The sequence below is a fragment of the Crinia signifera genome, chromosome 6 (genome assembly GCF_055691185.1).
Source record: "Crinia signifera chromosome 6, ASM5569118v1, whole genome shotgun sequence".
Lineage (NCBI taxonomy): Eukaryota > Metazoa > Chordata > Amphibia > Anura > Myobatrachidae > Crinia > Crinia signifera.
Window position 1 is genome coordinate 90,828,024 of NC_139222.1, and position 288,358 is coordinate 91,116,381.

At 42.7% G+C, this 288,358-nt stretch overlaps 1 protein-coding gene across 1 annotated transcript; it reads right to left on the minus strand.

Annotated features, from left to right (window-relative positions):
• Positions 1–31,028: 31,028 nt before the first annotated feature.
• EYA2 (EYA transcriptional coactivator and phosphatase 2) lies at positions 31,029–168,836 on the minus strand. The gene is made up of 17 exons (XM_083145419.1): positions 168,528–168,836; positions 117,746–117,864; positions 110,257–110,301; positions 108,135–108,183; positions 105,906–106,048; positions 98,562–98,678; positions 76,980–77,047; positions 75,984–76,161; positions 75,535–75,677; positions 69,817–69,900; positions 52,634–52,723; positions 42,403–42,461; positions 40,854–41,014; positions 36,065–36,179; positions 35,664–35,785; positions 35,248–35,348; positions 31,029–31,779 (listed from the first exon to the last, which is right to left on the minus strand). Exons 2-17 carry the CDS (start codon positions 117,852–117,854, stop codon positions 31,699–31,701), a joined length of 1,665 nt encoding a protein of 554 aa, XP_083001545.1. The 5' UTR covers positions 117,855–117,864; positions 168,528–168,836; the 3' UTR covers positions 31,029–31,698.
• Between the last annotated feature and the right edge of the window lie 119,522 nt (positions 168,837–288,358).

The window sequence follows — 288,358 nt, forward strand, 5'->3', positions numbered from 1 at the left end:
GACATGTCTTAATCACCATTCGATACCTTATGTATCTTCTTCCATTCTTATAGATAGAAAATATATATGGTAGCGTTTGATCTTAGAAACGAACAATTTCAATTCAATTAAATAAATCCAGACATAAGTTATCCTCCGCTCTAATGACAACCAGCTGTGTGGTTAACAGAGCTCTATTACCTTATCACCTTATCATAATAAGGATGCTGGGAGAAATTCTGCAAATTGTCAGTGCAATGGTGTCCACAGCCTAGTGGCATCTTAGGATCTAGTCTTGTGATATCCAGTCTCCAGATCAAGTACTTTACCATCCTCAGCACGGTCTGACTCCCAGCAGTTTACACTGCATCTGCCATCAGTACCAGCCAGTCTCCTGTGTCTTCTACTGGCTTCTCAGTTAATCTCCTGTGAGTCCCTAAACATCACCATCGACTCACCATCTATAGTCCATTGGTTCCAGCCAACTTCCAAAAACTGTCTAGCTTCCAAGCTACACTGAGTGGATTCGCAAGTCACCATCGACCCAACATCGGGTCATCATCAGTTCCAGCCAATTTCCTGTGTTTCCTGAAAGCTTTTTACCTTCTCCAGTGATATATACAAAGTCTCTCAAGCATCTTCAATTGCCATTGGTTCAACATCGTTTCACCATCACTGCTCACTACCTGCTCACTCTAGCCTTCACTGCTCACTACCTGCTTCGCTCATACCCAAGTTCCACCCACTTCAACCACTCACCATTCATAGAATGCCATCCAGTGAATTTCATATCCATTGCCTTAGACTCCTACTGTGTTCACCAAAGCACTATTTACCTTCCGAGTACTCCAGTTCCCAGGGGTGCTGAGAGAGGGGGGAGAAGGTACAGTTTACCCGGGCCTGTCAGGGGGGCCTTGGTCTGGGCACACATTTTTTTTTTCATTTGGTGGTGAGTGCGCCGGGTCTGAGTGTGCCGGAGTCAGCTGTTCAGCGTGTGGGCAGCAGCATCCTTCTGAGCGTCATTCTACTCTCCGACTCCAGGGCCTGCTGAGAGCCATCCACGTGACTTGGGAGTTTACCGTGGCTCGGCGACAGGAGGATACTTAGGGTAGGTAGTCCCTAGGTGCCGGGAGGAACTGAGTCAGAGAGTACCACACACTTCGCAGAATCCAGCCCACCCCACTCCCCACATTCCCATCCCAGCTGCCACCAGCAGCAGCAGGTTCCAGTTCCATGTCTCCAGCCCAGCAGTCCCAGACCTGGTTCCCCACCCATGTCCAGGTCACTGTGTTCCAAGGTGGAAGGTGGGTGGCTGGTTGCTCTGTGTCTGCTGCCTCCCTGCATGCTGCTGGGGCTGAGATCCAACTCTGGAAGTCAGCCTGTAACCCCTGGCAGAGCATGTACTGTAACTCCATGACAACGAGCTTGTAAACCCCTGCCAAAGCATGTAACCCATGGCAGAGCATGTTATCCCCTGGCAGAGCATGTAACTCCTGGCAGAGCAGGTTAATCCCATGTTAACCCCTGGCAGAAAATTTAAACTCCTGGCAGAGCATTTTAACCCCTGGCAGAGCATGTAACTCCGGGCAGAGCATGTAACCCCTGGCAGAGCAGGTTAATTCCTGGCAAAGAGCATGTTAACCGCTGGCAGATAATGTTCACCCCTGTCAACAAGCATGTTAACCCCCTAATATGCAATGAGCATTATGGTGTGTGGAATAACTTGTAATGGGCATTATGTCATGTGGTAAAATATGAAATAGGTATTACGCTGTATGGCATAATGTGCATTGCCCACTATGGTGTGTGGCATAACATGTAATGAGCATTATGGCATGTGGTATAATATGTAATGGGTGTGTGATGTGTAATAGGCATTATCGTGTAAATTTTTGTCCCTGTATCCACCTTGGAAGCAGTGGCGTAACAACGGGTCGGCAGAGTGTGCAGGGAGCATTGTCCGTGGGGGCCCCAGGAAGTTTTTGAACCGGGGCCCAGGATTTCTCTTGGTGGCACTGCCAGTTCCTATAGCCACGCGTTAGAGTCTCGGACTCCTCACTACCTGAGGTGCTCCATTGATATGGGTTAAATATATAAAGATGTATACACACTGTACAATTTTTTTACCAATATTTTTGACCAATTTCGTACATTTTGGCCCTTCTGATTGATAGTGGTAAAAATATCTTTTAGTGTTTATACGATGAACGACGAATGATGATGCGCATACCCACCAGATGTTCATCAAGGTTGTTCGTCAACTGTGCATGGAGCTCAATTTAGATATCTTTTTAAACAAAGCCTATAAACTGTAGCTAGATTGTTCATCTCACGGGGATTGGTTGACCACATGATCTAAAAAAAATTGTGTGGGGGATTTGGGGGGGGGGGAGTAGATTGAAGTTTTGCCTAGGGTGCTGAGAAGCCTTGCACCGGCCCTGGCCAAGCCAGTATCCCGACTGGGGACCTCTCAAAGTTGGGAGGTATGATATAGTAATTATATTTTATAATAGCAGCTATACAGCATATACTGTAGGATTCAGATAATATCATTCCCGTATAAAGAATATAGGACCGTCGTATAATAATGTTTCTGTGATTGTTTCATACAAGATGGTTTTAAAACTTAGCAAAATTATATATACAATATCCACCAGGGGGAGACATAGGCTGTAAGAAGTAAAAGATTTGCAGACGTTTTGGCTTCATCTGTGAATGATGTTCTACAACTGATAATTATTAAATACTGTTCTCATTGTATTGTGTTTCCCTTATAAATGAATCTATCCTATAAGCATATCAGTTTAGTTAAATTTAAATAATATATTTTAATATTTCCTTAACAGTCTATGGCCCTTATTCTGGTTCACTCGCAAAGGCAAATTCCTTCTCAAATGGACAAAACCATGCGCACTGCAGGTGGGGCAGATGTAACATGTGAGAGAATTAGATTTGGGTGGGTTATTTTGTTTCTGTGCGGGGAAAATACTGGCTGCATTATTTTTACACTGCAATATAGATCTCACTTTGAAGTAAAACCCCACCCAAATCTAACTTTCTCTGCACGTTACATCTGCCCCACCTGCAGTGCACATGGTTTGTCCATTTGAGAAGGAATTTGCCTTTGCAAGTGAACCAGAATAAGGGCCTGTATTCAAAACACCACTTTGTACGCATCGGCTGTGTAAAATTATACAAAAGCATCAATGTTTGGGTGTCTGATATGCCAACCGTTATTCACATTGTAGTAACAAAGCTATTGTTTTATGAAAGGATTATTACTAGAGACAGGATTATATGCAACATAAAAAGCTTGAAATATGCATGCAAATATGCATGAAAAATACTTAAAATATGCATAAAAAGTGTTAAAATATGCTACAATAAAAAATAAAAAAAGTAATTTTTAACTTATTTATTTAAAAATCAGCATACAATTAGTTGCAAATAAACCTCAAAAATAGGCCCACAGCATTTGCAGATGTCTAATGCTGTATACAGGATTTTTTTCTTCCTGGCTGCTACAGCATACTGCAGCGTACAAAGCTCTTCTTGCATCAACTACACGGACCCTCATCTCCAGCGCCGATGGACCAAATGTCAACATAGTGTGTGAGGGTGGCGCAGTGGAAGGATTTTTCCCTGCGCTGCATACTCACTGTGACACAGCATTTCCTCCGCGCCGCGTGATGTCACAACCCTTCCGCCCACCTCCTCTGCTGCAGAAGTCTGTCTCTTAGTGTAAAGTTCCAGGCCAGGGGCAGGCAAAGGTTCAGGAGCTTCGTAATGGCATCCGCACCGACTGACTTTTATCAACATGAATTGGCAGCCTAGAGGAGTCTAGAGGAGTCCAAGGTTCCCCACACTGTGGACATATTGCCCCAGCCTGCACACTCTACCACTACCTGGCCAGCAGCAGCAGCAGCAGCAGCAGGGCAAAGCAGTGCTGTAACTCGCGGGTGGGAAGAGGACGGGGCCTAAAATATGCACCATCCCTAGATTTTAGGTAAAATATGCAATAACCAGTGAGAATGGGCAAAATATGCAAATGCATATGCAAATATGCAAATGCATATAATCCTGTCTCTAATTATTACCTTTACTATAGAATGATATACATAGCAGGACACAGTGGCGGATTCAGGGGGGGGCACCCGGGCACGTGCCCCCCCTGTCATTTAATTTTGTAGCTGAGGACCAGGGCTTTCCAACGAGCCCAGCCCCGTGTCTCTAGCCCCCCGGGAACCAGAGATATCGCCTTGCAAAGCTGTAACGTTTTTTCCCCATAGGATAATATGGGACCCGTCAATTCCGACCCCTACCCGGTTCCGACGGCTGCCAGTTCCCCCCTGGCACCACAGAAGCTTGTGGTTGATCTCATTCAATTCCAAATCGCTGGGCCTTCAATATGATACCAGGCTGGTCCATATCGGTCAATCGGTTCCAGAGATATTACGTGTAAACTATTTTTTTTATTTTTTAAATGTAATTTCATGTCTGTTCTTGTTTTTTGAGGGCAGATTACTCTGGAACCAAACGTTCCAGTTTCACTGGACCAAAATCATTCAAAGCCCACTCAAAAGTTCTTCAATATGATACTTGTCTCATGTAAATGGATCAGTTGGTTCCGAAGATATAGCCGGTTAAATAAGATAACTGGTTAAAGGGGGGGAGGGGTGGTTTTCTCTCCCCCTCACACCAGAAAATGCAGGGACTAGGGTGGTGTAAAAGGGGCCAACCTTGGAATGCATTTTCTGGTGTGAAAGGGGTATTATTTCAAATAGCCGGGACCTGCAGTGCTCTGAATACAGCCAGGCTCTGCCACTGTCAGTGGCTATCACTTCTGCCTGGCGGCTGTCCCCCATTTACCGCGAGCATGTATTCCCCTTGGCAATGAGCATGTAATCCCACATGGCAATGAGCATGGAACCTCTAGCAATGAGCATGGAACCCTTGGCAATGAGCATGTAGATAAGCAGCACTTATGTAACATAATTTTTAATAGGCATTATGGTGTTTGACATAATACATAATGGACATAATGGCATGTAACTTAACGTGTAATGGACATTATGGTGTAAATGTTTAATGCGCGCCTTTGGTGGACAATGTTCCTGTTTATGAAACGTATTGTGAATTTTGGCTTAATCTGTGTGGCTTTATGTGAATTCTGGCTCAATCCGTGTGGCATTATGTGAATTTTGGCTCAATCCGTGTGGCATTATGTGAATTTTGTCACAATCCGTGTGGCATTATGTGAATTTTGGCTCAATATGTGTGGCATAATGTGAAATTTGTCTCAATCCGTGTGGTATTATGTGAATTTTGGCTCAATCCATGTGGCATTATGTGAATTTTGACACAATCCATATGGCATTATGTTTATTTTGGCTCAATCCATTTGGCATTATGTGAATTTTGGTTCAATCCGTGTGTTATTATGTAAACTTTGACTCAATCCGTGTGGCATTATGTGAATTTTGACACAATCCATGTGGCACTATTTGAATTTTGGCTCAATCCGTGTGGCTTGATGTGAATTTTGACACAATCCATGTGGCATTATTTGAATTTTGGCTCAATCCGTGTGGCATTATGTGAATTTTGGCTCATTCCATTTGGCATCATGTGTAAGGGGCAAGTATGATGGAGTCTAGTATTTTGTTGCATAATGTGTAGAAGTATGGTGTTGTACACTACACTCAAGGACACGCCCCCTGTTGAGTGGCCACACCCATTTTCCGGAGCGCACCTTCGGCGCGCGCACAACTACATCCTTCGCTTTTGTCACCATGGTGGGCCTGCGTACTTTAAATGCCAGGGCCTATTTTTAATCCCATTCCCACCCTCTCTCTGCCGCTCTCTTAGCATGTACACTGGCACCACTAACACCGCCCCTCCCCCACCTAAACCCTCTTTTATCATGGTGCCCCCCCTGTCATTTTATCCTGGATCCGCCCCTGGCAGGACATAAAGGCATTATGGGTAAAGAAAAAATGGTAACAACCAGAGAGCGCACTATATTGATCTAATTTTCTATTTTTACTTATATTTATTTGCATAAGTAATTAAATCGCATACATGATAATAAAAATATTAAAACAAAATTTAAATACACCTTAAAAAAGGATAATTGAATGTTATAATCAATTTATAAAAGAAGCATCTACATCCACCTTAATAATCATTTGTATATATACTGTGTCCTTCTGGGTAACTCAGACTCGACAATTATCGGTTTCCTTGAAATGACAGGTATGTGGCAAAGTTAGTGCAATAAAGTTTTAGATGAACGTGCCTTTTGGCTGATATAATTGAATATCTGTCTTGAAAACAATTGATTGGAATATATTACCGGCTGCTGGCTTGGTGTGGTGCTGAGACGTGTTGTTAAGAAGCGTCCGCTTCTACCGGTGTTGCTCCGATGGTAAGGAGCCGGTGCCGGGAGCAGACTCGCAGTGGGAGATGGTAGCTGCTCACACCAGTGTGACTCCGTTGGAGAGGGAGGCGGCGCTGGGAGCTGCCGATGGACGTCTCAAGATGGAAGGGGCGCTGGTAAGTTGGTCCTGTACCCGCTCACACCAGCGTAACTCCTGTGGATAAGGAGCCGACGCTGGGAGCCGCCGTGGGACGTCACTCACTGTGTGCTCGATTGCCAATCAAATTTCCATATGCGGGATATTGCTGTTTAGGAATAGCCGCAGGTCTCCTTTAATAAAGTTAAAATCTCGTGCAGGTAAATGAAATTGCCAAGGATATGAAGGATCAGGTGGATGTTATTAAAGATGCAGAATGTTGTCCTGATGCGTTTCTCCGTCCTGTAAAGCTTGACGGTTTCCTCAGAAGATAAATGGCCATATTCCTGACCCGGTATAAAAAGTCTGTTTCAGCCAATCATGCTGCAGCATTAATTGATTAATTATGTAGCACCTGTTAACTCATCAGGTTGCAATCCAGGTTTGCATTTAAATTCATCAATTAAGCTGTGGTTGATAGCTAACGATATTAATTTAATTACATCAAAGTAGTGCGCCTGATTTGACCTCGGATAGGTATATATCATATGATTATGGGTAAAGGATAGTAGAAATAAGTTACTGATATCCACAGCATAATAAGTAAAAATCTGCCCAGGGTGACACAACAGGCCTTCACCAAAAGACGTGAAATAACTACAAAAAACATACAATAATATCCACCACTTGCGAAATTTACATAAAAGTAACTTACACAACAATAAAAAATGGTAGGTTTTCTTAATGTTGACAATTCTTTATCTAAAATGAACTTGGGGGACCATAGTGCAATATTGTCTTTGCAAAAGAAGAAATTTATTTTCACACCATACACTCACATTTGAGCAGAATCAAAGCACATATCAAAATTGATGATATTCACCACTAATTTGCTCCTCCTCCTAATGTTCCTATGGGTCTTGACAGAGATGGATATATCACAATACCGTTTTTGATAAAAGACACACTAAATTGATTAAATACGCTCACATGGTAATTATCAAAAATAGCATATAACCCTCTCAGGGGTAACAGATTCCTCTAACACACAGCTGGCCACACATCAGACCAACTTTCCTCCAACCATCCAACTAGTTGGTTGGTTGGACTGAAAATCTGGTACTGTATGGGGGCAAATGCCAATAAGCAATTTGCTCACAAACTCAGGACAAAAACATTCAGTGAAATTGTTTAAATCAAACAGGTCCAACTACAGTACATTGTCTTAGTGACAGTTCTTCACTTTCTGATTTGGGAAACAAATTACTTAATTACAAATTACATTTGCTCCCATCCAGTACCAGGTTTTTATTCCATCCAACCAACTAGTTGGATGGTTGGAGGAAAGTTGGTATGATGTGTGGCCAGCATTAGTCCCGGTGTTAGCGTCTGTTCAGTGGTTATATCAGGCTTCAGCGTTTTCGGGCAATTTGCATAATTTTTGCCCTGTCCCCATCACAGAGAGCCGCAAATTGTGGACTTTTTGTGAAAAGGGGTTGGCCTTGGCAACGTCAGCCTCCCTCTCATCCCCCTTGTCATTTGTGTCTCCTCTCTGAGCTTCTCTCGGAGAGGCATTCACAAAAGTAGGCAAGTACAGTATGGCAGGGGGCCCTTTCTAAATCTTGCTATTGGGCCCAGAAAGGTCCGGGAACCACTGCAGTACTGTACTGCGTATGTGATTTATCACATGTAAAACCAGGGAGCTTCAGTGGGTGGTGAAGAGCAATGGGGCAGTGGACGGCGGGTGCTGAGCGCTAGCGGGAGGTGATCAGCGGGACCAGCATCGGGTATTCGAATTTTAAAATAACGTGTCAAATGACTGGCCGGCCTCCCTTTCGGGAGCACTCTCAGCCAATCAGGGGCTGTCATTTGACAGGTTATTTTAAAATTCTAATACTGCCTGTCCCGCTGATCACCGCACGCTAGTACTCAGCACCCGCCACCTGGATGCAAGGTGATTTGCATGGAATTCTACAGCATGAGCAAACAGGGAGGTTGGACACCATCTTACATGCTGCACATCCGACCTCCTGATCCGGTCTGATGCGCATGGGACCGTGCATTGGATGTCATGCGATTTTGAGTCATTTTCACTTGATTTATCGGGTCAAAGTGCCAAAATCGTGTGAAATCGGCCCCAAATCGCATTGTTTATGGGTAACTTAACAGTCCAGGCATTAAGTATGGGCCTAATTCAGACCTGAAATGGGCAAGACCATGTGCACTACAGGTTGGGGAAACATGTAACATGTGCACAGAGAGTTAATTTTGGGGGAGTTATTTTGTTTCTGTGCAGGGTAAACACTGGCTGCTTTGTTTTAATCTGCAATTTAGATTTCCACCCAACTCTATCTCTTTCTGCACATATTACATTTGCCCCATCTGCAGTGCACATGGTTTTGCCCATTGTGAGAACAAATTTGTCCTGTGATCAGGTCTAAATTAGGCCCAGGGCCCGCTACCCCCATCCCCCGATGCAGGGAGCTGGGCAGTGGAAGAGAGAGGACAATCTGCCGCTGTAGCACAGCCTCTCTCCCCTGCCCAGCACATGCTGCTCAGTATTGTGTGCTGGACTGGGGAGAGAGGCAGCTGCAGCCTGTCCTGTCTCTCCATGAAGGTTTTTTTTTTTTTTACAGGGTGTGGCCACACCTCTCCCATTGGTCATGCCCCTTCATTTTATCAGGGCCCAACAGAGCTGCCAGCACCCCCGATTAGGCTCTATAGCCACTGCACTAGGCAAAAACAGGCCCAATATTACTCAAATCTCTTCTATCCTGCAGCATTGTAGAAAGTAATTAATAATGTTTGTGTTCTCCTGCTGTTTGGAATATGCTTATATGTTATATCAATAAGGGTGAGATGTACTAAGCCTTGAAAAGTGATAAAATGGAGAGTGAAAAACCACCAACCAATCAGCTCTTACCTATCATTTTTCAAACACAGCATGGAGTATGGCAGTTAAGAGATGATTGGCTGGTGGTTTATCACTTTTCATTTTATCACTTTTGAAGCTTAGTACATCTGGTCCTTTGAATGATACAGTGCCCTCTAAGAATAATGCTGTTGCAAGTTCATTCTGTAATCACTTTGTTGTGTGTACTTCTGCTTTACTGGAGAAGTAGAATGGCAGACATATGAATGTGCTCCACTATGTCATATGAATTATATCACCTCACATTCAGGGACAGATGCACTAAGCTTCAAAAGTGGTAAAATAGGGAGTGATAAACAGCCAGCCAATCAGCTCTTACCTGTCATGCCACAGACTGTTTGGAAAAATGTCAGGCAGGAGCTAATTGGTTGGTTGTTTATCACTCTCCATTTTATCAGTTTTGAAGTTTAGTGCATCTGGCCCTCATACAATAAGGCTGGTTTCACACACTCCGGCTCCTGCCGGACGGTGAAATCCTGCACGGCCAGGGAGCCGTGCCGCACACACTAGTTTATCATGGAAGGGATGGCCACAGCCCGGCAGCCGTCCCTTCCAGTGGCGGGATCTGGCTGCAACCGTGCGGCCGGGTCGTGGCCGTCCCGTGTGAATGGACACAATAGTGTCCATTCACAACTAATGTGTGCAGCACGGCTCCCTGGCCGTGCGGGATTTCACCATCCGGCAGGAGCCGGAGTGTGTGAAACCGGCCTAAATCTGATCACAAAGCATTTACTCCAGTATGTGAAGAGGAGATTGTGCACAAACGTATATAACTTGGTTACCGGTTGATGGGTCAACCACAAGCAATAGGTTGACACATGAAAAAGGTCTACATGGTCTAGGTCAGTGGTAGCCAACCCTAGCCCTCGAGAGCTACCAACAGTTCACATTTTCCAGACAACCTAGCTGCTGCACAGCTGCACTCATTAATCACTGACACATTTTAAAAGATCCACAGATGGAGCTAATTAGCTCACTTGTGATTCTGTGAGGAGACCTGCAAAACATGCACTGTTGGTAGCTCTCGAGGACTAGGGTTGGCTACCCCAGCTCTAGGTCAACATCTACAAAAGGTCTAGAGGTTAATGGTCGATACATGAAAAGATCGACAAGAGTTATTCATTTATTTATTTTTACTTATTTTTTCTTACTTCATGATCCTAGTGGGCATAGAGGGAAATTATAATAGTAAGCACAGCGAGGGGGATGCCATTTCAACATAAAAAGTAAAAACTATATGCACTGCAGGTGGGGCTGATGTGCGCAGAGAGAGTTAGATTTGGGTGTTTTATTGTTTCTGTGTAGGGTAAATACTGGCTGCTTTATTTTTACACTGCAATATAGATATCAGTTTGAAGTACAAACCGCACCCAAATCTAACTCTCTCTGCACACGTTACATCAACCCCACCTGCAGTGCATACGGTTTAGTCCATTAGAGAGTGATTGTGCCTTTCCGAGTGAATCAGAATAACCCTCTCTATATCAAACTAACCGGAATGAGCTGGGCTACATACAGTATCGTGCCATAGAACTTTCAGTACAAATAAAAAAGGAAGAAAAATAAAAGTCAGTTTTAGCTTCCAATCCTATGGAATTCAATTTAAATGTTCTAAAAATAGAATCTGCTTTCGCAAAAATCATAGTATATATTTTATATCCGAAAATATATAGGTGTGTCCAGGGCTATTTTTTTTAGCAGGCTCCAGCAGGAACTGAGGCCCTTATTCTAGTTCACTCTTTCTGACAAAATATTTCTTAGATGGACAAAACCATGTGCACTGCAGGTGAGGCAGGTGTAAAACCCCACCCAAATCTAATTATCTCTGCACAAGTAACACCTGCCTCACCTGCAGGGCACATGGTTTTGTCCATCTAAGAAATATTTTGTCAGAAAGAGTGAACTAGTATAAGGGCCTCAGTTCCTGCTGGAGCCTACTGAAAAATAGCCCTGGGTGTGTCCACACAAATCACAGTCCCAAATCATTCCCACAGTCTCCGGAACACAATGGGCGGTATTCAATGAGCCGGAATCGCCAAGTTTTATGGCGATTCCGGGGTTTTTTCGTGGCTGACGGTGATTTTTGGAGCTCCAAATGCGAATCACCGTATTCAATGAGCTGGAATCGCCGTTGACGACCGGTGAATGAAGCTGAAATCGCCAAATGTTTTCCTGTACAAATCGCCGTTTTTTGTGTATAGGATTTTTCATGGGGAATCGACGGTAGTTGAGGGGAATCGCCAAAAGTGTATTCAATGTGAAGTTGGCGATTCCTTTTTCTTCTTTCATATCGCCGTTCCTCTCCGAGTGTCCCTCGTCATCTTTTTATGGTGAACTTTTATAGGAACATGTCAAATAATTGGTTTTAAGTGCTCTATTTAACTATGCAAGTCTAATGTATTATTATTTGCTGCCCTTGTGTGATGTCATGGTCGTAGAAGTGCTATACAAATATATATTTAATTTTTTCTGGTATTTTTATTTTCTCCCACAATGCACTGTTCTTACCCATGGTGCACCTCACTTACCCATGATTCTCCTCCCCACCTCACTCCTTCGTTTGCCCTTTGACCAGATTTCCCAGCGTTTGCCGTCTGCTGTATGGGAACCGTTTGTCCAGGGTAATTAGCTTGTTTCTAGCATTTATCTGCGATTTTTTTAAACAACTGACTACATTAATGAGGCTGTGTAGGGAAACGCCGGTATGGCTGAGAATCGCCGTTAGGGCCGGCGATTCTCAGCCACGTTGAATAGGGTGACTTGGCGACTCCCCACGAATCCCCATGCATGGCGATTCACTGCTAAAAACCGGCGATTGGCAGGCGAATGTTAAATCTGAATCACTGTAACCAGCGATTCAGGACATTGAATACCGCCCAGAATGTACACCTCCCATCCGGCGAAAGCACAATTTGAATCCACAACAGCATGATGTACAGGGCCGGCGCCACCACTAGGCAAATCTAGGCATTTGCCTAGGGCGCCAGCCACTGGAGGGCGGCACTTCGCCCCTCGCCTCTCGCATGGAGGCTGCAGGGGTGTCCATGCGCGCTATCCGGCAGCCAGGCGGCAGCGCGGGAAGCGCTGCTGGGTTTGAAAACATTCTGCATGCTGATTGGCTGAGATTCAGCCAATCAGCGTGCGGCGAGTTTTCAAACCCATCAGCGCTTCCCGCGCCGCCTGGCTGCCGGATAGCGCGCATCACTGCAGGGACCCCGCCGCCAGATCACACAGTGCCGCAGGCGCCCCACCCCCAAGGTATATATATATATTTTTTAAAAATGCTTAAGATGGGTACACAGGAGTGTGGAGGAGATCATATTAGGGACAAATACTCTCTATCAGGGCTTCCTCTTAATATATGACTGGCATCACCTGCCTTGAACTATTTAAATGATAGCAAAAAGTGTTTCATCACAGATAACTGTTATCATTACATAAGAAGGAAGTCTAGGTAGAGTATTTTGTCCCTCCTGGAATAGGTCAATTCGGAGGCATGGATTGTATTATAAAATTTAAACCAATGATATATATTAGATATCAGAATTAAAATAATAGTTTTATAATGTATATAAGTTTTATAATGAATATTGATAGCTCATTAAGGGCCAGATGTATCAAGCTTCAAAAAGCGATAAAAGGGAGAGTGATAAACAGCCAGCCAATCAGCTCCAACCTGTCATGTTACAGGCTGTGTTTGAAAATTGACAGGGAGGAACTGATTGGTTGGTTCTTTATCACTCTCCATTTATCACTTTTGAAGCTTGTGGGGCAGTGGGTGGCTCATTAGCTTATGGGAATGGCCAGCGTTTCATAGGCATTTCCATGAGAACGCTGGGTGTACTCATGCTAATGAGCCGGTGACGCGGGTGTGGGGTGCGGGCAGCTGACATCACCTGATGCTCTGAGCAACCTTAGCTATGCATTCACGTTCCACATCATTCGATGGTTGGCGACCATCAAATGATGTGGGTGTTACCTGCAGGCTGCAAATGGATGTTTAAGTAAAACATCCATTCGCAGCCAGTGCGAACGTACGCACATTGCGAATAGTGGTCTGGCGTACCACCATTTGCAAGGTGGGATCTGGTTCACTGGCAAGGATGCAAATTTGCATCCCAGCGAATGAACCAGAATAACCCCCAATATGTGTACCCAGCTATATCAGCGGTGACCTGGCGGGGTGCCATGCAGGACGACTGAGGACATTGTTAATGACCCACAAGAGTGTGCGTTATTAACTATATAGTGTATCCACACTAGACAATATGCACCCAATATGCCCAACAATATCGTTAATGATATGATTATCGTGCATAACAGTAACTGTTATTGTCTAGTGTGCATGCACACTTATTTATACAGGCTGTGGATGTAGTATGGTGCAGCACCTTAGAACCTGGCTGTCCATAATGTCCAGTTTTCACCCTGTTTATATTTCTAAACAAATTACTTTGAACATCTGAATAGACTTCTTAGCGCTGCAGGTAACAGCATTTCTCAGCCAAGAGCTACTCCCAGAACCTAATTAATATTTCCCAGTTCAGTAGGGAAACTGCCCTTGTAATACCGATCTGCCCATCTTTTGAATAACCCTTCAAAGCCCCATACACATGGGGTGATTTCTGCTTAGCGATGTGTGCTAAGCAATCAAGTGTAGGCAACTGCCCTTGGGCTTCCCGGTGGCAAGATCGCCCATATACACATAGCGATGTGTGCTGAGTGATCTGTGCTAACTCAGTGTTCTTTATGCACATTTAAGCAATTTATTTACATCTTGACTGCATTTGCTAAAGATCTGAGCTGTTATGGGAGATGCCATCGCTATGGGGTGTACACACTGAGCGATTTGTGCTTAATTAGACAGATTGCTTAGAAAAGAGGCAAAAATTGCCCCACATGTATGCCCCTTTCTTCAGAGCTGATTGCAATACACATTTTTTAGCAAATGCACGAAACCATGTTGCACTGCAGGTGGTTCAAATGTAACATGTGCAGAGAGAGAGAGATAGAGTTAGATTCAGGTATGTTTTGGGGACAGGATTTGCTTCTGCTTGTCCCTATATTTTATGATTGCCAGCCACCTGCACTGATTTTATTTATTACATTAACCATAAATGATTAGAACTGGTCCTGGACCACCAACCAGAGGCACCCCTCAAAGTGTTCTGACTATTGAGGCACCCCAGGGTGCCACAGCACATAGTTCGGGAACCCTTGTACTAGCATACTAAAAAAGTCACTCTCAATGTATTCTTTATTTTATATACAGGTTGAGTATCCGTATTTACAAAAAATGAAATATTCCAACCACCCCCCCCCCCCCCCCCCATCCTCTTTTTTCATAGTTACCACGTCCCCCGGCGTCCACAGTGGGCTTCAGAATCCTCTTCAGCGACATCTCTGGTCCCAGAGGTGCATTGCTCGAGTGCACCGGTGACATCACCGGTGTGCCTGCAAACTAGCGCAATGCACCCCTGGGACTGCTGAAGAGGATCCTGAAGGCCACCATGGACCCGGGGGACCATGGGGCACCACCAATGGACCAGGTAAGTTACAAATTTTTTTTTCTCCAAAAAACGAAAAAATCCCTTATCCAAAATGCTTGTGGTCATGAGCATTTCGGATAAGGGATACTCAACCTGTATTATTAAATATGCAGTATGCTCACAGGTGTCAGGGAATCCTACTTTTTTAAATTGACTTTTATCATTACTGAGAGCTTTTTAGCCAAAGGGTTAGGACACTTTCCCAGCTTTCTCCTCGAAACCTGCAAAATACATAATTGTTAAATTGCAGCCAAGCTGGAGAGAGATTGGTAATTACATAAGTACTACTGTAACCAGGGTAAATAGTATATCCTGATATAGGAGGCGTTTTCTGCAAAACGATGGATAATTACTCAACAAAGCTAATTATAAGCCTAATGTAGAATGAAGTTCATTACATGGAATGTGAAAAATAAAATTAGGGGGTTGAGGGATTTAATAGCTGGAGGCACATTCACAGCTGAGTTGTGTAATCTCTGCCACAAATAGACTTGTCAAAGTGTCAGTTAGTGTGACAGGGTGAGAGCCTGGGAGCCCTGTACCTGTGTGTAGCCTGGGAACACCTTATACAGGACATCTAACCTTCCCGTATCCTGGGAACACTTTACCTGACCATTTTACTCTAGGTTATCTAATTATTCTGAAATGTGCTTGATTTTAATTAAAAATGGTAGTTTAGATACCTTCAAGAATATTATATTTTTGGCTACAATCTCTAGGGTGAACACTTTTACGACTATTGAATGGAATATCTGATGTTTCATTTTTTTTTTGTATTTGCTTATTTTGTTTTGTTTTCTATTTTTCACTTTTAATGTTATTTTTGTCATATTGTAATTGCTTATTTTTTTTTATGAAAAAAAAAAAAAACCCAGCAGTTATTATTATTGCTTATACAATGGTCACATTTTTATTTCTGATGTGCCACGTAATATTGTGTACTTCCTGCCGTTATTGTGATGTAAACTTATACTGCTGTTCAATAAAGTTTTGAAGAAAAAAATGGTAGTTTAATTATGCGTCCAACTAATTATCCACTAAATTCCATGGTTTTGCAGGACAGTGCAAAAATTAGACATTGCAATATTATTGCCATATACTCCTCCCAAGAGGACTTTTTAAGTAGATAGGCATGTGATATTATTAGCCCCAATATTATTTATTTTATCCTTGGATGTCCCTTTACAATCATAAGTCATTTAAGCTATTAATTAGGCTATATTGACCAGTAAAAATGTTTGGTAATAAATCTGTGGTAATAAAGTGGTAAGAGGTTGGTCGTCGATGTGACTGCAATGCATTAGGTGTCCAGCTAGGCTCACTAGATCTTTTTTTTTTCACTGTATCACCCTGCCACATGTCCTGAAGAAAAGGCTCACAATGGCCCTTATTCTGATCGGTGCGGCCAGAGCCGATTATGCGGCCAGGACCGTGCGTGCGAAACCCCGCCTTCCATACGGATCGCCAACTCCGTCCGTATGCGGTAAGAAGCTGTCCGAACGGACTGCACGTGTATTTTTCACGGAATACGCCTCCTCCATCTTAGGGAACCTCCCCCATCATTCGATGGTCGCAGACCATCGAATGCAGGACCGAGTGCTCCACCAGCTCCCGCAACCTCAGACCACACGGACATTTTTCAGTGCAAAAGCAGAGATCTGGGCGGGCAGCTTACATCCGGCGATGTCATATGTCCGCCCCCTACGCGTGCGTCACGGCCGCATTACCATGCGTACGCCCAGCGTTTTCATGGGAACTCCCATGAAACGCGGGGCGTATGCATATGGTAATGAGCCCAAATAGCCCTTCACGCCCCTCTCCACCCCCTGTTTGGAGTGTTCACATATCATGCGGAATTTCGCCGTACGCCCCGCTCGCACATGCGCAGAGACGCCTCTGCACATGCGCAGACACAAAACATCGGCAGGCCGAACGCACGCGGATATATCCGCACCAATCAGAATAAGGGCCAATGTCACACCAACATTTTCGAATGGCGATTTACCAGCCGTCACCAGAGCAACGATCACCAGTCCCTTTTTTCTGCATAAATCAGCCATCGGACACACATAGCTGATCACACTGGCTGGGTCCCTGCACAGTTTTCTCTGCATACAGTCAGAGAAAGCTGTGCAGGAGTCAGGATGGTACTTGTTTCCTAGCACGGCGCCCATCGTGAGTCATGGATGGACCCGATTTTCTGTATATTTGAGCCTTTTTTGCCGGCAATGCGAAAATCGAGTTGATCGCGTCCATCACATGCCATTACAATGACATGCGATGCAACCGACGCGATCAACGCGATTTTACATAGGGATCAATGTTAAATTAGCTGTCAATGATAAAATTGCATTGATCGCGACCATTGCATGCCATTATAATGGCATGCGATGCGACCGACGCGATCAACGCAATTTTACATAGGGTACAATGTTAAATGGCCCAATGGACCCTATTTTTTATTGTATACCCACCCTTATGGGTAATTTATATGTGAAATGCCCCCCCATTGTTAACGTCACCCCACTATTGATGCATCCTTTTCATACCCCCACTATCCACGTCGGCGTGGAGTTGATTTTATAAAGTGCGGCGAGCGCAGCGAGCCTGAAGCGTGGCGAGCAGACGCGTAATACCTGTGAAGTAATGCGCGTGCGCTCGCCACGCTTCTGGTATCGGGTATAAAATCAACTCCACGCCAACGTGGATAGTGGGGGCATGAAAAGGTCGGAGGACGCAAACCGCCGCCCCTTGCAGGCTCGCTACGCTTCGGGTTGGCATTGATCGTGGCGTGGCGTTAACAATGGGGGTGCATTTCACCCATGAGGGTGGGTATACAATGAAAATTGGGGTCTAGGGGGCATTTTACATTGGGGCCAATGTAAAATCGGGTCTCGGACCATTTTACATTGGTTCCAATGTAAAAAATTGCGTCGATCGCATCGCATGCGATTTGGTTGCATGCGATGCGATCAACGCAATTTTTTGGGTCCTGATGCATGCAATTAAAATCACTGGCGCCGTGCTAGGAATCAAGTACTGTCAGGCTTCTCAGTGAGCCCTGTGATTACTCTGTCTCAGGATGGCATAAATATCACAGGGCTCACTGCCATATGTTTTTCTTTTTTTATTAGTAAATTCGTCCAGATTGCATTTCCCATTATAAGCATGGAAAATGCGATCTGGTTACAAAAGAAACGTGAATAAAAGGGTTTGGAGCAGTTTTTCACGAAAAAAACAAAACAAAAAAAAACGTTTTGCTAAGAATTGTTTATGAATGGGCAATAATTATTTCAGGGGTGATGTTCTGTGTTGCCTTTAGTATAATGCGGTCATAGGATCACTGCAGGCCAGAGATAGTCTCAGCATGTCCTGACTGCATTACAGATTCTCTTAGTGAGTAAGGGTCAGGCCCCTGAGGCAACACCTACAATATGTTCTGCAGATTCCCACGCTGTCAGCCATTACCCAGCCAATACTGTCACTAAAGGACACCAGTATATAACTCACAAGAACACAAAAAGCCATATTGCTTTATAATTCTGATGTCAGAGGTGCAGAATTTACCAAATGACTCCCACAAGCAGAGCCAACGCTAACCAATTTTTTGCCCTAGACAAGATTTTGACTAGTGACTCCTAGCTCTGCCACTAGTTCCACATCTGACCCAACAACCATCTCCCAGCACAGCGCACAGCAGCAAAGATCACAGCAGCAACACTGATCACCCCTCACTTATAGCAAATCTTGTTTTTTGTGCCCTTGCCAGCAAGAACAGCACCCATATTTCAACAAGATACATTGAGCACCCAAGCCACATGGTTCAAAAAAGAGCATGTTCTTGCTGGGTGGAGGCATGGTCACTTAATAGCACCCACCAAATTACACTATATATTATAGTAGTCCATATTCACATTATTTCACACAATAGTGTCCCTTATTAACATTACGTCACACTGTATTGCCCCCTATTAGCATTATACCACACTGCCTGGAATCAGGCTCCGCAAATGGGAGATTGAGCTGCTGTGGCTGGGAATGTATAGCATCCTATTTTCCCCAGCTGCAGCCAACATGTTTATTAATGGCATACATTCCTCTGCACATGCTCTGGCACTCCCACTGCATTGTAAGTTCAGTTGTGTGAGCTCCCCTGCTGCCTGCCGCCCGATCGGAGCTCTCAGCGCAAGAGAAGAGCCACTGGCGGAGATGCCTTCTATCGGGTGCCCCACAAACCACCATTGTAAAGCTGAGCCAGTCCTTAAGAATTTCAAATGCCCTAAGCAATTGCCTAGTTTACATATGCCTTTGGCAGGCCCTGCCAAAAGGTGATGTGGCCTGTTCTATGGTATCAGCTGGGCTGCAATAACTTCATTGTACTGTAGACACAAGGCTAATGGCATGCCGAGTCCCTTTTTTCAATTGCTGATGCTCCCTTTTCCATTTAAACAGATTAAGGTTTACATAGTAATAATTAAGGATGACTGCTATAACAGACATTTCATTATATAGATGTTCCATATGTGCTTTTAAACTTTCAAAGTGATCCAATCCTTTCCCATAAGTGTAATCTGATCAGATATGTCAATGCAGTATTTGTACTTAGTGAAGGATTAATCAGTTGAACAAGTCGGAAGAAATCATGCATAACACGTTCTCCCACAAAAGCAGAGGATGTTGCAGCATCTCAAGCAATTGAGAAATAAAAATCGAGAAATAAAAAGAGCGCTTTTTAGAAAACCTGCATCCTTGAAAAAGTGCCTGAGTGGCATGAAACGCGTTGGAGCAGACGAGAAAGAAAACCCACCGCCTATCCCACCATCCAGCAGCCGCCGAAGAGGACTCCATGCCAGGATGCCGGTCACACGCACTCTCAAGCTGTATCCCGCCACACACGGGATGGAAACCAAAGCCGCGACTTGCAATCAACCTCAAAGCCGCCGTGCTGTGCCACAGGCTTTTGGCAGATAGGGCCAGACAGGTAACATCGGGGACTCCACATGCTCCAAAAGGAGTGTAAACATTGTTTAAACAAATTATATTATTTTTTACAGGTGTTCACTCATTTAAATTTATTCATAGAGCGCTCCATTAATTTTAACATTAGGCATCTCAAGTTAGTCACTGGCTAATATGGACACTATTGTTAGATGAACTGGGACAGTGACAAGTAGAACCTACAGAAATCTTTAAGGATATCAAGGCTCTATGCAGGGCCAGTGCTAGGGGTTCGGCGACCTCCTGCAAACTATATTTTTATACTATATTTTTTTAATTTGCCCCCACCCAAACTTTACAAAGGGAGGGGCGTGGCCAAACAATGGTACTCCTACTTCAAATTACACCACACAGTAGCACAATCTTATGCACCTAACACAGCACCAGTGCCGTAACTAGCCATATTGATGCCATGTGTTAAAAAATACAGAGAGTGCGCACCGAAGGCGCCCACAGAAATGTAGAAGTGTGGCTTCATGGGGAATTGGCGTGGTCACATAAAAGTACCAATAAGACCATAATCCCCATAACACATTGTGCTTCACACCTCAAAGCCCATTTACACATTATACCACACACAGTAATGAACATTATTTGTTATGCCACACATCATGATGCCCCTTACACAATATGCAGCACACCATAATGCCCATTACACATTATGCCACACACCGTAACTCCCCTTACACAATATGCCATGCACTATAATGCCCATATGACATTGACACACATTATGCTACACATAATGCCCCAAGCACTGCATATGCCCACATTTGTAGCATTGCTTATTCATAACGCCCACACCAGTTGCGAAAAGTAGTTGCTCTGCTTATACATAGTGCTTACACCAATTGCCAACAGAAGTAGCGCTGCCTATATATAATGCCCACACCAGTTGCCGACATTAGTAGCACTGCGTAACCATATGCCCACAATTTTCTTTGTATAACAGCGCCGTGTTGCCTGGGAAACTTGGGTGCGGCTTCCATGCTCTGGTGTCTGGGATTGCCGGGCCCGGAAGTACAGGCTTGGAACGCACACCTATGGTGGCGCAACGCTGACTGCACTTGGTCTTCTTGTATATAAGGTGAGCACTGTTTGTTTTATCTTTTATACTGCTGCCTGACGAAGGGCTAATAAAGCACGAAAGCTTGCAAAACTCAAATGCATGAGTGTGATGTTTGAGGAGGAGCAACGTCACATGGGCTGATCCTTGGAGGTGATATATACATTATTTTGATCCAAGAACTGCGGGAGCTGTATTTGTTGCAAGAGGGTGCCTGTCTCCTTGGAATAGATATATTATAAATGTATATATATATTCAGTATATATATATATATATATATATATTTATTTATTTATTAAAAAATTCAGACACTCACGCAGGATGCAGGGAGATATATTACAGGATGTCCTCCAAAGGTGCACCCGCAGAACGCCGATGTCCTAAGATACTTGCGGGGTAAGGTGGCATTCCAGTCATAAAAAAAATACTGAAAGCCAAAACTTGGTAGACAACATTTTAGCACCTTTTATGTGGTCACCTAAGTTTACCACACCATATACCCCTTATACAAGTCATGCAACCCAATAGTAACCCCATTGTACTGTACTTGCCTCTTATACATTATGCCACATGGAATGAGGCAAAATTCACACCGACTGAGCCAAAAATCACACTATGGTACACGGATTGAGTCAAAATTCACACTATACCAAACGGGTTGAGCCAAAATTCACAATATGCTTCACAAACAGGCACATTGCGCGCCAATGGTGCGTATTAAAAATTTACACCATAATGCCCATTACATGTTGCGCCAAACACCATAATTTCCATAATGGGGGGGGCTGGCAGGATCAAGGTTCAGAATTTGTGGGTCCCATGTTATCCCATGGGGAAAACTTTCCTGGTTTGCCTGTCGGTATCTCCAGTTCCCGGGGGGCTAACAACATGGGGCTGCGCCTATTTGGAGAGTGGGCCTGGAGCTGTAGCTCCATCAGGCCCATTGTTAATCCATCCCTGGCTGCAGCAATAAGCGAATAAATATCTGTATGCATAGTAGTCACACAGATGTCGTACTTTGATTGAAAGGAAAACAGCTTTAAGGGGTGGAAACATAGCATTTTTCAGGGTGTATTTGTGAAAGATCCAGGTGTGCCATGGTGGTTTTTGTCTCTGACAGCAGCCATGACCACTTCCAGCCTGGTTCTTTAGCAGATTAGTTATTAATTAAATTACTTGGGTTGTTCTTACATTTTCTTAAATAGTTATTTTATTGAATACATTGGGATCAATTCTACTAGCTATTCTAATTAGCGCCCTGCTAAGTCGGAGAATGCCGGTACTTGCAGGTGTTTAGTCACAAGTACCGGCTTTTTTTTCATTAAAGTGCCCCGCGGCGATGCGGTTTACACCACAATAGGATTTAAAACAGCATCACTACCCTAGTTTTGTCAGCTTCCACTAGATGGCGTTTGCAGCGCATTGAGTAGAAAAGCTGCGGGAGCGTTCTCCAGGCGCTGTTCACAGCTTGGAGAATCGAGTTTACCCCAATTCTATTCTTCTGTGTCAGATGTTTACTGCTGGTGTCAGTAGTTGTTTTTTTAGTTAACAGAGAAGACAGTGTTAGAATGTAGAAGCATATGGTTGGATAGGGTAAATTAAGAAAGGTAGATTTGTTTTATTTGAGAAGCCTGGAACCATGTGAGGCTGTAACAGGGTTTACTGCTCCAGCAACTCACAGAAAAGGTGGCTTCTGAGGACAATTAGCAACATGGTAACCCTTGCTCAGACTGCCCAGTGTCTTCTGATATTTGTTTATCAATTTTGGCATCACGGACTGTGTAAAGGTTAGCATTACCACCTCACAGCGCTGAGGTCATGGGTTCGATTCCCACCATGGCTCTAATTGTGCAGAGTTTGTATATTCTCCCCGTACTTGTGTGGGTTTCCTCCGGGTACTCCGGTTTCCTCCCACAATCCAAAAATATACTGGTAGTCTAATTGGCTCCCAACAATAGTAACCCTAGAATATGTGTGCATGCATGTACATGTGGTAGGGAATATAGATTGTAAGCTCCACTGGGGCAGGGACTGATGCGATTGTTCAACTATACTCTGTAAAGCTCTGCGGAATATGTGTGCACTATATAAGAAACTGTTATAATAATAATATTAATACACTTAGGGGTGCATAAAGATCTCACAGTAACAACATAGCTGGATTTTGGGTGGAATGTTTGTTTGGGACAGGCGATAGTAAATATGTAACTGTAACATGGTGCAATGCAGACCCTACAATAAGATTCTGTTACCTGGTGCAACCCTTATACTTTTGGCATCAACACACACACACATATCTTACCATAGCACAACATATATCTCAGGGTTGCCGACTTTAAGATTCTCCTCTCCGGGAGAAGCCCGGAGAGGAGAGTTTCACCAGCCGCTCAGGGGGCGGGGCTTACAAGTGACATCACTAAGCCCCGCCCCCATGCTGGTAAAACAAGGAATTAACAGATTTCCGTGGAGGGGGCGGGGCTAAAACGACGCGATTGTGTCGTTTTAGCTCCGCCCCCTCCTCTGAGCCCTGAGGATTGCGGCATTTTAATGCCGCGATCCGGGGGACAGCGGGGGTCCCCCCTGAATCCGGGAGGGTTGCCCACCCTTCCGGGGGGCCGGGAGGGGGTCCCGATTTTCGGGAGACTCCCGGAAATTCCGGGAGGGTCGGCAACCCTGATATATCTGTGTAGTAGACAAGGCCGGCAACAGAAATTTTGGGGCCCAATACATTGATATCTCTCAGGGCCCCCTCAAACACTATTACACCCCCACCTTTTGCTGGGACATAAACTGGAAATGTATGCCCATTACTGGAGTGGTGTGCTCTATCACATTGATGCCCTCCTTCACCCCACAGTCTGTGCTTTAGCACACTGACGCACTCCCTCGCCCATGGCCTGTGTTCTATCACACTGATGCATTCCCTCAGCCTGTGGCCTGTGTTCTATCAAACTGATGTGCTCCCTCACCCTGCGGCCTCTGTTCTATCATGCTAACGCACTCCCTCACCCCATGATCTGCGCTTTAGCAAACTGGCGCACTCCCTCACCCTGCGTTCTATCACACTGATGCTCACCCTCACCCTGCAGTCTGTTTGATATCAATTGACATGCTCCCTCACCCTGCAGCCCGCGCTCTATCCCACTGACGTACTCCCTCACCCCATGGCCTGCGCTCTATCACATTGATGTGCTCCCTCACCACACAGCTCCTGCTTTAATACTTACGCACTCCCTCATGCCCCGGCCTGTGCTCTATTACACTGACATGCTCCTTAACCCTCCCCCCCCCCCTGCAGCCTATGGTGTGTATTTCTAGCAATATATAAAAGGAGACACTGCCGAAGGGGGACACAGCCAGCAGCCAGCCGCTCATGGAAAAGAGCAGAACACTTACCAGTGGCTTCTGTCTGTGCTGTGAGGGTCCGGGACCAGGTCATACAGAAAGATGCAGGTGTGTGACAGTGTGGTCATGTGGTGGGCTGGCTCCTCGTCTCCTGCTGCTGCTGTCACGGGGGTGGGGGGAGGAGGAAGCAGCTCAGCACACACAGGCTAGAGGGAGGAGGGACTGAGGGGCAGATTTATTAAGCTTGGAGAAGAGATTAACTGGAGATAAAGCGGAGAAAAGGTAAAAGGAGATAAAGCACCAGCCAATCAACTCCCAACTGTCTTTTTCAAACACAGCTGATTAGCTGGTGCTTTATCTCCTTTTACCTTTTCTCCGCTTTATCTCCAGTTTATCTCTTCTCCAAGCTTAATAAATCTGCCCCTCTGTCCCTCCTCCCTCAGCGACCATATTGCCAGTAATTTTACCCAATATCGCCCCTGTGTGTACACACCTTAATCCTGACTCTCCTCACTAGTGCCAATCCTGGTATGCTGTAACCTAACCCTTACCTCCCCCCAAACCCTGACCATAACCCACCCCACATACAGTATATACACACACCACTTACAGTACACTTACCTCAGAAACACCAGCAGGGTGCAGCCTTACTGGCTGGGTGTCCCTGCCTGGAAGTTCCTGGAACTGCAGCAGCCTCTCTTCCTTGTTCCTGTTCAGGCAGCAGCAACACGTGCAACTGTGTGAGTGCCCTGTAGCTCTGCCCCCATTGAGCCCATGTAGCTCCGCCCCATTGAACTCCATGTAGCCACGCCCCCATTAAGCTCGGCAGCTGAGCTGGTTGAGTTGATGCCTGCTGGACGGCAGCAGGCTGCAATACGCTGTGGGGATCTAAGCTGTTGGGCGGCTGGGGATAGCTCAGCTGTCCCCTTTGACCCCCCCTGTCGCCGGGCCTGGTAGTAGACAGAAGTAAAGGTATCTAATGCCAAAGATTTGAGTAGAACATTTATTCCCATCCATAGGTGCCAATTCTGTGGGTGCTCAAGGGCCTTGAGCACCCATGGAAATTGATGAGCACCCACGATCCAGGGTCCCGCTGCTGGGCCGCCATATTAACTTGCTAATTTGTGGCTGCAGCACCTACTTCGCTGGACCTGCCATCTGGGAAACAGTATGCCGGCACTGTGGGGGCATTTATGTACCTGCACTGTGGGGGCATTTATGTATGTGGAACTCTGTTGCCATAATTTGAATATTGGAGACAACTGTGCTCCATAATATAAATTGGTTTTATTTTGTGGCCACACCCCTTCCCCATGAATCCACTCCTCTATATTTTTGGCTTGAGCACCCACCAGCAAAAACATAAATCGGCACCTATATTCCTATCTAATGCTCTGCGATTTGTAATACGTTTTTCTTTGCAATAAATATAATCCCACTCATACAGTAGTCTAAATCAGATTGTTGTAGCAAAACAATAGTAAAAAGGTTGTTGTAGCGAAAAACCCTCCTTGAAGTATAACTTGGCAATGAGACAAATGTCTGTTGGCCGCTTGCTTACCTGAAGCCTGATCTCCTCGGTCACCTCTATTGTTTCAGCGTCTTGCATATCGAAGTGTCTTGTGAATAGGGGTCACATTCTAATGGGCAAAAGGGCTCCCGTGAATGGCTATTGGCTGAGGGTTGCTAATACTCAGTAGTATCTATTGAGGTATTGGGACTAGCCGTTTTAATTTTAGTTTAGCAATCCATTGCCATAATATTCTCCAGCAAGTATACAGATAACAATTACCCTTAATACTCTGATTTTCAAGCCAGTGTTTCCCAATCCTTATCCTCAGAGTCATGCCTCCCTAGCAGTCCAGATACTAAGGATATCCATGCATAAGCACATTTTGTTTAATGTACCTTAAACATCTCTAAAGTGGGTCATATAGAGCAGGTTTACAGACAGTGTAATAATCCAAATCCACCTACTTGAATTGATTGATTATGCCTGATTTCTATTGAACTGAGCATGCAATTTCACAATGAATCCTCTGTTTTAGTAAGCTTGGATATTAGGGAGATAGAGAAATTAACTCTCTATCCCCCGGCCGGCCATCCCCTTCCTTCCTGCCCGGCATGCGGTAGTGTAAGTATAACTGTGAATGACTGTCACTGATGACAGTTGTTAACTTGCCCTCATGGGTGTTGGGGTGCCGGACGGTGTCCCAACAGTCAGGATCCCGACAGGCATTTACCCGACGTCGGGATCCCGACTGTCCAAACACTGACAGCCGGGTTCCCGCTGGCCGTCGGCTATTTTCCCTCGTGGGGGTCCACGACCCCCATAGAGGGAGAATAGAATAGGTGGCTGCACAGTCAGAGACATTCACACAGTGCTGCAGCACAGGTGGGCAGTTAGCGGGTCACAGGTGTGAACTGGATACAGAGGAGGACAGAGTCCCTGGTCTGGACCCCTGCCTGTCCTCTGGCAGCAATGAAACAGTGGGACGAGCCTTGTGGCGCCCCTTGCAGTTGCACGGCGCATACCTCTGAAATATCGGCCCTGTCTGCTACACAGATAAGGTGAGAGTGAGCCGCTATGCAGTGCCAGGTTAGTCTCCCTCCCCCAAGTTTATTAATCCGCTTTTCCTCCCAGGGCTTCCTCGCTGATCATGAGGGGTCTTTTTTCAGGCACAGAAAAATACTGTAGGTTGTACAGGACATACACCCAGGGTATTCACCCAGGGTTTCTCCATCCCCATCCTACCGCCCTGTGTCTCTCCATCCCCATCCTACCACCCTGCATCTCCCCATCCCCATACTACCGCCCTGCATCTCTCAATGCTCATCTCACCGCCCTACATTTCTCCATGCCCATCCTACCGCCCTGCATCTCTTCATGCCCATCCTATTTCCCTGCGTTGCTCTATCCCCATCCTACCACCCTGTATCTCTCTCCCTGACCCCTTTTTTCCATGTGTAGACAGATGTGTTTTTTTCTCTTTGCGGGGGCCCTTTCAAGATTTTGCTATGGGGCCCACAAGCTTCTAGTTACACCCCTGCCCATAGCAAGTGCACCCTTTGCACCCTCTATCATTACGCCAATGGAATCGATTACCAATGAAGTACCACTGACATGAAAAGTCTTGATATTTACCCCCAGTATAAGTGTAGTAAGGTTATAAAGGCCTTGTGATTATTCCCTCTGTCTATAAGAGCGACTACATGCCATGCTAGGTCCAATCAAGCTCCTGTTGCTTAAAATTAATTAAATTGTTTATATAAAATGACATTGGACTCACATACAGAACATTCTGTGTTACAGAATAAAATGCATTAATATATCTCCAAAAGCAGCTTGTTGCATTAATGTCAGCAAATCTCGGTGCCCCCATGTTCCATGTTGGGAAGGATCACAAATACCAAACAGATAAAAGTGCATCACAAATTGACTTCATACTTGTTGTACATACCCAGAAACCTACTGTTATATTACTACAAAGTGATGCAACTTTGAATATGTACACTATAATCATGTAGGTTTTAGAATCTGGGTTTGTCGGCTGCAGAACTTCTGTTGAATAAACATTTTCTGTTTACAAATCTCTTGTTTATATTTTTCATCCTCGATGATGTCATGGGAGTGTGGTTATGGGTATATACTGCTCAGTGGCGTAACTTCATGTCATTTTCCCGGAGGCAAGATAGATTTTCGAGGGTTCCCCCCCCCCCCCCCAAAAAAAACAAAAAACGGGGCTGCTTTAAGGGACTTATTTTTACCCGAGCCTTGCAGAAGAGAAGAAGGCTGCAGCGGCTGAGCAGCATGTTCCTCTTCATGTGTGGCGTTTGTGTGTGCCACTGCCTTCCCAGGCATCCTCCCCCGCCCACACTACCTCCCTGCAGCCTGCGCGCTGTCCTGCAGGCTGCAGGACCAAGTTCCATTAGACAGCGCCGGAAGTTCAGCGCTGCTAGCTGTCTGTCACTGTCTGTGTGCAGTCAGCTGCGATGCGGATCCAGGAATAAACACCCGATCCGCAGCGGGTAAGTGGAGGTGGGGCGTGAGTTCACTTCTCAGGGGGACCCAGGGATACTTGCCCTCCAGACAGCCAGCCGACTCTGGATGAGACAATGGAGTCGAGTGGAAGTGCCCCCGCCAGGGCCTTGCGCCCGGCGTCTGGAGCCTCCATTGCCTCCCAGAGTTCCGCCACTGATACTGCTGATGATTAGTTTCTTCATTTCTAAAATGATGTCACTGATTTCATCTAATTTCTGGAACGAATTATTAGAAATGATACCAAAATAGGTGTACTTACAACCAGTTGTGTACAAAAACAGCAGCACTCTTGGCCAAATTTCATGCTTCGGCAATTGTTTCCACCCCCTTCGGTGATTCCTTCTTTTTGTGAAGCCCTCCACAATAAGGCTCAAATGAAACCACATGAAGGGAAGTGCTTACATAAATTAAACATTAAGGTTTTAAAAAGTCCTTTGTAGTCCCAAAGAATTGAACATTATTTAATATTTCTAAACAAGGAGAAGGAAAATTTGATTCTGCAGACAGTGGGTCTGATTCAGATGTTAGTGGAAGAGACATCGCTCCCACTACCCTGTCAATGTGGTAGTATGCGTCTGATATAAGTGCTTGCATTAGTGAGTAAGGAGGAGGCATCTAATGCAACATCATCGGCCGGCAATGTGAAACATGGGGGAGAACTAGATGGCACCACGTTTCCTCAAAAGATCTCTCTTTTCTGATGCAGACCTTGGTCCTGGTCACTTCCCAAAACACAATCTTAACACACCAACATTTTGAGAAACACAGGCAACAACTGCTCCCTCACAGCTGGTTACTGTCAATCAAATAGCCAACATCATAGGACCCATACTGCACATGTGCTGTACGTAGGGTGACCAACTCATTCCTTTAATCCGGGACACATATTAATTACACAGGTTCTGTGGCTGGCTTTCACCTGGTTTTAAACTGCCACAGAACCTGTGTAATTAATATGTGTCCCGGGTTACCCTAGCTGTACGGGTCCTGCATATGCGGAAAGTACCTCCTGCATATCAGAATCTAGTAAAAAGTGCTGGTCATTTATATACGCTTGGCCTCTAGGCAAGAGCCTGGTACTATGAATTGCAATTGCTCTTTGTGTCAGATTGATAAAATATCTTGTATAATAAAAGGCTAGCACTGCACCTCACCTCTATGAGGGGGTGGGGGATTTAAATGTTGAGTGTGCTGGCAGCCACTAGATGGCGCCTGAAGGAACAATTCAAGTGTTGCTCAGTATGAGGGAGCACAGCCATTGACAATGACACTACTGTTATATTGTATTGTCATTTTGATGGCCTATTAACTAGTAGTATATAATATGGTCTGGGCCGGCACTAGACCAAAAGTTTCCCAAACTGCCATTACAGTCCAGGTTTTAAGAACAACCATGGTTGAGCACAGGTGACTGCGGCTGCACAATGCCCCTCTCTTCTTGCGATCTTGCCCACACTTCCCATCTGCCACTGGCCTGCCTTCTCAGAAATGGGGGTGTTTCCCATGTTTTTTTTGGATGGGAGAGTCAGGATTTGCATGCCACCACAAAGACTTCCTGGCCTTGCAGGTGCTCCTTCCTTCTGTCAAGTGAGTCCCAGTGTTGGGTTTAAAGATCATGCAGGAGATGTCTCTTCTGCTGAGACATCTTCTGCATACCCCAGCTGGAGATTGGACACAAATGCAATGATGCTTGCATGTGGCATTGATGTTTCATCCATCACTGAATCAGGCACTCAATGGCAGGTATTCAATGCTGTTTGCAAATGGTGACAGCGAACAGGGCTTCCTGCTCGCTGTCACCACTCACCCTGACAGTATTCAACACACCCTCCGCATACGCCAATTCCCCCTCGCTCCGTTTTTTGAGCGAGGGAGAATTGGCGGATGCGGCTCCAGAAGCAGCGAGATTCGCGGCAAAAAAACAGCGAGTTTTCTGCAGTAGCTGCGGGTCTCACTGTTTTGGGGAATTCTCGCGGGCCTGTGACGGCGAGGATTTCCCCAGAACGTTGAACAGAGCGAGCGGCTCGTTAAACAGCGAGGATCGCTGGTTTTCTGCAATCCTCGCTGTTTAACCCCCTCGCCGGCCGCTCGCTGCAGCATTGAATACCCCCCAATGAGTACCCCTGTCAATTTGATTTACCCATCTGGAGTCTGGACTCAAGGGTGGATATCCTTAAAACCTGGACTATAATAGATTTAACCATCTGGTCTCAAGCATGGATAGCCTTAAAACCTGGACTGTAATGGCGGAGTTTTCAGAAACTGCACTAAACATTTATGTCACTCATTAGGTATTTAGGGCCAGATGCACTAAGCTTAAAAAGTGATAAAATAGAGAGTGATAAACAATGAACCAATCAGCCCCTGCCTGACATTTTTCAAACACAGTCTCTGACATGTCAGGTGGGAGCTGATTGGCTGGCTATTTATCACTCTCCATTTTATTGGCCTCATTTTAGGGTTGCGGAAAACCTGAACATTGTAGATTCCATACAGTTTTATACCTTCCAGGACAGTGCATTCATGTAAATATAAGGACACAAAGCAGGTGTAGCTTCCCCCAAAATGTAAACGTAGTTTTTTTTATTTAATGCCTTTCTTTCTTAACAACACACTGCTTTTATATATAAAAAACAGAGATGGTCGCATAAGGCACAGCGCAGACACATGCGGAGTCCACATACCATCTATACAAGTGTGAATTATAATCATCAACCAGAACTAATGTACACAATGCAGCTAATCTCAGTTCTTGCAATGAAGAAAAGATTTATTAAATAAGATCCATGTACACCTGCCTGCCCCATGTAACAGGTAAAAGGGGCATAATAACAGGATGAAAAAAAAATGAGTCCATAAATTAGACAAAAAAAAAATACAAAAAAAAAAAAAAAAAAAATCAGCTTTTTGACTCCTCTGTCCATCATGTCCTATGAAAGGTAATTGAGTAGTAGAGAGAATCAATGAAAGTGGCCTTTCCTCGTCATATTGGAACATGTCTGACCCGTGAAATCAAGTCTCTTTGTGCTTATAAATAGTCTGAGTGGCAAAGATACAGCTCACTTTTAGTCCGGGTCCAGCTATAAGCATTTCATTAAATAATCAACTGCAGGATGCAATGTGGTGACACCAGGCAGGCCGTGCCCATCAAATGTGTGTTGTCCTGGGTTATTTTGGGAAAGGAATGCCCCCCCCCCCCGGCCCCTGTGGTGGACTTCTGCAGTCAGTTGATGTGGTTGAGCGCCCGGTGGAGATTGGTGATGAGAGCATGCTACAAGTACTCCAGCTCCAGAGCATGTTGTAAGGCCTCCAAGTCAGCATGGCAGGAGATTCGCCAAAATGGCATGTTGTGCTGTACAGGGAAAGGCAAACAAGTCATGAATTACATTCCAGATAGCAATACCACTACAACTAGATAATAAAGGAGGACGACAATGTCTTTTGTAAAGCATCAGAATAACACTATGAATCGCCTCTATTAATGATTCACTGATTATTATTAAACTTTCCTGAAGAATTCTAAAATGTACTGTGTAATTGGGCACTGTGGATCCCTTGTGGCACCATATAAATAAAGGATAATAATAAGAATATTTTTCCTCTATGTACACTACATTGAGACACTAATAAAAATGCATTTACTTCACTAAAATTCATAATAAACATAATCGGTAGATTCAAAAATTTACTTTTAACACACAAACTACAAAAAATTTGTCAAGAAACCATACTCCACCAAACTATTCACACCACATTTTGATATAAATTCATCTAAATGGTCTTCAGCTCAGACATGTTTCACAAAGAACTTTTATTCAGAGGCGGAACTAACATTGGTGGAGCAGTTGCAGTGCACCGGGCCCCTGAAGGGGTGCACTGCTTCCCCTGTCACCCACTGTTTTTCCCTTTCACACTCTGCCTCCCTTTCCCTGTCACCCACTGTCTTGTAGCATATTGTGAACTTTGGGGGGCCCAAATTATATTTTTGCACCTGAACTCACCACCTACAAGTTCCGCCATTGCCTTTGAATATGTTAAAATTCTTTGTTAAAGAAGAGGACAAATATTAACCTCGCACGTAATATTGTCATATGTTGTACTGTACTGGGGATAGCTTTATGGATTGGAGGAATCTGGAAAAGTTCTTAAAGATGGGGAATCATTTAAAATGAAGATTTTCTAGACATTACATCTAGGATATATAGGAGTATTTCTAAATGTGTTACTGTCTGGAGAAACAATTTTTGTTTCACAGTTTACATTGCTGGGGGCACAACTTCACTTTCCACCAAAAGTAAATATTGTTACAATCATTATTTTTCGATCCAACCTCCAGGCAGCAAAAGTGTAATAGTTTATTGATTGAATTACTATTACTAGAAAACTGCATTTTATAGATAGGGTAAATTTGGTAGATCTTGGATAAAGTGCTATTATTCGGATGCTGATAGCCGGGACTCAAGGGGGAATTGTAATAGGGTTTGAGATTGTGGAGATCCAGGATTTCATCCAAGATTGCCTGAATTTTTAAAGTGGCAATCATTTACAAGTTTGTTTTGCCTCAAAAATGATTACCACTTTAAAAATACGGGCAATCTCAGAAGAATTCCTGGACCTAAGGCCCTGTTACATTTCCCCAAAGGTGTCAAAGCCAGATCGGTGAGTAGTGTTTGGCACCGGTGAAATCACAGAATATATAACAAGAAATATTTAAACTAGCATATAATGTATAAGGCAATATGTTATTATAGGTTATATAACATGCAGGATAGATTTGATCTTTTTCTTAATGTACAGGAAGTGATACAGACAGAAGCTGGCACTAAATAAAATTTAAAAAAATCTATTTATATATAAAAGTATCAGCCAATCATCTCCTAACTTTCATGTTACAGGCTGTGTTTGAAAAATGACAAGAGCTTATTGGCTGTAACATGGCAGAAGTTTAATGTTCTCTCCAACCTTTGATAAATATTCCCCTCTATTCTAACAGTCTGGCAAGCTGTCTAAAGGAATCAAAATGGCTGCTCCCAAAACTATTATTGAATACAGTATAAAAAGAATAAAAGTTATTCACTAAGCCGATTTATGCAGTATGACATTATGAGATAGATGGCCAGATGTACTAAGCTTTAAAAAGGGATGAAGAGCAGTTAGATAAATTACCAGTCAATCAGACCCTAACTGCCAAATTACAGGCTATGGGCGGGATGTACTATTACTCGCATTTCTGTAGTGAAGTGTAGTTGTTTTTTTCGTGATGATTTCGCTCTCTTTTTGCGGAGATCTCCGCGTTATGTACTAATTTTTTTTCCTATCTTCATGTCCGCGTTAACTCTGATATCCGTCGGAATAGTTACGCATTTTTTTTTTTTTTTTGCGCATGCGCAATGACGTTTACTCCTGTCATGTCAGTTGTTTCTGTGTGTGCTGTGCGGCGCGGGTTTCTCTCACTCCCAGGCGCCACCTACTCTGCCCATCACCATAGCCCTACCACCCCTCAGAACCTACTGTGCCCATCACCAACGCCCTACCTCCCCTCAGAAACCTACTGTGCCCATCACCATAGCCCTACCACCCCTCACACGTGCCTATCAATTCAGCCCTACCACCCCTCACCCTAACAACATCCATTGCCCTAATTTAACAATGACGACACCTTAATCTGCTTCAAACCAAACCCCATTTTGCAATTTGGCATGACCTCAAACAAATAATCCATGCAAACATCACATTGCCCTCATTACCCTAAGCCACGGCTATCCAGCAAAATGCATTCTAATGAGATGCCCACAAGACAACCAACGCCCCTATTAACTCAGACAAATAAAAAAAAAAAATTACCTTCTTGTTTAATATATTTGTGTCATAAAAAAAACCCCCATGAGATAAAACAGTGTATTAACGCCTGAAATACAAGGCGAATTAATTCCACACAAAGCTGAGCGCTGCGAGTGTTAGTACATCACACAGGCGCTTCAGCTACACAGAGATGAATGAGGGGTTCTGCCGCGCCGGAAACTCCGCGAGAACAGAAGCCGGCGGAGTTTTTTTTTCAACAACACAACGAAACTTGATTAATACATAACACGAAGCCATTGCGGACGCGAAACATGGATGTCTACGGAGCGGTAAGCGTTAGTACATCCCGCCCTATGTTTGAAAAATGACAGTTTGGGGCTGACTGGCTGGTCATTTATCACTCACCATGTTATCACTTTTTGAAGCTTAGTACATTTGACCCAGAGAACCTGCACATTCTCTCCACTCCCAGCAATGTATAAACAGTATGCAGCCAAACTAGTGTGGCCTGGTAAATGAACATAACTAATATAGTCCAAGGGCTCTGGGCCATAATATATTGTTTAATAACATGAAGTGAACATTCCCCAGTCAGAAAGTGAAGTGAACTCTTGTGACGCTCAGTAATGCAGCTACATGTGTTGTGTTATGTATGGGGAGCAATAACAGTACATATCAGAGTAGTTTCATCATCCCCAGAGGAGCTGCTATAATCTTAGTAGTAATACTGACTCTTGTGCGAGTTATAATATAATATTGCTTTATTTGGGGGCGGGGGGGGGGCTGGCTAGGTTCGGGACACTGAAAAGTACCTGTTCTATTCTAGGAATGGCCTGGTAGGAAACAAGCATCATCAGGGGACAGCACAAAGAAAGAAGAGGGATTTGCTAGAGGAAATTGCTCAGGATACTCCTGGAACTGCCACTTTTTACAACAGAAGGAACCAAATCATCATGTTTCAAGCGGAGGTTAGAAATGAGAGTTTATCGCTGTGAGAGATCACGTGGCTGTAAATTACCTTTTTCGCTGCCTGTTCCTCTTCCACACCATCTCCAATTACAACATAGACTGCTTTCCTTCCAAATCTCTGCATTATCCTCTCGAAGCAGCACTCCTTCCCTGCGCAGACAGAGGGACAGATATTTCAGCACTTATGGAACTACACAGGAAGCAACCAGTCGGTGCAAATGGGGCACGTGTATGACACAAGCTCAGTTGTAGAGCGCATGCAGGCTGAACAAGTTTCCAATATCATTCTTGGGAAAAAAATGTTCATACATAATTCTTAGTATTTATTTTTCCTGAATGAATCTACTGGTAATCATAATTCCACAAGTGCGAGTGCTAATGTCACACCAGACATGACATGTGTATTCTGTGTGTAACATCTATCAATCTATCTGGGCAGTTGACCGTGAAGGACACAAACCATACCTGTCTTTGTTGCACTGTAAATATTTTCTATGGGAAAGACGGCACCCAGCCCGTACAGCAGGACTTTGGCAATGGCCGGTATGAGCTGGGTGGTGGTGACTAGCACATTCACACAATTTGGCCTGCGGAGGAAACAAGACAGATGGAAATTCAATCAATAATATGATATCTTCAAACCTTGAACACAAATTCACATGACAGAACATAAATGTCTGAGCTTATTCAGGCCTGAGTAATTCTGCTTTACCAGCAGAAGTAGGAAACTTGTAGCTCTGCCAGTATTTGGCATACTGGGATTTGTAGTCCCATAAGAGCAGGAGAGCCAAAGGAAACACTATCCCACAGAATGACAGCTATAGGCATGCTTGCTTGAATGTATGTAGTTTTCCAATCCGGCTCACCTGGAATGTATGAGATTCAGGGCCTTCAGAGCGTGCGTCAGCCATAGATCAGTGAGAGCTTCCATTTCTGCCCGTAGTTGAAGCCACGTTTCCCTTTTTGGGGCACCTATTAAACCTAAGGTGGTAGAATACTGTCAGACCACAGATACCACAAACCAAGTAAATCAAATTAATAACATTTAACAATAAGACTTCTTAAGATCTTTTCGGGGCAGAAGTATCATCTTTGGAGAGAGAAACTATCAACCAATCAGTTCCTTACTGTCATTTTCTAAACACAGCCTGTAACCTAGCTGCCTACCCTCCTGCATTCTGCAGGAGGCTCCCTGAAATAGCAGCAATCTCCCTCTCTCCCTCATTAGTCTAGCAATCTACCACATTTCACCTAGCCCACATTACACTGTTACATTTTTGGGGAAAAAAGGAATGAAAGATAGATACATCTACATTGAGTCATCAGCACCATTTCCCAGCACTTTACCAAGTACGTATAGTAACTCTTACTAACTGCTTTAGGGCTCATCTACATTTGGATCTAAGTTATTTTAAAAGATTCCTCTGAGATGTAGCCACGATTCTAGGTGCCATGTTCACAATCTCTTTTCAAAATCTCTCCAATTATGGAACTAGACACGCCCTTTGGGTGGAGCATGACATGCCCCCTCAATGGGACGCTGTGCAAAATTCTATTACCAACTATAATCTCCCTGAAACTAGTTTTCAAAAGTAGGCAAGCATGGCCTGTAACATGGCAGTAGAAGCTGATTGGCTGGTACTTTTTTCCCTCCACTTTATCAGTGTGTACGGCTTAGTACTGGGGTAGCCAACCCTAGTCCTCGAGAGCTACCAACAGTGCATGTTTTGCAGGTCTCCTCACAGAATCACAAGTGAGCTAATTAGCTCCATCTGTGTATCTTTTGAAATGTGTCAGTGATTAATGAGTGCAGCTGTGCAGCAGCTAGGTTGTCTGGAAAATGTGCACTGTTGGTAGCTCTCGAGGGCTAGGGTTGGCTACCACTGGCTTAGTACATCTCCCCCTATAACAGTGTTACAGAATTTCTTTAGATTTTGTAGTGATTTCCACTAAACCAAGCCTGCCATACAGTGTCTTCTGTGGGATGAACACATGGTGCTACTAAATTTACTCCACGCAGTCATCTGCCATAAATTGGTCTTTGTTTTTCTTCATAATTTTGCAAAGAATATCGCATCGCAAAGAATATTTGGTACTCTTTACCTAGAACGGCGCCCATCGCGGTGATCGCGGCATCACGGGCAGTACATAAACGGCCGCGACGCGATGCCCGCGATCACCGCGATTTTCCCATAGGGAACAATGTTAAAAAGCCTGATTGACCGCGATTTTGCATTCAATGCCCGCGATTTTCCCATAGGAATCAATGTTAAATGGGCTACAGAGCCCAAATAGGCACAATTAACCCTTAAATGTCCCCCCAATTTTTGTACGCCACCCCACGATCCACGCCAACCCGAAGCGTGGCGAGCGAAGCGAGCCCGCGAGGGGCGGCGGTACGCGTCCTCCGACCTTTTCATGCCCTACTATCCACGTCGGCGTGGAGTTGAGAATATAATAGTGTGGCGAGCATAGCGAGCCACCGAGCCCGAAGCGTGGCGAGCGCAGCGAGCCCCGCGAGGGGACGCGGATACCTTCACAGGTAAACGCGTCCCCTCGCGGGCTTCACAGGTGTCCGCTTTTCACCACGGATACCTGTGAAGCCCGCGAGGGGACGCGTATAACTGTGAAGGTATCCGCGTCCCCTCGCGGGGCTCGCTGCGCTCGCCACGCTTCGGGCTCGGTGGCTCGCTACGCTCGCCACACTATTCTATTCTCAACTCCACGCCGACGTGGATAGTAGGGCATGAAAAGGTCGGAGGACGCGTACCGCCGCCCCTCGCGGGCTCGCTGCGCTCGCCACGCTTCGGGTTGGCGTGGATCGTGGGGTGGCGTACAAAAATTGGGGTGACATTTAAGGGTTAATTCTGCCTATTTGGGCTCTGTAGCCCATTTAACATTGATTCCTATGTGAAAATCGCGGGCATTGAGGCATTTTAAAGTAAAATCGCGGTCAATCAGGCTTTTTAACATTGTTCCCTATGGGAAAATCGCGGTCATCGCGGGTACACGATTTTTATGTACCCGCGATTTACCCGCGATGCCCGCGATTTTTTACCCCCGACGCCCGCGATTCTAATCGCGGGCGCCGTTCTAGGTAAAGAGTACCGAATATTTTATCTGAGAGTCTCTGCAAAATATTCTACATGAGTTTCAGCTGCACAGACGACTACATAGATACAATTTTACAGTCATCTGTGCAATTTCAGCAGCCTGCTGATGCTATATGGTACATTATGAAGGGTCAATATACGCACCAACCTGTGGCTTTCCAGTTGTTGTGAAACTACAAGTCCCAGCATGTTTTGCCACAGTTTTTCTATAATGGAATGCTAAAACTGTGGCAAGGCATAATGGCATTTGTAGTTTTACAACATCTGGAGAGACAAACGTTGGCCAGGACTGATGTAGAGAGACAAATTAGATGGAACTCTGAAGAGAAGGAGGCAGAAATCCTTGTAGTATGGCAGTGGAAAGAGCTCAGTACATGTGATAATGCCAGTTAAGAGCACTGATAAGATGAAGCCATAAAATTCCTATGCAGCAAATCTCAGCAAAAGCCGTTTAATATGCTGATTAGTGTAGTTAACCTCTTCATTGCTGGATAATGGAATTTGGCTTCCAGGAGCAAGTTCTCTGGCCCTGCATCCTGGTCTAATAAATCGCATCAATAAATGATGGTCTTTGACATTTTAAAACTTCTCAAAGAACCAACTAAGTAGTATTTTGGCATTCAAAGTGTACCAGAGACAAATTAAATAAAATCTATACAGGTTTGTAACATATGTGCAATAAAAATACATGGAACCGATGAAATACAATGATGACATTGTACATATTTATGGATTTTTTTAAGAGCTTTGGCAAAGGTATTTATTGTTTTGGCAAAAGCAATTGGATACTATAAATTTGAAGCATCACCAGTTGGTATAAACAATCTCAATATTTAGAGATGTTCCAAAACCCTAATGTTATTACTTGGAGAAATGACCTACTTAAACTAGATTAATTAGATGAAGAATTTAATATAATACAATATAATTTGCATGTACTGGCAAAAATTAAGTATTTACAGAAAGTAAGCCTTTTCTTAACTTATGTGTGTATACGTCGGTTAAGCTTTTTCTTAACCAATCATAAATGAAGTAAAATGTGTGTATACATCATCCTTATGTTCAATTATGTGTCGAGGGACAAGATTTGTTTGTTTGTCCACACATTTTATTGGTTGGAAGCCACAAGCACTTGTTTGCCTACAGTATCACATTGACCATAAATAATTTTAATTGGTCCTGGACTACCAGCACCCCTGCAAGTACCCCAAGGCACCCCAGGGTGCCATGGCACGGAGTTTGGGAACTACTGGTATATAACATTTCAATAATGCTGCAGCAGCCACAAATGGCTGTGATATAATATATAGAAACATGGATTTTGACGTCATATAATAACCATTTGGCCCATCAATCATTTAGTCCATTCATTTTTAGGGTTAGTGGCAGAGGAAACACATTCTGCTGGCTTTCCCTGGAGGAACCAGAAGCATTATTGGAGACCATTTTACCCTTATTACTGGATGGGCAAACATTTTTCTACAACATAAGTTCAGATATTAAGCCCTTATTAGAGGAGGCTAACCGAAAAACCTGATCAATTAATACTTTAGGCAGCAAATTTGTATTTATTTTATTCAAATAAACCACACGAAATGGATAAATTAAATTAATAGGGGCAAATGAATCATCACCCCCCCCCTTATAAGAATCAATAGATGGCATCATACCCAAATAGGGTTCAATTTTATTCACACTTCATAACCATAACTAAAAGATTGTTATTTTCCCCTGATGAAGTCTCTTTGAGACGAAACGCATTGGGACTTTTCTACCTGCTGTTTTACTCTTGATAATCCTCTGAAGATCAATAAACCAAGTGTTGGAAGATTTCTCCTCTTTACTTCATTGGATGCGGATCATATAGATTCTATTTGGACATTTTTACTGTAATTTTAGGCGCCATACCACTATTGGGTATAATATATTTATATATATATATATATATATATATATACATATATAGTGTTTTCCGTTTGGCAGGGATATTATGAACAACTTGCGCTGACCACGGACTTATCTCATCCTGGACTCGTGGATTTTAGCACACAGCCCTATGGGGATGCAAACACTCTTCTGCGAGTCCGGAAGTAACATTAGCGTGGCACATACAGTAGCCGCACTTACTCATGCTGTGAAGGGACTCATGGGAAATTGAATTGACTACTATATATCTCCTATGCCTATTCCTCTTCTCTCTTTTTTATTGACTTACTACAGCTGTCTAAAATTTCTCAAAATGTAGAGTTGCATACAGTATGTATTAAAGACACACCGCAGCACATACTAGACAGAAGTAAAGCATTATGTTGCATTAAGGGTGTTTGGGGACTTGGGGACATTGTGGGGTTTTCCTGGAAGCCACCTCGGACATGCTATAAGGGCCACATTCAGCCTTCATACAGGTCTTTATGCATTGACCGAACGATCAGACCCAATGTCCAGGGCTAATGTTAGATTATTGATGGGGACTAAGATATGGAAATGATATACATCATATTTAAAATAGCCTCCTCTATCATCAAATTTATATTTAACCCACCTCCAACATTGTTTTTGTAGGTGCTGTACATCTCCTTGACTCTTCGGTAGCGAAACGCTAATTTTCTCATCCAGTCAACCCCCCCATGGACCCCTGATCCCAGACAGAGATTTGCTCCAGCAGCTGAACTGTGGAAACCATCTGCGGAAAAGTTATATGTGCTGGGGAGAGAAATTGGGAGCAGAGTGTTAGTTCAATTAAAATCCAGACAGAGTGAACGCACATTCTCTGAGCACAATCTAGAACTATAATAAGCGTCTAACAATGCCAGCATCACACCTTGCTCTTTTCTGACTTATAATAAAAAAAATGAAAACACGTGATTATATGAAAGTCACTAAGGATATTAAAACCTAGGGTTTTCGTACAGGTGTAACTATTGTGTTCGTTAAGCAAACAAATCCTACACTTGATAAATAGCACGGTCAATTGAAATTTTTTAAGGTTGAAATTCTTATTCTTATGTTTTAGGCTGAAAAACAAACCTTTATTCATTTTGCGAACAGTTATAGTCAATCACTGCCCAATCACCACAGAGGGCATATAAATGCTGTTATCTGATTGGGAGGCTGGCCAAAGTTATACCGTCTATTGGCTTAAAATACATGACAGAGGAATAATAACCCTCCCCTATAATGGATATCATTACCACAGCATTTGAAATGAAACATATATAATAAAACAAATCGCATCATAATGTTTCTTTATACAATGGGAAAAATCTTGTGCATTTTTCTATGAATTGGTTTAACAAAGGGTTTGTATGTTCAGAATATGTCATTCGTTTTAGGGAACTTTTTTTGACTAATGATGTATTTGTTTATTTTAATTTAAATAATCAGTAGTAGGTGGGGAGTTTTACTGGGGCATTACCCCCTGTCACACCGTAACGCAGGTGTCCTAAGGACGAGTTACATGGTAACATTCTATTACCCAGATCCCCAACCAGGGCCAGATTAAAGTCTGTGGGGGCCCTGGATAACAAAGTTACGAGGGCCCTTAATAAAAGTGACATAATGGCGGTTATAAAAATAAAGTATAATTTATCAAGCAACATTGTAATTGTTTGCAATTCCTATAGTATTTTTTTTTAAACCAAAATGCAAATCCCACTTTAAAAAATGTAACCAAATGTTCCAAATATCTTCCATTATATAAAGAATAACACAATTGTTTTTTAATAATTCACAATAACTGATATGTCTGGCACCACATAGCTTAATGCCTGCTGCCAACCAGTCTCACACTGCTGATGCTGCTGAGGAAGGAGCTGAGAATGAGTGAAATTAAACTCTCTCTCTCAGCTCCTGCACGTCATAGAAACCCCAGCAGCAGTGGCGGTGACTGAATCCCGCGAAGAGGCTGACCGTAACTTCAGCAGCACCTCAGCGGGTGGCGCTGGCAATGTCTGTGTAGCGGGGAAATCGGAGATACAGCAGAATCATGCTGTGCTCCGATTTAAGTAACAGCAGTGTGCGCAATTCAGGGCCGAGAGTGTTGGGACCCCGGGATGACTACCACTGTTGCCCCCATGTTCCAACTATCTCACCTCAAATCTTGTCCGTTGTCATCCGAAGAGACATCGTCTATATGTATCTGGTCACATTCCTACAATGGAGGACAGAAAATTTAATTCTTAAATATATTACATATCTATTACTATACATTATCACTACACAGATAAAAAAGTGTATCCTGAATAAAGAGTAATGGGTATTATGATAACATTTTTTATTTAACTCCTACAGTCATACAGGGCTGGATTAGCCACAAGATAAAGATGGCCACCTGGGGCCATTTATTGGTTGTTTATTACTCTCCATTTTATCACTTTTGGAGCTTAGTGCATCTGGCCCCTAGGGTGGTGGACTTCGCTTGTCCCATATGTGCCAACTAATAATGGGATATTGTTTTGGAAATTATGGATATTTTTTTCTACTTAAAAAATAAACTTAGTTAGGCGTCTTGATATTACAGCCATCTTTTTAAAGTAATATAATTTTATTGTTATGTCCCGTATGTGACAGTGGCATAGCCCCAATCCAGATCTGATGGCATCTGCAAAGTTCAAATTGACCGGAATTCTGAATGATAAACGATGGTTAAATATTCAGCAACAAGTGATATGCTTATATTTGTATTAAATATAATAATAATAATAGTAATAATAATAATTTAGTATAATGTGTTACTCAACATAAAGTTGAACAAAATTCAAACAATATGGAAAATCTAAAGATTTCAGCACATAATGTTGGACTGTCTTAAAAACTTATTATAGTAACAAAGGACAATAAAGCAGATATTATTACAGTCTGGCAATGAGTATAATTTTATATTTATGTACTTGGAAGAATGGATGCAGAATTGTGTTTGGATTAAATAATTGTTCTGGGTTTGTGGTAATACATGTTCCCTCTCCCCCAAGGGAGTCTGGGAAGATTCTAGGGGGCTCCAGATTTTTCACTTTAACCCAAAATAACAGTTTAAGTTTTATTACTAAGCATGTACAAAAAATGTAGTTTTACACAGACAATATAAAAATATAATAGCACAATTAATAGAAAAAAATGTCAAAAGAGACAATTATTAAATGACAGGTTGTAGAAAGTGACCTGTGTAATGAACTTCGGGTTTAAGGGACCCCCAGTGACAGAGATGCCTTGACGTACGGCCTGGGGGCTTAACCCTATATCTGCAGATATATGCAACCAAGATCTCTGTATTATCTGATTATTATATGTATATTTCTCATTCAGTGTGCAATAGGGATACAAACTGTTTTTTTTTCCGAACTTCGGGTTTTACCCTGAAGCACATATGGCCCTGGGAATGGCAGGTAGACAGCTGCCAGCTGATTGGATCAGTGCATTCTTTATACAGGTCTGGCACATGCACATATCCTGGCTGCACTATGTAAGGGGAAAGGTATTTGTGTGGACAGCAATCTGCTTTTCTCATTTTCAATTGTTGAACACACTAACGTGCGACAACACTAGCTATCACATATCTGGGTTAATAGAATACCATGACACTTCATGAGACACTACCTCATATCCCACGGCTGGCCCTATCACGTTACCAAGTAAAACACAACGCTGGATGTGGTTGGACAGAGTCATTTCTCATGTGTACAGTGTGGCTGGAGCATTCGGGGGGGGGGGCGGATGGCATCACGTGGTTTGCTATGGTCTGGTACACGAGAGCTGGAGTATCCACTCTGCCTCAGTAAGAAATACAGATGCAGTAGATGGGAACTCATCAAGTTAAAAATACTAAAGAACCCTACAGTGAGAACTTTGACACATATATTTTAACGTTGCAGTTATCTGAAACGCGTAGACTAGATATTAAGCAGCTTCACGTGGTTTGCTATGGTCTGGTACACGAGAGCTGGAGTATCCACTCTGCCTCAGTAAGAAATACCGATGCAGTAGATGGGAACTCATCAAGTTAAAAATACTAAAGAACCCTACAGTGAGAACTTTGACACATATATTTTAACGTTGCAGTTATCTGAAACGCGTAGACTAGATATTAAGCAGCTTCAGCCATGGTTATCTTCCCATGTACACCAGCACTGTAATCAGCAATATTGGTCAGTGTGGTCTAAATTGCATGTAAGCATCAACCAATCATGGCCTAGGGAATGGTTTGCATACCCGTTACTCAAGCCAAGTGGCTACAAAACTCTCTTCTCAGGAAAAAAAAAACACACTCCTTATACACAGATGTAGGGTCAGATGTATCAAGCTTCAAAAAATTATAAAGTGGAGAGTGATAAACCACCAGCCAATCAGTCAGTCATTTTTCAAACCTGGCTGACTGTTTATCATGTGCAGAGAGAGTTAGATTTGGGTGGGATGTGTTCAAACTGAAAGCTAAACTGCAGTGTAAAAATAAAGCGGTCAGTATTTACCCTGTACAGAGCAAAATAACTCATCCAAATCGAACTCTCTCTGCACCTTACATCTGCCCCACCTGCAGTGCAGCATGGTTTTGCCCATCTGCAAAAATTGCAACCTTGCTACCAGGTCTGAATCAGGCCCTTTATCTCTTTCCAACCTTTGATACATCTCTACCATAGTTTATAAAAAAAAAAACTAAAAACGTTGGTAAGTGCAACCTAGTGTTTCTAGCACAAGTCTGGTTTGCATATCAGTGCTGATATACAGACCACACTGTGCTAGAAGCACTACAGCAGACAGCGACACCCCAGGCAGGGAAGAGGAACTGCATGGGTTTTCAAAGATAGCGGGTGCTAGAATGAACACTACAACCAATGTCCAGAGGATGAACTGGACATATTAATGTTTTAGAGTAGAGAAAAAACGTAATCTATATATTGTATATAGGTGGAACATCTACAGTAGGTGGCAGCACTACAGTTATCTGTAGATACATTTTCCTCATTGTGTCACTCAGAATAACAAGCAATTGTTTAATAATGCACTATAGAAATTGACCATCAATCCTAGTGACATATGTGTTCTCTGGGGGGCTCCTGGCAGCCAGATCTCTGAGTTATTCTTGCCAATAAGGGTAATTTCAGGAGACAATAGTGTTTTGGTAGCCAGTAATTAAACGTCTCTGTGAACTGGCACAGAGCCCGGAGTAAAGCTGTTCCTGCAGGTAGTGAACATTGTGTAAAACACAAAGTACTGTAGTACAATATGTATTTAGTGGATAGAAAAACACTAGGAAACTATTATTCTCTGCCTGTTTTCATCTAAAGATCATTTTTTTTTACTGTATTTAATCAGAGCCAAGTGGCTATGCCAATATCAAAGTATTATAGTGTATATATTCTGTTTGCCCAGTTTCTTCATGGATTAGAGAAAGATGTGCTGGGCCACAAACATATTGCAAGGAAACACAATTAATTGTAAATAGTGTATGTTAGTAAATATTGTCAAATTGGAATATTGCAAATATTGTTTTCATTATCGCCTGGAAAAGTTCTTCACAGTCCACGAGCAACTGGTTAAAATATACCAGGAAAATGTGGGCACACGGTGGCACTGCTTCAATGGTTCGCATCCATATGTTTTGCTGAATATATAGGAACACAAAATAACCAAAGACTACGGGGTCGGGGAGCCGGGTATTTCCATTTTGGACGCGAGAGTTGTGCAGTTTCTGGATGGAATTACGCCCAATTATGAGACTAACTGATCTGTTTAGCTGGGAAATTTCTGACAGGAAAATTAATTTGAATCTTATAAAATGTTCCAAATTCAGCAAAACCCAGGTTTATACAAAAGACAATCCTCTCAGTTCTGCAGGTTTCTCTCTAACCTAATGCAGTGACCGGGAACCTGACTAATTTAATAAAGTGAATGCGCAGGTCATTATTGAATTACACTGCTCACAGCTGTTTGTTTAAAGAATGTTAACTCCCCACTGGTCAGGTCTTCATTGCAATTATATTAAGCGTGGATACATGTTGTAAGGATTAACTCACTGTGTGCTGGAGGGCCCTGTGCTGAAGTGTACCATAATAACTGCATGTGATATGGCATATACTGTATGTATCGATCATGTAAGAGGAGTTTTCTGTATATATATATTACAATATGGTCATTAAAAGCTATGATATAGGATGTAGATAGGCTTTTTCCTAAATGATCAGTAAGATATATAGGCATTAGATATACAGAGGACTATATTTTTGTATGTTAACATTGCTGATTTGTCTAAATTATGTCATGTGAAAAAACCCATCCCAATCCATCTAAGATAGCAGTTTATTGCCCTTGAGGCCAAGCTGAACCACAGCCCATTCTATAAAACATCAACATTTAAAATTAGGTCATGACTGGATCCATTTAGATAAGCAACTTATTTCCCATGAAACCATAGCCAAGCCATCTAGATAACACATCAATTCACCATAAAACTATGCCTAGATCACGGCCCATTACATCTAGACAGACTCAGGGGCAGATGTATATTGCCTGATGAAGTGGAAGATGATAACGCACCATTCAGTTCCTAACTGTCATTTTAACTTGACATTTGTGAGCCGATTGGCTACTGCATTTTCACATTCCACTTTATCACTTTTCCAGGCGTAATATATCTGCCCCTTATTTCCTAGGAGTCACTGCCCCTCTTGAGCACTGCTGGGAGCTATAATTCAGAATAGAGATGAAAGCTGCCATCTTGCTTGCTTTGCAGAGCAAAACCTAAAGCAGGGGTGTCCAAACTCGTCCTCGAGATCTACCTACGGTCCATGTTTTCCATATGGCCTAGCTGGTGCGCAGCTGTAGCCATTACTAACTGTCACATTTTCAAACATGCTGCATTCATTCCTACTATAGATCCACAGGTTACCTGAAAAACACATGATCTGTTGGTAGATCTTGAGGACAGGTGTAGCCACCCCTGACCTAGAGGAACCCTAAAGCTGCCTCTACTAGTCACATGACTCCTGAGATTAGAGTTTGTACACAGCAGACATACACAGACAAGTTGCTATTACCACTGTGCATTAGCTACAGTACAGAACTCTGAAAATCTTTTCTTTTTTTCCCACCCACCTATAACATTATTGTACAAATAACAGGAACATGCTGGCCGGCTGATATCATATGCAATTAATTCACATCACACTTGTTGCTAATTGGCCCTATCCCTCAATCCGCTGGAAATCCTATTTCCACAAGTTTTTACAGCCTCAGCCCACACATCTGTGTGTACGCTCTCCCAGTTGTATGATGCAGGTACTTGGCACTCACACACGTCTGCAGGGCAGATGTCTGGACAATGTCTTTAATGAATTAGGTCTAATAGTGCATAGGCGTTTCTCAGTGTCCAGCACAGTGTTAGACCACACGATGGAGCTCTTCATCACACAGAAGAAAATCCGCAGCCAAGATCCTAAAGTCTCCCCTAAACCATTCATTCCTAGCTGAGCCGTCCTTGGCAGATGTATACAGCAACTAAATCTGACCTCAGGCATTCCTGAGAGTTCACAGGTCTAGTTGGTAAGAATTTCAGTTATATGTTGGCAAAGTAAGAAAGAGCTTAAAGACGTTAACTAGGGGAAAAATCATAATGATGTAAAGTTAATTCGATGAAAGAGCAAGTGCCAAAAAGACAGAAAAAAGTAGTTTTAGGCAAAGATGAGCTAAGTTAGGATGACAATTATAGATTTTTTGATTATTGAAGAATAGGCAAAACAAAGTGATGATCTATTGTCAAAGTTGTCCAAGAAACACAATTTTAAAGGGGGACAAAAAACAAAACCAAACAGAAAAACAACCCAACACAGACAATGGAAAGTATCACGTAAACACAAATAATCAGGTTTTTATAATTTTGCTTTCCAGCACTGAAATAATATATTTTCCAACAGCAACAAGACTGTTATGAATGGTGATGCGGAGACCTAGTTTGCAGATGCCCAGCAGTCCTTTCTGCCTCCTGCGTACTAAGGTCTCACCTATAACAACCACATTTGTGAGCGCAAATTAGGTCTGCCCCCACTCCGATGCCGCCAGGTCTTGATGAGGGACAAGGCTGCTGCAGGAGGCCTGACACTGCTAATGAAGGGTCAGAGAGTCTACCACACACCACCACCTATACGTGGATTATTACGAGTCCACAGGTGCCATAATACATAGGGATGATATAGAGTAATAACCACACTAATCAGGAATGCAACTATGCACAGAGATTATATGTAATAATAACTATGCTTGATTGGAAATGAAACAATGCACAAAGATGATATATAATAACCACACTTGATTGGGAATGCAACAACGCACAGAGATTAAATATATAACAATAAACACACTTGATCAGGAGAACAGTAATGCACAGGTGTTATTGAAATAGCAGAAACTACACTGTCCCAACATGTGATAATACACAGGAATAATAGAATACTATTCTCCGGATGCATAATACGAATAACATCAAGCTAAACACAGGGTTTAGAAAAGCAGTAATCAGACAAAATGTAGCTTGGTGCCGACAGGCAGTGGAATAATGTGTGGAACAATATCCCCAGAGGCACCGGAGTCCAAAATACCAGGATACAGGAGGCCAGTAGCCAACTGCACCATGGAGCACCCAGCAAGCAGAACACCGCGGCACTAGGGATCACCGGCTTCCCGGGCAATATTCAAATAGCTGGCCAATGAGGAGGCCAAAACTCCAGTGACAGAAGCCACCTCTCTCCTCTGGCGCTCTGAGCATCAGAGCGTACCCGGAAGCTGTGTATCGTCACTAGGCACCCGGAAGCTGGGTATCAACACTTCCACATGGACATTGCTGCCCGGCAATGGACCCGATGCCTTCACCCGGCCAGCGCGCACACCCCCACCTGCTGCTAAAGGCCGCAATGTCAGAATGTCCGTGCTGGGAGTCCAACCTCACTGGCCTCATCACAGAGACTTTCTGGAAACCGTCCAAGAGAAAACAATTGGAGTGTACTGCTCCGAAAACACTACCAGGAGCTGGCTTGTAATTTGGCATTTGTGTGATCAGGTGGCCAATGACTTAGAAGAGATCTTTCCAGAGACTATTTGATCTGGAATTAATCAGGAATTTGGGGCACCAAAAATAAATCCCAAATAAGGTTTTAGTGATTATTCCCAAACTAAACATTCTCTGAAACAATAACTCTTGATTGCATGTAGTGTTTTAGCAACCACTATGTCTTGCGGCTGTTTTCATGTATTCTGAGAAAGTTGATTTTATGTAAATCGTGGGTGGAGGCTGACAAAGCAACCATGGCTTTTTTTAAGAGTATGAGAATCCTGACACAGCGGTTACCATTATTTAGAACACTCAACAGGATGCGTTCAGCAACCATGCAGTCAGGGTGCCGGCATTCATAATACCTATGCTGGCATCCCAACTACCGCTGGGAAACTGGTGCCAACAGGGGAGCGGTAGTGACAGCCCACGGAAGGGGGACTAAGGGTTAGCCTGCGGGGGTTGATTTAGGCACTTAGATGTAAGGGTTAGGCTGCGAGAAGGTTTTTAAAACCCCCCTCCCCAATAATTCTGCAGACTGGCATCGCAGCGACAAAGCTTTCCCACATTCTCTGTCCCTGCATGGGTTAAATGATACATCCATGCAGTTACATCAATTATCACATTACAAATTTGACTGATATTATCACAGCACATCCACATCTAAGGATACAGAAGGTGATAAATCATCCCCATGTGCAATCTGTTTTTATACAAATTTTTTGAATATTTCGCTAGATATATCTGCCCTCAGTTTTGGACATATGGGGGAAAGGAAACCTCTCTCTGGTCTCTAGTAACAAAATAATCCTGGTTTCTGCTAATGGTTTGAGCAGTGATGTGAGTAGAGATGGCGAGCAAACCATCTGCAACAGTGTGTAATGCAAACCTGCCAGTGACAAATGATCAGTCTAATAACAAATGGCAGCCAAACATTACACTTGCATGTTAAGTGTGCATTGTATGTGGGTATTGTATATTACAATCACATTACATTTAGTACTAATCTGGCTTTCTTACAGATGTGATTTTTTAAAAAAAATTGATTCCACAATGGGATCATTTATTTATTTTTTATGTATAATATAAAGAAGTCTACCTAGTCTGCACACTTCTCTGACTTATATATATGATTTATTATTAGTTTATCCAGGTGTATATTTAGGTGGTTCATATGTAATCAGTCATACTTTGGATTGTCTCTATTATACCCTTTATATGTTGAAATGTAGTAATTGCTACGTTGCAAGACACAGTGGGGAGACATGTTTATCCTGGGCAGTTTTGAATGAAGGCTGAGGCTGGACTCCAGTTAAACTGGGAAGGAAGGAAGTAATGGAGTTCAGCAATGTAATTACAAAAAAGTGGGAAGAATTGGTGGAAATAAAAAAAATACAGGAAATACGGTTTACTAGTAGTGTTTTCTTAGTGCTGGACAAACATCAGGTTAATTGGCTGGTGAATCCCTATGTCTGCAATGCTGGGCCAGCTAAGACTTTTCACCTGCACAAATCATTATCCTTCATTTCCCACAATTAGATTCTACGCATCTGCAATTCACTTCTGCCACTCCCGCTCGCCGGCTGTCATGTATGACTCACGTGTATAGTATTATAATCGTGTTCCTGACTAGGGTCGCCAGGCCAGATATTAAGAAATGAACACCTCCAAATTACACAGATTGCCTGATACTATGCAAACATGCAGCCTGCGTCTGATGTAGTTCTATATTTCATATTTGTCCATGTTATTGTTGACTGACCGATCCGAGAATAGTGTTTTGAAATAACACTGCAAGGTTCCACACATGCTTTTTTTTTTTTTAAATATCGTCCTGTAAATGTTGGTTTAAGCAAATAGATTAGTCTTAAGGGGCATACACACATTTGAGATGTGTGCTAAGCATTTTTGCTAAGCTATTTAGGGTTATCGATTTTCTGGTGTCTGGATCGCCCATAGACAGTCCATACACATTCAGCGATGTGTGCTAAGTGATTTTGCGAAGTGATTTTACTTAAGCAAAATAAAAGGCCGGGTAGTAGTTCAGGATGACGTAGATCACGATCACTATCGCTTATTCTGTACACACAGCGATTTGCCCTCACTTGCTAAGCAATTTGACTAGATTTTGAATGCACGCACTAACTTAACTAGTAGGCGATGGTGACGCGTGGGACCGCATGTCGCCATCGCTTGGGGGTCATATACACGGAGCGATGTATGCTTGCTATCTAGTCAGATTGCTTAGAACAGAGCACAAAATCGCTCTATGTGTATGCCCCTTTTCATTGAAAAAAAAAACCTAATGAACCCCTTATTATACCTTAATGTAAGCTAGCAATCTTAAACCCTGTACACACGGGGGAGATATATTGCTCAGCCATATATTGCTAGCACTATATGGCTGAGCAATATATTGCTCAGTTTCTCCTTTTCATCAGCGACCACAGATGGTCGCTGATGAGAAGGAACCTCTGCCTGGGGAGCCGCGACCAGCGATTAGAACGGGGCTGAAAACGGGAGCGTGCACCCGGCGATTTATCGCCGGAGCACACTCCAATCACTGGCAATATGGTCGTCAGCTACCATATTTCCAGCGATTTCAGCCCCTGTCGCCCCTGTGTGCACACAGCTTAACACTGCTGCATGTTTCACCACCTATAAAGGTGCATGCCACAATCTTGGAATATTGCATGCTATCCTGCTTATATACTGCTGCATGCTATAATCTTACACTGCTGTGTGCTTCGCCATACAACTTACTTAGCATAATATAAGCAAATTGCAGACTGTGGGCCAGACTCAGTAAAGCAAATAAAGCAATTCATTTTGTGTCTGGAACAAATCATGTGGCAATGCAAGGGAAGCAAATGCATTTAGATTTGTTTCTGTGCAGGGTAAATACTGGCTGCTTTTTCATACGGCTCTCAAATGTTATACAGCTTTAATTTTACACTGCAATTTAGATTTCAATTTTAACACACCCCACCCAAATCTTAAACTATCTCCACGTTACATCTGCCCCACCTGCAGTGCAGCATGGTTTTGCACAGTTTGCTTGCTTTTTTTTTCCCTTTGCTTGCAAATCTAAAACAGGTCCTGTATCCAGAAAAATGCTACTGCTCAATAAAAATGTAAACCCTGTTCCATGAGACAGAAGTACACTGACATGTGTGGGATTTCCAATGAATCAATCATGATTAAAGAATGACCCCTTGTCTTCAGCAAGAGGCTACAGAATCCCCTCCTCCCCCTTAACAGATGCAGGTGAGGAGCAGGCAAGCACTTACCTCCAGGTCATTAAAGAACAGATGGGTATCAGCAAGGTTGAAGATCATCTCCTCCATCATTAGACCTATCCTGACCGATGTGGTAGTGTCCTGGGGAGACAAGTAGAAATAAATCATTAACATCAGCATACACTAGGAGAAGCACTTGTAAGGCCATAGTAAGTCATTATGCAATTCTGAACTTAAGGTTTTAGAAAGATGTTAAACAGGGTGGCAAAAGCTCAAGACAACCGGAGTATTAAAAATCATCACCATACTAGTACTGAAAGTATTTAAACACTACTGTATAACATAACTTGTAATATTAAAATTACATTTCTGGCGCAATGGATCCCCCTGAATTTGCCTATCACACAGACCATACATTTTCTTTATTTGGACCTGAACCACCATCCCATTGCAAGTGCCCCGTGGTGCACCAAGGTGCCACAGCAATGTTGTAGTGTTTAACATAAAAAGGGTACAACTGAATGCGATCATCGCTGTCCATACACGCTGGGCATAGTCGTCCAGTGTGTATGGACCTATAGGATGCTGTACAACTCTCTATGACTTAAGTTTATTTAGTAAAACTCTACAGGTTATAACTTGTAGAATCTGGTTGTAATCATATTAGGAGCTTCAAAATATGGGAAGTATAGGGCTACCATAAGCTTTTAAGCAGCCCGACTGAGAGGGTCAAACATGCATCATTACCATGGATGATAATTAGACTTGGCATTCACAGCCTTTAACAGACAATGCTTTGTACAAGACGTCCTGTTTTTGGTACACAGAGCAACCAGGAAGCTACTAAGATTATCTTTACACCACTGCCAATACATCATATATGATTCTGCACAAAATCTGTGAATGAATATGGAAAATTTACAGTTGTAAAGCGGACAATAAATACCATGATGTACAAAAACTACATTCCCAATGTTATCTAGCGGTTGAATTATTTAAGGATTGTGCTTATTCAACAACAGCCTAATGTAGGATATATAAGGCATGTCTCCTGCATTTCATATATATAATAAAGCAGTGGAGTGGTGATAAAAATGATATCACACCTCAACATGCACACTTGCATGCTGGACCTAACATTTGCTTTGCATTAAAGCTGCTGTTAGTGGGGGTTATTTAGACTTGATCGCACACCTGCTAATTTGCAGATCCCTACGATCAGGTAATAAATTCCCAGCCAGTATGTGACACACAAAGGAGGAGTCTGATGCACTCACATGCGCATGTCAGCAAGAGTGAGAAAACTACCATTTTGGGTTTTGATAATTAACTGTGATATTTCATTTAGTGGGACCAGTAGCGTAACTACGATATATGCACTCCCCCACCAAAAATGTTGGCATTGCCCACTCCCAAGTAAAGAACCCCCCCTCTGCAGGGCTATTGTTAGGGGGACCCTCACCAATGTTATTAGACATCTAATGCTATAAATAAAGTCGTTTATTAAACTGATGGTTGTGAATGTTTAGGTTGGCTTTTATAATGCACAGAAATACAAAAAACACAGTGGTAACCAGGGCAGTATGGATGGTGTAATGATTAGCAGTACAGCCTCACAGCACTGAGGTCGTGGGTTCCATTCCCACCATGGCTCTAACTGTGCGGAGTTTGTATATTCTCCCCGTACTTGCATGGGTTTCCTCTGGGTACTCCGGTTTCCTCCCACAATCCAAAAATATACTGGTAGGTTAATTGGCTGCTAACAAAATTAACCCTAGAATGTCTGTGTGGGCGTGTACATGTTGTAGGGAATATAGATTGTAAGCTCCACTGGGGCAGGGACTGATGTGAGTGTTCAACTATACTCTGTACAGCGCTGCAGAATATGTGTGCGCTACATAAGAAACTGTTAATAGATAAAATAAATAAATAAAGCCAAGTGACATATATTGTAGCAAACATGAGCTTCAGAAACCATGCACAGGTAAGATGAACAGGCATCTGCTACTATCAAAGGTAATGGTATATAATATGATACAGTATGAACTATAGCATATACTGTAAATGTAAACTTGCAAATGTACAGTATAGGCAAAACTATCTAATAATATATGTAGTGATTGGGCCTGTGAAGTTTTCTTGTAAACATCCACAGCAAATATTTGTCTGGTTTAGGTTGCAGTTATTCCATCTAAAACCAATCTTTACATCTCAAACATTTGTTTCATGGTTTGTATAAATGTATGGAACATTTACCTCAAAGACAAGGGGCAGGAGGAAATAATAAAAGATGAAACACACTTATGAATATGTGCAGCATGTATAATGTATGTGACACAACTAAAAAAAAACGCTCCATAATAGAACAGATGTACGTAGTCAGTGGTCAGGGCAGCAGAAAGGCAGACGTGCTGTTTGTGTGTGGGCAAATAAAGCAGCTGTATATCTCCTCTGTAGCCATGGATCCGATCAGTGGGGTCACCAGAGAATTAGCCCCGTATGTTTCAATCAACCTCTGTGGCGGAGTCTGCTGATACGCCGAGTACACACTGCACACTAACCTAATTATTACGCATTCTTGGCGGAGTGAACTTTAATTAGAGAAGAATGGTTGTGATTTAAGCATATGGATGAGTCACAAAGACTGTGGTGAGGAGCAGAGGGGAAACCATACAGGTTCTGGGGCTGGAGCAGGAGACATGATTTCCACTTTAATTACATTCTTGCAGCCCCTCAGAAGGGTAAAACAAGTGAGCTCCAGCTTTTCATTGACTCCAAAAGCAAACCACCAAAACTTATACTTACAGTGTATCATGGCTACAATAAGCAGAATGTGCCTTAGAGGCAGTGGCTGACTGCGGAGTTCTGTGGGGATGATGCAGAAATTAACTAATGTCCATTAGCGTAACACATACTGGGGAAGATATACTGTAGCAATCCTTGGACAGAGACAAAGTTGAGAGAGGTAATCTACCAACCAGTCAGCTCCTGTCATTATACAGGCAGAAGCTGATTGGTTAGTGTGGAAACATACAGATGGCCGGCGGTCAGAAGGCTGACATGGCATCCTATTTATCCAAATTTCAACTGGGGCTGGGTATTTATACTTACCCTCTCCACCTACTCCCCTACCCTCCCCATCTAATGCCTAACCTTAACCTCCCCCAGTAGCATAACCCTATGGTTATGTCTAGATTCACTTCTATTCTTTGACGAGGATGTGACATTATGTGAGGGCGAAAGTTGTAGATTCCCTCACAGCGTTTTTTATTTTATCTAAAATTTCCATAGGTTATTTGATTTTATTGCAGCTGCATTGTACCCTCGCAGGCTCACTTCGACTGCCATGCTTCACTATTATATTTCCCCTCCAGGAATACATGGACCCGGTGCATTATGGGAAATGTCAAAAGACAGAAGTGGTTCTAACCGTAGCCCTAACCCCTATCCCTGCCTGTTAGTGCCAAACCATCCCTCGCAAGCATAACCTTGACCCTCCCCCTAAGTGCCTAACCCACCCTTTTTAGTGCCTTAAGTGCCCCATACATCAGCAATTAATTGTGACAATTTTCAGATATGGAGATGATTGCCACAATTAATTTTAGATGTGTGGGCTCCCCCTTTTGGCAATCCCAATCCAAATCGCCAATCGATTGCTTAATCAGGTTTTTAAACATGCTTAATAATCTGGTATTATCTGCAGATCTTTTTTATATGTGTGGGCATTCCCAATTCGTCTTCTTCATCTATTTACATTATGAACAGCTGAAATGACAATCGATTGGGGCAAATTCCAGATATGAAGATGCAATCTTTGATGGAGAAATCTGCCGATCACTGAAATAAATCTGTAATGTGTGGGCAAAGTCAGATAGATTGTAAAATCCATTTATCTGGCCAAAATATCCCTATATCTGAAAATCCATAAATTGTGATTGCTGATGTATGGGGCCCATTACCCTAACCCTCCCCTCCAACTCTAACAACCCCCCATGTTTTAACCTAACCATCCCCCATCCGTCAACCTAACGGGATGCTGGCTGTTGGATTTCCGGCCTTGGCATTTTTACTGATGTCGGAATTAAAACGCTGTAGTTGTTGCCGCTGGTCGGGATCGCTGTGATATCGAATGCCGGCATCCCGTCAATACCTTATCTATTTCCATTTCATCTCTCTCCAAGGTTTGATGCATCTTGATGCTTGAGTGAGTTCACACTGCACATGCTCAGAAAATGAGCGCAGGCAAATACGACAAGCATACCGATCATATCAATATTTATGATCAGAGAGGCAGATGAAGGGTCATTCATTCAGATAAGGCTTAATGGGTCATACAATGGATATGGAGCCCAAAATACAAGAGGTCCCGTATTAGGACAGGAGTTATAGACAAATGGATGCTTGTGTTTATTTACAGGCTAAGTTTATTGTGAAGTGTATTGTCTGATGATTTATGTAGGACACACGTTCGTACTCTCACTGACATCCTGAGTACCAGCTACGTCTCACATACAATGTTCAGACTTGCTTGTGGTGACTGAGAGGCCGGAGTAGTTTCAGCAAATATGCGTTCCGTTGTCTGAGTTCTCTCCTGTTTGCTTATGTTCCAATTACTCTGACATTCAAATAGCGAGGACAATACAGAGATAAGCCCACATCTTGGATATGCTTTTATAACCATTTCAAGTAAACTCCCCCCTTTTTTATTCTCTTGCCAACTACCTGTTGAGTATGTGAGCAAATAATGACACTGCCACAAGGATGAAGGTATTAATTATGTGTATTTATTAAATCAGACTGCTATTCTGTGGGGTTTATCTCCTGGAAATGTCAGCCAAGGGTTAGAGACGGATTAGGAGACAATTGAGGGCTTTCTGTGTAAAAGCCTCCTACTTGCGGTTTTACCTGCACTAATAAAAGTGCTGGAAATCACAGAGAATGTCATGTATTTAATTGCATTTAATTACTTGGGAACTGTTAGACAATAGAGCTGTCTGCCTGGTTGGGGCATACATGTTTAGAACATATGTTCCATATATATCATTGTTTTATTTACAAAAATCCCTTAATATAAAATAAAACGTACATATTTATACTAACATTAAGTAGAAGAAATCACGAAAATGGGCCTAATTCAGACGTGATTGCTGGGCCGATAGTCTTCGGAGCCCTGCGATCAGGAAGCCGCATCCCTAATGTCATTATTAGTAATGTTGAACATAGCTTCTATTATATTGTTCTACCACAAACATTTTCTTGTTTGTATTGTACTGTGTATATAGTGTTCACTCTAGCACCCTGCTCCTTGTAAAATCCTTGTAGTTCCTCCTTCCTGCCTGGGGTGTCGCTGTCTGCTGTGGTACTTCAAGAACAGTCTACTTTGCATCTCAATGTTGAGATACAAACCAGACTGTTGTAGAAACACCACAGCAGAGAGTGATACCCCAGGCAGGAAGGAGGGACTGCAAGGATTTTACAAGGAGCAGGGTGCTAGAATCAAGACTAGTGCAATTATATTTACCACCTAGTTTTCAACAGTGCAAAAAAGCAGCATAGGGATAAGAACCTGTGTTTCTCTCGTAAAAGAACCAGCCCCTTGCACCAACATCTATTTTTTGTCAGACAAGATTGTGTTTAGCATTACCTACAACTCTGTCTAGCCCTTTTGTTTCACAGCTATCCTGTAATGCTTACCCATCATGCACCATGGCAGGTACATGGAAATGGCAAAAAGCTGAGGGTGGTCGTAGCACTGTGAAACACAAATGTATGTTTTGTAGCGAGGCCAGAATACAGATTTTAAATCTATGTAGTATGTTCACAGACTACAGGGGTGGTTCAGTCGCTGACCAGCTGTAAATTGTTACCATTATTTTAGTGTGGACGCTATAACTTATAACTACACCAAATTCTACAAAGCAGCCAGCACAGGGAGGCCATAGATAACATTTCCCATTGATTTATGCTGTGGCTTGAACTCCAAATATCCCTTAAAAAGCATAATTAATAAAATAAAATAAAAAGGGAGAGAAATAGTTGCTTTTTTGGAGCCTGTTTTTTTGAGCTTGATCCCAGTTCTAGAAAAGTGCTTTTTGATTTAGTTCAGAGGAGTTTGCAGTTGTGCTGCCCATTAAAACACACACACACATAAAGTTGAGTGACATTTCGCCGCTACATTCCTACAAGCCTCTTGCCAAGAGATAATTTCACTCGATGTTTATGGGACGGCAAGCTTTGGGACATCATTGACACCCTGCTAATGCACTCTGGCAGGTAATGTTTGACTTTTTGGGCTGGCTGCTGGCCAGGAGAATACTTTAGAACAGCCGTACTGAAAGAATGAATCTATGCCCGTGGCATTTCACAGTTTAAAGAACTACTTGTGGCTCCACAGATGTCTGTGGACACATCTATACAGATGTGTCCACAGACATCAAGCTAAGATTAAACAGCCTTTCTAGTTGCGCCATGCCGTGGATTGAATTGGTACAGCAGAGAGTCTTTGTGCTGCCAAGTCCATTGCAGTGCATCTCATTTACAAGGGGTGCAAATGGTATGCACAAGCAGCCTCTTTTGATTAAAATGATATGCATTATATTCTGTATGAGATCATGGGTGTATTTGCATATGAAATGCTATGTTACAGTATTTTCCAGTCGCACACAGAATATATGCATTTCACATAGTTTAATCAGCAGAAGCTGTGCATCATATTCAATAAATTTTGAGAATAATATGCAATGTAATGGAAAATGTCCCACACAACGACTCTCTGCGCTACCATGTCACACGGAGCTACCACACCCCTATATTTAAATAGTTTCCTTGTCACACACACACACACACACACACACACACACACACACACACACACACACACACACACACACACATAAATTTACAAAAGCTTCCAAAAATGAAAAGAGGTGTTGTTGTCCATAGCTTCAAATCATTTTCATTGTTTGAAGCTTTAGTATATTTATTTATATAATTATTCTTATAATGTACAGTTTCTTATATAGCGCAGCATATTCTTGTACACTTTACTTGAAACAACAGTGATAAAACAAACTGGGTAGTAACAGACCAATATAGAGATAGAACTGCCCTGCTCACACGCTTACACTCTATAGGGATATAATATATATAGAAGAGGAAGAGGGTGCATCTTCTAGTGTGCTAAGGGTGATATGACACACCAGGGTGAAGCAAAGGCGTATTATACGCTGCGTATATAAAAACACAACTTATCTGAAATAGGTATCTTCTGTCCTAAGACCACCTCTTGAATGATTTATTAAAGATATAGAAAATATAACATAATGTGTACCCTTTGAAAAAGAGAGGTTTCATATACAGTGTATATAACCTTATTAGGAATACAATGGTCCCAGAAAAATGACCACAATGGGTATATCAAGGTTAAAATACACAAATTTAATGCAGACAAATGGTTAAAAACCAAGCGTACAAGATAAAAACGTATATAAGCTTATCTTTCTATAAAGAGGGTCAGGTACAGCGGATCAAACGCGTTTCATCTTTTATGACTTTATCCCATTGACCAAGTCATACCAAGACGAAACGCATTGGAAACTGTATACTGATCTCTCTGGAGCTGTATGGATGTTACTTTTTGAGCTGTCTTGACGAAGCCCTATCAGGGGTGAAACATTGGCAACTCTACTAATGTGGTGAGTACCCTTTTTTGACATGTGGGTCTGACTGTTTTATATATGTGGAGCATGGACTATGCAACTATATGGAAAACCCTGATGATGATGAATTGTTTTTGGATGTGAGTGTGGATCTTTTGCATATATATATATATATATATATAGTTATATAGCGGCTCGGCACTCCTCACTAGTGTACAGCTACCTTGGTGCCTTTCAGATAGAATAAGTAGAAGCAAATAGAAACAAGCAGCGGCACCCAGCAGGATTTTAAAAAACTGTATTAGGTGACCAAAACCAACGTTTCGGGGCTGGCATGCCCCTTTGTCAAGGTGCACCTTGACAAAGGGGCGTGTTAGCCCCGAAACGTTGATTTTGGTCACCTAATACAGTTTTTGAAAATCCTGCCGAGTGCCGCTGCTTGTTTCTATTCGCTTATATATATATATATATATATATATATATATATATATGCAATAGCCACCCTGTATGGACACTTCCTCCTGGGCACAAGATCCATTTGTTTCAGAATCAGCAATATCAGTCTCAATAGTCACTAAATTCCATTGACCAATGGAAATGTTTTCCATGCACTGAGGTCCTAGTAGCATCATGTTATACATCAGTATACTCAAGTTACATATAGGACATACTCCTTCTTACAGAACAATCAAATAAGGATAAACCATAGATATATAGTTATACCTGTTCCTTTAAGTTATCTGCAAAACATATTGGTTTACAATGAGTTAAACAGTAGGTGTAAATCCTTTTGTTCTTTTCCTTAACAACAGGTAATGAGCACATGAGAGGATTAACTTAAATGTTTTCCATCCTTCAGAGAGATAAGATGTGAGCAAACAAAGAATTACCCCAGATCTGGGCTCTGCCCGTCAAATGAACACCTTCCTAGTTTATAGCATATGCACTGGGTGTGGCAGCCATGCCTACAGGTACATTTAGCTAGGAAAGTTTCATATACCATGGTGGGGGCAAGGGTGCGAGCTGCCCCTCAAATCTTTGAAAGTTGCCAGTCAGCGTACCTGGTCGCAGTGCAGATGATGGTACTCTTTACCTAGAAGGGCGGCCATCGCGGGCATCGCATGCACTAAAAAATCGCATGCGATGCGACCGACGCGATGCCCGCGATTTCCCATAGGGAACAATGTTAAATGTCCCAATTGACCCGATTTTCCTGTTCAATGTCTCAATTGACCCGATTTTTCCATAGGAAACAATGTTAAATGGCCCACAGAGGCCAAATAGGCACCCTGAAGTGTGAAATGGCCCCCACAATTGTTAACGCCACCCCACGATCAACGTCAACCCGAAGTGTGGCGAGCGCAGCGAGCCCGCGAGGGGCAGCGGTACGCGTCCTACGACCTTTTCATACCCCCACTATCCACGTCGGCGTGAAGTTGAGAATAGAAAGTGTGGCGAGCGCAGTGAGCCACCGAGCCCGAAGCGTGGCGAGGGGACGCGGACACCTTCACAGGTATACGCGTCCCCTCGCGGGCTTCACAGCTGTCCGCGTCCGCTCGCCACGCTTCGGGCTCGGTGGCTCGCTGCGCTCGCCACACTTTCTATTCTCAACTCCACGCCGACGTGGATAGTGGGGGTATGAAAAGGTCATAGGACGCGTACCGCCGGCGCTCGCCACACTTCGGGTTCACGTTGATCGTGGGGTGGCGTTAACAATTGTGGGGGCCATTTCACACTTTAGGGTGCCTATTTAGCCTCTGTGGCCCATTTAACATTGTTTCCTATGGAAAATGGGGTCAATTGAGACATTGAACAGGAAAATCGGGTCAATTGGGACATTTAACATTGTTCCCTATGGGAAATCGCGGGCATCGCGTCGGTCGCATCGAATGCGATTTTTTGGTCGCATGCGATGCGACCGACGCAATTTTTTTTTACTAACGATGCCCACGATCAAAATCGTGGGCGCCCTTCTAGGTAAAGAGTACCCAGATTACATCTAGGCTTACCACAGGCAGTGTCAGGATGGAGGTAATCCCCTTTACAACTGTTCATCCTCCTCTCTTCCCATAGCCCTTCTCCACCAGACTTGATGCCCCCCCTGCATCAGATTCAGCACCTACAGTGTGCGGCCATTTACTTTGGACCGGCACTAGCCGGTCTTGATGCACCCCCCCCAAAACCAACCTAAAAGCCCCTGCCACAGGTGTAGAAAGCTCCGTACAGTTTTGGTTAATTTTCCATTACATAATGGATAATAAGCAGGTAACCTAGATTATTGGACTGATAGGCCACGCATCAGAAGCCATGTACAATGGGGGTTAATGAAGTGTACTGACCCTCATATGCACTCCATCATTAACAAGAGCCAAGCTGGACTTTCCTCCAGAGAGTAACGTGATTTTCTTCCATTTACGCATAACTGTGGCTCACGGCCTATCTGCTGTTACATTCTTATTTTTTTACATGTCTGTTTTTAAATACTCCCCTATTTGTCCTGCCAATTTCTAATTACTCATTGCCAAAGGATCTAACCAGACAGTTTCACCTCATTTGATGGGTATAGCCCCCTCTACCACTAGTGCGAGGTATCGCATGCGTTTTTGTGCAGAATTCTCGTAATCCCTAAAGCAGTGTAGTAACTCACCCACCCTCATAACAATCACAGCTTATTTCTAGATGAAATCAATTATTTTAAGAATTATTTTTAAGCATGATTTCTCAAACATGAAAGGAAAAAACAACTGCCGACTATATTAAGTTATTATAGGGTCTTCCAGAGGGGTAACAAATTGCTGCTTAGTAACTATGGGCCTCAATGTCCTTTTGCCACTGTGGTGGGGGAAGATGGCAGTGAAAACTCTCAGGAGAATTTCAGCTGTGTTCTTGCCAAACCAAGCAGCCTATTATTCTTATTCCAGAACCCATAAAATAATGGAGAGGTACAGGATCTGTAACCTGCTATTTAATGCACAGGGGAATTACCCAGGTATGCAGAAACAGGGTGAGGGTTGGACTTTTATTCATGACCTACACTCTATTTAGAAAGCACAAAAGCCGTCCTGCTCTCCAAACAAGCAATTTGCTGTACGTTCTCAGCTGACATTTAAATCACACTTATTAATCTTAAGAGCCCCACTGAATATAATTGAAAGGTACTTTGAGTAAGTGGGGAGGACGGAAGAGCCAAAAGTCTGACTGAGTGATTCTCTTGGCATAGTATAATTAAGGCTTCAGAATGCGTTCTTAGGGCTCTTTCATAGGAAACTTTCTGCGTCCACAGAATTCTATGCTGGGAGTGGTGGAAAGCACAGTGCATTGCAGTCATTTCTCGAAGCCAACATCGGAAATCGGAAAAGTATGCAATATACAGTAGCTTTTATCTTGTAGTGTAATGACATGGATGGAGGTGCAAAAGTCGAGTGCAAATACAGCTTAGTGATGTCACACGTGCTTATTTTTTGCTCAAACGCGACCGATTTTGGAAAAGGTCATAGAATTGCAGGCAATATGGTCTACTCAGAGGCATTCCTACCTATATGGACACCCAAGTGGTAGAATGTTTAGAATGCTTAGAATGCTCAGCCTTGTAGATTGAAGATGTGGTTTTGTGAAGTGGGGGCACGATCTCATGTCCCGATCCCTCGTTTATTTTGTCACTGTTGGGGACCGACCAGGAGATGTGGTATGCCCCCAGAGAGTGTACTAGCTGCAGTGCCAAATCTTACACTCCTTACAGTGTAGCACCACCCGATTCCGGTCATTGAGCAAGATTCGGCATGTGGTGTCACCTCTTGGTGGGTGTCACTCGGGTGAGGCCATTTTTTTCTCAGACTGGGCACCTTGATTATGACAGTAACTGCAATCTAGCTCAGGCAGGTGTACCCTATACTACAGGTAGGTGCCCAGCCTTTTCCGGACGGGATTTTCTGGCTCCTCCAAAGTGCCATAAGCCCCTCTACCTTAGTAGATGCATTTTCCATTGCCACTGCTGGGAAACATATTTCTAAACATATATTTTTTTAACTGAAATAAATAATTGAGACAGTTGTGGGGCATATATTTATTTTAAAAAGCCTTTTTAACGTGGTGATTGGTGGTTGTTGTGGTTTAGAGTAAATGTTGCACCTTAATGCAATGTTAGAAAATGATGACCTCGTTTTGAGGTGGACACAGAAGCGTCCGCAGCATTTGATTAATCCAATCTCCCCCAGAGTGTGTCTGGAATAACATATGTGCCTTTGTACAGAGACAATCATCACACATGCTTGGTGTAACTAAGTGGCCAGTGCAGTGTCAATCCATCGTTCCAGCCACCACTACATCCCGTGTCTGCATTGTGTACGGGAAACTGGTCATAACCGATCTTTGCTTTATAAATAAAACAAATCTCCCTACGAAAGGCACACACACAAAGAAAAAGCAGTATGGTGATCTACTTAATGGTACTGGTAAAATGAGAAGAAACTGCGCCCCCATCCATGTAATTTATTTGTAGTCAAATTAGCCACAGATGTTCAGAAATTAAAGGGTCAAGACATCCACTATATTATACATGGATCTCGTAAATAAAACATGTTGCACAATTGACAACACATAGTTAAGCCAAAAGTATGTTTTTTTAAGGTTTTCGCATACAAATAGAAAAATAAATGTATTTGTGCTAAAGGCTTTTTAGGACAAATATATATACTGGTAGAATATGGGTACTAGGGATTTAATGTTGTGAAACGACATATGTTCTGCTTTCTAGCTGAACCAGCCCACCACAAACATGTTCCTTACATATTCCCTCGCTCACCACAGGCATGGCCTTGGTTGGTTACATTTGTGCCGTTTCCTAAACAGTTTAATATGACCATAACTGAACTCATTAAACTTTCATTTCGGAGAGTATGAAGGAACGAGCAAAGGGTTTCAAACTTTTTTCTAAGCCTCCTTGTTTGTGATCTAGCTGTACAGAATTTCGACCTATAAAACTTGCTAAAATGATTACATTTAAACTAAATTAGGCAATAAGCTACCCAAAAAATTAAACAGTATAGAATTTAGATTGTAAGAATCATGTTGCTAAATTGTCTCATTAAAATGCTGCAGAATATGTTGGTGCTCAATGAGATGTGAATTATTACACGTGCGAAACCCTATTTTGTGTAAATCCCGTTTAATAATCACCAGGTAAAATGCTCACAAATTCCAAACCTGCGGTGTAGTTACATGCTATAAAACAGACGGAACAGATATTTTTTAACTGCAAAAGAATCGCCTGCTTTATATTTCCTGACATACCAGAAATACCCTCGGCGTGTACAGAAAAACCTTCAACTTCCTGGAAAATCCTTTCCAAATTGTATTCATCTTGTCCTAATCTGCAATCTATGAGTGAATTAAGCCATATTTGTTTTTGGAGACCTGTTTCTGTAGGATTTGGAGGGGCTGTGTTTATCTACGGAAGGCCTTACCCTGACTTCCAGGCAAAACTGAGGGCTGAGCAGGCTGGGGGTGTCCCCAGGTACTCAGCACAATGTAAATAAACACAGCTGAGAGAGGGGGAACTTAGGAGGTTTTCTCATCAGAGAAATAAAATAAACAGATGTCCTTAAGCACTTTGGCCTGTGTTTGTCAAAGGCATTGGAAATGCTTAGATGTTTCTACAACAGAGGTGAGACAGGGCTAAATATCCAGGATGCTTAATACAAAAGCGACCCCAGAACACTTAGAACGAAGCAGCGACCCTGTATGATCTGTGCAGATTCTGCATCCCACAATAAACCCAAATCTGTTTATAATTTGGATAAATATACTGTTATATAATAATGCACAAAGTCAATAAATAATGCATATGTTTTGCAAATGAACAATAGACATTTCCTCATAGTAGAAGATGCATACATGTGCTGTCATAGGTGTCCAATTTCACTTCCAATATATTTGTAAATTGTGGGAACAAACCAAAGCACCTACACAAAAACAACAGGTACATACAAACTCCACACAGATACTCCTACTTATTGTTAAATCATTTTTCTTTAAATCAATGTTTAATCATTCATTTCATGCGAGGCTGTCAATTCATACGAGGCCATTAATAGATGACACATGTCATAAGACATACAAATTCCTAGTTTATTGGAAATGTTTTTTAGCCATACTGTCGTGAAAAGAGGATTCTAGAGTAAAGGATCATGGGAAACTGAGAAGTGGCTTCATTGTACACTGACATTATCACGTCTCACACGGAAGAGCACAAAGATCATTAGGATTTATGCTATGTGTATGTATCTTTATGGTAAATACTGTATAATAGCATTGTTGATAATTGTCCTATGTTAATCCTGGCAATATCTAGTCAGATACAGGACAATTCTGTATCAGGAAAATATAATATTTAGATTTTTGCATGAAACATTATATTTTTACAGTGGGAATAACGCTCCAGTATATAACTAGCACCCCTGTGCCTCCTGCAGGTGAGTACAGTATCTGCAGTGTTTCTCATGGGAAGCACTGTCCTTCATATAGTCCTTGCATGGCTGCTATTATTATACAGTATGCAAGATATCGGTGTCATGTTCTAACTGAGACATCAAATACGTTGAGAATATCCTCCAAATTGTGCAGCTTCCCCCAAAGAGGTTATTCTTATTAGTGTGACTTTCTGCTCTTCACTTATAACACACAAAACCATCCAGCACTTAGAATGTTAGAGGTCTTATTCAGCTACTGGGCCAGATTCTAAGCTTCAAAAGTGATAAAATGGAGAGTGATAAACAGCCAACCAATCAGCTTCTATATGCCATGTCACAGACTGTGTTTGAAAAATGTCAGACAGGAGCTGATTGGCTGGCTGTTTATCACTCTCCATTTTATCACTTTTGAAGCTTAGAGAATCTGACCCTCTGTCTTTGTTGTTTTGAGGAACTTGTCAGCAAGGAAACCAGGGTAATCCTATACCTGAGAAATGCCTTGTTTACAATTTCTTTCCATGCTGAAGGCAAACAAGCATTTTTGATGCCGCATAACAACTCGGCCACTAGAGGCACTGTTCTTTTTCATCTATTCCCATTTGTATAACAAAATCCAACTGTATGTGGTAGGGATGGCCATCATCAATGGCAGCATAATATCTAATAGATGACCATCAATTTTTTGGACTATCAATGGTCATCTATTTTCTTTGACTGACTGTCCCATGGGCCAATCAGAAACTGCACATGTTATATTTGCCCTACCTGCAGTAAACATGGTTTTGCCCATTTTAGAAAGATTTTGCATTTGCGATCAACTCTGAATCAAGCCCCAGGTCTTTAACCCTTTAAGTCCCAACATCTCTGTGAGCGATATTCAAAATATCCGCTAAAAAGGCCAGCGTCGCTCACATTTGTTATATAAATTCAAAAGAAAAATGTAGTGGAAAAAAAAGATGATATTTCCTATATAAGGTAAACATTACAGGTACTTATGATGATTACAAATTTTTGCTTGCCAATTTTCACACCTAGTTTGACAAATTCACTTGGCACTGAAAAGGTTAAGCATGCTGGTTTTACTGGCCATTGTACATGGTGAGTAGACCAGCCGAGAATCCTTCTTACACTCACACTCCTGGCACCTTGGAATGCTCATGCAGGTTTTAATGAAGTGTTAGTATCATGATTCATTTGGTTCAGTTTGGTTTTTCAGTCTATAAATAGATACTTGTTCCGTTTACGGTTACGAGCAGTGAAACAGCTATATTAGTGTTTTAATTGATGGCTTGAGATGATAAAAGCAGACATGTTACCCATTTAAAAAGCTGCTAAGCAGGATTAATTGGAAGCTGTTAAAATAGGAAATAAGTCATCACATTTTATGCACTTGACTTAAACAAAACTGGCAAATATGCATATGGCAAAAACCCTTGTATACATGTGTACGTATTTTACACATTATGGGGCTGATTCTAAGGTGGAAGCAAAGTAAAAACAACAACAAATAAAAGTAGCTTTAAGGCCCCCATACACTATCCGATTTTGCTCCCGGGCGGCTCACAGGAGAATTGGGTCCGACTTGTCTTAAGGACAAGTCGGCCTAATGTATGGGGGCCTTTACACTTGGACAATCCATGTTGCACAGCAGGTGGTGGAGATTTACAATGTGCAGGGTGGTGGGTCCAAAGGGGTGGGTCCAAACTGAAATCTACAGTATATTGTGTAAAAAAAAATCTGTCCAGCATCTGTGGCTATATGCAATTGCAGCCAGTATTTACCCTGCACAGAAGCAGCCAGTAGGTACCTGACATAGAAAAATATGTATTTTTCCCTTTGCACTGAAGTATGTTTTCCTGGTACAAAAATATAGGGTGGCCAATCCTGGGATTCTGGGATTTGGCCCTAAAATCACTGGGATCTAATTTCCGAGATTGAAGTTTCCAATTCTGGGGATCCATGATTAGCCTGTGTATGCGCAATCTAATGCCGGGAAGCGTCGGAGTGCCCGCTCAACGCTGCCTGGCTGCTCCCATCTCCAGCTGTGAGGCTCTGCACAGCGTGACTTGGTCAGAGGTCACGCTGCACAGCCCATCAGCCGCACCACCCCTGGCTACACCACTGCTCACGGCGGCACCACTCTGCCCACTGCACCACTACCGGCCACAACGCTTCCTGGCGCACTACACATGTGAGTAAATCTGCAGGGAGGGCGGATTGGGGGGGGGGGGGGGGTTGGTACCCTTTTTTTTACACTAATGCACAAATATTAGGGTGATTCAATCCCAGGATTGAAAAAATGTCCCAGAATTAGCCACGCTCCCTCCATATTGTTCACGCAATATATACAGTAAACGCAGCCCCTATACAGTATGTACAGTAAATGCAGCCCTATATGCACAGTAAATGCAGCCCCTATACAGTATGTACAGACAGTAAATGCAGCCCCTATACAGTATGTACAGTAAAAGCAGCCCCCTATATGTACAGAAAATGCAGCCCTTATGCAGTATGTACAGTAAGTGCAAACCCTATATATCCAGTAAATGCAGCCCATATACAGTATGTACAGTAAAAGCAGCCCCTATATGTACAGTAAATGCAGCACCTATACAGTATGTACAGTAAATGCAGCCCATATACAGTATGTACAGTAAATGCAGCCCCTATAGCTATATGTACAGTAAATGCAGCACCTATACAGTATGTACAGTAAATGCAGCCCCTATATGTACAGTAAATGCAGCCCCTATACAGTATGTAGAGTAAATGCAGCCCCTATACAGTATGTACAGTAAATTCAGCCCCTATATGTACAGTAAATGCAGCCCCTATACAGTATGTACAGTAAATGCAGCCCCTATATGTACAGTAAACGCAGCCCCTATACAGTATGTAGTAAATGCAACCCCTATATGTACAGTAAATGCAGCCCCTATACATTATGTACAGTAAATGCAGACCCAATATGTACAGTAAATGCAGCCCCTATACAGTATGTACAGTAAATGCAGCCCCTATATGTACAGTAAATGCAGCTTCTATATATACATTAAATGCAGATGGGGAAGAAGCAGGAACAAAAATAATTTGCATTAGTTAAACTTACCTTTCCATATCTGGTGGCGAAAGTTCCTGTGAGTAATGAGTGGAAAATTATTATTGTCTCATCCAAATCCCACACGAACACGCGCTGTGACAAGAGAGAACAGGGCAGTTTAGTACAGGGGCAAAACAATTCCTCTGTTAAACATTTGACATAAAGCAGTCTGCTGAATCTGGCAACTGGGTGATTGATATTATGAAGACGCAGGTTACAAAGCATTATGTTGTCAAGTGAATTTCCATACATCACAATGGCTAATGTTCCCCAAATGCCAGCGAGGCAGCTCAGTTATTACCAAAACCAGAACTCATGTCTCATTTGTGTGTATGATACTCAGCCTAGTCAATAATAAATAAAAAGAAGCATCTTATATGATAATTTGAGCATATATTATCCCAGCCCATGTACAATGACTCATATGTTTACCATGCTGATTTCATGGAAGTCAATCAGATTAAGCCCTTTGGGTGCCCAGGTGGTCCCCGTCTTGGGAAAAAAATCTCTGAATCTTTTTTGGGGACTGCTGATGTATGGGTGCCTTAAGGCTGGCGCTTGCTAAAAAGAAACAGCACACACTTGTCATATATGTAGTACCTGCATCAGCTATGAACAAAACATGAAATTATGTTCTAATACTGTTTTCCTGGTAGAACTGAAATAAAGATTTGTAAGTGAGTGAAGAAAATCAATTATTTTAGTGAATATATCAGAGAACCGTGGACTATTTCATTGCTTTATGTGGGAGCCATGGAAAACATATGCATGGACTTTACATATGAATATAAATCTATTATTTCCTAGGTTTAGTTGAACATTTAGAAAGGAAAATGTAAAATTGATAGAATAAAGTTGCATGATAAGTGAGAGATTAAATGTACAGTGAGCAATGTATCATGCTTTTGGCTAACCGCCTCGCCCCAGGGTGAGATCACTCTGTATCCACTGCATCCCTGTCACAGGGAACTCCTAGAAAACGCTTTTTGTATTTAATTGTCAAGCGGATCCACAGTTTTTCCCCTGTAAAATACTGCACAGGTAATTGCATAAGAACATACTTGGCATGGCCTATACATAACACTATGGATCCACTAGACAATCAAATACAAAAAGCATTTGCTAGGAGTTCCCTGTGACAGGGATTCGGCAGATACAGAGTGATCTCACGAGTGTTCGGCCATTTTGTTTAGTTTGTTCTTGCATTGTAAAACAATTTATATATTAATGCGTTGTAGAGGTATTTTCCCCAACATTTAACCCTTTGAGTGCCAAGGGAATTTGTCAAAATAGGTGTGAAAATTGCCAAGAAAACCCGTTTATTAACCCTTTGAGTGCCAACGTTGCTAATATGGGCTAATATATCAAATGTTTTACAATGCGAGGTCAAAGTAAACAAAATGGCCGAACACTCGTGAATTGCATTATCTTGCCTTACGGTGAGTCACAGCACTGGGTTCGCAAAACCCACAGACGACTGAATAAAGTGAAATGAAATGACACTGCCCCATTCAAGAGGGTGCTTAATACACAGGTGTGTGATTAAAAAAAAAAACATTCATACAAAAAACTTTCAGCATGTTGCAGAAACAAATCAAATCAGCGCAGGTAGTAGGAAGATTTTTTTTTACTATAATCTTCACAATTGCTGCCAAGCGCACTACAGGACATTTATTCAAATACATACAAGGCTTTTCAAGCCATAATATATTTAAAAATAAAAATCCTTTGTTAGCTGGCCAATTTTTTTTTTTCATGAGCTAGTTTGCAAAGTCTTGTCTACAAAAAAGGAACCATGTGGAAAACGCATTAAGAAAAATGGGATTAGTTTGATGTAATGACAAACTGCCTTGCATTACTTTCTATTGTCTGTGAAGCTGATGTATTACAACTTTGTCTCATTTTATTTTTTAGATATGTGGAAATTCAGTGGAAACATTTCTATACAAAGGGGGAAATTTACAAAGAAGGCTGATTACGGCCGATCCTGTGTATGAACGGGTACTACCGGGATCGTCCGTAATCGCCCGAAAATATGAACGCAATCACACGCGTCATAATCTCAGCAAAGTATTATACTGTACGGTAAATATATTGTACGCTCATTATTTGCTCACTTGTCCCCATAGACAGTTATACATTAGTGTAATGAGACACACGTCCGTGCAATTGTATTTTGGTAATAAAAGTGTCTATCTAACTTACTGAACAGTAGCAATGTAGTTCCTTCACCACTGTGCATTTCAATAGTCACTTCACGCAATCCGGTTTCTTTCGCTATACAGTAGCTTTGCATTACACATCTCACGCATGCGCGGTGTAGATTTTAAAAAGCAAAATCTGGTGAGAAAAATATGCAAGTGCACTTGCATATTTTTCTCTGAGGAAGCCGCTGATGCTGACCGCAGGTTGGGAAATGCGTTACAATTACATTTTCATGCACCCAGGGGTTGAACTGTGTTCATAACACCAGACCAGCCACTCAACAATACCACCCATCCCCGGCGCCTCCTCCTCCCCCCTGCAGCCGGAAGGATGTCCGGCTGCCTTGCTAGGGGGAGGAGTAGTTTACCTTCCGGGTCCAGGAGGACCTGCAGCAAGATAAGCCCGGGGGAGGGGGAGAGGGGGGTTGGCGGAGGCGGCGGGTTGGCGGCGGAGGCAGCGGGCGGCGAAAAAAGAAGCCCATAGGCTTCTACAGGGTATAGGATACCCTGCTATGCGGTGATGCGGCGGCCGGCGATTCATACATTAGGAAATGCGGTAAAACCCCTGGGGGTTTTACCGCATTTTTAGCTTAGTACATCCCACTGTGAGCATCCCAAAATATTGCAGCCGCAGGGGACTAGGGAACTACTAAAATTGAGTGTTCCAAGTGCTAAACTATATTTTTTTCCATTTTACAGGTTGTGTTTGAAGAATGATAGAAGCTTATTGGTTGGGAACTCTCTCTGCTATATGCCTCTCTACAGTTTGATCGGGATGCAGTTTAAATCCCGGCGGTCGGGATCCCGGCGTTCAGAATCCCGACCGCCGAAATCCCGACAGTTTATCCCTCCGTGGGTGTCCACGACACCCCTGGAGGGAGAATAAATGAAAGTGCCGAGGGTAGCGAGGCACCGGGCCCGCTGCGTGGCGAGCGCAGCAAGCCCGCAAGGGGGGGCGATCCACGTCCCCCCCTTGTCGGGATTTCGGCGGTCGGGATTCCGGCGTCGGGATTTTGAACGCCGGGATCCCGACCGCCGGGATTTCATACTGAATCCGTTTGATCATCTCCCCCAAAGTGAGCATTAACCCCATATCTACTGATATATGGTAAAATTTGTATTCCGAGTATTTTGTTGTAAACAGCGGATATGTCCTTACATTAAGGCATCGCTTCTCAGAGTAGTATAGATACACAAACACATTTTAATTAGAAAGGTTTTGCCTCCTCAACATTCTCCTTATCATCTGGCACTGGCATGAAGCCATTACTGTAAAGCATGCAATGAATTCCGGATGTCGCATGGTTCTAATTAACCCCATAGCGGGCCAATGCACACTGATTTCCAATCAGTAAGGCAGAAAAATTGAATTAATAAGATAGTGTTCTAGATTATTTATATGAATTAAATATGTGGCACTCACGCATGAAGCCGACTTTTCTGTGCTAAGGTTGAGGAGTTGTCAATCTGGCATCGCTGGGTGCTGTTAGTGGTTTCCACAGCATTTCCCAGCTCCAGTCCTCAGGAACCAATACCAGTGCATGCTTTACAGGTCTCCCAGTAAGTACACAGGTGTATTAATTCTAACACATTGTAAAAGATCAACAGGTGGAGCTAATTACTTTGCTTGTGATACTGAGGAGATCTGTAAAACGGGATGCAGTTAAAATCCCGGCGGTCGGGATCCCGGCATTCAGAATCCCGACCGCCGAAATCCCAACACTTTCTCACTCCGTGGGTGTCCACGACACCCCTGGAGGGAGAATAAATTAGCATACCGAGCGTAGTGAGGCACCGGGCCCGCTGCGTGGCGAGCGCAACAGCATGCCCACAATGAGGGGCGATCCACGTCCCCCCCCCTTGTCGGGATTTCGGCGGTCGGGATTCCTGCGTCGGGATTTTGAACGCCGGGATCCTGACCGCCGGGATTTCATACTGAATCCTGTAAAACATGCACTGAGGACTCGAGTAGAGAAACACTAGGTTAGAAGATAACTGCATGCCGTATATACATTATATCACAGGTTCTGAAACTCGGTCCTCAGGACCAAACACAGTCAATGTTTTGCAGGTCTCCTCACAGAATCACAAGTGAAATAATTAGTACCACCTGTGGATCTTTTAAAATGTGTCAGTCAATAATGAATGCACCTGTGCACCGGCTGGGTAACCTGGAAAACATGAACTGTGTGGGATCCTGAGGACCGAGTTTAAGAGCCCCTGCATTATATGATGGATTTTTGATTAAAGTGTTAGCAGGCAGTGGGATCAGTAAGATGTAGAATTCGCAGCATGCAGAGTGATCAGCGCAGCAGAAGTGTGGCAGGCTGTTTTGTGGTTATATGTCTTTCATGTCTTTCTGCACTCAAAAAGAATGCTCAATACTAATAAAGTCAACCAGGTAATTTATATCATCTCTCAGATCCTTCTTTAGTCTACAGTAAGTCAATGGTGGGTAAAGGAAGTATCATAACAGATGGATCTTCAACTGATGAGTGTGCCAACATTTCCCTGCAGGTCAGTAAATCACAGCTTATTATTTGTCTGTGCGCATTTCAGACATTACTTGGCATCCCTCGTAATCCAGGACATCTGGATTGCTTTGGCACCAATGTCTGTAGCAATATTACACTGTCTTCACTGGCAGCAATGCCCACTGAAAACATCTGCCTCTGTTTCTTTAAAGCGCCCTGTACACATGTGTCTATAGTTTGGTGCAATATTATACATGTGTAGTCCAACAACGACTTTCGTCATGTATTCACAAGAAAACAAAGTTAAATTCATCCCTGTATAACTATGTTGGACATGGTGGCGTCATGAAGTTCTTACGGAGTTACTAGTGCTCTGCATCTTCAGAAATTAGTTCAGGTATCTGACTTCCAATAATTCATTAGAATACAGTCTAAAACCAGTGGTTCCCAAACTCGGCACTCAAGGACCTGAACAGTGCATGTTTTCCAGGTCAGCGGACAGGTGCACAGGTGTTCTCATTACTCACTGACACATTTTAAAAGATCCACAGGTGGCTTTAATTATTCACTTGTGATTCTGGAGCTGATTTACTAAGCCGAGTGATGAAAAAAATTGTAGAAGATGATAACGCACCAGCCAATCATCTATGACAATTAGGAGTTGGTTGGCTGGTGCGCTATCAACTTTCACTTTATCTCCACTTTATCTCATCACCAGGATTAATGTATCTGCCCCATTTGTGGTGAAATCTCGAAAAAATGCACCTTTGGTGGTACATGGGAACCAAGTTTGGGAGCCACTGGTCTAAACTGATGCCTGAAATCCACATGCGCTAGTTTTATTTTGTGCAACAAAATACAAATGTGATATAATAAAAAAATAAAAAAAATAAACATATTTTCGGTACAGCTAAAACCATCCTTTCCAAATTATTAGCACATTTTGCTACCCAGTAAGGTCTTTTAAAAAAAAAAAGCTAATTTTACACCTGCAACGACTTGTCTTTGTACAAAAGGGTAATCTAACAACAAGAGGTCATAGCATGTACCTCAATTTCATTGTCCACTGCAGGCGATGGGTCATTATTTCGTTTAGACCTGCCTCGTAACTTCACATCAGATCCTCGCTGTTGCCGATCTGTTTCTGAATCTTTAATTGGAGTGGAGGGACCATTGTGGGCATTGTATTCTCCTGTTTTGTAAATATAAAATATATTGGATATACTGGGGGTGTCACACAGCATGGATGCACAGTGAAACTAAAACAGGCAGTTACTTGTATAGTATTCGAAATGACACAATTTAGCATCCTGGAATAGAAACTGCAACAATCTACGTGTGGAAGCAATTAAGCATTGGCAAACCTAAAGGCTACGCTGTGCTTCCAATTCTCTGGGAAATGCAGTGTAAGGCTCTGTCTAGTCTGCAAAATGCATCAGCTATTTCCTTCCCTCTTATGCATTGCCTACAAATAGATAGATTGCAGACAGTTACCCACCTGACAGTGAGTCGGAGTTCTGGTTGGCGATATGGTGCGACGTTTCCTGCAGGGAGTATGTGGAAGCGGAGATGGCTGTGGGACTGATGCTGTTCGTGGGTACGTATGGGGAGTTATATGATGTACTGTAATACTGAGTGTATTGGCCTTGGCTAAAGCCAGGATAGGATGAATATTCCTTCAATAAGAGAAATAAGACATATCAGTTGAATACACGCCATCTGATTTATTTATTTTAAAACATTTTATAACAATTACTCACACAATAGTTATTTTATCTTATCTCTGTGGGAATAGTGTCCACAGCCTCCACCTTACGGTATGCTGCGGGGTGCACGGAAAAGGTAGAACCTAGCATTTATCCATAATATAGCTCATCTATATCTTGGTACCAAAAATAAAAATGCCGTACTATAGACTGTACTATAGACCCATATTAAAATATTCTGCATCCTGGGAGGAACTGCAGTGCTGGCTGAAGTCAACCACACTGTCTGCCAAAATCTCTCTTAGAGGGGAGGCATTTGCTTTACCAAGATTAAACCAGGATTCTTGAAGCGGTCACTGGGCCAGAGGAGCTCACAAGGACTTATTGTGCTTTTAGAACGGCACAAGTTACATACAGTATTGTACATTCCATTAATATCATTCTTTGAGGGACACACATTTCTATCTACTGTTTATAAGCCCCAGAAGGGAAACTATAAAATCTATACAGTTGAACAACTAATTAAGGACTGGTGTGGATATCTATGTAGAACATTCTCAACAGAGTATTGTTATATGGGGGAAATGTATCACAGCTTGGAGAATGATAAAGTACCAACAAAGCATCCAACCAACCAATCATCTACTGTTATTTTACAATTACTGTAGAAGCTCATTGGTTGGGACTTGATCTATCTCCACTTCAGTTCTCTCCAAACTTTGATAATTTCCCCCTAGTCTGTTGGAAAGATTAGTGTGATCACACTAAAAGTGAATACACTAGCTTACCTGATGCACACCGCTGAAGGCCCCAGAGTTAGTCAAACCATTGGTTCCTTGGTAGATCCCTGAAGGACCTAATGGAAAACAATACAATTCAGAGATTAAGTTTGGTGACTAACTTTATGAAGATATGTGCACTTTTGCTTATATCTCTTCGCTATACATATATATCTCTATCAGAAAAGGGGGGTTGTGGCCTTTTTCCGCACTGTTAGGGTAGCAGCACTCTATAGAAACTCGCTGTTCATAGAGGCACAGGGTATAGAAATGGAAAAAGGAGAGATATAGAAGTGCGCTCTAAAACTTTCACCAGAAAAAGTACACAATAGTAAAATCAAATATGTTTATTCTGAACATCAGTACAAACAGTTTTTTTCTTCAGATTGGTGATTCTCATAAGATTTTAATCCAACACCTGGCTTAAATCAGCAGAAATGATCCTATGCGTTTCGTCCGATAAGGACTTCTTCAGGGATGATCAGGATCAAATTTGGATCATCTAAAAGGACTAGTTCTCCTCAATGGTTAAGACCGAGGTATGGGATATGCTGACATCAAACTATGGAGTATATTATTTTGTTATACAGAATGATGCATCTCCATTAGCAACCAGATATCAAGACACACAGTATAGAACATATACTGCACATGCAAATATATCCACCCTGACAGACCGAGCAGTGCACCAAGTGATGTAGTAAGTTATTGGATTGAAGCTTTTATGTGATATCTGAAGGTCTTTGAATGAAATGGTGACCGGTGCAACTTGCAGGTTAATGTAGGCACAACATGCATCCCATTTCCTACAAAGATTTCATATATTAGTATGTACCAGATACTCTGAGTCTGCTCTGTTCTGAGGTCACAGTCTCTGCAGGAATCCCTCTGGTATAACTTCAAAGTATGATCAACAGCCGAAAACTCTAGGTGAACACAACGTGATCAGACTTTTAAGTTCTAGAAGAAGGAACCCCATAGTGGGCAGAGAGCGGAGATCTAACACAGGGGAGGGAGAAGATAGTCTATGGCTTATATATTCTGTACAGAAATAGTTACTGTTAAGACTCTGTAAGACTTTTATTAATAACCTGAAAGGTTGCTATGTTTTACAGCAAATGTGTTTCTGTCCAGCACATGTCAGAGTAATGCTCTAATATCTGATTAGTGGTTGTTTTGGGCTACAGTTCATCAGAACTTTGACATGTATATATATCTATTATTATTATTATTATTATTATTATTATTATTTACAGTTTCTTATATAGCGCACACATATTCCGCAGCGCTTTACAGAGAATATTAGAACATTCACATCAGTCCTTGCCCCAGTGGAGCTTACAATCTATATTCCCTACCACATGTACACGCACACACAGACATTCTCGGATTAATTTGTTAGGAGCCAATTAACCTACCAGTATATTTTTTGGATTGTGGAAACCGGAGTACCCGATGGAAACCCACGCAAGTACGGGGAGAATATACAAACTCTGCACAGTTAGAGCCATGGTGGGAATTGAACCCACAACCTCAGTGCTGTGAGGCAGTAATGCTAGCCATTACACCATCCGTACTGCCATATATATATATATATATATATATATATATATTATTTATTATTTATTTATTAACAGTTTCTTATATAGTGCAGCATATTCCGTTGCGCTTTACAAAGGGGACAGTGATACAACAAAACAGGGTATTTACAGACAGTCAAAATGTAGAGGGCCCTGCTCGCAAGCTTACAATCTATAGGGAAATAGGCATTGATACATAAGGATAGATACTGTATTCTTTATTGCATCGATATATATACAAATCCAGTAAACCCAGCACTCGGACCCCTAACCCCCCCCCCCCCCCCCCCCCCGAAGAAACATGTAGACAATAAGGTTTCTCTATTGTTTCACAGTTTGGAAGTCTCAGTGGGCCTTATTTTGGTTCACTCTTTCTGACAAAATACTTCTTAGATGGACAAAACCATGTGCACTGCAGGGGGGCAGATGTAACATGTGCAGAGAGAATTAGATTTGGGTGAGTAATTTTGTTTCTGTGCAGGGAAAATACTGGCTGCTTTATTTTTACACTTCAATATAGATCTCACTTTGAAATAAAACCCCACCCAAATCTAACTCTCTCTGCACATTTTGCATATGCTCCCCTGCAGTGCACATGGTTTTGTCCATCTAAGACGGATTTTGTCAGAAAGAGTGAACCAAAATAAGGCCCAGAGTGCCGCTATCTACCGTAGGATTGTATATATATATATATATATATATATATATATATATATATATATATATATATATATATATATATATCTATACTGTACATACTGGGGTCCATTTTTGGCTGAGGCCTAATAACCAACTAGTATGTTTTTGGCCATTGTGGGACATTGTTAGCTTGCGTTTCTACCTCTATGACTGTCTGTTATGCATTTTTGTATTCTAACTGTTGTTTCCAATTGTAAAGCATAAGGGAAGTTACTGAGTTTATAAAATCCATTTTTGTTAATAAATAAATAGCATAGATAGAACCTTAGGGGGTATTCAATGTTGTCCAGATTTTTCGGCTAGCTGAAAAATTCGGACATACCTAATGTGGCCACTTTTGGCTGGCTTTTCTGCCGATACAGGTCTACAGTGTGTAAAATAGTCAAAAACTGACGCGTTTTCGACTAAAACACGTGGATAGGCGAGTAATTCATAACAGTCACAATTTTTCTGAAAGGTGAAAAATTAGCACTTGGATTAAAGAAGTTTAATGTAAATTAACCAAAAATAGTCAAAAAGTGCAGATTTTTCCAACTGAAAATAGACCCCTTTGTGGCAATCATTCTCAAGACCTCTAAGCAGTGGCGGTTTTTACCTATGGGCTGCAGGGCTGCAGCCCCCCAGGTAAAATCCACCACTGTAGTGAAGCCAGATGCAGTCCGTGAGACTACACTGGCTTCACTGTGACTGGCAGTGACTACCTATTGGAAGTCCGACCTGCCAGTCACAAAGGCAGTCCCATTGGGAGGTGTTACCTCCCTTGGGGCGCCTTGTTGCTGGCTGCAGGGCAAAAACGGCAAATGCGCATGCGCAGTACCTATATCGGTACTGCACACGCGCTGGTCCTGGTGCCTGTAACTTATATTGTACAGGTGCCGGGACCATGATTACTTCAATGGGCTGCTGCCGAAGCAGCCCATAGAAGCTGGCCATATGCGCAGTACATATGTTTGTACTGAGCATGAGCCAGTCCCGGCGCCTGTCATCATAGGACAGGAGCCGGAGATGGGAGGAGGCAATGGTGGCGGCGACAGGGGCAGAGGGTGCCTGTGGCCAGAAGCAGCCCCCCTTCCCGAAAGAGGTAGGAGCTGCCACTGCCTCTAAGCTATGAAGTAGCAATACTAACCACTGTAGCAATTTACTGCCGAACCATCTATATGTTTTTTATGTTCATTAGTCTCTCATATTCTTGTTTATCTTCTTATACAAAATGTTGCCACTTTACAAATAAAATATATTACTAATAAGGACAACCAGCAGCGGGGGCTCTGAACTGAGTGTAGTAGGGGGGCTGCTGCCTTGTCTATGCTACCGGCCAGGCACCGGGCTTTCTGCATGCACAGTAGCAGCAGCAGTATTTGCCAAAAGGCTGGCTTCTATGGGCTGAATCGGCTGCAGCCCATAGTAGCCAAATAGTGCTATATGACAAGGCAGGAAAACCAGATCTCTGCTTATCACAGCCCGAACCGGCAGTCCCCTGTGGGTGACTCGCAGGTAGGACTTCCAATAGGAATTCACTGCCAGTCACATTGAAGCCAGTACACTTTCACGGACTGCATCTGACTTCATTGACGCTCAGCAGGGTGCAGATTTTACTGGCTGCAGCCCATAGGCAATATCTGCCACTGCATAAAAATATACAATCTATTTTAAATAATTTGCAATTGATATATACTGTGTGTGTGTGTGTCTGTGTGTTTAGCATGAAAAGCCTAAATAGTAGAGAACCTAATGCCTATAGCTAGCCAGTATCTTCAGACCCAATCTTTTATGAACGGACAGGGCTTCAGTGTCTTCTCTCTAAAGAACTTGTTTGTTTTTATATAAGACACTGGATTAACTGGAGAATGAACAGCTGAACAAATGCTGGCAAGCCATGGACCATCGCACACAACCCAAACTAAGGGGACCCTCTTGGCCAGCAGGGATACGGTTCTAGAGCTGATCTGCTACCACATGTAGCCTGCAAAGCATAGAGAATGGAGCATTTGAAATGCTAGACCGGACCACTCTTCATGGGGGTATCTGAAATGCTTAATGTAGGACAATGAAAATGAATGCTCTATTGTCTTGCAGGCTAGTGATAATTTGTTTCTCTATGGCTGCATATTAGTTTTACGATGTTGGCAGGAACTACACTGCTCAAAGCAATTAGTAGTGCTTGTATTTGGCAGAAAAATCCAGAGATATTCAGCTATAAATCCCTCATTCAGCACAGTCACTTTCATATCTATTTACTTTACAGAAATAATAGCTAAAGGGACATTATACAAAAATGATAAGGGTTGGAAATACCCCCCAAAAAAGGTGGAGACAGCTATTTTGTTGTCTGAACCAATACTGAGTGCAATGCAGTGTGCCTCATGCCTCAGAGATGTCACTAGTTCCTGATGAGCTGTAGACTCAAGAAAAATGGTCCAGCCCTCACAATACCAGCCATCTCCAGAGTTGACAGTGTGGCTACACACTAGAACAATGGGCAATCGTTCAGACGATTGAGACAAATTCCATGTGGCCAGACCAATTAAGATTGGCTGTACACACGGGCTGATGTAATGAGCAACATCTCATTTTGTCCTTCCCTAAGTAGCGTATACACGATGCAATGTGGTGGTCGCCGATATCGATTTGAGATCGGCAGCCACCGGGACCGGGTAGGGAGGGAGGGACAGCATGGGGGGAAACCGGGGCTATACTGCATTGAGCAGCATGGCCCTCCTTTTGTTCTAGCAGTTGGAAACAGAAATAGACTTGCCAGCACAGTCTATTTCTGCTTTCGATACCGATGCTGCGGGGCCGTATATTGGGATTGAATCTGGATCGAATGTGGCTGTATATGTATGTTTCAGGGTCACTTTCTATTTGATTTGTTCTCTCTATATTTTTTGTGTGAATAGAAAACATATGCTTTTATAGTCAAAAATATAACAAAATATGTAACACAATGTGGTTGGAAAGAACTTTGTTTATTTTTAATTAAAGTACATATCTGTGAGAAAAAAAAATCTGCTTACAAAATGAGCGATATAGTCCCTGAAGAGGAACGTTCGGTGGAGAGCACATTCTGCTAGGATGTTGTGTGATTTTGGCAGGATCCCCCACCCTTACTCTAAGTGACGTGTAATGAGAGATAGGAGCAATCTGCTAGTTCTTCTGCTTACTGTTCTAGTTTAGACTGTACCTTTCTCATTTAATTAATAGGGTATGTTACTTATCTGCAGGACTGAGCCCTACTCTCTGTTTATATTTTTGCATTTGGAATGTGTTACCCAAACGCTGAAGTCCATCTTATATTTTCTAAATTCTAAACGGAAGTAATTTAGGACCAAATCAGGTTTCAATACTGGAAGCCTCGGTAAATACTTAAGGTCAGAAAACCTCTGGTCGCAAACTCCAAATCTACATAGAATATTGGAACTAACCAGAGCATATTAATATATATATATATATATATATATATATATATATATATAGTCAATGATAGACAGTTGCGCCTTCAGTGTAAAAGTGACAATCCTTAAATAATTAAGTGATGTGCGTACCGGAAATATTTGAGAAAATCACGTGTAGAAAGGTCTTTCTTATATCCGTCTCCTATTCGGTCCTTCTTGTCCACAGTCACGAGACTCGGATAGGTTATAGGATATTTGACAGGGGTCCAATGTTGATAGGGACACCTGACCCTTGATGAAGTCCCAAACAAAGAAAAGGGGATGAAACGCGTTGGTCACACTGGATACCTACCTCCACTCTCCAATGTGCATTGATGCACACTCCAGATAAGCTTTTTTAACATTGTTAAATTGTACGAGTCCATTACCTATGTTTTTTATTTTTCTATTAAAATCCTTTATAAAACATTATCACACTATCTAGTTTCTCTACCCCCTCCTTTTGGTGGGAGGTTCTGTCTATTTAAGGTACCCAAACTTTGAAAGGCTACAGGGGTCCCTATCAACATTGGACCCCTGTCAAATATCCTATAACCTATCCGAGTCTCGTGACTGTGGACAAGAAGGACCGAATAGGAGACGGATATAAGAAAGACCTTTCTACACGTGATTTTCTCAAATATTTCCGGTACGCACATCACTTAATTATTTAAGGATTGTCACTTTTACACTAAAGGCGCAACTGTCTATCATTGACTATATCTACAAACCGGTCACGTCGGAAAAACGTGACCACCAGAGACTCTTTGCAGCCCCTTGTACCTTCTTGGAGTGTATTATAAATTATACATTATCATATATTTTTTGTCACATCACAAAAACAGGTTGTAGCGCTCAGTGCACCACACATTCCTATATATATATATATATATATATATATATATATATATATATACACAATATGTTGGCGGTGCGGCACTCCAAGTTGCGTCCCAGTATAGATGATGAGCTGGTGCCCGCCGAGGTATAGCCTGTAGGAGACCGGCTGTATATTAGCGTGGTAGCGGCGGCACTCAGTAGAAAAGAAGAGACAGGAGACCTGATAACTTCCAACGTTTCGAGATCTTGCGATCCCTTTATCAAGTTGTTCTTTGCACCTTGATAAAGGGATCGCAAGACCTTGAAACGTTGGAAGTTATCAGGTCTCCTGTCTCTTCTTTTCTACTGAGTGCCGCCGCTACCACGCTAATATATATATATATATATATATATATATATATATATATATATATATATTTTTTAGTTTTGTATGCAGAAAATCAAATCAAATAAATGGGTTAGGATCTCTCTCACTCCTATAGCCTATTCATATTGTATATTTACTAAAGGTCGATATTAATTGATTTTAAATCGATGTTGGGTTTCCTGAGCTAAAGCACACATATACTGACATATTCATTTTTATAGTAATTTTTAAATGTTAGTAAATGTGTGTTCTAAAGGCCCCATACACTATGGAATTTGGGTCCCAATTTTGCCTGATTCCGGGAGAAATCGGCCCAAATAGCATGTGTGTGACATCCAATCCTATGCGTGGTTCTGTGCGCATCAGATTGGAGCTGGAGATCATGGGCCTTATTCTGGTTGGTGCGGCCGGGCCGTACGCGTACGTTCCGGGGTTTTTCATGATCTGCGCATGCGTACAATCGCCAATGCGCAGGCGCGAACACTCCACAACACTTACGGACGGGTCTCTCCGTGCGAAAAAACCTGTACGCGAGAGTACGGGCATTGGGGGCGGCATAGGGGCGTGTTGAGGGGAGCGGCCGAAATAATGATGGAAAATGGGCGTAAATATGGGCGTACACGGGGGTGTGCACCAAAAATGAACGGTGCTACTATCGCACGATCGCCTAAAGCACCGTTCATTTCGGACACAAAACAGGCGGCCGCCAACCGCCACCTCAGACCACCCCTACAGATACCGCATGCCAGCGTGCGCCTGGGTTTGCTAATTTACGCTGATTACTACTCAAACACATACACCTGAATGTAATAAGCAATGCTGCAGTCTATTAAGTCAAAACCATGATTTCACTACCTGCAAGCCACACACAGCACTCAAACACATTGGAAGCTTATCTTTCTATACTTCTCTACATTTAAAGGTTTGTTTAATTTAAGGTAAGAATCTTTTTAAGACCTGCTTATATATGCTAAGGTAGGTATTTGTTAAACAGTTATACACATTCACTACGTGCTTTCATAGACTTTACACAGTAGCACACTCAATCTACACAAGTCGACATGTGTCAACGTGTTCACTCTAATACAAACATAGGTTTTGTATTTATGATACAATAACATAAACCACATCTAACACCTACAAAGGATGTTTCAGCAATGTTTTAAGCCCATGCCCACTATTTATCTTTATTAAGGTAGACAATTGAGTTAATAGAAAACAATAATTGAATAACAATTAGAATAATTAATTAATTGTCTGAATTATAGTTGAAAGGCAAGATTTGCAGGTCCATACATGTGAAGGGTATGCCAGCGTACACGGACGTACGCTCACTCTCACGAGCGGTGACATAAGCTGACTTTTCTATTGAAAACAATAGCGACCCGTCCGTGCAAGCTGGCGTACGCTCAGATTTCCGCAAGAAGTCGGCGGGAAGACGGACGAGAGACGTCCGTAAACGGTGGCGTACGCTCAGTTGTACGCCAGTTGTCGGAGTCTAAGGGGTGATCCGTCCGTGTACGTTGGCGTACGCTCAATTGTACGCCACTCCCCTTCGACGTTGTTTCTGGCCGTACGTATGCGGCTGATTTGTGGGTGGACTTAACCTCAACGGCCGCGTACGGAGAGCGTACGCTAAAATATAACGTACGCACGTTTGGCCGCACCGATCAGAATAACCTCCCATATGTGCTGCATGTATGATCTCCGGCGGCAGGGAAGGGTATCACATGCAATACTGTACAACACATGCAAAAGAACCGCATACGATGCATCACATGCAATCCTGCTGTCCGGGAAGCTCCCGGGTGGCTCAAGGGGGATTAGATGTGACTTCTCCGGTATTCCGACATCGGTATCCTGACTGCTGGTGCACCAACAAGGGGGTAACCACAAAGAAGCCCCTTGCGGGCTCGTTGGCTTGCTTCGCTTGCCACAGGTTCTATTCTCCCTCTATGGGGGTCGTGAACCCCCGCAAGGCAGAATAGCCCCTGTCAGTCGGGATCCCGACTGTCGGGCATTAAAATAGTTGGGATTCCAATGTTGGAGTACTGACCTTCTGAATCCGACTGACGGGCAGTCATCTGGCACCCATCCAACGAGTGACAATGTTTCAAGAATAAGTAATTTACCTCCATGGAAATACCTCCAAACTAATTTATCGCTTGCAGTAAACAAAAGCTGGACCGGCGTGGCACAGAAACACATTAGAACGTGCGTATTATTTCTGGAAAGTATGGTACTGAGGAAAATTTTTAAAAAGAGAGATCTCACGCACCATTATTTGTGAAACATTAATTGTACTGTAGGACGTGTGATTTGACCCCTAACAAATGAGGCCTCCCTATACCCGTAGGACTTTCTCTAGAGCTAAGATTCAGCTATGCCGCCATAATCTTAGACTAAAACTAATGTAAACCATATGTGCTTTTAAAAGTCTGAAAAAAAAGAGGGACTTATTTTATGGAGAGTTTGATTTTATGAAGCCAACCTCTTTTTTTTTTTATTTGTAGTTGTTAAGAGTATGTATATCACATCGCAGTTGTTTCCAGATTCATTCTTGCACATTGTTTTGTAGGCAAACATTCTACGGTATCCTGGCATGAAACCCTGTGCACGGAAACGCATTTGATATATTGCTGGCTCACTGGCAGGACCTTTTTCTGGATCTAAAGATATTAATTAAAATGTCTTTGGAAACATTGGTCCACCTCTATAACGTATCATACTACCTATAACTTATCATATTGATAAAAAAAATGCTAACGTTAGAATATTGTCTCATTGTTCTCCGGTACTGCCTCTTTGTAGAACATGGTACAAGGACAGTCCACCATATTGTATAACAATAGTCCAATGCTACCACTGTATGGAATTTTCAATCATTAGTAATTTACAGGTTAATAAGTGTCCAACAGCCTGCTTACAGTCCAGCACTGGTGCTATAGGATAATCAGCACATATTATATAGATTGGGGCATAACTGATGGTGTAATGGTCCCTACCATGGCCCTTACTGTGTGGAGTTTGTATATTCTCCCAGTGCTTGCGTGGATTTCCTCGGGTACTCCATTTGTCTCCCACAAATCAAAAATATTAGGTTATTGGCTCCCAACAAAAGTAACCCTAGTATAAATTTGTGTGCGTGCATGTACATATGGTAGGGACTATAGATTGTAACCTCCACTGGGGCAGGGACTGATGTGAATGGCCAAATATTCTCTGTAAACGCTGTGGAATAGTGTGCACTAAATATATATAACTGTTAACAAATAATAATAAAATATAGAGAATATTGTGCAATGATAGACAAGCATATAGAATACTAGCTGACACGTTTGGCACTGCCTGGCTTTTATGTATTTTATTTATTTTTTCTCTCTGTCCACCAACATTCTCTCTCATTTTCTCATGATCTCTCCTCCGCCCAACTCCAGTCCATTGTTGTTTTTCTTAGAATAGTGGAGGTCATTCAGGTCCAGTCGTTGTTCGGAATATTGCGCAGAGCCCATTTTGTGTGTTTGTCTGTATGTGTGTGTGTGAAACAGGTCATGTGACACAGTACACACTGGGACAGCATCAATCTGTCCTAGCACACAGGACACTCTGAGGGCAAGCTGTACTAAGCCTTGAAAAGTTATAAAATGCTAAATGATAAACCATCAGCCAATCAGCTCCTATCTGTCATTTTTCAAACACAGCCTGTGATATGGCAGGTAGGAGCTGATTGGCTGGTGGTTTATTACTCTCCATTTTATCATTTTTCAAGGCTTAGTGCATCTTGCCCTAAGCCCCAGCCTGATGGACAGGCTGAGGGCATTTAGGTGTGGGGAACTGGTGATGATGGGGTCCTTTCCTTTGCCTCCATTTTCTTGGAGTGCCAAAGTCAGTGTCTGCATCTGGCGACACAGATTTACTGACCTTGGCTGTGGATCTAAGATGGAAAGCTGAGTAACTGGGGGGGGAACTGAGATGACCAATGGTCATGCAGAGGGATCTGATGGTGCGTCTTGAGACCCAACTGTGGATCATGAAAGCAGACAGTAGGCATCTATTTACACCTGACGTATCTGCCTGCTTTAGTGTATTAGTTGGATGATATTGCACAGCTGCTGCGCAATATTGTACGGCTCTGAATCAGGCCCTATGCAAATTACTGCAGACTCTTTGTGTTACCATATAATAATAATAATAATAATAATAATAATAATAATAATAATAATAATGTATTGCAAAATGTCTTGTTCTACCTACAGCTTAATGCAAATAAAGTTGAGCATATAAAAATTCCCATAGCCAGTATATTCTACTGTACTGTAGAGATTCGTCTTATCCTACAGCAGAATATTGACTCTCTAACTAGCTTCTAGCAGTGTTGTCTGCATCAAACCAAACTTGAACTACATTACTACTACACAGAGGGATGTGTAAGGAAACTGGCATGCTATCAAATACCGCACATTTCAATTTTTTAACTAAAACACACAACCGGGTTTCACTAGATCAGATTTGCAGCCACCGTGGCTGTTTTGCATTAATACAGGGTCACAGGTTAAATACAGCAGAAGCAAAGGAATTTTTCCTTCAATTTCATTTATTCAATGTGCCTGACTAAGGGTTCTGCCATAACACAGACTCACAGAGGAACAGCGAGGTTAAGTAACTTGCTAAGACCCATGAAGTTAGTGTCAGGAGCTGATTTTAAACTGAGACATCAAGCCTTTGTTCTGAATGAAGAGACGCATCACTGGAAGCTTGTCCGGATGATTTGTTGTGGTTTGAAACTGAGTAAGAAGGTGGTGTGTGTGTAGTCACACACCGAAATCTGCAACATGGTTACATTGCTGTTACACAAGCAAGCTAACTTCATGCAGCCTATCACTAACCAGAGCCAGTGTGTCTAGTGTACACCATGAGCTATGGATATTGCCCCAGAAGAAAGCCCGGAGAGGAGACACTGCAGGGCACTTCAGGGGTGAGGCCAAATGGTGTCGTCATTAGGCCCCACCCCCAACATGAGGAAACACCTGCGATTTGTGGGTCTCTGGTGAGGGGCAGAGCTAAATGACGTATCGGTAATTTAGCCCTGCACCTTCCAATGGCTCACGCGATTGCTGGTGATGGGATGGGTGGACTACAGAGAATTTCGGTACTTGTGTATTATCTGGGTGCCCAATTTTTTCATTGCATGCCACTACTTAAGGCATGCAATGCGATGCAATGCCATTTTTCATTGTTAAGACCCGATTTTTAATTGTATAGTCACCCATGGGTGATTTTATACCCCCACTATCCAACTATGCATGGAGTTGATTTTATATAGTGTGGCGAGCGCAGCGAGCCCCGCGAGGGGACGCGGATTACTTTACAAGGAAAAATCACATTGCATTGCATTGCATGCCTTAAGTAGTGCGATGCGCTGCAATACAATGAAAAAAATTGGGCGTCCAGATATTACACAAGTACCAGAATTTCTTATTTATGCTGATTGCTTCACTTAACTACCCCTCCTGTCAGTCACATCTTAGACTCTCTTTTCACAACTGTTTCACAACAGCTGGAGGGCCATAGTTTGGATATGCCTGCCATAGATAGAATGCCACAATTGTTTTTAGAGGTACATCTCAAAAAGGTAGATATTGAGTAGTGTTTTTTTATTTTACCAATTGTTAATTTGTTCTATGCTTTCATATCAGAGTACACTCAGATATTAAACTGTATTTATTTTAATAAAAAATGCAAATACGGGTATTTGGTAAAACTGTTGAACGGTAGTGTATATTCATTTATCAAGCATGTTCTGTTAAATCTGTACCACTGATTAATGTAAGAGAGCTGCTAAATTTTCATAAATTAAAATTTTTTCAGCAATAATATCTTCATTATACCCTAACAGGACCGAAATGTGTTTATTATCTGACATAGTCTCCTCTCTGATTAGCAAGTGAGATTATAGAGTACACTCTCTATGCTGTAGAGGATAGAACGGAAAGGGTTTACCCCCCAAGAACCAAAATAAAACCAGCAGAAAGAATTCCACGGCTTACATGTCATGTTTCCTATATGCAACCTCTGAGCTTTTCTTGCATGAAAGTGAATAGTTAGCATATGTTTTTAAACCTCTAAATATGCTCAAAACCATCCCCTCCTGAAACCTTTGAGAGTAGATTTTACACCCATCCCCACCCCTTCCCAAAACCAGCAAGGTCGGGTAAACCAATGTCTTGGATGAATTAAAACCACAGTTCTATTCCACAAGCATAAATAAAACCAACCAGTGACCTTATCAAGATGGGCCCCCTACCATCAATGAGTTCCCACCCATTGCACTGCACTAGCAGCGTGTAACATAAATCTTTCTAACATGATCAGATGTCATCAGCCAAACCTATTCATGCTTTGTGTATCTATTTAAATTACACTGGTGCTGCTGGGTGGGGGCAGAATTATTTGTGTGACAGATGACAATAAGGACTCATCTCTAAACTGAATACATTTCTCTTCCGAGGCACTGCAATAAAAGTGTATGCTCAGGAGAACTGCGGAACTAAGGAAATGCATGAGCTCACTGTCCTATACCGGGTGACGGGTAACTGACAGACAGTCCGGATTCCGACAGTCATTACACCGATGTCGGAATCCCGACTGTTAAAACCCAGACACTCTGGATCCCGACGGCCACTATTCTCCCTCATGGGGGTACACGGCCCCCATAGAGGGAGAATAGAATAGGTGGCGAGTGTAGCGAGCCACTGTGCCCACAGCGTGGCAAGCGTAGCGAGCACGCAAGGGGCTTCATTGTGCTCCCCCTGCTGTCTGAGTCCATGCAGTAGGGATCCCAAAGTCGGGCTTATGTCTGTCGGGATCCCGACTGTAGCTGTGCTATACCACAACCCCTATACCAGACGCACAATGATTTACTTGCTCTTGTGCCAAAACAAAGGGCACCGTTGCTTTCTATGCCACCATAACTATGGAGGTGTTTATAGTTTGCACAAGAAAAGATCTTCTAAATTAAAGTTTTCACAAATGTATTCCTGTAACTATTTTGAAACATACATGAAATACCAACCATGACATAGATAAGTAGCCCTCAGAGCCGCAATAACACATGGGTCCAGTTACTTATACCAAATCGTATGTGTTATCGGCAGAAAACTGGACACCATGATTTTGACCCTTTAAAACATTGACATTCATGCTTGACGTTGACAGGTAAAATGTCAACATTGTTAGAATGTCAGGTTTAGGCTGTGGGGAGGTTAGGTTAAGCTTTGAGGCCGGGATGGTAGATTATGGTTAGGCACTAGTTAGAGGGTAAGGATACGGGAAATACTTAACAAAATGGAAGAAAATTGGAGGTCTGGCTTGAAAATGACAGTCATACTGTATGACCACCAGGACCTGGAAGATGCCACTGGAGCTTAGAGCAAGTAAGTCAACACTGAGACACCAGGGACAATATCTCAGCATTCTAAAATGTAGACATTTTAGCACTGTCTACATGATGAATGTCAACATTATGAGTTTTTGCCATACAGATGTGTCCACAGACATAAAGCCTCCTTGCACAGTAAACAGCCCTTCTAGTTGCGCCATGCCATGGATTGAATTGGTAAAGCAAAGAGACTTTGCGCTACCAAGTCTGTTACAGTGCATCTCATTCACAAGCAGCCTCTTTTGATTAAAATGATATGCAGTTTACTTATATTTTGAGTGAGAGAGTGGGCGTACCTGCATATGAAATGCTTTGTTACAGTGTTTTCCAGTTACATACAGAATATAGGCATTATACATATCATTTTAATCATCATAAGCTGCTAGTGCATCATATTCACTTAATTTTGAGAATAATATGCAATGTAATAGAAAATGTCCCGCACAACGACTCTCTGTGATACCACATCACATGGAGCTCCCGCATTATCTGTAAAGCAACTTGTACAGCACAGAGTAAATGTATGTAGACACATCTATATCATACCAACACCCTTTTATTTAAATAGTTCCCTTGTCACACACATACAAACACAGCTTGAATATTTGTATTAGCATTTTTTTTTAACCTAAATGCTAGTTTTTCTTTGGCTCCTATAGGTTTCTCTACAATTTAAAGAAGGAGAATAGAGTTGTAATTAATTTGGATCTTTACAGGATAAGGGGCAGCCATTTTCAGACTACAGACTATTAATTCACTAGGATTGGTCAATAAGGGATAAATCCATCCTATTAACCGCAATGTTCTCACCTCAGGAGTATATGATGCACAGATTTTTGTCCACAGCCCTATAGGAGGTGCAGGGGCGAGTTAACAGGATTGTCCCTTCAGTGTCTCAGTGATGTATCTGGTTCTTATGAAATGATAGGCTTCATTCTTAGAGTACTGGTACAGCCCCCACATACTGGTAACCTCTACAACTACACTTTAAACTGTATTTTCAAAAGATCCAGTTAAATTTATTTTCTCAAACATTGTTTTTTTCTTCAGAAAATCAGCAAAGATATAATTAACAGCTTCTGAACTGAATGCTTAAGCCAGAGGTTCCCAAACCTTTTCGGTCCATGGCACCCTTTGGGTCTTGATAGCTTTTTCAAGGCACCCTTTAGCCAAAATTATTATTATGAGTAACTAGGTGGCCTGTGCAAAAAATTCATGAATAAAATACAATCAATTTTATAGCGAGGTTAATGGTTTGTAGTAAGATGAAAGAAGAACCGGTTCATTGCTATTTTGAGTAGCCGAGCAAATCTGATCATTTTAAGGGGCCTACACATAGGAAATGCTAGATCGCTCAGTACACAGCAATGTGTCAGTGCTGTGCGCTGAGCAATCTGTCAAGGACAGTGTTCTCCGGTGAGAACCAAGGTCCATAACTACTGATTAATATCCAGCATGGTGGCAAGGCCAGGCAAGGCAAGAGGGACTAGTGGGGCCATGCCTCACTATTGCTATGGCCCCTACACACGTAGCGATGTCCCAACCCTTGCATCTCTTCATCCCTACCCCTGCACCTCTCCATCCCTACCCCTGCACCTCTCCATCCCTACCCCTGCACCTCTCCATCCCTACCCCTGCATCTCTCCATCCCTACCCCTGCACCTCTCCATCCCTTTGTAACGGCTGCATCTCTCCATCTCCCGTCATCCTTATACCTCTGTCCCCATATCACAGCTACACCTCACTGTCCCCCATAATATTAAAATATAAAGCATAAACCTGCATATTTTCTATCCTAGACAGCAGGTGGGCAGGTGATGGCCAGGGCGGGAGGCAGGATCCTGTCTCCTTCCCTGCAGTCTGCAGGTTAACATATCGCAGATGCCAGCCGTGGCTCTGCAGCACTGCTGGTTGTGATGGCTGACAGTGAGAGTGGAGCAGCGTGCGGATCAGATTGCTGACAGATTTAATCAGCGGTTAGAGCAGGGCCCCATCAGAGAGGGGGGCCTAGGGATGCTGACCCTTAGAGCCCCCCGTAGCTCACTACTATTATGCAACAGTTTCCCCCTGTTAGGAGGACACTTGTTTGCTGTGCACACTCCCACAGCCACCACTGTCTGAGCCCAGGCACAGGAAGCACCATAAGTCACCTGGTCAACGTTCCCCCGCTGCAGCAGGCTGATTACTATGACAGGTCACTGACTGGACTCATCCCGCAGTCCAAACCTCCAGCCCGGCACTCACCTCCAGTCCCCGCCCCCCTCCCGGTACTCACACCTTGCACCTCCAGCCCGGCACTCATTCCCAGTACCCGCCTCCCTCTTAGTGCGTAGTCCCTGAACCCGCCCAGCGCTCACTCTCATCCCCCTCCCAGCGCTCACTCCCTGCATCCGCACGGCGCTCACTTCCGTCCAACTCCCGGCGCGTACTCCCTGTACCCGGCTGGTGCTAATTTCACATAAGGCTGCCTGCCTTTAGACAGGGACACTGGCGCCGCGGCACCCCTGTCACTGTGCTGCGGCACCCCAGGGAGCTGCGGCACACAGTTTGGGAACCACTGGCTTAAGCAAACATATAATGCAACAATGGTGACTCCAGCAGCTAAAGGGTCAAAAGAAAAAGAAAAAAACTAATGGAGATCATTCTTGCTTAATCAACATTCTCTAAGAGTCAGCGACAAAGCCAAATATCAATAGCAAGGCTGCAGGGCATGCTTTCCTAATGGGCCTAAATTATTCTGTCAACTGAAAACAAGAGCTTGTAACTTCAGCGCCAAAGGCAACACGCATTCCCGGCCTTATTACCATTTCACAAGGTACAAATAATTCATGATTCAGTATCATCTCAGGAATACAAGTCACTGTCACCCTTCGCACTGCTATTGATGCAAGAAAGACACAGAAGGAAGAAGTTTGAACCCCCCCACCAAAAAAAAATGATAACTGGTATAATGAATTTAAAAAATGATTCCATTTTACCCAAAAATCTCTATGAAGCAACATAGAAGATTTATACTAACAGCGCCGGATAACTCACTATGCTACCTAGGCGGGGGCCTAGGGCTCGGGGGTCATCCTAACAGTTGCTGCCTGCAGCTCTCTGGTTTATCTATTTATAATTTTTTAGTTTTTGCTGTCTCAGTACGGGTCCCAGATGTGGGGGATGGTTAATAACATGGGACATGACATGAGGAACTTGATTGCTCACTGGGATTATCTGCCTACTCTTCCTCGCGATAGACCACTCATATGGCGCTATTTGTTTTTCCTTTCCCTCCTCTCCATCTGTCTCCTCCTACTTCATATGCCATAAGCACAAAAAAGTCAGTTTTAGTGATAAAATAGAGAAATCCAGTGTCTGGCTGCTGTAGCTGAAGCTGACAGTAATTTGTTGTTACTGTTCTACAGGGAGATTTTTTTGCATTGTGTTGTAGACTGAATCAAGGCAACATGTATGGAAGAAAGTGATTTGCAGCAATCTAGTTACAATCTGACAGGAAATCTGGTTTATAAAGGATAGAAATGCTTATTATATGAGCCTTGACTATTTCCAAAAGGGAAATATATATAATTCATATATCTATATATAGGTCCAAGTAAAACGTACATGTGCATGTCTACAAAAATTGCGTAACAGTATAGTACTGTCTACTATGAATAAACACCTTAATCACCTCCTAACTGCCATGTTACAGGCTGTATTTGAAAAAAGTCAGTAAGGAGCTGATTGGCTGGACGTTTATCTCTTTATCACCCTTGCATTTATCTCTTGTTAAGGCTTAATACATCTGCCCCACAGCCTGTAACATAACCGTTAGGAGATGATTGACCGGTTCTTTATCACTCTCCAATGTATCCTTCTGCAACCATTAATAAATATCCCCAGAATTCTATAGTATAATACTTTCTATTCATAGAGTTTATATGATTGTCATTTTTCTCCTTGCAGTAAATATTGGCAACCATTGACTTAGGGGCAGGAGGTACAGAGCCCAGCAATTCTATCTGCAATTGTACAGTTGTACATTTCCATAAATGATAACATGTGAATTTCAAATGTTATTATGAGAGGCTGGCTGGCAAACCATAGGGGGTATTTTCTTTCAAAATAGTTTTAGTCTCCTCTTAAAACTTCAGTCTCCATCAGGGGTTAAAAGTCAAACACTAAAAAAAGCCCCCACGGGACTCAGTTAAATATATAAATATGTCACAGAGCTTTCAGCTGTCGGTGGCTGTCAGTCAGACATATATATAGTGTCTCATCCCAGAGAGGCGGAAATGGGGAGAAAAAAAACTTGGTTTATGGTAAAAAAAAATAATGATTTATTTTTCTCTCGCCTCGGGGAACATACTTCCCTCAGCAGCAAAGGGTGAAGCCTTGCAGCACAGAAGCGTGGGAAAGACAGCACAATTATGTCACGTTGCCTACCATAACAGGTATAACATCACCTTTCCAACCCAGCTTACTGCGCTACCTCAGTGACCTGTATTTAGCCACAGGTACAGCTTACACGTATTCTCAGAAACCTGCCCTAACCATGCCTGAGTACAGGTTCCCACAAAGCAGATACATAGCCACGCAGCACTGCCGGAGCTGGTCACACTGCGTGCAAGTCTGGACAGTGTAGAATGACAAAAATGTAAAGTGTATCATTTACTATACAGCCTCTTATTTGTCTATATAGCAGATAATTCAGATACCATATAAAGCACACAGAAGAAAAAAAAATAACTCAGTGGTCTTCCCATAGCACCACAAGCAGCAGGGGTCCTTTCCACACTTGGGAACAGCCCTGCAAACTATAGGCCACCTTATTGTTTGGAATGATGGGAAAAGGGCACGGGATGTAAAGGACATCCATCCTGCTTTTATTACATCTCTGCTATATGTGTGGAGATTTCTTTTTATTCCAATGCTTTGAGAATTCTTAAAATAGCTATCGCTATGGCCCCTACTCACGGAGCGATGTAGGGACATGGCTTAGAAAATATCCCTGAATTGCTACGTGTGGTTGCCCCATTAGTGACAATGCTCAGCAAGGTATGCCACTGACATTGCTCCCTCTCTACCCTTTATCTCATTACAATTATCTCCTGCTATATAATGAAATCCAGGGTCTCATTTACCAATGAGTGATAAAACTTGTTGCGTATGATAAATAGTGCCCCAGACAATCAGCTCCTAATGGTCATGTGTTTGAGAAATGACAAATGGGAGCTTATTGGCTGGAGCCCCGTTTGTCATGTGTAAGGTGTTTTGTGTTCTGAAGAGTAACTCCAATCGTTACAAAGGAGTAGAGTTGGATATATTGTAAATGCAATTTGTGCTTCTTCCCCATGCAAATTGCAATTTGTTTTGCTATGCATTGCTCATCACAAACAGGGAGAAGTCACAGTAGGGAGAAGTCACAGTAATGTGTCCCCTTTGAGCCGCCCGGAACCTTCCCAGGTGGCAGGATCGTATGCAATTTATCGCATGAAATCCTTTTGCATGTTATATATCGCATGCAATCCCATTCCTGCCGGGAGGCTGTCCCAGTCATAGGCAGTCACAAGCAGGTCCGAATACGGACTCCGATGTGCCTGGGACCGCGCATTGGATCTAATGTCAAACACATGCAATTTGGCCACTTTTCATCCAATTTCTCTGCCATCGGAATCGGGTGAAAATTGGCCAAATTGCACTAGTGCATGGCCAGCAATACAATTCTTTGTGCTTAGAGAGATGATATAGAGGTTGGGTAAAGGCGTTGGTGTAAGGGTGTGTTTGCACATAGGTGTTCCAGGCTGGTCAGAAAAAAAAGAAAAAATATGCACCTGTCAGTTGGTGGAGCACAGCGTGTGCTACACCCCGAGGGCAAAATACTGATGACTATGAGGAACGGAGTCTACTTTCATTAGCTCCATGCGTCTTGAGCTCTCACACTGATAGAGTTACTATTACCGGCGTGGCATCAGTAATGACATTATTACATCACTTGCACGCAACATGAAGGCAGTTTCCAATATTCTTTTAAATACTCGCTACATAAAAAAGCAGCCAGTATTTACCCTGCAGAGAAATAATATAAATGTATTTGCTCCCCTTGCATTGCGACGCGGTTTGTTCCTGGCACAAAATGACTTGCTTTTTTTCTTTATTGAATCTCGCCCACTCTCAAGCCTCAGCTCCTGGTGGAGTTAAAGAGCATATACTACTAATATATCTCTCATAGTAAACCAAGCACACATATACTCTTCCCTCCTGCATACACCAACAGCATATGCTACACAGGACTCATTGCCTGCTCCTCCTCAGTGACAGGAGCTGGTGCTGCACATTAATGTTACAGTGCATGTAGCATCCAGCAACCTGTCACTAAGGAGGAAACATCATTTTTGAGTCAACCCCCTGGAACGGTGACACCAGGGTGTTGTACGTAATCCCAGCATCCCCTCTAGAGATGCTTCTGAATTTACATACAAGTTAAAACTTATAAGATACAATTGTGAAGCAAGCAATGTATTCATGATATTTGCCCCTGAAATCCCGAACACTGAGGTACAGTATGTTTGCAATTGACAGACTAGGCACAGAGCTGTGCAAAAACTCTTTTGGTTGGACCTTGACACAGACAGTAAAGAAAAATTGTGGTAACAAAGATGAGAAAATTAATTAATAAAATATTTATTTAAAACAAGCATATTTCCCAGTAATATTCATTATTTTAAGAAATATTTGACACATTTTTATTTCAACAAGTGGAGCTAAAAGTTGAAGGCTATCAACTCCACCATGCAAATGTTAACCAGCTAGCTGGGTCACACACGTCCGTATCTGCTGTGATTGACCCAACAAAGCAGTAGTTGAATCTTACCACTGTGGGCCAATATTGCTGTGGCTGTTTAAAGGCCCCCATCCACTAGTGCGATTTGTGTCGTTTTCATGCGATTCCGATGAATCGTTGCGATGAATCGCATGAAAAGTGTCACATCGCGTGTCCATTGACTGTGATTGTGTTGCAAGGCGTGTTCCCATCTCATCTCAATTGCAGATCTCAGTGGCTGCCACAAGAATCTATCGGACCCTGCAGACGTGACTGGGATCAATACCCACTACCTCATGTGAAATTGCATCATATTAATTCCACAGTTGCTGCCTGTATAAAGGATAGCAAGGCTGCTATTTTCAGCCCCCCCCTCTAGATGATTCTAGAAAATATTAAATAACGTATATAAAGAGATCCGCTGAACATACCATGCATCTGATATGTATACGGAGCCTGGCCTGGGGGTGGCGTGCTGAAACTTGAGCTGTAGCTGAGAAATCCGCTCTGTCCAGGAGAGTGGCTTAAACTGTCTTCTGTTTTGATACCTAAAAAACAAGGGGACAAAAAAATTTTTACATACATTTTTGCCCATGATCTTCTAGCAGAAAGTCCCCTGATAAAATGTACTGCAGTACATTCAAAACCCTGACACTCGGGGTCCTGATGGGCACCGGCTATTCTCCCTCATGGGGGTCCACGACCCCCACGAGGGAGAATAGAATAGGTGGCGAGCGTATCCAGCCACCGTGCCCGCAGCGTGGCGAGTGCAGCAAGCCCGCAGGATGCTTTGTTGCGCTCGCCCCGCTGTCTGAGTCCAGACAGTCGGGATCCCGACATCGGGCTAATAACTGTTGGGATCCCGAGTGTCGGGACCATATACCACACCCCACCTGTTCTGCTTGTACAAGAAGACATATACTGTAACAGGTAGAGCAAGCCTTACACCCATGTCTGCCCCCTGCATGTGACATGACCACTGATGCTAAGGCAGTGGTTCCCAACCCTGGTCCTCAAGTACCCCCAACAGTGCATGTTTTCCAGGTCACCCGGCAGGTGCACTCATTATTCAGGCACATTTGAAAAGATCCACAGGTGGAGCTAATTATAGCACTTATCGATCTGTGTGGAGACCTGCAAAACATGCACTGTTGGGGGTACTTGAGGACCAGGGTTGGGAACCACTGTGCTAAGGTATCACTGGAAAAACCCAACACCAAGCTCTTTTTGCCATTATGAAAATAACCATTGCATAATGTATATAATACAATATGACCTATAGTAACAGATAATATGTATGGCAAGAAAATAAAAATACTTTACATTTTCGGTAAGTAATAGTATTAGCGAAACTTCTTCTTACCGTTGGTAAGCAGCCCTTTTATTATACTTTATAGGTATATATTAATGTTCTAAGTCCCCTTTACACTATAATATGGAATTGTTAAGCACCTAACAAGAGTAATAACATAGCTGGGAACATATATTGTTTTCCGGTAGAGGCACTGTAAACATAAAGTATTCTACATGAATAATTCAATTGAGATGACATGAATAACACCATAAAGTGCTAAATATGCACCTGCAGAGATTTTACTGTGAGCAAATATACCTAAAGGCATACTGTACTTCCCAACATTTTGGCTTCTGAGGCCGAAAGGCAGTGCAGAAAGGGGTGTGGCCTCATCCAAAGAATGTGTGGCTTCACTGGAATGACGTTCCCGAAAGCCACGCCTCCCGTTTTCCTCACTATGGGGGCATGAACAGCACTTTGTGAGCTGCTGGCCATGTCCCTAGTCAAAATGTCTGCCATGAATAGATGCTGTACACTTTTGATCGGGGAACTTATTATCCCGTGGGAAAAAAGGATAATTGGGAGGTATTCCGAAGCACCAACCAGCTTATGTCATGTTACAGGCTGTGTTTGGTTACTACTACTACTACATGTGACAGAACTGATTGGGTACTACTTTACCTCGCTCCACTTTATCTCTCTCCAAGATTTGATAATACACCTTTCCCACTAAAATCCTGCATACCACGTGGGTTATTGAATATGGTTTCAAGCCGTGGCTTGTACTGCAGGAGGGACATATTGTAATGTGTCCTAAAGTGTTCTAGCAAGTTCAGCTAGTATGTGGTGTTCTCGCTGGTGGCTCTTACTAATATACAGTACACAGGATACTTTGACATTACTCAACTCCAGAGACAACACATGTTCACAGAATTCAAGGAACAAGTATTGGATTTGACATCTGAAGGAGGAGGATAATATCAGCAGCTGAGCAGCACGGCTAGAATGAAATATAGCTTTCCATGTCTAATCAAGTGCCAAGCGAAAGGAAAAAGTTCTGAATCCTAAAGTGTATTTTATTATTTCAATCTGTTTTTAGAAATATTCCTTGTGCGATGATAAGAACCATGAGTACTGTTCTACAGTAGGATGTGAATGGACACCCAGGAAGAAATTACTATTGTTTTCAGAAATCTTTCTAGCAGGAATGAGCAAAAATATGAAATGATTTCTGAAGACACAATTTTTAACACATTGCTTCAGCAGCAAACACCATAAACTCGCTAACAGGGTGCAGAAGATTCAGATTTTGAGTTAAAGGTATAGTAATTAATTGTGTTCTAATGTAAGACTGTGAGAGTGCTGTATACTCAGAACTGTGCAGTAGATGATCACTGTTAGGCCATTATTCTGGTTCACTCGCAAAGGCTAATTCCTTCTCAAATGGACAAAACCATGTGCACTGCAGGTGGGGCAGATGTAACATGTGCAGAGAGAGTTACATTTTGTTTCTGTGCAGGGAAAATACTGAATGCTTTTTTTTTTACACTACAATTTAAAACTCTCTTTGAAGTAAAACCCCACCCAAATCTAATTCTCTCTGCACAAGTTACATCTGCCCCACCTGCAGTGCACATGGTTTTGTCCATTTGAGAAGGAATTTGCCTTTGCGAGTGAACCAGAATAAGGGCCCTTGTGTATAAAATGTTGCACAATGCGTAGACTTTAGATAAAAATAGCAGGGGAAACTTATGAACATTTAAAAAATAGAATTGATAGATTATTTTAGTATATATTTATTCCAGACTGGAATAGATGCTTTATTTTAATATTAAAGTTTTATGTTCCCTCTGGTTCCTTGAGATGTCAATAGCTGTTAAATGATTACAGCAGGAAGATGTACACAAGCAGATGACATAGAGATGTAAAGGGGATCCGGTCTCTGGGTTGACAATGTCTAGATCGAAAGTGACCAGGTAGACATCTACAAATGGACATACCATAGGATGAAACTGACAGAATACAAAAATATATATACCTTGGAGCGCTGCTTGTGCAGAACAAATGCAGTTTCCAATAAAAAATATATTACTTAAACATTTGTGATGAAATTCATTTAAAATAATTTATTATATCAAGAATTGTAATAATGCCCTGTCTTAATGGGCGGTATTTAATCACAATAATCTAATAGAATACATATTTAAAAAAAATCACACTTAAAAATAAATACGAAATTAAAATAAATACAATTAATTTATATGAGCACATAAATCAGCAATTACACTTTTTTTCTCCTAATGAGCTGATGTTGGCCAGTCCATGTATAATTTTAGCTAGAGCGAAATTGTTTTTCACAAACTTATTGTGAGACACTAATACTGCTTTCACATTGCAGAAATGGGTAATGACACGGTATTCTTAAATGGGACTTTAAAACGGGTCAGAGCCTTGAGACCTTTCACATTGCAGGTTAAAACCGTTTTAAAAATCATTTAATACCATTCAAACATTCAACCCGTTTAACCCCCAAGGGACACGTTTTAAGCCATTGAAATAGAGCCATTCACACTGCCTAAAAAACGGCTTTAAAACGTGTAGGACTCTGATTTTTAACCGTGTTAAAATACCGGTTATCTTTAACCGGTAAATCAACTTTGGCACTTTCACATTGCAGCCTTAAACGTTTTAAAATGGGAAAAAAACGGCAATATACCGTTTTAAAAGTGCAATGTGAAAGGGGTATTATTGTCCATGAAACAGGAGCACTTTGAATATAGTTTTGAACACAGGCGCTGTTTAGATGCTACAATGTTGCATTAGTGAGTAAATAGTTCACTTAGTACCTAAATGTAGCATTTCTCCTTGCTCTTAGAAAAGTGGTCACTCAAGCTGTAAAATGTAGATTTGACAAGGTATAATCACGCGATGATTTGATGTGTAGTTCCACAACCAAATGGAATGAAACGGGAGCACACCACTGAATTTGCCAGGACTAATTTCTGCATTTCAGCTCATGGGACTGGCGCATGGGACTGGCGCATGCGCAGTAGCTTCATCGGTACTGTGCAGGCGCTGGCCCCAGTCTCTATGGGCTGCTTCGGTAGCAGCCCACAGAGGAATATTCAGGGTCCTGGGTTGGCACATGCGCAGTAGAGACACAGAGACAACCTGGAGGGATGGAACACCTCCCAATGGGGCTGCCTTGGGTGACTGGCAGGTCAAACTTCCAATAGGAAGTCACTGCCAGTTACATTGAAACCAGTGCAGTCTCCCAGAGATATCTTCAATACAGTGGCGGATTTTACCTGAGGGGGCTGCAGCCATGTTTTCTAGGCGTGCCCACGGGGGGGGGGGGGATTCATTAGATGATGAGTGATTCTGAATGGATTTCCCCCTGTGTGCAGCTTTGCACATGGGGGGATTTCACTATAACAGGTCGGCATTTACCTGCTCGCTGGGCTCCAAAAACGTGCAGCCCAGCGAGCAGGTCTGAATTAGCCTCTTAGAACTGGGTTGTTTCCTTTCCCGGATTGGTTCGTGTTCACATGCAAGAACCCAGGATGTATGAAAGTGGTATAGGTGAGCACAATCCAGCCAGCTGATATTTATAGGCTGACTCTGTGACTAGTAAGGTAACAACAGCTACCAGTACTAGGGCGGGATGTAACAAACCGAAAATGTGGTAAAACCCCTGTGTACTAAAACCCCGCCGTCACATTACCGCATAGTAGGGCATCGCAACCCTATAGAAGCCTATGGGCTTCTTTTCGCTGCCCGTCACCTCCACCGCAAACCCGCCGCCTCCCCTCCCCCTGGCTTACCCTGCTGCAGATCCTCCTCCCCATAGCAGCGCAGCCGGATGTCCTTCTGGCTGCAGGGGGGAGGAGGAGGCGCCGGGGACAGCCAAGCTGAGTTGACCCGGCATGAGGGGAGAAGGAGGTGCCCAGGAGGTGACGGAGACCCCCCTGCACACCACATTACAGGTATCGCGGGGAGCATCCATCACCGCACCGCGATGCCAGACGCATATGTTAGTACATATGCGCTGGCATCACGGCGACCGGGCGGCAAAGGGAGACGATGTATATTAATACATCCCGCCCCTAGTGTCTTCCTATTTTATTTAATGCAGAGGAATGTTGTGCTCCTAATGTCTGTGGTAGGAGAAGCCTGAGGATTACTGGTAACATAGAAAGCAAAATCTTAACACCAAATTAATTTCCCCCACAATGCTGTGTTTTGTCTAGGAAAATGAGCTGAATTTAAGTTGTTCCGTCTAAACAATAACACCTCATTGTTCTGGATTAGCAGCCAGGTGGGAGTTTTCATGTGCCTTGCATGAGCAGTGACCCTAATAGGTAATCTGCACGATTTATAAGCAACATATGGGGCTGCCATGTGTCCGCCCTAAAGACACAATCCGGTAGCAAATGGTTCTACTTTCACCTGCTCTATGAGAAACAACTGCTTGGTATTTTCCCTGGAAGCTTTCCAATCCCCAAACAGAATAGTAACTCTAAAAAAGGATCATATACAGAATCGTGATGTAGCATCACAATTTACATAAACATAACTATAAAAATACACCCTCTTTTATTTCTCATTTATTAGTCTCATCAGCATTTATCCAAAAAATAATGTAATTTACACAGAATTTATTTGTAATTATTATTTTCATTTTTTTGCTGCTGTCATACAGTAATACACAGTAGTGTCTCCAATAAGATTGTTGAGTCATATCTAATGACTATTGCACATTCAATCAGACCAAAATGTCCCCCTTGTCATGCACTTGTTCCGCCAGTAGTACCAAGGCTGTCCCAAGGTCCCAGTCCCTCCTTAGTGCCTGCTGTGTGTATGCCTCCATCCCCACACCTCCGTGAGGGGCGGAGAGGAGTGTGCCTGGTTATTGGTCCACGGAAGTCTAAACAAGCTCCAAAGCAATACCCTACTAACAGTAGACAGATAAAGGGGTTAAACCGCGAAGAGGCAAGTTGCCATTGCAGCGGTGGAAAAACAAAAGCAACGGCACCGCAATTTGTTCCCTTTGCAGCCTGATCTAAACCTTGTTTTTTAGATTTTTATAATATATAAATATCAGACACTCTCACATAAAGTAAAGCTTGCTGCCACATTGTGCCATACTGTCCAAGTGTTGGTCAGCATTACCTCTTATATTCAGTGTTAAGCTGGGTACACACTAGTAGATATATCTGCAGATAAATTCATCTGCAAATACATTACAGACGCATCGGGCAGTGTTCTCAGTACACTCTGCCTAATCCGTTGGGACTGACATCATAACCGGGTGGGCGCATTTTCATGTGCCCACCCATTGAGCTGTCAATTACCGGAGGCTTATGCAACGGCTGTACAGGCAGTTGGCAGATCCCCCCATACACACAGACCGATATGCCGATATATCTTTAGATATAACGGGCATTGGTTGTACTGCACTGCCGACATGATAGATCTGTAAATGAGGCTGCTCATAGATATATCAATGGTACACAATGGGCGATGGTACATCGACATATCAGCCTTTCCATCGAAAGGCCCATATATCAACAAATGTGTACAAACTTTAAGTGTAAGGTTGTGGTAATGGTTTTACATATCTGGGTCCAGCCATCCAATAAACTGGACACTATTTACAAATGAGGCAAGCACGCCATAATGGCTCCTTATTTTCCTTCTTGTGCGAGTCGGAGGGTGTGTTTTATAGAAGGGCTTACCGACTTAGGGTTTATGCACAAACCCTTGGGAGGTAGCACTGCTAAATACAGCCCTGATTTCAGCTCTAGTGTTTCTTCAAGGCTGAACCATTTGCCATTGCTCCTAACACTCTTTAGCTGTGTGTGAGATTTGGCATCCTCTGATTTCTGGGACTAATGGAATGAGGGCTCGTCAGCGCTGCCAGGAATGAAAGCAGCAGTTTCCCTTGGCAAACTACTCCGGTCGGATACCAAACATTGTTGCTGGTCAGTAAAATCTTGGATTCCATTCTCCAACCGGGTTTCTTTAAATACGTTGGAGCTAGTGGTTTAAGGAGAGATGGTAACCATTTGTGGTCTGAACCATCTTCAGGAATATAAGGGGGCTGCAGTTCCCAGATGAACATATTGTATAATATCACAGACACTTCATAACATAACATTGAATGGACTTATATCCCTCTATCGTTTCCTTGTATATTCTGAAATGCTACAATCATAGCAGCACCATTACTGGTTGCACTTGCCTCTTTGTTTGATCCTCAGTGAGAGTTCCACTCTGTCACAGACTGTTCTGCCATGTACACTCACAGGCGGTGCTGCAGTGCCATGTACACTCACAGGCTGTGCTGCCTGAGGCTAAATGACAGTGCTTGGATTTCTATGCATAGGATAGCGTTAAATTATATGAACTGCATGAAAACAAGTAATAGGTCACTAATAACGACTATACGATTGGAGAATTTATATGGCATGTTACTTACTGTATGAGGGGATGCCGTATGTTTGTCCTGGGGGAGGGTATGTGGAGTACGCTGCTGCTTGCTGGATTCCTGCACTGTACTGGGTCTGTCCATAGGCGGCCATTGCTTGAATGGATGTGGGGGACACAATATGGGGATAGTGCCTAGCAAGAAAACATTCAGATTGTGACTTTTCATCTTATAAAGTTACACAGCTTAAATACTACACATGATGCACGTATACCTACAGTATCTAAGGGAATCAGTTTTAATGAGGACAATAAGGATATAAGAGGTGAAAAACAGAACCTCAGTCATTGACCATATCATTCATTCACAGGGCTATGGTCTCCAAACCAGTGGTTCTCAATAATGTTCCACCTGGGTACCCCTAATATATTATTGATGCCATCTGTACATGTAATATTTGCAAAGCAAAACATTTGTAATACATTTAATTGCAAATTTTATATAAAGACATAAGAATAAAATTAAACGTACGACTATAGTCGTACACATCTGCTTTCTTTTACAGGGATAGACTTTTTTCATTTTGTAATCAGGGTCCTACTGTGATGCATAAGGTTAGCGATCTGCAGCACACTGCTTGCCTTATGTGTTTTATTATCACATGGATGTCCCACGCCACCAAAATAAGTTCTAGAATTCTCAATAATATAAAAGTATCAGCTAAACAGAAATACCCCTTTTACACCAGGGGCCTAATTCGCAGGACAAATTGGTTCTCAAAATTAACAAAACCATGCTGCACTGCAGGTGGGGCAGATGTAACATGTGCAGAGAGAGTTAGATTTGTGTACTGTGTTCAAACGGAAATCAAAATTGCAGTGTAAAAATAAAGTAGCCAGAATTTACCATGCACAGAAACAAAATAAGGCTCCTAAATCTAAAGGTACCCATACACTGACGCGATTTGGTCCGATTTTGGCCGATTGCGACCAATCGACCCGTTAAATCGGACCAAATCGTCTCTCCCTGACATGCAGTCGGGTCCGATGCAAGGTCTCGTTCGCATTGGACCCGACCAGGTGGTCGGACGGGCTGGCCGTCCGTTCTAGGACCTCTCTCCTGGCGGCGAGGCGGGCAGGAAGTAGGGACGCATGTGATTCATCACAACGGACCTTCCCGGTGGCTCGCAGGCTGTCGGGTATCCCTACACTGCTGCAAGACATCGCAGCAGTGTATGGGCACCATAACTCTCCCTGCACATGTTGCATCTGCCCCACCTGAAATAGACCTGCCACAGCAGTTCTGACCAGGGTTATTCAGAGTCAGAGCCATTTTCTACTCATAAAGAGTAAAGGGGATTTCTCTTGCCAGTGCATGGAGATGTGTTGTGAACAGGACCCGGGTTGATCGATTCGAGTTACCTGTTCGCAATGCTAGGTAACCCAGGACACTCGATACAGGTTTTTTCAATGATCCTTTTACACCATACCCTGACCTGGGTGGAACTGGCAATAAACTGGATCAAAACAGTGCCATTAAGGGGGAACAAGTCTGTGTTTGCTACTATTAAGTTGCAGACTGAGATGTATATTTAAGAAAAAAGTCAAATGGAACAGCTAAGTGGCAAAGTCTGTGGTTCCCGGTTTGAGTATGGTGTATATATGTGGACACATCTGTATATGAGAAAACAGTCAAATACTGTATCCCTACAGTCAATCAGAGCAGAAATATCCTTGTCACACTCCCAGAATCCCTTCATCCATCTAATCTTGGCCCGTCTATGTTTATTTCCACTGTACATCATCGCCATGCTGATGTAGTAATGTTCCATACAAAATGGATAAACATGACATCATACCGGGGATTGGAAAAGGTTACCACAGGCTTCCAGCCAAGCGCTATACAGAATATGGATGGACATATGTTACTTACATATAATATGTGTGCTGTTTTGCAAAAAATGGCTCTCAGATAATTATTAGTTAACTCGCAACGGGAATGATGAGATTTCCTGAGCCATAAAGACCTCCATATTGAATGAGGCACGCCAAACCCCTCAGATCATCTGTTTTTTATAAGAACATTGACGGAATCTACTTATCTTCAGCTAACAGGTTGCAGCTTACGCTCTGTCGCTCTGGGAATATATCGACGTTTATACCATATGAATAATTAGCGGTCTCTGCACATGCTAACACCTCCACATCGAAGCCTACACAGGATATTTAACATTTTCCCATCGCTCGCTGTACATAACTCCGACCATAAAGCAAGGCTTACCTTGGATAATTCACTTCAGATGCAAATTGCTGGAACTGTTTACTGTTACCTTAAAGTACAAATAAATGTAAATTAGTAACAACCCCACCCAAAGAAGAAAAAAGTACTGTTGAACTCACTAGACCAGTGGTTCCTAAACTGTGCGCCTAGGCTCCCTGGGGTGCCGCGGGACACTTGCAGGGGTGCCTCAGGTTGGTCGTCCAGGACCAATTCAAATGATTTATGATCAATTATTTCTGGACAAAACCAGTGCTGGTGGCTGCCAATCATAAGATGTGTACAATCAGAAGCAAATCCTGCCCTTTACCACATAACTGACCCTAAGAAGCACATATAAACACAATCTACTTAATTTGATATATATTTTTTGGGGCCTGGGGTGCCTTGGAAAAACTCTGATACTCTAGGGTGCCGTGATTAGAAGAAGATTGGGAACCCCTGCACTAGACACTTGTTCCTGTTTTCTCTTGTCTGGAGTTTAAAGGAAGATTATTCCCTATTCTGAAAACAATATACACTCGGGCAGCTGTTACTGAATAAAACAAATATAGTGGTGTATTGTCTTTATCAATAGGCCCCATTTCCAGCAATAAAGCACACTGGGTTTGGTTCATAAGGTCTACAAATATTAGTTAAACAGTGTCTAGGTCGACCTCAAAAGGTTGACATACCTCAAAAGGTTGGCCAATGTGGGGAAAAGGTCAGCTCAGGAAAAAATCAAAAATCAACCATTATCATGTGGACTTATAGACCATGTTGATCTAATGCATGTAACTAATAGTGCTCGACCTATTGACTGTTGACCTTAAGTCCAGATAGAGCTATGACAGATAAAAGCGCATTTCTGCTCTTTCCAGGTGTGCAACAAGCAATGTAATGTAATAAAAATATTCAAACACAAAATGGACAGCAGTAACAAAGCAGTACCAATGTCTACTCATATCATACTGTATGTAGGCACAGGTGAGGCTAAAATGAGCGGTATCAGAGACAAAAAGGTAGCAGTGGGAATGAAGAAAGTGGGTGGTACTGAAAAAGTGGTAAGCAGGGCTTTAAATTGTCTACTTTTTCACTATACACTTCTCCAGACAGACCCCAATCCTACATCACGAGGCAGAAATTTGTTGTATGAGGGGACTTCTATGATAAATTAACTCAATGTACATCTTGTACATTGTGAAATGTGCTGGGCAGACATTAGGTATACCTGCAAAAGCCGCAGTGTGGGGGTCTGCATTAATTTATATTTGTTTTGTTTCTTCTGCACATATAGCCTTCAGGAGCTATTTATCTTTTTGTGTGTTTGTTTGGAACCTCTGGGACCACTAAACGACCCACATCAGAAGCAGTAAGATGAAAGCCTTTATGGCATTTCATCCAATGATGGTAGTAGCCATTGCTGGCTGCTCTTCCATATCCTCCACATCTGCCCTTTCATTGCCATTTTTGTTTGAACCTGGATTAATAATTAGTAACATAACATTGACAAGGCATTGAAGGGATAGTAAACTAAGAAAACAAGACGAATCAGAATTTAGAGAGAGGTAAAGCACCAACCAATCAGCAGCTGTCATGTTACATGCTGTATTTTAATAATTGAGAGCTGATTGGTTGTTATGTTACCTCTCTGCAAGGTTGGATACATTCCCCTGAATAATTAATCAAACACACACACACACACACACACACACACACACACACACACACACACACACACACACACACACACACAATGTGTGTGCTTTATGCAAAAAAAGGGGTAACTCTGAGAGATTTGTGCCTAAAAATTACACAGAAAAGCTTAGCAAATATCCAAATATCCAATATCCAGGCACTAATGGGAGGGGGGGACTTAGGGTTATGCTGTGGGGGGAGAGGTTAGGGTTAGGCTGCGGGTTGGAGGGGGGATTAGGTTTAGTTACTTGGAAGGGGATGTTAGGATTAGGGTACTGGGTGGGGGTGGGGCTTAGGTATAGCTGGCAGGGTATGGGGGTTAGGCACCAGCAGGGAGGGTTAAGATCAACCTGAGTGGGAAGTGTTAGGGTTATTCACATATAATGGTTTTAAATATATATAGCTTGGCGAGATATTGAACCTTGATCATCTGAACCCATTTTATTACCTGAATGTGTGAAGTTGTCTCTGGAAGATACTTTTCTTGCCTTATCTGGAAAAATAATTTAAAGAATATTAAACTTTGCCCTTACCAAAAGCGAAGAAAAAAAATCGCTTTAATTGCTTATTTCGTTTACAGAGGATGACTGCCAAGAGAAAGTGGAGAATTCCAACTAATTGAGGTTGAGGTTTGGAAGAGATTCATATGTAACCTCTTCAGCTGTTCTTTCATACTGATAGAATTACAGTCATGTTTGGTTGTGAAGAGCTACAAAACTTTATTTAATAGCAATTTGCAATGAGGTCATACCAGACCTAGAAATCAGTTGTCATAGGAGTGAAATTTGTGTATGAAGAAGTTAGTGGATGTATTATTTTGAAATCTATATACAGTATGTAATGTTACGACTGTGTAGTCCACAGAAGTCGCTAATAGCTTCGGATTAATCATTAAAAGAAACTGTCATATTTACACTGAGAGACTTAATTATTGGTAAAAGGGTGTAAAGTTACAGTTTGGACTTAGTTAAAGAAATTGTAAACAGCATTTTCCAAAATGATTATACAGGTCTATAGACCTAAGGAATTTTGTATGGCTATAAATTTATGAAGCACCCCCTACCCTCAATAAATTCTTATTACTATCATCTTTTATTTTATAATTTCCACTGCACCACTCAAGGATTATACTAAAACAGAGAACTAATAACACTGGCACAATTACTCATAGTTCACATAACTGTGGTACAGTACTCAGCAGTGCCGTCACTATGGGGTGCGGGCAGCACCCAAGTGTCACCTACCGAGGGGTGACATGCAAATGCCATCTCCTGCACTGTGTTGGAGCAGGCATGCAGCCCAGACAGTCTCCAGTGGGGTTGGGTCATGAGGACACATCCCCATCCAGAGAGGCCACACCCATGTTATCAGTGGCGTAACTATAGCTCCGCAGGCCCCACGGGGGTGGGGAGGTGCAGAGAAAGTGTCAGCGCCGGAGGGGTCTGCGGGTCTATAGTTACCCGCTGCTGTCTGCCGGTACCTGGCTTGCCGTCACGGTCCCGTCTCTCCCGGCGCCGGCTCCTGCTGCTATAATAAAAAGTGACACTTAGAAAATGGCTGCCCCCATACTGCAGACAGTTTTTGAGGATGCTAGAGGAGGCGGCGGCCTCCTCTAGCATCCTTAAAAACGGTCTGCAGTATGGGGGCAGCCATTTTCTAAGTGTCATTTTTTATTATAGCAGCAGGAGCCAGCGCCAGGAGAGACGGGACCATGACCGCATATGCGGCAGGCCAGGTACGGGCATAATGCGGGGGGAGGGCGCACATTACGTAGTTACGCCACTGCATGTTATTGAACTGGGTGTCAGATAGGTTAGTGATGCTCCTGATACTCAGTGAAAATAAAAAATTAATTAGGTAAGATGCAGACAAGGTGAGGGTAGAGTTAATGCCTAATTCTTGACTGCAAGTGTAGAAAAGTCGAGAAGGGGGAGGGTTTAGCGAACGTTAAGACTGTTTCAAGTGACGGAGGAGAGCAGAGAGTCAGAATCACTTAAAGGGTGTAGGAGACAAGAGAGAAGTAGCACTGGAAGCAAGGATAATGCTAGATGAAACACAAGGAAGGAGGGTCCTGCCTGCCAAAGATTACAATCTATATCCAGTGGCCGGGTCATCCATCTTTCTCTTCTTTGATCATTTTGGTTTGATAATACTTTTAAAGGGACCTTAGCCACAAATGTTTTGCTTAATTGCACCTTGCATATGGTAACATACTGTATAGTCTACTCATAATTGTTATTCCAATCAGCAAAAAGGGGCTGTTATTGTTACCTCTTTGCCACCCTCTGTCATATCAGACCTTTTAAACCTGGCCACATTCCCAAGTTATTTTATACTGGGCCCAACAATTTCTGATCAGAGTCAGGTAGGCAATGTAACAAAGCAATAAAGAAGGCAAGTCAGGTCAGATGTTTGGTTGCATAGGGAGAGGTATCAGCAGTAGAAAGAAAGAAGTAATAATGCCACTGTATAGGTCATTGGTACGACCTCATCTAGAGTACTGTGTACAGTTCTGGAGGCCATATCACCAGAAGCATACAAAGAACTGTACAAAGAAGGGCAACTAAAATGGTGCATGGCCTAAATCACACAACATGCCAGGAAAGACTAAAAGCTCTTAATAGGTATAGTTTAGAGCAGAGAAGGGAAAGGGGGGACATGATAGAAACTTTCGAATATATATCAAGGGTTTTAACAGGGTACAGGTGGGAGACATTCTTCACAGGTAGAGGAGCAACAGAACACGAGGACATGCACTGACACTAGAGGGAGGAAGATTCAGGGGAAATTGGAGGAAGAATTACTTCACAGAAAGAGTAGTAGATAAGTGGAATAGCCTACCATCAAAGGTGGTAGAGGCAAATACAGTAGAACATATTAAACATGCTTGGTATAGGCATATTGATATCCTTCCTAAAAATATAAGGATCAAATATGGTTTGAGGTCACATGTTTTAAAAAGGGGCAGACTAGATGGGCCAAGTGGTTCTTATCTGCCGTCAAATTCTATGTTTCTATGACAGCGATTGTCTGGGTGAAGTGGTCCTTGGATCACAACGATAATGTATGTCAGTACAATTCCCACCAACTAGTGTGAATCACTAAACTACAATCAGATGTTGGCAAACACATTCTGAAAGCAAATCCTCACAAGAATTGACTTTACACTGGGCCGTGAAAGGACAGAACATGCTGCATTCACTATGGTGGGCAATGAGAAGAGGCCCATTATCCAATAAGCAGTTTATTGCTCCATGTGACCTTGGATGACCTGGCTCCTCTACAAGCCTTGGCTGGGTTTCACTTACCACTTGTGTGACAATATTTGCAGCTAATAATCTGATTATTCTTCTATAACAGAATCATTGCTTTATGAGCAGAATGAGCTCTGTTTCCACTTAGAGTATTTCTGTTTGCCTCTGAACTAAGGCCTTTTGGCTAGGTCCATAAATATCATGGCTGAGACTGCTATCAGACAGTGGCTTAGTACCTCTGGTGATAAAACGAAATCCATGGGGGACTAAGCTTTACATTTTTACATGTTGCAATTTCCCAGTTGTTCCATGTACATAAAAATGTTACAGCTGTCTATTAGCATATAAAGATCCAGTATAATCATAGTGGGAAAAAAGCACAACTGAATAATTAATTGTATAATTAATTATGTGTTAAGTGGTGATTACTTGTCATGTTATTATTGTATAATATTTCTATAAACGATCACCCATTCCTAGTCTTATCTACCTGTACACAAAGCAAGATGGTACACTGTCCAAAACAATGTGTATTACTAGTCTGTAACTCCTCTATCTCTCTGGGGCAGATGTATTAAGCCTTAAAAAGAGATAAATGCAAGGATGATAAAGAGACATAAACGTCCAGCCAATCACCTGCCAACTGCCATGTTACAGCCTGTGTTTGAAAAAAGTCAGGAAGGAGCTGGTTGGCTGAACATTTATCTCTCCTTATCACCCTTGCATTTATCTCTTGTTAAGGCTTAATACATCTGCCCCATTATTAGAAAATCCTTGCAGTATGAGAGGTACTGTAAGTACACCGCTGTGCAGGAGTTGAATTCAAAATTCAATAGACAATATTGTGTTACCATCCCAGGCACCATCCATACATAGTTCCTCTGTTACAGAGTGGATCCTATACTTTGTAAACTATTTGGGAGATTATATCACATTAATCTCTAGAGAGCTGCAGAGCATTAGTCTGCTCCTTCTGCCAACTGACTCATGTACGGATATATACAGTAGTGTTGGCTGGTGCCAATTGGGTGCCAGCCTTAAATAAGCAACTAATCTACCCTGCATCCTGGTAGAATCAATCTACCCAATGCGTTACATAAGATATATTAAAATAGAAAGATTTTCTCCAATGCTTAGAATAGATCCCTCGTAATTTTATTGAAATCACTCAGTAGTGCGGATATGGCCGGCGGCGGTGCAGGAGGAATAGCAGCAGGGATTGTAGATTCCTGCTGCAGTCCCTCCTATATACATTCTGGTGATGATTAATATTTCTGGCTAACCTTCAGCCGCAAATACTGTATTAAATGATAAATGGGACCCTAAGTATACTGTCATTAACTTTCCCTGGTTTCTGTCTAAAGGGGCACAGGGCAATTTCAGGCCTATTTCTAAGTGATCTGACTAGATCGCTTAGAAATTAAGCACGGATCACTCGGTGTGTATACCCCAATGCGACACCGATGTGTGAAGGGCGGAGTTAGGGGTGTGGCTTCTTTCCGGTGTACTGAGCCTATCTATTAACAATGGATTTATCATCATGGTTGGTTTTCTATCACTATATATTGGTACAATTGAAAAGAAACCTCCTAATACTTTCATTTATGAATAAAATATCACTAAGTGATACTGAGCTGCCAGTGCCCAGCAATACTATCCACAACCATTAAGAGTTAGCTTACTGCTACAATGGACAGATCTGTGGGAAGAAGAGCTTGTGTGACTCAGCTAGCCAGATCTCATAAGCATAGTGGAACTAGAAGCCGTGGACTTTCAATTACGCTGGGAATAAAGTCAACTTTTACAATAAAAAAGTTTTATATTTCTCCAATTATTACTATTTTTTGGATAGTGATAACATAAGAAGGATGGTGCCTGTACCTGGTATTTAGGCTTTGGTGGGCCACCTCCTGTGATATCACTGTTGTTGCTGCAAATTGTCCATAGTCATAAAATAGGCCTATATCTGTCAGAGCATTCAAACCATAGGGTATATCAAAGTCTAGATTTACTGAGATCTGTAATTACAAGCATCACCTGTTGTAGCACTGTTTTATTTGGTGCTTTTTACCTCATCCTCCTCTATTTCCAAAACCAGGAGGTGAGAGGTCACACACATCTACCCATCTTGTGAGTGAGCAGTAAGAGGACTTGGTTCAGAAACTAGTGAGAATACATAGGGCCCTGTCTCTTGCCAATAATTTGTTAAACAGATTTAGAGTCCACAAGAAAGGCTTGAATAGCCTAATGGTTTTTCAGTCCGGTATCTCAACTCTAAAACAATGTGTCCTATTTTGCTCTTGCCAGATAAGACATTCTTGGGCATCAAGAACATTCCTGAGCAGGATTCAGGAAATAATTCTGTGAAATCCTAAGCATAAAGTCACCATGAGACCCGACGCAATCGACTGGCAATAAATTATTTATGAAAGGACATTTTGAGGTTACAATAAAAAAAAGAGTGCAGGAAAACTTCTACGTTAGTAAAACAATAACTTTTAAATGTAAGTACAGCTAAATAATGTTCCTTATTTTAGATAGTGCTGTTTTTCTACATTTAATTAAAGAAAATGGCCATGCGTGCGCAATAGAGATGTTCCATAGAACACAGGCAGCATTTTCCTGGAGACCTGCGCATGCACAATAAACTTTTACACAATACCAGAATGTGGACACCATTGGAGAGGAGGGGGCCCAATAGGAATGAGCACAAGGGCCCCCTCCTCTCAAAGCGCCACTGCAAGGAATGAGGCCTCTGCAAGGAATAGTTGTGTCATCTGCATGATTACAAAGAAAACTTTAACTAAAGTGGCATTTTGAAAAACATCAAATCTTTAAAGCAACGAAGGAGGATCCCCTTGTTAGCAGTAATGCTGTGCCAGATGCATACCTCCCAACTTCTGTCCGTATGAAATAGGGACACTCGCGCGGCGTATGCAAATGAGGGTGCGGCTTATGCTAATTAGCCGCAACCTCATTTTCATACGAGAATAGACGCTGTGCGCATGCGCACAGCGTCTATTCTACTAGATTGGGGGGTCTCCCAACTGCCACCCCCCCGCAGCGGGACAATGCCTGCCGCGGGTGGGACAGCGGGACAGGACCCGAAAATCGGGACTGTCCCTCTAAAATCGTGACAGTTGGGAGGTATGCAGATGGGAGAGTGCAAAGCTGTGACAGCGTTACACTCTCCCACTCTCCTGCTTGCTTCCTGTAACAATGCTGATACAGAAAGCAAGCAGGAACGCTGTGTCAGACACGAGAGTGGGACACTGCAACAGCCAGGTGAGTGGAACGCCTTACATTCAGGGAAATGGAATACCGCGACTCCCAGAGTGTGAAACCTAGAAGAGTGGAACTCTGTGATAGCCAAGTTATTAGAATAATTTGACAGCCGGTAGAGTAAAGCACTGTAACAACCAGAAGAAATGAAGGGAATGCCAAGTGGTGGAGCGGAAAGCTGTGACAGCTTGGAGAGTAGAATGTTGCAATAGCCTGGATATTGGAATGCTGTTACAGCCAGGAGAGTGGAACGCCATGACAGCCAGGAGAGTGGAACGCTGTTACAGCCAGAAGCGTAGAATGATGTGACATCCGCGAGAGTGGAGCATTGTGTCTACCAGAAGGAATGAACACTGTACAAACTGGGAAAGTGGAACGCTTTGCCAGCCAGGGAATGGAATACTGTGCCAATCAGGAGAAAGAAATGCTTTAAATCCCAGATTCCCGAAATGATGTGACAGTCGGGAGAGTGGAACGCTGTGACAGCCAGGAGAGTGGAATGCTGTGACAGCCAAGAGCGTAGAATGATGTGACATCCGGTAGAGTAAAGCACTGTAACAACCAGAAGAAATTAACACTGGCCAAAGTGGAACACTGTGCCAGCCAGGGAATGGAATGCTGTGCAAATCAGGAAAAAGAAATGCTGTAAATCCCAGATTCCCAAAATGATGTGACAGTCGGGAGAGTGGAACAATGTAAAAGCCAGGAGAGTGGATAAACGGGACACCCAGGGGAGTGGAATGCTGTGATATTTATTTTGGAGTGAAAGGCAGTGCTAGCTGCTTTGCCAGCCAGGACAGGGTAACCATGCGAAGCAGTCAGTACAGTTTTTGCAATACAAACTACTAGAGAGTTTGAAAATTCAGCTCAGTATTCACAATATGTGCCTGATTCTGAGGTAGGAGTGAAGCAACAAAGATCAAGTAACTGTGAACCTGGACAAACCATGCTGCAATGCAAATGGATACATTTAATTTAATTTTTTTTTTGCATGCAGGGTAAATACGGTCAGCTTTTGCATGTAGCCCACAAATGCTGAACAGCTTTAGATTTCAGTTTGAACACACCCCTCTCAAATCTAAATCTCACTGCACATTTTACATCTGCCCCTTGGATCCCATGTCTTCCGAACGGACTAGTTTTAAGCAAATATACAGATACGCTTAGTAAACTTTTGAAATGTTCAGTGCCAACAATGTTATCCTATTCCTAGCTGCCCAGGCTAAGGGAAGCAGAGTTACCATAAGTGGCATAGGCTAAAAGACAGTACTACTGAGAAACCTGTCGCATCAACAACATCACATTGTTAAAGTCATTGTAAATTCTACAGCACTAGGGTCTGGCAAAACTTGTGTCCATTCTGAACAGAGAAAGGTGCCCCAAGCAACAGATAATTCTTACCTGTTATGTCATTAGGAGATGCGAAATGACTGTGAGAAGGGTTGAAATTCAGGTCGTCAGAGCAGCCACTGGTAACAGAGAGGCTCTGTGATATCACTAGATCTAGCATTTCCTTGCACCTGAAAGAGAAAGAACACAGGATAATGTATTCCACTGTGCATGCCTAGTGATAATTCCCTGTGCCATATAAATATTAAAACACACCACCTAAATCACATTCTCTATTTAAATTTCATAAAATAACATTTGCTAAAATTATTCCACCTAAGAGAACACTGGATGTAAATGAAGAGCTCACTCCTTGGGGAGTGCACACGTTTGATTGCTGTTTGTCTGACTTTTGTGATTTGCCATCAGAAATGACTCTGGTCTCCTGTGAATATGAATACACTCCAGCATGTGTTTAATCCAGGGAGTAATTAGACAGCCCACACTCTATTATTCAAATCAAATGTGACAGTACTGTCTGAGACTGCTTTAATGCAACATAAATTAGAATTTAAAAAGTTATGGCTTTTTTTTAAAGGATGTTCTTGTCTGAAAAGTTTAGAAACAACTGTTTTTGCGAACTACAACCATGTGACATTTGTGGTCAATGGGGCTACATTTTTCAAACGTAGCCTGTAACATGACAGTTGATTGGCTGGTAATTTATCACTATCCGTTTTATCACTCTTAAAAGCTTAGTACATCTGCTGCTGTATCAGACGCTACAGACCAGTGAACACAAACAAACAGTTAACAAACTACTGAAATAGTCATGTAGTAACTTTTCTTCTTTAGCACTAACAGTAAATAAACATGTAACAAGTATTGGGCCTAATAAGTGCAATTATGACATAATAGAATACAAATGAGAAACACAATACCGCATTCTCTGTGCTCCTCAAAAGCCAGACATTTTAATAGATAACATGAAAAATCTGAACCTAATTACCATGTAAACGGAATAGAACAAGGACAAACATAAGAGCCAGGCTGCAGACAGGACCATGGTGGTGGCACATACAGAGAACAGATTCTCTACCATTTGCTAGGCCTGTCGTCGCTCACATTCCCCCGAGGCATCAGCATTTAGGGGAAGCATGACTGCTTTAAAAGCCCAGTTTCAGAGCAATGTCAGGGAGCGGAACCCAAGAGATGACAGCTGGAGATGGAGGGAGGGGGCACTGAGAACACTTCAAAGGCTCCCTGTACAGCAAATGGATCAAAAGCATATGGATTCCTAAGTCAGTGGCTCCACAGACAGCGGAGCACAACGGCCTACTGACTGCTCAGGGAATCTCACTTTGGCTGCTACAATCTGTCCAGTAAGCAATAGTCCCTGCTTTTATGGAGATTTCATGCGGAGGACTCCTCTCAAATAATACATCTCCTATAACTCATTAACATACTGTACATACTCACTGTATGTGCAAAATGTTCTACATGTGTGCACAGTGTCATACATGACAGTGCTAAGTGATGTGTGGGTGCAATTCACAATCTGAAATTTCTAATGGCAACCGCATGTTGGACATTGTTATTATTAATTAGAGTACAGCACTTTTGAGATAAGGTTGGCGTATTATACAGTATATGCATTTGCTTTTACAACTTCTATTAAAAGTGTAATAAACAGAACTAGAAACATGCTTACAATTTTATGTATGACATCACATAGAACATGCAAGAGATATCAGGTGAAATTTACTAAGATAGTCGTTCTATTTCAGATGGGATGTTGCTATGGGCAACCAATCAGATACTATCTATTGTCTTCTAGAGGGTGCTAAATAAATGAGAAGTTGATTCTGATTGGTTGCCCATAGAAACAACCCATCTATCTACAGTATCTATCCAGCCCACACCATGTTGCCAGGGTCACCTCTATTGCACATGCGTAAATCACTAGATAATGGCAGCGGCGGCCATTATCCTGGTGATTTTTGCCGCTGTGCAGCCATCGCCAATCCAATGGAGAAGTGAGTATAATTAATTAGGTACAAGGTGTGCAGTGTGCAGGCCCCCCTGGACCCAGGGGCCCGTATGAATTGCAACCATTATAGATCCGCCAGTGCTTTATTAGTAGGGCGCTAACGATTTAATATAGTTCACAGATCAAGAGAAGTATAAATATGTCTGTGCACATATAGAACTATAGCAGGTATGGAACATTTAATTTGGATGGCCACAGACCATCGATGGTCTATGGCTGATGCCAAATACTTTTGCCATCAATGGGGGGGAGAACCAGATGGATTCCCTCCACTGATTGCACATTGATTTTTTTCAAAGTGCCGAGACAGGGAGCATAGCTCCGCCCTGTAACCTGTGAAGCCCCACCTCCGTGTTTTAATTAGCCCAACAGGCCAGTCAAACAAAATGGATAACCATCGATAGGTAAAAATATTGATGGTCATCCATTGCATATTTTAACACTATCGATGGCAACTTGCACTATTGCCATCGATGGCAACCATCGATGGCCATAGAAACTATGGCCATCCCTACAGTTAACCAGGTAGAGAGGAAATGCCTGATACTGTAGATATACAAAACTGATACAACATATTGTATTCTATGCAACATAGATATTTAAATCCGAAAAATAGAAGCTGCCTGGAAACACATGGAGGGAGGTAGGTGGGGGTCTCAAAAGTAGTGTTTCTGTACTGCATTATCCCATTGTTTACAAGACCTTGTCAGTACCTAGCCTACTGTCAGCTGTGTGCTAAGCAAGGGTTAAGACTTCTGTAAGCATTCTCCCTTCGCCACACATAAGGAACATATTGCAATAAGTTTTTGGAATAATTCGAGAAACAAGCAATTTGGGTTTGTTCCAAACAATGTATAGACAGAGCTGAAATCAGGAAACGGTTGGAGACGCTGCCTTCCTGGATTATTTCAATGACTTCTGAGCTGGGCTGTAGGAGGGCTGTCTAAGCCACATGGACTGATAGCTGCACTACAGCTCTGTTCCTATTGGAGATTACAGGGCCATGGTCCCAGCAGGTTTACGTTTCTCAGTCATGAAGAGAAATAAATAGCCAGCGCTCTCTCTCCTGTTGTACATATTTCTTGGTTTGTGAAGGAAAACTAGTTTGATTGACTGGAAAATGGGTCAGGCACAAAACATACAATGATACTTAAACCAGTAAAATAAATGAAGCTGTTTCTAATATGCAGAAACATCTGGCACAATGCACAAATCTTGCAGAGTGTTTATTTTAAAACAATACAGTAAGAATGTTTTGTGGACTGCCATGCGCCTGTGTTAAAAGTGGAGTACAGCGAGATTACACTGAGGGTGCATGGGAATTGTGATACATCTCACCCTTTTTCACCTGCATACTGGCATCTGGCATGGGCCTGGAGGGGCCCAGTATGCTGATTTCAACCCCGTCAGTAGAAGCAGCTACCTCACATCTGCATTTAGTTCAGCTTCACAGGACTGAAAATAATTTTGTAAACATAAATGTGCATAAGGTACTGTACATGGCCACGCCTCCCACAATTAGGCCACACCCCTCACAAATTATCCAGGCCCGCCACAGCTCTCTACACCCCTGCCTTCAGAAACAGCTCTTCTAGTTGTCCATTGCAAGGAGAGGACCTCTGGGTTTATGCCTTTGAAGTCCTAATTGCGCATGCATAGACAGGGGCTTATATAAGCAGGTGCCGGATGACGGAGTGATAATCGGGATTCCGACGGTCAGTATACCGACATTGGAATCCCGACTGATGGGCTATTCTCCCTCCTGGGGGTCCACGGCCCCCATACAGGGAGAACAGAACCTATGGCGAGAACCTATCACTGAGCCTGCAGAGTGGTGAGCACAGCGAGCCCGCAAGGGGCTTGATTGGGCTAGCCCACTGTCAGTGAGTACTGTCAGTTGGGATTACTGACCATCGTAATCCCGTCTGTCGGCCCGGCATACCACACCCGTATATGCAATGGCATTTATAGATGGCATTGACTATCCTGCAAATAGCTACAGTTCTACTAGGACTGCTACAGGTATGTCACAGATATCTCTTTTTTAATACATATGGGAATCAATATACAGTATATTGCTGTAAACCTTCGGAAACGTCCATTGGCAGAAGTTTTACCACATTATTTAACTTTAATACATCCCACCCTTACTATCCATTATATAATGAAATGTTATATCATCTATTTATGTCTAGTGTCCGTGTGTCTCCAAAACACTACCATCTGTTGGCAGCAAGTGAAACTACATCTCTTTCTTCCTCACACATGCACAAACACAGAGGAAATGACAAGGTAGCAGACTAGCTTTCGAAGCATTAGCTGCAAGATGGTTTACTAGTACTATATAGTCATGATGTTATTATTCGGGAGATGTATCAAACCTTGAAGAGAGATAAAGTGAGGAGAGTTAAAGTACCAAGCAATCAGATTCTAGTTTTACAGTTACATTTTTTTTTTTAAAGTGTTTGCTTGGTATTTAAACTCTTTTCACTTTATCTCTCTCCAAGGTTTGATACACCTCCTCCACATCCAAACACCGATCACTCTGGGGCTAATGAAGATTTGGAAACAAATGCGAATTGCCCGTTTTTTGCTCTCAGATTGCTCCTTTTACCAAAAATGAAAACACAATCTTCCCCTACTGCCTTCAATGCATTATGTACTTAAATGAACTCCTTTTGTCAAGAGGCACCAGACACGGAAATGTTTGTAAGTGTACAGGCATGTTCATAGGATTGATATCCTTACAAAAAAATAAGGATCAAATATGGTTTGAGGTAACATGTTTAAAAAAAGGGGCAGACTAGATGAGCCAAGAGGTTCTTATCTGCCGTCAAATTCTATGTTTCTATACAAAACGCGTCCCATGCTGTCCACAAGACCAACATACAGGTGCCTGTTTGTTGGAGGTAGATCACTTGGGGGTGTTCGCATGCTTGGTTGCAGAGTGTGGGAGAGACACTCTACCGCTGCTTAGTACATCCCACCCATTGTCTGGGCTAGATGTTTATTTTCTGTATATGGGACGGGTACCATTCCATAATCCAAGTTCCCTGCTCTGACTGTGGAACACCGAAGCCAGTGTAGGGGAGTGCCAGAAGGTTCTAACACAGTCCCTGGACATATATGAACGCATTTATCACATAATGCTGTGTAAAAAATAATAATATAACTGGTGCTAATGGTGTGCAATTATAGATGAAGTATACTTTATAGTCACTTAAAAAAAACAATTATTAGATGAGCCCTAGCTATCAATATAGTGTATGGCAGTAGAGCTGGTTTCCATCATTTATATGATAAATGACATATAGCCATAATATATCAGTTATATCTTGCTCAGCTATTCTGGCCTGAAGCCTTAACTTACTACTTCGGAGGAACGGCCACAGGGCATGTACAGCGTGACCCAGCTAGCCGACTCAAACTTGTTCACTGAAATCCCAGACTTTTACTGAACCAGTGTAACCCTTGTTAAATAGGCTTCATCATAATTTGTGTAGGGATGCTTCTGCTGGTCACATCTGGCAAATATTATTACCTCCTCTGCTGTCCACAGCAGTAAATCCTTGATAGATAGAGTAAAGTCATGTTTTGTCATAAACGGGCCCTATCTTTGGCAAAAAACTCAGTTTTCATCAGAAAAAGTGCAGTTCTCACTTTAGGAAATAGAACTGTATATTACACCAACGCAATCAGCCATGGAAATATCCAGTCCTGTTATCAAAAAGCCTGTCTACCATGATGCATTTTCTGTATGTCATAATTAAAGCTCACTTGGTAGGATTGAACCCAGTTATTCCACTCTAGAGCATTTGTTTTGGATCTTTTGAGATAAAAGATTACATAAATAAGGGGGGACTGGCGGTAATCAAACAGTACATGCGACAACCAATTCTGTTACCAATATCAGGAAGTCACCGTAGCCTCAGGGCTGAAAAATACATCAATCCGTTGGGAGCCCTGTCCGTACATATTGTTTTGTTTATGCTAAATCTTCATTCTGTTAACTCAATTTGTCAGCCCCCACAGCCAAGCAAGACTTTTTTTGTTTTAAAAGTCTGTTTTTGGTCCCAATTCTGCTGAACTTCAAAATGTTTTGTTAGAACATCTCATTGGACTTCCGCCCCCATCTTCAACAGAGAGGAGAAAAAAGTAAAATGGAAAGAGAGCAGATGTTTGAAACGTACTTGTACCTTCTAATTACATTATTGTTCTGGGATTTCATTAGTTGCTGTGTGATTGATCATTTTCTTTTATGAATGATTCCATTTAGAGTCATAATTCAGAAAACAAAGACAGAACTTCCTATTTAATATAGCTGCACATTACGCCACCCCCTGCGCTAGATATTTCAAAACATTAAATGAATGATACAAATGGATCGCATCGTTTCCACAGGCCACTGATTGGCTTATATTAGTGGCTCTCAAAAGTCCATAGCATTATGAAATATACACGCTCATTGGTGAACAACATTAATAAAAATGTCACTGATGTAAAATATTTATAGATGGCACAAACAATAAATACGCCAAAGCAGAGGCGTCATAGAGTGTGGTGGCACCCGGGGCGCACTCTGCATTGACACCTCCACACCCTGCCCTGCCATCAGCAACTCTGTCCAAAAAGGGAGCATGGCTGAATTGAAAGGGTTGTGGCCTTGCGGTGACCCCATTTTTGTCACTCTGGGCGTGTGTCCAGCATCCCCGGAGATGTTTAATATATATGTTTAATTATGTTTGAAACAACACTTCTGATTATCTTTAGAGAGCTATATACAATCCAACTGAAGCTCTTTCTGTCCTGATCTGTATCCCACCACTTGTCTTACACCATGGAACTAAAGAAAAGTATGAAGTCAATATGGAACAACCTAGTGAGAACCATCTAATATCTCTAAGTTGTTTATAATGAACTTCTGGCAGAAACCCTTATTCTCCACGCCGTTGTGATGTGATTCAAGCATGTTCGATCCCGCAGTAGATGCAGGACTGTGGGAGCACCAGAAAAGAAGAGCGAAAACAAATAAAACAATCCCATAAAAAAAAAAGTTTATCCCACTGTTCTTTCTTGCAGCTGGGTCTTCTCATTTAAATTCTGATTAAAGCATTGTTATAATATAATAGATAGGACCGTTATGCTGGGCATATGCTGTGAGATAGAATGTCTGTAAGCCAACAGACCTGGAAAACTGAAACCATCAGATATGTGAGACATTACAATGTATGGCCACAAAATCTGTGTTCTGTACCCTCCAACTGTACTGCATTAGAAGGCACAGCACAGTTGTTTTATGTTCTTTACCAGCAAACAGAGGCAACCAATTATTAGATCTTTCAGATATCCAGGACAATTTCAGCATGTCTGACCGACCAATCAGCACAGCACCTGCGAGCCAAAGGTTTCCTAAAGGCCCTCATACACTAAGCCGAGGTATCGAATGCAGCCTCTCTTGTGATACATTGGTATCTACCTGCAGGGGAGCCATCAGGCTGCTTGGCATCGCATATGATACATCGGATCGCATATGATACATCGTATGCTGTCGCATATGATACATCGTATATGATACATCACATATGATACATCGTATGCTGTCCTTTACTATATGATGTATCGTATGCAATGCCATTCGCTGCCCCTGTCAACTATGCATTTTTTATAACACTACCCTATCCATAATGTCAACCTTTTCATTGTGTCAACCATATCTACATCAGAACATTATGACTGCATGCCAATGAAACAAGTAATAAGAAGCAGATGTCACAACATTAACAATTTGAAAAAGACACCAGGTGCCACCCAGCTCCAGCAGTTAGGCTAATTATCGTCAAGGGACCATTGAAGATAGAATATTTAAGGGACCTGAGTCCCTGGTCCTCAGTGAGGTTGTGGGTTCTATTGCCACCACAGCCCTAACTCTGCAGAGTTTGTATATTCTGTCCATGCTTGCGTCGATTTCCTCAGAGTACTTCAGTTTCCTCCTATATACTAAATACTAAAACTTATACTGGTAGTAGGTTGATTGGCTCCCAATAAAAAATAACCCTATTGTCTACCTATGTTTAGGACAGACTAGCTGGGCCAAATAGTTATTAATCTGACGTCATATTCTAGGACATGGAAATTGGTAATGAGAAAGATGAAGTGATAAACCTTCTAAATTGAAGCTATTTTTGACAGAACCCAAGTATATAAAGCAAGACAGAGAAACCTCCTGCCCACAGTCTGTCCAACTGTGTGAAGGGATGATAGATACCGTCATATAGTAAATATTATACTGTGGAGATAAGATTAACACAAATATGCTCCCTGCATCCCAATTCCATGACACTTCGTGAGCATTTTTACTATAATAATTCAGATTCAGGCTATGGCTGACTTGTGAGTCCAGGACCTGTGTCTGCATTGTTAACTGCTGATTTTGGGGGACAATTCTGTAATCCAGACCAGGTGCAAGGTCCTTGATTCCAACACAGAGTCACTTCTACAGCAATAAAAGTAACCATATAATCTTAAGCAATTGCTGACAAGTAAATCTGGGAGCACTGTCTGATCTCCCGTTATTTGCCTCACATTCTGAATTAGGAGTGAGTCACAGGAGCTGTTCCAGACTCAAACAGCACACAGAATCACCTGGGGATGCTGACTCAGATATATATATATATATATATATATATATATATATATATATATATATATATATATATAGAGCAAAAGAAGAGGGCACTCACCAATCGTTGAATGAAATTTGAAGAAAAAACGATTTATTTATGCTTACATGACAGGGCTAACGTTTCGATCTTACACAGACCTTTGTCAAAGCCAAGCAATATAGAGAGCAGGTCCTTCCACCATGTTCATGGTGGAAGGACCTGCTCTCTATATTGCTTGGCTTTGACAAAGGTCTGTGTAAGACCGAAACGTTAGCCCTGTCATGTAATCATAAATAAATCGTTTTTTCTTCAAATTTCATTCAACGATTGGTGAGTGCCCTCTTTTTTTGCTCTTTATTGTTTGGATATATTATCCTTGGAGTGAGCACCACCGTGGTGACTCTTCTGTGATAGGTGCGGAACTTTCTGGAATTTATATATATATATATATATATATATAAAACACCCAGTTGTGGAATGGCGCCTCTATTTAGTAAATAGTGTCCATATTTCTTTCTAGTGTCCATACTTCTTTGGTTGCTTCACTGAATATTGGACCATTATTATACCATTAATATAATTTGTTCTAAGAATTCAGCAAGGTTACTAGAAGTGACTACAGTATGCTGCCGCCTTCTGATTGTGTAACTGCAAAGTGCAAACATTGCCCACAGTACCCTTCCCTTTCTCAACAAATGAAACTGAAATTCATGTCATCACGTCATCACAATGTCTATGCCAGATTTCGGGCTACATCTGATTGCGGCTATGTGAATGTGCAGAGGTCTGTGATCAGATAGCTGCCACCCAGGCAGAGTGACGTCCCACCCGCTGCAACAGTGCAAATGACTTTCAAATGGATCGCTGATCTGCAGATGAATTCGCAAGGTATTCACCATCTAATTTTTTTGACAGTCTGTGCAAGTGTGCGTAACTCTCACCCTCCCACAACTCTGCGACAGAGACAGGCTGATGGAGGCCGGAGCTGACATCACACACCCTTACTGACCACTCCTGGGCACGGCTGTGTTTTTTCTGACAGTCCCAGTTTACCAACTCCCAAACACCGGATCCCGGTTAGCTGAGTTGCGAGGGAGTTGCGAAAATTGTAATGGCTGATTTTTGTTGCTGTCTGCTACTGCACATGCGCGTTTCTTTCCACAGTCATTCAATATTCGAACTCTGAATAATCCCCTTTGGCATGCCATGCTGTAACTTATAGTTCCATAATTGCTAGAGAACCACAGGTTTCTTTCTTCCAGCCTAAATCATATGACCTTGTTCTCTCAAACCTTAAGGTCCTGACACTGGGTGATTTTGCTGAGAGTGTATGGACAGCGATGATCGTTTTCATCGCTGGGGGGGGGGGGGGTGGAGCCGCTCAGTGCATACACACTGAGCCGCTTTCCCCCTGCCCGGCACACTGGCAGCAGAGGGAGGACCAAGGCCGGTATAAGGCTTCTCAGCACCCCAGGCAAAACTTCAGCCTACTCCCCCCCTAAAATAAAATAAAAATAAAATCATGTGGTCTTCCCAGCCCCACCCAGGGGCAGCAATGTACGGAAGTATGTCTCAAGGGAAAGTATGGAGGTGAGGTCTTAGAAGTTCCACAGTCGCAACCCGCATTAAGTACAACAAGGATCCTCATAGACATCCTTGATTTTTTTGGATTTGCAGATTTGGTGGCGCCCCCCAGATCCCGGCGCCCTAGGTAAAGCCGGCCCTGGGGAGGACAGCTCTGCATAGCACAGCGCTATGCAAAGCCTTCCTCAAAGCCGCTCACTTACTGGTATTACCAAGACCTCACACTGATCTTTACCCAATAAAATTCAATACAATATTTTTTATTTTGCCACATTTGTGTCACCACTGTAAACTCTTTTACTTTTCAAAGCAAGAAAGGGATATTTAGATTTCACACCCCCCCTCATTTTTTAATGATGGAACATGTAAAATAAAAAGAGAAATCATATCAGATGTAAAAATTGGCTACAGTTCCTTTCATACAATAATGATTTTTACACTTATTACAAAGTGCTGTTTTCTCCCTCACACCATACAGTTTGGTTTTTACCACCCTCTGTTGTGGAACACTCATCGTTACCCTTTTCTTGGCTTTCACTTTCAAAATACATATGGAGAGCAAATGTTCCCAAAATGATGTGGAATTACAGCAGAACTTGGATAACAAATCATTAGTGCTGCAATCCTTGTTACACTTGTGGAAAGTGATTACCATCAGCCATACTGCTGTGATTACAGCAACCTTGCCTTCCTGTTACAGGGGATTTTCTACATTACAGAGAAAAGTATGTTTTATCCATATAAGACTAGATTGTGTGTTATATGAGGGAAGTACGACTTGTATCACATGTAATGGACTAAAAACCAGAAAGGTTCCAATTGGGCAGGGTAAAGCAAACTATAAATACTGATAGATAAAGGAATCAGGCTAGTGAAGCCGGGATGTGGGGGGGGGGGGGGGTGTTTGGAGGTGGGGCAGATAATGTTGACAGAATACCAAGGGTGGATAATTTCCGCTGTGAGAGTATTTTCCAATTAGCTTATCTCAAAATAAGGCAGATAGCAGAGAAACAGGTTTTCCCATCCCACCTAAAAAGGTGCCCATACACTACTGCGATATATCACAGCAGTGTATGGGCCATCCGATACATCTGATGCGCATAGCATGCGACCACACTCCCCGCCGTCGGAGAGACAGCAGATGCGACTGCCTGCTCAGGTCCGAGGGGGGACATCAAACACATACAATTTTGCCGATTCCTCAGCCTAATCCGTAGGGATCAGGTGAAATCGGCCTAAATCATACTACTGCATTGGCAATTTAAGGGAGGGAGGGGTATCCTAGCAGCGGTGATTCACAGTTGATAATAGGTAGGACCGGAACTATCCCATTGCCCCTTCTTCCGATACCCGCTGTCAGGTGTGATGCCTCAGACACGCAAGGCATCATCCCCTAATGAGCAGCCACCGGGGCCTGCGATAATGGGATCAGGGAATTATACATGATCCATTTTTGGCTGATGAAAATGGCTGCTAATTGAATACTGTGATAAAGACCAGCGTTCATTAATCACAACAAACCATTTTTATTGGCCAAAGCAAGGATAATAGAATATCCCCCTAGGTATAATACAATAATACCCTGACAAATAGCATTTTATGAATTTACGTGATATTCTAAACAGACATGTACAAAGACAAACACACACACACACAACACATACACACTTATATTTAGGAATATTAATATTATTTGCACATTCAGTGCACTCTACCATACAGTACCTTATGAATTACAAAGTGATAAAGGTTGCCCTCTGTACTTCCCTGTTTATTAGACCTGCTGCCTGCCACCCCCCCTCCCCAAGAACTGACTCCCCGGTCATAGTGCACAGATGAAGAATTGGAGGTCATTCATTACAGGAGGCAACAGCTGGGAGACGGACCTCCCAAAACTTCCTGCAATTAACAAGTGAAAGATTAGAGGAAGATACAGCACAAGGCCATCTCTGGGAAGGTGGGATTTTGGCTTTGTGGCTGCTCAGGTTTCTGGTTGATCAGTTCAAGGTAAGAAGAGGGATGAAACGCTCTTTTCTTTCGAATTTACCTTGTGGAGAACAAGGGACTCTTATTTTCCGACTACTGAATGAGAAGATTTGAAAAGAATTAGCAGAGGGAAGACTGCACTTAATTAAAAAAAAAAAAGATTTATGAAGTTTTAAGTGTCCTGGGAAAAAAACTTAAACCAGGTGATGGACAAATATCCGTATTGTTCAATGAAAGCTTGTGTGCAAGTGAAGTAAAACTGCAGCTACAGCCCATGGAGGCATTTATCACTATGAAACACATTATCAGGGATATACCAACAACGGTATACAGTCAATGGATAGATAATGTCTAGGTAGACAGTCACTAGTCGACCGCTAATGGTTGACAGTGACTAGGTCAACACCTAAAAAGGGTCGACATACAGTACGTTAGGTCAACACATTTTCCCAAAAATATGGTTTTTCATACTTTGCTATGCAATTGGGCATAGAGTGGGAATATAAGTGTGCTGAGCGCAGTGAGGCACCGTACTCAAAGCATGGCGAGCAGACACGGTACATATATACGGTGTCCATGTCGACGTACAATTACCAGAAACTCGTGAAAAACTCATGTTGATCTTTTGACTGTCAACCTTGCCTATGTCAATCATAAGCTCGTGTCGACCTTTTGGCAGTGTTGACCTAATGTATGTTGACCCTTTTTTGGTGTTGACCTAGTCACTATCGACTATCAGTGGTCCACCTAGTGACCTAGACATTGTCTATCATCTATACTGTAACCACCAACAGGTGGTTACGGTATAGATGCACTGGCGCTCATTAGGAATAAGGGCCCCTGTCACCCTCTTCTTGTCACCCACTGTTTTTCACTGTCACACTCTGCCTCCCCCTGCCTCTACCTGTAAACCTCTACCTCTCCCTGTCACCCTCTACCTCTCCCTGTCACCCACTGCCATGTTGCAAATTGTGAACTTATGTTGGGGTGGAGGAGTGGGACCCATGGGGGGACAGGGACGGTCACCCAGGGGCCCCCACACATCTGGGGCCCCCACACCCGCCACCCCACTGCTGCAGTGGCTGGTGGGTGGCAGGAGGCGGGGTCTGGCAGCACGGGGTCAGGCAGCGGGGTCCATGTAGCGCGGGCGGGCAGGGGGTCCCTATGGCGTATGTGAAGTCAGCAGCGGGACCCCCTGCCCGCCAGTGTTACACGGACCCTGCTGCCCGGGAGGGGGAGGATGATGCCTCCAGGGAAGGGGGGGAGGGGGAGGATGATGCCTGGAGGGGCCCCACAGACCTTTTTTGTCCAGGGCCCCCACAGACCTTAACCCTGCCCACAGCCCACAAGTTCCGCCACTGAGAACACTGACCTACTATATAAGGATTTAAAATATATGGACAGATTTAGAGTTGGGAATGGGGTGAATCCTAGCTCAGCTCTTAATAACAGTGGTAGAATAAGGCCCAGTATAGATGTGCTACATACAGATGCAGTAGTACTTTCCTCACATACAGTAATATAAATTGTGTTTGCACACCATCATAGTGGGTCCAGGTGCAAATATGCAACATAGGTATAATAACTAACTTAGCATCTCGGGGAGTTGCAGTCACAAACTGCTGATCAGCACTATTACTCAGCAATGTAGAACATGGAAGAGAGGTGTCGTGTTATATATAGCTGTGAATGTGAAACCAAACCCACGTTAGAATGGCAGCAATTCCACATGACAAGTGCTGTAGCCCAACATACCAGCAGCAGATTCCAGGGTGAAGTGGGTTTAGCCCCTGGTATAATTGTACATAGCGAGTCCTCATGAGAAAAGCAGAATGCCGGAGGTTACAGAGATACCTCCGCTAACGTCCCAAATGCTAAATTGGTAACCATTATAATGCTTGCACACGTAAATGTAAATCAGATTTGTTCATTAAGCTTAATCATTCCCTAATCTATGACAAACCTGGACAAACACAGCTGGGGGAGGTGTATCAAGCAATGTGAAGAGTGGAGAAGTTACCCATAGCCCTTAGCTTCTAACATTTATCAAGTACATGCTCTAAAATGATAGGCATACGCCGATTCGCTGCTATGGGCAACTTCACCACTTATTCACTCTTCACACTACTTGATACATCTCCCCCACTGGGGGAAAGAAATGTATTGGCTGAGTACATAAGCTGCAAGGTTTACAAAAATACTAACCAGGGGCGAAATGTAATAGGGTGCGTTTTTTTAGACATGTGCGATTTTTGGTCAAAAACGGCCGAAATCGCACATTTTCCGAAAATCGCACATTTAATAGGTTAAAAATCGCGGTAAAAAGCGCACTTTTTACCGCGAAATCGCACATTTTAAAGATGCGATTTTCAGTCACACTGAAAATCGCATCCAGATGTTTTCCCATAGGAAACTATAGAACTCGCATATGTAATAGGATGCGAGTTCTAAAGTCGCATATGGGACCTTACCAAAAAACGCAAAAAAAATAGACCAGCTTCTTGCTGGCGATTTTTACAGAACCATGCACAAATCTGTGTGATCTGTGCATGGTTCTGTCCAAAAAAAGGCTAAAAGTTAAAGTAAAAAAAAAAAACGGCGTGGGGTCCCCCCTCCAGAGCATAACCAGCCCCGGGCTGAAAGAGCCGGTCCTGGTTTCATAAAATCACAGGAACAAACAAGTTGGGGTTCCGTGCATTTTATAAAACCAGCACCAGGCTCAAGGGCCGGTCCTGGTTCCCAAAATACGGGGGACAAAATGACTAGGGTCCCCCGTATTTCAAGAACCAGCACCGGGCCCAACCAGCCAGCAGGGTAATGCCACAGCCGGGGGGAGACTTTTTATACAAGTCCCCCCGGCCAAAGCATTTATCCCTCTGACCGGTCAGCATGGGCAGGGGTCCTGGGGGAGTGGGGACCCCCCCAAAGAAGGGGTCCCCCCCCTCCAGAACTTACCAGCCCATGCTGAAGCCCGGGGCTGTCCTCGATGCCCCTGGGCGGTGGGCATCGAGCTGATATTTGGTGTAAAAAAATAGATAAACTATTGTTTTTTACTGTGGCACTACAAGTGCCAGCAAGCCTCCCCAGCAAGCTGGGACTTGGAGAACCACAAGTCCCAGCCTGCTGGGCATTAAAGGGCCCGCTGGCACTTGTAGTTCCACAGTTAAAAAAATAGTGCACAAAACACACTGACACACATTTTAAATAAAACTTTAATACACACATTACACACATACTAATACTTACCTATCTTCTTCCCGTAGGTAGCCCTGGTCCTGATGTCCTCCGGTCCTGTGTCGGCGTTCCTCTTCATGTCGACGTCCTTCTTGAAGTCGACGTCCCTGTCGGCGATGGCGTCCGGTGTCCGGGTCCGACGAAATCCATGGAGGAAGCTGTGGAAGGAAACCATACTCACCTGTCCCAGCGCGACGTAGTCCAGGTAAGGGTCTTGGAAAAAAAACAAACCGACACCCGAATCCAAGCGGACACGACGGAGACGCACGGTGTTTACATCGTGCGGCTCCGCCTCCCGAATGCCGCTATTGGCCGCCTTGCGGCCTAGCGGCCAATCAGGAGCCGCTAGGCCGCAAGGCGGCCAATAGCGGCATTCGGGAGGCGGAGCCGCACGATGTAAACAAACACACGTGCGTCTCCGTCGTGTCCGGCTGGATTCGGGTGTCGGTTTGTTTTTTTTCCAAGACCCTTACCTGGACTACGTCGCGCTGGGACAGGTGAGTATGGTTTCCTTCCACAGCTTCCTCCATGGATTTCGTCGGACCCGGACACCGGACGCCATCGCCGACAGGGACGTCGACTTCAAGAAGGACGTCGACATGAAGAGGAACGCCGACACAGGACCGGAGGACATCAGGACCAGGGCTACCTACGGGAAGAAGATAGGTAAGTATTAGTATGTGTGTAATGTGTGTATTAAAGTTTTATTTAAAATGTGTGTCAGTGTGTTTTGTGCACTATTTTTTTAACTGTGGAACTACAAGTGCCAGCGGGCCCTTTAATGCCCAGCAGGCTGGGACTTGTGGTTCTCCAAGTCCCAGCTTGCTGGGGAGGCTTGCTGGCACTTGTAGTGCCACAGTAAAAAACAATAGTTTATCTATTTTTTTACACCAAATATCAGCTCGATGCCCACCGCCCAGGGGCATCGAGGACAGCCCCGGGCTTCAGCATGGGCTGGTAAGTTCTGGAGGGGGGGGACCCCTTCTTTGGGGGGGTCCCCACTCCCCCAGGACCCCTGCCCATGCTGACCGGTCAGAGGGCTAAATGCTTTGGCCGGGGGGACTTGTATAAAAAGTCTCCCCCCGGCTGTGGCATTACCCTGCTGGCTGGTTGGGCCCGGTGCTGGTTCTTGAAATACGGGGGACCCCTAGTCATTTTGTCCCCCGTATTTTGGGAACCAGGACCGGCCCTTGAGCCTGGTGCTGGTTTTATAAAATGCACGGAACCCCAACTTGTTTGTTCCTGTGATTTTATGAAACCAGGACCGGCTCTTTCAGCCCAGGGCTGGTTATGCTCTGGAGGGGGGACCCCACGCCGTTTTTTTTTTAATTTTATTTTTTTACCCAAAATCGCATATATGAAAATGCGCACATTTTCATGACTGAAAATGCGCACATTTTCATGACTGGAAATCGCGGCAAATCGCATTTTTTGCCGCTAATTCGCATCTCATTACATATGCGAATTCGCGGCAAAAAACGCGATTTTTAAAGGTGCGATTTGGTGCGATTTTTTTTTAGTCTAAAAAAACGCACCCTATTACATTTCGCCCCAGCTGTTTGTTAACATAACTGTGAGCCTACACACTTTGAGGTACATTTTGCAAGATGGGAGTTCTATTGAAGATGGGATGTTGCCCATAGAACCAATCAGATTCTACTTATTTATATAGAACCTTCTAGAAGATAATAGATAGAATCTGATTGATTGCTATGAGCAATACCCATCTTCAGAAGAACTCCCACCTTAGTAAATCCCCCCCCCCTCCCCCCCTTAGAATATGCAAGTGGGTAATGTCATGGGCGTGGTGAACAGTGATATTAAACTAAAATGTAAGGTAATATCTCAAAATTGGATTAAATTTTTTTCCCTTTTCACTAACAGAACTTTTTGCAAAGTAACTTCACTTTTAGATTCTATAATTTATCCAAAAAATCAACGAAGAGAGAATTATTTATGGCTGTTAACTTGCCTTATTTCCATTATATCAATATTAACTCCGATATTGAGATATGATGTAATAACTTAATCATACACAGGTGACAGCCGAGGATTAAAAATGACAGCCTAATGCATTCCATCCTCGTTAGCGATCACCTGTTCTGATGTACTGTGGGGGGGGGGAGGGGGGGGGTAAAGTTCTTAAGGTGGCTGCAGGATGCCTGTGCCAATGTAACTTACTGATGGAACCATTACTTTATATACATTGTGGCTACGGCACCAGCTCAGCCTAAAGCCAAAGCCTCCTTCACGTGCCACAAGCATTAGACCCTACATGCCAGTTGTATAACCTTCATTACATGCACATGGGCAGTATGAATGGTGAGTCCCTGAGTGCCCATACACATGTGTTTAGCAGCCTTACAAGGGAGCTACACATGTATAAGCTTAGGGCACATAGAACCTTTAATTAGGCCTTGTGTCCGCAGCACCTTAAAACTAAGTACATAAACAGAAAGAATGTGGACAAAACAAGAAATAAGTGACTTCCAGTACTGTACAGAACATGGTTCATAAACATTACTGTGTTGGCAGTCATAATACCCCAAATAAGCAGCAGAACCCACGGGATATGGGCTGTTATAGTCAGTGGGGAGTAGATGCAGCGGCGTAGCTACGTTTTGGGCGCCCCCGCCCGCCGCCCATTCAAACCCCCCCAATCCCCCGCAGCCTTACCTTTCGCGCTGGTCCCGGCGGCTCCGTTCTTCTGCTGAGGACCACCACAAAATGGTCGCCCCCATACAGCAGACAGTTTCAGAGAACTGTGTGCTATATGGGGGCGGACATTTTGTGGTGGTCCTCAGCAGAAGAATGGAGCCGTCGGGACCAGCGAAATAGGTAAGCCTGCGGGGGATTGGGGGGAGGTGTAACTATAGCACCGCAGTCCCCGGCGCCCCCATATGCAGAGTGCCCCCCCGCGGTGGCGGGGGCTGCGCTGCTATAGTTACGCCAGTGAGTAGATGATGGTATAGGTGAGGGAAGAGGGCCCTGCTCGTGAAAGCCTACAGTGTGAAGGGCATGACATATATGGTAGAGGACACTGCCCGTGAAAGCTTACATTTTTAAAAGCAAATAACAAGGGTAAAGTCTACCTTACAGCACTACCAACCTCAACTGTTGGGTTATAAAAATTAAAACACATCCATGTGCTTGATACCAAACCAACCACAAAACCATAATTTAAACAACATTCCAACACACTAATTAGTATAGTCTACAAATGTGTCTAATTACAACTGGACAAGCGATGTAAGCTAGGTTAGTCCACATGTCATGCATATTTTTTTGCAAATAAACACTTCTGGAACTTATGGTCTTTTTTTTCTTTCTTTTTAAACCCATTCCATCAACTCTGAGATCAATGGTTTAATATTTGCTCAGCACTATGGAATAAAGAGCGTGCTATTGTGAGTGGGGGCCAGGAGAAGAGCCGAGAGCCAAAACACAACAATTCAGGAAGTACTTTGCAGGAAGTATGGTGTCAGAATATGTTACCGTTGGGAGGGCAGCATAAGCCCCCGCTGTATTGTGGGGGAAGGGAGGTGGGAACTGTAACCTTTCTGTGCTGTGACTGCATTAGATATTCATTGAGATACATTTGTTTCTTGGCCAATGAATGTCACAGACGAAGCGCCTGTAAAATGAATAAAAACTAGAGTGCGTATGATTATTTCTCATCCGTAAGAAAAAGAAACAGACATTTAAAGGGGTAGAAGTCCTTGGAGTTTCAATGTTAATGATTTTACCATTTCCCTAAAATCTGGTGTCTGACTTCTCTTGTTTTGCCTTTTAAAGTCAGTTTTTCATTCAAAACATCGTGCCACAAATTAAAATGGATGCTTATCTCTTCCGAAGTAATAGCATTAAAGAGGATTAAGATAAGGCGGTTTCCTGTGTTGTGCTATCCTAGTAGTGAAAATAAAGGCTAGCATTTCATTAGTTACATAAGATGTATCCTGGATTACAATAACCAAATGCACAGCTCATCTCCAAGATAAGGAATATTAGAATATGCTGCTCCATCCAACATACACTTATACTGTACATACTGTAGACAAAGTATGTAAATATATATATCTCAACATCTGTAGCCTGTTGCATATACACAACCAAGGCCTGAAATAATTCTTGTGATATCACTGGCTCTGCCCCTTTATATGAATTCCCATTTTTGCTAAGCAAGGTTGCCAAACTGAGGAAGCTCATAGCGAAACAGCTGTCTGCACGCACACATCGCCTGCGGCGCCGGCTGACAGTAACGCCGATACCTAGCGCCGGCAGGACACATGCTGGGAGCTCAGGGATAACACGGGGCTCTCCTGCAAACGGGTAAGCGGTGTTAGCCACACCGACTTGCACAATTATATCTACCGCCGCCTGACGGTTACATTGATTACCTTTCCTGCTGATTGTTGGTATTTATTTTCTATTTGTATACGCAAATCCCCAACACTAACCTCCATCTTGATTGTGGGTAGTATATAAATACTTATGCTTTCACTTGAACGCCAGACCTTTTCTATGCACTGAAGTAATATGGCTTGCAATACTATATAATTATTATAATTATTATCAGTACACCAGTGCGTCTTTTCCTATTAATTTCTCCCTTCTCCACATCTTTTATTCAAGAGATTCCCTACCCACTTCATGTGAAATTTGTCAAGACCCTGCACTGTCCACTGCGCAACAGGGCACCATATATTTACATGAAGGGAAAGGAGATATCCCTCTCTGTCATTTAACGCTATTGTGTGGTGTGTACCGCTCACTTCCCATCAATGCTGTAGCATATGAGAAGCAGCAGCCTACCAATCTACCTGATATAAGTCGTCTCTACACACCCTATCTGGGCACTCTTGTCACATTTCCATATCATTAGCACTCTCATCTCTACCGGAAGGATTTCGGTTAGACCCTGCTCTGATATATTATCAACAGGGCACCTTATCCAGGGGCAAGAGACAGCAGATGCTTATTCATTTTTTCACTCTCTAAACTCTGCAAATCTGGCTTCATAGCACTGGGATATATTGCCTCGACCCAGAACCATTACTAATTGGTCGGGACAACATCAGTGACGGTAAAAATTTTACCTTACTTTACATTTGCATAAGCTTATACAACAATCACCAGACTTTGTGGCTACCATCACTTTCCTGTATGCTTAAATTTCAGTAAAAACTGTACCCAGAGAATAACTGCACTCTGAGATAATTTGTAAAATCTGAAAATTGCATGTGGGTACACACCATACAATTATTGGTGTTGACCATATTTATAATACGTCTTTTTCATTTCGCTACAAAAATACCAGCAGTATACAATAGACTTATCCACTGGGATTAAATTGTTATATTAGTCTATTCAATATACAAACCTGGTAACCTCATTGCTTTAACGTCAGCAATTTTTTGACGAGACTCGAGTGAGTCACTATTGGTTACACCAACCAATCATATATGTTTTGTGTAGTTTGTCTGTGTCCTTGTCCTTCAACAATCTTTTATAAGTACCTTGATTAAAAGTTATGTTTTAAATTCTATCATCATTACTCAAAAATTTCTTTTTCTACAAAAGCGTGCCCCCAAACAAAGGAGAGTACATTTTCTCCCCTTTTTCTTATGCTACATTTTTTGCTCTCAGGGGTGCACCTCCACATGAGTGACTAAACAATTTAATTCAATAAATTTTCTTGCATTGTGGACTGACATATTGACCAATTAATTGATACCTCATAAATTGTCTTACTGTAAGGTGTAACTTGTGCGTGGGTTCTCCCCAATCTTCCCCCTCTCCCCATTTTTACAAGGTTGCCAAACTGTCAGCCAATCAGTATCTGCCATGTACCTCCTTCTGAACAACATGACACATGGCTGCAGAAGAATAACATCTTTATATATAAAAGGCTAACTGCTCCTCAACTCTATGAGGTGAAGTACCGACACTGACCAGTAGAGGCCCTATACAGACCAAATTACTCCTTTGTGTGCTAAAAAGATGTCATAAAAGAAAGTGAAATATTTTTTTGCAGGGACACTGATCTGTTTCAAACTTGCTGGCTATGGAGAGAGGGAGCTGCGAAGACAGAGAATGGATGTAGGAGTAGATAGGGACTGGGGATGGAGAGTTTGTGGGCTAAAAACTGTCACAGCTCAAAGTGACACAGTAACACTTTGTCCACTCACTTTGGCCATTAAACTGAGAAAGACTAGTTTCCAAGCAGCTAGATCTTGTCCAATATATCTGAGAAGATGACCACACACACAGGCCAATAGCATATTGTGCAAGCTAGGCTGGATTTACCAACATTCCCAATAATGTCCCAATCAATGTATATTTTATTATCACTAGATACTGCAGTTGTTTTATAACAATATACTCAAGAAATGCCAACTTTTAGATAATTCCACTGATACCCGGTGCTTCAATGGGCAGTACTAAGTAAGGCGCTACAACGTTAGACTTCATACTCTTTCATTTTAAGGATAAAAAAGAGAGAGAATGGTTTGTCCTAACGTCACATTGCTGTACATTTACAAGTTCAGACAGTTTGTAAAGTTCCTCGCACAACCCTAAATATACATGTATGCTTTGTGTGGTAGCCTTTCTGGTTTCATTTGGCAGACGTGTATAATGTCAGCTTTTATTTGTTTTGCTGACATTATCCAGAATGTAAGTAGCCGGCAACCTTTAGGAAAGTTCACAGTTACCGAACTGAATTCTTAATCTCGCTCTTCACGCAGTGTGATGTAAAATTTTTAATTTCCTCTAACCGGAAAACTGTTGTTAATGTTAAGGTGAAAATTGCCAAAATAGATCTCGCTGAAATGTATATTTCTTCTCTGTATCTTTCAAGAGCTTTACAGTGTGTGGTTTAAAAATACAACTCCAGCCAAGGACTCTTTTTAACTATTTCCCCCAACATTTGCTAACAGGGTGCAAACGCCTAACCGCTGCATACCTGGAGCAGACACGAAAGGACTTAAAACACATTAAATTAGGGTTCATTAAAGTACAGTAAAATAAATACAATGGGTTTCAAAACAAGTACTGACTCCACCACCCCCACACTCCTTAAACATTATTCAGCCCTGAATAGTGGAGTCCTCCTTTAATAGACAGACACAGCTGCCTGGGCAGTGCCTGTTGCTTAACCAAGAAGACCATTAAGATATTATCTATCCAATCAGATCTGTTTAAAACTGATGGACTATACTGGGAACATTATGAGGGTTGGAGTACTCCATAATAACATTAAGTTGCTACAATGGTTAATGCAATGGTTTGGGAAGCACAGATGGTGGAACAGTTAGCATTACTGCCTCTCAGCACTGATTAATGGGTTTGATTCCCACCATGGCCCTAACAGTGTGGAGTATTTATATTATCCCTGTGCTTGCGTGGGTTTCCTCAGTCCGGTTTCCTAGCACAACCCAGAATATACTGGTAGGTCAATTGGCTCCCAACAAAATTAACCCTAGTGTGTATGTGTGTGTAGGCGCATGCGGTAGGGAATACGGTCTGTAAGCTCCACTGGGGCATGGACCGATGTGAATGGCGAATCTGGAAATAACTATGAAATGGAGCTATTGTTTTTAGTACAAGCTAAGTTTAAAAATAAAGGTCCACACACACACTGGGCAATTATGCCCATTATGTATGAACAGCGATGATCGTTTGCACTGAGCGCCTTTCCCCATGCCCGGTGCCGACAGCGGTGGTCGGTTGGCTTTGCATAGCACAGAGCTATGCAAAACCGTCCTCAAAGCCGCTCATCTGCTGGTATTTCCAGCAGATGAGCGGCTTTCCCGGTGATGATGCAGGAGCACGCAGCAGCACTCACCGCTCATCGCTGGGGCATACACACTGGGCGGCTTTGAGCTGAAAGCCGCTCAAATATGCTGTTTTGAGCGACTTTCAGCTCAAAGTCACCCAGTGTATATGGGCCTTAAATGTCCTCTAAAAATGAAACAAATGTTTTTCTCTTACCTATGCTGCATTTATGGCTAAGATTTGGAGAACAGATCTATTTAACAGTTTCTTGGCTCTGTACTGAGCTCCACACAATAAAATCTACAGCTTTAATGAAAATAACAGTTTAAGAGGCTCTGTGCTGTGAAGAATGGATCATGCTTCTAGGTATTCAAGTCAGAGACTTTAAATAGAAACCCCTGCAAAATAGCACTGGACCACCTTATAACAGCAGTCATTTTTACCAGGTTATCTATAGCAACAGCGAGAAAATGAGACCTCTTGAAACTTCATTCAAATTCCTTTCAGACATTTATATTTTATTAGACAGCAAAGAGGTTTCCCTGGGAACCCCGGTTTCAGCTTTCAGTGAAGCTACCGGCTCAGATGCCGAGAGTAATACTTGTCAGCAGGGTTACAATTTACCTACAGACAGAGCACAGTGCGTGCAGTGTACAGCAAAAGCATCAAGATGTGTATGCTTATATAAAACAGGCCACAAATGTATCGAGCGTTTCCCACACAAATAAAAGGGTTTGCAAAAGATTGAAAGTGCTGCATATTTGTGACACACTACACATCCAGCACAGGGCAAGTCTACCCAGCATGCTGAGTCCCTCCCCACGATGCAATTACAAAATTTGGCAATCTCATCACAGAAATGCGAGCACAGAAATGCAAAACTATGTTAGCCCCCGTACCTGCGCAGCCTAGATGAGAAGAAAGGTGCCAGGCCGCCATTTCCCAGCTTGCAGCACACAGTTTGCCACCCAACACCACATCACTGCCCTGATGCAGCACCTTCTCCGCCCCCCTCCACCCACGCTCTGACTGCGGTCATATCATTTCGGGATGTGACCACAGTTTGAGCCCTCGTACATGCATGCTATGGCAGATGTGCATGTGCAGTTGTATGAAAATCGTCGATTAGCGATTTTTTCACGACTGCCGGCCTTACGGAATTAGGCCTCATGAGCACTATTGAAAGGTATTATTGCGACTACGTATGGTCAGCTATGATGCTGCGTAACATTATGGCAAGCTGTGGCCATAATTGTACTGATCTGGTTGGCTAATAAACAGGCTAGATCACATGGGATCAAGCAATGTGGCCAGTTGACCATTACATACACATGCAGACAAAACAAACAATGGTCATGCAAGCACAGTTGAAGGAAAAGTCTGCATTTTAACATTCAATTCCACCAATAAAAATAAAACAAAATAATAGCTGCTACCACTGTCTCTTTTCTTTGTAATATTCCCAATACAAAGCAGAGACCCTTTGGATTGAAGACAATACCATAGCCACCTCAATATTCTTGCTTCTTTAACTCTCTTTTCTGTTTGTTTGCAGCTCTTTAGTCAATTCTATTTATGGTTTTTGTTTTGTCTTTTTTATAATGATTTGATTTGATTGGGCCGTTTCTATCGCACATGCTTGGAGATGATGTCTTCATTAATTGCTGTCCCTATCATAACCTTTGTTTGTTTTTCCCTTTTTTCATTTTTGTATGTTAATCATACTATACATTTGGAGAAATGTACTTAGATGGGAGTTCTATTTCACAGGGAATGTTGCAATGGGCAACCAATAAAATGCTATTATTTTATAGAAGGTGCTAATAAATAAGTAGATTCTGATTGGTTGCCCATGGCAACATCCCATGTGAAATAGAACTTCCATTTTATTAAATCATCTGGCTGGTTGTTTATCACTCTCCATTTGATCACTTTTGAAGCTTAGTGCATTTGGCCTTATATTTTATGAAGGTATTTAATTGATTGTTCTCTTTCATCATCTTAGAGGAAGGATCCTAGGGATTTTTGTCCTTTGATAGATAGACCAATTAGGCGTAAAGCCATGTGTGGTGACATGAGCTGGCTACGTGTGATGTACACAGTATAGATTATTACCTGTGCACTTGTGGCTGAATTATAATAACTATTGGTATTATCAGTTGAACCAGCCATAATCAATCAAGGACACCTGATCATAAATGCTAGCTGAGATCTCGTTATTAATTAGTATATCAGTAATGTTCAGAGATGAATTTCAGGTACTTACCAATGACTTCTTGCTGCCTTATCCCTCAGTTCCAAAAGTTTCAGTCTTAGAACACATTCATGTCTACCAGGTTGTAAAATAATGGCTCTTTCACATTCATAGTTTCTGGGTTTTCACAGCTTGTTCCAATACTGCACTGTTTCCACTTTGAATTCTAAATTCTCGCTCCAACTCAATATGGAATTACTGAATTTGTAGTGACTTAAGGACTTGTTTCTCACTCGTGGGTCTTTGGAACAATAGCCTGTGTGTGTATCGCAAAACAGAATGGAGTTCCGTATGAGCGGGTACAGACGCTTCCACCCCACCCCTCTCCCAAACACAGCTGTCACCATATACACCAATATGGTCCATGTATGCAGTCTATAAAAACACTATTGAAAACAAAGAACATTATTTAGAAACGCAACAAACGTGAACTGAGGGTAAGGCTTTAAAAAAGAAAGAAAATAAATGATTTAATAAACAGAGTGAAATTCACAAATTCTTACTACAGTACTACATACACGGAAAAATATCTGTTATATAATGACAGTTTAATCTCAGTGAGTTTAAGGCAGTGGGAGCTATAAGGCTTAAGCTATAAACTCTACAATACAGTGACCACATCACTAATGGGCAAACATTTATAGCATTGTGTTACTTGCAAGGTTTCATAATTTGTACTGATACAACAGAATAGAAATGACCACAATCTGTTCTCTTATCTGGGGCACATTACTGTTTTAAGGGGCCTACAAACGCGGAGATGCTAGCTCGCTCAGAACACTCAACAAGATTGCTCAGCACACAGCTACTGTATGTGTCAGTGCTGTGTGCTGAGTGTTCTGTTAGGGTCAGTGTTCTCCGGTGAATACACTGGCCCTGACCGATTAATATCCAGCATGCTGAATATAAATGGTCCGGCAAAAGCGGCACACGGGCCCGGGCAATGCTATCGATATGGCCCCTGATTATGGAGCAATAATCACTACGTGTGTAGGCCCCATTACTGACGGTAGAACGTTTTCCACATTGCTGAATAAATGATTCTTCTCCCTTTGCAAACTACTATTAGTTTTATGTATATTATTACTTCAGTTCATGAAACTACATAAATTCTATTCACTTATAACAACCCGGAAGGATGCAGTGGTCAGGTGACAATAGTGTTTCAACAATGTAGCAACACTGAATAAGTTGCTGAGGATAGGGCTGGCCAATAACATGAAATAGACATTCATCCAGCATTGTGGTATGACCAGAAATCTCTGACTTTGAATTAATTAGTGAATTCACTGTGCGCCATTATACTATACACAAATCGGAAGTGACATTCTGATCTAGACCCTGATTGCTAACATGTAACTGGAGCTTCCATCCTCCAGCTCCCCACTGTACTGTGTGTACCCTCTGTTAACCAAGATGGATTAATACTGCATATTCAGAGGGCTAATGAGAATCAAGAGAATGAGACACTAAAGTATTCTAATTCGATTGTAGACACTGTAATCGGAAACAGAGGGCTTTGGCATCCTGATTTCCCAGGTTCACTAATCAGAGCAGTCCTGCTTCTCTCCTTCATGTATAATGAACTGAAAAGGACTACCATATTCTCCAACTCTGCACTACAGGTGAGGAAAACATATACAGATGGAGTGCCCTTCATTCAGCGCTGGGGCTCGCCAGACCGCTCCCTCTGGCGAACCGGCGCTCCATCTGACTGGGAGGCGCAAGTGTCCCACACGCACACACGTCCCAGTTTCCTGTCGGCGGGGGGACGCAAACCCTATCCATCTCTGCTTCAGGGAGATGGGTTGAGGGGGGGAACGGGGAGGTGGAATCAGGTGTCGGGGACCAGCGGCAAAGCGAAGGGGATCAGCGGGGAGCTCCGAAGGAAGGGGACACGCGCACGTCCCCTTCCGGCGGCTGGCAGGGGCTGTAATGTATCTGAAATTTTAGGCTGAAATTAAAAACAAAAGAGCTATTTATCAATAGTAAAGATTCCACATGCAGATAATAAAGATAACTACAAAAATAAGCAGAACTATAAATTATTATTTAAAAATAAATATGTTATAATATTACATTCTGAGATGTTGATATTAATAGAAAGACAAAAGATGTTAATGGCCGGGGGACTTCTTCAATAGGGAAAATCTCCCCAAAACACATTTGTTTCACTGTTTCTCCCAGTAATCAATAGACCTATTAGTTGCAGACAGTAAATGAACTGTAACAAATGCAGTTTTTTGTTGTAGCGTATGGAGGTAATTTCAATTCCAATTTTAGGAGTGTGACTGAGGCACGTAGTAGTGACAGCAATTTTAACAATTTACTATCACACACACTGGAGGCAATGGTATACTCCACAATTGCCCCGCTTTTTGCAAGACACCTTTGGTCTTCATTTGGGGGGGCATTTAATGGCTGCGACTAGATGCTGTGCACATGTGTGCGGATTTTGCCATACCATGGTGGTGGGGAGCTTTAAAAACGCTAAGCTGTTCCTTAACCTTTAAACGTCCTCCATTCCTCCCTGTCCAAAACATCATCATTGCTGCATGGAAGGTGTGTGTATGGTAAAGTATAAAAATGCAGACCAGATTTCTAAACTTTATGGACTGCAGGAAAAATCTAGGCGCTATGAAGGTCATATATCAAGCCTTGGAAATATGAACTGCAGAGAGATAATGTACCAACCTATCAGGGTCTGACATGTTATACCCCTTCACACCGACCACCCGGCAATTACTGGGATAAAGCTTTTTAACCCAGTAATTTGCTGAAAAACCCGGTTTTTCGGTGGTGTGAAAGGGTCAATACGGGTCTTAAATCTTGGCACTCCAACCCTGGTCAAGTGCAGGGTTGGAGTGCTGGGTCTTTTCTTAATTATCCATGTTGACCCTTTCACACCACCGAAAAACCCAGGTTCTTCCACGAATTACTGTGTTGAAAAGCTTTCAGATTGGTGTGAAAGGGGTATTACAGACTGTATGACAGTTAGGAGCTGACTGGTGCTTTATCTCTCTACATTTTATTTCTCTCTCCAAGCTTTGATACAATTTATATTGACCTTATCCATAATTCTTGCTTTAGATTTGATTAACGCTACACATAACCAATCACCAAGTATCTGCAAAGATGGTAACATCCTTGATTCATCCATAGAAAAAGCACTCATTTTTTCAACTTGTTTCGGTAAATAATAATTTAGTGTACACCATAATAGTACTGCCACCACATCTGCACTGTTTAAACACAGCGGTCGTAAAATGGCACAAAATTATTTCACCCTGGGCCAGATATGCTACGATTAAAAAAGTGATCAAGAGGAGAGTTATAAAGTACAAGGCAAAATGGTTTGAAAAATGGCAGTTGTGAGCCGGTTGGCTGGTACTTTATCAATCTCCTCTTTACGCAACTTCACAAATTTTGGCACAAGAGGAATTTACATTGCTTATTGGTTTTTTTTATATTTCAACCAAGCTGATAGTCCATTCATTGAATGCTGATTGTGATACATACTGTACTTTCTGCATTCATTATGTAGCAGGAACCCTCTGTGAGGACCTGCAATGAGTTTTCCAGAGAAAACAAAAATCTAAATAAAAGATTTTTACATACTGTATGATGCTGGAAATGAGTCTTATTCAGACTTTCCACTGCTACATTGTAATGTGTAATGATGTATATATTATACCCTCCATCACAAACCACAAATTGAACATCCCTGCGGCCTTAAACAATTACTACAAAAATAACTGTATAAGCTGCAATGTGACGAGTGGTGCGTAGTGATATAGTCAATGGGAGGTATGGTGCGCCTGATGCGGCCTGATGCGGCCCTGTCTTCACTACACAAAGTCACCATTCCAACTTTGGAAAGCAGATTTGTGGTTCCAAGCCTCCCGGACCTCTCCCTTTCCTCAGGAAGTGGGCAAGGGCAGGAGATTTCATTACTCTTCCCAGAGTCCAGGAGAGCCACCTGAGATCTGGGAGTCTCCTCCTGGACCTTCCAGGAGAGTAGGTATGAATTTTAGGAGCAGGAGTCTCATAAACAGCATTTGTAAATCACATAGTTTATACGCAATCAATATACTGTATGGAACCCTAGTCCAGAATAGTCTATACAGCACTGTTGGAGAGTTTGTTCAAAGTACCAATCAGTCAGCTTCTAATTGTCCTTTAATAGGCTGTGCTAGTAGCCAATTTTTGTTACTTTATCTCTCTCCATGTTTTGAAACATGGGGTAGATTTATTAAGCTCAGTGAAGTGATAAAGTGTCTGGTTTTTAATCACCGGCAATCAACTCCTACCTGTCATTTTTCAAACCATGCCTGTAACTTCACAGTTAGGAGCTGATTGGCCAGTGTTAAAACCAGACACTTTATCACATCACCAAGCTTAATAAATCTGCCCCATTGCCCCTAGTAGTGGAAATAGAATCAATAATTTCCACTGGCCAGAGGTTGCCCTCTTTTATAAACAGTGTAAGAGGTTTCCGATCAAACAAAAATGCAGACACAAATATCCCACTTCTGTATCCACTTTTTCTGCTGTCACAAAATATGTAAAACAGAATAAATGTTATTTACAGAACTAAAGTAAAAAAAAATTATTATCGCAGGGAATGTATTTATGAGTAATGTGTAAGAAAAATGTGGTGTGTGTTTCAGAGAGGAATGAAGCAATAACTGTTATCTCCATCAGCTCCCAGCATGCTGACAAAACACTTAGGAAGAGTGCGGACTTTGACCTTGTCTGCCCTCTTCACCTCTACTCAGATATTATTGTTTCCGGAGAGGTATGGTTGACTTGCAGTGTAGACATATCTTCCCAGTATGGTGCACAACATTCATTGTATGTTTCAGGAGACATACTGTAATGTTAATGTTCCTTTATGACAATATTAACCAAACAGTGAATGGCCAGTAATGGATTTGATTGGACAAATCTTCTTGACCACACACCACAGTAGGCATGTATGCACTACCCACCCACTACTGGGCCAAACTGGGAAACAGATCTGAATAGTTGCTCAAATACATTTATCAATAACAACAGAATGTCTACATAAATTGAAATAGGATTGAGCCATTGAAATCATGGTTCTGCATTTTCATTTGAATTCCCTACAAATGTTTTCTTGTTCTATCTGATATTATCAGAACTTACTGAATATAAAGCAAGGACATCAGAATGACATTTTAGATAGATATTCTTCACAAGAGATAATAAATATGTGGCATCACTAATTCTGAAGCTACATACAGACCTTCCAGTTCTGAAGGCAACAGAAGTCAACTCAAACAGATTCAATATTCTCAATAGCAGACTCCTGCACGGGGAGCCATATGGTAATTGGACAATATTCAAGCTTTCGCAAATATCTGTAGCCTGCTCTTTTAGGTCATAGGCCTTGAGTTGTTTTGGCTGCAACATGTTGGCACATACAGTAAGTCACACAATTATTGAAAGTAAGTGATCGTACATATACATTTACACTATGTTTGCTTTGGGGTAATATAATCATCATCATCATCATCTTTATAATAACCAAGAAAGTGAAAGTAGATTGTAAGCTTGTGAGCAGGGCCCTCCGACCTTTTGACTGTCTGTAAATACCCAGTTTGTTGTATCAATGTCTCCTTTGTAAAGCGCAACGGAATATGCTGCGCTATATAAGAAACTGTTAATAAATAAATAATAACGTGTCTGTTAATGAATTATGCATGGCCAAAGTTTTGTACCTTCCATAACCACTTTTTGGCATGCTGCTGTTGTTTGCCTAGTATTCAATTTTTTGCCTATGTTTGCTTATGTTTGAACTTCATCTGGTCCAACGGAGGTCTACATGGTGGCCACCAACTAGGCCTTTTGTTAAATAAAGAAAATTTGCTCAGGATGTCGCCCAGTAAAGAAAACTGCACTGCTCTGAAGGCACAGGCTGATATATACCATTGGTGGGAAGGCAGAGGTCCACCGAGTCACACTGCACCTGCACTGACAGTTACTAGCCATGGTCTCCAAAAACAAACAGCACTGTTCATACCTCAGTGTAAAGGGGTGTACACACGGAGCAAATTTGTGCTATTTTCTAAGCAATCTGACCAGATTGCTTAGAAAGTAAGCACAGATCTCTCTGTGTGTATGCTCCGAGAGATTTAATATCTCTTGCTAACTAAGTCAGTGCATGCAGTCACAATCTAGTCAGATTGCTTAGCAAATGACTGCAAATCTCTCTGTGTGTACAGAATGAGAGATACTGATCACAATCTCTCATTCTGAACCATTACCCTGACTTTTTTTGCTTAAGCAAAATTGCTTAGCAAAATCGCTTAGCAAAATCACTTAGCACAAATCTCTGCATGTGTATGTGCTCCCCATGGGAGATCTTGACACCAGCAAAATTGCTTAGCAAAATAGCTTAGCAAAATTGCTTAGCACAGATCTCTACGTGTGTATGCCCCTTAACAGTAGATAACAGTGTCTACATACTCCGTAGAAATGGCAAGATGGGTCCTTTTCACAGCTAAAATCATGTAAGGAAGTTGTGGGAACTTTTCAGAATCAATGGAATCCCGTTATAGGTATGAACATTGTAAAAAAAAAAATCGCAGATGTTCAGTACTTCAAGGTCCATCTTTCAACCGGGGCAATGTTGTGTAATGCTGGGTACCCCAACTAATAATAATAATAATGAGAGTGCTCAGCAGATCACACAAGCTAATAATATATTATAGAGCATGCCATATCTTATTGCCCACCCCTGATATTGACTGAAAATAGATGACGAATGGAGCAATGCCGGTTTGCTGGTCTCAGATTACAGCTGGAATTATGATGAGTGTTGGAAGCCGCTACTGTGAGGCACCATTTCAGGCAATGTAAAATGTGTGGTGAATGTGCACAACATAACAAAAACTAATACTAATCTTCAGCCACTATGCTATTTCCAATTGGAGTTCAGGTGGATTGTAAAATGAGAAAAATCCCCCTGAAAAACTAAGAAAAAAAAAACCTCACGAAAAACTCAGGTCGACCTTTCCACGTGTCAACCATGGCCACATCGACCTATTGCTTGTGTCGACCTTTTGATTGTGTCGACCATATGTATGTCGACCATATGGTGTTGACCTATTGACTGTCGATCTAGAACTTGCCTTACAGCGATCTGGATAACAAATGAAAGAACACACTTTCCTGTCATTGCTGTATTTGTAAGAACAGAAGAGAACTGCGTATTATGAGAATGGGGCAGTATTTTCACGTTCCCTCTGTGATTGAGGTAAGTAAGGGTGGGGATCGGAACACAGACCATTTGCTACAATTATTTTCTTTCTAACAATTTTGAAGGTACTGTACTGTGGGTTATGGGAATAACACAGCAAAACTGCTTTAACCCTTTGAGTGCCAAAATTGCTGTGATAGATGTGCAAAATAGCCGCTAACAATGGCAGGGTCGAAGCCGAGGAATATGAATCTCTTTAGTTAGTATTCTCTCTTATTGTCTCACAACAACGTTTGCACTCAAAAGATTAAGCTTTATATTAAATGAAGTTCCCTTACAAAAAGGGACCAATGTACAATTTGCCTTAATAATCCAGGGTCGTTTACAGTAGTTGTTTAATACTTTTGACAGATAAAACCACCAGCCAATCAGCTCCTACCTGCCATGTCACAGGCTGGGTTTGACAGGTAGGAGCTGACTGGTTGGTGGTGTATCACTCTCCATTTTATCGCTTTTCAAGGCTTAGTACTTCTCGCCCTCTCTGAGATTCACCTCAACACAATGTACTTGTTTTATAGACATTATAGTCCAAAAATCTAATATTTGCTTCAATAGTGTATAAACAGTATATAAATAAATACAATATTAGATAACAGTAGGTATGCTATCTTACTTCTATGCCAGAGATGAAAAGGACTACGCAAGTTGTGGTCACATTAATAATCACCCTGGCTTCTGGTATCTTTGTTTAGTGAAGGAGGGGTTAAAGTGATTAATCACTGGCGTACTCCAGCAAAAGAGCATAGCTCAGCAGGCGCCAGACAGACCCTTGGCAACACACTGGTTAAACCATTTAGTTCTCCGCACCAAGAACTAAAGAAAGTTCATGTTTTCTCAAAGTCCTTATTCTTTCATCTATCAGCAATCAAGCAACTTTAAAGGGTGCACTGCTGTTGACATGACCTTTTGAAATTGTGCTGGAGTATTCAGGCCACACCAAGAGAAAATGGTTACCACAACAACCATACATCAAAGTAGCATGGTAATTTCAGGGTCAATGTCTATCAGGACTCCGCTGCAGCAGATCACTACCTGCTAACCGTTAGCTTGTCACTATTGCCCGTAACGCACCACAATGGAGCAGATCTAGAGCCTGGGATATTGCCTCGCCATATCAGCAAAATCGGAAGGTCATTTTATCTCTTTAAAATCGTGCAAATATATACCACTCAATCATCTTTAATGTACGTCATTATATAGTCTTATTTTTCCTGCTTTCTGTTGCTTGTAGACTCTCGGGGACAGTGTAGACGTCTTGAGTCTTAGAGTTTGAATTACGTGATCTTTTCTATAGATTGGTGGATTTGTACATTGGGGCATCTACCGAGATATTATTTAATAACTGTATAACGGATGCATAACTCGTGGTTTGTGATGTCTGTTTTATAGTGTTTTATAGTGTTTGGGAGCAAATGATTGGTTGTCATTTGCTCCCATACATTACCGGATGTTTGTTCCACCAGACAGAATAATAGATGTTTAGGTGTGTACCCAGTTTAAGACTTAAACTTAATTTTACTTTCACACCTCATCTATGAAAGTCTCATATCTTAGTTTTCTATGGAAAAATCATTGTCACTGATGGTTCCTGCCACTTAATGTACTGTATGTAAGAAAGGAAGAGCTTCATGCTCGCAGATAAGTTTGTAGGAGACTCGTTTACCCCTGTGTCCTGGAGTTAGCACATATACCGTAGATGACAGTGTTACAACAAGTATATAAAAAATATTATATATTACTCTGGGTTCTGATCAGAGGTTGAAGTGGGGGAGAGAGAATGGGGTGCAACTGAGTTCCACTTCCCGTAATGGCGAGGTGTGACTAGTTCAATTTCCACCTTGGGCCTGCACTTTAATTCTAACAGTAAAGCATGGGTTCGATTCCAACCATGGCTCTAACTGTGCAGAATGTCTGTGTGTGCGTGTTCATGTGGTAGGGAATATAGATTGTAAGCTCCACTGGGGCAGGGACTGATGCGAATGTTCAAATATTCTCTGTAAAATGCTGCGAAATATGTATGCGCTATATAAGAAACTGATAATAAATAATAAATAAATATAGTTTGCAGGGTGGTGCCAAAAACCCTACTACTGGCCTGGGCTCTGCCTCATGGGGGAGGAAAGAGGGGGGGCGAATTAGGTGGCAGAGAGAAATGAGTTCCACCACCTCACCAGTAACTCTTTAAGCCCTGGTTCTGATAATGTTCTTGAACGGAGAAATTTCTGAAAGTTACCCGTGAACTGGGTAAGAAAGAGTGTGCAACATGGTGGGATGAGAAAATATACAAGAAAAAAAAACCCCACCACAGTTATGATTTGTTCAACAATGAAATGATCACAGGAGGCAAGCGCTGTAAGACTTGATTATAGAAAAAATATGTTAACATTTTCCAGTAAGAGAGACCATCGTGGTAGCTATTTCTGCAGAGAACATTAGTACTGTGTGCAGCCAAAAAGATTAATAGGCTCCATGTGTCAGAAATGTATGTGAAGTCTACAGAGATCACTGCTGGTAGGGGCAACGCTGGTTAGTGGCTGCGTGGTGCACATAAATTCCCAACTATTTTGCTCTGGCTTGATTTTATACAATTTTGTTTGGGGCTGTACAATGTCAGAAGATATTACAATATCCCCTTGTGTCTACAACCATCATATGTTCTAACATGCTCAATGTGCATAGGTAAAGCATACTTTTCACCTTTCATAAACTGGACATGACTGGAAAAGGGGAACCAGTTTTGCCCCACTTTGGACATTGTCACATTCTGTTGTCACAAAAAAGCGCTCCCCTAATATTTAAAAGCTATTCCACTTCCACCTGTTCCTAGCAGTTTGTAGCACACACATACCAGCATTAGGGACATGTAGTCCTTGCACTGGGGAATGTGGGACAGTACTTTAGAGTCAGCATTGTACCAACTCATTTGAGACAGATGGGAGCTCTCCCTCGTAATCGAGGTCTTTAATTCCAATATCTAGTAATAAAGTACTGAGGCTTATACCAACATATTTCACATTGACATATGTTTAACATTTATAGGAAGGTGAGAGGTAGAGACAGGACATTTTGAGGTAAATTTACTAAAGCTTCTAACAATGAAAAGAGGGGATGTTGCTCATATCAACCAATCACAGTTTGTCTAACATTTTATAGGTTGCAATAGAGACATGATAAATATAATCTGATTGGTTGGTAGAGATAACATCACCTTTTCATTTTAAGACACTTTAATAAGTTTGCCCCTCTGTATCCTAATATATTGATTATGTCGTACTCTAAATCATTTAAAATAGAATGGGTAACTCAAAGAGAACAAACTATTCATCTACTCTCTTTAGTTATATAATAATAAAAGAAAGCAGCAAACATTAAACATTACATAGTAAATTAATGGAAAATACTATCTGTACCAAAACGGTTTATCAAGTAAAGTTGTCCAGGATCTGGACTCCTGGCCGCAGGGTGAGCGCATTTTATATGGGAGACACTGGCTCCATAAACAATATTTTTGGCACCTGTTTGACCAGTTAAAATGTGAATTTGTACAATGGGGGCCAATGTGCACAAACGTCCGGATATTCACTGGCACAGTGGAGGGGATGGATACAATAAAGTGCATTTACTCGTAATTAGCATTAGGTAAATATTTATTACACCACTATGAAGCAATAATCTGTTGCCAGGAGGCGACCAAGTCATTTCCTGAGGGCTTAAAATTTAAACGAAAACATAATTGAAAGCACTTAGGTTAATTATTTCTACATTTAACAAATATTCCACTTATTCTACATCCTACGTGCAAATATAAGTGGACATACCTGTGAGAAAAAACTGACTTTTAAAAAAACAGAAATGCCCTGCCCTGCACATTTTCCATAGGTGTAAAGCGGTAAAGACGGATAGAAGCCTTTAACTGCTATATGGCATGTTTCCGGCAACTCACCAGGGACATGACAGCTGACTCATTTCCACAGAGACCTGCACACTAGGACTCTGGCACAGTACTAGGGTCTCTCTAGTCTGGGCACAGTCTACATCCTAGACAGAGGCTGCACATGGACCCTCTACCTTAAACTGCCTCTGAGGCAGTATCCCAGGCTACAACACTTTAAATGTGCATATAGTGGGAGCTGTTAGTGGGGAGGACGCTCATCTGATATGGGACAGACCATCACCCATTACTAAATGGATAATCTATGGATATCATTGTCTTCCTAACCATTGTCAGATTTTACTTGGTAAAAGCTGGAACTTTCAAGTTATATAAGAAATACAGTGTAAAACAAATATTACATATATTGACCCGATGACCTAATGTCCTAATTATCTGTTTTCTTCTTTAACACAATGACCCCCCCCCCCTTCCAGAATGACACTGATTGGTAGATTCTGCTTTCTGTACAAAAGTGTTTGTAACTTGACATGTTTCGTTCACAGTCACCATGCATATCAGTGATTAGTTGTTCTAATTTTCTCTTCAAAATAAGGAAAATAGGGAAATTATTATTATTTTTTTAAACAAAGGCCGATATTCAATTATCTGCAGTCATTTACTGTAGTCAGTGGTTTCAGCCGGGACTTTCAGGGACCTGAAGCATAATCCGCAATAGGCAGCAGCCATAGGCCTGGGGTTTTTTTGCGCTAATGCATGGGTCCGGAAACTTATCCTGAGTCCCATATGTTATTGCCAGAAAACAAATATTTCGCTGCACGATAAAAACAGCTTCTAATTGGATAGCCCCATACTGCAAAATTACGCCGGCAGGTGGATACCCGCCAAAGAGCTACAACAGTCATTTTGCTGTGATATAGCGACTCATTGTTTAAGTATGGCCTATACTAATTATGTTATTAATAATGCTAATTCTCTGTAGTAACCAGGTGCTTTACTGATAATGCCACACTGCTTTGTCCCCGGAGTAATTTACAGGCAGCTTTTATACACAGTCCATAAAGTTCCACAACCCTGTAAGTACACAATCCTCAGCTACACACCACAGCCCCCTGTTACTATAGAAAGACTACAGTGTTCGAGGGTTGTACTGAATCCCATTGTAACAAACATTTTCTTTTTCTGATTCAATACTGAAAGTCCATTCGCCATTTTCCCATTTCGGCGCCAGTTGCTCTTATGCTGCTGAGATAGACGACTCCGATAAATCCCTATCTCAGAATATTTCAGCTGCTACTGAAAGGAACATGGACTTAATGAGCTTTAACTCTTCCACCGCCGGTAATATCCCGTAACACAGCATAACACAAGGTCACAAGAGCTCCCATAACGAGGATGCAGTTAAACTTCCACACACAGAAACAAATGGGGGAGTCTGTCTCTGATATCGCATTTCATTTTCTAGCAAATGATGTGAAACCCACTAGGGACAAGACGACTGTTCCTGGTTCCTGCCCATTAACTATTTACTGGGCCCGGCTCGCTGCTCTAGTGTATGCTGAACCGCCAGGCAAGTTCAGGCTCAGTTTGAGTTTAGCGGGAATGGATTCGCATTATGTCACGTGTAACAATTGTGACATAAAACTGTAATAAATTACAGTCACCCAGTTTTATATAATTAACAAATAATGCAAGAATTAAAGTGTTCTACGCTCAACATATTTCCTCAGGAAATGCCTGTAGTGTTAACAAAACAAACTATCAAGTCCCTCTATAGCCAGTGGTGGTGGTTTCATTTTACACAACAGAAATATGGGACATCCCTGTGTTAAGTTCATTCTTCAGTTATAAGTCCAGTCAACAATTAGTGTACAAGCTCAAATGAAATATCAAAGTTTAAAAACTATCTAAGCAAGCCGCATGATTCTCGGCCAAACAATAACCGATGTTTTCGTAAAATAAATAAGCCAAGGTGACAAGTTACCCGGGCAAAATGTGTTACGGCTTTGACAAGACCAGCACTTATGGACACCTCAGTCTCTTGAAAGTTAGCTGCTGGGAGTCTTAAATAAGCTTTCACCAGATTATATGAATGTAGCTGATCAACCAAAAATGTAAAATAAAAATCTCATGCCATATACTGATACTGAACTTCTCCTTTAAATGTAACATTTAATTACAGATTGAACCTGGCTACAGATAAAAAAAAAAAAACATAAACAAAACTATAGAACACATCATACAATACACTACACTAAAATAAAAACATTTTATAGAATAACGTCTAAAGCATTTACATTTTATATATGTGCACCAACTAAACAATTCCAAGATGCCAGATTCTGGATTCCGATTTTTGTAAGTACATCAATTATTGAAAATATATACATATAACAGGGTTAGGAGCTTGGAGAGACTGTGCATCTGTACAATGATTGTGCGTGGAGTTTGTTTTCAAATGTACTGACCTTTCTATAGAAATAATAATAGTGCTGACTTCCTATTGGCTATATACTGCTCAGAGTCAGAACACGGTGAAATGAGATAGCACGTCACATGTTCCACACAAAATCCAACCGTCTAAAATACCATAGAGGATTAGGGTGTTTGTGAGAGTTTACAGGGCTACAAATTGTTGTGCTATGGTTGTTATGCTACAACAACCCTCTCTCAGCTCTGACAAGTGTGCTCGGCAGAAATTATGTGGCCCGGCTAGTGTCTTCACCATTAACAGCTGAATTTTTACAGTTTGAAAGGGTTTCAGTGGTATACCTGCCTAGATTTTAGACATTTTAAGCTGTGGTTTCAATGGAAGTCGAAACAAAATATAAAATGAACTGTGGAATTACAAAACAGATAATCTGCTCCAATCATGGCAGAGATAAATCCTTCCTCTCACTGAAATCTGTATATGGCAATAAAAAAAGAATTAACCCAAGCTGGAAAATACTGTATGTCGTAGAAGAAGATGAACTGTGATATTTGTTTCTTTGCCTGAATGTCAAAATAGCTGTGCACAACAATCATTCCAAAGTTGTTCACTGAATACTGCCATAATTTTAAGAAAGGCTATCCAAAATCCACATCACTCAAGTGGAAAATAAAGGGACTACTCTGACAGGAATGATTTCTGTTTTGTCTGTCTTATCTGTTATTAAGTAAACAGACCTTTAGAAAAACTGATCTTTTTAATTTCCCTCATAATATATGGCATAATAACTACCAAGAGAAAGGTCATCTTGTCCTCTCAGTAGAAGCAGAGATTGTAGAATTTATGCCAACTGTGATACAACAAACATTCATTTTGCTTGGAGATTTAGGATACAAGTTTGATATTATTGGCCTGATGCCTGATGGTGCCCATAAACGGGGGCGATATTGCATACAATCCTTCCATTTTGACCGCATTGGTGCGATAAATCACATAGATGTATGCATATCGAATGTGTCCCCTGATGCAAGGTGTGGGCATGCTGGTTGAATCTCGCATCACAAGATATTATGTGCTGCACCTAATATTTATCGCATGTGCGATCGCATGCGATTTATCGCAATGCGATGTGCTGTATGTCAGTTTATGTACCCCCAGATAGCCCAGCCCTCATTGCATCACCCGATTTAGGTCGCAAGGGGCATGCGATAAATCGTATGATTGCATGCACACAAAAAAAAAAAAAAACACTTTCAATGTGATTTCTTGCACGGGGAGCTTCAAGGGAAATTGCAGTGCGATATCGCATCGCAATCAATCGCACAAGTGTACCATTACTGTAAACTCTTGGATATTACTAGAATTCAGCTCAAACCAATTGTTTGTATTAATCACATCTTGTAATAGACATAAAGAGAACTATTGTCAATGTTTTCACTCTTGCATTTCTTACTTGTAGTACTGTTACCATTGTGTGTAGTGTTGGGAGTTTTCATAGGACTTATATAATGTGTTCCTGAGAACCTAATAGTAATCTAAGCACGGCTGCAGCCAGTGTGCCACTAGCATTCCGGACTCATTACAAGGGATTGTAATTCTGAAAATGTGACATGTCTATTCCTTTGCCAAAACAACAATAATGTGAAAGTTTTCTGGGTGTTCAGTATTAACTGTCATCCAGATATTTACTAACAACCACACTACAATAATGTGGTAAAGTTTATGTAAGGTTTCTTAACATTAAAGTGGTGTGTTTGAAAAGTGACAACATATTAACATCTTCTAACAAGAACTCAGGGGAATCATGTAAATAAATGATATACCATCTATATCAGCGGTGGGGAACCTCCGGCCCGCGGGCCGTATACGGCCCCTGGAGCTGGTCTTTGTGGCCCGCCCGACGGCTGTACATCGAGTCAAGTACAGGCGAAATCTCGCGAGAACTACCGACCTCTCGCAAGATTTCCCCTGTATGAGACTCCCTGCACAGCCGCCGGACCACACAGACCGGCGACTCGTAACCTGCGGCAGCCACCGGAGCATAGGACAGCTGCCGCTGGATGATTTGTAAGTTGTTGTTTTTTTAAATGGCCCCCGAGGCATTATGCCTCAATGCAAATGGCCCTTGGACCTCAAAAGGTTCCCCACCCCTGATCTATATGCTGGATATGTCTAGTGTCCGCAAATCTCCGAAACACTGCCATCTGCTGGCAAGGAGTGAAACTACATCTCTTTCTCACACATGCACAAACACAGAAGGTCGCACACTAGTTTCGAAGCTTCTGCTTCGAGCAGGCTTAAAGACAGATGGTACAAAGTTCCTACAAGCGAAGAGATCCTCCAGATTTTGTTCTCATTTATAATGAATATATTTTCACTAGAAGCCTAACATTGTATTTTGACCACAGATAAATGTGGAAGTGTGGTTCACAGCTCGGTGACATGCAGACACACCTCAAAAGAAAGAAGGGCATAGTCATGGAGGACTATAGGAAAAGCAGGGTAGCATAAGGAAGTCCAATTGAGGAGCATGAATGTTCTCATGTTTGCATGACTTCCATCCCACAATAATAATAAATCATCAATAATAATAATAACCACCACACAATCGCTGGTAGAAAGGCGCTGCATCAGACGGGGAGGCGCAATCGTTTCACAAGCACACGTGTCCCATTTACTCAGCGGTGGATGGTGGAATTAGGGGGGGATGCGGGCAGTGGAGCGGAGGTGAGGCGGCAGAGTGCTCCGCCAGAACAGGGTGTGCGAGCGTCTTGTGCTCGCTCGTTCTGGCAGCTGGCGAATGGTGGCAGATGGCGATAGAATCTGTAGGTCTCTGGGTCAACAATGTCTAGGGCGACAGTCACTGGGTCAACCATTAATAGTCAACAGTGACTAGGTCGACAAGCGGAAATGGTCGACATACCATAGGTTGGCATTGACAGAAGTTCGACGCAAGCTTAAGGTCAACATGGTCGACACTCAAAGGGTCGACACACGGTTTTCACTTTTTTGGTCAACCTTGTGACTGCGGACCTAGACATTGTCGACCCACTATACCGTAACCAATCAGATTTAGAGATGCTGAACAGAAAATGTTTGATGGGGAGAAAATATAAAAAAATCCTATGTCTTCAATCACCAAGCAAGTAAAGGTCATTCTAACATGCAAAAATGCATATGCGTAATTTGCTGACACAATAACTCTCCAAGATGACAACACTCTGTATATAGCGATTGAAAACACAGTTCTCAGGCAGAAGAAAAGTCTAATGTCAGACAGCATTTCTGTTGAGTATATAAACAAGTTTAATAAGTAAGATAAAAAGTCTGCTGTATTGTACAATGATGCATACAGAGCAGATTATTATTTGTCCCCAGTCAGTAATTTGAGATGTGAGACAAACTTTCACAGAAATATGGCACCGAGCAACATCCTGAAAAAAGTTCAGCGTAAAGAAAATACATGACATACAATGTTACCCCCTTCTTCATCATACAAATGCTTAAGTTCTTTTTCTTCTGGCATATTCCATATTGGTGCAAACATGTATAACTGCAATAAACAACATCAACCAATCAGCTTTAATCTTTTTCTGCAAGATAGTAAAAGCTAATCACTAATTGGTCACTACACTATAGTTACTGCAAGATAATGAAAGCCAAATGCTGATTTGTCACTTTAAGTTACTGATAGGTAATGAAAGCAAACAACTGGCTAGTTGAGATGGAGTGCGGCAAGGTAATCACACAAGGGTCGCTATGGATTATTGTAAACTAATCCCAATAATCACTGACTGGTCACTATGGGTTACTAAGCACAGCTAATCACTGATTGTTCAATATGATTTACTGTTAGCCACTGATTGGTCACCAAGGGTACCTAGAACTTTAGATCTTAGTGAATTAACTCCATAACTTCACCATGATCCCAAGATAGCATCTTCATACACCAACAGCAGCTACTGTACTACTAACAACCTCGATCATGAAGAACTGGCTGTGGGTAGGAGTTCATATGGTGGAGAGAAAGAGTACTTATACCCCTTTTACACCGCCGCAAAAACCTGGGTCAGTGGCAGGTCAGACCTGGGTCAGCGGCGGTGTAAATGGGTCAACCCGTGTTCATTTAAACTGGACATCTACCCAGGCTCTGACCTGGGTAGAACATGGGCAGGACCTGGGTAGAGGGCAGTGTAAACGAGTACTCCGGGTCATCTGACCCAGCTCCCGTTTACATTAATGGGGAAAGCCCAACCTCTGGACCGCAGTGTCTGCAGATTAGGTGGGGGTGGGGGTGTGGGGGGCACACACAGCCTCCGCAGCTGTCTGATGTACTCTGCAGACAGCAGGGGAGGCAGGGAGGAGGTGAACGGATGCTTGTGTGCAGCATCCATTAACCTCTCGGACGCGTGCTGGGGGAGTGCACGGGGGCAGGGGGCACTCCAGCAGCTTACCTTGGTGCTGGGCTTGCTCCCAGGTCGGTTGTCCAGGGCCTGGTGCGGCGATCCCGGAGCCTGGAGATGATGTCATCTCCAAGCGCCAGCTCCGTAACCACACTACGGTGTAAAAGGTAACAAACGCCAGGTCGCACCCAGGTTGAAGCTGGGTCCGAAAACGTGGGTGCTACCCTACGTTTTGTTGTAAAATGGGTATTACTAATACATTCCAACAAAACATTTAAAATGTGACAAAAGACAAAAAGGCTATCGGTATGCAGGGGATACATAATTATTATTCATACTATCAATTCTATACCACTAGAATAAATATGTAATGGTTACTGACATTGGGCAGGATGCAGTAACATCTGCAGCCCCTCCCCACATAGGTAATAATCATATATGCACTAAAATATGTGATTATTATCGTAAAGGATAGCTCATGCGCCAAGAGCTGCCCTTTGCGATGCACCCAGCGATGTGTGAGTGGGTCCCAGGCTGCTCTCACCTCCTTCTGCCCGGCAGCCCCCTGCTCAGATGTCTTCGGGACTGCCGGGTTCTGCCACCACCTCCTTGCACCTATAACAGATGCATGGAGGAGGAGGAGGTCACTGGTCCAGGTAGCACAGTAGGAGGCTGCCCCGACAGAGGGCGAGGGGGGCAACGCGGATCGGTGCGGGGGTGGGAGACGCGAAAGGAAGACCACAGGCTTCTATGGGGTTGCTAGAGCTGGCATAACCTCCCCATAGCAAAGTCCCTGCGGTGGGGCTTTAGTGCATACGGAAATGCAGTGAAAACCCGAAAACGGGGGTTTTACTGCATTTCTTGTTTAGTGCATCCCACCCATTGTCTACTACTACATAAGTTATCTCAGCACAGCTACTCCACACACCAGTAGTTATCAATTTGTAAAGGTAACTCACATAACAACATAATGATTACTTATGATTGAATACTCCTGAATTTTTGGGTATTACCTGAGATCCACGGAAGAGTGTGGCTCTCAGGCCCCCTCGCTCACTTTTGAATGAAATGGGCAGAAGGATAGGGAGACAATACCAGTATCTGCCAGTCCATATTTTTTTAGCCCCACCTCTTCCCTACAGGCCGACAATGCACGGCATTTCCAATAGGCCCACAATTTGTGGCATTCTACCGCGTTGGGGGTGGGGCCTAATGCTATGAGGTGCCTGTCCTTGAAATGATGAGCTATATCTCCTCTCAAGGCATTTCCCTGAGACGAGCACCATAAAGTTGGGAAGTATAAAATAATGTACACAGAAACTGCTTACACAAATGTTGCATCCACATTATTTCCCGACCTTGCCAAGGTCACTGGCAGCAGATAATGGTGCTGACACTAAATGCACTGGCGTGCACTGCGTTAAACAGCCATTGCAGATGTTTTGAGTAGATGGGAGTTCAATTCCCCTGATGAAAACAAAAACCAAATGATTTTAAAATCTGCATAGGTCCATTAAGGAGGTAATATCACAACATGCGCTACGAGAACCTTCTGCTACAGTGAGCTGTGTAACATGCATTGCCCAGAATAATACTGCACTCAGTGTTAACCCAATAGTTTATAGATAGAAATGTTACACTTGCCAGTGCAATTGATTATGTAGGGAAGAAATGTGCCGGCCAGCTGTTCTAACAGTAAGAAAACACTTCATATGATGATAGAATGAATGCTATATAAACTCTTCACTGCATGTTATATAAACAACAGGTGGGCTTATTGGAGTAAATGGACCAGCCTCTAATGAAGTCCAGAATTGTACTCGCCTCTATAATAAGTTTTACAGACTGCAAATCTCTAGAAGCCAGAAAAGTTAGCGATGATTCTCATCAGCACTTAGATAATGTAAAGCCCCCAGAGTTAACCCTTGTTGAGGTCTAAGGTCATAATGCCATTTTTTAAAAAAATTTTTGCATGTATAAAGACAAAGGTTCTTAGCATCTGAAGAAGGAACATTAAAAAATCAGTATAGAAGAGCAGTCACTTTCAAGAAGTCTGTTTTTCCCTTCTGAGAGATTATTATAATTATTTTAAGGTGTTAGGATTCTGTATTCTATCAACCTCTATTATACTTCAGCTGGATGTGTACTTTCCTTTCTGTTACTGCGCCATGGACCCGGCATGAAATATCCTTACAGCTGAAACGGCACAATTTCTCAACAGCATATATATATATATATATATATATATATATATAACGCAAAGTTTTACAGAGAATTACTACGTACCTATCATTTTCACCTGGAAGCCAATAAACCTTAAAAGGGTGTGTGTGCTGGAGGACACTGGAGCACCCTTGTCGAAATCAAACACATGACCCAAGTGCATTTTATTCACACGATGAACTATATTATTTTTTATTGTTTATCTGGAGCATATGACATTGAATATATGTTTGGAGATTGTAGGGTTCAATTAGTGAGATGGGTCATGTTAAAGAATATTAGAACAATAATAGAATTTAACGTCTTGGTACATAAGTCAAAGACAACATCATATTCAGTTTTTTTTTACATATAATATATAAATGAAAATTTTCATTATAGAGAAATATTTTGCCCATTTTTAGAGGAAGATTTTTTTCCCTGAATGTTCTCTAAAGCAAGGTGTTATAATGTAGAGCATTAACAGAACAGTAATACAGAAGCGGCCCTGGAAGCTGTCTGTGCAGCAGAAACGTCATAGGAGACTTAATGCAGCAAAAAAGGCCTGGTGCTGCTGTGCAATTTTTTATTGAAACTCAATCATAAAAATAATAAGCAGAGCTGTCAATCTACCATTGTACCCATTAAATGTGCTCAGTGATTGCCTGGAAGTCAGGACAGTGATGCCCAAAGTGAGATCATTTCATTTTTCACTGGTTAGTATGGCATTCTGATCAAAACACACAAACACATATATTAAAATGAACATATACAATACACCCCATGACAGATGTTCACCTTGATTACCCCAGTTGGTCGCTTTCTACTTCAGACCCAAGTTCTCGAGATAAGCAATAGAAAACTTATAAATTTAATAATAATTTTGCAGCAATTTTTTTATGTTTAATTTAAGGGGTAAATAAACTTTATCCTCTTAGAATGTTATGATTTTCCTTTGCAATAATTTACTTCGCAGCTATAGAATTCACTGGTTTATCTTTAAGTTATTGGCGGCAGTGCTAGTCTACATTTTGTAAATGCACCATTGGCCTACATGCTTAAGTTGCTTGGGAATACTGCTATAGAGTGACTATACTACAGTAGGTAGTTGCAGGCTAAAATACCTTCAAACATTCCCCCCCCCCCCTCCCCAAATAAAAAACATTTATGTAAAATTCCTAATTAATTACAACAATGCTTGTAACACTTCTCCCTTGACTGCTCAAGAGAAATAGAAATAACTTATGTTCCCCTAAAGCCAATTACACAACACAGATATGATTTGTTGAAAGATTTTAAATATTTTGGAACCCTATATGGAACCATTCATATTTCAATTAGAAGGTTTTTTTTTGTCATATAAAAAAACATGCTAACTAGATAAAATCTGTGTTTGGATTCCTGTGATGAAAGACTTGTTCACATTAATGCATTTGCAGAACTGTTTACTCACTCCAGACACCTCATGAAGACCGTATTATATTTGTATCATATTTGTGTGCCTTATTGTAAATGAGCAAACTTCAGTTTTCATTTCACAACTACATTGCAATAAAACACTATTTAGAACCTTTTTTTTTTAGTTTTTGTGTTTGGGTTTTTATTTTACAGTATAGGTAGTGAAGGGAACAAAATATGTTAATGGGGGGTATATATCAAAGATACAATTTTTCAAACACAGCCTGTAAAATTTAAGGCAGAAGTTGATTGGCCCTGTATTTTATCTCTCATAATTTAATCTATCTTTGAGCTATATGTATTTATGTATGTATGTATGTATGTATGTATGTATGTATGTATGTGTGTATGTATATATATATACACACACACACACACATACATACATACATACATACATACATACATGTATGTGTGTGTGTGTGTGTGTGTATATATATATATATATATATATATACACATACACACATACATACATGTATGTATGTATGTATATAGATATATATATATATATATATATATAAAACATTTATTTTCAAACTAATTCCCATATTCGAAAGAATTTAGATTGAAAGACACTGAATTGAAAGCTACCCTTATCTGATCGGGTTTTCGAGAAGTAATCTCTAAAGGCATGGATGCTTTTTGGAGTGTCATCACCTTTAGGATCCCGTGTAAGGGGACTGTCACCACTGCGTCACTGTGGTTATTTTTCAGCTAATTGGATGGCTTATCGGCACCTGATTAAATTGGGGGTGTTGGTTAAACACCATTAGACCAGTTAAGATCTATAAATAAAGCAAACAACGTATTGTTTCAGTGAATTTCATGACTTCTGATTGTCTTCTTTTTGCATCTAAATGTAGCGAGTAAACTTTGGAAGAGCTGTGTTTGTTATAAGGATTCCTCTCTGTCAACAGCACACTATTTGCTAAATCCACAGGACTTCTCTGCATTGGTTCAAGCATCAAGCCGTTTGTTTTAATAATTCCAGCATTTTGCCTTTCTAACAAAGAAGTAATTCTAGCAACACCTAGGACTTAAATATTATGATAACCAAATACACACAACGATAACACGAAGAGTATTTAGCCCTATTTTCTGCTTATCGCCTGCAAGTTCTGTATCTAAACAAGTTTACCACTTTTTTTCCCTTGATAATCTAAGAGGCTGTTTCTTGAAGGTTACGAGAGATTTTTCTGCACGTCTACAGCTCTTTACAACCAGATTGATCGTTTTCAAAGCTAAATATTATGTGGCTAACAATGATTGAATTTAGAATTAAATATTCATACAATATTTATTATTTAATGCACCTGAAAATGTTTGCTTCAAATGAATTATTGGTCTACAGAAACATAAAGATTATATATTTAGCTACAGAGCGAATAAGATCAGTATGAATGGTAATGGTCTAGGGATTCCATAATATATCCCATTCTTATGTAATTCTGATACAGTATACATGAGAACTAGAATATTCACTACTACTGTATATCAATGTTCATTAACATATATTAGCCATGCAGCAGGTTTTAATATGTTAAAATACAATTAATATAATATTTTCAATCACAAAACGATGAATGAAATGTTGAAGTAAAATACAACTAATTTGAATACATACGTCTTTATCTAAATATATGTTACATATAAAGAAATTAAAAAATATTGACTGCAGTAAATTTGTTTTATAATTATAATAAAGATTCAAATTAAAATAATAGTATTTATAATGTTAGTAGTCAAGTGAACTTTGGATCTAAAAAAGGTGATGTACTGTTAGAAAATATTTACGATTTTTTTGCATTAATTAATCCAGCCTGGATATTTAATCACAAGTATTACTATACAAAATACAAGGATATATGATTTAACAGTATTTCCATGGTTAAGCTAATTAAAAAGTATGTAAATCTAGCCCTAATTACAAACTGTTATAGAATATGTCAGGCATTTTGTATGTCTAATAAATATTAACCATTTTTTACTGTAAATAATAAAAGACACAAAAAACCCAGACCTTACTATATTAAGTGCAGTAGTTTCTAAATAGTTACAAGAGGTCACATGATAATGTCTTTTTTTTTTTTTTTGTAATGTACAAGAATCATTTCTCATACAGGTTCTCCCCGTAATACCTCAGTGCAGTGTATGCATTTTAACAACCAAATTTAGTCTGAGAGGATATTGTAAAATTAATGGAATTAGTAAACCATATTGAAAGTGGAATACTAATAACTTCCTTATAATATTCTGCCGATGAGTTAAAACCTCCTGTACAATTCAAATGTCTATTGAGGACTAGTAAATCATTTTACGAACAGTCCTCAGTGAGCAGCTGGCAACCCATTTTTCATTTTATTGCCTTCATTGACTTAAACTTAACTTAAAAATGATTAAAAAGCTCTGTTACAGATTAAAATGTAACTAGCAGCTTCATCCAATACTGCCTGACATGCATAAACGATTATTGAATTGTATATATTAATTGGCCTTTAATGGAATGATTACTACACTTATTGGAAAGTGGATCTGTATATTTTGCTTTGGGTTATTTTTCGGTGGAAGAATATTATATGTCAAAATATTACATAGAATAAGGTCATAGTTTTGACTAATTTCACAATACATGCTGAAAATACAAGACATTTAATCAAGCTGATACAGTATTTACAAGGTAGTACAGGAGTTAAACTTTTTTTTTTGTTGTTTCATTTAAATCATTACTAATTTTTTATACTTACATTTAAACTATTTAATGGGAAAAAACTATAGACCACTCGTGTGTAGACTTTATATACTGCAACATTATTTATTCATTCATCATTTGTTTTTATTAAATAGAATAACCAAAAATGTATTTTTAACCATTATGGCCACAATACTGTCAAATTCTGTATGCCAGCAGATTTTAAGTTTTTTTATATCATGTGAAATTTTAAGTTTTTTTATATCGTGAAATTTCTTTCTTAATTCACTTAATGTAGTCAAAGTATTGAAACGATACTGTCAAAAAAGCTAAGATATTCACTAAATGACAATCAATTTTTCAAAAATACAAACCTAATGGACCTGACTGATGCAATGATAACAGGACCAATTTGTAATACTGTATACATATTGTTCTATTTTTCTATCTATCTATCTATCTATCTATCTATCTATCTATCTATCTATCTATAAGTGTATGTGTGTAGATAAACACTTATATGAATGTGTGTGCATATATATAAACCGTAACTAGAACCAAAACCAGGGGTGAATATATCTATCTATCTATCTATCTATCTATCTATCTATCTATCTATCTATATATATATTCATGCACGCACACACACAAATGTATGTATGTATATATATATATATATATATATATGTATATATATTCATGCATGCGCACACACATGTGCACACACACGTGTGTGTAAACAACATAGGAGTTTGTGTACAGTATGTGTATGTGTGTATATAGTATATATATATATGTATAATTATATATATATATATATATATATATATATATATATATATATCCACTGTTCAAAAAAAGTTTTGTAGTCTGCAGTTGGAACCCAAAGCAGTCAGGATACACAGAGGTTCAGTGAGCAGAATAGAGAGATGACCACGGACTTACCACTGTCTAGAAGAAGACTCTCAGTTTCTCCAGCCAAAGTACTGTGTGCTTGGTGTGCAGTGGGTCAAGAGAGTGAAGAAGTCAGTGTAAAAAAAAATAGAAGGCTCAGAATTCAGGCTCAGGCTGTGTAGTCTCCCTGGATCCACACAACTAAGCAGGGAAGGAGAGCAGCTTTGGTCATTTAGCTCTCCCCAGTGTGGGTCCAAGGCAAGCACTTATTTCTGAAGTTTATTGGATGTCATCAGTGGGGCGCTGCACATACAAAACACAAGTGAGAACTTCGGCTGATCCTCCTGTCCAGGTGCTTTTGTGCTGACTGCCCTCAGCAACTTCAGGAGGAGGGAGGGTATGGACAGACTGCTTTGGAGAGAGGGGAGGGTGTGTGTGGGAGAGGAGAGAGACATAAGGAGGGGGTGGCTTGAGTAAGCTTTCAATCCAAAACAGACAGGTCTCCAAATGCTTTGTAGGACAGTACTGATGCTGCAGTAGCATAGCGTCCTAGCAATGCATTATCATGTTCTAGCTGCTTTTTCCAACAATCCCAATTTAACCATTTCATCAACAAAGACACAGAGCCAATAAGAGTGCGGGAATTACATTTCACTCTGACATTTCATGTCTAAAGTGTCCCAAAACTTCATAGTAGCATGGAGAATTTCCCAGCTGTGCCCCAGGGGCATTTTATATGTTTTTGCATTAAGACATACTCATGCAGGACTTGCCTGTAGTAAATAAGATCGAAAATGATTACTCTGTTTTTTTCTTTTTTTTCTTTTTGTGTCTTTTGAATTTAGTCAAAGTTTTATAGAGAAACAAATGTGTTAGTCGAACACCCCGAATTTGACAAAAACACAACATAATGTGTAACACATCATATGGCCTATGGATATTATTATTCAGCGTGTATCAAAAATAATAGAATGAGACCATTTTGGACAATATAACTAACGTAATCATTCTGTAACTCTCAGTGTTGGCTCTACTACACTATGTGGGGTAATATCTTTGTGGCAGAATGCAGCTGTGCCGCATGGGGCGCTGAATGATGTCACCTGTGCTCACAGGTAAGTTTGCCACCTTCTATTGCTTGAAGCCTATCCTTGTGCTATAATGCCAACTTGCATTTACTATTAGATGGTAAATTCTTGCAGATGATATCTGAGCACCTAAAAAATAAAAGAGGCCACTGCGGACATTTTCCTGTGATTTTTGTGCTGCGCAACTAGCACTGGACCAAAGGAAAGGTGAGTTTTGTTAAATGGGTTCAGGGTGTGCAGTGCCCACAGGGCCCATGTGCACCACACTTTGCACTAATTATAGATCCGCCAGTGAATGGGTGTAATTAGGAAGTGTGTTTTTGTGTGAATGTGATCAAGTATTTTATACAAAGCAGATACATGGCTTGTTTTGGCCTAATTTTGTCTGGGTAAATGTTAGGAGGGATTTTCCCTCCAAATCTAGACAACCTCTGTGATAAAGTACTGCCTGCCCTCATAATTATACACTGACCACCTGCACATATATCGCTCCAGTACAAGTTAGACATGTGACGTAAGAGATGCAGGTAATAATCACAAGGACAACTGAAGTGCCTTTTAAAATTGGTCAACTGTTAATAAATAATAAACCAGAATTGATTTAAATCTTTAAACTAAATCTGGTGGCAATAAGAAAGAACGGCCAGACCCACAATGACATTACGACTTAACGCCGACACTCATGTCAACGACATGGTATTCTTTAATTTATTGGCAACACCAACAAATGCCGGGTCTCCGACTCCTTCCCCAATACACCATAATAGAGCCGGCCAGACAGGCAAACCCCAATGACGCCTGGTAGGAAAGCCACTGTATACAATGTATTGGGCAAAGAGCGCACCCTAAAAACAGCAGCGCAATAGCCACTGTTACTGCCGTTCTTTCCCGCCACAAATATAGGTTGACAAACCCCAACCGGCAAAGAAAAAGGAAAAACGGGTGGGAACAAAAATGTGACTTGGGGAGAGAGGGTGGGAAAAAATTAGAGAGAAAGAGATGGAATATTCTAGTGCATCATACAAAATGTCCAATTAACCCCTCCCTGACACTCCCCTTATTTAAATTACCTACAGGTCTAGCCTGTTAACTGTTTCCCTACCTAACAGAACTATGCAAAGCTCACACAACCCCTCAACCTAGAAGGTTATAATCACATGAAGCCAATTAAGCAGCAAGGTGGATAGATTTCCAGAACAGTCCTTTCAGCAGTAAATTGCAGTGATGGTAGGCTGTGCAGGTAATCCACTAGGTATCCATATGCAGCAGGTATTGTGGTTCTAATGGAGCATGAACACAGTCCAATCATTGTCAAATCAGAACTCAGTCATTTTTAGGAATCCAGTCCAGTGAATGGTCCAGTGAATGGGTGGCATAAATTCGGAAAGACTCTGAGGCCAACCGTAAGATTTTGCCTGCAGTGTAGTGCTGTGTAATTAAAGAGGGAACGAGCTGTCCCTCCATCCTTCATTATATCTGGAATATATGTACGGGCAATTAGGCATGGTCTTTGCCTAAAAATATTTAGCCCAACCATCGGCTCAATTGCCTCTATACCCACCCTTAAATTTGGCACAGAGCTCTATAAATCTGGGCATAATTAAGAAATTATATGGGCATAATTAAGACATTTTTATGTGCAATTTTTTAGCATTATTTTAGAGTTTTTTTCTTGGAACTTATATGCAAATGCAGCATCAGCCCCACTGTCACTCCCCGCCGTGGCTGCAGAGCATTGTGCCGCATCTCTTATTAACCAAGACGGGCGCTGACATCATTGCTCTCCCGCCGGGTCTCCCTGCAGGTCCCCGCTGTCCCCTCTGACTCCAGGGCTGGTGGCTATCCCCCCAGAGGACCGGCGATCCCCGTGGCTGGCTCCCGGGAAGGGCACCGCCATCTTGGATGTGGCATTTCAGCCTGAAGAGGCAGGGCTTGATATAACCTCTGTTGGAGGTTGGGCCTGTGACATCACGACCTCAGTGCTGATGCTTCTGCTGACTTAGGTCAGTTTTCAACTGACACTCAGCTGCACAGAATTCCTCTGTTGGACTCTGTTTGCCAGCAAAGCCTGATTTCTCAAATACTTGTACATTGCCGAGTGTGCCTCCTGAGTTCCATTATATTGCCGAGTGTGCCTCCTGAGTTCCGTTATATTGCCAAGTGTGCCTCCTGAGTTCCGTTATATTGCCAAATGTGCCTCCTGAGTTACGCTATATCACCAAGAGTGTTTCCTGAGTTCCATTATATTTGAGTTCCTTTATATTTGAGTCCCGCCAAGCTACCGTCTGAAGCTTCGCCGCGGCAGCGGGTTCCCATTGTGTGGTTCCCGCACCCACCATACAGTATCTCCAAGGTATCAATACCATCCGGTTCCAGCCAGTACTCCAGCTCCCCTGGGAGGCTTCCGTTAGATTGCCGCGACCTGCTGGGTTGACGCAGCAGTGTCCAAATTCCCTTGCGGGGATCCCTGGTGAAGACCGCCACCCAGTTGCACCTCTGATTGGGAGTTTTCCAAACTCCTAGGGGACTTCTCGTAAGCAAAGGCAGTATATCAGACTGGCAATCCTTTCCCTACCTCTCCCATCCGTATCAGTGGATCCACAACAACCCGTTGTGACACCCACAAAGTGCACAATGGACTGTAGCATGTATCACATGATTGTACAAAGAATAACAATTAAACATGTGTACGTTCCCCACTGGTCCCAGTATGCACGTGAAAGAATTGTGTTGCCGTTAATGTTTCCTTTGAGTGGTTTTTATACATTAATTTTATTGGGGGTATTTTTTTTTTTTAAATCTACACATTGCTTTTATTATTATTTAATCTCCAGTTGAACCCAAATCCACAGTATAAGGATATAACTGTTTAACTTTTTAATATTTATTAATGTTTTCTACTGAAAACCATATATAAAAACAAGTATATATTCCTTGCACCCAGGAAGGAAGTAAATACAAATGTGAATAACAGCTATACATGACTCACTTCTTCTACAGTGTGAAAGATCTAATTTCTATCTGTAAGATAGCAGAAAACAAAATATCACTGTAAGGACAGGACCGCTGCAAGGTTTTTCGACACCCTAGGCAAAACTTCAGCTGACTGCTCCCACCACCACCCACTCAACAATACTGACTTTGCAGTATCCCACGTGAAAGTGTGGAGGTGGCATCATAGAATTTCAACAGTTACTGTTTGCATTAAATTCAACAAGGATACCTCTCATCTTTAATTTTGTGATAGACTCAGGGGTACTCGGGGTACCCCTCCACCCTTTTCATGTTATTTTAGTTTCACTGAAATGTATTAAAGGGATTTTTGGAGCAGTTTCCCTGAAAATGTACTCCAAACCCTTCAATCCACTTTTTATTTTTGGTACTTGTGGAGTATCACGGCTCCCATGACCTTGATCGTATGCTGATCGTATGCTAAAAAATCGCATCGCATCGCATACGATCAAATCCACGTCCCCTCGCGGGGCTCGCTGCGCTCGCCACACTTCGGGCTCGGTGGCTCGCTGCGCTCGCCACACTTTCTATTCTAAACTCCACGCCGACGTGGATAGTGGGGGTATGAAAAGGTCGTAGGAGGCGTACCGCCGCCCCTCGCGGGCTCGCTGCGCTCGCCACGCTTCGGGTTGACGTTGATAGTGGGGGTGGTACACTATTAAAAATGGCATTTGGGGGCATTTCCCAAGTTTACTACACATTTCAATGCATTTTGATGCATTTCGGTGCAAAATCGGGTGCGATCGCATCGCATCGCATCGGATGCCATCGTATGGCATCCGATGCGATCGCATACGATTTTTGACCAGAAATGATCAAAAATCTGTAAAAATCGCATCGCATCGTATACCATCGTATGCCATCGTATGCCACTACATATGGCATACGATGCCATACGATGGGAGCCGTGATACTCCACAAGTACCTTATTTTTTTTATTTTTTAGTAATTAGATTGTATTTTTGATACTTGTTTTGGGAAATGCGATCTGGACTAGTTTACTTAAAAAAGGATGAAGAAAAACAAAAACAAAGAACACTGCAGTGAGCCCTGTGATATGTCGCTATCTTCAGATAGCATAAGTGCAGGGCTCACTGCGGTTTCCCAGAGAAAGCACAACTTTCCCTGCCCTTCGCTATTAACCCTTTGCTAAATAGCAAGGTTACGTTAAAATGCGGAAACGCTGCTTTCTACATTTCTCTCATAAAAATAATCATCATGAATAGTGCCCGAAGTGTCTACAGTAACGGCAATATTTGCCTCAAACTGGGTGTGCTGGGACTTGTAGTCCAAGCAGATGCCTAACCCTGCCTTAAACATTGAACATTACGAGAATGTGTGCATTTCTAATAATATAGTCGCATCCAGCTTTATATCTATACAGTATATATGTAATTGACTTACAGTGCCTGATTCACCTATAGGCTGGTTAGGCTGTATCCCAGGGTGCCCAGACTTGCAGGTGACAGCTGAGGAATAAAAAGAAGGCCTAATTTATTCCATGCTTGTTAGCTATCACCCGATCCAATGTACTGTGTGGGCCGGATGGCTGTGCCAATGTAACTTACTGATGGAACCATTACTTTATGTACATTGTGCTACAGCGCCAGCTGGGTAGCCTAAAGCCAAAGCCTCCTTACCATGTCACAAGCATTAGATCATGCATGCCAGTTTAATTGTACGTTTCTTTAAATGAACATGGGTAGTATGAATGTGTGCTTAACTGCATTACAAGGGGAGCTACAAGTGTATTAGCCTAGGGCACCTGGCTCTATCAATCAGGCCCTGTTAATTTACATTTGGATTTGGAACATTTATTATCTTCTTTTGAGACCTATTTTACCATCTCCCCACACAGGCAGGTCACACAGGCAGTGAGCAGCTATACTCTAAATCCTGCAGTATAATCTCCAATCTGCAGCTGAGGCAGCTGAGCGGGTCTTATCCACCATATTGGAACACCCCTCCAATATATACATATGACCAGAAGGTGAGGGAGGAGAAATGTTTACAGGCCATGTATTGCATGTTGTATGTTTTCTATCAGAAATAGGGGATAATTAGTGTGGTTACCTATCAGTAAACTATGCAAACAATGTGCATACCTCCCAACTGTCCCACTTCCTGCAGGAACATCCTGAGTTTCCGTGTCCGGTCTGGTAGTGTCCCACGGTGGGGGGGCAGTTGGGAGTCCACCCTGTAACCCGCTGAGCAGAGGTGATGTGCACGGCGTCTATTCCCGCTTTTCTTTGGCGCGCGCAGACATCCCACCAAAGGAGTTGTTCAAGTTGGGAGGTACAGTATGAATGTGTATTGTTCCTTAAAAGTGGCACATAAAGCAAAAATGTCAGATACATAATACGTATTGCTTGCTTTTAGCAATGCTGCCAGGTGCCATTATGAAATGAATACACGTTATATAGGTGATTTTATTCTCAAGTGTATGGAGTATAGGCTAATTGTATAATTAGCAATTAGCACTGTACACGTAATTACAGGCTGGTAATATTGGAACCAGGAATGATTCTGTGGTGATGATGGTGGTGTATGGCAGCTTCTACCCCCCTTTCCCCTCAGTTGAATATCATTGGGTGAATTGAATGATATCATATAAAACACTTCCATGCTTGCCCAGATAAGTGTAGTGTGAGGGTCTTCTTACTTTACAGTTCAGCCGAAATATAGAGTAATCTAGCAGCTCTGAAAATCATCAATTTACTTTTTTCTTAAATCTCCGTCACATAAAATAGGGAATTAAAAGCAAGTAGTTGCTATAGTAAATGAAGGGGGAGATCAAAACCAGAGCAATTGGTACCCTGAGGAAGAGATTGTGATGGCGGTAAATGTAATTATTATATACAGCGTGACACGTAGCTCCATATACTGTACCTGTGACACGTAGCACCAGAAATATGCTGTGTAGATGAAAATGGAATTTGATGCGCTATCTAAGAAAGTGTAAATAAATAAATGAATAACAGCAACTAATCATCTATAGCAGTGCATTGAAATTGCTCTAAGTAAGTAGATGTTGATTGTGTAATTGGCTAAGTCTACTGTGTTGTATCCTTTGTTTTGGTCCTGGCACCTTTAGTGGCAATTGTTGTTTAATATTTTCCTTTTATACATGGACTACACGTGTGTGCATTAGCCATACACTGTGAGTATTTTGGAACATGTGTCTAAATGAAAAGAGATTGGGGCGGCCAAGTGATGCTGGGTAATAAAGGGGAGAGAGTTGCACAGGAGTCAGGAGATTAGTGGGTACTTATATGTTAATTGGGCACCCACTAAGCTATTTGCTTAGTTTTACACGTCCGCTCACCACGCTTCGGGCTCGGTGGCTCACTGTGCTCGCCACACTATATAAAATCAACTCCACGCAGACATGGATAGTGGAAGTATGAGCATACTAACTATAGTGGGCGCCCAACTAACATATAAGTACCGATTAGTGATGTTGCCTATCATTGATGGCTCCAGCTATAGTGATGTACTAATCCGCTCTTTTTTTTACGGTTCCGTCTACAGTTGACTTGGTGACACCCACATGCTCGGTGGCTCACTGTGCTCGCCACACTATATAAAATCAACTCCACGCAGACATGGATAGTGGAAGTATGAGCATACTTACTATAGTGGGCGCCCAACTAACATATACTGTAAGTACCGATTAGTGATGTTGCCTATCATTGATGGCTCCAGCTATAGTGATGTACTTATCCGCTCTTTTTTTTACGGTTCCATCTACAGTTGACTTGGTGAAACCCACATGAGGCCACTTATACCACTTTCCCACAGTGCGGGCCAAATAACCTGGCAATTACCCAGCATTTGAAGCGCCGGGTTATTTGGCCACGTGCTATCAGACCCCCTTCACATAGGAGAGCAGATCTCCAGGTCTAAAATTAGTTTCCGTCTGTGTGAAAGGGTCAACCCAGATCTTAAACTCCGGGTATCAAACCTTGGTTATTTCCAGGGTCGGAGACCCGGAGTTTAAGATCTGGATCAACCCTTTCACACAGAAAAAGGACCCCTTTATTTCACGAAATTCCCGGGTGGAACTGCTTTACCTGGGAATTTCATTGTCTGTGTGAAAGGGGTATTACAGAGATTTTTCCAGGCCCACTTTTAGTTCCCAATCCACCCCGGCTGTATATGTGACAGACTCAGCTTTTTACATTTTATTGCAGGGAATGCATCCAGAGTGTCACACTCAGCCGCGGCGGTGCGCGGCGGGCATATTACTCACCCGTCCGCGCCCGCCGTCGGCTAGCGTGTAGTGGTCTCCGGGTCAGCGGCAGCGGGCAGCGGCAGTCTGGTGGGCAGCAGGCAGCGTGGGACGTCGACAGGTGTAGCAGTGTGTGCTGTAATGGTGCCGGGAGGCCGGCGCCGCCATCTTGGTTAAGGGCAAAATAGCAGATTGGCCCAGGTCTGAGGTTTCCTCCCATACTGACCTGACAGCCAATGGCAGCCGCCCTCTTGGGATATAGGGGATCTGCCTAGGGCTGTTCAGTGTCAGTGCAAAGAGTCTCCAGAGGCGTTCACAGCTCCCAGCTGACTCCGGCTCTCTGACTCACCTCTCCTGACCTTGGTGCCTTGCTCGTGCTCTGTGTTGGTCTAGGTTGCTGCTTAACCCCATCGCTGCCAGTTCTCTCCACAGTCTGGTCTCTGCCTGTATCCCTGAGCTTCCTGGCCTAGCCCTTCAAGTCTCCTGCTTCCAAGCAATTCTTCAATCTTCATTCATCTTCTTCCAGTCTTCAAGGATCCTTCATTTACCATCAAGTACATTCTCTTTCCGGATCCTCTTATTCTTCAAGACCCCAGCCTGCCGTCCTATGCTATTTGAACTGTCATTATTCAAATGAACTTTCTTCTTCTAAAGTGCCTTACTGGCTCAAGTATTGTTTATCACTAACTGCCACTTTAAGAAAGTATTCAAGTGTGTATTGTTTCCATTTATGAATTCTATTATTAAACCTGCACGATTTAATCCTTCATCCTCTGGTCCGTCTCCAGTCGCTACACACCACACGACTTCATCCAGCCCTTCAGTCGTGACAGTTTGCACTGACCCGATGGAGTCGGGTGAAGTACAGGCTTCCATGGCGGACGTCTTTCAAGGTATCGTGACTCGTCTTGAACAAGTGGAAACTACCCAACGCCAAGTGGCTCAATTTCTTCAGGCCTTGTCCCCGCCCCAGGCGGCTCCCTCAGTGTCGGTTGCTCCAGCACCAGAGATTCCAGTTCCTGTTTCCACACCAGGATCCGTAGTTCCTCATCACATGCAACTCCCTACTCCCAGCAAGTATGATGGTTCGCCAAGGGCATGCCGTGGGTTCCTGAACCAATGTGATGTCCACTTCACCTTGCAGTCATCTCACTTCCCAACCTCCAAGGCAAAGGTGGCCTATATTGTGTCTCTCCTGGCAGGGTCAGCTCTGGACTGGGTGTCCCCTCTCTGGGAACGCTCTGACCCCCTGCTCAATGACTATGAAGCTTTTATTACCTCTTTTCGTCGCATCTTCGATGACCCTGGCAGAGTGTCCTCTGCCGCCACTGAAATCCTGAGGATTCGACAGGGTAGCCGATCGGTGGGACAGTATGTTGTGCAGTTCCAGACCCTGGCCTCAGAATTAAAATGGAACGAAGAGGCTCTCCTCTCCGCCTTCTGGAATGGGCTGGCAGGTCGTATCAAGGATGAATTAGCTACTCGTGACTTCCCGGCTACCTTGATCGAGCTCATCTCTCTGTGCAACAAAGTAGATCTACGGATGCAGGAACGCCAACTAGAGAGAAATCGCTCTGATCGTCTTCGCCCTCGCTTCACCCCAAATGCTGTTCCCGTTCCTAGACCAAGTCCTTCCACAACTACACCACCTGATGAACCTATGCAGATCAATCGTTCTCGGCTCTCACAGGAAGAAAAGTCCCGTAGACGACGGGAGAATCTCTGCATGTACTGCGGGTGTGCTGCCCATTTGCTGTCCTCCTGTCCATTGCGTCCGGGAAACGGCCGCTCCTAACCTCCCCGAGGGAGGCCCGGTTAGGAGTCTTGCTTTCATCTCCCTCCTCAACTGTTTCCACCATTCCAATTACCATTGTGTGCCCTCAAGGGGAAAATAAAGTCCAGGCCCTATTGGATTCCGGAGCGGCAGGAAACTTTCTTTCTTCATCTTTCGTCTTTCAACACTCCCTGGCAGTACAACCCTTGACCCATCCCCTGGTTCTCACTGCAGTGGATGGGAGTCGTATCTGTAGTGGGCAAATCACCCTTCAAACCAATCCAGTGACAGTGCTAGTGGGTGCTCTACATCAAGAGACTCTAGAGTTCTTAGTTCTTCCTCAGTCATCACACCAGGTGGTCCTGGGTCTACCATGGCTCGCTAAACACAATCCTCATATTGATTGGACCAGCATGGAGATCAAGGCCTGGGGTACGAACTGTTTAACCACTTGCATGACTCGTATCATTCCACTCAATCAAATGAATCCTCAAGAAGAGGGAGGTTCCAGTCTTCCGTCTTCACCAGCTTCACCCTTGTCTATACCCACACCATACCATTCTTTTTCTGATGTCTTCAGCAAGGGAGGTGCCGATTCTCTGCCCCCTCATCGTCCTTGGGACTGTCCGATAGAGTTGGTACCCGGGAAATTTCCACAGCGGGGTCGTATCTACCCCTTATCTCTACCCGAGACCAAGGCTATGTCTGACTACATTCGTGAAAACTTGAATAAAGGCTTCATTCGTCCATCCACCTCGCCAGCCGGAGCGGGGTTTTTCTTCGTTAAAAAAAAAGATGGGACTCTCCGGCCATGTATCGACTATAGGGGTCTCAACGATATCACAATCAAGAACCGCTACCCATTACCCCTCATCACCGAACTCTTCGATAAGATCAGAGGGGCGTCTATTTTTACCAAACTGGATCTGAGAGGGGCGTACAACTTGATCCGAATCCGTTCCGGTGACGAGTGGAAGACGGCTTTCAACACCCGGGATGGCCACTACGAATACCTGGTGATGCCATTTGGCCTTTGCAATGCCCCGGCCGTCTTCCAACAGTTTGTAAACGACATATTTCGGGACTTACTGTATCATTCTGTCGTGGTGTATCTCGATGATATCCTCATATTCTCTCCTAACCTTCATCTCCATCGTCAAACTGTATCTGAAGTCCTGCGCCGTCTACGCCAAAATCAATTGTTCTGCAAGCTAGACAAATGCGTCTTCGAGGTCACTTCCATTCCATTTCTTGGCCACATCCTCACCAGCACTGGGATAGAGATGGACCCAGAGAAAGTAAGAGCCATCCAAGACTGGACAGCGCCTACCACGCTCAAAGGTATCCAGAGGTTCCTGGGTTTTTCAAATTATTATCGTCGCTTCATCCGGGACTTCTCCACCCTTGCTGCACCCCTTACAGCTCTAACCCGCAAGGGAGTAGATCCTAGTCAGTGGCCACCCGAAGCCTCGCTAGCTTTCCAACAACTAAAGAATGCATTCGTCTCTGCTCCAATTCTTCTTCAGCCGAACCTCGACAAACCCTTCATTATCGAGGTGGACGCATCCTCAGAGGGAGTCGGGGCAATCTTGTCACAGAAAGGAGAGGACCAGGAACTTCACCCCTGTGCTTTCTACTCTAAGAAGTTTCTTCCAGCAGAGAAAAATTACCCCATTGGGGAGCAAGAGTTACTAGCAGTCAAGTTAGCGTTGGAGGAGTGGCGGTACCTCCTGGAGGGGGCACGACATAAGATCACGGTATACTCTGACCATAAGAATCTCTCATTTCTCAAGCATGCCCAATGTCTTACTGCTCGTCAAGCCCGCTGGGCCATGTTCTTCGAACGATTTGATTTCCAGATCAGATTCAGACCCGGGTCGATGAATGCCAAGGCCGATGCCCTTTCACGCTCCTTCGAGACTCCGGCCGACCTAGAGACTCCTCCTCGACCAATCCTCGACCCTCTGGTTTTTGCTCAAGTTACGGTCCAACCTTCACCTCCTCCGGGCAAAACCTTTGTTCCCCTCAATCTTCGCAAAAGAGTGCTGTCCTGGGCACACGCTTCCCGTTTTGCAGGACATACTGGTGCACAGAGGACCCTAATGTTCCTGTTACGTTCATATTGGTGGCCCACCATTCGTCAAGATGTAACCAGCTTTGTCGCTTCCTGTGTAAAGTGCGCCCAGCATAAGTCCCCCAGAACATCTCCTGCCGGTCCTCTTCTACCTCTAGCCATTCCTACAGAACCATGGTCCCACTTGTCTATGGACTTTATCTGTGAACTTCCTCCCTCCAAAGGGCATACGGTAATCTGGGTGGTGGTTGACCGGTTCTCAAAAATGGCGCACTTCTTCCCATTGAAAGGTCTTCCATCCGCTCCAGTTCTGGCTCAGCTCTTCATCTCCACAATCTTCAAACTTCATGGGTTGCCCAAAGAGATTATATCTGACCGTGGAGTGCAATTCGTTGCAAAGTTTTGGAGGGCTCTCTGTTCCGCTGTACGAGTCAAACTCAAGTTCTCCCCTGCATTCCACCCACAAACCAACGGGCAGACGGAACGGGTCAACCAAGACTTGGAAGCCTTCATTCGTTTATTCATCTCTTCTTCTCAAGATGACTGGGTCGATCTTCTGTCTTGGGCGGAATATGCGCACAATAATTCTTATCATTCATCCTCCGGCACCACTCCCTTTTTTACTGTTGTTGGCAAACATCCCCGATCTCCAGATTTCTCAGACTTATCTTCATCCGATGTTCCTGCAGCTGCTGCTTCTTTACAACGGTTTGCGAAAATCTGGTCAGATGTTCATACCGCTCTCCTCAAAGCATCCGCTCGATACAAAAGGATGGCGGACAGGAAAAGAAGAGCGGATTCCAAATTGAAGGTTGGAGATCGAGTGTGGCTGTCTACCCGCCACATACGCCTTCGGTTACCATCCATGAAGCTGGCTCCCCGATTCATCGGACCGTTCCCAATCACGCAAGTTATTAATCCTGTTGCATACAGACTACAGCTTCCTTCTTCCCTGAAGATCTCAAATTCTTTTCATGTGTCTCTTCTAAAGCCCTTGAGATTGAACTTATATCAAAAGAAGGTGCCCAAACCGCCCAAGATTGGTTCTGAAAGAGAGATTGAGTTCGAAGTGAGACGCATCATCGACTCACGTTGTCGCAATGCCCATCTGCAGTATCTGGTGGAGTGGCTTGGATTCGGTCCTGAGGAGAACTCCTGGGTTGATGCTGCAGATCTCCATGCTCCCCGTCTGGTGAGGCAATTCTTTCAAAGGAACCCACATAAGGTGCGTAGGTGCCCTGGGGTCACCCAGAAAAGGGGGGGTACTGTCACACTCAGCCGCGGCGGTGCGCGGCGGGCATATTACTCACCCGTCCGCGCCCGCCGTCGGCTAGCGTGTAGTGGTCTCCGGGTCAGCGGCAGCGGGCAGCGGCAGTCTGGTGGGCAGCAGGCAGCGTGGGACGTCGACAGGTGTAGCAGTGTGTGCTGTAATGGTGCCGGGAGGCCGGCGCCGCCATCTTGGTTAAGGGCAAAATAGCAGATTGGCCCAGGTCTGAGGTTTCCTCCCATACTGACCTGACAGCCAATGGCAGCCGCCCTCTTGGGATATAGGGGATCTGCCTAGGGCTGTTCAGTGTCAGTGCAAAGAGTCTCCAGAGGCGTTCACAGCTCCCAGCTGACTCCGGCTCTCTGACTCACCTCTCCTGACCTTGGTGCCTTGCTCGTGCTCTGTGTTGGTCTAGGTTGCTGCTTAACCCCATCGCTGCCAGTTCTCTCCACAGTCTGGTCTCTGCCTGTATCCCTGAGCTTCCTGGCCTAGCCCTTCAAGTCTCCTGCTTCCAAGCAATTCTTCAATCTTCATTCATCTTCTTCCAGTCTTCAAGGATCCTTCATTTACCATCAAGTACATTCTCTTTCCGGATCCTCTTATTCTTCAAGACCCCAGCCTGCCGTCCTATGCTATTTGAACTGTCATTATTCAAATGAACTTTCTTCTTCTAAAGTGCCTTACTGGCTCAAGTATTGTTTATCACTAACTGCCACTTTAAGAAAGTATTCAAGTGTGTATTGTTTCCATTTATGAATTCTATTATTAAACCTGCACGATTTAATCCTTCATCAGGGCCGTAACTAGGGGGGGGCTGGGGGGTCACGCGCACCGGGCGCTGGAGGTGAGGGGCGCTGTGAGGTCCGGTGTATGTGGACGCTGTAGTGTAGCGGCGGGCAAACACCCGCCGCTACACTACAGCGTACACATACACCGGACGGAGTCGGTCCATCTCCTACTAGCGTGCGCGGCTGCAGGAAGCTCTGATGACTTCGAAAAGACTTGCCGGACGCTGATTGGCTGAATTCAGCCAATCAGCGTCCGGCAAGTCTTTTTGAAGTCATCAGCGCTTCCCGCCGCAGCGCTAGTAGGAGACGGACGAAGATGCGGCTGCAGAGTGAGCGGTGAGAGAACTGTGCGGGGAGGGGGGGGTCTTCGGCGCCAGGGACAAGGCGTCAGTTGGTCGGTCCCCCCTGTCAGCTGCTAACTAAGCAGCGGGGAATAAACGCTGTGCGCATGCGCACAGCGTCTATTCCCGCAGCCAGGGGGCTGGGGGCATGGCTAGAGGCTCACAGAGCCTCTGGGTCATGCCCCCATAGCGGCAAAATGGGGGCGTGGCCTCGCGAGAGAGCAGCGATTATAGGCCACGCCCCCAAATTAGGCCACGCCCCCCGAAAAATTTCGGCGCGCCTCCGGCGCGCAGCAGCATCCCTATGGGGGGGGGCACCAAAAGACTGCCTTGCCCCGGGCGCCGGAAACCCTAGTTTCGGCCCTGCCTTCATCCTCTGGTCCGTCTCCAGTCGCTACACACCACACGACTTCATCCAGCCCTTCAGTCGTGACACAGAGTTTGTTTTAGGTTTCAAATGTTTGAGTTTACTTGTGTTAGCTCAACAGAAAGATATTGTATGTATGATCAATATATTTATATCTATGACTAATAACTGTTCTTTTATATGTAAAGCTGGTTATGGCTTACAATTGGTCTGCAGAGGGTTTGGTTCCAAATTGGCCACAATAATGATGCAATTCAAGTAAATCAGACATGTTGGTAAATGGGATCAGAAGTTAAATGCTATTTTCCAATCACATTACCAATTCCCAGGGAGGCTAGAAGTGATTTGTCTGCTTATTCTGCTCTGCACTGCTGTGTCTCATCTGATGCACCCAACCACAGACATGAAAGACATTACACAAAACTGTATCCACATTGGACGCTAGTCTCAGGTCACCCATCTTTCTACATCAGTGTGACATTAAACATTGCTCTGTATTCTTACATCAAAGGTCAGAGATGGCAATGCTCCTAATTCTATTTACTGATAGGATAGACTCTGGCACAGCTGTGAAGACCACAATTATTCCCTGCAGATTAATGTGATAAGGACGGAGAGTAAACAGGGTGGGAATTGAATGCATAGTTTCTCAGACTCGGTCCTCAGGACCTCAGACAGTCCATGTTTTCCAGGTCACAGCATTAAAAGTAAAATACAGTAATTAGCTCTACACATAGATATTTTATAATGTGTTAGTGGGTGATCAATATCAGAATCAGAAGCAACTTTATTGGCCATGTGTCCTTGTGCACACTAGGAATTTTTTGTGGATATGCAGTGCAGCATCATGCAGGGATGAAGGGGGGGGGCATTACATACATTACATTGAGACATTACATGCGGGGAACACATGCCCGCCGAGCAGCACAGCGCCTAGGCAGCCATCAGCGGCGCCACTGGTTGCTGCGGCAGCCAGGTAGGTAAAAGTTAAGCAGGGACAGTAAAGTTATCACCCAGCGAACATATACCCGCCAAGCTGCACGGTGCCTAGGCAGCCATCAGTGGTGCCACTGTTCGCTGCAGCAGCCAGGTAGGTAACAATGGTTACATCTGGCTGAGTGCACAGATCCTAGGCAGCCATTTGTGGCGCCAACTTCCTGTAGGAGAACCACAGCAGCAGAAGGGCTCAACAGCACACAGCAGGATGGATCCTTAGGCTGTAGGGGGGGAAAGTGTATCAGGGCCCTGGCTGGAGTTGCAGCTGGGAGCGGAGAGCCAGCTGCAGGAAGAGGGGGTAGTCAGAGAGAATCAGTGGGGCTGGAGCTCGGGCTGGAGTCAGTGTCAGTGAGGCTGGAGCTTAGGCTGGAGTCCATTGCTGGGCACTGGGAGTTTGCGGCCTGGAAGCATGGCCGGGGGGGGGTTGCAGCGGCCACCCTCCTCCCTCTCACCCCACCTCTGGCTGCGGTCCTTCGGCCCGATGCAGTGGGGACAGCATCCTGCCGTTGCCAATGGGGGGGGGGGGCGCTTCCTCGTCCTGCACCGGGGGTCACAGCCGCGTTCATGCCGGGGGGGGGCGCAGCTGCATCCTTGCCGGGGGCCTCCTCCGGAACTTGAGCTGTGGCTGGGGTCCTCCTCCAACCTCCTCTCCTGCCTATCTCTGCTCTATCTGCGGTCCCCTCTCTGAATCATCTTGCACCGCGGCCACCTCCGGGCCCCTCCTGCCGCTCGCTCACCACTCTCTGCGTTCTCTGGATCTCTGGGTGGCCAGGAATGGGGGCTCTGGGTGATGGAAGCCGGCAGCCCCGCAAGTGTGCGACCATCCCCGGCCTCCACCGGAAACAATAAGATGATGAGTACACCTGTGCACCTGCTAGGTGTCTTGGACCAGTGGTGTCATAACCTGGTTGTCACAAGCTAAGAGGGGGAGACACCAAAGTTCCAGCTCTTCTGCATTGACAGGAGCAGTGTGTTGCAGTGTGATATTCTCCTACAGCACTCAGGTCCTGTCACAGAGAAATAACAGGCACTACATAAAGCTCCATCTCCAAGGATGAAACGGAGATGCCTGCAAGGCCATGCCACTTTAAATTAGACCACACCCCTTTTGGGCAGCCGTGCCTCCGTCTTGCAGGGGGAGGAAGGATGTGGTGATGCAGAGTGAACACCAGGGTGGTGATTCTTGCAGGTTTGCAAGTCATTTAAACGACAACCCGCATAAACAACCGTTTATCTTCAATATTTGTTCAGGATGATTTGCTGTAATGTCTCCTCCATTGAAGAGTTCTGTGAGACCTTATAGATAAATGATGACCTTGATGATAATGTAAGGTGGTAATTAACTACTGCTCATTATTTTGATTGTCATTTTAACAAATGTAAATCTTTTTTGACAACTCTGATCACTTAGTTAAAAATATCCTTATATACATGTTCCGTAAAATCAACTTGTCATGCTGAAATGACTGTGATGGAAGAAGTACAGACAATTAAATGGTCTAGGTTTCAGCTGATATTTGGCGACGAGACATTCTCCATAAGCCGTCTTTTGTCACTTCAAGAAGGAAGCAACAAATCCCATAATGCTTTGTGAACAGGGGTCACAGCAAAGGTCAAGTTGGTTCAAAGACGAACAAACTAAATGATGAGAGGTTTTTATCGGATGGCTAATGGCGGAGGCTTAAGAGTTTGATGATTGGCAAGTAATTTAACCATAGATCACTCCACCATTGACAGTTTTACGGACCATGGAGTGAGTTTTTCACAGATGTAATAATTTGACTTTCTATATACACCCCTGTGTCTGGTATTTATTACAGCAATAATACTGGAATATTCCAATTTGTTTCAGTTTTTATACTGTAGGTGTTTCATAGGATTTAATTTTTACTGATAGAATCAAAAGAACAGCATAGTGTTAATTACATGTACAGAAATCTCCGCTTCTTATTCTAGAAATTTAAAGAAAATTATTTTGGGCAAACAAAATTTTCAAAAACAATAGCTATCTTGATGTCCTCAGCAACTGCAAACACATATGCCGCATATACGCAATATAACAAGATACGTAGATTCATCAAGTAAGTCTACGGTCATGCACACTGGACTCAGCAACAGCACCGTTTTTCTCTGTGTACATGATCGCAGCTGAAACAAAAACTTTGCTCTGTGATATGCACTGCATGCCCTCCTATCAAACAGCCCCTTCCTGTCAAACCCTAAAAATATCACTGCCATTGGCATCACAAGGTTATGTGTACAGTGTGAGCGCATCACATGCGCAGTCTGACGATAATCACTCTTGTCAGAACATCTGCCTTGCCTACAAACATTAATTAGACCCAGGGGGTGAGCAATAAGATAACTTAAAGGTAGAACAGTACAATACAATAAACGTAAAGTGCAGCAAACAAATACCTCTACAACAAAAAGAAAAAAAAATGGAACATATGACCTACAGTAATTGGCGTTGGATATGTTATTCCTTGGATCCAATTCTGTGTCACTTTCCAGTTGCATAAATGATGTTTCATGCAAAAAAAGACATTTATATCCATAGCGAAGCACAGCATAAAATTATTTTAATACATTTTGAAATAAAATACAAAAGTGAAATTTAATAGGATGAGAGATTCAGAAAGTGAGAGATTTGGTAAGAAATCTCCAGTTTTTCTAAAGCAGCAATCATGTACACTGCAAAATCAAACTGGTTTTGCAGTGTAAATGACTGCTGGTTTAAAAAAACAACTGGAGATTTCATACCAAATCGCTCACTTTCTGAATCTCTCATCCTATTAAAATTCACCCAATATATCACAAAGAAACAAACAATAGCGATGGGGTACACAGCTGTGAAACACAACGGAGGTGGAATAATTACCAGATCGGTATAGAACTGAAGTCAAACAGTTCTACGGTGAGCATGAGTATAAAGCCAAGGTCCCGGTCACCCCGTTCAGTTCAGCTACAGATGTAAATGCCCGATCCAGGATACATTAGTTCTACCCTCCGAGTGTTGAAAGTCGCAGACAGCACTTCGCAATATTCAAGTGGAACTTGTACTGCTGTTATTCTCGATTCATGCTAAAGTTCTCATTTCTAAGGAGTACAGTATGAGCAAACCCTTAAAAACAAAGTTTCTTTCCCATATGGGAATAACGGCATTTCTAACTATTAATACTTGTCTGTACAACATATTAGGGTTTGTGTTTGGCTATTGATGTCATGTCAGTGCACTTGGAACAGCTGACTAGTCTGGGAACAAATGAATAGATTTTAGGGTTACCTCATCTCTACATGTTTGTTAATTCATTACAGAAACAAAATGGTGCTGTCATAATGTCATCGGTTTCTGGTGCATAACTATGTGTAAGGATACATGCTCATACGTCCTACCACTGCCATTATTTTATTTAGTGAATTATGTTTTGATAAAAGGAACACAATGGAAATGTTATTTGGATGTAGAACAACCTGAACAGATTGATCTCCTATTGGCAGATCATCTTGTACTAACCAAGCCAAGTTCCCTCACTATACATACTTTCTGCAATATGTTATTATAGGAACCACATATCCAAAAGAAGAACATCTTCATGGTCCAAAATATTCCACAATGCAATGGAACTCGGTTATAGTTTTTCATATGCTACACCACATTACATGATACATTTACTATATGATGCATGCTTTCATACCAAAATTATCTGCAATGATAAAGACCATCATTTGTTTTTAACAAATTCTAAGTATCAGGGGTACATCTCAAGAGGAGGAGGATTGTGCGCAGTCTCGGGCTGGGCCCCTTCCTCTCTAGCCTGCAAAGCAATATACTCTGGACACTAGGAGACCCTATTGTGGTCCTGACTCCCAAAGTCTCTGAGAAAATGGCTGTGACACCAGTTTCCCAGTGACTTTCCTACTGATCGTGCATAACATACACCTGTATAATGGCCACCATGCCATTTTGAAAATGACTAGTGTTCCCTGCACACATTGCACTCATTATAAATACACCAATGCTAATTAGCTCCCACCCTCCCACCTTAATTGAATCCTGACCGAATTAATCCAATCCAAATTAATTTCATGTTGCTGAGATTATAGCTTAGTATGATACAGTGATACCACACTTGGTAGAATATATATGGGCCATTCAATTAAGCACAGTTTTTACCAAATAGGTAAAGCAGGTATTCAATTACATAGGGCAAGATGTACTAAGCCTTGAAAAGTGATAAAATGAAGAGTGATAAACCCCCAACCAATCAGCTCCTACCTTTTATTTTTCAAACACAGCTTGTGACATGGTAACTAGGAGCTGATTGGCTGGTCGCTGGTTAAACCTCTAGTCAGGTTTGGAAACCCATTTATTGAGTCTGCAAGGAAGAATCCTGCCTCTGGGGTAAAGCACGTGGGATTCCCGCAGCTAACGGAATTGGTCAGTGCCGTCAATAACATTAGTCGCAGGGCAAACACCGAAGCTAATTGGATATACCCCAAATACTAGTTATTTATACTAATATTCTTGTGAACAGAAGTCTTCAAAGAAATTCAGTGTAAGTCAAAGTATATAATAAACGTGAGCTGTTCAATATATTGAATCAATTCATTGTGAACGTATATAGCGTTCAAAAAAGGTTAAAAGAGCCAGTATGTGGTGTTGTATACCCCTATTGGGGTTATCCATTTACCAACTATAAAACATCGGTAGAGAAAAACATAATTTTTTTGCTATTTTCCCAGGATATCAACCTATGGGTCTAATTAAAGGTGGCCATACATCAGAAAGACCGGTCTTACAATCATGATTGTGTCCAATTTCCCTTTAACTCCCCGGCAGTCCTTGGTGGTTTTTGGACACACAATGTGCTCACAATCTGTCATACAATCAGTCATGCAATCCATCTGCTGCATGATTGTATGATTGATGATTTGTTTAAATAGGGGGCTGGCCTACTAGGATCAAAAGGATAGGAGTTCCAAAAATCCATTTTTTTAATAAAAAAATTTAATTTACAGGTTGCCAGCAACTACCAATCTGCCCACATCTGCTGTGTTATGCCATTATTAAATAGCCCGAATGCAGCAATCCTCTGAGAACTGTTTTCAGAGTAGTGACAGAATTATGCAAAAGGACGTCTACCGATCTCTTCAGCTGCCCGCACGTCTGCCACTTGGAAACTTCTGCTGCTCCCAACATCTTCACTGCCACGGGCCACCCGGAAGCTGCACCTCTCTTCTCTGCTAGTCAGGGATTTAGTGTCACATGACTCTGGTTGTATGAGCCATCTAAAGACAAATTGCATGTGCTTAAAAGCACATGCAATCTGCTCCCCATCCAAACTGATCTGACGTGCAGCACGTCAGATCAGAGGATCAATCCTCCAATCTCCCAGGGCCGGCATTGTATGATTGTGTGCACATGATGTGCATACAATCTGCATACAATCCATTTTACAATCCATTGAGATTGTATGATTGGGTACAATGTCTTTCTGATGTATGGCCACCTTAAGTATGTATCGCTAATCAGAGAATTTGGAATCTGTTTGATTATAAAATGACTGTGCAAGCGCTGCATGCAAATTGCTCATGTGCAGGAAAATATCAGTAAACACAGAAGTCACAGAGTAGTTGCAGTTTATTTGACAAGCTGGCGTTTATGAGCTGAAACATGGCGTTTTCTGGGTGTGTCTGAAAATATGCAGGCGTGTCCAGGCATTTTTGGGGAGGGTCTCTGATGACCACTTCCTGCCTGATTCTTGAGCAGATTAGTGAAAGTCCTAGACTGGTGCAGAAGGAAAAAACTGTCTGATGTTTAGATTTTTGCGAATAAATTGCTATTGCGATGCATTTGCAATTTTGAAAGGGGCATTTTTTTTTTTTCGTTTTATTAGCTTGTTTCAGTCTTTATTGTTATACAGCCCCTCTCTACAATTCTAAATTTGACAATTAAAAAAAGCAAGTTTGAGGCATAGCAAAGATGAAAACCCAACCAGCCTGTGTAGAAAAAGTAATAGACTCCTAATTCCTGCAGCTACAGCTTCCAGCGGTGTTTAAATCTATGTAAAACACACCACAGGGTGGAAGAACATCCGTGCTGACATGAAACCAGGGAAATAATTTATATACGCGTTATGAAAGGACTGAGCTATTTATCTTCCAACAGACATGGTGAAAATGCTGTGTAAATCTTCATCATACTGAATTTCAAACACAATAAATTATAACACATGTACTGAACCTCATCCATACAGGCAGTCTGGGGTCTTTTCAAGGGCGTAGCCTCAGGAATTCTCCAGAGTACTTTGTAATTTCCACATTAAAGGATTTGCTTGTAATCATTTTCTTGTCATGCCCTGAATTTTATAATCATGGTAATAAATGTGTACACCAAATTTTATTGTTGTTCCCTTTCCTTAGACTTCATTTTGGTAACTTACGTTTCTTTTTATAAAGAGTACAGCGTTTGACATTTCCATTTCTTGAGGATGGAAAAACAAATAAATGAATTTCTAAAAAGCACAAATGACACACATTTTTAATAACACCTGCAGTTTAGAAATGGGTACTTATGTAGTAACTGGGCTGCCGATTTCTAAATCGGGTCGGATCGGGAGATCGCATCGCATCGCATGCGACCATGCGATTCGATGCGATGCGATGCGATGCGATGACCCGATTTTTCCATAGGAATCAATGTTAAAATGGACTGAGTCCATTTTAACATGGAATTCAATGGGAAAAATGGGTCCTTTTCATACCCCTACTATCCAAGTGGGCATGGAGTTGGATATAAACCTGTGGCGAGCGTAGCGAGCCACCGAGCCCGAAGCGTGGCGAGCGAAGCGAGCCCCGCGAGGGGACGAATACCGTCCCCTCGCGGGGCTCGCTTCGCTCGCCACGCTTCGGGCTCGGTGGCTCGCTACGCTCGCCACAGGTTTATATCCAACTCCATGCCCACTTGGATAGTAGGGGTATGAAAAGGACCCATTTTTCCATAGGAATCATTTTAACATTGATTCCTATGGAAAAATCGGGTCATCGCATCCGATATCGGATGCGATATCGGATGCGATGCGATGCGATATCGCATCGCATCGCATCTGATTGTATGCCTTAACTTAAGGCATACAATCAAAAAATCGGCAGCCCAGTTACTACATAAGTACCTAGAAATGTTCCTCATCTGAGGTACAAACCGGATACATTTGAATTGAAGAAATTCTTTGCACTGTGCATGGGTCTGAGAGTTCCAAGGTGTACTGTACATACTGTACATGATCGTTAGGCTATTCAGGGTTACACAGCAATCAGCTGGATCACTACTTACAATTGAATGGGTGCACCTTGGTTAACCTTGTGGTGTTTGTACGTAGATTAAGTCAAAACAGAATTGCGGGCCATACTGCATTAAGGGGATGCAGTTAGAATCCCGGCGGTGAAAATCCCGACGCCGGAGTCCCGACTGCTGAAATCCTGACACTATCTCCCTCTATGGGTGTCCACGACACCCATAGAGGGAGAATAAATTAGTGTGTGCTGAGCATAGCGAGGCACCAGGCCCGCTGCATGAGACCGCGGGGGGGGGGGGGGGGGGGGGGTGTCTGATCCACGTCCCCCACTTTTTTTTTATTTTGACCGCCGGGATTCCAACCGCCGGGATTTCATACCAATCCCTCATTAACAGTATACAGAAATGTGGCTGATTTTGGACTAATCTTTTGCAAGGATAGAGCAGGTGCAAATGATAATGATGATGACTGCTTTAATAAGCGGGTGTCTAGGGACAGTGCAGTCGCATAGATGTATCCATCTGAATGCAAGTAGAGATCTGCAGTTGTTTATCAGACATGTAGGGCCTAATTTAGCTTCAATTGTAGTTTTAAGAAAAATCGCAAATATACAAATTCTTTTACTTGCAAGCGGGGGATCGGCCCAGCACAGGGTCCCTCTCCGCAATGTGATTGCAATATACTTGCAATCGCAAGTGTCTCTCTGTGTGTCTGGTTCACTGGGCATGCAGATCTCACACGCAGCCCGCAGCTGGAAAGTTACATTCTTAAGTATTTTGGGCCAGATGCACTAAGCTTCAAAAGTGATAAAATGGAGAGTTATAAACAGCCAGCCAATCAGCTCCTACCTGCCATGTCACAGGCTGTGTTTGAAAAATGTCAGGTAGGAGCCGATTGGCTGGTTGTTTATGATACTCCATTTTATTACTTCTGAAGCTTAGTGCATCTGGCCCTTTGTGAGTCCAGTCAGTATAGGTTTTGTTTGTGCTCAGCAAGCAAAGTATACTGATAATCCTTTTTACATTTATCATCTGCAGGCTATAAGCCAGATACACTAAGCTTCAAAAGTGATAAAATGGAGAGTGATAAACAACCAGCCAATCAGCTCCTGCCTGACATTTTTCAAACACAGTCTATGACATGGCAGGTAGGAGCTGATTGGCTGGTTTTTTATCACTCTCCATTTTATCACTTTTGAAGCTTAGTGCATCTGGCCCTATGTACTGTATCAAGGCAAATATAGAGGAATAAGCTCCACATTTTCACCTTTCCTCCTTAATTTCTTCTGATCAGCCTCATTGGGCGGTATTCAATGAGCCTGATTCGCCATGTTTTTATGGCGAATTTGTGCTGTTTGGTGAATTTCTGACTAAAACGGTGAATCACCCTATTCAATGACCACATGGCGAATACATTTCAAGGATTTTTTCACCATGATTCACCGAGTAGCAATCGCTATCTTTTTATGGTGAAGTGGAATGTGAACTTTTAAAATAAAGTGTTTTGTTTTTTACATTTGGTGTAAAAAAATCAGGAATTTTATTCTGAGGAGGAGCATGCTATTTTTATTCATGTGCTGTAAGCACATGAATATATATTTAATAAAATTTTTTTTTTTTTTTTTTTTTTACACAGCAGCCAGCAGGGGGCGCCGGAGCCGAGCCGCTCATTACATATTCATATATTCACTGCACCCGATCATTACGATCGGGTATAGTGAATATACGCTCCCCTGCTGGCACCCCCAGGGGGCAGCCTGTGCTGCCTGGCACCCGGGGAGCCCACCTACCCCCCACAAAGTTCTGGGGCAGGCAGAGAGACTACCATCTCTCTGCCTGGCACCGTCCTCAGGCTCCCTGCGGCAATCGCCGCAGGAGCTCATATTCGCTAGTCAGGGGCAGCGAGCCCCTGACATGTTGAATACTGGAGCCCGCCGGCTCCGGAACGTGGCGAATGTGCAGCGAATCCTAAAAAGGATTCGCTGCACCTCGCAGGTATTCTCATTGAATACCACCCATTGTGTCCAAAGCAAGAAAAGGAGTAGAATGAAATTAAGAGCCTTTTCGCGTTCGCTGTCTACCCTACAGTACATGTCTGTCACTTTATTCAATTTTTGAGCACTGTAATTTTTTGATTTTTGTTTGAGCTGTTTTTCATTTGGCTAAGCCAATAATACACTGAAGGTAAATCACAATGCGTAATATAAAATAAGCACTAATAAATGTCACTAAAAGTGAGTCTTTTTCATACAGTGGCCCTTATTCTAATCTGTGCGGCCGGAGCCGCATACGTTGCTCCGGCCGCACAAACCAAACCCCGCCTACAAGACGGATCGCCACGGCCGTCCGTACGCGGACGGCTGGCGATCCGCATGAAAATGGTGGGGCGTACGCCTCCACCATGGTGGGAGCTGCCCCCTGCATTCGATGGTCGACGACCATCGAAGGCAGGGCCGCACGCTCCCCCCGCTCACGCAAGCTTAGACCACACGGACAATCGTCCGTGTGAAAGCTTGTATTTGGGCGGAGAGCTGACATCCGGCGATGTCAGCTTTCCGCCCCCATCACTGGCGTCATAGCCTCATTACCATGCATACGCCCCGCGTTTGCATGGGAACGCCCATGAAACGCGGGGCGTATACATAGGTAAATGAGGCTATCAAGCCCCTCACGCCCCTATACGCCCCCTTTGCGGCGTATAATTTTTGTGTGCGGCGAATTCGCCTGCACATGCGCAGAGTGACCTCTGCGCATGTGCAGAGTGAAAACATCGGCGGTACGGCCGCACGCGGGCCGTACCGCACAGATTAGAATAAGGGCCAGTGTGCTATATAAATTAAACTTACTTACATGAGAAGAAGCCAAAAAGTGAAACTGGTCAGTGCTACTTGCTTTGCACTGACATTTGTTGGAACAAGTTTTCTATTGCATCTGTCCTACGTGCATACAATGGTCTTTGCTTTCTGCTTAATAAAGCATCATCTGTATGAGCCAAATTGTCTACATAGACCCAGATGAAGATTATTATCTATATCCTATTGTCCTGGGATGCAGTGATTCGGCTGTTGGCATAGGTAACAGTAGCTTTCCCAGATAGAGGGATGGAGAATTTTCACAGTTCAGTCTACACTGAACAGTTGACAACACAACTGATTATATATCACTATTGTGGTTTTCTAAATCAATTGACAGTCATTTATTGCACACTGTGTAATTGTTCAAACTGCATAGGGCAGTGGTTCCCAAACTGTGTGCCGTGGCACCCTGGGTGCCTCGGGACAATTGCAGGGGTGCCTCAGGTTGGTGGTCCAGTTACAATTCATATTAGTCCAGGACCAATGGAATACTCAAAACCAGTGGTGGTGGCTGTGACCATAATAACATAAGTCGGCAAACAGAAGCAAATCTGTTCCCTCCCCACAAAAATGGAACCTAAGGATAACATACAAACACAATTTTCTTAATTTAATACTTTTTTCTAATATTCCCAACTAACAACTTTTGGCCTAGGGGTGCCGTGAAAAATATTCTGACACTCTAGGGTGCCTTGACTCAAAAAAGTTTGGGAACCACTGACATAGGGTGTTTCAGTATGTCTAAAGGAACAGGGTCGTGTATAGAAGTGTCCTTTCACATCTTTGATGAAGTTGTGCCAAATAGTCCCTATTGGCATACTGGGTCCCTGGAGACTCTGCTAGCATCACACGTCCTTTTTACTTATTTTTTGAGATGGCTAGGACACACCAGGAGACTGTGTTGATTATTTCAATATGTGACTCTTGTATATCTGTGTACGACTTATAGTGCCCATGCACTACTGCAGTGTATCGCAGAAGTGTATGGGTCACCTGACCCCTTGAGCCGCCAGGGACCTTCCCGGGCAGCAGGATTGCTTGCAATACATTGCATGTGGTCCTTTCACATGCAATGTATCACATGCAACCCTGCTTCCTGCCACCGGGAGGGGGCCAAGTCGGAGGGCTAACGGGTAGCAGGTACGACCTCCAGATCAACTCAGCCAGCGCTAGCAGAGTTGCATGGGACCTGTCAGCTTTCTCACGGAGTATTGCGTCTAGATGCATTGAGGATTGTAGCTGACTATAACTGGTAGCTCAGTCCTATGTGGTGCTTCTTGTTGTGGTCACGGTGGTGTGTGTGTGTCTGTGCGTGCGTACATACGGGAGCAGAAGGAGGTGTATATTACTGGAGCCAGCCCAAAGTCCTCAGAAACTCCATACACATACGCAGAACCAAAGCAATAATGCACCATGTTTCTATCAGTACATAATTGAAACTGATGGCAGGTATACACATGGGGAATGGAGGCAACACATCTGCATTTTTGCCACTACCATTGGCATCGAGAGAGAGGGGAGTGGGTACTTTTTACCTGAACCCCGGGTCTGCTGGAGTGGCCCGGTTCCTTCTCCCCCATTGCAGCAAGCCGGGCAGTGGGGAGAGAGATGACAGGCTGCCACCACAGCACAGCCCCTCTCCCCAGCTCAGCACACACTGCTCAGTGCCTTGTGCAGAGCTGGGGAGAGAGAGACAGCTGCAGCGGCAGCCTATCCTCTATCTCCCTCTTGATAGGGGGGGGGGCATGGCCACTCCACCTCCCAGGGGCCCCGCCCTATCCATTTTACCAGGACCCAGGTGACCTTGTCGGCGCCCCTGGCCACCACTACCCATTACCTCCCTCAAATGGTCCCATCATGTCAATCACTGCAAGCAACATTGCAAAGGTACCTTGGTGCATATGCAATGCGATCAAGAAGCATGCGCAGTCTGTAGATTATCGCTCAGTTTGTGAACATCGGAATTGCGTACAAACATGAGTTATGCCCTATGAACAATAATCACACTGCATTTCTATGTATGACAGTTACAGTATCCTTCCAGAGAGATTCCACAAGAGGGATTCCTTTACTGTCAGAGATTTTATGACTCACACTCCATGATGTCTGTATATTTATGACTCACACTCTGATGATGTGTGTATCAAGTGTTTAACCACACCCATTCTGGGTATTTATCTTGGTTTTACTCACTTGTTAGATTTATTGAACAAGATTCCAGTGGGAACCCAAAAGTTGATACATGATGCTACAAAATAATCACTTTGGTACTTGGCCACGTCCCTTGAGGGCTGTTCCGGTTTCTCTTTCTTTGAATCCAATGTACATCCAGGCTGCTTATTGTTTTGAAGTGGCGTACAATAAATATGTGTATAAATATAATAATTCATCCACATGTATTAACTCTGGGGAAGATTCAAAGTTTCAAGCAAGTCGGCTTCGATACTGCTTTGCATGCATTGAAATAAATGCAGATATTGCTTCATACAGTACGCCAGTTTGTACACAACTATATTCAACCACTGTGCCCATATACTTTTTTTGCAGCAGCACAAGCTCTATCCTCATTGCAAGAGATCTGTGAAAAATCAGATGAATCAAAGCAGTGGAGGATGCTTCCTCCGGGCTTCAGCGATGACTTCATATAGTATCATACCTCCCAACTGTCCCATTTTTTGGGGGACAGTCCCGTTTTTTTGAGACTGTCCCGCATCCCACCCAGGGCCTGCAGTATACCACGGTGGGAGGGGGGCAGTGGCACAGAGCACTGGCCATGCCCCCGCAGTGACTAATACAGGTGCGTAACCTGGTGGGAGTGCAGTGGCTGTAAGCCACACCCACACTCTCTGGCAGCGCATGGCAGGTGCAGAAATCCCTAGTTCTTTATGGGCAAAGTTGTGAGGTATTTAGTATCCTGACATTAGCATCCAGTATAAAATTCAGGCAGAACCGAAACCGCTTACCCCTAGAAAAAAGTGTTGCGAACTCCATGTGCTTGTATTATTACACGGTTAAGTAAAGAAATATCATTGTGCAGCATTAACTCGGGCTGTTGATTTTTTTGGGTAGATAATATGCATCTGTGCAGTCCAATTTACTTTGTGATACATTTAATAAAGCTTCTAAAAAAAAAAAAAGAGATGATGTTGCCCATAACAGCCAATCAGATTCTGTTTATCATTTTGCAGGATGCAATAGAGAAATGATAGACTTTTTTATTTATTTATTTAAAACAGCTCTGTATATACTCTATATACATAAAAAAGGGAATATTTAATTTTTATTTTACCGTTTTGTTCCGTTTCACCTTTATTTAATTAAGCTTCATGGATTTGAACATAGTGCCTGAGCGCAAACCATTGCTATTCTGGATTTGTTTGGGGAAATCTTCATTAACTGTAGTAATCAACCATACAGGTTATAGAGCATTAATCCTGTTCCAGTCTACAGTACCTATTTAATATCAAGAAGCACTTACTTACTTGCTAACTACATAATATTGAAAGAAACTTCTAATTGTGGCTTTTGCTTCATAGGGTTCTCACTGTCATTGTATTCTCATCTGACATAGAAACAGAACAGATGGACTCAGATTATTTCCCCGTGGACTTCCCTTTGGCTACGAATTCCTGCCATAATGTTTGTCTTCCGTGATTTTCCTAAACTTGCCAAACCTGTTTTTTCAGTAGCTGTGGAACTGTGAGATCACAAAGTGCCTTTCTCCCCTAATGTACACTAATGATTTAGGTATTTAGAGAGAAAGCATTATACACACTACAGTATGTCCGATAAATACCAAACGTGCACAGGCTCTTAGAAAGTAATAGTAAACATTTGCCATAATTAAATTAATATGTCCTGTGTGCTTTGTATGGCAATTTTGGAGATCTCAACGGCCAGACTGGATTGACAATAATGTATTCTGTGTAGTACTGATGGTATTACCACACACTTTTATGCAACTATTATGCCTCAAAAGTGTAATCTAAGGAGTGCACTGAAGAATAATAAGATATATAAAGAACCTTGCATCCATAGCTTATTTCGGTACTTGTTTCCTAGCACGGCGCCCATCACATACTGTACTTAGTGGTGTGCGATGCGTGCAATGCGATGGGATATTCACGTTAAATTAACAGGAGTGCTCGTACAATGAAATATCGCATAGCATTGCATGGTACCAAATGGCATGCAATGCGATGCGATTTTTAATTGTACAAGCACCCTGATGGGTGCTTACAATATTAAATGCACCCCCATTGTCAACGCCACCCCCTATCAACGGCAACCCGAAGCGTGGCGAGCGCAGCGAGCCCGCGAGGGTCGGCAGTACGTGTCCTCCGACCATTTCATACCCCCACTATCCATGTCGGCGTGGAGTTGATTTTAGATAGTGTGGTGAGCGCAGCGAGCCACCGATCCCGAAGCATCGCGAGCGCAGCACGCCCCGCGAGGGGCCTTTGAATACGAGCCCGAAGCGGCTATAGCACAGCACCCCTTTGTATGTGACACCTGGGTGTGGCCGACACTCCCCTTGTGACACCACTGTGGTAGATCACAGCATAAGTACCTAGCATAGGTACCAAAAATGTATATCACATCACAGTGGTTAGGTCAACAGGCTCAAAATGGCGAAGGCTCAGAAGGTTGACAGTTAAAAGGTCGATAGTGGTTAATGTAGACAGGTACAAAAGTTTGACATGGTCAAAATGTCAACATGACAATGATTCACAGACAAATGGCCGACATCTGTCTTTTGGGATTTATTTTGTCAACTTCTTGTATATTTCATGTTCTGTGACCACTATAAGTACAAATGTAGACCCTCGTGGTCTAACTTCACTTGCCACGCTTTGAACAAAGTGACTCACACTGCAACCACTGCTTTTGCTACAGGTTACTATTTCCAATAATAACCCACTTGAATGGTAAATTAAGCAAATTCTGGGAAAACACGTGAAACCTCCCAAGTACCATCTGTCATTCATTTGTGTGTTGACCATTGTCATGTTGATCTTTTGTACCTGTCGACCTTAAGGGGTGTCAACCGTTTCTCTCTGTCAACCTTAATGTGTGTAGTCCATATGATGTCAACCTATTGATTTTGTAACTAGACAGTGTACAGATCTGTTGTGGGATTGCAATGTGAATGCATTGCAGCATGCCACAAACGTTTGCAACACAGCCCGTTAAAGTGAATGTGAGGAGTGCACCAGCTCCCTTTCAAGTCTATGGCATAGTGGGAGCGTGCGATCACATGCACTCTGTTATGTCATACTGTAGATCGATACTCTGGATACCAGTGGTGAAAAAGGTAGGGGAGCTGAGCACAGGTGACATGGAGTGTGCTAGGGAAGAACAAGGAGAACTGGTGAAGGGGAGATAGCTAACAGTAACAGCATCAAGTACTGAGGAGAGCTGGTATGCTTTACTATAAAGATATGTTTAAATGGCACAGTTTAAGCTGAGGAAATATTTATTCATACCTCCCAACATTCTGAACTTGCCAGCCAGGACATTGCACGCTCCGCAGGCTCATGTTGACATTTTTTTTTGGGGGGGGGGTTTGCCTAGCGGGAAGGGGGCGTGGCCTATACTTGTGGCACTGTCGCAAGGCCACGCATCGTTTTAGCTGCTGCGGTGGCATGCCTAGCAGCAGGGCCGAAACTAGGGTTTCTGGTGCCCGGGGCAAGACATTCATTTAGTGCCCAATGAGTCATTAAACATATGCCACACACATGATGCCCATTATACTTCAATAGGTACTATGCAGGCTGGAGTCAGACACAGTTTTAAAATTAAACATTGATTACCAGATGCAGGGAGATGATTTGGAGGAGCAGCGGCGTTGACGGCATGTCATGAGGGAGGAATAAAGCGCGATTTCTAGCGCTGGCGATGGTAGGAAGGCAAGTGCTGCTGTGCACTGTTCCTCACTCCGCCGTCGGGAAGCGCTTCATCGCTTGGCGGCAGGAGGTCACAGATAGTGACCTCCTGCCGCTCCGCCGTCGGGAAGCGCTTCATCGCTTGGCGGCAGGAGGTCATTATTTGACCTCCTGCTACAATACCGTACGTCAGCCCAGCAGCGAGACACGGGCTACATCAGTCCCCGGAACCCCGCTACCCCGCAGGCTGTCTCCTGGATCTGACAGCGCCCCCCACCTCCAGCGCCCGGTGCGCGTGACCCCCTAGCCCCCCCCTAGTTACGGCCCTGCTAGCAGCTACGTGAGCTGCTTGCTATGCCCCCAGCATCTCCGGTTGCAGGAATAGAAACTGTGCACTGTACACAGCATCTGGGGAACTAGTGAGAGATGTCAGCAGAGAGAGGATTGAGATAGTTGGATGCTGTAAAAGGAGGGGGGGCAACAAATGTAGTCTTACCTATGCTAACTTTCAGGAAGCACTTATGTATAATATAATATGTAAGAAAGGCAGCTAGAGATGTGAAGGGGGAAGACATCACCATTAGGTTGGTTTTGGAGGCAAAATAAGATGAAGATATGAAGTAGGCCAAGACTATTGGGATTCAAATGAGTGACAGACCCACTTGGAAGGTGTAAGACGTGCACTCTAAACAACTGAGCCATCCAATATCCACATGCCTACAAGAGGAAATGAGTGATGGAGGGTGTGAAGGAGGAGAGGGGTCCAGAGTGTTGAAGGTGGCATACAAGAGGATGCAGAGAGAGAAGTGATCCTTAGCATTTGTGGTGAGGTTTTTGGTCACCATAGTGAGAGCAGTTTCAGTGGAGTGGAGCAGGTGAAAACCAGAATAAAAAGGGTTTAAAATGAAATGGGCAGAGGGAGACAATCTCCAAAAAGTTGAAGGTGCAAGGAAGATGAGAGAGTCAGGCAGAGCAAAATTGTTGGTGCGGTCCTGGAAGATAGATAGATCACAGCAACATGCAGATAGAATGGCTTAAACATGAAATACAACATGAAATAATGTACTTCAAAGGCTGAAAGCTTGAGTGATGGAACATTTGGTAGTACTGTGAATGTGCAATGTTGGGAAAGGAGTGCTTCTTTACTTGTAGGAGTGAAATGGAGACCACCTTGAGAAAGGGCTGCAGGGGAGGCAGTGTCTGATTTTGTGATCTATTTCTGCTTTTGCCAGAGGGTTTGAAATTGTTTGAGAAGAAAAGGCCATGGGTGGATGTTAGTTTGTTATATCACATAGGGAACATTAAAATGATTTATGGCGGGATTCACAGAAGTGAAAATGTACATTCTAATATGTACTAAAGCCCCTCTGCCAGGGAACCACTAAAGGGTGTATCGCCAGAAAAAGATGGCAATACCCTATAGAAGCCTATGGGCTTCTCTTCTCAGCATGCCCCACAGCCGCAACCTTCACACTACGCAAATCCAGCACCGGAGCTGCATCGCAAAGGACAGCTCTTTTGACAAGAGCTGTCATTTGCATTAATAGTCGCATATGTTTGTGCATACAGTATGCGATTATTATGAATGCAGTAGCCAGCGATGTGTGGAGAAGTAGAGCATCCAGCCCTTCGATACTAATGGGCTTTCTATACAGTTGTGAATCCGATGTATGGGCATGGGCCATAGGAGAGACCTGGATTTGGAGATGTGTCACCAGCTAATAAAAACAGGAGATATAGCTTGTTTATTTATTTATTAACAGTTTCTTATATGGTGCCCACATATTCTGCAGCGCTTTACAGAGAGAATATTTGAACATTCACATCAGTTCCTGCCCCAGTGGAGTTTACAATCTCTGTGGCAGATGTATTAAGCTTTAACAAGAGATAAATCCAAGGGTAGATAAGGAGAGATAAATATCCAGCCAATCACCTGCTAACTGCCATGTTACAGGCTGTGTTTAAAAAAAGTCTGTAAGTAGCTGATTGGCTGGACATTTATCTCTCCTTATCACCCTTGCATTTATCTCTTGTTAAGGCTTAATACATCTGCCCCTATATTCCCTACCACATGTACATGCGCACACATTCACTCTAGGGTCTATTTTGTTGAGAGCCAATTAACCAAACAGTATATTTTGGGATTGTGGGAGGAAACTGGAGTACCCTGAGGAAACCCACACAAGCACGGGGAGAATATACAAACTCCACACAGTAAGGGCCATGGTGGGAATCGAACCAGTGTTAAATAAAGATCATAGTAGAATGTTTGTGTTTTATGGTGACAGTTTGAGAATATTACAAATAAATATGTTTGTTTTCTATATAAACTAGTAAGTTCCATTGCTTCGTTCACATACTGTTAGACAACAGCTGTTGCTGTTTTCAATCTGTACACCCTATGTTTGCCTTACTTTTCACCTGTATGGCCTCAAATGTCCTTAGGGGTGTTTGCTGCCATAATTTATTTATTTACAGTTACTTATATAGGGAGCATATTCCATTATGCTTTACAATTGGAAACAACAGTGATAAAACAAACTAGGTTGTAACAGACTGAGAGCCAGATGTATCAAGCTTCAAAAAGTGATAAAATGGAGAGTGATAAACTGCCAGCCAATCAGTTCCTAACTGTCATGTTACAGGCTGGGTTTGAAAAATGACAGGTAGGAGCTGATTGGCCAGTTGTTTATGACTCTCCACTTTTTGAAGCTTGATACATCTGACCCTAATAGGGTTAGGAGGACCCGGAACACAGACTAATAATCTGTTGTTGTTTCTTTTTTTTCCTTCAATAAAAACAGTACAAAAAAACATAATTGTAAAATGTTTGCGTTTTATGGTGACAGGTTGAAAATATTACTACTTTATATTAATTAATATAATTAATTTATACAAATAGGGAAAAGTAATAATAAGAGGGGTTTGGAACAGTGAGGAGGGATATAGACTGATGTAACATGTGCAGAGAGAGTTAGATTTGGTTGTTTTATTGTTTCTGTGCAGGGTAAATACTTGCTGCTTTATTTGGTACTTGTGTATTATCACGGCGTCCATCGCATCGCATCGCATACCACTTATTAAGGTATGCGATGGTATGCGATGGCATGCGATAGACCCGATTTGAGGCTTTTCCCGGGAAGAGTGTACAATTTTAATATTGCGTCGCATCGCATGCCATTATAATGGCATGCGATGCAACGCGATGCGATTTCAATGTTAAATGCCCAGGCAGACCCGATTTTTAATTGTATCTCCACCCTGATGGGTAATAAGTATGTTAAATTTCCCCCTATTGTTAATGCCACCCCACTATCAACGCCAACCCGACGCGTGGCGAGCGCAGCGAGGCCGCGAGGGGCGGCGGTACGCATCCTCTTACCTTTTCATACCCCCACTATCCACGTCGGTGTGGAGTTTATTTTATATAGTGTGGCGAGCCCGAAGCGTGGCGAGCGCAGCGAGCCCTGCGAGGGGACGCGCATAACTTCAAAGTATTACGCGTCCGCTCACCACGCTTTGGCCTTGGTGGCTCGCTGCACTCGCCACACTATATAAAATCAACTCCACGCCAACGTGGATAGTGGTGGTATGAAAAGGTCGGAGGACGCGTACCGCCGCCCCTCACAGCCTCGCTGCGCTCGCCACGCTTCGGGTTGGCGTTGATAGTGGGGTGGCGTTAACAATGGGGGGGGGGGGCATTTAACATTGTCAGTACCCATCAGGGTGGGTGTACAATGTAAAATCGGGTATAATCGCGTCTCATCACATCGCATGCGATCATATGGCATGCGATGCGACGCAATTTTTTGGTTGTACAATGGCATGCGATGGAAATGGGGGCGCCATGATAATACACAAGTACCCTTTATTTTTACACTGCAATATAAATATCAGTTTGAAGTACACCCCCCACCCAAATCTCTCTCGTCACAATTTACACCAGCCCCACCTGCAGTGCATATGGTTTTGTCCATTAGAGAGTGATTGTGTCTTTCTGAGTGAATCAAATATGTGGGCCTCTCACCTAATTTTGAATTACCACTAGAATGTGCGTTCTCGATACCTGCACAATGGTTGCAAAGGAAAAGAGGTAGGGGATGCTGTCAGCATCCCAGTGGTCAGGATGCTTGTCGTCAGTGTACCAACTGCCATCAGAAGACCAGCTCTGGAACCTTGAAATAATCAAGAGGCTAAATCTGGAATACCAACAGCCGGCATCCCAATCAGCAAGTATATGGGGCTGGTTAGGTTCAGGCCAGGAAAGGGGGGTTACGGTTAGGTGGTGGGGTGCCGGGGTTAGGTTAAGACACTAGCGGGCAAGGTTAGGGTCAGGCTGCAGGGAGGGTGGTTATGGTGGCAAAAAGAGAGGGTCAAAAGGGTTGCATGGTGAGTATAATAAAACTTGCCTGACCCCTGTCGGGATTCCTTCCTTTGGTATATTTACTGACGGTCATCTGTATGTTTCCAAGAGGTTTTACCTATGCCCAGTCCTTGTTGCCTGCAATGTTGAGGAACAAAAATGAGACAATTTTGGGAAGCAGGGGAGGAGAACAGCACTGCACAATGTGAGTAATTATAGGCTAATTAACCTAATTGAAAATGTCTAATTGCTCAGTTTGTCATTAGCAAGAGGAAAGGGGGGTGTCTAAAGAGTTCTAAAAAAAAATTTGTGAAAGAGAAAAAAAAAACACAATTGAACACCAATTGGCGGCAAAACACATTGTCTTCCCCCTTCACATGCAGATGTAACACGTGCAGAGAGAGTTAGATTTGGGTGAGTTATTCTGTTTCTGTGCAGGGTAAATACTTGCTGCATTATTTTTACACTGCAATTTAGAATTCATTTTCAGCACACCCCACCCAAATTTAACTCTCTCTGCACATGTTACATCTGCCCCACTTGTAGTGCACATGGTTTTGCACATTTTGAGAACAAATTTGTACTGCGATCAGATCTGAATAAGGGCCTTGGGTTTGCATAGCTATAGGCTACGAATGTGTGCATAACTGCAGATGAGTTTGCAATGGCTTCGGTAGGTGTCTCTTTTCATTCCAGGGTGACAGCTTCACTTGCTGACATTATCAGTTGCACAGCCTAGAACATTGCAATTGTCTACAAACGTGAATTAGGTCCTATGTTTCTACCCTGCTCTGGAACATTCTGCATTTAAATGCTCTCAGCTCTTACATTAGGTCATGATGAAAAACAAAAGATTCACATAAATCTTTTCTTCTTGTGCCTCCGAGGACAAATGTATTTCAGCAGCTTCATCAATCTTTGGGGGGGAAATGAGTAACATTTGCTAATGGTTTAAAGCCATGGGAAAATTGGGGTGAGGGGCTACGAATTTAACTCTACTGTTGCCAGAGTTTGTGTGTGTTTGGGGTGGACAACAAGCACAGCTCCGGCAATGGAGGTGTGGGCAAAAGAGAATCACCCCGCTTGTGTTCAACTTGTCTACGGATCTCTTAGAAATTGGTACTGTGCTAACATTGCACAGGAATTCTACTAATGACATTTCCCTTACATAGGTGCCCTGTACCCTGTACTCTGTGCTTTGCTTTTCCAAGTCAAGGAGTAATTGAACAACAAATGTTGAATTGCAGTAGTATTGTAACATTATTATAGCTAATGCACTCTTGAAATTGTATAACGAGTTTCATCCTTACCAATGCACATAATGGAAAATGCACATAACAAAAAGCACATTTGCTTAAGAAGCAAGAAAATCAGCACATTTAGAGTCTGATTCAGGTCGTTTGCTGCTTAGCGAGTGTCTCAACGCTGCCCGCCGCCGGGTGAATGCCCTCCCCCTGCCGCCGAATCCCCTCGGTAACATGCAAGGGGATGTACGCGAACACATTCCCTCGCATGCTGCCAAAGGGGAGAGAAATCATTCAATGGTTGCCTCGCTGAATTTTATTTCCGTTGGAATCCGCCGAGGAGTGGGTTGTCACTGACGTTATGTGACATCAGCCACCCGCCCTCGGCAGACATTGGCCCACCTGCGTTCTAAGGGGAACGGGCAGCATTTTCATGGGGATGGCCATAAAAAACTGTGCGTTCCCCTTCTCCGGCCCGGTGGAGCGTATGGCTTGGTGAGTATAAACCGCTGAAGCCGTTTGCTCCCATTGTCTGCACATGTGCAAATACATGCATGCGGAGACCCCCCTGCCATCAGAACGGGGCCAAATTCTGGCCCCGTCCAATCGTTACAGAGTCAACCCCTTCAATGCACATCGTATGGCAAAAATGACACCAGATAGATTGCACTTGTAGTGACGGACAATCTATCATAGAGCAAAGGGCTTAGCGTTTCCCATGGGTGTCCTGCAATGTCCCTCATCAGCTGCAGGGCTTTATCAAACCCAAAGAGACAGATGTCTATGTGATAGCTTCATAAAACATCTACAGTATTTCTCGAGGTTTGCCTCTATTTTTATGCTGCTGATTTAGAGTTTGGGAAATAAGGATCAGGGCTTGAGACCAAATCTTTCACCCCTTGGGGGTACAAAACAGACTAAAGGTACACACAAAACAAACTTTTTCTCTGCAAGAGCCTCACCTCTGACCTGGGACATTCTACTCACCCTGGAGCTCATACTTCAAGGGTAAATGTCCACCCCCACCTTCTAAAGAATAATATGTGTGACATTAGCGCCTGATTTATTATTTAGTCCTTTATGACTGCAATACAAATTATCTCAGTTGTTGCTTCAAATTATAACCAGGTCATCGTTGGCTGAAGCTGAAATGAATCAGAAAGTAGCTAGAATAGCATATAGAGAATATTATTAACGTAATAGATTAGCAAAGTTACCCAATTGTATGAAATATTTACATTATAGCTGTCAACATTTCAATATTGGGCCTAATTCAGACGTGATCGTCAAAATGGCCAAAACTACTGTATGCTGCACTGCAGCTGGGGCAGATGTAACATGTGGAAAGAGAGTTAGATTTGGGGGAGTTATTTTGTTTCAGTGCAGAGTAAATATTTGCTGCTTTATTTTTACTCTGCAATTTAGATTTCAGTTACACGCCCCACCCAAATCTAACTCTGCACACTACATTTTCCACACCTGCAGTGCAACATGGTTTTGTCCATTTTGGGAACAAATTTGTCCATTGATCAAGTTTGAATTAGGGCTATAGTTTCTAAGGACATTTTGTTGGTTGTACTGTAAGATTGAAACTGGGGGTTCTAAGATCATCAACATAACACTGAACATAGATATAATGCCATTATTTTCACATTTTAAATATTATTTTCCAAATATTAAGTCACAAAGATAAATAGAAAATATACTGAGATCGGAGCTTTACCAGCCAATATGGGACCATTAAACTCACCTATGACTAAACATTGGCAGGTGACACATGTGCAGTGCATCGGAAGGCTGGATTTGGGTGCAGAATATATTAAATAATAGAAGATAGCTGTTAATATGGATTTATTTTCCAAAACTAAGAAAATATTTTCAATTATTAATAAAACAATTTCTACTTTTTCCACTTCGTTATCTTGAAATGACAATGGTGATTACTGGACAGCAGCAATACTTTACTGTGTTATAGCGGGGCAAAAAGCCTTATGGGTGCACTTTTTATATGCACTTTATATGCACTGTATTATTTTATTTATTTATTAACAGTTTCTTATATAGTGCACACATGTTCCGCATCGCTTTACAGAGAATATTTTATCATTCACATCAGTCAATGCCCCGTGGAGCTTACGATCTATATTCCCTACCACATGTACATGCACACACAGACATTCTAGAGTTAATTTTATTTATTGGAAACCAATTAACCTACCAGCATATTTTTTGATTGTGGGAGGAAACTGATGCAAGTACCACTTCCGGAAAAAACAAGTGTTTTAAAAATTTTAAATAAGGTTTTTGTTAGTATAAATAAGACTCCCCAGCAGTGGCCAAACCATCCTTGACAAAGCGTAATTCTTGAAACTCGTTGGTTGACAGAAGCCAGAGCCGATACCCAAACTTCCAGTCTGAGCCGGATGGGACGGAGCACACAGTAGCTGAAAGACGGAGACGCAAGAAAACATCTAACAGCGCCACACGGACCCGCACCCACGGATGTGAGGTATTGTAGGGAAAGTGTAGGTTGCTGTTACAGCGTGATCTTCAGCACCAGCGTGCTCCCCCACCAAAATTACTCAAAAGAGTTGTAAACATTATCAATGTATTACTTGTTTAAACACATACCTTTTTTACTAACAGGCAAAGCACAATCATTTTTAGTTTTTCATTTAGCGCTCCCATCCACATGGGCGGGCATGTGTTCCCTACATGTAATGTCCTCAATGTAATGTATGCAATGTCCCCTCCCCCCCTATCCCTGCTTGATGCTGCACTGTAAATCCGCAGAAAATTCCTAGTGTGCGCAAGCACACATGGCCAATAAAGTTGATTCTATTCTATTCTATTAAAACGGGAAGAATATATAAAACTCTGCACAATTAGGGCCATAGTGGGAATTAAACCCATGACCTCAGCGTTGTGAGGCAGTAATGCTAACCATTACACTGTATATGTATATACTGTATATATAAAAGATGGAAGATTGAAAGAATGAAAATTTACAGTAGAAACATCCTGGCTGGCAAGTTTTATCCTGGGTATATAATAACATGTGGACCAGAGTGTGCTAAGTAGCGGAGGTGCTCAGTACTAGCCTGCCCTCCAACACCTTCCATCTCCATTTACTCTGAATCTGCCATCAAACTTGGCAACATACCCAAAATAAATCCTCTACACCTATTAACTACTTTAGAATGATATTATCTCAGCCCCCCAAAAAAATTTGGTTATACATGTGGCGCACAAATGTCTCCAACCTGTATTTAACAATCTGATCAGCCCAGCTCTTTCTATGGCAACATGCCTAAATCTGCACCCCTGCAGTCCCTGAAACTTCATGTGTACTGTCCAAAGGCAAGAAAATTTGTTTAATAATGACGCAAGACATATTTACACTATATTTGTGCTTAATTATTCTCAATACTCCTGTAACAGAATGTCAAAGATGATGTGACAATGGGCCTGATTGTGAGGTGGATGGATATAAAACTTTGCAAGTCGAAGATGGTTACTGCTGGGGGACGCATATCGGCATTGCATGGAGAAACATACTCAGGGCCGGTGTAAGGCTTCTCAGCACCCTAGGCAAAACTTCAACCTACTGCCCCCCCATACTGCCACCAATACCTACTTTACAACCCCTTATGGCTTACTTGCCTAACATTCCGGAATGCCAGGGAGGCTCCCATAAATTGGGTGGTCCACCCAGCCCTTCAGGAAGGTGGGAGTCCCCTGCTTTCTCTGGAGGCCCCTTTTTGCCAACCACAAGGAGGAGGGGGCAGAAAAGTAGTGAAGTATGCCGCAAATAAAAGTATGGAGGTGAGGTCTTGGAAGTTCCACAGCAGCCATCTGCATTAAGTACAACAAAGATCTCATAGGCATCCTTGATTTTTTGATAGGTGACCTTGGTGGCACCCTCCCAGATCCTGGCACCCCGTGCAGCTGCCTTAAGCTGCCTAATGGTAGAGCCGGCCCTGGACATACTGTTTCGATAGATGTTTCTGTGTGGTTATTTGAGTGGGCACTGGAAGCCATGTCCTGACAGATAGTATGAGCAACCATAGGGTTGCCTTAATGACCGATTGTTGGTGCATATCAACGTTTTTGCTCTTCGGGTGGTGGCACTGATGCTCAGTGGGGGTAGAAGAGAGGGGTGGAGAGTGAATAGGTGGAATAAGTGTTACAAACAGCGGTGGGGTTGACCATGTGACCATGTATGTTCCCTAGATTGCAGGTCCCTCCTACCTCCATGTCTGTCTGTTGTCACCCAGTTTGTTCTATGATATCACTGTCTGCTATGGAATCTACTGCACTATATAAAAAACTGTAAATAAATAAATAAATTAATAATGTATGTAATGTATGTGTTGGATAGTTCCTTCAGGGATCAACAACTCTGAATACAGCGGCACCGGGAATGAGCATGATTCACACACTCCTAAGCCAGCACTGAGACTCCTTTGAAATAAGCCAATTGGAGTTCAGGGGCGGGCTTAGGAGCATGCTCATTCCCATGGCACCCACTATACTATTCAATGCTGTCAATCCATAGGGGGAACCACCCAGCACAAATATTACATACATTATCACATATATACTTATATGTGCTAAGCGTACTCCCATGCACTACATGGTTACAAACTATAACAAAGAAATCACTAAAGTAGGGCTGCACATTACTCGTCACTTAATCATCCATTAATACTGTGATATTTAACCTTTCTGTGACTCGCGGCACACCAAACAAGATTTTAAAGTTGCCACGGCACATCATCAGACCTCACCATGAAAACAACAACCCATTGGCCCCCATATGAAAAAGAAAACTAAACAAAATCCATCACTCTAGTCCACAAAGGTACCAAAAATAAAATACATTTGCCCTCACATGAAAACAATTATCCATTGATCCCATAAAAAGAAACATTTTAATTCTCCCCCATGTAATACAAATAAGAAAACACATTGACCCCCCCAGATGAACACAGTATAGTCTGGGCTTGCAGAACCCCAGAGAGGCCAATTGTTTTCAGTGTGTAGTGCCCCAGGATGTAGAGTTAAATTTCCTCATGTGAACCAAATATGAATCACTGCTTACTGTAGCCGCTATTACTGTATGTTCTCCTAGGGAGCTTGCGGGGACAATATTACAGCAGGACATCAGAACTGCTACTTACCTAGCTCCCTGTGACTCCTCTTCACTAAATCTGATAGATGTTCTATGTAGTCTCTGGGCAACTTCTTAAGCAATGATCCCTTGAACCGGGACTGACATTGACGCCATTGATGTTAGAAAGAGAGTAACAACTGCCGCAATCCAATGGCGATTAACAGAGGACAAAGGGAGGAGGGGCCAGCAGACAGACGGGACCATCTGACATCAGAAAGGGGTAGTCTCATATTCCCAGGATACGGACACATGATTGGAGCATAAGAGACCAGTTGAACTTGTGTTGGTGGCTGTAAACTGGTGTGGCCATTCTAGCTCTGGTATCACACTTGAGAACAGCTCAAGGCACACTAGTGTGCCATGGCACAGTGGTTGGAAAACACTGCATAAGTACATAAATTAGTTAATATGTACATGTATATGAGTACTAATTACCACTACATACTGTATATTCCAAACGTTATTCAGTTTGGACACTAAAAAGAAGTCCAGAATAATGTATTCAAATTGGCAACCGAAGAACTGGTTAGATAAGAGTATTTCCAGGAAACATTCTAAAATACGTGGCCTGAGATGATGAATGGTCAATTAGCAGACGGCTGTGGCAGATATTACTCCGACCTGTCACTCACTGAGAGTGGGAGACACAGGGAGCAGCTACTTCAGTTGGAGCAAAACATATATTAGTTTTGGCTTCGCTATGCTAAGTAGACGGGCAAAAGACGAACAGATGACTTGGAAACTGAAATAAGGTTAAGGTCAAAATATTGCATGAGTTAAAATTTACATATAATTATTTGTGAATTGATTTTCAGTAAGACAAGAGAAATAAAGAATGCATTGCGATTAGGCATTAAATGAAGGTGGTCTTTATGGAAAAAAAACCTCATTTATATATTTTTAGTATCTTGGCATCTAAATGTAATAGCCTCTGTGTTGACCGAGGTATAGGATTTTGCCAACGTTGCTGTAAGCAAAATATCCTCTAAAAATGCCAGCATCGCTCATATGACGCAATGTTTAACAAAACGTCAATGAATTGACTTCAGATAATTTGCCAGCAATAACTAAAGTGATTCATATTCCTCGAATCAGACCATGGCGTTTTTAGCTGTTTCAGCTGCGGTTCCGGTTGATAGATCTTCTGGGTGAGATTTAATAGGATGAGAGATTCAGAGAGTGAGAGATTTGGTGATAAATCTCCAGGTTTTTTAAAGCGGCAATCGTTTACACTGCAAAACCAGTTTGATTTTGTAGTGCAAATGATTGCCGCTTTAAAAAACCTGGAGATTTCTTACCAAATCTCTCACTTTCTGAATCTCTCATCCTATTAAATCTCACCCACAGTGTCTAGATAGACAGCCAATAGGTCTACCTGAAAAGGTCGACATGGAGTAGGTTGACAGGGTCAAAAGAACGACAGGGTCACAAGTCAACATGGTCAAAATGTCGAGAGGGTCAAAATGTTAGATACAAGGTCAACATGAGTTTTTCATGATTTTAAAAAAAAATTGGTTTGTTCTTACTTCACCATCCATGTCAGCATAGAGTGAGAATATAGTAGCATGTTACATTAATTGGGGGTCCATGTCATCAATTGTCACCAAGATAAATCAGGGTTGCCTACCTGACCCTCAGGGAGAAAATGCTCTCTTCCTGGACTTCCCTGGTAATGTCTGATTACCATCACCTGTGGTGAAACACCTTTCTTATCAATTACCTAGCTCACCACAGGTGATGGCAATCATACATTACCAGGGAAGACCAGGAACAGCGCACTTTCTCCCTGAAGGAGAGGGTCAGGTAGGCAACCCCAAAAATAAATTGATGGACTCGTCGACCTCTCTCATGTCCTTTAGAACCTGTTGATCTATTGCACGTTAACATTTTAAGGTAGACTTATTGACTGTCTATCTAGACACTGATTATCTAATAATCCACACCCCATGTGAGTTGTTGGTACAAAATACAGCATGGCAACCTATTGGGTCCATTACATGTTGGGTCCATTACTTATATCCTATCAGAGGATTCTGCCAGCAGAGGCAGAAAGTGTGTCCAACATATCTGCAGGTCCATAAGAATTAAGGTCCATACACGCTGGATGTATTTGCTCAGTGAGTATGGATACCGATTATGGGGAAAATTGGTGGGATGAAAATACACACTGAGCGTTTTTAGCCCGTTTTAGTGATTTTCCCCAGGGGGGACAACTTTCCATAGCGGGACGCTATGGAAAGCCATCCACTCCCTCCCTCATCTGCTAGTAATACCAGCAGATGAGCGGCCAGGCCAGCGATGATGTGGGAGCACGTATCAGCACTCACCGCTCATCGTTGCCCCGTAACACACTAGGAGGCTGAAAGCAGCTCAAACGAGTAAACTGAGCTGCATTCAGCTCAGTCGCCCAGTGTGTATGGGCCTTAAATAGCTTAGGCACAGATCCTCAAACTTAAGATTGAATTGTGCCACATAAGTGACAGCAGACAGTGTTATAGATAGCAAATACACCTAAACATTTCTTCCATATCATATTCTAGGAGTCTGTCACCAGCCTCATTTACAGGGCTGCCAGTAAGAATTTTGGGGCACGGGACTGATTTCCAGTCTGGCTCCCCATCTCCCCCCCCCCTCCCCTTCACTTACCGCCCGACTCCTGCCGCAGGTCATGAAGCACAGGCTTCTTTATTGCCGGAGGCTGGGGGCCAATTAAAATGCAGCAACGGCTGGTGAGCCAATCAGAGCTTGTGTACCGGCAGCCGCTCTGCTTGGCTAAAGGTACACAATTGGCTCTGATTGGCTCAAAAGCCGGTGCAGCATTTTAATTGGCCACCGGTGTCCTGCACTGAAGAAGCAGGCAGCACAGTGGAGGCAGTCGGGGGTGGGGGTGGGGGTGATTGCAGTGGGCAAAATGAGCTGCCTGGGCCCTTCCAGAGGCTGGGGCCCAGGATAGCTGTAACCACAGCACCCCCTGTCAGCGGCCCTGTGCTCATTTATCTGCTGAGGAAACTTGTTAACATTATATAGGGTTTTTTAAGAAAATCACAGCTGTGTAATAATATGGAGAATTTCTGGAAAAGCACAAGTAAAATAGCTTTGCCTACATAGTTGCATTGTGTAACATACTTTGACTTATTGGGGGGTAAAATGAATAACATTGTAGAAAGAATTACTATAGCGCCAGAGTTTCTGCACAGTATTGGGATTACATAGGCCTACCAAACATCGCAGCTGATCAGGCCACAGGCTTCCCATAGCGGAATAAACTTCAGCTGCTCGCTTACATCTATTTTCCTGGCATCTTTCACCTTGTTAAGGCACTTTGCTGCATAATAACTCCCAGGCAATTACACATACATAAAATTATGAGATGGTTTAAGTTAACTTAATTTCATGTAAGGATATTGCTAGCTCGGTGATGCCAAATAAAACCATTCTATGACAAATCACCTTCAAATTATAAATATTAACATGTATTTATACAGTGACTGCACATTCCGTTGCCCTTTATGGTTGTAAACAGCCTTTCGACTGTGGGTGACTTTCCAGCTCATTGCTCGAGTTATGTGTATCTGATCCCTATGAAGAAACATTTTAAATGCTGCTGCGAGGCTGATCTTCCTAGCAAGACGCTCATCGTCTGCTGATCCGCTCTGCCAGTCCCTCCATTGGTTGCCTGTATTCTACCGTATTCAATATAAAACACTTCTACTCGGATATAAAGCTATTAACCATACTGCACCAGCATATATCTCTTTACTTATCTCAAAAGATCTCCACGTTTTTCTACACGGATCACTAGCTCCCATTCACTATTACAGGACTTTCATCGGGCTGCTCCCATCCTATGGAATGCCCTTCCATGCACAATATGACTCTCCACTAGTCTCCAAACTTCCAAGCGTTCCCTGAAAACTCACCTCTTCAGGCAAGCCTGTCATATTTAAGTTCTACATGCATAACCCTCTGAGGCACTTATGTATTATATAGCTTTTCTTCTGGACTTGCAACTTGGTGGGACTGCTATGCTATTACTGGTGCCTGTCCTTGTGTTTCCCTCCTATGTCCCTATAGATTGTAAGCTTGCAGCAGGGCTCTCCTACCTCCAAGTCTGTCTGTTGTTACCAAGTTTTTTTTATCACTGGCTACTATTGTAAAGCGCAACGGAATCTGCTGCGCAAGAAACTGTAAATAATAATAGGGATGCACATGGTGATTTTATCAAAGTGTACCATGAACGTAGAGGTAAATTTACTAAAGCTTCTAATCTGTGCTGATATTTCCTGACAGGGGAAATATTATTTATTTATTTATTTATTTGCAGTTTCTTATATAGCGCAGCAGATTCTGTTGGGCTTTAAAATATTAGACAGTGATAAAACAAACTGGGTAACAACAGACAGACTTGGAGGTAGGAGGGCCCTGCTGCAAGCTTACAATCTATAGAGACATAGGAGGGAAACACAAGGTCAGGCACCAGTAATAGCATAGCAGTCCCACCAAGTTACAAGTCCAGAAGGGAAGCTATATAATACATAAGTGCCTCAGAGGGTTATGCGTGTAGAACTTAAATATGACAGGCTTGCCTGAATAGGTGAGTTTTCAGGGAACACTTGAAAGTTTGGAGGCTAGTGGAGAGTCTTATTGTGCGTGGAAGGGCATTCCATAGGATGGGAGCAGCCCGATGAAAGTCCTGTAATAGTGAATGGGAGCTAGTGATCCGTGCAGGAGACGCAGATCTTGTGCAGAGCGGAGTGGTCGAGATGGGAGATATTTTGTGATAAGTAAAGAGATATATGCTGGTGCAGTATGGTTAATAGCTTTATATGCGAGTAGAAGTGTTTTATATTGAATACGGTAAAATACAGGCAACCAATGGAGGGACTGGCAGAGTGGATCAGCAGACGATGAGCGTCTTGCTAGGAAGATCAGCCTAGCAGTAGCATTTAAAATGGATTGTAGTGATGAGGGTCTGTTCTTGGGAAGACCAGTTAGGAGACTATTGCAATAATCAATGCGGGATATAATGAGTGCATAGATAAGAGATTTAGTAGTGTCTTGTGTGAGATACGGTCGTATTTTGGATATGTATTTTGATGCATGTAACATGATTTGGAGACAGATTGAATGTGGGGAAGAAAGGACAGTTCAGAGTCGAGGATGACCCCTAAGCAACGAGCTTGTGAGGTAGGGTAAATTGTCAAGTACTCGCCTATTCAGTGCTATCGTTAATGAAAGCATTGTGTCACGCCTGGGGAAATTTGTGGACCCGGTACGGACACGGGAACTTCAGGAGTGCCTGGACCTCTGTATAATAAACGTGTTGGACGAATGAGCGGCTGTTGCATGAATGGGTTTATTGATGGTAAACTGTGACAGCAGCAGGAAGTTCACTTGCAAGTATGTCAGCGTCGCCGACACGAGGGTAGGCACTTTGGCGGAGGGTAATACCGGAATGCAGAGGCTTGGAGGACCACCTGGAGTGCGGAATAGGCAGGCTGGATTATACTGGCAGACAGGACTTCAGCAGAAGCTGGTAGCTGAACCGGTATTTGTGCTGGAATCCAATAGCTGTTTGAAATAGTAACGGAGCACAAAGAACTAGTGGCCACAGTACTAGACTGTGGAGACGTTGCACTGGCAACTTCCTGTACCAGGCCTTCCTCCTAAATACCCCTTAGGGCGGTTCCCATCTGAGTGGGACTTCCTGGACCGAAGTAAGGGCAAAATGGGCTGTTTGCCCATAACCAAGATGGCACCGCAGGAGTCCAGTGCTCAGAGAGCTATTCCTGGCTCTAAACAGCCCAGACCTTGTCAGCATGCTGGAAGATCGCCCAGCCACACAGGACCAGCGCCAGCACCCTGCACCTCCACCAGTGGGACCCCTCCAGAGCGCCCTCACAGGTATGCCCTGCTGCACCAGCGTCCCCCTGTGGCAGGCCGTGACAGTACCCCCCCCCTTTTCGGGTGGCCTCAGGACACTTCCCGGGTTTCTCTGGGTGTTCCTTGTGAAATTTACGAATTAATGCTGGAGCGTGGATGTCTGAGGCGTACTCCCAGGATCTTTCTTCAGGACCATATCCCTTCCAGTCCAAAAGGTATTGTAGACGTCTATAACGAAAACGGGAGTCCAATATTTCCTTAACTTCGAATTCTTCTCCTCTCTCTGTAAGGATTCTTGGAGGGCGAGGTAGAGTTCTTCGGAACCGATTCAGAACTAAAGGTTTTAACAAGGAAATATGAAATGATGACGGGATTTTGAGATAAGGAGGTAACTTGAGCCTATAGGCTACTGGATTGATGACTTCTACCACAGGGAATGGCCCGATAAAGCGAGGAGCGAACTTCATGGACGGGACCCGTAGCCGCAGATTTTCGGTAGATAGCCATACTTGGTCTCCTATGGACAATCTCGGAACTGCTCTGCGCTTTTTATCAGCCCATCTTTTGTAACGGTTAGAAGATCTCTTTAAATTAGATAGCACTTTGTTCCATATTCTTGAAAAGTGCTTCAATGACTTTGTCACTGCAGGAAGATCCAATGCAGGTATTTCAGGGAACCCAGGAACCTTAGGATGGTTTCCGTAGACGATAAGGAATGGTGAGAACCCGGTAGACGAATGGTAAGTGTTATTATGAGCGAATTCAGCCCATGGCAAATGTTCCACCCAATCATTCTGAGAGGAGGATACATGGATGCGAAGGAAGGTTTCCAGGTCTTGGTTTACACGTTCCGTAGAACCGTTTGACTGTGGGTGATAGGCAGTAGAGTATTGTAATTTTATTTGAAGTGCTGAACAGAGGGCTTTCCAAAATCTTGCAACAAATTGAACACCTCGGTCAGACACGATTTTGGAAGGAATCCCATGTAGCTTAAAGATCTCGGAAATGGAGAGTTGTGCCAACTCAGGCGCGGTGGGTAATTTCTTTAATGGGACAAAATGGACCATTTTTGAGAAGCGGTCAATGACGACCCAAATCGTGGTGTAACCTTGGGAGGCAGGCAGATCAGTAATAAAGTCCATCGATAGATGTGTCCATGGACGATGAGGAATGGGTAAGGGCAATAGAACTCCAGCTGGTGGTTGTCTGGACACCTTGTGCTGCGCACACTTGACGCAGGAGGAAATGTAAGTCGTCACATCGGTTTTTAGTGTGGGCCACCAATAGGATCTTTTTAGGAAGTCTACTGTCTTGTGGACCCCGGCATGACCCGTGAATCGGGAGGCATGGGCCCAAGTAATCAGTTTCCTTCGGAGATGGGGAGCGACATAGGTTTTCCCTGTCGGCGGTTGCGGCTGAGTTACGGCAAACACTTTGGACTCTAGGACCAGATGAACCTTCGGTATCTGCTCGTCGGAAGACAAAGAACGGGACACAGCATCTGCTTTCTGGTTTTGTGATCCTGGTCGGAAGGTTAAGGTGAAATTAAAACGAGTGAAGAACATGGCCCATCGAGCCAGGTGAGGATTGAGTCCTTGGATGTTCTTTAGGAAGATCAAATTGCGATGGTCGGTATAAATGGTGACTGGATGAGTAGCCCCCTCCAACAAGTAACGCCACTCCTCCAGGGCTAATTTTACAGCAAGAAGTTCTTGTTCTCCAATGGCATAATTTCTCTCGGCTGGAGAGAACTTTTTTGAAAAGAACCCGCAAGGATGCATTTTGAGGTCCTCGCTCCTTTGAGAGAGGACTGCGCCTACTGCTTCCGAGGATGCGTCCACCTCCAGGAAGAAGGGTTGACTGGTGTCTGGTTGTCTCAGGATGGGAGCTGAGGTGAATGCTTGTTTTAAGGAGCAAAAAGCAGATTCTGCTTCGGGGGTCCACTGAGCTGGATTTGCACCCTTTCGGGTGAGGGCAGTGAGAGGTGCGACCAGGGTAGAAAATCCTCTAATAAACTTCCGGTAATAATTAGAGAAGCCCAGGAATCGCTGGATGGCTTTCAGGGTTGTTGTTCGAGACCAGTTTAGAACGGCTTGTACCTTTTCCGGGTCCATCTTTAGCCCATGTCCCGAGATGATATATCCCAAAAAAGGCATAGAGGATTGTTCAAAGAAACACTTCTCCAACTTACAGTACAAGTGGTTCTCTCGTAACCTCTGGAGGACTTCTCGTACATGACGTCGGTGGGTTTTTAGATTCGAAGAGAAGATCAGGATATCGTCTAAGTAGACTATGACTGATTTATATAGAAGGTCTCTAAAAAATTTAATTTACGAAATTCTGGAACACAGCAGGAGCATTGCTGAGTCCAAATGGCATGACCAGATATTCAAAGTGTCCGTCACGGGTATTGAACGCGGTCTTCCATTCATCTCCGGCCCGGATCCGGATCAAATTGTATGCACCATGGAGATCTAATTTGGTGAAGAGCGTTGCTCCTTTAACCCGATCGAACAGTTCTGTAATAAGAGGAAGTGGGTAGCGATTCTTCACAGTGATTGCGTTCAGGCCCCGGTAATCTATGCAGGGTCTCAAGCCTCCATCTTTTTTCTGCACAAAGAAGAATCCTGCCCCTGCTGGTGAGGTTGACGGCCGAATGAAGCCCCTCGCTAGATTCTCTTGGATGTATTCGGACATTGCTTTGGTCTCCGGGAGCGAGAGTGGATAGGTGCAACCCCTCGGGGGATCTTTCCCTGGTAGGAGGTCGATGGGACAGTCCCAATTCCTGTGTGGGGGTAAAACCTCTGCTGCTCGCTTGCTGAAAACATCGGAATAAGAGACATATGGAGACGGAATTTGCAAGGAGGGAGTGATGGAAACTTTATGAAGGGGTTGAATCTTGGGTAAACATGTGGAAGAACAACACTCTCCCCACGACAGTATTTCCATCCGTTGCCAATCAATATGGGGGTTATGCAGACTTAACCAGGGATAACCTAAAACTATTTGATGCGAGGCTTTCGGAATAACTAAAAACTGAATCTGTTCCCTATGGAGGGCTCCAACATAAACAGGAAGGGAAAAAGTCTGCTGAGTCACCGACCCACAAGAAATTCGACTTCCATCCACGGCAGATAAGGAAATACTTCGGGAGAGGTCTCTGACGGGAATCTTTAGTTAATGAACCAACTCGGCAGTAATAAAGTTTTCTGCGGCTCCAGAATCTAAAAGAGAAAGCACAGTCTTAGGACCCAGAGGCGAGTCTAATGTTATGGACATAACTGGTTCTACTATACTTGGAGACTGAGATAATACTCCTAACCTGGTGTCTCCAGGCCTGGCTAGGAGCGGGAGTTTCCCGGTCGCTGAGAACAATTTGCCACCATATGCCCTGCGGTACCACAGTAGAGACATAGATTCTCGCGGCGGCGTCTCTGACGTTCTTCTGGGGTAAGCTGAGCTCGATTGATTTGCATGGGTTCGTCGGGGGGATCAGAAGCTGGGACGGCTACTGGATTGGAGGAGGATGGCCGAAAGCGATATCGATCCCCTCTGTTTTTCTCTGATTGTCTTTCGCGAATGCGTAAGTCTACCTTATTGCACAGGGAGATCAATTCGTCCAGTTTGGCTGGTACATCTCGGGTTGTTAAATCATCTTTCAGGCGTTCTGAGAGGCCGTTCCAAAACGCTGAGATCAGTGATTCCTCATTCCAGCGTAGCTCTGAAGCGTAAGTCTGAAACTGTACAATATATTGGCCGAGAGGCCTATTCCCTTGACGAAGGCGCATGATCTCCATCGAGGCAGAGGTAGAACGACCCGGCTCATCAAAGATCCTCTTAAACGTATCAAGGAACTCGGAATAGTCATCTAGGAGAGGATCTTCCCGTTCCCATAGGGGAGAGACTCATTCCAGTGCGGGTCCAGTGAGCAAGGATACAATATATGCAACTTTTGCTTTCTGAGTCGGGAAGTTGAAGGGCTGGAGGGTGAAATGGATGTCGCACTGATTGATGAATCCACGGCACAGCTTAGGAGTACCATCATACTTATTGGGAGTGGAAAGACGGAGTGAAGATGGAGACACCACAGCTGGGGCGGAAGCAGTTGGAGGGCTCGGAGGTTCGGACCGGCGGACTGCAGCCATGTTCACTAAGGAGGCCTGGATGGTGTCTTGGCGGGCTGAGATTTCCTGAAGGCATTGGGCCAACCGCTGCTGGGACCCCTCTAATCCTTCCAATCGGGAGGCGATGCCATGCAATATCTCCGGACTTGTTCCCTGGCCGGTTCCCGAATCCATCTGGCCAGTGCAAACTGTCACGCCTGGGGAAATTTGTGGACCCGGTACGGACACGGGAACTTCAGGAGTGCCTGGACCTCTGTATAATAAACGTGCTGGACGAATGAGCGGCTGTTGCATGAATGGGTTTATTGATGGTAAACTGTGACAGCAGCAGGAAGTTCACTTGCAAGTATGTCAGCGTCGCCGACACAAGGGTAGGCACTTTGGCGGAGGGTAATACCGGAATGCAGAGGCTTGGAGGACCACCTGGAGTGCGGAATAGGCAGGCTGGATTATACTGGCAGACAGGACTTCAGCAGAAGCTGGTAGCTGAACCGGTAGTTGTGCTGGAATCCAATAGCTGTTTGAAATAGTAACGGAGCACAGAGAACTAGTGGCCACAGTACTAGACTGTGGAGACGTTGCACTGGCAACTTCCTGTACCAGGCCTTCCTCCTAAATACCCCTTAGGGCGGTTCCCATCTGAGTGGGACTTCCTGGACCGAAGTAAGGGCAAAATGGGCTGTTTGCCCATAACCAAGATGGCGCCGCAGGAGTCCAGTGCTCAGAGAGCTATTCCTGGCTCTAAACAGCCCAGACCTTGTCAGCATGCTGGAAGATCGCCCAGCCACACAGGACCAGCGCCAGCACCCTGCACCTCCACCAGTGGGACCCCTCCAGAGCGCCCTCACAGGTATGCCCTGCTGCACCAGCGTCCCCCTGTGGCAGGCCGTGACACATTGAACTCCGTTAAATCTGACTTTTTTTAAAGTCTGATCAGTTTGTCGGAAACGGCTGTGGATTGTTAAATTCACGGCCATTTTTCGACAATCCACGGCCATTTTTGCCTATCCATGGACTTTCCGACACTCGACAGTCGGAACATTGAATTTCGAATGTCCAGTTACTGACGGATCATATGAAATGGTCGGGATTCAGACTGTCAGGATATTTTGATAGTCGGAATCCTGGATTGAATACCCCCGAAATAGGTAAAGAAGTGCTGTTGCCCATTTAGATTCTGTGAACCATTTGTCTGCATTCTAGAAAATGATAGATTTATGGGGGGTATTCAATCCATGCCAATATTTCCGACAGTCAGAAAATCAGAACTTTTTGCTGATTTTCTGTCGAGTTTACATTCCAACTATTCAACTCAAGTGCTGATTTTTCTACTGTTGGAAAACACACAGATCAGCGAATTACTCACCAATAAATGATTTTAGTCAAAATTGCACAACTTAACTATTTTCAACCAATGCAGATTCGATTTTTAACAAAGTCGAACCTGCATCAGCTTAAATAATGGCTGCATTAAATAGGTATGTCCAGATTTTTTGGCTATCTGAAAAATCTGCACATCATTGAATACCTCCCAGAATCTGATTGGTTGACAACATCACCTCTTTTCATTTTTAGAAGCTTTAGTAAATGTACCCCATAGCTGCGCTTGGCTTAAGGCCCCCATACATTAGTCCGACTTGTCCTAAGGACAAGTCGGACCTGATTTCCGCCTGCAGCTCCCTGGGAGGGGGACACACGATTTGGCACTTGATGTGCCAAGTTTTGCAAATGATACATCGCATGCGATGTATCATTTGCAACTCCCGGGGAGCTGCAATGTGGAGCGAGCAGGGGGGCCGGGGACATCGAGGTGGCGGGCGGGGGATGCTGCAAGGTGGCTGGGGGACGGACGCACGCTGCTAGTAGTGCGGACGCTGCGGGGGACACAGGCGGCAGTAACATAGAGCCGGGGGGAGCCGGGAGCTGTCAGTACTGAAAAAAAAAAGCCCATACAATGAAAGGGCAGCCTGTGATTGGCTGAGCGCTCTCTCAGCCAATTGCTGACAGGCTGAGAGAGCGCTCAGCCAATCACAGGCTGCCCATTCATTGTATGGGCTTTTTTTTTTTCAGTGCTGACAGCTCCCGGCTCCCCCTGCCCGGCCCTATGTCACTGCCGCATGTGTCCCCCGCAGCGTCCGCACTACTAGCGGCGTGTCCCCCCCTACCCGGACGGAGCATGATAGCTCCCTGCTCCAGATCCCCCTGCCGCCCCCCTCCCTCGCCGGCGTCTCCCGCCCCCCTCCCTCGCCGGCGTCCTCAGAGTCCCCACGGCTGCACATAGGATTTATCTTATGTGCAGCCGGTCCGACGTCCCGACTATGACCCGATGCACGCGGGACCGCGCATCGGGTCGGACCGGGTGTCAAAACCTGCAATTTGGTCCGATTTCACTGCCCGATCCATCTGGATCGGGTGAAATCTGGGCCAAATCGCATAATGTATGGCGGCCTTTACTCTCTTCGGCTCACTTTCATGATCTAACTTGTAGCTTTGGACTTTTATTGAGTCTGATGTAGTTGCACCCCAAATTGCCGGTGTAAAATGCGTTTAACGGTGCAACTGCAAAGGATGGGGTGCGTGTGTGTGTGTGTGCAAAGTATCAAATATTGGTATGGATGCCAGCGGTATCTAATTATTAATGCTGACTGAATGTCATTGATTACCGCACTGTGGGCACAATTCATATTTGTAGCAGACCTGAGCACTGAACTTGGCTCAGGAGGAGTCTATCTCCTAGAGATGCCTCCTGCAGCATTTTCATTTTAAATACAGCTGCTCCTTGCGACTGCGCAATTCCATACAATCACGGATTATGTCCTGTGCAAATCAACCCAAATATTGTAAAGGAAAAAACGTTGTATTTGAAGAGACTAATCCCGCAGACTCCAATGTTTAGAGAAGTATTTACGTTAAGCTTTCTGTTTTCTCACATGTGTAATTTTGTTCATAATAGTATTTATGTCTTATTCAAATTGCATAGTTATAATCACTGAATCCTGCACTCATCTGTTATTTACAACCACTGTGTAACATTTCTGTGTAACATTTAGTCATTTGGTAATCACCTTTTCCTAATTGTAGTTAAAATCCCTCCCAAATGCAGTATTTTCCTTGCCAATCCTGTATGCTACTTTCTATGCAGTCCATGCAGAGGCAGAACTCTGGGAGGCAATGGAGTCAACTGCCGCCGGGCTCCTGCTCTCAAGGGGGCACCTCACCTCCCCTGCAGTTTTAAATCCATTAATTGAAAGCCATTGATATCACTTCAGAATTCTGAAATATGTGTTCTATCTCTCTCTCTCTATAGATATACTGTATACTGTATTTTATAACAGACATACAGAATATACAGTATATACTTTATATAAGGTTTTGTGTGTGTATGGGGGGTGGGGGCAATACACATCTTGCCTCCGGGCAACTGGGACAAACTTACGCCACTGAGTCCATGTTTAACTCTTCGAGCTCAGTTGATCAAAACAACCTATTATAAATATCAAGGCAAGAAGCTAATTTCACAAAGTTGTGAATACTACTCAGTTAGAGAAGAATAAACAGGGAAACATTTTAGGGCACTTCTGTATGGTTAACATGTCTTGAACATGCAGATTTCATATTTGTTACTGCTGCTGCCTAAGAGGAAGATCGGTCATACTTGCCTACTTTTAAAGGAAGCAGCACTTCGAGGGCGGGGCCTGATGTAGACATCATGAAGCACCGTCCCCAGTACTGCAAATCCTGCAATTAGCGGGCCCTCGGTTAAGGGGTGGGGCCAAAGGTGTGCTTTGCATCTTTAGCCCCACCCCTCCCCAAAAGCTGTGAATTGCAGCAATTTAACACTGCTACCGTGGAGATGCAGGGGGGTCTGGTGGTATCTGGGAGGGTAGGCAACCCTGAGATCAGTCTGCCACTAAAATAACTTTACAGACAGTAAAACATAAAGTAATAATATAATTCAATATTCTGTCATATACTGTATGTAATTTACACATAATTAGATGTACACTGGGTGTATCAGGGTTGCCGACTTTTACAATCTCCTCTCCGGGGGAACCCCGGAGAGGAGACTGTCAACATCACTTCTGGGGGCGGGGCCTGATGGAGACATCATCAGTCCCTGCCCCCAGTAATGGAAATACCGCAATATCTCCGATGAGGGGGTGGGGCTAAATATGCACGATTTGCATATTTAGCCCCCCCTTCACCGAAATGCCGCAAATCACGGCAATTTAAAGCCTCCGCCACCACCAGGTACATGAGGGGGAGAGGGGACAGCTGGAATCTGTGAGGGTTGCCCCCCTTTCCGGGGGGCCGGGAGGGGGACCCGATTTTCGGGATCCTCCCGGCCATTCTGGGAGGGTTGGCAACCCTGATATATATTTATTTATTTACAGTTTCTTATATAGCGCAGCAGATTCCGTTGCGCTTTACAATAGTAGACAGTGATAATGCAAACTGGGTAACAACAGACAGACTTGGAGGTAGGAGGGCCCTGCTGCAAGCTTACAATCTATAGGGATATAGGGGGGAAACACAAGGACAGGCACCAGTAATAGCATAGCAGTCCCACCAAGTTACAAGTCCAGAAGGGAAGCTATATAATACATAAGTGCCTTGGAGGGTTATTCAGTACTTATATCATATATTCTTTTCTCTGTGCATGTATGATTTTCCCACTGAGTATAAAGTTATTTTTTTCTTAGCCAAGTAACTATTAGTCCAGTCACTTTAAATGATTTACAGTTCACATTTAACCTTGTAGTGTTCATTATCTGGTTGTTTTAATTGTGTCCTCATGTGACACTTGACTTGTTGGCTTTCGTCTGTTTTACACATTTTTTAGTGTTTGGAAAAGTTGTATCTTATTTATTTATTATTTATTAATTAGCAGGATTTTACATAGTCCATTGTGCTTTACAATAGGAGACAGTCATACAACAAACTGGCTATTTACAGACAGTCAAGGGTATTTTAATAATATTTCACAAGGTAGGACAATGTCTAAGGGGTGCCCAGCAGACCAAAAGTGAGCCATGCTTTTATTACTTACGGTGAAAATAACTGCAGAAACACATTGAAGTATATTTGTTAAAAAAAATTACACATTTATCATTACAGTATTTCCAATTTAAATTCTACGGGAAAACCTGTTGACAATTAAATATTTGAAAACCTACTGTTTAGTAAATATATGCTATTGACTCATATATATCGGAAGCAAAGAAGAAGCAAGTAACTACAGACCAGTGAGCCTTACATCAGTAGTAGGGAAATTAATGGAAACACTATTAAAAGAAAGAATAGTGGAATATCTTAAATCAAACAACTTACAGGATCCAAAACAGCATGGTTTTACTGCAGGGAGATCATGCCAAACAAGTCTCATTGACTTTTTTGACTCCGTGACCAAAATTCTAGATGAAGGGGGCCTGTAGATGTGGCATATCTAGACTTTAGTAAGGCATTTGACACTGTCCCACATCGCAGGCTGCTAAATAAACTTGAAAGTGTGGGATTGGATTATAAAACAATTAAATGGATAAGAACCTGGTTGCAGGATAGGAAACAGACAGTTGTAGTAAATGGATTGCATTCTATGGAGGGACATGTTACCAGTGGAGTACCGGGATCTGTACTTGGACCAGTGCTCTTTAATATCTTTGTTAGTGACATTGCAAATGGTATTGAAGGGAAAGTATGCCTTTTTGCAGATGACACAAAGATACGCAACAGAGTAGACACACCAGGAGGGGTAAATCAAATGACTGATGATCAAAGTAAACTTGAAAATTGGTCAAGAGCATGGCAACTACAGTTTAATGCTAAAAAATGCAAAATTATGCACTTGGGATTTAAAAACCCAAAGGCTCAATATAGTATCAAGGGTACTATAATGGAAACTACTGAGGAGGAAAGAGATCTAGGAGTCACTATTTCAAGTGACTTAAAGGCAGGAAAGCAATGTAGCAAAGCAATGAGGAAGGCAAGTCAGATGCTTGGTTGCATAGGGAGGGGAATCAGTAGCAGAAAAAAATACATAATAATGCCACTGTATAGGTCATTGGTACGGCCTCATCTGGAATACTGTGTCCAGTTCTGGAGACCATATCTTCAGAAGGATATAAATACATTGGAGAGTGTACAAAGAACTAAAATGGTGCATGGCCTACATCACAAAACTTACCTGGATAGACTAAAAGATCTTAACATGTATAGTTTGGAGCAGAGAAGGGAAAGGGGGGACATGATAGAAATCTTCAAATATATCAAGGGTTTTAACATAGTACAGGTGGGACATTTTCTTCAAAGGAAAAGCAGCAATACAACATGAGGACATGCACTGAAACTGGAGGGAGGTAGGTTCAGGGGAAATGTTAGAAGTAATTACCTCACTGAAAGGGAAGTGAATAGGTGGAATAGCCTCCCATCAGAGGTGGTAGAAGCTAAGACAGTAGAACAATTTAAACATGCTTGGGATAGGCATATGAATATCCTTACAAAGAAAAAGGGTTGAGATTACCTGAAGGGTAAAAATAGGGGCAGACAATATGGGCGAAATGGTTCTTATCTACCGTCAAATTCTATGTTTCTATAGCATATCATGGATTTGTGCTTATAATTGACATTGTTTATATACAGTGTATATGCAGTTGTGCTCATAAGTTTACATACCCTAGCAGAATTTGTGATTTTCTGGCCATGTGTCAGAGAATATAAATGATAACTCACAAACTTTTCTTTCACTCATGGTTAGTGGTTGGGTGAAGCCATTTATTGTCAAACAACTGTGTTTACTGTTTTTATATCATAATGACAACAGAAACTACCAAAATGACCCTGATCAAAAGTTTACATACCCTGGAGATTTTGGCCTGATAGCATGCACATAACTTGACACAAACGGGTTTGAATGGCTACTAAAGGTAACATCAGTGGCGTAACTATAGCACCGCAGCCCCCGCGGTCGCGGGGGGGCGCTGTGCATATGGGGGCGCCGGGGGGGCTGCGGTGCTATAGTAATCCCCCCGCCCCCCATCCCCCGCATGCTTACCTGTCGGCGCGTCCCGGCTCCCCTCCTGGCTTCAATCAATGCTATGGAGACGGACCACGATAAAATGGCCACCCCATAAAGCAGACTGTTCTCTGAAACTGTCTGCGGTATGGGGGCGGCCATTTTATCGTGGTCCGTCTGCATAGAATTTATTGAAGCCAGGATAGGAGCCGGGACGCGCGGACAGGTAAGCATGCGGTAATGGGGGGAGGGGGCACGGGGGGCACGCCGGACAGACGGGCGGGAAGGGGGGGTGCCCCCCTATTAACGGCGGGGGGCGCCCCAAACAAAACTACGCCGCTGGGTAACATCCTCACCTGTGATCTGTTTGTTTGTAATCAGTGTGTGTGTATAAAAGGTCAGCGAGTTTCTGGTCTCCTGAAAGACCCTTGCATCTTCTCTGACATGTCTGGATTCTGAGTCATGTGGAAAGCAAAATAATTGTCAAAGGATCAGCGGGATAAGGTAATTGAACTGTATAAAACAGGAAAGGGATATAAAAAGATATCCAAGCAATTGAGAATGCCAATCAACATTGTTCAAGCTCTAATTAAGAAGTGGAAAATAAGGGATTCTGTGGAAACCAAATCACGTTCAGGTAGACCAACAAAAATATCAGCCATAACTGCCAGGAAAATTGTTTGGGATGCAAAGAAAAATCCACAAAAACTCATGTATACACAATATTTTACTTAAAGGGGGTCCACCTATACTCATTCTAGTCTTGTGCTATTGACTAACTCCCTCGTGTTCTACACTTATGAACCCTGCCAGGGCTCAGGGCCGGCACTACCACTAGGCAGCTGCCTAGGGAGCCAGCCACTGGAAGGAGCGACTAAGCAATTAAAGAAAAAAAAAAAGCATGTCTGAGAGACGGATGCCGTCCATCCCTGCCAGACTAAATTTTTTTTTTGATGGAGCAGCCAGCCACGACCCGTAGTTTAAGCCCCACCCAGGACTGCATTTGGCTCTGCCCCATTTCTATATATATCACAGTGCATTGGGCGGGCCTAATGGGTCAATGCACCAGGCTTCTGTTCTCAGTACTGATCTAACTCTGTGCTTTTGCTGCTGATCCCACTGGTAAGCTAAGTATGGGGAAAGTGCTCTGCTTTTTCGGTCAGTATACAGAGTATAGCCATCACTAAATCACAATAACATAGTTGAATGCACTGTAACCTATGGCTGTTAGGAGTGTGTGTGTGCTGCAGTCCCCAGCTACTGTCTCAGGCAGCTATGGTCACAGACCATAAGGGGAAATTCTGAGCTGCATGGGTATGAGTGGTCACAGTCTCTGCAGAGAGCGATCCATTAGGTGCAATACGCACTTCTGCAAGCTTACATCCCTCTCACTGGGATACAAATGGATGACCGACGGTGGGGATGCCATTGTTCAGAATACTGATGCAGGCATCTATCTGCAGTCTGTCCCTAACCCTCCCCACTAGTGGCTAACCTTTGTATTCCATCAGCAATACCCTGCAGCCTAACCCTACCCTCCACAGCCTAACAATAACCTCCCCGACAGCCTAACACTAAGTTGTCCCCCACCCCCTTGTGTCTAAACCTATCCTTCCCCCTTACACTCATCATCCCAGCAGTTGGGAATCCAGCACCGGCATCCTCATTGATGTCGGCCTCCTGCAAATAGTTAGGATTCCGGCATAAAATGGGTCATATCAGTCTGTATCCCTCTTCTCCCAATTCTCCACACTGTCCTTAGAACCCCAGTACAATTCCTGCATTTACCCCTGCACATCCTGACTGCCCGGGTCTAGGTGCTGGTCTAGGCATGGCTACAACATTAGTGCTGACATCACATGACTGCCATGTATTGTGATGTTGCCAGCCAGTTGTGGGAGTCCTATATTAATCAATATAAGTGACAATGTCCAGCTACAAGTTAGGGAGCACAAGTCCCAGGACACCTTGTGCTCAGTGTACTGCATTGCAATCCCAAAGGTATTGTCTGTATTGTATGGTTGTCACTGATACCATGTGCAATACAGCAGATGCTTTCTGTGCAGTTACTGGAATGCTCTATATGCATTCATTGTCATAGTGAATGTGCAGTATTTGATGTTTGTATTGTATGGTCAATCATTGCATTGATGCCTTCAATGCATTGATGCCTTCAATGCCTCCTTCACACTCACACCTCCCTTCTCTCACTCCCTGAGAGAAGGGAGCTGTCAAAAGTTTTGCCTAGAGTTCCAAGAAACCTTGCACCGGCTCCTCCATGGCTGCCATCAGGTACAAGTGAATAATGCAGTACTCCCCTCCCAACCCACCTTCCAAGGCACAGAGGGTGCAGAGCAGCACATAGGATGGGTCAGACAGGGTGTGGTGTGGGACACAGTGGCATTCATGGAGTAGAGGGAATAGAGGCATTCATCATGGAGGTGTGAGGTAGAATGTGGAGAGGGACAGAAGTAACATACAGTACTAAGCTATAGTGTAGAAACAAAGACATGGGGGAACAGACATTCATGGTGATAGAAAGGAAACATAGACCTGCAGGCATAGAGGTGAGATCCCTGTACTACTTACTGTGCTGGAGCATCTTCCTGGGCAATGAGCAGTGGCCTGACCTCCAGGCTCCACCACCAATCACAGGACTGCAGGGAATCCAGAATCTGGCATCTCTAGTTCATGTGCTGCTAGCACTGGCTGGGGAGTTATTAATGAATGACTCATCACATACACAGCTAAGCAGTGTGGTGAGTCATTCCTATAACTCTCTGGTCATTGCTAGCAGCTTGCACTGCTCTCTGTAATACTGTCCATACACTAGGACAGCTCTCCTCCAACCAACTAACTGACCAACTGTCCAATGTGTCTCAGTGATCCCTTTGGTGCTGATGTTGATCTTTTTCTTACTGGGCTCTTTTACAATGTTAACCCAAAAATAAGAAAGATAAATAACTACAATAGGGAATGGTAAGGGGGCTGCCCGTCGCCCCTCTCTGCCCCTGCCTGCTATGTTGGGTGCGTGCACCCGGCAAACAGAATATTTGCCATGGGTACATGCACCCTGTGTATGCACACGCTCAGAAATGCGTATGTATGCACATGCTCAGAAGTCTGGGCTGCGTACAAATGCTGGTTGTGAACCAACCAGAATAGGGGCCTAGGTATCTTACATTTGTTGACAATTACAAGTTTAGATAAAAAGCATGATTTTCCAAAACACTGTTTTGGATATCCTATTAACAGTGGTAATTTAGGTTCACAGGGGACAATCCAACTAGCCCCAATACCTGGCACCTATCAGGGACTATGCTTCTTGTGCCTTTGGCACATGAAGTATACTCCCAGATAAGAGCCCTCAGAGCCGCGACAACACATTGACCTGAGAACTTATAGTGGATCCTATGTGTTATCGCATGACACCGGATCCTTTTTTAGGCCATGCTATATCTAGAATTGGGACAGTTGGGAGGTATGCTGCTACTGTAATTTTGAGCAGCACCTGTGAGCTTGCAGTTCCCCAGTGCTGGCCCGGCAAAACTCTCTAATCAAAGCCCTGTAGCCTGCCCAGAAATCCAGGCCCCCAGGGCCTATATTTTTTAAGTAACATTTTTAGTTTGGGCACCTGGTGGGCCCTATAAGGCTCATAGGGCCCTAGACAACTGCCTATATTGCCTTGTGGAATATCTGGGCTAATATAATACATTTTGTAGAAGGATAAAAGCATGCTTTGAATAGATGCACTAGACCTGATTCTGAGGTGGGAGTAAAGCTAAGTGACTCACACGTTAACGCTCTTTTCTGCTTTACTCCTACCAGAGAATCAGGCCCATTGTATTCCAAACCTTCAGAAAGATAATAAAAGAAATAGGTTCTGATGGTTAAGGACTGGGCTGACTAGGTCTGCCACATGCTTCTATTTGCAACCATATTCTGTTTCTATGGCAATATTCATCTGGTTCTGTACCCCTTTGCCAGACGTTCTGGCTGAATCTTACCAGACGGCTTACTCTGGATCAGGACTGATCCCAGAGTGCAGACTCAGGATGCTGGATTTAATGCAAGGCATCTGAGGGAGGGATTATGTGTAGTGTAAGCTTGAGGGGTAGATGTATGAAGCAGTGATAAAGGAGAAGTGAGCCAGAGTCGAAGAGTCCCATGGCAACCAATCAGCACTGAAGTAACATCTGTAATTTGCATAATGTAAAATTATACAGAGCAGCTCTCACCTAGCTAATTTCTCCTCCCTTATCACTGCTTCATACTTCTACCCCTTAATCTGTTGGTTACATGAACAAACGGAACCTAAAAGTAATTTACTTGAATACAGTAGTACATACTATGAGAGTGTACAGTTTTGTCAGTCATCATGCTGTGGATAGCTTAGCTTGATATCAATGGGAAAATGCAGACATGGAGGCTGAATCGAAGTTGGATGTTTTCCCTATGGCCACAGCTGTTTTTTACTTTTATATGCTAATATGACATTCAGCCAAAATAAGCTGCAAATATGTGCGTCTAAATTGTGCAAGCCTATCCTCCCCACTATACAGAAAAACACAATTGTGGATAGCTTCCCAGCGCTGATTAAATCCAAATAAATGTGCCCGACGTTCAGGATTTTTACGTCCTATGGGAACCACACTGACCTTGGTGTTGGTCCCTATGTGCAAAACAAGGTTTCTTTAATGTATTCCAATCCACTAGATCCTTAATGTTTAGTGTAGAGCTGGGGGAATTTACAACTGACCTGATATAAGGTCCCTATGTGCACATCAAGGTTTCTTTCAGAACTTCAATATCACCACATCAGACAGACACTCTATCTCAGATGATACTGACCTGGACACAGTGCCCTATGTTCACATAGGGGTTTCTTTAGTTGTGTTACAGCCAGCCCAAAAGATCATCGACTCCAAGTCCAAAAATGGTGATTTATTGTATAAAAGTATTTATCCAAACATAGATAAAAAATCCAGATATAAAATCAATAATAAAAGAGGGTGGAAGACAGTGAGCTCCAGATGGTGACCACAAAAACTCCCCTACTCATCCGGATAGAGTGGGGGTATTGTGGGACCGATGGAGAGGGTCTAACCTGGGAGCTACCTGTGTCCCTCCTCTGCAGCACACCAACGCGTTTCAAAAGTATATCCTTCCTGAGGAAGGATATACTTTTGAAACGCGTTGGTGTGCTGCAGAGGAGGGACACAGGTAGCTCCCAGGTTAGACCCTCTCCATCGGAGAGGGTCTAACCTGGGAGCTACCTGTGTCCCTCCTCTGCAGCACACCAACGCGTTTCAAAAGTATATCCTTCCTGAGGAAGGATATACTTTTGAAACGCGTTGGTGTGCTGCAGAGGAGGGACACAGGTAGCTCCCAGGTTAGACCCTCTCCATCGGTCCCACCATACCCCCACTCTATCCGGATGAGTAGGGGAGTTTTTGTGGTCACCATCTGGAGCTCACTGTCTTCCACCCTCTTTTATTATTGATTTTATATCTGGATTTTTTATCTATGTTTGGATAAATACTTTTATACAATAAATCACCATTTTTGGACTTGGAGTCGATGATCTTTTGGGCTGGCTGTAACACAACTAAAGAAACCCCTATGTGAACATAGGGCACTGTGTCCAGGTCAGTATCATCTGAGATAGAGTGTCTGTCTGATGTGGTGATATTGAAGTTCTGAAAGAAACCTTGATGTGCACATAGGGACCTTATATCAGGTCAGTTGTAAATTCCCCCAGCTCTACACTAAACATTAAGGATCTAGTGGATTGGAATACATTAAAGAAACCTTGTTTTGCACATAGGGACCAACACCAAGGTCAGTGTGGTTCCCATAGGACGTAAAAATCCTGAACGTCGGGCACATTTATTTGGATTTAATCAGCGCTGGGAAGCTATCCACAATTGTGTTTTTCTGTATATTTGTTAAGGAGTGGTGCTCCTGGATAGCTATCCAGCTGCGGTTATAGGCGCTGTGAAACTGAGAAATTTCTTTGTTTGAACTATCCTCCCCACTGTTCTAGAATTTGCAGACACATTAGTCATCATTGGTTGTAGCACATTCCCAAAGGCAGATTGGGAACTAAAAGTGGTGGCACCAAATCAAATGTAGGCAGAACCAACACCAAAATAGGACCTTTAAGCCACTGTGACAAAGCGCAAACCTCCCCAAATAATACCCCCCCCCCCCTCTGAGAGTGACTACAGACACCAAAACCTCCATCAAGCAGATAAACTACTCATTACGTCTCTAGCCTATTCAAAGTTTTGTTTCTTTCTTCATATCTGATTTTTGGTCTGGTATATTGAGCAATCCCTAACTAAACAACGGCATTGGTCTAGAGGGTTGTTCTTAAAATGTATGGTATAATAATGCCACTGCTATTAGTCTGATTGGATATCGAGTTTGCAGCGCTAGACTTTCCTTTGACTTTCTGCTACTGGAGAGGCCCTGTGTGTCCCGGAAGGTCAGATCATGTCTACAGAGGCTCTGTGTGTCAACCTGATGTGAGATGAGTTTAGCGATGTTTCTGCAATCATGTGGTGCCATATGCATATGATGCGATTGCAGTGTGTTCTTTTGCACAGGTTAGTAGTGAGGCTGACCAGGCCCATGTACTTACAGGGAGTGTGACCTAACCATGGGAGGCATGGCAATGCACTCTTAAAATTAAATAAAAAAATATATATATATGTGAAGTGCCTCCCTGTCCGCATTGCAGGCTGCAGCCCAGCACACAGCAAAATGTGCTGGGTTGCGGACAGAGGCGTACCTAGATATTCATAGGCCCCATAGCAAAAGTTTGTAAGGGCCCCTATTTAGCAACTGATGGTGATAAATGTATGTAAAACATATTACTTAGACAGCAAAGACGGACCCCCTTCAGCTCTGGGCCCCATAGCAGCTGCACCCCTTACACCTATGGTAGTTACGCCCTTGGTTGCGGAGAACCAGGTAATGGGTAGAAGACAAGGACCTCCACTGGGCCCCCCTGTCAGATCTGGGGGGGCCCTTGAAACCACCCCCCCCTCTTGGAGCCCCTGGGAAGAACAACCACACTTGAATGACCCTTACAATTCACTTAGAATAATTATGAATGTGAGAGGACATCAGGATTATCATTATATCATGTGTCACTTTGTGTTGCACAGAGTTGGCTCTAAATATATCTTCTCTGCCAAAGTGCAAAAATGAAGACACAATACAGATTCCTTACATATAAAAGACAAGTCTGTAAGACCACTAGTTCTAAGCTGGTGGAAAACACAACTTCTGGAGTGAACACAACCAGACAGCCTTCTTCATAAGACAATCATTTGTTGGTATTGCACTGTTCCGTACAAAAACCTCTTGCTCTCTGCCTGTTCCGTTCTTTGCAAACGCGGCAATCTTTTACTGTAAATCATTGCGCTTGGACAGAAATGTAAAGGCACCTGCACAAATTGAGAATTGGGAACGAAGCTTATGCTGTTCTGCACCCCAGATGTTTGCGCTACATACATAACTTCCTATACATATGACTGTGATGGCAAGCGCGCCTGGCATAGTTAACTAAATAGGAATCTGTGTTTCTTTGATGGTAATCTGGCACTCACACAGTGTCTATATAGTCTTTCTAAGTCCAATTTAGAGCTTTTTGCAACAACTTATAACATATTTATTAATAGGTATAGGTTGTAAAATAAAATATTTGTTCATTTTTGGCAATGTTCAATTGCATAAATTAGTTAAAAAGCAATTTCCTCTTCCCTGTGTTACCTTGGCACAATACATAGTTAATGGAAGAAAGAAAGGCCTTCATGGCGGATACTTATGCAGTTACTGTAATATTTTTATAATATTTTATTAATATTTAGTGTTTCTTTTTTTCTGATATTATCTTGGTGGGTCCAAGATTGTACTACTTTAATTCTGTGAAGAACTAAGGATCAAAGCTCGAGTGGAGACTTATATTTGCGGGCAGCGGTACGAAATCATGCATGGCTTAATCAAGGAGGCGTGGCCACACTCTTTTTGTTTCTTTTGACTTGAAAAACTTATATTGTTTATGTGCCTTCGAGCGACACCGTCATGCACAGGTCCTGGACTGGCAAGAGGGGCTGTAGAGCTTCAGGCTAACATGTAACAAGAGTGAGGGGCCCTCTAACAGTCCACTCAGTGTCGCTATATGTGTATTATGATGAAACATGTGTATTATGATGAGGTAAATTTACAGTACTAAAGGGGCCTACACACAGTGCAATTTCAGAGCATTTCGTAATCAATCTCAAAAATGCCCCTACATCGCTCCGTGTGTAGGGGCCATAGTGATAGCGATGTGCGGCCCTGTGTGGTGCTATCGACTGGTGATCAATATCCAGCAGGCTGGATACATTTGGTAATCACCGGTGTCAGAGACAGTGTTCTCACCTGAGAACACTGGCCCTGACGCATCGCTCAGCACACAGTGCTGACACATTGCTGTGTGCTGAGCGATCTTGCTGAGCGTTCTGAGTGATCTAGCCTCTCTCAGAATGCTCCTCACACACATCTCCTCGTATGTAGGCCCCATAAGGTGGGAGTTCTATTGAAGATGGGATGTTGCCCATAAAAACCAATCAGATTCTATCTGTTATCTTCTGGAAGGTGATAAATAACTAAGAAGTAAAATATGATTGGTTGCTATGGGTAACATCCCATCTTCAAAATAACTCCCATCTTAGTACAATGTACAGATGGAGCCGGGCTCATCCTTGGCCGGCGGTCACCAGATCCCTTTCACTGGCAAGCACCGGCGATAGAAGGGGGACCAGTGACGACGGCGGGGGAAGATGCGGGGACCCCTGCCAAGCTACGTTGCCACGGGGCGCGCGAGCGTCTTGTGCGTGGGCGCCCCTGGCGGTAGCAATCGCCATCCCCTGCAAGGATGAGTCCGGCTACATCTGTAGGCTCTAGCTTCTAAATTGTTCAATGTCTTCTCTGTTCACCATCACATCTCCACCATCTCTATCATCATTCTGTTTACTGGAAGTTTTTGAAATATGTGAAACATTTTGGCCGTTGCCTTGATCTCTGAGCCCTATCCAGGATCTTTATTATCGTTTTTTTCTTCATTTCTTGAATAATCACCAAAGATACAGTCTTGCAGTGGAAGGCCAAGCAGTAAACGAAAACATCTGCTACACTCAAAGAGCAATCAGCTAGCATGATTGCAGGAAAATATTGTCAGTGCCACTACAGATGCTATTAAAATCAAGAAAATTGTACAATCACCAAACCAAAACACAAATCTTGTACTTAAAGAAATTGTTTCACATGCTGAACTCAACTACCTCACATGTTCGAGTTCAACTCCTCTATTAGATAAATAAGTGAGGGCCTAGATGTATATATATATTGTTTTATTTACTATTGCTATGGCATTTAGTTGTTATTACAATTGTTATTGCATTTAGTTGCTTATTCAAATAACATCAAAATCTTGTTTATTTGTACAATGCCACAAAACAGGCAGCACCAGAATTACAAAGCATGCAAAACATAAATTATACATAAGAAATGAACAAGTACAAACAAAATAGATGAAGGAGGGGACACAATACTACGAAGTATTGGGAAGCGGGAGTGGGGGTGGTGGATTCTGGGCAGTTGTAAACCTCCCTGGGTGTGTCACTGCATTCTATAGTCTTACACTAGTCCTTTGCAGTGAAGCTTCTGCCCACCCACTTGCTGATGTAGTGCTTGACCACCAGCCACAGAAGTTGGTACACAGAAAGGCATTTCAGTGGGGATAATATGGGAGTGCTAAGTTCAGTTCAAATTTTGGGCAGAGGGAGAGAAAATATATAGTGGGTGGATGCCGTGGTATGAACCCATTGGCATGATTGAAAATAAAAAACCAAGCAGAGGGCCCAACCCATATTTGGTGCAGAGATCACAAAAGAGAAGTAGGGAAGATTCGGAAAACAAATCAGCTACAGTAGTAATGCCTAAATGTGACCAGTAACAAACGTGAAGAATAGGCAGTATGATATCGAGAGCCTTTAGTGATAGGTATCATTCTCACATTAGAACTGTAGCCCATGTTTGCTTACTTTTATTTTCTCCTCTGTAGGAGAATTGCAGAGAGAAGAGGAAAGGCAGCAGGTAACTTCTGGGGATGGCTTTGGACTTTCATGTCATCAGGCCCCACCTTCAAGATGGGAAAATGCCTGTGATTCGCCTGGCCGCTCAGTTATGGGATTCATGTCTTTAATCCTCTTCACTCAGTGCTGCATTATCTGTGCTTTTATCCTCATCCTACCCACTTTACTAGGAAGTCTACAGGATACATTTGGGAGGTGGGAGAGCCACATACTCTATCATTACAGCGGTGGACTAACCTAAGAATTTTTTGTCTTCCACAGATACAAAAAGGGTAGGCAATTATGCTGCAGCCTGGTTCTGGCAAAGAACAAACTCTCTACCTTGCAGGCTATCTGTATTCCCTGCAAACACTCCACATGGCCGAGCAACTATAAGAATGGTACTCAACAAATGGACAGAACTGAAAAGTTCTCAGGAACTGTATTTCCCGATGTTGAAGTCATTCAGACCGGATCAGTAAAAATAGAATAATTAATAAAACATCCCCCAGTAGTATAAGCAGCCCCGGGCCCTTTGAGCCAGTCCTGGTATTTCAAAACCAGCATGGGCTCTTGGACCAGTCCTGGTTACAAAAATACACAGGAAAAAAGACTAAGGGTCCCCGTATTGTGGTTGACCCCAATTGACTTTACGGTCAGGATGATTTTCAGACTCCCACCACCATAGACTTCTTTTTTTATATAATTGTTTATTAGGGTTTTACATTTAATACAGAACAGCATTGACATTTATCTTATCTGAAAGTCATAACTTATGTAAAAAATACAAGGGGGAATGGAAAAAGGAAGAGAAAAAAGAAAAGCCAATACAAGAGGGAAAAAAAGGAACGGGAACAGATATTGTACATCAAGCCTATACACTCTCACTGCATCATATTTAAACATACACAGTACTTAAGAGAACGCCTAGGATTAATTCCACCGCCTCTGTACTTTTTCCTATTTATATCTTAACAGGTCCCATTTTCTAGCATTTTTACTGAAAAGGAGGTTATGGTACCGTATGTTAACCATGGGGTCCAGATATCTTTGAAGTGTGATGATTTCTCTTCAACGATACTGGAAATATATTCCATGTGGTATAGATCCCAAGATACCTCCCTTATTGCATTGCTAGATGGACTAGTTTCTGATTTCCACTGAGAAGCTATTTTTATTTTAACTGCACTAGTCATAAACCATATAAGTTTTTGGGTGGACTTTGAAATCTCAGGTATATTTTGTGGAAGTAACAAAAATTCAAGAGAAAATGTTGTATTAACCCCTTTAATTTGATATATTAAATTATGTATATATTTACTCGAGGGCATTCCCAAAAATATGGAATACAGACTAGAGCCTCTTCCTCTGCATGTTCTCCAACATTGGTCTGAGGCATTTGGGTAGATACGAGATAATCTATTAGGCGTCAAATACCAACAGGTATATAACTTATAAGCATTCTCTCTATGGGCCTTATTTTGGTTCATTCTTTCTGACAAAATCCTTCTTAGATGGACAAAACCATGTGCACTGCAGGGGGGCAGATGTAACATGTGCAGAGAGAATTAGATTTGGGTGAGTAATTTTGTTTCTGTGCAGGAAAAATACTGACTGCTTTATTTTTACACTGCAATATAGATCTCACTTTGAAGTAAAACCCCACCCAAATCTAATTCTCTCTGCACATGTTACATCTTCCCCACCTGCAGTGCACATGGTTTTGCCCATCTAAGAAGGATTTTGTCAGAAAGAATGAACCAAAATAAGGCCCTATATCGGATCGAAGGAGATATAGAAATCAAATTTTGTTTAATCTGATCCCATATCTCTGGTTCTAATTGTTTCCAGAGGTCTAATTCCCAGGGCAATTCATATGATGTTCGAGTTGGCTTCCCGTGATTAAGCAAGAGTTTATAAATAATTGAAATTAAACCTTTAGAATTTACATATTTCTGACATACAGTAGCACTTCCAGTTTTGTTTTAGTCAATACCTTATGTGACTGTTGAAGTGACGTGTAATAACTATGAATCTGTAGATATTGATAAAAACATCTAGTAGGAATGTCATATTTTAATTGCAGCTCCGGAAATGACGGAAAATTATATGCTAGAGCTAGATCATTAATAAATAAAATGTCAGTTTTTGCCCAATACTTGAGAAATTGTCTTTCTTTACTAACAGAAAACTCTGGGTTATCCCATATCGGGCTCAATGCCGGAGGAGAGGATAATAGTTTATAGGATTTATTTAGTTTATCCCATAAAGCTAATGTGAATGCAAATACTGGAAAACTGTTTACATTTATAGGTCTATCATTTTTTGGCAACTAGAGTAATGCAGATATTGAATGAAGTTGAAGGGATTCTGGGTCCAGCTGTACCCATCTATGAATAGGTGTGTTTGAATGCCAAAGTACCGCCTGTGCTATGTGAACTGCATAGTAGTAAAATTTCAAGATTGGTACTCCGAGTTCTCCCTCTTTCGTACCGTTTTGTAATATTTTCAACTGGACCCTAAGGGGGGTATTCAGACTTCGGGTCACGGCAGACGAGCTTGCTCGCCTGCCGTGACCCAGTCCCGTTCTCGGTCAGCTCGACCGAGAACATGCAGGCGGGATTCAATGTCCCGCCTGCAGCGGGTCGAGAAGGGGGCGTGGCCGCGAGTTGCGGCCGGGAAGTGACGAGATGCAGCCGGCAGAGATGTCGGGCTCGTTCTGCCAGGAAACCCTGTTCAATGCTGTCGGGGAAGACAGCATTGAATAGGGCCCGTCGAGCATCTCCCCCACGGGAGATGCTCGACGGCGATTGAATACCCCCCTTAATCTCTTTCCTGACTTTAAAAATCGTGAAAACACGTTTTGTACGTTTTTAAAAATATTTGATGGTATCACTATCGGCAACGATTGAAATAAGTAGAGGAAACTGGGCAACACATTCATTTTGCTCTGCCTGTCCATGATATAAATTGTACGGACCATCCCATTAAATCCCTTGAAACTTCATTAATCAATCTAGGGTAATTGGTTTCATATAATTGATGATAATGTTTCGTAATGTGAATTCCTAAACATCTTAGTTGGGATTTTTTCCAGTCAAATGTGAAGGTGGATGATATTTTATCCTTCATTATAGAAGACAGATTAAAGTCCATCACTTCGGTTTTTGCAGTGTTAATCTTTGACTTTTAAATCTTTATTACTTTTATACATATAAAGACAAATAGAAAAAGACTTACAACATACAAACTCGTACGTATAGTTTGCAGTGTTAATCTTAAAATGTGAAATTACACTAAACTCTTGTATTATCTTAAATAGTTTTGCTAGAGAGGGGATCGGCTCTGAAAGGGTAAGAAATATGTCATATACTTCTATGTTAAAGTCTTAGCATAGACATCTATGGTAATAGCCAGCCATAGATGCACATGATAATTCATAACATGCACGTTTACGGAGGAGCGCACAGCCTATCAGGCTATTTTAACCTTTGGGTGCCTACCTTGTAATGAAGAGGACATGATCTACACTGGTGGTATTAAGCATAATTTTTTTTCACAGGTCCATGGTAGATTCTACTGGAGAAGAGGAAAGAACCAATAGGTGAGTATTCATGTATGTTGAATGTGTGTAATAAAATTATATTTTATTAGGTGTGAGTGTTTTTATTTAACCATTGGTCCTGCTTTGGATCTACAAGTCCCAGGGGGCCCTTTAACGCCCCAATGCTTTATTTTGCGTCTTTTTATTCACACATATGCTATCAACCCAGGACCCACCACCCAGGGGTGCTGGGAATAGCCCTGAGCTTCAGTCCTGGCCGGGATGGCCTGAGGTGACCCCTTTATTGGGGGGGGGGGGCACTCTTCCAGGGACCTGCCAGGGCTGACTATTCACAGTGTTAATGTAGAGGACTTTGTATAAAAATTGTCCCCTGACTGGTATTACACTGTTGGCTATTGGAGCCCGGTGCTTTTACAAATATGGGGACCTCTAGTCTGCTTGGCCCTCATATTTTTGTAACCAGGACCAGTCCAAGAGCCTGGTGCTGGTTTTAGAAAGACAAGGGAACCCAAAACATTTTGTCCCCTGTACAAATGGAGCCGCTCCCCCATTCTCGGCAATGGGACGCACTAGCGTCTGAGACACTCACGCGTCCACATTCACCTGCGCGCCAGATACCAGCAGCTAGGCACGCTGGTAAAAAACACAGAGAGAGGCTCCATCTGTATTTCTAGAACCAGGACCAACTCAAAGAACCTGGGGATGGTTATGCTCGTGGGAGGGGACCCCATGCCATTTTTTCCCATTATTTATTCTATTTTTTACACACTATTTTTTTGCATTTTATCACTTTAGTGATGCAACTAAGATGCACATTTATTACAAAACTACATGACAGGATGCACAGTCCAGGATGCATAGTTCCCATGGCTAGCCACTATTGGGCTCAGTCCTCTGGGGTGTGGGGACTGAACAAATGGTATGGCCATTGCACCTAGATATTACACCCCAGTGATTCTAATATCCCCAGACAGTGGGTTGTATAAGATATAAGTGGGACTACTCTTCTGGAACAGCTTCCTATTTAATGCTGGGTACACACCAGGACGACTAGGGCCCGATCCCCACAATCTAGATCCAATTCCGATCAATTGGATGTAGATTGTGTGCTGATTGGGCCCTTTTCTGACCTGGTGTGGACCGATACCGATCCGATGCGCGGTCCCGCGGGTCGGTCGTTATTGAGATCCTACCTGCTGCAGGTAGGATCTCAATGACGACCATACAGCCGGGTGCGGGTCGCCATCGGATCGGACCCGCTCACGGTGCACATCGTGAGCGGGTCGTGCCTCCCCGCGTCATCGTGAGCGGGTCGGACGAGACACTGACGACCCGCTCACGATGTGCATCGTGAGTGGGTCGTCCTGGTGTGTACCCTACATAAGTCTCCCACAGAGCGCTCTCCTGATCACTTCTGCTGCTGTCACTTCACTGGCGCTGTTCAACTCGCTGTACAGCTGTGAAAGACCATAGTGGACATATTTAAGCATAAATACTATTTTATGTTTATGTAAATTAATTTCAGCAATACAAAATATGATTCCTGACAAATACACTATGCTGTAAACCTGAAATAAATATCTGCAGAGCAAGTTGAAATAGTACAATAAGGATATCTCTATTTCTGTGAGGATTCTTCAGAGTACAGCTGCTGCCAATGTTCTCCAAATAAGCTGTGACCTCCACTTTTAACCTGCGAGTGAGGATTTACATCTCCAGAACATTTAGCTGTCATCATGCAGATTACAAACATTCAAGGTGCTTTCCAAAAAAATATCTATTATCCTGGTAAAGTGCATCAGGCAGTGAAGTGCTTTGATGATGGTAGAATTAAACTACTGTAGGACAAGTCATTTAACAGCAGACCAGGAGAGAGGAGCAACAACTGCACATGCGGTCAGGCCACGTGCTTAGAACCTCAATGCTACTTTCGATACCTTAGATCATCTGTGTTATGAAAAGGAACTCATTAGCTCAGCAATGAATATTTCTAATATTTATTTTATGGGAAAATAGTTCCAGGTAGATGAACTCCCTAAATTCTTTTTTTTTTTTCCAGACATGCACTCGGCCTTTCAAACACAGCCCATTAATAGCGATGAAGTATGTAAAATACCCCAGCACATTACAGATATTTGTAGCCCCTGGCAAGAGAACTGTGAAGTTAAGAACATGATCATTCATACCTTGCTGAGAATGAGGGATTAATTTAAGAAGCGATAAAGCCAATGTTATTTTTGCTCAGTGCCTGATAAAAGAGCAGCTTCCATTTCTGTCTTGACGTCTTCAAATCCTGTCCATCAACGCAAGCAATTAGCCCAGCGCAATATGCATTTTATTACTCAAGTTCTCAGTGGTTGTACAGAGATCCAAATTGTGAAGTTAAAAATTGCAGATAATGCTGGAGTTCAGTTGTCTAATGAATGGAATACAGTAGATGAAGACAGTTCGTCAAACCAAAAACATAAGAGGGGCAGTACGGATGGTGTCATGATTAGCATTACTGCCTCACAGCGCTGAGGTCATGGGTTCTATTCCCACCATGGCTCTAACTGTGCGGAGTTTGTATAATCTCCCCTTACTTGCGTGGGTTTCCTCCGGGTACTCCGCTTTCCTCCCACAATCCAAATATATACTGGTAGGCTAATTGGCTCCTAACAAATTAACCCTAGAATGTCTGTGTGTACATGTACGTGTGGTAGGGAACATAGATTGTAAGCTCCACTGGGGCAGGGACGGGTGTGAATGTTCAACTATACTCTGTAATGCGCTGCGGAATATTAATGTTAATAAATAATAAGAGAATATTGATGGACTGTATAATCTTAAGTAGATCCATGGTTCTTAATTTATGAATGGGTGGATAGGGTATTGCTTTGCCCAGGGCCCATATAAGACCATATACAGTATCAACATATATCTGCACACATAGGTATCAATATCAGAAAATAGTAACAGCCCCATAATATACTTTTATAGTTTGTTGCTAATGGGGTTCAGCCTTAACAATCATTATAAGTCCTAACATACACAAGAGAAAGGGACTATATTTAGTAAGTTCACAGAAAACATATGTAATTATCTTTAAATGATCACTTTTAATATATTATTCGGTACTCTTTACCTAGATGGGCGCCAGCGATTGAAATCGCGGGCGTCGGGGGTAAAAATCGCGGTCATCGCGGTCATCGCGGGCATCGTGGGTAAATCGGGATGCCCGCGATGACCGCGATGACCGCGATTTTCCCATAGGGAACAATGTTAAAAAGGCTGATTGACCGCGATTTTACTGTTAAATGCCTCAATGGACCCGATTTGGCCATAGGAATCAATGTTAAATGGGCCACAGAGCCCAAATAGGCACAATTAACCCTTAAATGTCCCCCCCAATTTTTAACGCCACCCCACGATCCACGCCAACTCGAAGCGTGGCGAGCGCAGCGAGCCCGCGAGGGGCGGCGGTACGCATCCTCCGACCTTTTCATGCCCTACTAACCACTAGGGCGTGGAGTGAGAATAGAATAGTGTGGCGAGCGCAGCGAGGCACCGAGCCCGAAGCGTGGCGAGCGCAGCGAGCCCCGCGAGGGGACGCGGATACCTTCACAGGTAGACGCGTCCCCTCGCGGGCTTCACAGGTGTCCGCGTCGCCACAGACACCTGTGAAGCCCGCCAGGGGACGCGTATAACTGTGAAGGTATCCGCGTCCCCTCGCGGGGCTCGCTGCGCTCGCCACGCTTCGGGCTCGGTGGCTCGCCACACTATTCTATTCTCACTCCACGCCCTAGTGGATAGTAGGGCATGAAAAGGTCGGAGGACGCGTACCGCCGCCCCTCGCGGGCTCGCTGCGCTCGCCACGCTTCGGGTTGGCGTGGATCGTGGGGTGGCGTTAAAAATTTGGGGGGACATTTAAGGGTTAATTGTGCTTATTTGGGCTCTGTGGCCCATTTAACATTGATTCCTATGGCCAAATCGGGTCCATTGAGGCATTTAACAGTAAAATCGTGTCCATCGGGCCTTTTAACATTGATTCCTATGGCAAATCGGGAGCATCGCGTCGCGGGCATCGCGGGTACATTTATGGCCGGCCGCGACGCGACCGACACGATTTCCATGTTTAACATGGGTTTCAATGGGAAATCGCGGGCATCGCGTCGGTCGCGTCGCGGCCAGACATAAATGTACCCGCGATGCCCGCGACGGGCGCCCAACTAAGTAAAGAGTACCTATTATTCTATTAAAAACCCCTTCCCTTTATCGTTGGACAAATGGGAGCGAAAAACAATAAAATACAGAGGATAAAAATATAGAAGCAAACACACACATATATATCGCGCTCAGAAATCTAAAGTTTATATACAGTATAACAACAGAGTGTCTACTTAATGTATCTCAAGCTTTAATATCCTTCATTTACAGTATAGCAGCTTCAAGAGCGTTTACAGTTCTTCAATACTAATCAGAATTCTGTGGGAACCAAGGTGTAAATTTACATGATATTCACCAGTATCGTCTTTTACAGGTAAGTATCAATATTATTTACCGCTATCATTTTTCACAAATAAGTATCAATATTATACCAGAAATGTGCTGGGTCCTTCGGGTTATATAATTACTTCTATGTTCCACCTCAAACAATCTTAGCATCCTACTCCTTGCACATGTATGTACATTTCAAATTAAATGTAAATATCAGAGTCCACTAGTAATACTCTATGTTCGTCACTGGGATCATGCATATACCTTTATCCATTATATCCTTATCTAACCATTTATATTCCATGACAGATTCATATTTTTCAGGATAACAATTCCAGTATAAAATAGGGGTACTTGTTTAGTTTCACGGCGGCAGCATGGCCGCCGTGAACTTCCGGGTGCGGCGCTCACCAAACTATCTAAAAAAAGGAAATTAACTCTATGCCAACGTAGATAGTTCATACCCCTACTATCCACGTTGGCATAGAGTTGATTTTAGATAATGTGGCGAGCGCAGCGAGCCACCGAGCCCGCAGCATGGGCGAGCGAAGCGAGCCCCGCAAGGGGTCTCAGACGCACGGCCGCTGCCGCCGTGAAACTAAACAAGTACCAAAATAGGTATTGATAATATTCACAAGAAATTGAAAGGAATCTAATATACAGCATATTACTTTTGCAAACGTAAAGGGGGGAAAACTTTTTTTAGGTATATAAGTGAAAGGAGAAAAACAAAAACTGGAATAATAAGACTAAAGACAGAGAGTGGAAGTTTTCTTGAGGGAGACAATGTAATAGCAGATAATATTAAGAATTATTTCTGCTCAGTATTCACTGCTGAAAGAGAGGAGAAGGGGCCACAGTTAAGTTGCAAGCATAGTCAGAAAACTGAGGAAGAAACAAGTACATTTACAGAGGAGAAAGTCCTCACAGAACTTTCAAAACTGAAAGTGGATAAATCAATGGAGCCAGATGGGATACATCCAAGGATACTAAAAGAGCTTAAAGGGGAGCTGGTAAAACCAATAACAGAATTATTCAACCAGTCACTAGCTACTGGAGTAATCCCAGAGGACTGGAAAGCAGCGAATGTAGTCCCACTGCACAAAAGTGGAAGCAAGGAAGGGTAAGCAACTATCGACCAGTGAGCCTTACATCAGTAGTAGGGAAATTGATAGAAACACTCTTAAAACAGAGTCATAGAATACTTCAAAACCTGCAATTTACAGGATCCAAAACAGCATGGGTTTACTGGGGGAAGATCATGTCAAACAAATATTAATGACTTTTTTGACTAGGTGACTTCAGTAATAGATCAAGGTGTTGCTGTAGATGTAGCTTATCTAGACTTTTGACACTGTCCCACATCACAGACTGTTAAATAAACTTGAAAACTTGGGATTGGATTCTAAGATAGTTGAATGGATAAGAGCATGGTTGCAGGACAGAAAACAGAGAGTTGTAGTAAACGGAGTACAGTCAAAGGAGGGAAAGGGTACACGTGGAGTACCCTAGGGATCTGTACTTGGACCAGTGCTTTTTTATATCTTTATTGGTGATATTTCAAATGGAATTGAGGGTAAAATGTGCCTTTTTGCAGATGACACAAAGGTATACAACAGGGTAGACACACCAGGAGGGGTAAAACAAATGATTGATGATCTAGGTAGATTAGAGGAATGGTCAAGAGCATGGCAACTACAGTTTAATGCTAAAAAATGCTAAATCATGCACTTGGGTTGCAAAAATCTAAAGACTAAATATAGTATAAATGGCACTATAATGGAAACTACTGAGGAAGAGAGGGATCTAGGTGTCACTATTTCAGAGGACTTAAAGGCAGGTAGGCAATGTAACAAAGCAATGAAGAAGGCAAGTCAGATGCTTGGTTGCGTAGGGAGAGGTATCAGCAGTAGAAATAAAAAAGTAATATTGCCACTGTATAGGTCATTGGTACGACCTCATCTAGAGTATTGTGTTCAGTTCTGGAGGCCATATCTCCAGAAGGATATAAATACATTAGAGACTGTACAAAGAAGGGCAACTAAAATGGTACATGGCCTACATAACAAAACGTACCAGGAAAGACTAAAATATCTTAATATGTATACTTTAGAGCAGAGAAGGGAAAGGGGGGACATGATAGAAACTTTCAAATATATCAAGGGTTTTAACAAGGTACAGGTGGGAGACATTCTTCACAGGAAGAGGAGCAGCAGAACACAAGAACATGCACTGAAACTAGAGGGAGGAAGATTCAGGGGAAATTTGAGGAAGAATTACTTCACAGAAAGAGTAGTAGATAAGTGGAATAGCCTCCCATCAGAGGTGGTAGAGGTAAATACAGTAGTACAATTTAAACATGCTTGGCATAGGCATATTGATATCCTAACAAAAAAATAAGGATCAAATATGGTTTGAGGTAACATGTTTAAAAAAGGGGAAGACTAGATGGGCCAAGTGGTTCTTATCTGCCCTCAAATTCTATGTATCTATGTTTCTAACGTCTTGCAATAGTAAATAAGTACAGCAGGAATGGAAACAATAACACAGATACTGAATTCAAGGGCATAACTACCATTGGTGCAAGGATTTCAGCTGCTATGGGGCCCAGAGCTGAGAGGGGCCCACCTTGCCTGTCAAAGTTATATGTGCTATATATATTTTTCCCCATTGGGTGATACATATTAGATATTTTTGCTATGGGGCCTAAAAATATCTTGTTAAGCTAATGACTTGTTTTGCTATATCTGCTGTAATTTCAGCTGTCCTGGAGTTACATTAGATGCTTCTGTTGTCCTATAATAGCTGGTAATGTGGCAACAAAAGTAACAAATTTCTATTTTACTCTGTCTGCTGTGCTACCTGCCATCCTTACAAAAATAAAAAATTTTTTTCAAATTGCTGTTTGATTAAACATCGTTCTGATTCTTCAGGTGGTTATGTATATATAGTAAAGAAAAGCACACTTGGCAGGGAGATCATGCCAAACAAGTCTCATTGACTTTTTTGACTCCGTGACCAAAATACTAGATGAAGGGGGGGCTGTAGATGTGGCATATCTAGACTTTAGTAAGGCATTTGACACTGTCCCACATCGCAGGCTGCTAAATAAACTTGAAAGTGTGGGATTGGATTATAAAACAATTAAATGGATAAGAACCTGGTTGCAGGATAGGAAACAGACAGTTGTCGTAAATGGAGTGCATTCTATGGAGGGACATGTTACCAGTGGAGTACCCCAGGGATCTGTACTTGGACCAGTGCTCTTTAATATCTTTGTCAGTGACATTGCAAATGGTATTGAAGGGAAAGTATGCCTTTTTGCAGATGATACAAAGATATGCAACAGAGTAGACACACCAGGAGGGGTAAATCAAATGACTGATGATCTAAGTAAACTTGAGAATTGGTCAAGAGAATGGCAACTACAGTTTAATGCTAAAAAATGCAAAATTATGCACTTGGGACTCAAAAACCCAAAGGCTCAATATAGTATCAAGGGTACTATAATGGAAACTACTGAGGAGGAAAGAGATCTAGGAGTCACTATTTCAAGTGACTTAAAGGCAGGGAGGCAATGTAACAAAGCAATGAGGAAGGCTAGTCAGATGCTTGGTTGCATAGGGAGAGGAATCAGTAGCAGAAAAAAAGACGTAATAATGCCACTTTATAGGTCATTGGTACGACCTCATCTGGAATACTGTGTCCAGTTCTGGAGGCCATATCTTCAGAAGGATATAAATACATTGGAGAGTGTACAAAGAAGGGCAACTAAAATGGTTCATGGCCTACATCACAAAACTTACCTGGATAGACTAAAAGATCTTAACATGTATAGTTTGGAGCAGAGAAGGGAAAGGGGGGACATGATAGAAATCTTCAAATATATCAAGGGTTTTAACATAGTACAGGTGGGAAATTTTCTTCAAAGGAAAACAAGTAATAAAACACGAGGACATGCACTGAAACTGGAGGGAGGTAGGTTCAGGGGAAATGTTAGAAAGAATTACTTCACAGAAAGGGTAGTGGATAAGTGGAATAGCCTCCCATCAGAGGTGGTAGAGGCTAAGACAGTAGAACAATTTAAACATGCTTGGGATAGGCATATGAATATCCTTACAAAGAAATAAGGATTAAAAAGGGTTGAGTTTACCTGAAGGGTAAAAAAGGGGCAGACTAGATGGGCCAAGTGGTTCTTATCTGCCGTCAAATTCTATGTTCCCCCCAGCACACTGTGTGATATCAGTAACCAGATAAATCTACATGATAATATATTTCAGAGATCTTGGTTTCATACATTTGCAAATATATGGAAAGCCCCCAAGCCAATTGTCAAGACCTCTCTGAGTACTGGGGGTTCCTATTGCTATATCTAGATTCAAGGTGTGGTACCCCAATAATCAGTATATGTCAGAAAGCTCAAAGCCGCGCACTAGTAAAAAAATGTATGTGTTAATAGGTGTTCGTGTTAAGAAGCCGGAGCTATGTACAGTATATATGTCGGATATGAATATATACTCATTTACAAACATTGTTACAACCTATTGAATGGGTACATTTGCTTCAGCTAAATTACTGGATATTGGGTGTTCTTTTATACGTATATTGTGACTTACTCAAATAATTAGAGGCCTATGTGCAGCATATATAACATAGCAATTATACATCATCATTGATTCCTGCTTGCCAATCATATGGCAATTGAAAGTTACGTGAGGGAAATATCTAATCGTCATTCAATATTGGAGATTAAGTTGCGTCATCTATGATGCCGTTTGTGCCACATGACTCTCGTGATTTGCACCTGACATCACCCATCACATGACACCTTTCCACCAATCCCTTTAGTTATGTATACAATACCCAGAAAAGCATAGATTAAGTATACCGGAGCATTGCCCCGAACCCTGTAATATTTTTATTCAATAACTTTTGTCAATGAGCATTATTATGTGAAATCATATTCAAATAAAAATCTACATATATTAACTATTCATATAGCGTTCCTCATCACTGTAATATATAAATTTTTATTAAGTCTACAACAGGGTATAAATCGATATGTAAATTTAAATTACGTAGATATCCCTAAATACCTTTCGGCGGCAGCTCGGACAACACAGACATGTCAGAAGGACATCACACATACCCGCCAGGGTGGTAAGTTTATCTGTCACCCGAAATACAAGTTGTAGTTTGGTGCCCTCCACCCCAAATATGGTGTATGTCAAATGTCACCTGTGCGTATCATCTCAGAGTCCAGCACCATCACTTGCTGCAGCACAGGTACCAGGCAGGAGCAATCCTGTCCCCTATTGCAGTTGTTAGCAGGGCTCCCGGTATAGAGCCAATTAACTACAGGCAGGGCCGGATTAACAATGGGCCTGATGGAGCTACAGCTCCAGGCCCATTCTCCAAATAGGCCCATTTTGTAGCTGAGGGCCAGGGCTTTCCAACGAGCCCAGCCCCGTGTCGGTAGCCCCCCGGGAACCGGAGATACCGCCAGGCAAACCTGGAACGTTTTCCCCATAGGATAACATGGGACCCGCTAATTCCGACCTCCACCCGGTTCCAACGGCTGCCAGTTCCCCCTCCGGCATCACAGAAGCTTGAGGTTGATCTCAGTCCAACCCAAATCGCTGGGCCTTCAATCTGATACCTGGTCCATATGGGTTCATTGGTTCTAGAGATATTGCGGGTATACCTATTTTTTTTTTCATTTCTGAAATGTAATTTCATGGCTGTTCATGTTGTTTGACAGATTTCTCTGGAGCCAAATGGCCCAGTTTTACGGGACAAAATCATTCGAAGCCTACATGTAAATGGGTCAGTTGGTTCCGAAGATATAGCTGGTTGTTTAAAGGGGGGCAGGGGTGGTTTTCTCTCCCCCTCACACCAGAAAATGCTGGGACTAGGCTGGTGTAAAATGGGCCAGTCCGGGAATGTCCCTGCATGACCCTAGGACCATATTCCCGGGTAAATCCCTGCATTTTTTGGTGTGAAAGGGGTATTATTTCAAATAGCCGGGATATGCAGCCCCCTGCTCTCTGCCCCGCTGTCAATGGCTGTCATTTCTGCCCGGCGGCGGCTTTCCCCCAGTTACTGCAAGCATGTAATCCCACATGGCAATGATCATGGAACCCCTGGCAATGAGCATGGAACCCCTGGCAATGAGTATGGAACCCCTGGCAATGAACATGTTGGTAAGCAACACTTATGTAGCATAATTTTTAATAGGAATTATGGTGTTTGGAATAATGCGTAATGGAGATTATGGTGTGTGGCTTAACATGTAATGGGCATTATGGTGTAAATTTCTAATGTGCGCCTTTGGCGTGCAATGCCCCTATTTATAAAGCATATTTAGCATTATTGCTCATTCTGTTTGGTATAATAATGTGTATTTTGGCTCAATCCATGTAGCAAAATGTGAATTTTGCCTTAATCTGTGTGGCATAACGTGAATTTTGATACAATCTGTGTGCCATAGTGTGAATTTTGGCTTAGTCAGTGTGGATTTTGGCTCATTCCATGTGGCACAATGTGTAAGAGGCAAGTACAGTAAAAGGGGGTTACTATTGTGTTGCATGATTTGTATAAGGGGTATATGGTGTGGTAAATTAGGTGACCACATAAAAGGTGCTGAAATGTTGTCTACCAAGTTTCGGCTTTCAGTATTTTTTTTTATGACTGGAGTGCCACCTCACCCCACAAGTATCTTAGTACATTGGCGTCCTGCGGGTGCACCTTTGGAAGGCACCTGCTAATATATCTCCCTGCATTTTTCTTATGTCAGCCCCCTGTCTTTTCCAGGCATATATAATTAGTTGAAAGTATTTACACAAATACAGACACACCCATAAGCAGACCACCCAAACAGAACACTGGTCACGCCCCCCACATTATTAGGTGCTGGCCACAACCCTTATTATTGCGCATAATAGGCCCTTGATCATTTTCAGCTCCAGGCCCATTTAGACCTTAATCTGGCTCTGACTACAGGTGCACCATAGAACTCCAATGCAAAAGCAGTGGTCTTACTTGTACCCCACTGTGAACCACACAGGTGCTGCTTTACATGCAGGTGCCTCTTCATGGCTTGGAGCCCGAAGGCTAGAGCCTCCATTTCCTCTGGGTGTTATGCCACTGGCAGTGGCTGCATTCTGAAATATGGCTAGACTGCACAGCCAGGGTGTAGCTGGTGATGTGCAAGCGATTTTTTGTATAGCCAAGCACACTTTAGCGATGTCCTCACAAGACTATAACCCATGTTGAATTAGGTCCTTAATACATTATACAGTATTATAAAATAATAGTGGCCATAAATCTGTGACAGGAATTAAAATGACTGTTCTATATTGCTAAAAATAATCTATAAATTATATAAATGTGATAATAAAATAAAATTGTGAAAAATAGATAACAAAAATAACTGTAATTGAATTGATTTTTTTTGTTTATTTTTGTAACTAGACATAGACAGACATAGGCCCGTATTCAATTATGGTCGCCGTGGCCGGCGAGGGGGTTTAACCGCGAGGATCGCAGAGAACCAGCGATCCTCGCGGTTTAACCCCCTCGCCGGCCGCTCGCTCTATTCAATGTTCCGGGAGAATCCTCGCTGTCACAGGACGGCGAGGATTCCCCCAAACAGCGAATCCTGCGGCTAATCCAGTGAATCAGCTGCATTTCACCACTGGTTTCGCTGCTTCTGCAGCAAAATACGCCGATTCCCCCTCGCTCCCAAAACGGAGCGAGGGGGAATCTGCGTATTAGGGGGGTCAGTTGAATACTGTGTGGGCAAGTGGTGACAGCGAGCAGGCAGCCCTGCTCGCTGCCACCGCACGCCCCAAGCATTGAATACTTGCCATAAAGTGCTTAATTTGTGTAAACATATCTGCTCAAAAGTGAATGTGAATAAATTTAATTGTAGAACACTTTATATAATCATTAATAAAAACTATATTATAATTATATAGTTACATTCTTAAAATACCAATTTTTACCTTCAATAATGTGATTCTGTTTTTTTTTGTGTGTATTGTGTGTTAGATCCCATAGCCTTCTCACATTAAGTAATAGTAGTAAATGGCATTGTAATAATTAATAATCTCCTTCATTTATGTATCTTATACTTATATGTAAACATATTTTCTACACATTATTTTAAATATATACCAAGGGATATATAAATTCAATTTACAGGGAAAATACCATGTATTATTTGTTAGAACAGGATACAGCCTTCTATTATATTCAATCCAATGAAATATAGATCATCCATCCACATAGCTGGGATGAAATTCAAAAAAATGGGAACAACTATTTGCTTCATTCAGTCCATTTGGGTGAGGATGTACATTAGGAAAATCATCTTTGTCTCCTCCTTCAGTAATTCATGATCCAAGTCTCCTCCACATATTTCCAAACGGAGATGTTTTTTTCATCTCATATACTTTTAAACCATCTGGATCTCTATTGTGATTTTCTTAAGTGTCTTTATTATATACATTTTATTACATTGGCATTCCGGTGAAAAATAGTGTCTACATCTGTGCTGGTTATAAGACTAGGAACTATCCAATTCTTCCATATTTATCCTGGAAGCATAACTTTGGAATCATATAACAACAGGTTTTTAAGTGTCTACAACAGGCATGTCCAACGTTGGCCCTCCAGATGTTGTGAAACTACACATCCCAGCATGCTTTGCCACAGTTTTGCTATTAAGGAATGCTAAAACTATTGCAAAGCATGCTGGGATGTGTAGTTTCACAACATCTGGAGGGCCAACATTGGACATGCCTGGTCTACAACATGAAATGCCTTCAGTGAGATTTTTTCTCTCTCTTGATGTGGACTGTGATTGCTCCTTAATATTTTCGGATGTTCTCCAGCTTATCTGTACTTGGCAAAATATCTTTGAAATGTCTGTCTGAATAAATTACTAATATTTTTTGAAGATATCATTAATTTCATTCCAGTAGCCATTAAAGCTACTGTTACAACTGATGGATCCAAACTTGATGGTAGTGGCCTCTTCTGGAATGGTTTCCATCTAAGGTAGATCTTCGGAGCAATGACCCTTGTGCACCTGGGGTTGAGACTTGTAGAACACACAAGTGGGTCTTCCTGCCTATAACTATTTTTCTTAAGGCTAGGCGCGCCTACCAGTACTGGATGCCGCCAGGACTTACGCCGCTGGTGGTAGTTCAAGCTCAACCCCAAGTGTCCCGAATCAATGCTGGCTGGAAGGAGGTTCCTACATGGAGACTGGAGAATGACTATTGATACAAGGTGGGAACTATGAAGTATATAGGGAAATAAACAGAGAGGAGGTAGTGGCTGAGAGGCTGGAGAGTGCAGTAATGAATAGTGACAGACAATAAAAGCAGGACACGGCCAATGGAGATGGGTCGGAGGACACAGGAGGCAAAATAATGGAGAAACTGGGACTAGTACCAGAACTGGAGAGAAAAAAACAATATGGAAACGGTTGGTAATAACGGGAGAATACTGAATACAATGCAGGAGAACAGGAAAGGGTAACTGAAACACAACAGAAGGTGAAAGGAAAACGGAGCTAGAGAAATACTGAGGACTGACAGGAAATGGAGCTGAAACAAATGCTGAGGCTGGCTAGAAACTAACTGGGACTAAAGAATAGAACTGGGTGTCACACCACTACTAAGAGCTATGGCCAGCACTGGGAGAGAGGCAGACCAGGAAGAGAAAGGGAGCATGGGCATCAGAATGGTTCGAAAAACACGGATTAACTGCAGCTGAGTAGCCATTAGTAATGGGCTAATTATGTGACAGGTTTGTGCACAGAGCAAACACACAGGAGTAAGGCTGCCGTTACACAGACCCACCAGTGGTGTCTATAACAGGTACCCACATATCTCATTGTTTTGATTTCAGTTTTAACAATGACTCACAGGCATACCTCCCAACTTCTGCCGAGCTCGATGCGGGACGCAGCTGCTGCGCGCCTCAGGCGCGCTGGAAATTTCGGGGGGTGGGGGGGTGGGAGGGGCGCGTGGCCTAATTTCGGGGGCGTGGCCTATACTCGCGGCTCTCCCGCGAGGCCACGCCCCCATTTTGCCGCTATGGGGGCATGACCCAGAGGCTCTGTGAGCCTCTAGCCATGCCCCCAGCCCCCTGGCTGCGGGAATAGACGCTGTGCGCATGCGCACAGCGTTTATTCCCAGCTGCTTAGCAGCTGACAGGGGGGACTCCCAACAGCCCCCCTCACTGCGGGACACTGCCGCCCGCGGGTGGGACAGCGGGACAGGCCCTGATAATCGGGACTGTCCCGCTGAAATCGGGACTGTTGGGAGGTATGCTCACAGGGTTAGGTTTCCACTTTCTGTCCTGCTTGTTAAATCAATCTGTTAATATACACTCTAATTAAAAATCTTTCTCGGCCTGGAGAAGGGGAACAGCCAGCATGTTATGAGCTTCCCCATGAAAACGTGGGGCGTTCCCCTGCAGGTGGGCTGATGTCTGCTCAAATGATTTCTGTGCTTTCTGTCCTTTAGTCGTGTGTTTGCATACATCACCTAGCATGGCACCGAGGGGATTCGGCGCTGCGACCATTCGGCCGGGCCACAGGCAGCATTAAGCAGCGGAGGATACTGTTGGTTGCTTTAGTGATGAATTGTACTTTTGACCCAATAATCTATCACGTAATTATGAACACGGACAAATCATTTTACAGAACATGGCATGTAAGGAGTCTTTAGTAGCAGCAGTACCAGCAGTCCTCAGAGACAGGACCATATCCCACAATATCAAGACTGATTTGTTCATCTTCGATTTAGTTTTACAAGCAACATGTGTGAATGAAAGATTCAATTTGGAGATATTTTGTTTTACGCCTGACATTTAACCTTTCTACAAAAAATTGTAAAACAAAAAGTGTACAATTGCAGTGTCTTAAGGTACCCTGCAGCTGTAGAAGACCTCCATTGGAAAAAAATATTCAAATACTCCATCTGACAATGTACAGTTTGGGCTCAGTTGAGCCATTTTTATACCACTGTGCATTCATATAAGCCTCACTGCGCATATGTCGCTAAGAGCTAACAATAGCGGCCACATTGAGAATTTAATCACCTAGAGATTGATAGTGAGGAACAGAGGCGGCTACAGCACCGACCAAGTGGTGCAGTGGGTGATCACAAAGCACATACATGCATACATGTAATATACATGCTGGATCGATCTCCCGGGGGTCACCCGTGCTGCCCGAGAATCAGCATAAGCTATTGCAGTGTTAAGCCCACCCCCTTCCAATAGGAGTCTGGGACCGGCCTTAACATTACACTGGTTTATGCTGATTCCTGGGTGCCGTGTCTATGTGGCCCCCATCTTTTGTCTGGAGTATAAGAATATTCTCCTGTAACTGGAAAACAAAGACAATTTGATTATTGCTGGTTTATGGGTCATCATTCACCAGTGATTTTCAGGTATCCTCAGATCCATACATCAGGAATAGAAAGCACACTAGGGTATTTTTGCTGCCAGTTCTGGTAGATGAAGATATGTCTATCATCAGAGGTGTTGCTGCTCCCTCTTGGGACAGTACTACTCTTGTTTTTGGTCCGAAATTACTACCATGCCGCCCAGCATTGTACACCGATGTAGCGGGACTCCCATACTCAGAGAAGACACGTGCTCCTGTAAATTTGGACATTTGGGAGGTATGTGCTACGTACATATCAGTTCACAGACATAAAATACCTTATTATTATTATGATTATTATTATTATTATTAAAGCACGGTGCAGAGAATATGTCATTTATGTCAGTACCTGCCTAAAATAATTTATAGTCTAATTACGTAATATACAAGTGCACACAGAATCCAGTGAACCTACCAGTGTGCTTTTGCAATACCCTTACAAAATGCTCATCTAGGTGCAGTCTGAAGTTAAATCAACAGGCAGTTTAGGCATCTTTTAGTGTAGTAGATAAATGATGGCTCATGTTCATGGATGTGTGAAGGGTGACAGCATTTCTCCAATCACTTTGCAATGGTCATACTTTGTAAATAGCATCTTGTTAGGCTTTTAAGGGCCGTGATGTGGAACATACAGTTCTCTAGGGTACAATGTGACCACATGAATATGCACCATTAGTTTTTATTTATATCGCAGGTGAAACCTTTTGACATCCATGTGTGTGCAAGATATCTAAACACAACTGGGATTTCCTGCTTAAAGGTGTTGATTCACGAGCAAATACTGGTGTTGTTGCAACAATGCACTCAGCCATGACACAGCCCCCAGCTATTTGCATTCTTTCATCAGTCTACACTTCTACAGATTTACTGTTTGGAGACAAATGGCAAAGGCATTTTGTGTCACTTCAACCTGTCTAATATGCCATTATGAAAATGAAAACGGTCTGAATCTGATTTGCTGACACGCACGGCTGTCTGTGAAGCGTATTTTGCACATGCACCGGATCTCTGTATGTATGAGCACTGCAGGGGTGTACGCATCTTACACTCATCTCCAATTGCAACTAAAGGGAATGTTCACAGAAAACAGACTATCAGGCAATATATATATGCAGAAAAAAGACCAGAAAAGCGCACCAAATGAGTGTAAAAGTAAACAGCACTTTACTATATAATAAAAGCTCACATACATGTACGTTTGGTACTTATGTATTATCTGGGCTCCCATGTTAAATACACCCCATTTTTTCATACCCCTACTATCCAACTACGCATGGAGTTGATTTTATATAGTGTGGCGAGCGCAGCGAGCCACCGTGCCCGAAGCGTGGCGAGCGCAGCGAGCCCCGCGAGGGGACGCGGTCTCATAAGAAAAACGGGAGCCCAGATATTACATAAGTACCGTACGTTTAAATTGGCAGGTATGCAGTGGTACTCATATTACAACCAAGTGGCATAGATCAGACATCCACGATCACGGTAAAACGCCAAACAGGCGGCTGAACTTGCGGAAGGGACCGGACAGGCCAAAAGACGTCCACAGGGGGGCTAAGTGGCTGTGAACATAATCTGAACCCAATCAAGGTCCACTACCTCCCAATTTTGAAATGTCTTGCTTCCCTGACTGACTTTGTGTAGTGGATGGACCCCTTTTTGGCTCCCGGGACCCCCACGGGTGGGCTGGGGGTATCTTTCCCCTACAGTAATTTTTACAGATTGTAAGTCATACAGTATGTGTACCAAGTTTGATATAAATTGCCCCAGGCATTACAGAGTTATGCTGGATATCTTGCTTCCCTGACCCAGTTTGTGTAGTGGCTGGACTGCATTTTGGGCCCCCGGGACCCCCACCGGATGCTGGGGGTGACTTACCCCCCACACTATTTTTTTCAGATTCCATAGTTATGCTGTATATTTTGCTTCCCTGACCCACTTTGTGTAGTGGTCAGACCACTCTCGGGCCCCTAGGACCCCCACAGCTTGTAAGTCATATGTGTACAGTGTTTGGTGTATATTGCTCCTGGCATTCCAAAGCTATGCTGGAACATAACACATACACACACATATATATATATATATATATATATATATATATATATATATTCTGTTCATCAAAGCATACCCTTCCACATAACCTAGTACAGAGGCCGTTCTCCTCCCCCTGTTCTTATTGGTTTGTATTGGGTGCTATGAATTGTGGTGCTAATCGTTACCTGTGCTCTATTGTAGTTTCTCAGTTACTGTGATGTTTAGTTCTGTTTACCTTGTATTGTTCTAATGTGTGCCATATGTATGGTGCTGCAAACCACTTGTGGCACCATATACTGTAAATAAAATGTAATAATATTAATTGGTGCAGTAAACTCAAGTTTCACCTCTCAATTGAACTCACTATATACAGAGATGACCCATCCACATCATCATGACTGCTCTCAGTCAGTAGGAAAGGCCATTGTTACTTTCCCCTTTAAATGGTTGACATCGATGAATGTTTTAGATGGAGCCATCAATGGTTAAAAACTATGTTACGTCTACCATTCATTGTCCCGGCAGCCGAATAGTCCTGCATGCACAGGAGAGGCTTTGCTGGGAAATAATCAGAGGGCAAAAGTTCTCTCTGCGTATGCGTGGTGTGGCTCCCTCGGTACATGGATGTTGCTGTGGACTGCTGGTGAGGACAGCATGGATCTCAGCTCATCTGCAGCAGCAAAGGTTTTATTTTTTTTGCTTACACTGTCCAAAGAAAACTATCACTACACAGCTACAGCACAGCAGGACTATAATAATAATAATAATAATAATAATAATAATAATTGTATTTATATAGCGCTCTTTCTCTAATAGGACTCAAGACACTTGAACAGATAGAAGTAATGTATTACAGTACAGAAACAATGAAGTACATAAAAGATTTTCATAAACAATACTTAAGGGAATGAAGGAAATGCTTGAGTGAACAGGAAAGTCTTGAGTCTGTTTTTGAAGCATTCTAAAGTGGGAGCCTCTAGAACTGTGCGGAGAAGTGAGTTCCATAGAGTTGGAGCCGTATGGCTAAATGCTCGACCACCAGATGAATTACGGGAGATCCTGAGTACTACTAACAGTCCTTCATTTACAGATCGCAATAATCGAGTGGGACAGTATGGAATCAGAATCCATAGGCACGTAGGGCTTTGAAACTCATTAAATTGATCTTAAAGATGATTCGCCATTTTATGGGCAGCCAGTGAAGGAAGTAGATAATGGGAGTTATGACAGAAAGGTGTTAGAGTGGTGGTGTCCTGCGTTCCTTCTTATGGCAGCCTTAAACTTTGTCACTTTAGGTCTCCCACAGACCTTAGAATTTATGGATAGAGTGGGTTGGTGTGACAATAGTACCAGGCACCAAAGATTAAAATGAAAGGTTTTATTTAAACAGATAAAATAGATGAGATATAAATAAACATAAAGAGGTTCTTACCCCTAAGGGTATTTGGAGCCGACAAGGATTGTAAAAGGCAGGGATGCAGTCCGGACGTGCACCCTGCCCAGGCTCCAAATAGCTTAGCACTGGGGGTAGTTCCAAAGAGAGGTACTCAGTCACTTCTGGCGCGTTTCAAGCATCTAGTGCTCTTCTTCCTGGGCACAGTGACTGAGGTCAGTGCTGGGCCGATATTTATGGCCAGAAATGGTGCCTGTTTTCCCGTGACCGAAAGTGCGGGACGTCACTTCCTGTTTCCGTTATTTCGTGACCACTTCCGGTTTCCGGTCGTGGATGGCAATACATAGATGGTGGTTGGCAGAAGTGTTCTCCTGTTCTCCACTCAATTTTCAGTAAAAGGGATGATAAAAGGGGTAATTCTTATATTGAAGGTGTTGATGGTTCTCCATTAGTTTTTCACATTTTGGCATAACATAGAAAGAAGAGAAAAAAAGACAAAATAGTATGCATGCAGAAAAATAGAAATACATGATTTTAAAATGGTAAGAATATTTTATAATAATACATTTTTTTTTGGAGTAAATGATAGTAATAAGGATCATAATGAAATAAAGATTTCTTATCCTTATAAGTCCTTATTTAATGGATATCAAGGTTTTTAGTTTAAAAATCCAGTGCATTTCTTTCTTTTGCTAGTCTTTGGTCAATGTCACAATATCACCAAGAGGTTTTAATCGTTTCTATTCCGAAGACATTTTTTTATATGATTGGTGTTACAAGAATGGTTGTTTTTGAAGTGCTCGGCGAGTGAGTGGGTTTCCAGTTCCTTTTTGACATTCCTTACATGTTCTGTCATTCACGTTTTAAGGTCTCTGGAGGTCCTTCCCACATAACAAAGACCACAAGTGCATTCAATAAGATACACTACATAGGTGGTGGGGCATGTTATGAAGTCTTTTCTTTTGTAGTTCCTTCCTTTCACTTCAAGCTCTGTAATTTCTGATTTATCTGATTTCACCATGCGGCACATATTACACGTTCCGCAGCGATGGAACCCTTTTGTTTTTATTCTTGTATTAATGGTACTATCCAGAGCGCTTCTGACTAGTTTGTTTTTTAGATGTTCTGCTTTTTTGTAAATGAAGTGGGGTTTTGATGGTAGGTGTTTGGCTAAAATGGACTCTTTTTCAAGTATGTGCCAGTGTTTCTTTAATATGGACTCCAGTTTTTTTGTAGTGTAAGCCGTAAGTGGTGAGGAAAGCGTATTTGTCACTGTTGTCTTCACTTTTTTCTGTTTTTCCGAGAGTGGTTTTCTCTCCATCTTCTGGGTTGACTTTTTAGTTTCTTTTAATTCAGAATTAATGGCTATGCTGCAGTCTTGTCCTTTGATGTTCAGGTCCTCTCATAAGGACCCCTGTTTTATCAGGATTCAGTCTCAACCAACTGGCACTCTCTCTCCCTTTCTACCTAACACTGTCCCTCTCCGTCTCTCTGACACTGTCTCTCACTAACACTGTCTCTCTCTACAACACTGTCTACCTCTGAGTGTCTTTCTTCCTGAAACTCTCTCCCTCCCCTTTTCTACCCCCTGAAATGGTCACTATTTCCCTCCCCCTAATACAGTATTCCTCTTCTAACCCTTTCACTGACACACTATGTCTATTTGACAGTCTCTTTCTCTCTCTACTTGGTGCTCTCTCTCTTTTTTCCTCCACATTATCTCTCTCACTCCATCCCTGACATTCCCTGTCTCACTTCTGCTAGAACCCCTCTCTCTCTCTTACTTATCCTTCTCTCTGCCCCCTTCCTCTTTCTCTCTCTCTTTCTCTCTCTCGCTCCTCTCTTTCTCTCATTCACTCTCCTTATCCCTGACCACCCCTATCTCCCTCACTCCACTCACTTTCTCTATCCTCTTTTCTTCTTCCCCAAAAGAGGAATTTTATTGCCAGAGATGGTTGGTGATGGTGGGGCTTTCAAGATTTTATTATGGGCCCCACATAATTTTTGTTACGCCCCTGGTCATGACACAAGATGACTTGTAGTGGAACACTAGGGTAAGGTGTTCTAAGATATACACCCACAGTCCCTGTTATAATTCCTAACTCTCAAACATTGGGAGGTATGCATAAAGCTCCACCATGTGAAAAAGAATAAATAGGAAAAATGATGTATTAAAAGATTTCATAAGGGAGATACTAACAGAAAATAAACAGGTCTTAAATAAGATGCATACACATTAAAAAATGTCAAACTGTCTAGTTAAATTAGATAACAATGATCTTTAGGGATTTGAACCTTGGACCAGAAACACATGCTTACAGTTTCAAGGCTGCAGCCTTTCTATGTATAAAGTGTGTTTTTGCACACTAAAAATAATGTTCGAATTTCAGCATTTCTCTCATTGGGCCCGATCAGACCCATTGAGAGGGCTGCAAATTCGAACACCTTGCATACAGACCGTGCAAAGGGTAGCCTTGACTGCCCATACGCGTCGTGACTGACAGACAGTGGTTATTCTGGGGTGGACCCCTGGTGTTTCATGGGCGTACCCACAAAAACAGTGGATGTGCCCAGAGAAATGCTGGGCAGGTCCCAGCGAACACAAACAAACACAGGCTCGCCCTGAATTCACTTCTATAAAAGCAGCCGCTGAGTGACTCCTGATACGCATAAACCTCCGTTCGCATCCCTGCGTTAACCTGCTTGCTGGTCTGAATTGGGCCCATTGTCACAGGACAGATACTAAATATAGGAGTGTGCAGAACATATAATTAGCGAAGCACGCAAGATATTTAGATCCATCACCAATTTCTATACTACTGTAACATACCTCATATCATCCAATTATAAACAGCATCACCATCATTTATCTCAATGAGTTTACTCCAGTTCTACTCCCTAATCTCCAAAGAGTCTTTTCTACCCATGAAAAACACTGTGAATGTGTCTGTACAGCTTTTTAGTTTTATAGTGCTATAATGTACTAAAGTATACTGTACAGTAGCTGTACAGATTGCCGCTACAATACACTTGTTCCATGCGCTACAAGTAGAAACCACAAGTGCAAGTGAATGATAAAGGAGTGACCCACAGAACTAATAATAATAATGTCATCCTGACAGTACCCAGCTTTCACAGTTCTAGGGCCTTATACGGTATTCAGCTTTCACAAATGTGGGGCCCTGTACAGTACCCCATGATCACAAATGTGGGCCCTATACATAATCAGGGCTTCACAAATGTCCGGCCCTATACAGTATCCAGCTTTCACATACTGTATGTTGAGCCCTATACAGTACTCCACCTTCACAAATGTCAGGCCCTATACAGTATCCAGTTTTCACATATAAGGGGCCCTGTACAGTACCCCACAGTCACAATTGTGGGGCCTTATAAAAAATATAAAACCTGCGCAAATGTTCATACTCCATTATCCAGTGGCTAGATGCAAATGTAAAGATTTGCCCTAAATACCAGGACATTTAGTAGATGCCATTTATTTTTTTATGGTTTGTGGACTTATTTTAAAGTGCTGTTTAAAGCTTTGAAAGGGCTTGGGCAAGTAAACTAGGACCTGGCAAATTTACCTAAATAAAACTTAATGTACTATAGCCCGTACTGTACATCCTGGTACTGTTGTTTTTATTCCTTATACATGCTATAAATAAAAGTTAATTATGTGTTGTTCCAGTTAGTAGATGCACACACACTTTCAGAGCAGTTTAGTGAACACATTAATCACACTTCTTTATGACTAATACTCCCAAATGATCCTTTCCATGAGGTAAGAACCCTACAATATGCCAGAGGGTAACACAATTATTTCCCTATAAATCAGCTGATAGGATGTGATTAACGCAAACAAAACATTGGCGCAGCACTGGGAAAACCCTCAGCAGTGAAAGGGTTAAGTCATATGGGGAGAAATTGTAAAGTTGGATTAAACTTTTGCGCAGTGAAGAAGTAAACTTTTCAATTATTGCAAACATTTTAGAGAATGATTTCTGGATCATGTATACTACAATATGTATAATATATATGTAGGCCTGTGTATGTTTATTAGCATATAGTTTACTTGGAGACATACCTGCAGAAGCTAAATCAGACATGGAGTGTTAGACAAATATAGGACAAGTACATTAAGGGTGTACACCAAGTACAGTAATTGAAAAATAAATCGATGTGACAATTCTGAAGATACGCCTCATCATAACACATCATAACTATCAGCAGCTAGCTGCTTCTATTTGGTTGATTTAATATGGAATCCTACTGAACCTAATATATTTAGTCACTGCACTATATCAAGCTGCTTCTGTCTATCTGCATTAACTTCATTTAGGGTGAGATGTACTAAACCTTGAAAAGTGATAAAATGGAGAGTGATAAACCATCAACCAATCAGCTCCTACCTTTCCTTTTTAAAACACATTCTGTGACATAGCAGTTAGCAGCTGATTGGCTGGTGGTTTATCACTCCCCATTTTATCACTTTTCCAATTAGCTACATTACTATAGTTATTGAATTCACCTAGGGTGGTCCAATTAGCCACCAATACTCGCATGAAGCATAAACCTCAATAACCAGCACTAAGAGCCTTGACAACAAATGGGATTGGGTACTTATATCCTAGATCCCATGTGTTATTTTGCGAAAAATTATAGATTTTCATCCAACAAAAATGGGCTATAATTGGATGGCCAAATAATGACCATTGTGCTAAAATCCGGATAATAGCCCTTTTGTTTGGTCTAAGTAGCACACCTAATTGGAAATATCCTTGGACTATGACAGGAAATAATGTATAGAGGGGAAATAACAGATGTTTGTATTTTATTTCCATTGAAATATTTTGTGATGAAAATGCAACTTTCTGTTTTATTAATAAGTGTGTAGATCAGTGCCAAAGCATGACACCAATATGTCCTGGACCCGCACCTTATTCCCCTCACTCCAGAGGCAGAACTTCATTTGAAGCTTCTAGGGGTAAAATCTCCAGGAAACCCCACCTCTGTAAGGTCTCAAATAACAATCCCCTATTGGACAGCACTTCCCCATGTGGTGTCTCTTTGGTGGCTCTACAGACTGCAAGGTACCATTTTAGGTTATATTTATGCTTGGAGATCACTGAGCTATTAAATCAATTTGCAAATAAGTAATTATTTGCTGCTAATATAATGAATTAACCACTTGTAAGGGTAAATGTAAGTTCAGTATAAGAAATATGATTCTTTTTTTCGTTGAATTCATTGGAAAAATTGTAATTTTATTTTAACAAGATGACATTCTAAATTTAGCTGAATATAAGGTATTTTAAACATTATTAATAAGAAACCGTGTACACACACTGTAATTTATAAAGCAATGCTTCACAAATGGGGGGTTTAAATAGATCTGACTATATTAGGTATGCTTTAAAGGTTGTTACAGATATAGGATGGTGAAATGAGTTGGCTAAAATATATACTGAATAAGATGATGACCATGGATCTCCACAGAAAGTATGTTAAAATATAATAACATTTCTATATGATATGTGCGGTACTGCCGTGGGTACCATATTTTAACCTACTTTTAGAGACCTACACATGGACAACCCAGATTCTGAATTTTTTTATTGGGATTTAGAGGTGTGTGCATATGCTGCATTCATATATGTTTATCAATTGTGTAGAGATGGGAGTAGCATTCAAGATTTATTCGCAATGTGATTGACAATCAGTGAGCATTTAGGGAAAGTAACAGGGTGTGTCAAGGGCAGGTGTGTTTCTGAAATAGATACAAAAAGATATGCCATGCTAGAGTCTTAGTTCACCTAGCACAATGAAAGGAGATGTCTGGCGCAGTACGGATGGTGAAATTGTCAGCATTACTGCCTCACAGCACTGAGGTCATGAGTTTGACTCCCACCATGGCTCTAACTGTGCGGAGTTTGCATGGGTTTCCTCCGGTTACTCCGGTTTCCTTCCGCAATCCAAAAATATACTGGTAGGCTATTTGGTTGGCTCCCAACAAATTAACCCTAGAATGTCTGTGTGCATGTATATGTGGTAGGGAATATAGATTGTAAGCTCCACTGGGGCAGGGACTGATGTGAATGTTCAAATATTCTCTGTAAAGCGCTGTGGAATATGTGTGCGCTATATAAGAAACTGTTAATAAATAAATAATAACTAAGTTCTGTGTTAAAGACAGAGGGTTGGAATATTCAAGAGGAGCATGATTCCGGCGGCAATCTACCGATGAGCCCTGGCTCATTTGTGCTGCTATTTGTGGCAAGAGCAATTTGTACCGCACAAAGTATGCCCATAGCTGTTTGGCTGGTCTCTAGATACCTTTTTAATTAGAGTATTTAAGGCCATCTTGCCAGTACCTCAATGCTGGTTATATTACCAACTGTGATGGTTTGTGCCCGTCCTACTGTGTTACTAACATCGTCTTTCCACCTTATGGAACTGCTCCAACAGATGCCCATGGATGACCACCCCAATGCTGCACTTACTTACAAAAGGTTCTTCACAGATTTGGAGAGATGACACCATTGAATCTAACTGGATAGGGGGCGTAGCTGCCTGAGGACTCCTCAGATCTCTAAGTTAGTGATGAAGGAGTCTGAAGTAACAGATAATTCAACTGAGTTCTCAGACTCATTGGATCACTGGCTGAGAGATCAGATGAGTCATTAGCCTGACAGTCAGCAATATAGAGTTGTGACCCCATGCTGAGATAGTTGGGACCCACTTTGGGGTCAGGACCCACAGTTTAAGAACCACTGAACCACTAGAAAACCTAAACCTGTTTTCTGCACTGACATGTTCTAACGAGAGACATTGAAGAGATGCCTTTATAAATACTTTTACCTCAGTTTCAAAACAATTTTGAACCAAATATCATACATTTTAGTTGTGCTTTACATAATATTTATCTACTGTATTGCTGTGATTTGTTTGTTGCCTGGCCCTGTTTTGTATATATATATGAGTAATAAAAGCAAAACACAGAAAATAAGTAAGTTTTAAATCCAGGTTCTAGTCCTAGTGATGTCACTCATAGCTCCAGATGCCAAATAGTGTCTAGCATAGTCCTGTGTAATACAGCGCATAACGTCCTTGGTTTGGAAGTTAGTCAGAATTGCTATGAGGTCATACTTGGAGAAAAACTTTACATCTTCAGAACAGTATCATCTTTCTAACAGAAAGTGCTGCTGCCAATTGTGATAGAAAGTGTTACGCAGTAAACAAAAATGTGAAAATATACACTGTGTGTACAGTATATATATATATATATATATATATATATATATATATATATATATACACACTGTGGTTTAAGGTGGCACTCCCTGGATTTCACAGAAACGCTTCTAGACAAGCTGAAGGTAGGTAGCAATAAGGCGTCACTCAGGGATTTCAACTGCAAACAGTTTTATTGCTTATTCTGACATGGGCACCCCTATGGTTTGTTCCCTGATTTTTTTTAAACCAGGATCGGCTCTTCGAGCCTGGGGCTGGTTACGGCTGTGGGTGGGGGGTACCCCGTGCGGTTTTTATTTATTATTTATTTTTTCTATATTTTGTTTTACACTGCAGCCTGCACGCATCTGACTGATCCATGCAGGCCGTTGACTCGTATTTGTATTTAGCGGCTGTATATACGGCTGCTAAATACAAATTTGTATCAGCCAGAATATGACTGGCTACGCCATCGGCTAAATACGAATTCATAAATAGAGCAGATTAGTAAATATGCCCTATTTGCAAATCGTATTTAGGCAATAATACGGCCGTTGCCAGTCGTGCTCATTCGTATTAAGAATAAGAATACGACTGAGTCCACACTGAGCTGTTTTCGCCCATTTTAGCCTTTTCCGGGGTTGGACGACTTTCCATAACAGGGTGCTATGGAAAGCTGTCCACTCCGTCACTCATCTGCTGGTAATACCAGCAGATGAGTGGAGCCAAGTCTGTACGGTCTTTTACTGTATCACAGTTTTAAAAGATTGCATATTAGATATTATCGGTGGTGAACATATATTTTGTGGTCTGAAAAATATTGGAATAGGGATTTATTTATTTTGTTAGCATTTATTTATTATACCAGTATATTCTGTTGTGCTTTACAATTGGGAACAAATCACTAATAAAACAAGAAAATTGTAAGTCATAAAACAAGTCTGGGTAATAATGAATTGATCAAGAGGTAATAGGGACCTGTCTGCAGTCTTACAGTCTATAGGGAAATAGGAATTTGATACATGACTATAAGTGCTACATATTGCAATTTGATCCAGCCAGGTTGCAAAGCTAAAGGGATCTTGGTGGGTTACACAGCAATATTAATCTGGGGTCAGAGGTTGTGTGAGTGTAGGAAAAGATTATATGTATGTGTGCTGTGAAATTTGTAGGATGGAGGTAATTCAGTAGAATAGGTTATGGAGCTTAATGTATGTGGTTGGAGATATGTATGTTGGAGATTTATGTAGTTTTGTTGATAGCCTTATATATAAGGGGAAGTATTTTATATTGAATTTGGTCAAATATAGGCAACTGATGTAGGTCAAATATAGGCACTGACAGAGAGGAGCAACAGCAGTAGAACAATGTTGTGGAAATAAAATCAGTCTGATCGCTGCATTTAAATGAGATTGTAGGAGTTAAAGCCAGTATGGAGACTATTAATGTGGGAGATGAGTGCATGGATCACAGTTTTATTAACGTATACTTCATGCTTGCCTACTTTTGAAAACTCCTCTACGGGAGAAGCCTGGAGAGGAGTGAAAGGGGGGATGGTTGAGGCTCCATTTTGGGGGCGGGACTGATGTCACTAAGCCCCGCCTCCACGACCAGCTGCCGCATTAATTCACGGGTCTGTGGATGGGGGAGGGGCTAAATGACGTAAAATTACGCGATTTGTGTAACTTAGCCCCGCCCCCTCCCTGCGGATCCGCAAAATTCAGAAATTTGTACCGCGGGGAAGGGGGAGCAGGGGCTGTGGCTACAATGTGGGAGACTTGCCCACCTTTCCGTCCATTCCGGGAGGGTAGGCAAGTATGGTATAATTCCTCCATGTGTCTGACTCCTGATCAAATAATCAAACCCATAACAATGAATTCATGATGTCCCAGGTGTTACTCTGAAATACAGTTTTAAATATTGTTAACGATGCACACTCCTGGACATCATTAACATTGATTGATATCTACCAAACATTCAGGTCAATTTGACAATATAGCCAAGCAACCTGCATATTTAGTGGGCCCAGGTGTCGGCGGCCAATATCATTCAGTGTCGACCCACAATGCCGTCTGCCCGTGGCCGCAGCTGATACAGTATGCTAACTATATGGTCTGTAGCCCCCGGTTGTCTAGTGTGTTTGGGGCTTAAAGAATGTCATCTTATGGATAATCAAGAATTGGGATTTTAAGCCATTAGCTTGATATCAGTGCAGTTTTGAAGCTTGTGGGCAGCTGAGAATATCACTAGTTGCCTGTATAGATCTTGTTTAATCAGCATGTAGGTAACAGGCCTTTTTCAGGTTAGTACTATGAAAATATAGTATACTGTATACATAATATACTGTATACATGTATACTGCATACAAGTATAATGAATTATAATAAGACATTGATCTAAATGTAAACAGCCATGTGGGATATGTATTAACCCTTTTGAAAGATATGCAAAATATCCTCCTAAACTGCCAGCGTTGCTCACATTTGTTATATAAATTCAAATAAAAAATGTTGCGTAAAAAAAGGATTATATTTTCTATATAATGTAAACATTACAGGTCATTTTGATAAATAAAAATATTTGCTTGCCAAATTTCACACCAATTCTGACAAATTCGCTTGGCACTCAAAGGGTTAAAAACCCAAGTCAATGAATCAGAGAATTCATTATATAGTATCTGAATTTTGTCTAGGCTAGTGCTTGGAGCTGGCTGACTGCGTCTTTATTCTCTTTAACCCTTTGATTGCCAACATCTCTGTGAATGATGCGCAAAATATCCTCTAAAAATGCCAGTATCACTCACATGTGTTATATGAATTCAAATTAAAAAAAATCTTGTGTAAAAGATTATATTTCCTATATGAGTAAAACATTACAGGTCATTATGATGAATAAATATGTATGCTTGCCAATTTTCACACCAATTTCGACGAATTCACTTGGCACTCAAAGGGTTAAAAAATGCTTATTTTCTGACTCAATTCCCTGACCACCTGGAATGTTTCCCCTTGTTGTGTGAGCTTTGGTACAACGGTCCTTTATAAACCTACATGCTCACATTGGCAATGCTGGATACTTTTGCAATTCTCTAACATTAAAGTTTACTCCCAGGGCAGTTATTTGCCAAGACATCCACATCCACATACTGTGTGTTCTGTAATATACTGGACTCATTGACCTTGTACGTGAGTCAGTTCTGAGTAAGATAACTATAATTAGCTATGGTTAGCCAGGAGAGGAGCGCATCTGACAAAAGGAGGCCAGTTAAAATAATGGAAGTCGGGGTTACATGCCTCTAAATACCACAAAGCCTGATGACAAAAACAGAAGAGAAATGTTGATTTGGGTGTTTGCTGTTACAATGTTTTACATGAGGACAGATATAGTAAGATGCAGGGTCAGCTTGGTGCATCTGTCAGTGCAGTATTAGCTGCATATTATTATTATTATTATTATTATTTATTTATAGGGCACCACAAGGCACTAGGGTTGGTGTCACCCGGTGTAGTAACTCATGGTGTCACCCATCCCCCCCACCATGGACCTCCTATCGTCAGGCACCAGGAGGAATATGCAGGGTGGGATAGGAATATATTATGGATTAGGACACTGGGAGAGGTATGCAGGGTGGGGAGGGGCACCAGAGGAGAGGAGGGATGCAGGAGAGAGAGTAGGACATATTGGAGAGAGGGACAGAGGAACAGGGGGACACAAGATGGGAGAGGGGCACCAGGTAAGAGGGGGTGCAGTATGAGAGAGGGACATATTGGGGCACTGGATTGGAGAGAGGCACCAGATAAATGCAGGACATATTGGGGAGAGGGACATGCTGGTTGGGAAATGCTGGTTGGAAGAGGGGGAAATGCTGGTTGGAAGAGGATGTGAATTGGGAGAGGGACATGTTGAGTATTGATACATTGGATGGGAGAGGGATGCAGGGTGGGAGAGCGGCATTGGGTGAGAGGGAGGATGCAGGGTGTGAAGAGGACATAATGGGGAGAGAGACAAAGGAAAAGGGGGAACATATTGGAGATTAGGACACTGAATGGGAGAGGGGTATCAGGTGAGAGGACATATTGGGGAGAGAGACAGGGGAAAGGTGGTGCTGGGAGGGAGAGGGATATATTGGGGATTGGCTCACTGGATGGGAGAGGGATAAAGGGTGGAAAGGGGGCACTGGGAGAGAGGGGGTGAGGCAGAGTGTGAGTAGGACATATTGGGAAGAGAAGGGACACAGGGTGGGAGAGGGGCACCATGTAACAGGGAGATGCAGCTTTAGAGGAAGACATATTATGGAAAGAGACAGAGGAAGAGTGCTGGTGGGAGAGAACACATGGTGGAGGCGCAGGATGAGAGTGGGATGCAGGGTGGGAGAGAATGCAGGGTGAGAGGGGGGGAGCAGGTTGAGAGGGGGAGTGCAGGTTGAGAAGGAAATATTAGGGAACGGTATTTAATATTAAACCCTACCAGACCTTGATGGTCTCATCTCAGTGCTTGGCTCCAGCCGCATCAGATACAAGATCCAGGTGCACCCTACGTGGGTGCCCAGCGGTGGCAGACAGGAGAGCCTGGTGCACGAGAGTTTTGCATCTTACCAAGTCATTTACAATAACTCAATAACTTAGGGATTAATACAGGTTGGTTTGCAAAAGCAAACTTCTTCTTCAATGGACAAAACCATGTGCACTGCAGATGGGGCAGATGTAACATGTGCAGATAGAGTTAGATTTGGGTGGGGGTGTGTTCAAACTGAAATCTAAATTGCTGTGTAACAATAAAGCAGCCAGTATTTACCCTGCACAGAAACAAAATAACTCACCCATATCTAACTCTCTCTTCACATGCTACATCAGTGCACATGGTTTTGTCCATTAAAGAAGGAGTTTGCTTTTGCAAACCAACCTGAATCACCCCCTTAATATATACAGTTGTATACAATTACATAGATTTGTGTGTAAATTGTGTCCTGTGTCTTTTTTACATGTTCGTTGTATCTGGTGTACCAGATACAGAATGATTACTCCTAGCTGAGTGAAACTGTAACGGGGCGTGTAACCATATGAACCAATAAAGTCACCAAGATTGGTGCTTCTGATTGGTGTTTCTATACACTCTATCACATTGTGTCACAACTTTAAATATGTGAAATAAAAATATTTGCCTGGTCTACATTGTCCAGCATGGAAGAGAATCCCCTCCCACCCCACAGAAAACCTGGTGCAGACAGGATCAATGGCCAGAGCTGGCCCTAGGCATAGGAAACCTAGGGAAATGCCTAGGGCATTCCAGGCATAATACTGGTAGAGGGTTTGCAGCACCTACATGGCTGCTCTGACTACCACGATCAGAGCTCAGCTTCGATCAGCTCAGCATGCATCTAAGTATCGTCTGCCTGGTCAAATGGTTTCATTGACTGGGTGGACCATTGCTGCCTTGTAGATGCCCAGCTCTGTCCTACCTTATACTGTACCTAAATGGATGCTGTTCATATGTGCGGACTTGGTGACTGCTGTTGCTTCATACCTTCTTTGGCTTGATTCCACAATGTTGAGATTGTGATTGGTTATGAATGCATTGGCCTTTGCTGGGCGCTGGCAAAAAAGTGTTGATGGAAACTGCTATGGATGGCTTAGTTCCTGCCTGGGATTGGCCTGTCTTCATTGGCAGACAGCCATTGTTGTGAGTTGCGTATTGACGTTTGCAAGAAAAAAGGCAGGAAACCAGGCTGTGCTTTGTGTAATCCTGGAATATGCAGCCTGTTGGCCTGTGGTGGCTCCACCCTGCTTCAGTGCATGTGTGTGTGTGTGTGTGGGGGGAGCTTTGTGGGCTGTGCTAGGTCAGAGGCGTAAATAGTGCCATTGCTAGGAAGCACCACACAATATATTTCCTAGAGCAACAAATTGGTTATGACCAGCTCTGGCGGTGATGATTCCAGTGATGGAAATCTGTCAGAGAAGAGGCTTACAATGCTGTACTCCCAATTCTGGCATCCCAATCGCAAGTACGTGGGGTGGGATAGCATTAGGCTTCGGGAGGGAGCATTAGGCTGTGGGGGAGAAAAGGTTAAGGTTTGGCTGCGGGGAGGGTTAGCGACTTAAATGGGAGGTTGTTGGTTAGGCTGTGAGGTAGAAGGGATTAGCCTTAGGTTAGGCTAATCCTAACCTAAGGCTAATCCCTTCTACCTCACAGCCTAACCAACTTCCCTTGAACTTTCTCGGCAGCTCCCCGAGATTTCGTACATCCGATTTGACACTTGATGTGCCATTTTTACATACAATTTACCGCATGTGATTTATTACACGTAAAAGGACTCCTGGGGAGCTGCCGGGGGAGGACAAAGGAAACCGCATGTGATAAAATGCAGGTGCTAAAAAGCAATTTATCTTATGTGCTGCATATCCGACCTCTGACCCAATGCACATGGGACCGCGCATCGGATCAGATGGGATGTCAAACACTTGCGATATGGCCACTTTTCACCCAATGTCTCTGCCTGATTGGGCGAAATTAGGCCAAATCGCACCAGTGTATGGGCACCTTATCTCACTGGAATCTCGCCAATGCCTTCATCTCTCTGGCTTTTGCATAAGGCCCACGGTGTTAGCAAATATGTTTGTAATGTCTGTAATAAGTTCAAATGTAAATGTTTTCATATTTTGTGGAAACCACATGATCCTGATATTAATCCTACAAACTAGAAGGGAATGTCTACTTCTGCTTAATAAGTGTAAGTACAGTAGTCCATAACTATAAGTAAGATGACATTTTTGTATATTTACAGCACTGTGGCCCAATTTGTGGAATAAAATAGATATAATGGAAAATGATTTTTCTAGGAAAGCAGCTTGAGCTCTGATGTCAGTAGGATAGTGGTTTGCATGGTGCCTATTCATGCAGTTGACTGAGAGAGTTTGCTGGTCAGCAGGAATGACAGACAGCCACTTTAGAGAACACTAGAACCTTAGTTTAGCTTACCCTGGCTCGATCTCTAACTTTTACTGCTGAGCTTCCTGTTTAGCTTTGAAAAGGTCAACTTCAAGAGTACTGAGGGTGCACATCACAAAGGCCATGAGATTTGGGGTGTGCAAACCTTTCAACTGCTTTCATAAACACTTCCAGACTTCCTTTCCATCACAAGCAATCTGATTTCTGATCAGGGAAGAGTAGGGGGGAATCAGGCAGCCGGCATGATGCAGTTCCTTTCTCTGGTGTTTATAGCACTGATTAAAACCAGGAAAACTGTGAGCGGAACATGCAGTTTATCACTAATGATTGGTACCAATCTACTGAGCTCTTTTCCTGTCAGCAACTCAGATTTTTGTAGACTTTTCAGGAGTCCTTTTATTGATAGAGCTTAAAGAGGGTATGTCACCTAGGACCACTGGGTCGGTGCCGGTTTCATACTTGTGATCTCCAGTCTAGATGATTGATTCATCCTTCACTTAAATATGACACTAGTTAATGTGTTGAAAACAGATTTTATAAGTTTTGTTTTAGAGTGGGTAGTAGTATTACAGTACTGACAGACATCTGTAGGGACCGCAGTAACCCTTTCCCATATAGTATCACACTGATTATTGAAAGGATGTACCTCTGTTGAGGTCACCTAAGGCATCTGACTCTGGCCAGGTTTGGGTGGCAGTAAATGGGATCACTGCCTTATTTGAAATATTATTATTTTGTTGATCAAATAAATTAAGGAGGCATTATTTACATTTTATTGTAAGGTTTTTTTTTGCAAAACTATTTTTATTATATTTTTCATAGTTAGAACAAAATTTGAACATACTTGGTTGTACATGTATCAGCAATATACAAACATTTCTCTGTGTCAAATATATGGGAATGTGAGATCTTATTCATTTTTTATAGTAATTAAGATATATGAAAAGAGATAACATCTAGCATTGTATTAATGAATGGTCTAAATCTTAGCTATAGTTATATATAGTTATATTGGATTATATACTTGTACATATGCACATTCTTACATTTGGTAAATATACTGTATCTGCTGTGTCAATTTTGTAAGTAAAGTTGGGCTATTCTATGAGTACAGCAGATCTCGCCAAATATCAGTACAACTTAAACTTAAACTATATGATGAAAAAAGGGGGCAAGAGGGGTAGGAAAGAGTTACCATCTTACTATCATGCGCAATACAAGAGGAAGAGTCTTCATATCTACATATCATATATAACAGGGAGGTACTTGTTTAGTTTCACGGCGGAGCATTTGCTCGCCCACGCTACGGGCTCGGTGGCTCGCTCCGCTCGCCACGCTATCTAAAATCAACTCCATGCCAACGTGGATAGTGGGGGTATGAACTATCCATGTTGGCATGGAGTTAATTTAGTTTATTTTACAAAGTTTGACCAGCGCCAAGCCTGGAAGTACGCGCGGCCATGCTGCCGCCATGAAACTAAACAAGTACCAACAGGGGTGTACCATATTCATCATACTCCCTCTTGGGCTATCTGACATCTAAGGTACCATGTGGTAGACTCGAATACTCTATTTATCTTAGTTTGTAGGTCAGAATCTAAATAAATGGGTCCCATTTCTAATAAAATGTTTCTGCGTCTTTCTCTGCAGTAGGTAATAAGGCTTGTCTTTCATAAAATAAGACATCTAACAGAGCAGACTTAAGTTCCAGTACCGATGGGGTCCGTTTATGTATCCAATGTAACAATATTAACTTTTTAGCTAGGACCAGTATAACCGTGAGCATAGGGGTAATAGATTTTTTGTTAGGGCCAAGGTTCCAGTCCTTAAAAATATAAAAATAAACATGCAATAGGGCTTTTCACTAGAGTTAATGTAAAAAGGCTGTTAACATAGTTGACGATTCTGTTCCGATAATTTCCAATCTTTCCACATTCCCAAAAATTACGTATGTAATTGGCACCCATCATTGAACATTTATAGCAGATACCTAGATCCTCCGGCACAAAGTGTGCTCTTTGTACAGGAGTGATATATGCTCTGCTTAAGAATTTTAGGTGTGTTTCCTGCAATGATGCTGAATGTAAATATTTCAAAGAGAGGTCTAGTTTCTTATATAGTTGTGACAATGCTGGGAAGTTAGGAATATCAGACTGCCATTTTGTTTGTAAAACCCCATGATAAGTTTCCAATTTAGATAGTACTAGTGAGCTGTATAGCTCAATATACAAGAGGGTGATAACAGTGATTGGATTGGGTCAGGCTTATCTAGGCTGGTCATCGGACATGCAGGTGTCTGGGCGAAGTGTCGTGCCTGTAAGAACATGAAAAATTGTGAGTTGGGCAGATTGTATTTTTGTGCTAGTGAGAAAATGTGTGTACTGTCCCACCAGGATCAAATACATCTCATATACATGCTATACCTTTAGTTTTCCACTCCAAGAAAATAGTCTTTTCTAGGCCTGGGGTAAATTGAGGATTGCCTCAGAAAGTATTGTAGGGTGTTACTATATGCGATTTCCCCAGTTTCTTATTTATGGCTTTCCACGACTTGTATGTGTCCTGAAATAGCATATAGGATTTAATATGTGGTGGCAGTAAGCGTTTTGGTGTGTTTAGTAGGGCTGCTGGAGAATAAGCGTGGAATAGACTATTTTCTAGAGTCAGATTTGTGTACATGGATATCTGGAGGAACCAATCTGTCACGTATCTGAAATGTGCTGCTTGGGAGAAGGCTACAATGTCTGGGAGGCAAAATCCTCCCTGGGATCTCGGCAGCCTTAATCTAGATATAGGTATTCTTGGTTTCTTCCCATTCCAGATAAATTTTAGAAACATTGTAGTATATTCCGCCACATCCCGTCTAGTTATCTGTAATGGGAGCATTTGCAGTAGATATGCTAGTTTTGGGAATAATATATTTTTGATAACAGTTACTCGTCCCGTAAGAGACAGAGGGAGTGTTTGCCAATGTTCTAAGGTTCGTGCTATTGATGCTTTGATCGGTCCGTAATTTGTGTCATATAATTTAGATAATCGTGGAGAGATCATTATACCAAGATATTTTATGGGATTGTGACTTATAGTAAATCTGGTTAGTGTTGATATGTCAGTAGCTATATGCGTGGTTGTGTTTAATGGTGACAATCAAGATTTGTCAAAATTTACTTTAAAGCCTGAAAAAGAGCCAGATTGTTTTATTTGATTGATAATCTCTGGGATGGAGGTGTTTGGTTTGGAAATGAAGAGCAACATGTCATCCGCAAACATACTTAATTTCAGTTCTATTGAGCGAAGCTGTATGCCTGTATATAGGGATGAGGTGCGAAGAGCCACTGCCAGGCTTTCCAGCGCAATCGCAAACAGCAAGGGGGATAGTAGGCAGCACTGCCTGGTACCCTTCTCGATGATAACTGGATTTGACATGCAATTATTGGATAATATTTGCGAGGATGATGGTAGTCATGGTATGAAAAAATGTTCCCATGTCACTAAATCGAAGGCCTTCTCAGCGTCTAGCATTAAAATCTAGCGTTCTAAGGGTCCAGAGGCCTCCATCCATTGCATCACAGTCAACACTATTCTGACATTCATTCTCGAGTGTCTCCCCCAAATAAATCCTATGGAGCAGTAATATTAATCGATCTGCTAGGATTTTTGTATATATCTTGTAATCAGTGTTCAATAGGGATATGGGGCGATAGGAACCCGGTCGGTTCAGGTCTCTGTCAGGTTTAGCGATAACTTTTATAATCACAGAATTAAAATATTGTGGTGGTGGGGGGGGGGGTGTCCCTTTAAGGAATGAATTTAAGATTGTGGTCAAACATGGGGTTAGTTTTGATGCAAAAAAATTAGCTACTTATGTATTATCTGGGCTCCCATGTTAAATGCACCCCATTTTTTAATACCCCTACTATCCAACTATGCATGGAGTTGATTTTATATAGTGTGGCGAGCGCAGCGAGCCACTGTGCCCGAAGCGTGGCGAGGGGACACGGTCTCATAAGAAAAACGGGAGCCCAGATATTACATAAGTACCAAAAATTATAATAATCGTTGGAAAGGGCCATCCTGCCCCGGAGATTTTCCTGTTTTTAAATGACTGATAGTATTTAAGATTTCCTCCTCTGTAATGGGTGATATTAAGCATTGGGCTGATTCGGGGGTAAGGGTGGGGAGGGATATTCGACTCCAGAACGAGAACATACTTTGTTCGTCTATCTACATAGAACTATAAAGTTCAGTATAAAAGGAATGTAACGTTTCGGAGATTTGAGGGCCCGATTTTGTATACGTGCCATCCGTTCTTTTTAACCTTTTTATTATAGTCGGAGAGTATTGTCCTCGGAATAGATTCGAAAGGAGTTTTTTAGAGCGGTTGTCAAAACAGTGGAATTTAATTTTATTGTAAGTTTAATGAAATTCTGCTTCAAGAAAGTTGTATTACATAGCTCATAAGCAAATAAACTATAAGAATAAACTAGATGATGGGAAGCAAGACAAAGGGACTCAGGGCAATAGAAAATGACAGAGGGGCAGCAGAAACAGCTGCAATAAGATTACAGGGCTGTAGAACTATATATCTGATAAGTAGAGGATGACAACACTTGGTTTATATCAGGCATGTCCAAACAATGGCCCTCCAGCTGTTGTTAAACTACGAGTCCCATCATGCCTTGCCAAAGATTTGCTATTGGGGAATGCTAAAACTATGGCAAGGCATGCTGGGATGTGTAGTTTCACAACAGCTGGAGGGCCACAGTTTGGACATGCCTGGTTTATATACACTAAAAAGTCAATTACTGCAACCAGGACAGATTTATTTCTTTAGATTAGTATTTTTTTAGTCCGGTTCCCCCACAATCCCGATCGTTTATATTTTAAATATTTCCATCCATGGAAACAGGTAGAGAGTGTCGAGCACATGCTGAGAGGCTATTGATCGCCTTATAGCTGTAGTAAAATGTTTAACTTTCGACAACAATAGGCAGTTTGGGATCTGGAAACACCAATGCTGATGCTGATGTAAAAAGAGTCTCAAGACAAATAAAATCTTCTTGTGCCTTGGACGTTTGAAAGGAAATCTGTGTTTGGTGAGTAGGAGCAAATGTTCCAGAAAAGTTTGTAAAAGCAATAAACTGCTGTACTTCCTTTTGGTTCTTAGGGACAGCCCAATTAGCAACTGCATCTCTCTAGGACCCATGCCCAGACTATTTGAGGAAATAATATTCCACAAGAATTGGATGAGGGCCTGTTCAAATGTATTTTTCTTGTGGGATGGTCTTCATAAAAATAAGAATGTCATCCTAATAGGCAACTACAAACTGATTTTGTTAAACTCTTCAAGCATCATTGACAAATGCTGGAAATATGCAGGGATGTTGCATAAAATGGAGGGCATGACACAATTTCTAAACATTTAGGGCCAGATGCTTTAGGGCCAGATGCCCTAAGCTTCAAAAAGTGATAAATTGTAGAGTGATAAACAGCCAGCCAATCAGCTCCTACCTGTCATGTCACAGGCTGGGTTGGAAAAATACCAGGTAGGATCTGATTGGCTGGTTGTTTATCACTCTACAATTGATCACTTTTTGAAGCTTGATACATCTGGCCCTTGGTCCTATTGGCAGTATTCCACTTAGTGTCTAGTTGAATTTGAACATGATTATAAATCCTTCATCGGTCGAAATCTTCTCTCTTGTAAACATATTCGGCATCTTTACCTTCATTAGGGACTAAAGGGAGTGGGGAATGTTTTTAAGTTTTTACCTCCCTAGACTCAATACAGAGGCTAAAGGTAGCTTTTCTAAACAAAAAAGACTATCTGGAAAAGTGGAATGATGGATACATTTAAACATTGTAATAAAACCTATAACTTTGGTTCAGAAAGAAAATACATATATCTAAAAAGTATTGATGTATTGATGAGTTCAGTAATAACTCAATAAGACAGTAATCGGGGCAGGTGAGGGGTACATTTTTTATCACAAACATCCCCAAATATTCTGTAATGTAGGTTCAATTAATGCATAGGTTTCCCTGGATGACAGATAAACGTATAGGTCTCAGAGGGCAATGATAAAGGGTAGTTGCTAAATCCAAATTGGAGAAAGGACATTTCACACCCAGGGTGAAAATCAAGGATGCTGGCCATGCGCTGTTGCAATTCGGGTATGGATCATTGGATAGACAGCAACTAGGTCGACAAGCATTAGGTTGACACCACCAGGTCGACATGCGTGAATTTCCACATGACTAAAGGTGGACATGGGGTTAGGTCGACAGGGTCATTAGGCCGACACAAGCATTAGGTCGACCCGGTGACGGTTGACAGTCAAAAGGTCGACATGGGGTGTTTCACTTTTTTGTACCAAATGTCGATAGTCAACATGGACACTAAAAAAGTGCACCGCTGCGATTTCCATGCTTCGGGCGGTGACTTGCTACGCTCGGCACACTATTTTATTCTCCCACCATGCCCTAGTGGTTGGTAGGACATCAAATACCGCCTGTTGGGACAGATGTCGGCTCCAAAAAAATAGGAAAATTCCATGTCGACATTTTGATTGTAAACTTTCCCTATTTCGACCTAATGGTTTTATCGACCTAATGACCCTGATGACCTAACCCCATGTTGACCTTCAGTCATGTCGACCTTCATGCTTGTCGACCTAGTGACCGTATCCCCACTAGCCACGCCACCACTTATTACCTTTTGTAAACCCCAAGAATGAAAATATAAGCAAGCCCTCGAGGATCCATTTGGGCTCCCATGATTCAGACCTTGCTCCTCACCCTGTGACATCAGAGGTCCTTTCCCCAACCAGGGTCTAGGCCTAACCAATGCTAAAGTGTACTTTTAAATTATTAGTTTATAGAAAGGGAATTACCCAAATAATTGCAACTTTGGATAAGCAATCAATTAAAATCTATCAGGATATCTTGATAATTTGGAGTAGAATGATTTCTTCACTTGCTGTCAATAAAAACAAAGATCTATCTACAGTTGCAAATTTACAGAAACCTATTTAAAATATACTTTCCTATTAGAGGGAAACCAAAGGAAATTGTAGTTGAGAGGACAAAATGGGATTACAGGTTGAGTATCCCTTATCCAAAATGCTCGGGACCAGAAGAATTTTGGATAACGGATTATTCCGGATTTCAGAATATTTATATATTTTAATGATGTATCTTGAGGTATCTTGCATTCATGTTGTATAAACACATCAAACACATGAAATAAACACACATATATTTTATTTGTGCATAAAACAAGGTTTCATAACATGAAACAAAATACCCCTTTCACACTGCACTTGTTAAACGGTATATATCCGTTTTTTCCCCATTTCAAAACGTTTAAGGCTGCAGTGGGAAAGTGCCAGAGTTGATTTACCGGTTAAAGATAACCGGTATTTTAAAACGTTTAAAAAGCAGAGTCCTACACGTTTCAGAGCCGTTTTTTATGCAGTGAGAATGGCTCTGAAACGGTATTCAGTAAAAACAATAGATTCCAGATCTGTGCATTCTGCCTTGAAACGTGTTCAGGGGATTAAACGGGTTGACTGATGTGAACGGTACTTAAACGGTATTTAAAACGGTAATCTACTGCAATGTGAAGGCTGAGACCCGTTTTAAATACTGTTTAAAAATACCGGTTTTTAAAACGTTTTGGCAGTGTGAAAGCAGTATAAGTTTGTGTACAATCTCAGGTACTGAATTTGAATGCCAAGCAATCATTGTCTCGCAAATATTTAGTGCCAGTTACATATCATGTCCTCAGTAATGCCAGTTACATATCATGTCCTCAGTAGTGCCAGTTACAGATGTCCCAGTAGTGCTTTTAGCAAAAAAAAACAATATATTTTGACTTTCTGGAATGTATGATATTCGGAATAATTTGGATAACGGATATTTGGATAAGGGCCACTCAACCTGTACTGAGACAAAGGTCCTACTTCTGCTTGAGATACAGGGTAAGAGTGTGATGAAGATGAATAGATTGAAATCCTTGGAAACAACTGCTTTAAATATTGTTATACTGTAGCAGAGGTTTGGCAAATCTTACTTGGGCAGCTAAGTGCATGATAGCCTGGTCCGTCACAATATAGTCAACAACTCTCAGCATGACATTTCTGTTTTTCATTAATACTCGTTACAGCATTCATTTGAATATTTTCATGTATTGCACTTGAGACTAATTAATTAGCAGTGACGTGCTGCCAAGCATCCGGCAATGTTCGGCTGTGCTTATCTCTATTTCTCTTAAACATTTTTGATTAATCTAAATACATAGTTGGATAATTGTACCAAAATCATATGGAGTCTGTACTCTAGCCAGCTAATGCTTCATTTGCTCAGCACCCAGACAGGAATGACGTGTGATATCTGCAATCACTGGTGCATATTCACAGAGCATTTACCCTGGCTGTAGAAACCAGCCTAGAATATTCTTATTTAAATTGAGCCAAACCTCAGACTTGGGAAGTATAAATCTTCCATATATCAGAAGTTATGTCCTGGCTGCTAACTATCGCTATGTTGTTGATTGGCTACGAAAATATGATGAATTTGCTAACACTAGTTTGGAAAAGGCTTATGTCCTGACATTCTACATCATATGAAACCCACAACTTTACTGCTCTTAGTCGTTGGCAGTTTATTATTGACTGCCACGTGTACATCATGGCGTTTATCGCGCTCCGGGACATGTTTATCAGCCCACAACACTATTTTCCTACCACTATTTCAAAGTCCTCGACCTTGGAGATTATCCACTTCTAATTCAAATGTATTATGTGTTTGGAGTTTGGACGAACAGACACTTTGTTTTTATTATTATTATTATTTCATATGTTCCCTTATAATAAATTACAGGAGGCATACTGCCATACTACCATCCCTCTATTCATATATTATCAAATACGTCATTTTGTGAATAAGTTGCTCTCAAAATTAACAGAGACCGCTCTACCTCCTTATTTTACACTCATATTAATTGCTATGTTGATTTCGATATAACAGACTGGTAAGGCCAAGCGGACCGATGAATTTCCATACACTCCGCTTTAAAGTATTTTTACAGCATTTACGGGTCTTAATAAAACACTTATTTCTGCCTCCTATGCGGAAATGTACTGTATTTTTTGCGTGTCTGCTATACCCCTAAATTACATTACTTGGATGTCTGTAAAGTGCCTTGAGTCTTGTTAGAGAAGTGCGCTACTGTATATAAATAAAACGTACTTACTTACAGGGTATTTCTTCTGATTCCAACTGTTTTAAACTTGGTGTGACCGAGACGGACCTTTACCACTGTATGTGGAGTTGCCCCATAGTCAAAAAATATTCTCTCGCCCAATGGGTTTTCTTGGACACCTTGATGTTAAAGTCACTAATCGCCACTGTTTTATTAGATTACTGGATTTATGTGTATTTCAATGTACATCTTCCTTATCTTGTGTGCCTTGTTCTATGTTTATTTGATTGCATGCAGACATCCCTCTCTAAACAAGTTGCTCAATTTGCTTTTTTATATTTGAAATGGTTTTTTTTGTTTTTTTTACACGTATCTGTTATTTGCTATGTTTTTGTGTATTGAATATTGTATATGCAATTCCACAATAAAATATTTTGGGGAGAATAAAAAAGAATCGTCAAAACTGTGAATCATTGAGAATTGAAAGGCGTCCAGGATGTGTTTCTCTACATAGGGAGAGGCCCAGGCAATGGCTTCAAGGGTCAAAAGATTAATTGCAAAGCAGATCTTCATCTGGTCATTAATGAACTGTGCAGGTTCCATTTTAAAATAACAGCAGGAAGCCACTGAACTTTGGATGCAACGGTAGACATGAAAATGGTGGAAGCATAGTTATGTATCTCTTATGGCTTACTCCAGATGAGTTATATGTCCTTGCTTGCTGAGAGTGCACACGTTCCCTGATATTAGATAAGCACAAGCAAACTTGCTACTTTTATTTGTGTTTCCAATGTCCTTAACAGACTTCCTCCCACAGACTGCACACTGTGCCCAGATGATTCTGTAATCGTCTGCAGTCAAGATTAGAGACCAAAATAAGGAGAGGAAGGCAGACTATAGGTTCAGTAGAATAAGGCAGCCAGGTGCCATATCCAGCAAGACCGTATGAGTACCAAATTATTGCTGAAAAGTTGAGGACAAGTTGGTAATTGTAAAAATGTCAGAATGCAGCAGGAACCAGGAAAGCTATATTACTGGTTAGTAAAATTTGTCTCTGGAACATGGTGGATGCCAACGGGATACGGTCATTAGGTCTACAACAACTAGGTCGACAAGCATCGGGTTGACACCACTAGGTCGACATGCAGCCAGGTCGATATGGGTTAAGGCTGACATGGGTCAAGGTCGACATGGATGTATGTTGACATGGGTCTAGGTCGACATGACATTAGGTCGACACAAGCATTATGTCGACATGGGCTATGTTGACAGTCAAAAGGTCGACATGGGGGTTTTCACAGTTTTATGAGGCGACATGTGCCGACAGGCGGTATTTCATGCCCTACCATCCACTAGGGCATGGCGGGAGAATAAAATAGTGTGCCGAGTGTATCGAGGTACTGTGCCTGAAGCATTGCGAGCGATGCGAGGGGATGTGGTGCACTTCAAACTGTGTCCATGTCTGTGTCGACATTCAGGTAAAAAAAAAAGTTAAAAACCCCACGTTGACCTTTTGACTGTCGACCTAGCCCATGTCGACCTAATGTCATGTCGATCTAGACCCATGTCGATCTAGACCCATGTCGACCTTGACCCATGTCGACCTTGACCCATGTCGACCTTGTGGTATCGACCCAATGCTTGTCCACCTAGTTGTTGTAGACCAAACAATCCACACTCGTCAACAACACATTGGCTTTTCACAGGAAAGCCTCCATATTGCTACTCCATAGAAAAAACTGATCCTTTACATCAAAGAAGATGAATGGAAAATTTCTAAGCATATGCTGCTCTTTTGGGACAGCTCTTATTTTTTCCCTTCCCTTTTAACAGCCTCATAAAACATATATGAACTGAATTGAGTTGTCTCTCAGTAGGAAAGGAAATGTTTTCTCTCCAGGTTTAGGAATGTCTTGTTCTAGACATATTTTCCCAAAAATTCCAGTCTGCTATAGACTTATGGTTAAGATGGAGAATGTTATAGACTTTTTGAAAAATGGTCTTTGCTGTAAATCTAGCTAGTCAGAAAATAGCTCAGACATTTTATTTAAGGTTTGACCATTCCCTCCAAGGGAAGCCTGTCTTCATATATTGTAAAATTCCAATGATTCCCAGTGCAAGCAAGAGTGGGCCAACCTTCCTGTCTGCGGTAAATATTAGGTTCTTATCATTTTTTTTACACATTTCATTTAAAGTTAACAGGAAGAAAACAAAACACTTAGTGTAGCAATATCTGGACTTTCAAATCACATGTCACCAATAAAAAAACTCTCTGGCAGCCAATATTCGTGTTATATTATGTTTGCAGTGTTGACATTGCAGAAATTAAAATGAAAGACCATTTCTGTTAGTAGGTAGAAGATAACTGATATATAGGCCACACAAACTTCGAATACATCCTCAGTTGAAACCCACAAATAACAATAAACTTCACTTTAAGGATCTTATACACAGTACTGACGGCTCTAAGTGCAGAACTGGCTTATAGTTGCCATTCCCAAAACAAAACGTCCTGTCTCTTCCATTGTATCCAAAATAGAACTATGAACATATCCCCCAGTATCCCACTCATTGGGGACTGCCCCATTGAGCACCCCGCAGACTGCATGCAGATGTAGAAAAGTACAATTCTTATAAGAGGCAGCCTGTAAAACAATATATGCTGAGGCCTAATCAGGGCCTTATTAAGGGTTCCAGGCACTCCAGGCTAATACAGAAGTCCCCTCTCCCCCCCCCCTCTTCCCTTCCTTTCCCACCACTAGTTTTTTCACTCATATTCAGCTAAAAATCTGTAACAGGTTGAAGTCCATTCATCTTACCACTTACCACACTAGCAAGTGCTGGTAATGGCAGCAGTGGCATCAATCAAAGCCTCAGTGGCTTTCACAGTATCGCAAGACATCCCTGCCTTGTTGACGCCGGCAATCCCAGTAGGCACTGCTGCTCCCACAATTCTTGGTGGAGATCTCATGAGAGCTTGCTCTGTCCTGACTCCAGCGGCAACAGGAAGCGCTCCCAGGATAATGTATTTTTCCGGCACTGCGCCCCCACGGGACCCAGCTCTTCAGGCTGCATCCTAATCAGCCTTAGGTAAGAGGTAAGAGGCAATGCAGAGGCTCATGACACCCACCAATCGAAGTATTATGCTACAACCAATCAGGGCTCTAATTGTGGTCAGCAAGGAGAGGTTTAGGTACTTGCACTCCACCGCCCCTCTCATGCATGCACCACTGAATAAAGCATTTTGTTTTTCTTTTTGGAAATATGTGGGGTTAAACATTTTAAAAAGATAAAAAACTACTTTAAAACATGTCATCATCATCATTATTAAGCTAAGATGTGTGCAGGCTTCTGTGTTTTGGTTTTGGGTCTAGCGTAATTCATGTTTTGGTTTTGGCAAAACCACCCTCAAGTGTTTTGTTTTTTGGGATTGGTTTTGGATTCCTCTAAAATCGCTTAAAATCGATAAACATTGATTTAAAAAAAAGTCTATGAAAGCAGCTAAAATCATGTCATTTGGACCTGTTTACAATGCACTCCAAAATCTGAGTTTGGTTTTTATACCCGGGTTCCTAACTGACTCATGTCTCAGTTCGGAAGCGTTTCTGAATTGGGACTCATTTCAATACGTTCCGGTGTGCTCGTATTTAAGTAGAAATTGAACTG

Coding starts and splice junctions, on each gene's coding strand:
- EYA2 (XM_083145419.1), bottom strand. CDS start 117,854: ATGCTAGATCTAGTGATATCACAGAGCCTCTCTGTTACCAGTGGCTGC. Junction 108,184..110,256: donor AGACAACTTCACACATTCAG/GTAATAAAATGG, acceptor TTGTACTTTAAG/GTAACAGTAAACAGTTCCAG. Junction 69,901..75,534: donor CAGTGGACAATGAAATTGAG/GTACATGCTATG, acceptor CTCTTGTCACAG/CGCGTGTTCGTGTGGGATTT.